General features: G+C 36.4%; 13 protein-coding genes across 24 annotated transcripts; 6 read left to right on the top strand and 7 right to left on the bottom strand.

The window, feature by feature from the left end:
* Positions 1 to 6894: 6894 nt before the first annotated feature.
* On the bottom strand, positions 6895 to 24504 carry LOC129751145 (klaroid protein). 4 transcript variants are annotated; one of them, XM_055746464.1, is made up of 7 exons: positions 24364 to 24504; positions 15039 to 15271; positions 14089 to 14978; positions 13834 to 14031; positions 8640 to 10262; positions 7990 to 8102; positions 6895 to 7759 (listed from the first exon to the last, which is right to left on the bottom strand). In XM_055746464.1, exons 2-7 carry the CDS (start codon positions 15200 to 15202, stop codon positions 7541 to 7543), a joined length of 3207 nt encoding a protein of 1068 aa, XP_055602439.1. In that variant the 5' UTR covers positions 15203 to 15271; positions 24364 to 24504; the 3' UTR covers positions 6895 to 7540. The 4 variants fall into 4 exon arrangements, with proteins under 4 accessions (XP_055602439.1, XP_055602441.1, XP_055602440.1 ...); XM_055746466.1 differs by having other exon boundaries at positions 24368 to 24489; XM_055746465.1 differs by lacking the exon at positions 24364 to 24504 and adding an exon at positions 21929 to 22200.
* A 5402-nt stretch (positions 24505 to 29906) lies between these two features.
* On the top strand, positions 29907 to 44329 carry LOC129752574 (succinate dehydrogenase [ubiquinone] iron-sulfur subunit, mitochondrial). The gene is made up of 4 exons (XM_055748348.1): positions 29907 to 30116; positions 30387 to 30497; positions 30581 to 30885; positions 43658 to 44329. Exons 1-4 carry the CDS (start codon positions 30060 to 30062, stop codon positions 44052 to 44054), a joined length of 870 nt encoding a protein of 289 aa, XP_055604323.1. The 5' UTR covers positions 29907 to 30059; the 3' UTR covers positions 44055 to 44329.
* Positions 44330 to 44431: 102 nt separating this feature from the next.
* Positions 44432 to 74677, bottom strand: LOC129754920 (uncharacterized). Its single transcript, XM_055751188.1, has 5 exons — positions 73728 to 74677; positions 55924 to 56300; positions 55751 to 55840; positions 45837 to 46247; positions 44432 to 45773 (listed from the first exon to the last, which is right to left on the bottom strand). Exons 2-5 carry the CDS (start codon positions 56039 to 56041, stop codon positions 45523 to 45525), a joined length of 870 nt encoding a protein of 289 aa, XP_055607163.1. The 5' UTR covers positions 56042 to 56300; positions 73728 to 74677; the 3' UTR covers positions 44432 to 45522.
* Positions 46476 to 48126, top strand: LOC129754919 (vitellogenic carboxypeptidase-like). Its single transcript, XM_055751187.1, is given in 1 exon segment — positions 46476 to 48126. A coding segment is annotated over 1 exon segment (1440 nt). The 5' UTR covers positions 46476 to 46545; the 3' UTR covers positions 47986 to 48126.
* Positions 74678 to 86533: 11856 nt separating the features above from the next.
* On the top strand, positions 86534 to 88666 carry LOC129754404 (protein disulfide-isomerase TMX3). The gene is made up of 4 exons (XM_055750465.1): positions 86534 to 86749; positions 86839 to 87091; positions 87155 to 87926; positions 87993 to 88666. The coding sequence occupies exons 1-4, from the start codon at positions 86713 to 86715 to the stop codon at positions 88209 to 88211; spliced, it is 1281 nt and encodes a 426-aa protein (XP_055606440.1). The 5' UTR covers positions 86534 to 86712; the 3' UTR covers positions 88212 to 88666.
* Positions 88667 to 89417: 751 nt separating this feature from the next.
* Positions 89418 to 93005, bottom strand: LOC129755259 (THO complex subunit 6). Its single transcript, XM_055751651.1, has 2 exons — positions 92757 to 93005; positions 89418 to 90526 (listed from the first exon to the last, which is right to left on the bottom strand). Exons 1-2 carry the CDS (start codon positions 92864 to 92866, stop codon positions 89638 to 89640), a joined length of 999 nt encoding a protein of 332 aa, XP_055607626.1. The 5' UTR covers positions 92867 to 93005; the 3' UTR covers positions 89418 to 89637.
* Positions 93006 to 93209: 204 nt separating this feature from the next.
* Positions 93210 to 94231, top strand: LOC129754995 (programmed cell death protein 5). Its single transcript, XM_055751281.1, has 2 exons — positions 93210 to 93522; positions 93723 to 94231. The coding sequence occupies exons 1-2, from the start codon at positions 93469 to 93471 to the stop codon at positions 94053 to 94055; spliced, it is 387 nt and encodes a 128-aa protein (XP_055607256.1). The 5' UTR covers positions 93210 to 93468; the 3' UTR covers positions 94056 to 94231.
* Positions 94232 to 94694: 463 nt separating this feature from the next.
* Positions 94695 to 95486, bottom strand: LOC129754994 (transcription elongation factor SPT4). The gene is made up of 4 exons (XM_055751280.1): positions 95271 to 95486; positions 95096 to 95202; positions 94963 to 95018; positions 94695 to 94892 (listed from the first exon to the last, which is right to left on the bottom strand). Exons 1-4 carry the CDS (start codon positions 95463 to 95465, stop codon positions 94774 to 94776), a joined length of 477 nt encoding a protein of 158 aa, XP_055607255.1. The 5' UTR covers positions 95466 to 95486; the 3' UTR covers positions 94695 to 94773.
* A 743-nt stretch (positions 95487 to 96229) lies between these two features.
* LOC129755045 (nuclear envelope phosphatase-regulatory subunit 1 homolog) lies at positions 96230 to 97923 on the top strand. 4 transcript variants are annotated; one of them, XM_055751348.1, is made up of 5 exons: positions 96230 to 96481; positions 96536 to 96607; positions 96681 to 96815; positions 96857 to 97028; positions 97361 to 97923. In XM_055751348.1, exons 1-5 carry the CDS (start codon positions 96454 to 96456, stop codon positions 97407 to 97409), a joined length of 456 nt encoding a protein of 151 aa, XP_055607323.1. In that variant the 5' UTR covers positions 96230 to 96453; the 3' UTR covers positions 97410 to 97923. The 4 variants fall into 4 exon arrangements, with proteins under 4 accessions (XP_055607323.1, XP_055607324.1, XP_055607320.1 ...); XM_055751349.1 differs by having other exon boundaries at positions 97246 to 97923; XM_055751345.1 differs by having other exon boundaries at positions 96233 to 96481; positions 96857 to 97923.
* A 4534-nt stretch (positions 97924 to 102457) lies between these two features.
* On the bottom strand, positions 102458 to 149954 carry LOC129757945 (mitoferrin). Of its 5 annotated transcripts, XR_008739860.1 has the most exons (4): positions 149512 to 149954; positions 146298 to 146417; positions 104333 to 105701; positions 102458 to 103901 (listed from the first exon to the last, which is right to left on the bottom strand). XR_008739860.1 is itself a non-coding variant. In XM_055755357.1 (3 exons), exon 3 carries the CDS (start codon positions 105560 to 105562, stop codon positions 104384 to 104386), a length of 1179 nt encoding a protein of 392 aa, XP_055611332.1. In that variant the 5' UTR covers positions 105563 to 105701; positions 146298 to 146417; positions 149512 to 149953; the 3' UTR covers positions 102458 to 104383. The 5 variants fall into 5 exon arrangements, 4 of the variants coding, with proteins under 4 accessions (XP_055611332.1, XP_055611333.1, XP_055611335.1 ...); XM_055755357.1 differs by having other exon boundaries at positions 102458 to 105701; positions 149512 to 149953; XM_055755358.1 differs by lacking the exon at positions 146298 to 146417 and having other exon boundaries at positions 102458 to 105701; positions 149512 to 149953.
* Positions 149955 to 151012: 1058 nt separating this feature from the next.
* On the top strand, positions 151013 to 189361 carry LOC129757944 (probable nucleoporin Nup54). Of its 2 annotated transcripts, none has more exons than XM_055755356.1 (4): positions 151013 to 151239; positions 178568 to 178924; positions 178985 to 180238; positions 189108 to 189361. In XM_055755356.1, exons 1-4 carry the CDS (start codon positions 151176 to 151178, stop codon positions 189239 to 189241), a joined length of 1809 nt encoding a protein of 602 aa, XP_055611331.1. In that variant the 5' UTR covers positions 151013 to 151175; the 3' UTR covers positions 189242 to 189361. The 2 variants fall into 2 exon arrangements, with proteins under 2 accessions (XP_055611331.1, XP_055611329.1); XM_055755354.1 differs by lacking the exon at positions 151013 to 151239 and adding an exon at positions 178147 to 178249.
* LOC129757947 (uncharacterized) lies at positions 151399 to 178007 on the bottom strand. Its single transcript, XM_055755362.1, has 4 exons — positions 177559 to 178007; positions 151963 to 152178; positions 151765 to 151906; positions 151399 to 151688 (listed from the first exon to the last, which is right to left on the bottom strand). The coding sequence occupies exons 2-4, from the start codon at positions 152174 to 152176 to the stop codon at positions 151544 to 151546; spliced, it is 501 nt and encodes a 166-aa protein (XP_055611337.1). The 5' UTR covers positions 152177 to 152178; positions 177559 to 178007; the 3' UTR covers positions 151399 to 151543.
* Positions 189163 to 190844, bottom strand: LOC129757946 (uncharacterized). The gene is made up of 3 exons (XM_055755361.1): positions 190620 to 190844; positions 189605 to 190035; positions 189163 to 189544 (listed from the first exon to the last, which is right to left on the bottom strand). The coding sequence occupies exons 1-3, from the start codon at positions 190718 to 190720 to the stop codon at positions 189414 to 189416; spliced, it is 663 nt and encodes a 220-aa protein (XP_055611336.1). The 5' UTR covers positions 190721 to 190844; the 3' UTR covers positions 189163 to 189413.
* Between the last annotated feature and the right edge of the window lie 16196 nt (positions 190845 to 207040).

Raw genomic sequence — 207040 nt, 5'->3', positions numbered from 1 at the left:
TACAAGCAGCTTCCGGGACAGAAGTTTTATACGGCAAAAGGAAGGGGAAAGGTAGCAGATATTTTCAAGCACATGAAACTTGTCGTAACCGATGGTCTCGCTGCCCATCCTTCCAACCATTTTATAATTTGGCAAGCCATCTGTACCTGTGGCTTGAAAAGCAGCATTTACATAGCTTCCGGGACTGTCAACCAAGAAATTTACGTGAGTGTTTGAATAAACGTCTGCTGCCTTTCCTGAAGAAACACGGTTGTTCCGTACTGTTTTGGCCGGATTTGGCATCTTGCTATTACGGTAAAAAGGCCATGGAGTGGTACGCGGCCAACAACGTGCAGGTGGTTCCCATGGACAAGAACCCTCCCAACACGCCAGTGCTCCGCCCAATTGAGAAATACTGGGCTATTGGCAAGCGGAAGCTAAAGAAGACAAAAAAAAACTGCTAAGGACGAGCAGCAGTTCAAGGCAAACTGGCTTTCTGCGGCGAAGAAGGTGGACAAGGTGGCTGTAAAAAATCTAATGGCAGGGGTTAAGCGTAAGGCCCGGCAATTCGGATTTGGAAAAGCGGAAGCCTAACTGAATATTTTTCCTGAATTTTATACTAATTAAACTTGAAAAAAGAAATTTAATTTGATTTTTTTAAATAAACGATTTCACCGATTTACACGCGTTTTCCCTTGACCAAATTTTGACCGTATCACCCTTTACAATTAGAGCTATTGCGGTTCAAATATTGAATTTTGGTTGAGAATTGTCATCTTAAACGCAATGCGTGAAATGTACTCTTTGCGTTTTAGACGACAATTTCAATTTCAGATGATCGATAGCAATTTTTTAGCACCTTCAGCTTGCAAAAAAGAAATTTCAAATGACTGTTATGCAGTTGGAGATATATGAATCTAAATACAAATATTCACGCATCAAAGTGCACAGTACGTACATAGCATTTTCTTTAAATTTTAAATCATAGGGAATAAAGTGAAATCCAATGAGCATGTTTTGTTAGAACTGTCGCAGTTCCAGATGAAGAGAAAAAAAACACTTATAAATGTAAAATTCATCCCATTCAGTAGCTGTTCGCCAAATCCCTAAAAGCTAGCTCAACCACCAACGAACATCAATGAAGTATGGTTCAATAGACCGTTACAATAATTGACTTTTTTCTCCCATATGTTTTTTCGATGTCTTTCGAGTCACCAAGCACCAGTGTAAAGTTTGAGATGATTTAGTTGATTTAGTTATAACCATTTATAAATTTATAAAAAAAACTGAATCCATTAAGAGTATTTAAAAAAATTAAAGCTTTCCTTGCTGGAGATTTTAACAATTGATGAAATGTTTAAGCAAGGTTATGTAAATCGACAAATTCATTGGCTATGCAAAGTAGTTTTTTTGGATTGTTGTTTTCATCCTACGGTTAAACAACTTTCTTTTTTATAAATTTGAAATTTCCATACCAAGCTTGCAGCGGTCTTATGGTTCAATCGAGCAGGGACAAGCGAGCACTCTTGGCCCCGTCCATCTCACTGCAGATCACTCTCCCTCGTTTGCGTACTACGAGGGACAACCGACATGCTGCTTGAATATTTCATTCGATTTTATGCATATTTTCTTAATATTTTATTCATCATTTAGCAAACAGTACGGCACAAAAGACTGGCGGCAACCCATCACATGCTTATAAATACGTTCGTCGTTCCTACACACTGTACAGGATAGCTGGAAGCTGGCACGAAAGAAAAAGCATCATCCCATCATGCATCGGTTGGATTTTCCATTTCCACTTCCTTCCTGGAGTTTTCCCCTCCCCCATTCAGAGAAGAAAAGAGTTAAGGGTCAAGGGACTAGTGCCGACGATGATGGTTGAAAAACAAACACCCCTAGACATACACTTGCTGTGTGCAGATGTCGAGCACTTCTCTCAGTCGACAGGACGACCTGTTGTTGTTGGATGGCTGTCGGCTATATGTAGCTACTTATTCCAAGCGGTTTAGCGGGAATTGACTCTTTGAACTTTTACTGAACGTTCCGGAATTAGCATGAAAAATATATTAAAATTTTGTTTAAAGAAAAAATTTCTATTTGATTATGTGTTCAATCTCAGAATTTAAATTTAGATTTCAAATCCTGAATACATCTTTGGACTCATGCTACATTTAGATTTAAAAATAAAAAATCATGTTTTAAAACTTATAGTTAATTTTCAGAATATAGAAACCTGGTAAAACGCTCTAATTTCCCTAGTAATATTCCACATATTTTCTGATGCCTTTCCTGAAACTTTCACATAGGTTGACTACACTCGAATTCAACGGAATATAACCTATTTACAGAGCACGTGTTTACTGTCCCATGCCCGAAAAGCTACAGAGATGTCCTTTCAATGGGTGAAGAATAACTGACATGTTTTTGGAAAACCGCAAAAGTGAGAGCTTGTAATAAATGGTCGAAACTTGTCTAATGAATTGCGAGCAACAGTGTGGAAGGTCAATCCTAGACCATATTCCAGCATCCGATTGCTCAACTAAATGTACCTACAAGTAGGTATGTAGGTAAACATGAAGCTTTCTCTCTTTTATTGTGAATGTCCATCCAGCCATCAGTAGGATAGAGAGTGGCTGATGTCCTTTTGCCACCAGACCATTCTCGCTCGCTCTGAAAGGGTTGACCCACTGATGCAACTGTTTGACTAGAAAACATCCGTCGGAGGACATCTGCTGCCTGCCCAACAACCATCAGCCCTTATTGAAACTTACTGACCTGGGGCCGCTAGTTTTATTTTTAGCGCGGTAGTCTGCAAGCCCATCGTCATCGGCCCATTTCCACTAGGAAGCGCTAACAATTGGAATCTCCTGCCGTTCGTTCGTTGCTGCTCCACAAAATATATTCACTATTGACACGTACAGATTTCCGGAGGAGCTATGTACTTTATAACTAGTGACACATTTACTATTCAAATATATTTTATTCATCTACTGTCCCCTGGTGAGATTCCTTTTAGCTGGTACTAACTATTCGGCCGCATTACTTGATTTCCAGCTTTAACAACTGTTTGCAATGGATTGTAACAGCTTGAAAAAACTGTTACAATCCATTGCAAAAGAAATCGTTGAAAGCACTTCAAATCCTAGTATGTGTTTGTTATATGCAGCTCTAATCGAAATGCGGTCTTTAGCTGAAATCTCAGCAATAACTTGAACTTTGAACTTTGAGTAAAACAAATTATGTACTAAAGAATGATCGCACTTTTGATAAAAAGCCTTCCATCAGGTTCTGCACAGAAACTTCTGTGCATTTCCTTGATATTGCCTTCCATTTCTTCTCGAATTCTTTCATGCTTTGAGAAACTGTCCCCTCCTTCCTAAAGATTCTCTTCATAATCGCTCAGTATCGTTCAATTGGTCGGAGATCTGGTACGAATCGATGGCATACTAGAACCTTCTGCTCAAATTTTTCCAACGCAATCGTGTGGTCGGCATTATCCACCCCCTTTTTTTTACATGCATGGATGGAAATTTGACTTCAAACCATAACAGCCGGGTGTTTGCTGCCGTGTGTGGGTTCATCCCATTAAAACCGCCATGGGCTTCGTGTGCCAGACGTGCCCCTTGGTTTACTACATAAAGGGGTAGGCTATGCTCATGCACTTGTACATCTCACCCTTTTCCTCTTCCTCAATTTTGGTCCTTCTCCTTTATCATCTTTCTCCCCGGAGACCTCGAAATGTGTGCCGGTTAGGTAACGCTTTCAAAGTAACTCGCGCCCGTCACAGCATCCACTCCCGTAGGATTTCTAACCACCAAGGCATGGCCGTTTGAGAAACTACCAAGCTAGAATCCCGTCACGACCACCCCGAATGGTATCTCCGCTTCGTAGGAAAGATCGTAGCTGAGTACGTGAGACCTTTTAAGTCCCACCACACGTATGAGTCCAGGTTAGGGTTATACCGCGCCTAAGATCGCGTTGCTTTTGAATTGTAGTGTCATACGAGGCCCAAGACCTTCCATTAGCTTGTCAAATTTGGTTGACTATCTCGCTCTATCCGTTCATCATCTTTCCTGATTCTTATCAGATCGCACATGATTTGCGAGATTTCGTCGACTATAGCACGCCACCACTGTTCGTCGCGACACATTTCACTCACAATGTTTTCAGCGTTTAAATTTTGAAGTTGTTGACGCCTTTAAATGAACCTGGGGCAGACAAAGATAGCATGTTCTGCCGTTTTCTCCGTATCTGCGCATTCCGGGCAATAAGGCGAGCTGATAAGCCGATAAACCGATGAAAGTATTGCTTAAAGCACCCATGGCCCGAAAGTAACTGCGTCAGGTAGAAGTTGACCTCTCCATACTTCCGATTTACCCAGTCTGAAAGTCGCGGGATTATCCACCTCCTTGTCCGTCGATTTCGTGTAGAATTGTGGCTCGGGAAGCGTTCCTGAATCCTGTTCGACGTACGTTTCGCCGTCCGTTAAGATGCACCTGTTGCTGTTGTCCAGAATCCAGAAGTCCAGATTCTGCACAACCTGTGAATCAACCGTTTTTTGCATGTAAACCCATGATTTCTTCAGTTCCTCGACTGTCTTCACTACCTTAGGTCGTTTAAGAAGGTGCTGCTTCATAATCGCCCAGCACTTCTCGATGGGGCGGAGCTCCGGAGTGTTGGGAGGGTTGAACATTTTAGGCACGAAATTGACCTTATTGTGCGCATACCACTTCAGCACGTCCTTGGAGTAGTGGCATGAGGCCAAATCCGGCCAGAAGTTCGTTGGGGCGTTGAGGGCCTTCAGGAGAGGAAGCAGCCGCTTCTGGAGGCACTCTTTCATGTACACCTGACCGTTCATCGTGTCCTGGGTCACGAAAGGCGCACTCCGCTTCCCTCACGTGCAGAGGGTTTGCCAAAACAGGAATTTCTTCGCAAATTTGGATATTTTATGAGTGCGGAAATGCTCCGGAACGCTGAACCTATCCTTGGTCGTGAAAACCAGGTTTCCGGGGATCTGTTTGAAGTCGGTCTTCAAATATGTTTCGTCGTCCATGATGCAGCATTCAACTTTCGTCAGCATGTTGACGTACAACTTCCTGGCACGGATTTTTGGCGGACTTGTTCTGCTTCTCGTCGCGATTAGGGGCCTTTTGTACTGCGAACGTTCGATGCCCAGTATTAGTTTTGGCCTTCTGGACAAAACTTCTGCTTAGGTACAGCTGCTTAGCCACATCCCGAACGGAGGCGTTCGGGTTTCGGTTGAAGACCCCAACTACGTGGTTTTGATTTTTGGTGTTGTTCCTCGAACTGCTTAATCACTCGCGACACCGTGGAATTCGCGATTCCCAACGTTTTAGCGATGGAAAGATGCGAGAGATCCTTGTTTTCGTGATGAATGCGCAAGATTTTATCACGCACGAGCTGTTCTTTCGATTCCATTTCCGCGAGTTTTGATCACAGGACTGCACATGCACTATGAACTAAATCCACCCCAATTTTCATTAAATTCTACCCAACGGTTTAAAAGTTAGAGCAGTTTCATAGTGTGGCAATTTCATCGTGGATACCCTTTACTTTGAACCGTTTTGGGATCTGTTCAGTGAGATTGAATTTACTTTTTGAAATGTGATTATTATATCTTCTAATTAACAAATTGGAAATTTCATTTTTGAAATTTCAGTGATTTTTGAAATAATAATAATTCCGACGAGCCACGAGACAAGTTACAGGATTCATGTTGAATATTTCAAACTTTTTTTGAAGCATCAAATCAAAAGAAAATGTGGCAGGTCATATTACGCAATTGCCTGTTCCTCGAATTTTGATGCCATTTTTATGATCATTTTTATCACATGATCTTTTTGAAACAACGCTGAAGGTACAAACAACGCTTTACAAACTGTTGGTTTTTACGTGATGTTATCAGTATGGAAAGGAATATCTACTCACTTGGTTCTGCTGTACGATGATCGCCGATTCTCGTACAGCGGTTACCAATGGTGAATATAAGCAGCCAGTGTCACACCGCCCCAATCATTACTTGGCAAGGTAATGGTCCAAGGACAGTTCTCCGAACACCTCCAGGCTTCCGGTAATGGCAATGTTAGACAGGAAGATGTCTAAAATGGAACCAAACACCGCATCTACAGAAATGAGATAATAGACAAACAAAAGAATTGTGAAAAGTTTTAGTTTCAAGTGAATATCTGGAATCTCAATTTATTTAAATATTAATTTACATGGTATTCCGTCACACGACATAACCCTATGAACAATATTCCTCCAATTCACTCGGTCCATGGCAATCGTTCTCCAATTTCTCGGACTTCTAACATTCGCCATATCACGCACTGCGCTTATTGCGTCTATTCTCGTCTCGTTCCTTCCGGATTCGTAGCGAACACCTGTTTTGTAGGACTGTTTGCTGTACGGGTGTGAAATTTGGTGCACATATGCGGTGACGACGCGAAAACTGCAAGTGTTTGTAAACCGCTGCCTGCAGAATATCATCCGCGCTTGGTGGCCTGGCAACTGGATCTCACATGAGGAACTACATCGCCGGTGACATCAAAGGGCGCTGGAAATCGAGATTCGGGAACGTAAGTGGAGATGGATTGGGCACACGCTTCGAAAGGATGAGAACGAGATTTGCAGAGGCGCTTGAATGGAATCCAGAGGGACATCGAAGAAGGGGCAGACCCAGAAACTCGTGGCGGCCAAGCTTAGCATGCCGAAACACGAACTGTCGACAAGAGTCTTGACTGGGACCAAGTGAAAACGCTGGCTCCGGATCGTCAACAATGAAGGCCTTTTACCACGGCCTCTACACCGGCTGGGAACATTAAGTAAATGAGGGAGGGTGTTGATCGGATACATCTGGAAAAAATACCTAGACTAGCTTTAATAACAATGTAGTTTTTAAGAGAATCAACAATTTATTCACAATCACACTCACGCTCATACAACAATATTCCAACCAAAGCGAACTAAAAAAAATCTAATCTAACACTTAGGCTTCAATAGTTAGTATGGGGAAAATGAAGTAGCTGGCAATGAGTGTTAAGTAAAAAAAGAAACAATGAAAGGGCATATCGCAAGCTGGCGTCCTCAAATTTCAATAGACACTGAAATTTGTGACTCCGAAAAATTAGATTAGTAAATCAGGTATTATTATACTAATACTAGGCACTTATGAGCTAACGGTAAAGTCTATCATATTAATGTTAACCTAAGAATTTGGTTCCTGACTTGTCGACATTCTTCACAAGAAGAACAAAACAAAAATTATCCTGCCAACTTACAAAGTTGTCTCCCTATTGCACCAAACTCATGTGGCTTTGAAAAACTTATTACTTTACTTCCTAACTAGATACCTTACAATTGGTCTACAACTAACGGTCAGAAACAATATGGAGGCTATAAACAATTGGTAATTTATGTTAAAATATGCAGCTGGAAAATAAAACTGTCCAAAACTGGAATAAATTAGGTAGGTTGGTTTAAAACAAATGGCTGAAACTATTTACAACAAGGTATTCGCGGGCCATGGTCAACAGGCTCACAGCCGTTCGCCATGAACCCGGAACCGGTAAAGGCACGTGTAGTGAAGATTCCCGTGATTTGATTCGATGCGCAGTTCCACTATCCGGAAGACGCGGCCTTCGAGCTCCGGACGGCGCGGATTATCGACCGGGAAGTACTGCAGCGCCGCATTATTGTCCTGGTACACGTAGTTACCGAACAGGATCGCGTCCGGATCGTTTTCGCTCATCAGGCCCTGCGACGAAAAAAGAGAATCGTTTATTTTGGGCGATCACTGATTTCTTGTACGTATATTGCTAAAACTATCTAGCAATCATGCAATGCTCAAATGACACTGGGATTTTCCTTCTATTCGGAAAGCACGCAACACTTGAAAGCTCTAAAAGGGACTACACAATACACTACACAGATCTAGGTGGGACGGAAGCATCGCAGCATGCAGGACAATTTTTATGGTCTACCTACCCAAACGGAGAAATTCTTCGGGGCCGAATCAATTTGTCCATTGGGGGCAAGCAGTTTAGAGATATGCTCCAGCGAGAAGCCGGTCACGACGATGTCGCTGTTCAGCTGGATTACTGCAAAAAGATTGGACGAGAGAGAGACGAAAGTGATTCAGGTGATTAGGCTTATTTAAAAAGAAAAGCATAGTCATGGTTGATGACAGTATGGTTTTGTTCTTGGTGGAAAATGAATTAATCAGGTTAGAATGACTTTGATGAATACACTACCTTCTACCTACTTATGATTTTTGAAGCGACAAAGATATAACCTTTTAGAAAATCAGGGAATGCCAATCGATGTGCTTCTTAAAACCTACATGATTCGTTATATTAAAAAACTAGGAATTTTTACTACGAATATTCAATAAACACCTCCAAAGCAGAACTAAAACAAACAAGATTCATTCAATTGAATCCGATTGAAAATGTAATACGAATCGTAATTTTTAACGTTATTTGAGGTTCTTGTAACTGACTAACATTTTGGCATAATCTATTGTTTTAAATTTAGATCTTTGGAGAAATGATCTCACAATAAACCTAATTGCCAGTACTAATTTACAATGATGGAGTCCTAACATCTACCTCTTAGGAGTGAAAACGAGAACTCACCCAAATATCCCGGGAAACCGGAAAAGGCCCAGCACTGGCCCGGCTGCATGGTCGGTGAAATTACCGTCCTCGGCGTATTGGTCGGATACCAAAGCGGGATGCCAAAGATCGATATCTGCGCCGACTGCGAATGATAATTCTCGGTACACCGGGTCGACAAAATTTGTCCCCCGGCCGACTCCAGAGCATAGTCAACTAGCCCGGTTTTGTCGGCATCGTAAATCCGCAACGAATCTCGAACAATCCGACGAACATCGTCCTCGGAAAGACCACTGCCACCGGAGCCAGTGGTTGCAGTGCGTCCCGTTTCAGATTCTAGGTTGATTTCACTCTTTTGAGTTTGGATAGCTGCCAAAATTTCCTTCTGAATCTTCTCGCTAACATCCTTCATGAGCGTGGCCGCTGACCGTTCCATTTCCTGCTGGATAACGGCATTAACGCCCGCCTGGTACTCCTTCAGTCGATTCTCCAGATAATCTTTGGCAACAAATAGGTTACTGATCCACGTTTTGAGATCCTCATCGCTAAAGTCCTCCTGAACGTTCAAACCCAAAATGGTTACAATATTCTTTTTGATAATTTCGTTCAACCCGGAGAAGCGCTCCTGATTTACGGCCGCCAATCTTGCATCGATATCTGCCAGCAGCTTGACATATTTCTCATCATTTTCGATGCGGAAACCTCTCACTTGGTCGGCCAATTGGTCCTGATTCAGCCGAAGTTTTTTCAGATTGTCTTCAACCATCAAACTGCCGGCAGCCAGCTTTTCCGTAAAATGATTCTTGATTTCGTTGATTTCATTTTTTAAATTTTCTATCAAAGCTTCTTGTGTCTCCTGCTTGCTTTTTAGATCTTTACTTTGTAATAAAATTCTGGAATCTATTAGCTCAACAAGCTTTTCGGAAGACAAAATTTTCAGCAAAATATCCTCCAACTGCTGATCGCTGATTATAAAATTGTTGTTGGTAATACTGATTTGCTGCTTTATCAAACGTTGAATTTCCACTAGATTTTCTTCGGAAATTGTCAACTTTTCTGACTTCTCCTGATCACCACTATCAGTTTTCAGCTGCGGATTGAACACATCTGGATGGTCTCTCAAAAGTTGCAGTCTCACTTTCTCTGCCACCAACTCAACATCGCTCTGACTAAGTTTGTAATTGTAAGTCGCCAAATTCTCCTGAACCACATTAGCAACATGTATCGTGACCTCCGGACTAATGACCTTTCTAGCTTGAGTTTCTTCCTGATCCCGCTTCAGGAACTTCTCCGTTAGTAACCGCTCGATATAGGAATCAATGTGACTCATCAGATCCTCGTACTCCTGCTTGGTAAGTGAACTTTGGAGCTGCGATTTCAGGCGTTCGTATTGTGCTGGATTAGCGCTGCCGGAGCCGAAACTTGGCCGCCAGTTCCAGCTGAAGGTGGGAACAAGAGTTGCCCAGGAAAAGCTAGGTGGTTGAAGTTCTCGCCAGTCTAGCTTAGCTAACAGGGTCCGCTGGAATGCGTCCAGGTCCTCGGCACTCAACGATGGGACCATACCTGAAATGGAAGATAGCGCTATGGTGGCGCGTTTCGACGCTGGTAGCACGATCGTTTGATCCTCTTCGGCTAGGAGAAAGGCTGTAATTAGGAAAAATTTATATTTTTAATCTTTAATTCAGAAATTAAAAAAAATTAATCACCGACTGCCTGTTCCATTTAGTTTTTGGTAAAAAAAAACCCTTGAATAGGTACTTTCAACAAAAAAGATTCTGAAGAGTGCTAAGGATGGTTCTTGAAAATGTCTAAGGCGACCCTGGAAAGTTCCTGAAACGACTCTGTTTCTGGGATGATCCAGGCAGGAGAGTGTTTTGGAGAGTCCTGAAAAGATTCTGGTGAGATTCTAAGTGGGCTCTGGAAGGTTCCTGATAAGACTCTGGGGAGTTTTCAAGGGACTTCTGAGATTATCTAAAGAGATTCTGGAGAGTTTTTAAAGGGAACATGAGGAGTCTCTGAAAGGACGCTGGACAATATTTGAGGGGATTCTGCAGGAGTAATGAGGGAAGTACAGAGAGTTCCTGATTGGACTCTGGAGAGAAGAGTTCATGAGGGTACTCTGTAAAGTTTCTGAGGGGGGCGCATAGATCTCCTGAGAGGGGACTCTGTGGAGTAGACTGAGTCGATTTGGGGTCATTTTTTAATTTAGCAAACCCTGGAGTCTTAAAAGCTTCGGTTTGCTTTAAAACTCATCCGGGTTTTTTTGCAAATTTTGAAGTAAGATTAAATGAGTAAATTTTAGCTTTTATGCTTGTATGGCAAAATTGAATATTTTGTACTGAAAATCAACGTCATTTTTATTTCATCTGTGGAACCGAGGAAATATTCTGCTGAACACCTTTGTCGAAGTATTTACTTCGTATTTTATCAGGCAAAAAAGTTATTAGCCATTGAAAAAGGTACATATGTCTTTTGGCATTAAAAAACAATCAATTCAACTGACATCACTGCTGGTGTCTAGCGAGGTTTTGCTTGCAAAGCAATCATGCGCAATACTCAGATAGGCACCAGCAGTGTTGTCAGTTGAATTGATTGTTTTTGAATGCTAAAGACGTACCTATATTCAACAACTAACAACTTTTTTGCCCAATAATATACAGGGTTACGATCTGGACCAAGGTGTTCAGCGTAAAATTTCCTTTAAAGAATTTATAAATTGGTACAAAACCTGCAGGATCCTGCAGGATCCGCAGGATCGATTCCACAGAAGCAACAAATATAATGGTTTTTTTTAGAACAAAATATTCTTTAATTCCATACAAACATTAAAGTTTTGATTTACTCATACGTTACTCAAGAATTTTGCAAAAATCATGAATGAGTTTTGACTAAAACGAAGCTTTTTAGACCCCAGGGTTGACGAAATCCAAAAATAACACCAAATCAATTCAGTTTACTGTAGAGTTCCTAAGGGAAAGGAAAAATGTGAAAATTCTAACGAGAGTCTTCCAGAGAGGCTAAGCAGAGTTCCGAAAATCAATCAAAACAAACACTCAGGATGCGTTTCCTGTTGGAAACATTCTGATTGTATAATGGGATAGCGCCTCTCGCAAGTGCTTCGCCTGGCTGGTATGCAATCTCGATCAGCTATGCAAACCAAGTCGCATCATTCAGAATCATCGGTTTAGCAAACATCGCATATCGGAGATGAGTGAGATACAAACTGATCCATTCTGAATGTCGCTCACTCAGTATCTGCCTGAATTATATGAAATTCAAAATTATTTTTTGCAGGACGAGAAAAATTAAACAGTTGTGCGGGACACAATAAATTCTCAGTAGTTTTAACGTGACGGACGACAGTTTAATAAAAGAACTTGTAAAAATTGAAAAACACGGCGAAAGTGAACATCTTTCCATCACAAACTACTACAATTTGATTTGGATCATACTGATGTTAAAAAACGTTATAACAACAAATAAATTTATTAATTTGCTATATATCAAATCAAACAAAATACGCTAATGATCGGCTTCATGTATCACTCACTCACTGCCTGATCCATTCACTCTTGATCGAAGACCAACAAGATTCGCCATATGCATTGCGCATTGGTGAGATTCCAATTTGATGATGGTGCTGCACTGTTTTGACAGCAAGCATCGTGCGAGGTGATCTGCATTTTAGCGATGAATTGAACGATCGATGATCGGGTAGGTCCAGTAGCAATCAATAACGAAACCCGACCGCTGTACGTTCAAGTGCGAAGTGCAATCAGAAACATTCATTGAAAATGAGTGATTATCGGAACACTGAGGCTAAGACAATTTTATGAGGGAAATTTGGAAAATTATATAGAGAGGGGACTCTGTGGACCCTGTAGAATTTCCTTGAAGTCTCAGGAGAGTTCATGGAGGAACCAATGTATTGTACTAATTCTGTATTGTTTGAGAAAACCTCAATTCTAAATGGAACAGGCTTTAAAGCTGTACATTTAAAAATAATCCAAGAGTTTTCTCTATCCTTCTCTTCGATCGCGCAACATAATAAATCAAAAAAATCAAGGCTTATAAAAAAAAGTCACCCAAAGGATCGTTATCACTAGAATTTTGAAATTCTTTTATCTAATCAATGAACTATTCAAGCACCAAGAGAAGGATAGAGAACGACATTTGGATCGACCTAGAACTTATCACTACAAAGCTGATAAATGCCTTACCTGTCCGCTCGGAGCCCTTACGGTTCACGGTGTGCTGAGAGATTCTCAAACTTTCAGACAGTAATACAAAACACAACAAATACGTTACACAAATGCGCTTTATTATCTTGCAAAGTTAAACTAAACACATAGTATAGCATTATGACGACCGACCCTAACAGTAACCGTTAAAAGACATGCCATCGCAATAAACTGTTGTGGCTTTTTTTTTTATTTTCACGAACTTATTTTGATTATTATTTTGATGATTTTTTCGATATGATTTAAATTTCTATAATTTTTGGATGTCGTACTCTTCTCTATCCTTCTCAGTAGTGTATGTGTGTATGTTTGTTCATTTTTTTTCTCATTGTAGTTGTGTAGCTTAATGCGAATGGTATTCGCTCCGTTGAGTGACCGTTTTACTTTCATACGAAGTTGGTGAATTACGACATTTCGGAAATTACGTCATCGCCCGACGCTGCGACGAGGTTTCAATAGCGATCGATTTCAAAGAATGCTGTCGGCGGATCATGCTCAGGTTTCTTATCATGGATAGGACATAGGTTTTGACTTCATGGAAGGATATTATGTATTGGGATTGGCTTGAGAGATCACCGAGTGCAAGTTAATGGTGACATACTGTTGTAAAATCAACAGTTTTTGTAATAACTCTTACAAAAAACTTTCACGTTTCAAATAAAAAATAGCAAACTTTAGAACAAATTGTTGACATTTTCCTGCCAAATTTTCTTAACTTCTTCGACAGTGTTTTCCGAAACTAGCTTCAAATAATCCCACTTTTCAAGGGCATACAATTTTACTCCCTCGGTGTCCGGGAGTTCCGGAAGGGTAGGGAGTTGGAAGTCGATATTGGGAAGAGGATTGGAAATAGCTTGACGGAAGGATTGTAACGAGGAAGGATCAATGAACAAATAGATTCCTGTTGCAACGATCGAGAGAGAAAAATGAGTTCAAGTTAGGGAATGAAGACTGAAAAGAATAAATTTACTTACCACCGAACAGGAGGAAGGGTAAAAGAATCAACAGGAACAGAAGGAACTTCCGTTTCCGCTGGCCCTGTTTCACATCATCGGCAGATGTCTGGAGTAACCAGGTGTCCAGGAAGAGAACGGACGAGATCAACAAATATACTTTTTTGAAAATACTCGTCAGTAAAGTGTTGAAAAATGAGAAAATACGACCGAAGAATCCTGAAAAATAAAAAAAAGTAAGAATTTTTCACAAATTTTAAACCACATGCTACCAACCTTGTTCCTCTTCAATGCGGGTGTAATACAAATTTTGATCAGATTTGCGAAACACCCTCGAAATCGTGTGAGCGCAACTATAGAAGAAGTTAATGATGGACAGGAAGAAGCGACTCACGACTGCATGATGCTCCTCAACAACAATAACATTCTTGGAGCCCCGGATGCTGCTACGCGAAAACCTGGATAAATCCAACTGCTCTTCACCCGAATCGTACGGATCGGAGTGGGCAAAGCTTCCTCCGGCGGCACCACCACTGGAGTACTTGGAGGCAGCATAACGCTGTCGAATGTATGATTCTTGCGTGGGATTTCTCTGAATCATAACGTTAATTCGCTCAGCATGTTTATTCAATCCCGGACGGGACATGTTCGGCATGGCCACCAATCCGTGCTCAAGCTCTCTCCGGTGCGGTGATAACTCCGAGTAGGTGTAATCGGTTTTGGGGAACTTGTTCCAATACTCTCCCGCTTCTTTGTACTCTCTGTAGGCGGCATGTTGCTTCAGCTCTTCCGGAGTGAGAATCATTTTCTTCACCCTTTTGGAACCTTCTTTCGGGGTGCTGGTGCGTAGTATGGCGGTGCGGGTATCTTCCAGGACCCGATTTGTTTCATTCTGGCGGACTTCTTTTTTGGAGGGAGATTTTGTTACCTTTTCCTGACTGTTTTTCTCAGACGAACTATTGATGCTGCTTGTTGTGACGGTTACAGTTTGTTCCATAATGGTCACTGTAGAATTGGTGGACTGTTTGGAGGCGGTTGGGGCCTTTTCCGGTGAAATGTCATCCGAGGAATAATCTGAGGTAACGGTGCGTAGTTTCCGCGTTGAGGATCTTGTGCCCGATCCGGTAGCCGATTTTTGCGAGGAACTCAGCTCTTCTTCAATGGTGCTGCAGAAATAAATCTCAATAAACAACACTGCAAAATTTAACACTAACAGCTAAACTTACTCAACGCTGGGAACCTTCTTGACTTGACCACCGGGATGTGATTCTCCGTCGCCATTGACGGACTCTTTCTCAACACTGACACGAAGGTTCAACAGCCCCGGCGTTCTCGATCGGGATCTGGTGCTTCGGGTGACGGCCTCCTCGGATTCCTTTCCCTTATCCATGGCTGTTTTTAATTGACTTGATGTTTTAAAATGTGCCTTTATCTAAAACTCATCGATGGCCTTTTACATCTGAAAAAATAAAGAAAAAGAAAGTTTGAAATGAAGCGTCAAGTTTAGAAAGTTGAAGCAGTAAAATAAGACTATTCTGGACCAACTGGATCACACTTCAAAAATGAGAATGCTGTGCACATGCATTGCGGAAATATCCTGAGAGAAATTGAGCTGGTTGCCCAAAATAATTTCATGATCCCTTCGCATTTGGCATTTTGACCAGTTCTTGTTTTTGTCTCATCGAAAGGTCTTGAACCCTATGGATCTGTTGAAACTTTATCTGAAGTTTATCTTTCATGACCCATGACCAATTCCATCACCCATTTAGTGGCACTTCTTCGAGGATTTGTCTAGCCGCTCTTTACAATCTTCACCATGACAGGTGTCAGCAGCACTATTAGCCAATAACGTACCCCACCATTTCATTTTTAGTATACTTTCACGATCCTTCCTGCTCTAGTTTTGATCGGACCGACTTAACATCTTTGGGAATGAGGATGAGCGATACTCGATTGGCAATAGACGTACAGATATACGGTCCTCGAGTCATACGGGGAGAGATCACAGTTGAGGTCGCTAGCATAGAAGTCGGGCCTTGAGTCTTTAAGGAGGAAGATCGTAATTGAGTGTATGCTTCAAAGAAAAGCTTCATCGCAGTTCTTACAGGGTGGCACCCAAAGATATTAACAACATGTATCCTTACGGACCTTTTACCTTGATTAACATAAGTTCTGGCCTTGAATTTTTTGCTTATACTAGTTTCGCTTCTCTTTGCAGAAAGCCCTTCTAACTTGGTGCAACTGAACAGAAGAATGTAGTATATGTCCATTGCTGTTCCGATTCTGTGAATCATTCTTCACTGGCGTTGTCCCAACAAGAATCTCTATCGGCGGTGGCCTCGCCACTCTACTGTCTACTGCTGCACATCGTTCAACCATAAACCAATCAATATTATTCTTTGTCTTGAGAGTACCGATAACACAGAGCAACTGTTCTGACCCAAGGCCGAGTAAGAGCTGTTATTTGAAATTTTAAAGAAGTCAACTCCCTTAAATGACCATGCTCAGTCTCGTTTGAACTACGGTACGTTGCACATCGTGTGTGTGAGCTGAATCGAAATCTAATTTATTTTTCTTCTCTCCTTCCACACGCTATTGTCGAGCGGTGCAATGACCCACAACGATACACCAAGGTCATCGAAAAATGAAGTTCGAGTGCGGAAATATCACGAAAATTATGCTGGGCCATATCTCGTTATGGCTGAAACAAATGTCGGAAATATATCTGCTGCGAAGATTGCTAAAAGTCTGGTGAAGAAATTTGGTGACGATTTTATACGTGCTATGCCGGTTTCTAAAACCAAAATGAAAATTTTGATGCGATCGAGGGATGCTGCTAATGAAATAGCAGGCATCGGTACCTCAAATGAAGTGCGTTTTTTTATCCCCCAACGGCTGGTGGAGTGCCTTGGGGTAGCCTATATTGAGCCGGATATTTGTGATGAAGAACTGAAGTTTGCTAATGCGTACGATAAACGCAAGTCGAATCAAGTTGATAACCCGGAGATAGTTCATGCTCGTCGTGTGCTTAGAAAATTAGCTGATGATAAAGAGGAAGCCCTGTTTACGGTGATTTTTACTTTCGCTGGGCAGAGTTTACCTACTCACATCGAGTTGAATAGAGTGCTTTATTCTGTTAAGCAGTACATTTATCCTGTCCGCCAGTGTGGTAACTGCTGGCGCTTGGGACATGATAAAAAAGGATGCAAGAGTGCTAAACGCTGTAACCAATGCTTGGAGCAAGTGGGCGGCGAAGATCATGCATGTGAAAATAGTGAGCCCCAGTGCGTTAACTGTTTGGGCTCCCATCGGGCCAATGATCACAAGCTTTGTCCGAAAATAATTCAAAAAAAGAAAACCGATAAAGAGCGGCGCGACACTTTTTCACAAGGACGTGTCGATTGGTTTTGTGGAACAACTTCAAATGAATCATCAAACTCACTAACTATCATCTCCCAACCAACAACAAAATCCACCGTGGCAGTTGCTTGCCAAACAAGTAATGTTGACAAGAATGGGTCTAATCCTTCCAGCAAACGTCGTCATAATGTCGATTCGGACGATGAGCTTCCCCAACTTGAAGTTAACATTTCTGACGGGGTTTGCGATTCGATCCGATCGACGATTGAATCTACTGAGGTCATCGATATCGTTGCAGAGGCTCTGGAAGTTCCTGAGAAAGATGTTGAAACTCGACAAAAAATTCAACAAATGGTTTTGGAGAGAATTTCGGATGTTGTAAGTGATAAAATGAAAGGATATTTTGCTAATCTCAGATTATGAAAAACACCACACCGAGCACTTTAACAGCCACCGTTCCTCTGCAATGTCTACAATGGAATTGTAGAGGGATAAATAGTAAACGCTCATCTTTAATCCAGCTCATAAATACACACAATATCAATATTTCGCTTTTGAGTGAAACACATCTCGACAATCACACAAACTTTAGTCTACCGCAGCACACCATTTTTCGTAAAGATCACAGACGAAACTCGATGGGCGTAGCCATCGCGATTCGTTCAGAACTGAATCCCGTAGCATTTCCTATTGCACTGTCAGCGGATATTCAAGCCGTTGCCTGCCAGATCAAATACATCTCCGGGTTGATCACTATTGTATCTGTGTACATACACCCGCAAGCCAACATATCGCAGACTCAGTTTGATAATTTTTTATCAACCGTTCCGAAACCGTGCATCATTGGAGGAGACTTTAACGCAAAACATCACCTATGGGGAAGCGATCATGGAAACACACGTGGAGACCGTCTTCATCAAGCCATCGAAACATCTCATCTCGTCATTCTCAACAATGGTCAGCCAACTAGGTTTGATGTAAACCGGTCGTGGGGCGCAATTGATATCACGCTGGTTTCTTCGAGCCTTAGTTTGTGCTTCGACTGGGAGGTTTTGGATTCACCAAATGGAAGCGATCATTTTCCGATAGTTTTTCATTCGAGTACTACATGCGCGATGAAATTCTACTCTGGAATCAATGTTCGGAAAATCGACTGGGAACGTTTTACCGGAAGCCTCGAGGAATCATTCGTCGAAAATGGAGAACCGGATAGCTTTGATGTCTTCTTTGAGCTGATTTGGCAAGCACTGCGCAGATCCTGTCCATCAGTAAACTCGAACCACACTCGCCGAATACCGCAACCCTATTGGGACGAAGAGCTAACAGAAGCGAAGAAAGCCACCAGAGTTGCTTTCCGCGCTTGGAAACGAGAGCTGTCAACCGAAGCTTACGAAGGGTACGCTAATACAGAACGAAGGTTCAGAAATTTGGTACGCGAGAAGAAGAGGAAAAGTTGGCAACATTTTTGTGATAGTTGTGATAGTTCTACGTCCCTCACAACCTTATGGAGGATGGCTAGAAGATTCAAAGGGCGCGGAGAGCCATCAAAAAACCTTAGAATTTCGGACAATTTGGCCAACGATGTTTTGGACAAGTTGGCTCCCTCATCTGCCAAAAATCCACCCCCGGCTTTTCTACAATGTTCGTGTTGCCCTCAAACTGGTTTACCATTCTCAGTATCGGATATTCAAGCAGTTTTAAAAATCGGTAAAGATTCGGCTCCTGGTTTGGATGGTGTTCCATATTCCGTCATAAATCATCTCCCATGGGCGGCGCTTAGTCAGTTGCGAAAAATCTATTGCCAAATTTTTGCTTCAGGAAGAATTCCGGAAAGCTGGAAAACCTTTAAAATTGTACCGATTCCTAAAAGTGGTCATGATCCGATTTCTCCTTCTGCTGTTCGCCCAATCGCGTTAGCTTCATGTTTTCGCAAAGTGTATGAACTCATAATCAAAGATCGACTAGAACATTTCATCGAAAACAACAACTTATTCCCTTCAGCTATCAACGGTTTTAGGAAAGGACGAGGAACAATGGATGCGTTGTTTCCCCTGATTAATGAAGCTTCTTTAGCTTTGAAAAGAAGAGAGCATGTGGTGATATGTAGCCTCGATATCAAAGCCGCCTACGACAACGTGGAAATTAATGTTCTGGTCCGCGAATTACGCTCATTAACAGTCCCTGAATGCCTAGTAAGAAGTATCTTCCATCTTTTTGAAGAAAGGAATTTGTGCATTTCAAATGGATTAGATTCAATATCTAGGACAACGTGGAAAGGCCTTCCTCAGGGATCTCCACTAAGTCCGTTATGCTTTAATGTTGTGATCAGTGGATTGATCAACAGTGTCCCTCCTGATGTGATAACCGTAAATTACGCCGATGACACAACAATTGCTGTAAGAGGAACCTCGCTGGAGCATAGTTGCGAATCTCTCCAAAGGGCAGTGGATATAGTTGTGGAAAATATTTTCGACCTTGGGTTAGAACTTTCGCCCACGAAATGTAAGTGCCTTCTGATCTCGACACAACAATGCGATAATCCCCCAGAAATAAATATCGGCGGTTGCACTTTGGAATACGTCAGATCCCTGAGGTTACTCGGCATGTACCTCACACGAAATCTGTCGTGGTCGTGTCATATTAGAGAGGTACAAAAACGTACGGCTCCGTATCTTAACTTTCTACGAAGCATATCGGGCCAGTCATGGGGAGCACATCCAGCAGCAATGTTAGCTATTTTCAAGTCAGGTGTGAGATCAATATTGGAATACGGTTCCATATTTATGACGGAGTTAACACAAAAAGAAGCCATCGTTTTGGATAGACTACAATGGGCAGGAATTCGAATCTGTTTGGGCTCCACAAAAACCACCCACACAGGTTCACTCGAAGTGATGGCTGGTATTATTCCGCTGCAACAAAGAAGAGAACTTGCTGTCATGCGTTTTGTAAATAAAAGAGCGTCACTTTCTTCTTGGCATGGTCAATACTCCAGACCGATCTTGGAAGGTGGCTTAGTGGCTACGGGAATACACCGCGCCATAAGAATGCTTAACGAATTTATTCCACTTGAACAGCCTCTAAATAATCTCCCATGCTACATGGTCAACCGTGAAGTTGTAAGAACAATAATATCCATTGATCTCACTGTTAAACGGTTATGTTCAGAACACCAGAACTCATCGGCAGCTGATTTGGTTTCAAACTATCTCTTGGAAGTGTATGCCAACGCGAAAATCTTGGCAACTGACGGGTCGAAAGATATACACGGCACAGGTTATGCTGTGGTAAATAGTTTTGGAGCGCCTGCAGAAGGGATCAAACTCGACAGTAAAGCATCAGTTTATATGGCAGAGCTTCTAGCAATCAGGCATGCTGCGAAAATGATCGTAAGCCTTCCTGTTGCTCAGTATATTATTCTAACCGATAGTTTGAGTTGTCTCACGAGCCTTCAAAAAATCAACATCAATCAAAAATATCCCGTTGCTTGGTACGATATAAAAGCTTCCATTCTTGAAGGACAAAGAATGGGGCACGAGATCCATCTGATATGGGTTCCGTCTCACAGAGGTATTCCAATGAACGAGTTGGCAGATCAAGAGGCGAAAAGTGCGTGCATCAATGGTGGTACAGCAGATTATATTTTAACATCATTCGACATCCAGTTTCCGATTCGGCGTACAACAGTGCACAAATGGCAAGCAAAGTGGAATGCAGGAACTAAAGGACGTTTCTGTCACAGCATCATCTCTAACGTTTCGCTCCAACCATGGTTTAGTAGCTTGGATCTCAACCGCAGACAAATTGTAATCCTTTCCAAATTAATATCAAATCATTCACGGCTCCCTGCTCATCTGACTAGAAATGGTATCCTATTGGACGCGACGTGCAGTTGTGGCGAATCCATCGCAGATCCTGATCACATTATCTTCGCATGCAGCAGATTTGAAAATCTTCGTAGACCTATTTGGCGAATTTTAATGAAAAAAGGAATTCCACCCGATATTCATTTGATACTAAAAAAGAAAGACATTGAATTATATAAAACGATAGCTAATTTTGTAATTGAATGTAAAATAGACATGTAAGTAGAAGAGTAATTAACACTTGGCCGGTTATGTTATAGAGGTAAAGCCAATAAAAAAATTAAAAAAAAAAAAAAAAAAAAAAAAAAAATGACCATGCTTAAGGCAAAAAAAATTAGAATTCCAAAGTATTTTTTCCACATAGTTCCCGTACCAAATTATGAACGGAAAACGTCTAAGAGAATAGAATCGAAACGTTCATAAACAGGAGCCCCCGATAAAAACAAATTAAATAATCCCACTCGAAAACCTACACGTTTCTTCTCATCACAACACAATATAAATTTTACCAGTGCAGCGTAAAGCCACACAAATGGAAGAGATAGCAACAGAAACGTTCTCAAGAAATTAGGTACGTTGTCGTTATCGTGTGGTACTGTAAACTCGATTCACAAATTACAAAACTTCACGCGTCCCGCGGGGACAAGTTATTTCGTCGAATCATTCTCCATCGTCCAGGCTTCCATCGCGTTAAGGCTATCGACACCGTTCGTGGTCGTTTGACAGGTGTAGTGAGTGAGGCGATATGATTTGTTTATCATTAAACAGATAATAAAGTTCATGAGTTTACGAGACGTTGCCTCGATGATTGTCGAAATTGATTCCAGCAGCCCACTTTATTGAACGAGTCGAGTCACATTACTATTCGAGCTGGTACTGATTTTTATTACCTTCCTTTTACTCAGTAAGACACTTAGTCATAAAATTCCACAAAGTCATACAATCTTGTAACTGGAATTTGCAACAGCTTCTATTCAAACTATTTCAACCGTTACAAAACCAAACCACACATATGGAACGCGCTAAACGGACTTCTGCTAGCTATATCGCATTTCACCACGCTGTTAGAAAGATAAAAACCGAAAACTGATCTCGCAACGGAAACCGCCCAAAAGCCGTTGCTGTTGCTGTTGACCGACTGATCTTTACTGCTCGTCGCTCAAATACCTGCTCTTAGCTTGGGATTTGTAAAAAAGGGAACAGCAGAAATTCGCTTTCGTCGTCGGATGTTTTTTTACGATGACGTAGTCGCGTCGGCGTCGTTCTATTTTTAAATGACATATGAACGAACAGCGTTCTACCTACCAGCAGCACACGATTATACCGTGTAGAGGCAGGCAAGGCACGTTACTCACTCGACGAATGACGAAGAGAAGAATGACGAGGCCCGGAAGGCCGTCAAGTGCGTTAGAATTTGCATTGCCAATAAACCTTAAAAGTGAATAGCGTGCGCAACTCGCAAAAATGACTCAAGATTTAAAAATTGCCTAGCTTTCCTGTAGTTTGATCTTTTACGTAACGATCAAAAATTCTGAATCTTTGGCAACCAAAACGTTAAACAAACTGGCACATAAGTCTTTTTATCGATTACAAACTATGGCTTTGAATTCAACCAACCAGCGTGTTAACTGTTGACAAATGATTCCATCGGTTTGTTGGCACATTTTTTTTTCTGCCGCCCGTGTGATCTATTCAGAATCAGGGACGAGACCCCACCTGGTCAACATTGTGGGAGACAGTGTGTTTTGCAAATAAACCAACACAAACCTGGTGTCCAGCCAGTGATATCGAGCAAACTATCGAGCGAATCGGGTACTCTGATCTTTGAGTGTGACCGTTAAACAAGACCAGGTTTGAAACCTTGAAATCTGAGATCTATCTTGAATTGATTATGTCAGCATCCAGTTCAGCTAAGCTTCCGATGGTACGTGCAAACATCACTTTTTGACGCAGCTTTGTGAGGCTTCTTTCTCATAACCGAAAATCAGTTTCGATTCGAAGATGTTTTTTTGAGTGATTTTTTATTCAGGTTCTGAAATCAGGTTTAAAGATAACAAAACTTATAAAAAAATTCAAAGGTGAATAAAAGATTACTGTTCGGAATACGCTCATTTTTCAGTTTCAAGTCTTCAAGGTCTTATAAGCTGTTAACCTAAAAAAAAATCCATTAAGTGTATAAATAAACTTCTTTTCAAATAAATTGAGTCCATCAGCACCAGTCGAATTAATATCCTGTACTTGAAAACCCACATAAACACGATGTCAATTTTGTTTTTATATATCGTAGGGGAAAAGTCTAATATCTTTCAATAGTGGAGAAGTGTCTAATACATCTATAAGAGAAAAAACAACACATTCGCGGTTTAAAATAAACCATCAGTTAATTCCATCTAGCGGCGGCAACAATTCTGAACCGACAACGATGGACAAACATATCGCTCGTTGAACTCTAGTCTAGGGCAGGCACACGAGATATTTGGGGAATCAAACGGTAATTTTTCATCTAGAATGAAAAACAAGAAAGAAAGCAAAACGCCCTTCTAGCAGAGCAGCCAAGCACAGTCCAATGTTGTTTAGGCAGCTAGGCCAGGCAAGCAGACGGACAGTCACAAGAAGTCTCCCCCGTAGCATCTTTTCTAGACAGCCGACTCCGGCCGGACGGCAAGGGAGAAAGAGGAAATGGAAAGCGGTGCTGCTAATAGAAACACAAAATCGTGAGCGGGTAAACAAGGCCAAAACAAATTTCCAAACACCAAGCGCTTGCCTGCCTGCTTGCGGGACAACATACTTGAGTGTTTCCGAGTTGAATCAATAATGGATTCGAGTCTAAATTATTAAAACTAGCTAATTGATTGGATGAATGCTTTTGAAACATAAAATTGAGAGTGATTTTTAAGAGCATACTATTGTCAATTTAGGGAAATTTACACATGACCAAAAAATAGCAGCTCAAAAGGTACCTAAATCTTTTGCTTATCACACCGAAAATCCAAATAACTTGTTAGTTAAAAAATGAAAGAATATTTTACACCTGAATTTAATTTTTAATTTGAAAATTGATGACTAAACCAGATTAAACCGCGTCACATATACTTTGGCTTTAATTACCGCCATTTAATTTTTTTTGAATTAAATCTCAAATTTTGATAATCTCCCTCGAATGCGCCCCTGCCTTCCTAGGAGTCGCGTTGTTGCATTCTTCCTCTTTTTCCTACCCGTTCATGTCGTTATCGAATAAATGCACTGACACCGGAAAGATGCCATCGGAAAATCGGTTTCCTCCGGCCGGAAACAACCCAAATCAAAGCAAATTCATTCAACTTACCCACCGGGAACACTTATCAACAGATTTAAACGCTTTTCATTCGATTATCAGCGGCTTTTGACCGCAATTTTCGCGATTTTCCGGGACGAAACAAAACACCCAAACCGCACACTCAACGAACACGGACCACTCTGCTGATGAAATGAGGAGAAATGTGAGAGAATTTCTGCTCCAATTTCAGTGAAGCGCTGAGAAAGTGACGTCATTTTCCGACAAAGTGAGAGAGCTTGTTGTCGTTGATGGGGTTTTCTCACTTCTCGCTCAATTTTTGTTGCGATGAGTTGCGAGCGAGCGACGTTATAACGGTTTTTAATTCGAGTTCTCTCTGAATCCCTACACTAGAAAACATAAATAGCTGATTTTTCATAGATTTTAAAAAATTATTAAAAAAAGAAACTTTTATCAGATCTTAAATGTTATTTGGAGCTAATCCTGGTTTTTAGGTGACCTAATTAATAAAAAAATAGGAAGTTAAAAAAACCCAACAAAAACATGCAAAATTAAAGATAATTAAAAACTGACAAAAATGACAAAAACGAAAAAAATGACAAAAATGAGAAAAAAATGTCAAAAATGACAAAAATGACAAAAATGACAAGAGTGACAAAAATGACAAAAATGACCAAAATGATAAAAATGACAAAAATGACAAAAATTATGAAAAGGACAAAAGAACAAAAAATAAAAAAATAACAAAAGTTACAAAAATTACCAAACTTACAAAAATTATAAAAATAACATGAATTACAAAAATTAACAAAAATACAAAAATTGCAAAAATTACAAAAATTCAAAAATACAAAAATGACAAAAATGACTAAATGACAAAAATGACAAAAATGACAAAAATGACAAAAATGAGAAAAATAACAAAAATGACAAAAATGACAAAAATGACAAAAATGACAAAAATGACAAAAATGACAAAAATGACAAAAATGACAAAAATGACAAAAATGACAAAAATGACAAAAATGACAAAAATGACAATAATGACAAAAATGACAAAAATGACAAAAATGACAAAAATGACAAAAATGACAAAAATGACAAAAATGACAAAAATAACCAAAATGACAAAAATGACAAAAATGACAAAAATGACAAAAATGACAAAAATGACAAAAATGACAAAAATGACAAAAATGACAAAAATGACAAAAATGACAAAAATGACAAAAATGACAAAAATGACAAAAATGACAAAAATGACAAAAATGACAAAAATGACAAAAATGACAAAAATGACAAAAATGACAAAAATGACAAAAATGACAAAAATGACAAAAATGACAAAAATGACAAAAATGACAAAAATGACAAAAATGACAAAAATGACAAAAATGACAAAAATGACAAAAATGACAAAAATGACAAAAATGACAAAAATGACAAAAATGACAAAAATGACAAAAATGACAAAAATGACAAAAATAACAAAAATGACAAAAATGACAAAAATGACAAAAATGACAAAAATGACAAAAATGACAAAAATGACAAAAATGACAAAAATGACAAAAATGACAAAAATGACAAAAATGACAAAAATGACAAAAATGACAAAAATGACAAAAATGACAAAGATGACAAAAATGACAAAAATGACAAAAATGACAAAAATGACAAAAATGACAAAAATGACAAAAATGACAAAAATGACAAAAATGACAAAAATGACAAAAATGACAAAAATGACAAAAATGACAAAAATGACAAAAATGACAAAAATGACAAAAATGACAAAAATGACAAAAATGACAAAAATGACAAAAATGACAAAAATGACAAAAATGACAAAAATGACAAAAATGACAAAAATGACAAAAATGACAAAAATGACAAAAATGACAAAAATGACAAAAATGACAAAAATGACAAAAATGACAAAAATGACAAAAATGACAAAAATGACAAAAATGACAAAAATGACAAAAATGACAAAAATGACAAAAATGACAAAAATGACAAAAATGACAAAAATGACAAAAATGACAAAAATGACAAAAATGACAAAAATGACAAAAATGACAAAAATGACAAAAATGACAAAAATGACAAAAATGACAAAAATGACAAAAATGACAAAAATGACAAAAATGACAAAAATGACAAAAATGACAAAAATGACAAAAATGACAAAAATGACAAAAATGACAAAATGACAAAAATGACAAAAATGACAAAAATGACAAAAATGACTAAAATGACTAAAATGACTAAAATGACAAAAATGACAAAAATGACAAAAATGACAAAAATGACAAAAATGACAAAAATAACAAAAATTACAAAAATTACTTAAATTACTAAAATTACTAATATTACAAAAATGACAATAATTACAAAAATGACAAAAATTACAAAAATGACAATCTTTGTCATTTTTGTAATTTTTGTCATTTTTGTCATTTTTGTAATTATTGTCATTTTTGTCATCTTGACAAAAATGACAAAAATGACAAAAATGACAAAAATGACAAAAATGACAAAAATGACAAAAATGACAAAAATGACAAAAATGACAAAAATGACAAAAGTGACAAAAATGACAAAAATGACAAAAGTGACAAAAATGACAAAAATGACAAAAATGACAAAAATGACAAAAATGACAAAAATGACAAAAATGACAAAAATGACAAAAATTACAAAAATGACAAAAATGACAAAAATGACAAAAATGACAAAAATGACAAAAATGACAAAAATGACAAAAATGACAAAAATGACAAAAATGACAAAAATGACAAACATGACAAAAATGATAAAAATGACAAAAATAACAAAAATGACAAAAACGACAAAAATGACAAAAATGACAAAAATGACAAAAATGACAAAAATGACAAAAATGATAAAAATGACAAAAATGACAAAAATGACAAAAATGACAAAAATGACAAAAATGACAAAAATGACAAAAATGACAAAAATGACAAAAATGACAAAAATGACAAAAATGACAAAAATGACAAAAATGACAAAAATGACAAAAATGACAAAAATGACAAAAATGACAAAAATGACAAAAATGACAAAAATGACAAAAATGACAAAAATGACAAAAATGACAAAAATTACAAAATTGACAAAAATGACAAAAATTATAAAAATGACAAAAATGACAAAAAGAAAGAAAAAATGACAAAAAATTTAAAAAATGATAAAAATGACAACAATAACACAAATAACAAAAATTAGAAAAATTACATAAAAATTTAAATAATTACAAAAATGACAAAAATTACCAAAAATGACAAATATTACAAAAACTACAAAAATGACAAAAATTACAAAAAATTACAAAAATTCAAACATTACAAAATTTTTAAAAATGACAAAAGTTACAAAAATGATAAAAATTACAAAAAATGCAAAACTTATAAAAATTACAAAACTCACAAAAACTACAAAATAGACAAAAATTATGAAAATTACAAAAATGTTTCAAATTACAGAAACCACAATAATTACAAAAAATACAAAATCGACAATAATATCTTAAATTAAAAAAAAAACATCACAAATATTACAAAAATTATAAAATATACAAAATTGAAAAAAACTACAAAACTTTGAAAAAAATCTATAAAAAAAAACAAGAATTAAAAAATAACAAAAATGAAATAAATGGCGAAAGTTTAAAAATTACAAAAAATACACAAAAGACAAAAATAGCAAAAATTTCCAAAATCACAATAGTTACAAACAGTACAAAAATGACAAGAAAACAAAAAATTAAATTTTTTGTTGTAGTGGCATTTTTTCATTGTTATTGTCTGTGAGTTTTAGTTGTTTATCCAATATATTGACCTATCCTATAATCCTATATTTTTCTGAACATACCCGTTAATTTGTTGTTTTTCCTGATGTGGTTTTCTCCAGTGTGGAGCACGTTCAGTCGACATGAGCTCTCCTCTCATTCTCATGGGCTCTCAGGAAATTATGTTTTCTCACCTTGAGCTCACTCTTTCTCTCTCTTTCTCACTGTTTTTAAGACGTGTTCCCAAGAACAATATTATAGAATTAATGTTAATTTTTTTATGTTACTATTAATCATTCTATCTTCAAGTTCTCCAAAAAAAAAATGTATTATTCAATATTATAAGCCTAGTAAACTAAAAATTTACCAATTGTTTGAAGGATCATCGAAATATGCATTTCGATTAAAGTCTGCTTCATTTAATATTGGAACAAATTCTTTTGCTCATTGTGGCGCTCCTAGTGGACGGATTTGGAAACTTTTTTCACCCACGTGTCGGGAAATTCATTACCTTTCACCATGTATTTATGCCATAACACCAAACAATAGCATTTTGTAAACAACCGCCATGGAAGCCGAACGGAGAGATCAAATTGTGCACAGTTTTCTTACGAGTACGAGTACGAGAATTTCTTCGAAATAGCAATGAATAATTTTTTTAATTTTTTTTTATGAAAGAGTAAAGAAAATGCTACATTTGTATGAAAAACAAATTATGAATTCGTTAATAAATGACTGAACTACACGCAATTGTTTGTGTTCCAATATTAAATGAAGCAGACTTTACATCCGTCGAACTTGGTCAGCACTTGGTCGTACAGCTTTCGAGCACGGATTCTGGCCACATTGTTCTGCTTCAGCGTCCGATTTGGCTGTTTGCTGGCTCGGAATGACCTTATTCCTTCCCGGAGACGAATTCGTCGCACCGTACTGTGAGCGGCCTGGAACTTATTGGCCAAATCGCGGTCTGAAAGATTGGGATTCCTCTTGACGGCCTTGATGACTTTCCCACGCAGTTTCCGGTCGACAGTTCCACTCCGACGCTTCGAATGCGGCTTCCGAGCCTTCTTCAATGTTTCCTTGTACTGCTTGATAACACGCCATACGGTATTTCTGGGCATTTTAAGCTGTTTAGCTAGCTTCGATGCCGACAACAATGGATTTTCAAGAAAACTGTGCATAATTTGATCTCTCCGTTCGGCTTCCATGGCGGTTGTTTACAAAATGCTATCGTTTGGTGTTATGACATAAATACATGGTGAAAGGTAATGAATTTCCCGACACGTGGGTGAAAAAAGTTTCCAAATCCGTCCACTAGAAGCGCCACAATGAGCAAAAGAATTTGTTCCAATATTAAATGAAGCAGACTTTAGTCCCTCCCATTGCGTATCGGCCGATAGACCACTGCGGAAACCTGACGAATAAATTATTCATCAATAACGATCGTTTTCTTATTCAAATAGGCTCGGACTTCACATTGCACATGTTTTCAATATACATTTACTACAGGTCATTGGCACTACTGTACTCATCATTATTTCTTCTTCACTATTAAAGCGAAACATTTTTGTTTGAATTAGTAGGTAATGGAAAGAAAATGTTTGAGAGAAATATGAGACATCAGCTCAAAAATCGCTTATTGAAAACTTCAATTCACAACGATCTTCTTGGTACAACAAATGTCCACCGAACCCTATTTCATAATGAGAGAAAGCAGGCCCGAAATGAGAGAGAACAGGGCAGAGCTGTCAAATTTTTTTGGTGCTTTTTCGTTTTATCATCCGCCTTCATCGCGACTGATCGTCGTCTCGCAAAAGACCAACATCGTCAAACTTTTGTGCGTGCTTCTTTGCCGCTGTCCAATTTGCAGTGTGTTTTGTAAAATATCTTCTAATCGGAAAACAATCCTCTGGTACCCGTTCTAGCGACGATGGCCTTGGTTTGTGACCTGAAAATGCTGCTGGCCTGCCGCGGAGCTTTCGGTCAGGTGAGTTCTGTGAGATTGAAAATTGCACACGTTGTGTAATTGGGACGAGATTTTTCCTCTGTCGTCCAGCTTCGGCTAAAATAATGGATGGTGGCAAGTCGCAGAAAATTATCATTATATAATGAGCATTGCCTTTTCGCTGATAATATTGGACGCTTTTCTGATTCGAACTTATTGGCCTGTTGCCAAAATTTTCTTCTATTTGTTAATCTCCATTGTTATTGATTGATTCGCTATCGGAAATATGCTAAACAGGACTCCTTTTTTTAGATCAGGAACATTCACCTGGCAGCAACTCAACAGGCTGCTGCAGCCAAGGTCAAGAAGTTCCAAATCTACCGCTGGAATCCGGACAAACCTGAGCAGAAGCCTTACAACCAGGTAATCGATTAATTATTGCAATAAAGATTGGGAAAAATTTTCCCGGAAAACTAACTCAAACAATAATATTTATTACTTCTTAGACCTATGAAGTGGACATGAGCACCTGCGGTCCTATGGTGCTGGACGCCTTGATCAAGATCAAGAACGAAATCGACCCGACGCTGACTTTCCGTCGGTCCTGTCGTGAAGGCATTTGCGGGTCCTGTGCCATGAACATCGGTGGCACCAATACGCTGGCCTGCATCAGCAAGATCGATGTGGAGAGCATGGACAAGCCGACCAAGATCTACCCGTTGCCGCACATGTATGTGGTGAAGGATCTGGTGCCGGATATGAACAACTTCTACAACCAGTACCGGTCGATCGAGCCCTGGTTGCAGCGCAAGTGAGTACCTGTTACAATGGGGTGGGATCGGGTTTTTTTTTCTGGGATTTTCATCCTGTAGGATGATTCATCCCTAAGTGGGATCGGGTTATCATGTTTTAAATAGTTATCTTTTGATTTACGTGTCACTATAACGTCAGAAATAACCCTTTTCGAAATATTTTCTATCCTTGGTTTTAATTTTTCGACATTTTTTTTGGAAGAATGGTATTAATAGTATGACGGAAAATAGCGTACATTTTTGGCCAAAATAATGTTATTTTCTACTTCGGTCCAAAAGCGTTCGATTAACGAGCGAGTAGTATATTTCGTTATAATCATTATTGGTTTTGATTTGGCAAAAAATATTGATAGCAAATCATGCCATTAGTTTGATCTCACTTGAAATGAACTACTCTCAATTATTTTTTTTCCGGGATTTTAAGCCCTGGATTTATTCATTCCAATAGTCTTATTATGCTATCAATTTGACAGTCCCAGATCAGTAGAGAATGTTCCATCAGGCCGATTTCGGTTAAAACTAAAGGTTGTCATTATGATTCGGTTCGGATTTAGGATACGTTTTGTAGGTTCCGAAGTTCGTTTATCAATGTCATGAACACATTTTCTTCACTAACATCAACTGTCTTTCTTGATCACTTGCCTATTGAGATTATTATCACCAATGGCGTCACTTCTTCAAACGTAATAAATACGAAATACGACCCATACAAGACACATCGACCGGAAAAAGTACTTGGACGAAATAATAACAACCATCGATTCTATGCATGTTTTACCTCCTTTTAGAGGAGTACCACTTTCTTTCACGTTTGATACATGAAAGTGCACTTTGTGCTCAAACAAAACCCATCCTAGATTCATCCGTTCCTAGAAGGCCCCTAATCCTTGGTAGGACCAGCAGTGTTCCATGCTTTACAAGGACAAATCGAAAGCATTCAGAGATTTTCGAAAACATGGAACTCTCGTCCTTTTTGAAAGAATGTTTCCCTTGAAAATCAGTTGAACAAGCGCATGAAAACGGCGTAATGGAGGAATTTCTGAGGTGGTTTATCACGGGAAACATCCTTGAGTACCTTGTAGAGAGTGGCACGAAGCATGCGTAATCGATCTTCTACAAATGGAAGCGAGGAATATTCACATAGATGGATATTCAACTTCGCACGGAAAGTCTGTCCAGATTCCACACATGTGCAAAATATAATTCGGAATGTCAACTAGTTTATTACCTTCTACTTTTACAAAGTTCAAATGTGCCGCACGAATACCATCGTAAAGGAGAAAATGATCTTGTTTCGTTTGGACAAATCAGTAGAAACAGATGGTCCTTTACAAGATACTTTAGACAGATTGTCTTCCTGGGCTTTGGGGCTTGAGATTGAGTTTTCCCCTAAGAAAACGGAGATTGTTGTTTTCTCTAAGAATCATAGACCAGCTTCAACTCCTAGGCAGAACGATCACTCAATTGAGGTGTTTTAAGTATCTTGGGGTTTGATTTGATTCCAACTGTACCTGGAGAGCCCACATTGATTATCTGAAAGGAAAATGCCAACAAAGAATAAATTTTGTCCGATCAATCACTGGCAATTGGTAGCCCATACAGCAGATCTTATAAACACCGAACAACTTTCAGTGATGGAATATGGTAGCTTCTTTTTTCAGTCAGCTGCCAAAACTCACCTCGTCAAACTCGAGCGTATCCAGTACCGTTGTCTGCGTATCGCTTTGGGATGTATGCCCTCAACGCATACCACGAGTCTTGAAGTTTTAGCAGGAATACTCCCTATGAAAGATCGATTCAATCTACTATCACTTCGGTTCTTCATCAGGTGTGAGGTCATGAACCCATTGGTGATTGTAGATTTCGAAAGGCTATTCAAGCAAAATCTTCAAACCAGATTTATGTTTATATACCATAAAGTCTGTTTCACATATAATCTGGTCGCATGTTTTAATTTACTGCAGTGCTCCTAGTTGTCACGAATCTATTTACAGTGTCTTGATCCGGATGGTTTGTTTACGTAGTGGTGAAAATTTTATCAAGATTGAAGCAGTCAGTCAAAAAGCAGGTGAGTGGACTAGAAAGTTTTAAAACAACCCAAAAATGTTTAAAATACTACAAACAAACATTCAAAGTTTACGAACGAACAAAAATGAACTAGCCCATGAGCTTTTCTTTGAAAAATACGATGCTGCACTTTTATCTGAGATCTGGGTAAAACCGGATCAGCTTTTTACTGACAGGTGGAACATTCAAGGTTTTCATCGTGTGTTGTCACCCAGATATGACGGATTTGGAGGAGTCGGAATGTATTTACGATCAGATTTGACTTTTGAGAAACTCTCTCTCAATTCATCTGCTAAATTTGAAACATTAGGAATAAAAATAAGTTCCATTGATTTGGTGCTGGTAACAATTTACATTAATCCCAGGATCTCTGTACAAGAACTAGAAACGACTTTCTCAATATTATTAAGAGAAATATCATCATTCAGGAGAGTTTTGATAGGCGGAGATTTCAACAGCCACAATGAGCTATGGGGATGTCCAGAAACAAACAATAAGGGGGAATTGATCTATGATTTGATTAGTGGGTCTAACCTTATCATTATGAATACCGGAGAGACAACATTTATACCACCAAGTACTGGTCAGAGACGCAGTGCCATTGACCTTTCACTATGCACAACAAATTTATTTAACAACATGAAATGGGAAGTATTAGAAAAATCTTTTGGTGGAAGCGGACATTTATTAATAAATATACAACTTCAACTAAACTCCAAAGCTAAAACAAAGTTCTATTTTGACCGGGCAAAAATTTCTGAAGATATTTCTCAAATCAAACACTGGGAATTTAATGGAATTGAAGATTTTGTCAAGATATCCAATGAAATTTGCAAAAAAACATAAAAAACTGAGTTCTTTTACTCCTAAATACTACTGGAGCGATGAACTCGGCGTATTATATGAAGCAAAACAAAAAGCACTAAGGGAATATAATAGAATTAGTAATACAACAAACCTAATTGAATGGAAAAAAGCAACTGCAAAGTTTAAAAAATCTAAAGCAAAACACATCAGAGAAAAGATTCTTGAATTGTGTAGTTCAATCGACCCAAGAAATACCAGAGAAAACTGGAAACTTGTTAAACGGTTGAGATTGAATCCTGTAGAAAACCCCAAAAATAATCCCATTCTTAGCGACAAAAATACTTCCCACCAATTTCTCTTGAAAAATTTCGGAACACCAGAAATCAAACAACCCCTTCAACCTGATTGTGATACCCGAACAACAATAATCGATTTTAAATCGTGGAAAGAATTTCTGAAAAATAAAACTCATAGATCATCCCCGGGAACAGACAACATTAGCTATGGCATGCTGAAAAATTTAGATCTGATAACTACTACAAAATTAATTGACTTACTCAATCAAATGTGGCGGAAGGCAACATTAGATATGAGCCTCAAAGAGATCAAGATTATTCCTGTGTTAAAACCAAACAAACCTCCAGAAGACATTGGTTCAAGCAGACCTATAGCACTTCTGCCGACTTTGGTAAAAATAATAAACGGAGCAGTACTTAAAGATATTCACACTACATGTGAACAGAACAACATCCTACCAGATCAATCATTCGGATTCCGCAAAGGAATGTCAACAGAGCACTGTGTAACCTTTGCCACGAACTACATTATGTCTTCCAGAAGAGAAGGCTTAACAACTATCGGAGTGTTTTTTGATTTTTCCAATGCTTTCAACGGTGTAAATGCAGACAAACTAAAAACGGTAATGTTCACTTACGGATTTCAACGAGATACAGTAACTTGGATTTACAATTTTCTGATCAACAGAAAAATGATAATTCGTACTGATCAAGGAAATGTGGAACACACAACAAGCTGTGGAGTACCACAGGGAGATGTATTATCCCCTGTCCTCTTCAATATTTACACTGCGGGTTTACATGACACAGATATGGACAGAGACATAGTTACTCTTCAGTTTGCAGATGACTTTATGAAGATAGTAAGGGCGAAATCTTTAGAAGCAGCTATTCGGAAAATGCAATTAGAAATCAACAACTTTTCTACAAAAGCTACCACACTGGGTCTTTCATTGAATAGCTCAAAAACCAAATCAATGATTTTCAAACAAACCGATAAAACTCTTCCTCTTACTCTTTTTGGAGAATCCTTAGAAACAGTCACCAGTTATAAATACTTAGGCATCACGCTAGATCAAACACTACGATACGGAATTCACATCAAAAATTTAAAAAAATCCTTTGTTGATAGGCAGAATATGTTGAAGATAATTGGAGGAATTAAACATGGAGGTACACCAAAAGTAATGATGATGTACCACAAAGCACTTTACGGGAATTTCCTCAATTATGGTTCTATTTTATATGGAAATACAGCAACTAAATACAGCAACATGCTAGAAACGATAAACAGACAAGGTTTGCGCATAGCAACGGGGTGTACAAAAACAACACCAGTGAACACTTTAGCAGCATTGAGTGGGGAAGGCCCTCTAATGTTCAAACGGTAATTATTCGCCAAAAAAAGAATTGCTCATCACATCTTTAAAAACGATCTTATTGCACAACAGTTATATTCACTCGATATGGAATCTCTTAAAAAAGAAACACAATACTCCTTCATTGAAAAAACCTATATAAAAAATTTCGATGAATTTCAAAAACTATACATTCAAAAAAGGGCTTGTAGCATAATTGAACTCACAGTTGAAGAACAAATCACAGGATCCTCTCTGAGGAAAAAAATAACGTCTCCAAGTGTGTTGAAAATACTTACTGAAGAAATGATTAGAACAAAATATCCTCTTCATGACCATTGGTTCACTGATGCTTCAAAATCTGGAACCAATTGCGGCATTGGCATTTTTAGCAATACTACAAATATAAGTATAAGCCTTGCCTTAGCACAGGAAGTAAGTATAACTTCGGCTGAACTCTTAGCAATAAGAGTTGCACTCGAACAAATAGCGGAAAACAGTACAAGGAGGGCAGTTATATTCACTGACTCACAAGCAGCTTGCAAAATTTTAAAAAGGGATAAAAAAGCCAAAATCTTTGACAACGTAACCTATGACATCTGCACACTAGCAACAAGCAAAAATGCGACCATCCAATGGCTACCTTCACACGTAGGAATAGATGGAAATGAGAATGCAGATCAACTAGCCAAACAAGGAACAGTTTCCCCGGCCATTCTAGAGAACAAACTGCGACTAGACGACGCAATCAGGCGGTATAAAATAGACCACATCAAAAAAATTAATGAATGGTACAAAGATATAGCCACAAACAAACTCAAGGGATTGAAATTTTATCATTTTCAAAATAACTTTGTAACAAAATCATGGTATTTTAATACAGAAATGAATAATGTCCAAATCCGAAAAACAAACAGACTGTTAAGCGGACACGATTACTCGCCATATTATCTTGGCCTTATGCGGATAAACGAATCGAAACTATGCGGAATGTGCTCGGTGAACTTTACGACCGAACACGCTCTGTTTGATTGCATACAATTCAATCATATTCGAAACCATTACGATTGGGAGAGATCTACAAATCTACTCGAACTCATAAACAACTTTGACGAAGATAAAATAAAGGAAGTTCTCAGTTTCCTAGAAAAAGCCAGATTTAATATTTGAACATAAGTTCATCATCGACACACTGTGTCTTTCGAAAAATACTATAGGACGAAAGTGGTTATATAGAGTATTGCGTATTCAGAGAAAAATTGGATTCACGCAACGGTAGTTAGACCCGAAATTTGACAACCGTAATTTGACAGCTCGATTGATGGGCTGCATTTTTGTCAGTGTAACCGAGTCACACTGAAGAAAATAATCTTATATCTGAGGTTTCTTTTCTGGTGGTGTTTTTTGTTGTCCTTCGATAAAGAGTAACAAATGCGAATAAAAAGGTAGGTAGAAGTGAAATATGATTTTGCAAATTCAAAATCAAAATCGCTTTCAGGTATGGCGCTTTTGAGAGCAGAAATGGAGAAGCATGCGTCTCCTAATACAATTCCCCATTGTTTGTTTGGGTACTATTTTTTGGGACTGGAAAAAGTAGAGCTTGCCAAAATTTACAACAACAACAACAACAATCGGAAATTGGGTTAGCACAGGGGTGAGCAACCCGCGGCCTGCGGGCCGCATGTGGCCCGCGAGCCCCTTTTGTGCAGCCCGCGAAGCTTTTTTCAAATTTTTATGCCGTAACTATTTTCTACAATGGATAGTTAGGAAAATTTCAAATTGTTAACTTTTTCTGGCATTTTAAGCGTTTATCATGTTCTGTTCAAAGCATAAATGCAATATTGGCATAACGTTTTATTTTTTATTTTTTTTACTCAGCATACTTTTTCCTTATTAATTAACTCCTTCCACTTTGAGAGCAAAATCCGTTAAAGTGAGTCGGAAGAACAGCCAAAAATCGGAACCTTTACATGATCAAAAGTGTTTCGAAGCCCTTTTAGTAAAGTCACTATTTTCATTTCAAGCAAAAATAAAGTTGAATGATAAAAAATATGCTCAGCAGATAATTTTTGTTTTAAATTATTCTATCCAATGCGACAAAAAGGCTTGTTTTGTTAGAATTCAAATAGGCAACTGGCAAAAAAAAATAAACTAAAAACTTGAGATATATTTTTTATTTCTGAATATTGACGAAAATTACGAAAATTAAATAATAGAGTCTGGGTGAACGATTTTAGATTGTTTATCAACATGAATCAGCCGGCATCAAAGTTACGCACAAAAATTATTAGTTCTTGATAAAACCAAGGTTATTAGATCACAAGGTTCTCTGACTTTGTCAGTAAGTAGGCGAGGAAAACGCGGTGAGTTTCAGTAAGTTTGTTTGTAAATATCGGAAAAATTGTTCAAGCTGAGGGCTTTGTTGGTAAACAAACTCCACGTACTCCATAGTAGCCAAATCAAAATGGCTGAATCGGAAGTTTCTCATATCGTTACACCTCTTATATATACATACCTTGGATAAAACAATAGATATCTGAAATTCTGTGATTCCATCCAAAATATCTTTGACGATTATCTGTGATGCTTTTTTTAAGAAATTTGATGGAAGATTTATCACAAACATCGATGAATTGAGTTTTTTCACTTATTATTCGCAATCCACATTACCAAATATAGCCCTAGAAATCCTATCTCAATGATATCTAAATACGATTAAAAATGATAAAAATGTGAATAAAAATTCTTGAATAGAATGTAGTTTTGAAAAAAGTTGCTTAAAACTATGTGAAATTGAACATTTTTTCTGTGATTTCGACAACCTTGATCAACATCCAATACAGAACTTCAATTAAGGGTTTTTTAACGTTTGTAGGGGAAAAAATCTAGACTTTGAGAACAACTTTAAATGCTGGAAAAAAATCACACTCTTGGTTATCACTGTGGTAAGCTCCAGAAGATTCTTAAATGGAAGTTCTCGCCAGAATTTGTAGTTATGAAAAATTATGTGAAGCTCTGATAATTATCACAAAAAAATTATTCCAAGTGCGGCCCGCCGGCAAAATTTCAAATTTAACTTGGCCCCTTGGTTCAAAAGGTTGCTCACCCCTGGGTTAGCAAGTTTGATAACTCAACGGAACGGTTAACAGATGCAACAGGAAAAAAATCTTTTTAAAATTTTCCGAAACAGAGCGGAAATGGATCGTTCAACAATTCCTACAACATCAACGATTGCTCCATCGGAAAATTCATTTTCATTAGTAGTCAATGAAATTCTCGATTGCACAGATGAAATGAAATTCCCGATTGCACAGATGTCGATCACATTTGATTCCATTTTATTATTTTTTATATTTTTTACTTACGTTGTATGTTGATCGGTAGAAATTAAGTAGCCAAATGGTTTCAAATTGTTTGTTTAATTGAATAAATGTTTCTAAAATATCAATGGTTTTCTTTAAATAAAAGATATTGAAAAAAAATCTGAAAAATGTTTAGGGTTGGTTTAGGCAACCATTTTTTTTTAAATCAGTGGTTGTTTCAGTTGTTTTATCACGAAAATAGGTAATAAAATAATACATTTCATGCTAATTGATAAAGAATAGTTTTTGAAATATATTTTGTTCTACAACTATAAGAGATAATATTTTTATAACTCAATTTGTTAAGGAATGGTAAATATGTAAGACTGAAGTCAACTTTTCTACTGCAAATTAATGGAATTAGATTTTTTCTTGAGACGTCGAAAACAATAATCCCTTCACTATATTTTTTGTAATTATGACATGGACTATAAATGATTCTGAACAAAGTGATGCTTGTTCCGTCGCGTTTCTTGACGTGTCGCTCTTATTATACCATCCGCTTTAAAGTTATAAAATAAATGCCTTTATACTATAAATTTTTATAAATAAAGAAATAGATTGGTTCCAGTTTTGTTTTTCAAATCAATGATGTGATACATTTCTTTTCTAGATAAATGCGATAAATTATTTAAGAATTGGTAAAGTGCATTGAAAACGGATTTAAATGTCACTGCATCATTCATAATTGACTTTTAAACAATGGTTTTTTTTTGCCCGCAAAAACTCATAAATATAATCTGAATTGTTTGTTTCAGTGCAACAGCTTTGACGTCTTGCGGTAGTTTTTCTTCTTCTTTTGGAAGAGTTGCAAAAATCCAACTTTTCTCTGTAGGAGCAATATAATACTCTGGGCCAAAAATAATGCCAAACCAATACATACAGTCAGTCAAAAGTTATCGAAGATGGAACGCGAAAGGCGAGAGAAAATTCTGCACACTCACGTAGAGAAACCGACGTGGTCAGGGGTAAAGATCGCGAAATTCCTGAAATATCCAAAATCGTCTGTAAATTCGGTGCTGCAACGTTACCGGGAGACCCTTACGGTGGATCGAGCAAAACAAACCAGGCGTAAAAGTGGAACATACGACCGGAAGCTGCGAGCAAAGGTAATTCGATCAGTTCACAATGATCCTGGAATCTCCTTACGTGATTTGGCGAAAAAGTTCAAAACGAACCACAGTACAGCTCGACGAATTTGTTTGCGAGAAGGCTTGCGGTCGTATCACAAACACCCCAACAGGACGCTGAAACAAAACCTGGTTGCCAAAACTAGGGCAAGGAAGTTGTGGGAGAAAGTGTTGACCAAGTACAACGGATGCATTTTGATGGACGACGAAACTTACGTTAAAATGGATTTTGGACAAATACCAGGTAACAAATTTTACCTTGCGAAGCGTAAAGAGAATGTTTCGGGTAGATTCAAGTTTGTTTTCGCAGATAAATTTGCTCGTAAGTTGATGATTTGGCAAGGGATCTGTAGTTGTGGGAAGAAAACTAAGATTTTCATCACTGAGGACACAATGAATGGAAATGTTTACAAAGAAGAATGTCTCCAGAAGAGGGTTTTGCCATTCATTCGGTCTCACAAAGATACGGTGAAGTTCTGGCCGGACTTGGCAAGCTGCCACTACAGCCGGGATGTCGTTGAGTGGTATAAGGAGAACAAGATCGATTTTGTTGAAAAAAATATCAATCCACCAAACTGTCCGGATTTTCGTCCCATCGAGAAATATTGGGCAATAGTTAAGGGCAAACTGAAGAGATGTGGCAAAACCATGAAAAAACCGCTCAAATGCAAAAGTGGTGGAACAAGATGGCGAATAAGGTTTCCAGCAGTACTGTGCAGAAAATAATAAGTGGTATCACAAAAAGGTTCGAAAATGCATTCGAAAAGCTGACGAATGATTTTTATGTATTTATTTATTTGATGATGATCCTAGGCTTAAGCCTTTTATCTGAATTTAAACTTAAAAATTAACATCGATCGTAATTTTATATAAAACACCTCTTAATATTATCTTTTTTTTCTTTTTTTTCCGGGATTTTAAGCCCAATGGGTTTATTCATCCCAATAATATTATCTTTGATTTGGTTTCTGGACATATTAAGATTAATTTCTTCTACATGTGCATTGTAAAGTGCCATCATCCTGTACATTGGTTCGTTTCTCGCGTAATTCTGTATCCTGTTTAAAAGCTAGAATGGCCTTACGCTGCGTAGACTACTGCGTCCTTCATTGGGGGATATTTGCGAAAGCATGTACGGCGAATAAAATCTTCCACTTGTCAAATCCTTGAAAAATAATGCATCGTTTGATTTCCTGCGAATCCAATCCGACCAGCATGCACAGGGCTCGGTAATCCGGCATTTCATCTTGCCATCCAAGATTCCTCAGAGCGTATTTGAGAAATTTCTTTTGAACTCTTTCCAATCTGTTTACGTGAACACTGTAGTAGGGTTGCCAAACAACACTGGCGTACTCGATTGTAGTCCGAACTAAACCTTCATAAATTGAGACGATTGTGTAGGGGTCGTTCAACTCATGGCAGACTCTACTGATCATTCCAAACATAGAGTTAGCTTTGGCCACTACCTGCTCTATATGTTTCGTGAAATTCAGTTCTTTGTCTATCTCGACTCCAAGATCCTTTACAGAGGCCTTTCTAGTGATAATCAAGCTGTTTTCAAGGCGATAATCATACATGATGTTTGTTAGCTTCCGAGAAAACGATATAACACTGCATTTTGAGGCGTTCAACTTCAATCCATAGGTTCTGCAACAGTCCGAAAAACGGTGCAGTGCGTTTTGCAGAGTCGAGCAATCCTTCAGGTTGCGAACAGGGAGAAACATTTTGAAATCATCAGCGTATATCAGCACAAAAACGTCCTGCAGTACCTCGGGGAACTCGTTCATAACAGTGATGAAGAGAAGAGGTCCCAAGTGACTCCCTTGTGGCACACCACTGTTAACCGAGAATGCACCGGATCTGACATTCCCCAGCTTTACATATTGAATTCTTTCAATTAAGTATGAATGTATCCATTTAAGGCAAGTATTGGCAATTCCAATACTTGTATTATTTTTAGTGCATTTATTGCACTTTTATGAAAATAATCCATCCTAATAAAACCCAACAAAATGACATTTTTACTTTTGTTGTACGTTATTTCTTTTCGGAGAAATGATCTATTTTATTCGACCAGATTCTATGTGAAACAAACTTCATAAGCATGTCAATCAACCCTTCTTCGTACTCTCCAACTCGTGTTTGCAGCCCTGACTACGATAATTCTTCTGTCCAGTTTGTTTTGTCTATGCCGCAGGAAATCCGTGGAATCCCGGACACACACCGTCCACAATTTTCGAAGCTAAATACAGACACGTCGATGCTGAAAAAATGTTCTTTACCGATGGGTTCTTTATAAAGGGTGTCCACGATGAAATTGCCACACTATGGAATTGCTCTAACTTTTTAACCGTTGAGTAGAACTTAATAAAAATTTGAGTGGAATTAGTTCAAAGTGCATTGTTTACATCCTGCAAGTTTTAAAGTCCTGTGATCAATACTCGCGGAAATCGAAAGAACGGCTTGTGCGTGATAAAAATCTTGCGCATTCATCACGAGAACAAGGTCTCTCGCATCGTTCCATCGCTAAAACGTTGGGAATCGTGAAATCCAAGGTGTCGCGAGTTATTAAGCGGTTCGAGAAACGATTGACCACCGATCGGATGCCCAGGAGTGAAGGAAAAAGTATTCCGCACAACACCAAAAATCACAACCGCGTAGTTGGGGCCTTCAACCGAAACCCGAACGCCTCCGTTCGGGATGTGGCTAAGAAGCTGCACCTAAGCCGAAGTTTTATCCAGAAGCTCAAAACTAAGGCTGGGCTTCGAACTTTCTAGGTACAAAAGGCTCCTAATCGCGACGAGAAGCAGAAAAAGTTCGCCAAAACCCGTGCCAAGAAGTTGTACCTCAACATGCTGACGAAAGTTGAATGCTGCATAATGGACGACGAAACATATGTGAAGGCCGACTTCAAACAGATCCCCGGCAACCTGTTTTTCACGGCCAAGGATAAGTTCAGCGTTCCGGAGCATGTCCGCACTCAGAAGATGTCCAAATTTGCGAATAAATTCCTGGTTTGGCAAGCCATCTGCACGTGCGGGAAGCGGAGTGCACCTTTTGTGACCCAAGACACGATGAAGGGACAGATGGGACAACGTCCCAACAATCCTCTGGTCAGATTTGGCCTCATGCCACTACTCCAAGGATGTGCTGGAGTGGTATGCGGACAATAAGGTCAATTTCGATCCGAAAATGTTCAACCCTCCCAACTCCCAATCAATCCCAACTCCGAAGTTCCGCCCCATCGAGAAGTACTGGGCGATTATGAAGCAACACCTTCTTAAACGACCTAAGGTAGTGAAGACAGTCGAGGAACTGAAGAAAGTATGGGTGGCAATTTCATCGTGGACACTTTTAGAAACGAGATTTAGAGTGTTCAACGAAATATCTAGCGCCTCTTACAGCCTCGAGTCGTCATGCTCTGTGTTTATAGCAGAGTTAGCTGCTATTCATTGGGCCTTGGATAGTATCGCCACACGACCTGTTGAACACTACTTCATTATAACAGATAGTCTCAGCTCTGTTGAAGCGATCCGCTCTATAAGACCAGGAAATCTTACGCCGCATTTCCTCAAAAAGATACGAAATGTATTAACCACTTTATCAAGACGTTGCTTCTCCATCACCTTTGTCTGGGTCCCCTCACATTGCTTTAATTCAAAACAGCTTTTTATTTGTTAGGTACTAAGACATTGAATTCTCAAGATGATATCAGTTTATATTAATATAAATTCGTATTCCCTCCCGCCAGAAACGAATCTACGGAGAAGAAGGGCGATGCCCAATACCTCCAGTCGGTGGACGATCGCGCCAAGCTCGACGGTCTATACGAGTGCATCCTGTGCGCTTGCTGCTCAACCTCATGCCCATCGTACTGGTGGAACGGCGACAAGTACCTCGGTCCGGCCGTGCTGATGCAGGCCTACCGGTGGATCATCGATTCCCGCGATGAGTCCACCACGGCCCGACTGGACCGGCTGAAGGATCCCTTCAGCGTGTACCGATGCCACACGATCATGAACTGTACCCGCACCTGTCCGAAGGGCCTGAATCCGGGCAAGGCCATCGCCGAAATCAAGAAGCTGCTTTCTGGCATAGCCAAGAAGGACAACCCCGGACTGGAGACGGCCGCCCTGCACCACAAGTAAGAGTATTTAATGCTTCAGACCTATTTTTTTATTTCTATTTGAAATATTTTGAAACCTATCACAAAACACCTAGCAAGTGAAAAAAATTAACTAAAGGTGCAGGAAATGAAAAGCAACACCGAAATTTGCAAGTTATAGTTGTGGTACTTCTTTAAATAGTAGTTTGCATCATCTTTGGATCTAGTGGATGCACAAAACAACAGCTTAAATTATTTATGTTTCAGTCGAATTACGAGAAAAAATAATAAAACCACTCCTGGAGCTTGGTTGCAAAACGTGGTGTACTTTTTTTTCGGAAATAGCTAAAAGAACAAAAACCCATCAAATCATACTGTTGTGGAATAAGTTCGGATTTTTATTGAAAAGCGTGATTTTTGTTAGTGATGAAATTTTATTTTTTTACATTGTCACAATTCATTTTGAATGAATCACAGAACTGTTTTGTATTAATGCGAATCGACAACTACAATACTTCTTCTTTCCCTTTCTTCTGCTCCTATTGCAATAGTACAACGTTTCATCAGGACGGATCGTTTTTCATTTTCGAGATTCTACACTTTGAAAGTAAAGTGCACTAGTAAAATAAACTCTAGGTATATAGTAAATGTATAAAAACTAAACTGTCACAAACAAATGATTGAATCAGATCCTCATGCATCTGGAAGACTAAAGTATTCAACTTAAAATTATAATACCTATCCAAATCTAAGGGGTAAGAATGCTGATTGTAAAGTTTAGTACGTTTGTACAAAAAAATACGTTGAAGCGAAAACGATTATCAAACTTTCAATAAAAAAGGCCTCACCGGAAATCCTTGATGCTTTTTGATACATAAATTTCTTTCTATGATATTGTTAAAATATGAGATAATTCATATTTTCTCCTAGCTTTCTTCCTACGGTTTCATTATTGCGCAGTGTGCGTTCACTAAGGCCACACCTTAAAGTGCACTTGGTTTCCATTCGAATTTCTCGGCTTCATAAATTAATTGGCATGTTTTTCGCTTTTTAACTCTACTGTTTCAAATTATTACTTCCCTAGATACAAACACTATCCTCTACAGATTTATAGTACGTCTTTGAATTTCAATTCATTTCGGTAATCGTTTTGCGTGGTGCTATTTACAATCAGTACTTTTGAAGTGCACAACACAGCTCTTTTTGTTTTACTCATTCAACAGAACCCAGATACTTCTAAACGACTATGACTAAATAACACTTAGCTCAGATCTGCCATATAAACTTTATCCGATTTCTGCGCCGATAAACTTAAGTATGATTTTGTCCTCCTTCGCCTCACCGCCACTTGTAACATGTTCGACACGCCAACAAATAACAACGTAAAATAAGATCGTCTACTCAGATAAAAGATCTTCTACACTTGCTAGCTCGCGCAACACAGAAATATTGTGTGATTCTGCTAAGTTGTTCCCATAGAAAGAAAAAAAACACCGACACATGTGTCCGCTTCAAACTTCGGTACTGTGCGTCTGGATTCGCACCTTCTTGATGGTGCCACCATTTTCGGAGTAACCCGGATTTCGAATGCCCAGGCCATCCCCGTTCTGGGGTCGAGGTTTCTTTAGGCTCGATCGGAGTGGCGTCCGCGTGACCGATCCGATCGTAGAGGCCGACATGGTGGTAACGGTTGTGTTCATCGATTGCACACTGCCATTGATGCTGGAATATGGGCGGCCACTGGACGAGGTAACAGCGATACCTGAAATGCGAAAAAGTAATAAATCAATAGAAAAGGGTAAACGAATTTACATTTCCCACATACCATTGGTTTCTCGGAAGCCGGGATTGTTGTAGGTGGTCGATCCATTTGACGTCACGATCATCGTCGGATCGCCATCGGTTCGTTTGGTCAAAATTTTGTCGTACATGGCCAACGCCAGAAGTGCCAACGCTAGGCCTACGACCACTATCTGCAGATAGAACGAAATGCCCCGGGTTATGCGGAATCCTGCCCGGGTATCATCGGTTTGTAGCGCAAATAGTACTGCCGAAGCTAGCGATAGGAGCGCTGCGAGTACCACCAGAACTAGCTTGAGCGTTATCAAGCTTGTGTACTTCATGCAGATACGATCCCGTGACGAGATCATCGCTATTTGCAGAATGCTGAGGACGCAGAAAATCCCGAACAAGCCGCAAGCTGCCACCGCAAAAAGGCCGCTGGTGAAAACGACACCTGGAAAAGGGAAGAAAAACGATTAAGTTTATTGAACTAAGGCGATAAGAAATAATGGTTGAGACAATCAATATGCAAATTGCTAGATCAGCTCGTAGATGAGCCTCTGTTTGGGTCTGGGCCAATCATTATCGAGCTCATCCTTATCGCTTCGTCGGCAAACAAACTCAATCAACATAATATGCCTCAATCAGACAGAGGAACTTTATGCCATTTCAGTTTCGAATCATTCGCCGAGCAGTGCAGTTCAATTTGTTTCTAGAAACTCTCTAATCGAATTAGTATCTCCCGCTTTTGCATGACAGCAAAAATGCTCCGGTTATTGTTGATGACCTTGGCGGTGGTTGCTGTCACAGACGGGTCCTTCATTAATCCGTACTCTAAATTTATGAAAAGCAAAACCCTGCGTAGCGTCCCGAACAATAGAGGTGAAAATGGTGAGCCGTTAATTTTGACGCCCTACCTCGAAGCTGGGAAAATAAAGGACGCCCAAACGGCAGCCCGTGTCAAGCATAGCCGCATTGTGGGATTCGAGAGTTACAGTGGATTTTTCACCGTGGACAAACGTTACAATTCCAATATGTTCTTCTGGTATTTCCCGGCTAAGAATGCTGCCCCCAACACCCCGGTCTTACTTTGGCTGCAAGGCGGTCCCGGAGCCTCATCTTTGTTCGGTTTGTTCGAAGAAAACGGACCGTTCTTCATTTCGAAAAACCTCAAAGCCGTCCCCAGAGAGTTTGCCTGGAATGTGAATCATCATTTGATCTACATCGATAACCCAGTTGGCACCGGATTCAGTTTCACCGATAGTGAGGATGGATATGTGCGAAATGAAACACAGGTTGGAGAGAACCTGTACCAAGCGTTGGTTCAATTTTTCCAAATGTTTCCGTATCTTCAGAAAAATCCATTCTACGCCAGCGGTGAGTCATATGCTGGCAAATATGTTCCGGCTATCGGATACACCATTCATCAGAAGAATCCAACCGCTAAGCTGAAAATTAACCTCCAGGGGCTAGCCATTGGGAATGGGTACAGCGATCCGATGAACCAAATTAATTACGGCGATTACCTCTACCAGCTGGGTCTGATAGATTCGAACGCCAAAGATCGTTTCGACCAGCAAGAGGCGGCTGCTGTTGATTGTGTCCAGAACAACGACTATTAGTGTGCCTTCAAGATTATGGATGATCTCATGGACGGCGATGCGACGGGATCGTCCTATTTCAAGAACGTTTCCGGTTTCGACACCTACTATAACTACCTGCGAACCTCGGAAGACCCGAAAGACGAACTCTTCCTGTTAGGATTCCTTAAACTCCCGGAAACTCGCAAGGCCATCCACGTCGGTGACCAACCTTTCCACGATTTGGACAGCGAGAACAAGGTCGAGAAATATCTCGAACATGACATCCTAGATTCGGTTGCCCCATGGATAGTGGAACTACTAGCCCATTATAGGATGTTGATCTACAACGGGCAGCTGGACATCATTTGCGCCTATCCGATGATGATCAACTATCTACAGAAGCTACCGTTCGACGGTGCCGATGTGTACAAAACGGCCAAGCGGTACATTTTCCGCGTTGACAACGAGGTAGCTGGGTACTACAAGGTAGCCAACAATCTACGCGAAGTACTGATCCGCGATGCGGGGCACATGGTGCCACGGGATCAGCCCAAGTGGGCCTTCAACATGATCAATTCGTTCACAGCTAACAACTTTGATTGGGATTAGGAATCGTTTTTTTCTAATGTTACATACAGTGCTAAATTATTCAGTTTTAAGTGATATTATTTTGATCCATCATTGTGTATCTACCAATATGGGAAAAATGGATAAAAAATTATTGACAAATAAAATTTTCAATATAAAAAGGCTTATTTTTTCCGGGATTTTTATGTAAAAAGGCTTATGATTTTGAAATCTCAACTAAGACATTTCTAAAGGAGAGTTTGTGAAACAGAGCAGACTTTGATGCCCAAATCGATAGCAAATGTGACCTCAATTAGGTGTGTTTCGGTTTTTCCGCGAAACCAAAATTAGGTATCATTCGGGTAGCCAAAATTATAAATCCACAGCTGAGACCAAAATAAGGTATCAACAGCAAGCAGTTACCCTAATTGGGTCACTCTTTGGCCTAATTTTGTCAGCCCTATGGCAGCTAAGTGTCATGAGACAAGCTTTGTACCGGATCGTCATCCAAACCCCATTTTCCTTCCCTTTCCCAGTGTCTTTTTCACGGTAGGTAACGTACTCAACGTAGACCACATCCTCTGGTAATCGCTTCGGAGGACATTCTTTCGAAAACCATCCTGAACGCCAAGGTTCTGGTGGCTCTTCCTCAAGATAGGATAGATCCTCCATATTGTGTACATTCTGGACCATCATGTTCGGCCATTTAGTCGTCTTCAGCAATGCTCCATTGTGTCGTTAAATTTGGGTTAAGCCCATTCGTTGACAGGGTCTGGTCTTTTCAGATTTTAATGTTGGAGACAAATGTATCGACCCCTGTATCGATACTTTATACCTGCTTCCAGATCAAATAACCTTGCCATCTCAGCCAACGAACGGTTCTTTCGCTTTAGGAATTTGCCTAACGCATGCCGTTGATACTCGCTACTTTGATGGGTCCGACGGATGGTGAGGTCCTTACCATCGCCCGGGGCCATGTCGAAATACGTCTTCATCTCACAGATGGAATCCTGGACAGCTTCCAATGTCTCGGATCTGTTTTTTAGAAAGTCCAGGTTTGTGTTAGAGCTGAACAAGTCGATAAGTGTAAAGAAATACCTTCTTCCTCCTGGGTCTTCCGTGTCCTGTAGTTGGCAAAAGTTATCCGGGACTAGCTTCGTTGACCTCTACCTCTTTAAAGCAAATGGTTGTCTTCATGTTTACTCCAAAACCAATTTCACAAGTGAATCGGAGACCATAATGCATACTTGCATTGCAACGGGTAAAAACGAGAATGTTTTAGTCGCCTAAATATTCTTGCTTTTTATCCCCAAACTTAAACTATCGTTTGTTTTTTTTTTAATTAAAAAAAATACTAAGATAAAAAGGCCCAACAACAGGAATACTATAAAACCGTTGTGAAACAACAGAGGTATGTCCTTAACTCGATTTTTTTTGTCAGATTCTGTCTCTCACTTCTAGTTTTGTGACGTTTAGTAATTTGAAAGCTATTCAGTTTAGAGTTGAATCGCTCAATGTTAACTGATGAAGTAACTAACCTACATGAACAACAAAAAATTATTTCTAAACTATTCATTACCATTTATTCATTCGACGATACAGATTATAGGGGAGAATGCCATAAAGCGACAAATTGCTCGGAAAAAAACTATAAAGATTTTGTCTAGATAATCTTGTTCCGAGGGTAGATTTCTTTTTTTTTTGTTTTTTTTTAGATTTAGGTAGATTTCAAGAAAGAATTAAATTAAATCGGATCTAAAAATTAAATTTGTATTTTAGAATTTCATAAAATAGTTTCATAATTCATATTTGAATGATGGTAAATATTCGTGCAAGGGAATCTTTACTGTGATTAAGAACCTCAATTCTTATTTTGCAATGTTATCATGAATTCCTTGTTAACGCAAGTGAAAATAGCACTGCATTAGATTTTGGAATGAGTTTAGCTTTACTCTCTAAACATCTGATATGACTTTGTAAAGCTTAGTAATTCTCAATAAACCGACTGTAAACAAAAGAAAAATACGGAATTCGAAATTCTTATTTGTATTTGAATTTCAGATACGTATATGCTTTTCATTCTTAAAGTAAAGTTCTATTAAAATGTTTTTTCTTGATTGTGAATTGATGATTTTTCTTCGATTTTAATAATTTAAAATAAAAAAAATCCTAATTAGGAACCCTCCATTACCCGAAACTTCATTAAAAATCGATTTCATGCAGCATCAACACTTGTTGTATATTAGGGGAGATAAGGGCATAACGAGCACCCAGGGCATAATGAGCACTCCTTTTTTCTACATAAGTACGTATTTTCTTAAACAAATTTTCATAAGGACTTGTTTCGTACTACCTATAGTGTTAATTTTTCACCAAAATAGAAATATTCTTTTCATATTTACAGAAATATTAAATAATAACCAGCTAGGTTCTCAAGTGACAAAAATATTATAATTTTTGAGCACCACCAAATAAGCTTTTATGACCTTTAAATCATCTTGATCTGAAATGTACGCACTGCAACATGATCTACACATAGTTCTCAATTTTCAACATCATAAAATTTTTGATTTTTTTACTTTAATCAATTTTAAAACGCGTTTTTATTTTAATTTGTTCATTAGAGGCGAACAGAGCACTATCAATGAAGGCATAATGAGCATTTTCTGCTGTATAATCTAGCAGCGAATTCAACTCGATGAAGTCAACTGAATAATAGAGCTACTCCTTGACTTGTTTCGTCTGTCGATTTGGCCTATTGGTAAGGTGTCGGAGAGGTAATCAGTAGACTCGAGTTCGATTCCTGTTCGAGGGGATTTTGTTTTGCACATACCATTCATGATTGATTTTTTTATTGTTATATTATACGGCTAATAGCATCCAAGCATCATCTGTCAAACAAAACACCAGAAACATAATGTATGAGCATGTGTTCATTCTTTAAATTCTACAAACATACCTAGATTATTCTGTTATTGCTTTGTTTGATGAATCTACGCCTCACCGTTTAGTGCAATCATGATCATGAATGATAAATGAAAAAAAAATCACCTCGACCAGGAATCGCACTCGAGCCCACTGATTACCTCTCAGACACCTTACCAATAGGCCAAATCGTCAGACGATGCAAATCAAGCTGTAGCTCTATTAGTCAGTTGACTTCATCGAGTCGAATTCGCTGCTAGATTCGGCAGAAAACGCTCATTATGCCTTCATTAATGGTGCTCATACTGCCTCGGGGGGTTTCTCATTATGCCTCTACAGTGCCTGGTTTTCATCTTTCGGCAAAATTCTTCAAAATGCATTTTTAAACGTTTTTATCTACTTTTTCAAGTTTCATCCAATTAGGCCATAGACTATTTGAGTGTCTGAACACGAAACAATGATGTTATTCACATATTACAGCTGTTCTCTATGGTTAAATAAGCGTTTTGCTAAAGGTGGCCATTATGCCCCCATCTCCCCTATATCACGATTGAATTTGTTTTGTAAAATATTGGTGACTATTTTAAACAGAATGATTAGAAAGTAAGACTGCCAATTGAAGTCATACGTTTCTTAAGTGCCTACTGGAAAATTTCTTTACTATAAAACAATTTAACATTTGAAGGCCATGTCTTAAAATTAAAGAAAACTGTAAATCAAATGATTCCGTACATTGAGGGCTAACGCGCCGTTGTACTGAAGCAGAGATTGCGGGTCCTACCGGTGAGCCGTTGTATCTTTTTCGAAAAATTCATAATATTTACGGCTTACGTTCTTTCTTTCTTTGATACCTCATGTTTCTCTAACACTTTCCATCACTTCGAAAATTGAGGATTATTTTGTTTTTTTTTCTATCTCAGCGAATAAAAAAGAAACTGCATGGTGAAGGCAATAAATGTATGACGTCAACAGAAAAATATTTCATCTATTTCAGTGTTGTATCCATATTCACCTTTCCCCCATTTGACTTTTTCAAATTTGTTATTCCAAACAAAATGAAGAATTCAGAATCTCAGAATTTGAAAAAAAATACTAAATCTTTTACCATTTGCTCATGTAAATTAAGGCATGTAAAGGAAATTAGTAACAATAAAAAAAAAGTAATCCCTACATAGAAAATTCAAAGTCACACTCTAAATAATTTGACTAAAGATGTTTCGGTCCAGGGAATTGCAAGTTACAGCTGCTTGAGTCTGGTGGTCCGATTTTTTTTCAATCTAGAGCCTTTAAGTGATAAATAAACACTCCCATGGAGTGGAGATGTTTTGAAAATTTAAAAGCTCATCTACTAGAAAAAGTTAAGTTTTTATAGAATTTCGATCATTTTGTAACGGTTCTGTGCCGATTGAGGGGGGGAGGGTGGTTGATCACCCCGATAATCACCCCCCCTCCCCCCATAGGCCCGCGCATCGTTTAAACGGACAGTCGGAATTAAGTGAAATTTGGTATCCAAGGGTTTTTTGGGTCAGAGATGGTTTGTTTAATAGTTTCGAGAACCTCACTTTTTCTGGAAGGGGGCTTCCATACAAAAACAACTTAAAATGCGACACAACCCGAACAATGTTATGACGATTTTCATGAAAATGAAAAAGTTAAAGGTGGTGTAAATGAAGTTCAACATTTTCCAACGATTTTTTAAGTTATAGGTAAAACGAAGTTTACCGGGTCAGCTAGTTTGGTAGGTCAGCAAACCCGGATAAAACCGGGCAATCTTAATAAACAATCAAAATGAGTCGTTTCACTTTCAAAATTTTGAAAGCTTTGTATTCATCTTTTATAACAAATTTGGCCATGTGAGCTTTGTAAGTTTTGTTAGTCTTTTCAAAGTTTGGATTGGGATTATTTACTGTGTTTATCATTTTCATTTAATTGAAAAAAATAATAGTTATGAGGTTTGTATTAATGGAATTTTTAAATAATTTCTCTTGAATGCTTATTCACCCTATCGCGAAAAAACATTTTAAACCCTCAATTTTTTAGAAAGCTTAAATAAATTTGGCCTTATTTTTTTTAATCTTTAAACGACAACAATGTTTTTTTAATCATTCCCATGTGTTATTTCACGAAAATCCAGTATCTTAAGCTTGTAAACATATGCGAACGACTCCTTTTGAAGATTATCCCACTTTTCAAGATGTTGCAATGGAAACCATTGAATGTTAAAGCATCCTAGAAGTAATTTTTCAATAGAGTGGCCAATTTAGTTTGATTTGGGAGAGTGATCTTAAAAACAGGGTGGCCGGGAAAAAACAAGGGGTCATTCGGCAAATGCGGGAAGAAGTCGGGATTTTAAAATTTTTGAATTTCACACTCAACCTTTGTTTTAAAAAATTAAACTCGAAATTTCAAGCTTATCAAAAATGATAAAATTTTAAAACTTAGTCCAGTTGTTTGTCCGTTTGAATTTTTTGCGGTCTAAAAGATGGAGACTCCTGTTTAGCTTGCATGTCCTTTTTGTTTGAACGAAAGAATGTCTTAGAAATAAATGCGATCATCAACCATCAACACATAAATAATATTATAAGTTATATACAGTTAAAATAATAACCAAAATTCACAAAATTGTAACTCTGATTACGGGTCGATGTTTACATATGGAGTCAAGTAAGAGGTTCGTCATATACTTAAGAGAAAATTGTAAAAGGTTAGCTTATCATAATTCATCATAGTATAGTATGGAGTATAAAAATTTCACGATAAAATAGGTTTAGTTTCACAGTTTTTCTATCTTTTTTACACATATTTGTCTCCGATATAAAATATAAAGTAAGGAAAGATTCCAAATTTTGGTATCATTGTGCTTGTATGGATCAAATCAACGAGAACACCGTACTTGATTCCTTGCGTAAATTCACCGTTGTTTGTCACTTATTTGCGATTGTTTTGAATCGTAAAACATTCTTTATTCGATATGTGCCATTTCAATTGAACCAATTTTACCACAATCCACCTTTTCTACTTCCGCTTTGTTTTATTGTAAAAAAGCGGGGAATCCAAAATCAAAATTGGGTGGCCACCCTGTTAAAATAAAAAACGCAGGAAACTAAAGAAAAACATAGAAAACATCAAACATGTATCAAACAAAAATATAAAAAAATGCTTTTATTATTTACAATAATTAAAAAGATGACAAAAAAGATAAAAAATAACAAAAAGACAAAAATGATAAAAATTACAAAAGCGATAGTGAGTTGACACCTATTTTTATTTCATTTTTTTACATTGTTATTTTTAATTTTTTTTTTCTATTTTTACGGTTTGTAATTATTTTTAGGACCACCCAAGTACAATTTCTAAACATCTTAGATATCTTAATAAAAATGGAGGCATTTTTTTTTTGCAATACCATCACGTATATACGGACGATCGAAATAAAATGAAATTTGATATCCGAGGGTTTTTCGGGTCGGAGATGGTTTGTATTGTTTCAAGAATCTCACTTTTTCTGGAAGGGAGATCCCCATACAAAACTATTTCTTCTTTTTATCTTGTGTATAAAAACCACTATATCTCTCTTGTCCCAAAACCGATTTTCAGCGTTTTTTATCGTAATATCGCAGCGTATGAAATTGGCTTTCTGATGAAAATTAATTTATTGCGGAAATCTTGCGTTAATATACTCGAAATCCAGTGCAGAGATGAATTTAAGTCTTAGAAAATCTGAGAAATTGCAAATTGACAAAAAGTTCGAAAAACAGCTACCTTTGAAAATTCGTCAAAAATTCTGTGTTTCGAATTTTGACAATCTAAAAATGCAAAAAGGTGCCAAATATCGTCAATTTTTTTTTAAACCACGTTTTTTAAACCACTTTTTTACATTTTTTGTAGTCATGATCTTAAAAAAAATCAAAAACATATATCCTTGTGTGCAACGTATAGCTTCTAACTTCAGCTTTCTTGTACAATAAGTGAAATTTTTTTAACATTCCGTAACTGATCTACAGTCTTTTTCCCGAAACATGTTTTTTCGAATTCTTCTACTTAGACTTTGAATAACGAAAAACTAAAGTGTTGTAGGTGAATAATGTCTGAGAAACATATTTGAGTTACATTACAAGGCTTCCAAAACTATACAATTTGTAAAAAAATGTTGAGAAATAAGAGAGATATAGCGGTTTTAGTCAGTAGTGTCAAATTGATACTCCAGGAACTCTAAAAAAATCAGGAACGGATGAGGTTTAAAAGGAAATCGAATACTTCTTCAACCTTTTGTAAAACACCGTCATTGGCTTTCAAACCCAAAAAACAAGATAAAGTTGTCCAAAATTATAAATGTCATAATAAGCCTAATCGACTGAGTAGTCCAATATTGAGAAAATTTGTAAAATAGCAACTATTGATGAAATTTTCAAAATGAACAATAGAGACAAAAATGCCAAATTGCTAAAAATTACTAGGTTGAAAATAGGACACTTTTGAAAATATTAAAAAATTGTCAAATAATTAAAAAAAATTAAAATAAATAACTAAGAAAAATTGTAATGTGTATAATCCAAATGGACTAAACTTTTCAAATTCTCAAAACCTTTCGAATTTTAAAAAAACTGTTAAAAACAAAGTCAGAAATTATTGCTTGGGGTATTTAATCTCTTTAAACGATAGTAGCATCTGTCAACACCCATATCTAAAGCATTGAAAGTCAATCATAAAGTTTTCCTTAACCTAAAATTCACCATGAGAAAAAACTTCTGAAAAACAAGGCCGCCATCTGTTAGCCCCTTATAATAAATCTACTGATTTCAAAGCGACTCTCAGTTTTGAAACCGAATATTACCAAACAATAATCATATTCTGAAGCAAGCCTTCTAATATTCAAACTCACCCGAAGGTTGGAATCTCCCCACGTCTCCGCATCGTTCCCTATAGTTAAGCGTCTGACACTTTCTCCACGGTCCAAAGTATCCTCGTTCCTCTGGAAATTAAAGAAAAGAGCAATCAGTTAATCCGATTAGAATGCGAGAGAGGGTTTTTGGTTCCCAAAAAAAAACAACTTACCCACGCCATCGTAATATGCCCAGATCGGTACCCCAACGGCAGTCGCACTGATGACCAAACACAGGAATCCCAAACACGTCACTAGCACTGCGTAGATGCTCGGCTTAAGTCCGGCCATTGCTGCTGGCGCATATCGCTTAGCGGTGGATTTGTTGTGCTTTTGTTATCAGGTACGCCTCAACTGTTGTTACTATTTTCGGGTGCGTGTGTGCTTCGAATGGCTTTGGAAGTACCATGCACTTCCGGAACCGGTGTGGTCAATGGTCAAAAATGGGCTGCAATAATGCACACACGGTTGACAAAAAATGTTGGAATGTGATGACCCTCGATTGCAACAAACTAATGCAGGTGTTTCGTCAATTCTGATCAGTTGTTCGCTGGAAATGGATGAATAGAAAAAAAATTAGTGGACACAATACATTAATCGGTACGCACGATTAGATATGGGTGGGTTGACGATCGATCGTGCACCACATACGAAATGAAGCAGCAGTTATATGACAAATGCTTCAGGTTGAAGCGATTCAAACAAGAAAAAGGCCGGAATGATTCATTTTCACCGGAGTTCCACTCCTAACAAGAGTCTTTCGCGTTCCTGTTTCGTCTAGGGGAAAAACAAACACCATTCCAGGAACTACCTTTTAGGTTTCTTCATCAACTTCCCAACTGTCGTATCCCGATAATTTCAATATTCGGTGTTAACCGATAAGATTGTAAATTTATCTATTCATAAAAGATGAGTTCTCGGTAATTCCATCCAACAAAAGAGTCAATATATTGATCATTCGATCTTGAGCCGTGTTCTTGAACGGAGTCTCGTAGAGCGTGTTTTATTTTAACAAGTTAGAAAACTTTGAAACTATAAACCTTTTTTATTAGTATAGCTTTCTCTTTAAAGGTAATGGAAAGTACGTACAAATCACCAACGATCAACAAAATTTTGACAGTTTTAATAATGTTTCAAATTTTAAGAATACCTAACAATTTAATTAATAGTTTGAACTATCTATCATTTTTGAAGATTGTTCAAATTTCTACACGTATGGCTGTCATAGTTATATTTTATCAATGGTCAACGTAGAAAATGCTCAAAAAAATGTGTCCGTTATCAATATACATATGTAGTTTGTAATTACCGAAATTGTGGAAATTATTCATGCATTGTAAAAACAACCAAAATCGACCAAATTCTCGAAACTGTCCTAATAGACAAACGTATATATTAAAATTGTTGATGTTTTCAAAATTTTACAAGTTTACAAAGCTGTCAACATTTTCAAAATTGGTAAAATATTCAAAACAGTTAAAATTCTTCATATTGCCATTGGCAATTGGCAATTCCACAATTCAGAGTCTGATTTATTCTTCGGGAAAAACTAAGCAATTTTTTTTGCTGAAACCTGAAAAAACTGTCTTTTGTATTGATTGATTATTGCAAAGCTTGAACGAGCTGGCGAACCGGGAAAACCGAGAATACCGAGAAAAACTTTGGAATGTCATCGTGTCACCCTGAATTTCTGCCCCTTATCGGGAAAATTGTCATATTTGAAAAATTTTCACGAAATTTCAAATAAATTTTAAAATTAATCTTTAAATGTAAGAGTAGTTTTGACAGTTTCAATATAGATTATATATACACTCAGGCAAATTCTTATTATAATTTTCATAAGATGCGTCTTATGAACCGCTTTTTAGAGTGTAAAATTGTATTTCATAAGAGTCTTATGAAATTCCTTCAGTTTTCATATGAACATCTTATGAAAAATAGGAGAAATGGCATTGTGAAAATATAATAAACACATTCATTCATTCCATCAATTTTTTTTGTCTAACGGTACGAAGCACTCGCTATTGTTGGTAATTCGGTTTCTTTAACATTTTGATCTTTCTGATTGGTAAGTTTGAAATGTTTTTGATGTGAACGCTTAATATATTAGTAAACTAAAATATTTTTTTTGTTTACTTTTCAGTATGCTGACAGGAAAAAACGCAAGTTCGAAGAATCGGATGCGGCCAAAAAAACTTCGTTGGAACCGGGGTGTTGCTGTGCTGCTGATGACTACTTCATTATTTTATTAAAAGAAATTGGGAAAACAATAAAGTGAAGGTTTTCAATTTCAAATATCGTAAATTATTCTAATTAGAATTGACTTTCTGTTTCCATAAGAGCCTCTTATGATAAGCTACAAACTCTCATTGGATTAGGTGTTCATCTTCAGAATTCATTCGCGTCATAAGAGAATCTTATGAATTTCAATGATTTCTCTTATGGCGCCACTTCATAAGAAAATCTTATGGCATACATAATAGTATTTTTCTGAGTGTAGACCTCATAAACGCTTATTTTCGTTCATTAGTACACAAACGTAGTTTGAATCGCTTTTCAACTAATTGCGGATCCAATACAAGATATTCAATTCTTTCGCTCTCCGCAAGTGCACTATACTTACCAGCAAAGCTCAAATATTATGAATTAAATAATGAAAATATAATCGACAAAACTAAACATGAAACATTTGGTGACTCAATGATACCAAGTTTGTACAATTTGGTCCAGTGGTTCTGATAGATGAATTGCTTTAAGCAAAAAGCAAATATTTTGGCAGCGTGAGACATTTTTAAGCAGAGTTACAGTTTTCTGACGAAACTAATCTCTTTTTTAACCAGGGAAAGATATTTTTTATACAATGTCGTCGTTATTCTTGTGTATTTCGTTTGTGTTACCCTGAAGAAAGGAGTTTTTATCGCAAGTTTTTTTTTCAGTCTTCCTATGATAAATTTTTGCTTAAAGTTTCCTACGTTGAAATATATGTCTTTTTTAAAAATTGCGACGAAATCTCCTGTCGAAATCTAAGGTCTTTACCCTGATACAAAATAACATCTTACATTCAAACGATTACAGCTAAGCCCTGTTTTATTCACGATATTCTATATTTTCATGAATCATTAGTTCAAATGACTAGGGTACTACTAAAGTTATTCATTGTTTTGTATAAAAAAAACAATTTTTCTAAAACATAGCTTTGGATTAAAAAAATTATGTTATCTGATGATTAAAAGTTTTGTGAGACAAATCCCTATTCAAGTTGATTTAAGATTATGTTCCGATGAATTTTTCAACATAATTCTATACAAATAATACAATTTTTTTCTAGAACTTTATATACATTCTAGAAAAACTCATATTTTCACATTGGATCAAAACAATCATATAATAATTTAAAGATCAAGCTCACCGGACTTGTTTCTGCAGAATTGTTGAAATTGTGGAGCAAAACAATGAATACATGCCAATTTCGTTGGATTCGCTCAAAAAATTTATGAAAACCTGTCAATTTGATACAAAAAGACTATTTTCATGGTTTCTTACTGTTTTTACAATTTCAGGAAACAATTGTTAGAAATTTGAGGACTTCAATTTGAAGATTTTTATTTATCATCATTTTATATTATAAACGAGTATAATTTATACCTGAAAAAGCGGAAAAAACTTTTGAATTCCAAAACGAAAAATCGCTAACTACCCTGTGAATAGAAATCATTTTTGATGCTAATATTTTCACGATTTGATTTTTGTTTCTTATCTAGAACCCGTTTATCTTGTTCAAAATTTTCTAAAAAACAAATCCCTAAACTAAAATAACTTGTTCACACGATTATTTGAAAATTCGCAGAAAAAAATTGAAACAATTTTGGATTTCAACAGAACATCTAATTCTAAACCTTGAAGTTTTAACAAAATAGTCCAGATTTGAATTCCAAGATGAAGAAATAACGAATTTCAATTCCAAAACCAGAAGTACACTACGCTACACAGAATCGAGCTGATGCATGACCACTACATTCAAGCGAAACAAGAAACATATTTTATAGGATTTTCACCTTATTGAATAATTCATCCCCAAAAAAATATAGTGAGAATCGAACTCACTGCATCATTCTCATCTCGACTTCCAGTCCGATATCTTACCCAGTGCACCGTCTGAGTCGGTTAGCAAACGAAAGTTTATTTTCATAATCTTTCTGCCACCGCCGATTACAAAAAACGTTTTTCCGGTGTTTATTTTTCATCCTTCTTTGTCTTTGATGGGAAAGGGATGAGAATAGGATGGAAATGGGGTGGGAATAGGAAACTAGAAACTGTGTTCTATTGCCGGCCGGTTTACATACATCCGCACAGGTCATCTTGGCTGGTGGTTTTTTGCCGTCCACACAGTGGAAAGCGATGTTAAAATGTGATCAAAATTGTTTACGCCAAAACAGAGCGTTTTAGACCCATAGTGTCTTCGAGACATTTTACCTACATTTAAAGCACTTTAAAATAAGCTTTTGATAGAAATGATTCTATCGCATAGCAGTGAGATAGAAAAAATATTTTTTGTAATTTTCATTTTAGAGCAATTATGTCTTTGGCAAGTTTTTAGATTGTAAAAACGTAGCAATTTTGTTGAAGACTTCAATATCGTAGAAGCTAATCCAAAAAAGTTAGAATGGTTCAAAATAATATAAATATTTTAATCCAAAATTTTCAGTTTGTTAACGAAATTTTTTCAGGGCGAGGCTATTCAAGCAAAATATGTTTGAAAAAGTTTTGAGTTTCTCAAAATGAAATAGTTTTGTGGAATAAACTAATTATAAATATTCAGACTGAATCGAGATAGATTGGAATAACTAACTGTTTTTTTTTAATTTTATGAAATTTTCATAAACTACTTTATATTTTTTTGAATTTTTGTTTCTGTAGTTGTCTTCTATCAATTCTATCATTTAAGAACGTAAAAACGTATCTGTACGTACGTGTATTTGTTTCTTTTTACATTCAGGAAGAACGGCTGTTATGATTAAAACAACAATTCTTTTGAACATCGAGCATCAGTCAGTATTTTTGTTTGAGAATAATTATAAAAATATGTCACATTTTTGAACGTGGATTAAACACTTTATTTAAATTTCTAAAAATTCCTTATTTTGCACAGCGTCCAATTTTTCCGTTTTTCTTCAAATTGTGTACAATGCTTCTTCTTTCAAATAGATGCACACTTGGTCTAAAAATGGTGTTGATCCAAGATGCTCACTTCGGAAGCGAGCTGTGCAAAGTAGTTGTGGATGACCTGTGGTTTTTTTGTCAAGTAGTTTTCTACTAGTTTTGAAAAAATAAACCTTTTTTTAACCTTTTTCTGGCTAATTCAGAATTCCTGAATTGAAATTTTCCCAGTTTAAGTTTTCAATATAAATGCAAGTTTTCTTACACTGAAAATAATAAACAGGTAAAATTTACCGAGATAAAAAGGTGAATGCTTGTGAAATCCAAAAAGGTAACTTTTACCTCGCCGAGGTGAAACTCACCTCACAACGAGGTAAAGTTTACCTGAATCGAGCAGACAAAAAAGGTAGAATTAACCTATAAAAAACAGTATATCCAAAGATGGTACTTTCTACCTCATCAAGGTAAATCTTACCTCGTAGCGAGGTGAAGTTGAGCTGGATTGCGCTAAATAAAACGGTACAGTTCACCTCGAAACAAAGGTAACTATTTTCAGAACCCGTTTATTGAGGTTAAGTTGTTTTTCCATTCAGGAATAAGTTTAGTTTCGTGCGCAATACGTGAAAATAGGAACAGAAAGGTAAATTTAGCATTAGATTAAATTTTGTTGTGCTAGTTCTCATCATAAAACTATATTACAGGTTGGCCTACTGAGCTACGAAGTGTTTTCCTCATCATTCCAGAACAGCCAATATTATCTTACAGCTGGCCGGAGAAGGGACGGACTGTGCTAGTTTGATTCAGTGGCCAATGGCGTGGAAGGACACGGAAAAGATAGCTTTGATGGCCGAGAGGATGCAAAAGTGTTTTAATCCGATAAAACGGAATTCAAGAAAAAAAAAACGGAGTTCCCCGAGCCGGATCGTCGGAAGGAAGAAATTTATTGTAACATGGATTCCCAAAACAATGATCACAAAGGTAATGTAAAATAAACATAAAATTTCGAATGAATTTGTGTCTTTGTTTCATTTAATTTGGTGAATAATCAGAACAGCGAAAAAACCCTCTTTTAGACAGCGAATGGAAACCGGTAGAATGTATCTTTTTGCTCAGTGAATCCCAAAAAGGTAAAATTTACCTATTTTTCTAGGTGAAAAGAAAAACGGTACAATTCACCTTTTTGCTAGGTGAATGAAAAAAAAATAAAATTTACCTCGGAAAAGGGGTGGAAAAAAACTACCTCGTAACTCGGTTAATTTTACCTTTTTATTATTTTCCGTGTAGTCATGCTGCTTGTTAAAAAGTGTTGTCAATATTCACTAGGAAAAAAATCATATTCAATCTCGTTGTTTTTTTGTTCAAAAAGGAAGCCAGTCGTTATTTCCTAAATATGTTCGTTCAGTGCAGGCATGTCAAACAGGGGGTTCGCGGGCCGCATGCGGCCCGCGGCCTAGGTTAATGCGGCCCGCGTAGCCCCGTCTTAAATTGTCACAAAAAAACCACCACTGATTTTTATGTAAAATATTACTGCAAAAAACTAAAGCTGAATGTACCGATTTAACTGATTTTGGCTGCGGCCCTCTACGTCATAGAAAATTTTTAATGCGGCCCGCACACCTAAACGAGTTTAACATGCCTGGTCCAGTGTGTGTGGGGTTTCCAAAAATAGCTATCCCAACCCGATACCAAAAAAAATATCTTACCCACCTCGCTCCGGCGCTTCAAAATTATAATAAAATCATTCAACTGACTTGACATTCCAACACCTCAAATTTTGCTAACCGTAGCCAAACCGCAAAGCTGTGGCTGTAATAGAGATTCTTTGGGAACAACAGTTGTAACAAAAAAAAAAGAAAAACAGCAACTCAATCCCTCCCACCCGCATCAGCCAGCGACTCAATCAACCAGCTGTAGGTATGCAGCTACAAGAGATCCGATTTCCGACAGTTGCCCAAATTGATCCGTTACAATCGTGTCGATGCCGATTGATGCGGAAACCCCAAAAAAGCAAAAGGCCCCGGTCCAGTCGATCGGTCGATGGGAAGCAGTCTGAGAATCAACAAGTCTGTTAGCTTCTCATGGTCAATTTATTGGGGTTCGCCGTAATACTGGCCGGTAATTTTGAAAGAGAAGATTGACTTTCCCTACCTGGCCAGGCCAACCCAAGCCAGCAGTTAAGCCAGCTATTATGGTGTCGAACTTGGATTGCTCATGCTCTTTCTGGCCAATGTACGTAGTGGAGAGTTCGCAGACGGCGCAAACGAAATCGAAACCTCACCGTGGCATGTATGGAGAGAGGCACATACAAAGTTCACCAACTAGCATCAACATTGGTGTGGAATTTTGTATGGAACTTGCGGAAAAGGTCGGGAGAAGTATATGGGGTGAGGTAGATTGAACATATTTATGCGTCCGGTCGATCAGGTTAATACATATGCAGGCATGCACATTAAGCATACTTTCAACTAGTAGGCATTTCGGAACTTAGCGTCACAACACAATATCGGCGCAACTCCACTCACCGATTGGTAAAAGTATGTCGTCTCCTTTCCTTCCTTCCCGCATACATAGGTACATAAAAATATAGCAGTAGCTCATAAGTCGTAACTGACAGATAGCATCAGCGCCATCATTAGAGAAAGGAAAAACAGCACACCAATCACCGCACCGGTCTAGAGGAATAGGTTCTGTGACTTCTTTGATAAGGAGTGTATTCGAAAAAAAGCAACACTTAGTTTTGTGAATAACTTTTGAATGCATGAATGGAAATTAATGAACTTTTTAGCAAGGCCTAGTAATGTAATATTAACATGTGTAAAATTTTGTGATGTTCTGTACAGTGATTTTTGAGATAGTCTACAATAAAGAAGGTTATCGACTTTAATTTTTGGGCACCTCGTTCGCCATCTATAATGTATCTATGAACAACTCTTTTTTCCAAATCAAAGCTAGTTTTGACAAGTTCTCTGTTTCCTGAAGCTTGCTTGACTTACAAATTTACTCAAAATTTTAAATTTGGTCGAAATTATGACAAATTTAGCCGATTGTCCTCCTTCGGCACAAAAACAATATATTTGATTTTATCACTCCACCACAGTTTTCGCGTAAAATCACGATTCCAGGTCTTACCTATTGACCTATTGAAGTACCTATTGTCTACTTTGTATATTAAGCCATTCATCGCATTAATCCTTATGGAACACTGTCTGATTTGCAGCTTCCACAGATCGTCAGCCTCTTCAAGTAGTTGACATCAAATTTTGCAATTTTTTCTTCTTGTTCATCTTCGAAACATCCAGAGTTTCTTTTGCTGTCCATTACGAAATTTATTAGCGAGCACCTTAATCATCATTCCAATATACTGAAAAACTGATTTTTTTTTAAAATCAAGTATGTATAAAAATGATAATCTAAATTTAAAAAAATTCAAATTTGAGTTTAGAAAATCGGTTTATTAAGATATAAAAAACAACAAAGCAAAAAAAAGTTTGATGTCGTTTTGTTATTAAAATTTTTTTCTACCGGAAAATCAGGGATAGAGGTCAATGTTTTCATCGGACTCCCACATATTTATACACAGAGAAGCCAATGTGCCTGATATTTAAGAATTTGCCTGATTTTTCGAGGCTCAGCCTGACAACCTGATATGCCATTGGATTTCCCTGATTTTTGAAAATAAGCCTGATTTTGACCGATTTTTGCGAATGTGATGAATAATAAGTTGTAAGGAACTGCATTAGATACTATTGCCAAAATAAAAATTTGGATTGACGACCAAAAAAAAAGTCATTAATTTGAGCGGAACTTCCGTTACTTTGACATATCATGATTTAATTTTCACCAGTCCCTGATTTTTGGAAAAAAAAGTTGGTAACCTGGTTTATAAATTGTCAGAAAGATGTTATTCTTGACAATCCCAAACATCGGAGAACACTTAAATATTTCAAAGCTGTGAAATTATATACACAATGAATCTAATATTATCTAGAAATCAATAGGAAGAAGTAACTCAGAGATGTCCGTGTTGGATTCCTGGTCGAGGCGAATTTTTTTTTTTATCATTTACTATTCATGATTGCTTATTTTGATTGTTGCATTATACTAGGGCAGGGATGAGCAACGCGCGGCCCGCGGGCCGCATGCGGCCCTCGAGACATGTTTGTGCGGCCCGCAAACTTATCTCAAATTAAATTTATTTCGCGTTTTTTTTAAAGATAGATTATTGATTATCAATAGATATCAGTCTCTACTAAACCAAAAAAAAATGATAAATCAACAACTTAATCATAAATGCACGTCACTTGTGTTTGCAGTTGCATTTGTCCCATAATCATTAAGATTGTTGACTTTTTTAATGAAGGATTTTAGCTTTTTATTGAATTTTTTTAAGGCAGGGATGCAATATTATTCATTGGAAAAACGTTATATAGAAGAAAGTTAAGTCATTTTTTTGTTTCAAGTAAAGTTAAAATTGTAGGATGAAGTGAAATATTTTTTTTCTTGATTTAATGAAGGAAATAAGAAAAGTTTTTAAATAAAGACTGGGTGAATGATATTAGATTTCTTATAGACGTGACTCAGCAAAATTCTGATTTCTCGACAAAAACAAAAACTGTAATTTTGTAATCCAACCCAAAAAGTTTGTAATGATTTCTCAGGGGAACAGCATTTTTGGTGCCTATGTTTCAATAAGTGATTTCGAAAGATTTTGGCGTCCTGAATTCAAAACATTTCTCAGATTTTATCTATCGCTTCTAGTTTCGGTGATATGGCTTGTGAAAATTTTCAAGCTGATCAGTTTTGGGTAAAATCGACATACCACGTTTTCAAAAAAAAAAAAATGAGTTCTACAATTTATAGAAATAACAAAAAAATAATATTGAAACTTCTTCAGGCAGCATTGCAGAAATTAATTGAATATTAGAAATTAAAGATTTTGATTCATTCAACAGCTTTGTTGAAGACTGCGTTGACTGGGTTGATTTACGATCTTAAAAATATCAAACATTTAATTTAGTTTAATTTTTCTTTAAAATTTCGTCAAAGTTCCATATTTTTGCAGGTTGGGAAAAAATAACAAAAAGAAAACTTTCATAGCTCTTTCGAAAAATTAAAAACTACTCGCGGCCTTTGAGAAACTTCATCATTGAGTCAATGAGTTTTTGTAATTTTCAGTTTTGTCAAAAAGTACACAAATTGAATACCTTAATTTTTACATTTTTTGAAAGTTATCTCGAAACCCAGAGTTGACGAAAAAAATAACTGAATAAGTCAAAATCTGTTCTGAGATGCTTTGCCCCTTAAAAAAATGTGAATTTTGTTTGATTAAATTGAGTCATTTTTCTTCAAAACTAGCAAACCACATTACCAATTTTCACATTACATTTTCATGATGAAGCCTTAGAAATTAACCCCCAGAAATCTTAATTAAATTAAGAAATTAATAAAATCGGTGAAAAAAATTTAGGATCAAAAATTCAACTGTATTTGTTTATAATCTGGTTAAAAATCTGTAAAACAATGAATTTATCATGATTTTGAAACCTTGCTCAACATCTCAATACAATGATTTCATACGGAACTTCAAGTAAAAAAGTAACCGTTTGAATAAGTTTTGAACAAAATTTTTGAAAATGGGCACAGAAAAATTCGCTATGGTTAAACACTATGGAAATTTCGGTTCAAACAAAAAAGGATTTTTCTTAAAAAAGATTCAAATCTTTAATGTTGTTCAGATTTTGACTGGTTTTTGTTGATGTGGTATTGATTTTATTTTTTGAAATCGGCACTGCAGTCTATTTTCGAATTGATGATTATTTTATTTCATCCAACGTTTGGAGACTAGGTTGGTCTCATCCTCAGGGAAAAAATATAGTCATCTTTATGTGGCTTTTATGGGACGGTTCAAATCTTTTTACAAACTATAGAAAGACTCTCAAAAATTTTCGTTTTTAAAAAATAGAAGCCAATTTTTCGTGAAAAGGAATATTCGCTGAATATTTCAATTCAATTCAATTCGTTATAAATCGTTATAAAAAAACTTAAAGCCCTTCAAACCATTATTACTTTAATTTTATTTTCAATGCGGCCCGCCAAAAGAATTTCAAATTAAAAGTGGCCCGTTGCTTAAAAAGGTTGCTCACCCCTGTACTAGGGATACCACACGTACTCTATTAAGAATACATGTACTGTTTTTCGATCAAGAAATGAGCGTACTCTTCTATTTGCGAAATTTTGCGGAATGTACTCTTTTTTATTGAAAAGCATTTTGTCAGAGAAACGGACTTTAGTATTTCAAATTATGGATTTTGTGTTCTTATATGCCAAAGAATTTCTAAACAAATCCAACTCGTTGTGCATAAGAGCACAAAACATTAGTTTTGCCTCCTTTGTTGAGTTCTCCAAACGATGAATATGGAAGAGATAACGATTTTCGAACTAAACTGGAAGGCAAAATATGCAATTAGCGCCCAAACAGTAGACAATAGGCATCAATTTGCTAGAAAGATTCGTACAAAAATTTAAAGAAAGAATCAGAAACAATGTACAAAACAAAAGAAAACATACTCTATGTAAAAAGAATTATATTTAAATTCAATATTTGATCATTTTGGTGTTTATTTCTCAGAATAAAATAAAAAACTTGTTTTCCATCATATTTAGTAAAATACCTGTTTTCAACAAAATTTCAAGAGAATGGGCAAAATCTGAAATTTAAAGTTTTTAATAGGATAAAAGTATTTTAAGTAAAATTTGTGATTGTATGTAGATTACAAAACTTGCATCTAATTGGTGGTATTTGAATGGCTAAAACATCCTGATTTCTCCCGTTTCTCTACAATCTTTTGAAATGTGATTTCAATGTACTCTTTTTGGCGTTGCTGGATATGGTAACCCTACATTATACGGCTAGTAGCATCATCCTGCAAACAAAGCACCAAAGAAATAATGTATGAGTGTGTGTGTGAATCCTATGTATTCTACAAACACACATAAATCATTCTGTTGTTGCTTTGTTTGATGGATGATGCGACTAGTCTTATAATACAACAATCAAAAAATAATCAATCACGAAAAGTAAATGAAAAAAAATAGCCTCGAACAGGAATCGAATCCTGAGTCCTCGAGTTCTTACCACTAGGCCGACTAGTCAGATGAAACTAGTCAAGCCGTAGCTCTACAATTGAATTCGCTGTTAGATTCTACGGCAGAAAATGCTCATCGTGCCCCGATTAATGGTGCTTATATTACCCCCGGGGAGGTTCTCAATATGCCACTATAGTGATCGATTTTGAGCTTTAAACAAAATGCATTTTTAAACATTTCTATCTACTTTTTTAAGTTTCATCCAGATACCATAGACTCCTTAAGTGTATGAACACAAAACAGTGATGTAAGTCACATAATATAGCCGTTTTCTATCGCATCCAGGGTGTTACAGCGTTCCCCCTCTAGCAAACGCACCGGCTGTGGAAGTTTGCGACTAATCCTCCAGCATCCATTTTTCCACACACGGTTTCATCCTGATATGGAACATTCCTCTTAGCTTGGCACTGACAAAATACTGAAGTTGGTAAAAGTCGGGTTGCACTATTTTTACGACCCGATGTGGTCCTTCGTAAACGCAGAGAAACTTTTTGGCGATCGCACCCGTCTCGTAGAATACAGGATCAGCTCTTTTTAAAACCATATTATTATGATCAAAGACCATCTTTCTTTCCGGGGAATTGTTGTTGTATTTATCTGCCTTCCTTTCCAACAAAACTATCACAAGTTTCTCTTTTGAAATTGATCGTCAGTCCGGATGGACGAAGTTGTTTAAAGAGAGTGTGAAGGTGTTTTATATCGTCGTTAAAGTTGTCTGATCGAATCAAGAGTTCATCCAGATAAAACTTTTTGGTAACTACTAATACTTCTGGAACCAGAACCGTTGCGTGAAAGAACTCCCGACTGTTGCCGTGATACTGAACGGGAGCACATTGAAGACGCAAATTCTGTTGTCAAAAGAGGTCCCAGTGTTCTTTTTTAATGGGGATTTGCCAATATGAGCTAGTGATGTTAATTAGTGAATACACTCGTGAGCACTGCAGATTTCGGGGCACCTTCTGGATCTCAGGAAAATCATCTTTTGGGAACTCTGCTACCAAAGATCTATGGAGTACCATTTCGCCTAGTAGCGGTGACATGCCATCAATTCCATCTTGGAAACCAGGCTGCAGATCGTGATCAACACCATTTTCTGAGAAAACAGCTCTTATTGATATCGATTTTGAGTTTTTTGGTCCCAGGACAAACGATAATTTGACTTCTTCATCATTGATAGTCAAATCAACTTCTCTGGTTCTAAAATTCAATCTTGCATTAAGGAAGTGTAAAGTATCAATGCCGAGTATTATTGGATTACACAGCTCGTCTACCACGATTAGGGGAACATTAAAAGTATAACCACGAATTTCTAACGGAATTAATATTTGTGTGTAAACTGTTTTCTTTTTCTTACCACGAAGGCACGATCTCAAACCGCGCCGTTCGGGTGGCCACTACAATCGCAGATGACGATCAGGATTCGGAGTTGGACTCAGTGGCCAACATACGCCCCTTGAATTGTATTGTTTCGCACTGGCAATACTTCAAATCGTGCCCCCTGCGCTTTCAATTCCTCGTATAGCTAGCATCGATGCAACTCAACTCGCTACCACTATCAATCAATGACATTTTTTTCATATTGTCAATGGTAACCTCGATGACGGGGGATTTTCGGAATCTAACATTCGGTTTTTGATGGTCGTCGTCTTGTAGATGTTTTCTGATTCCCACGAATATATTGGCCACTGAGTCCAACTCCGAATCCTGATCGTCATCTGCGATAGTAGTGGCCACCCGAACGGCGCGGTTTGAGATTGTGCCTTCGACATTCTGGTTTGTTGGGTTTCTCCAGCCCCGCGGATTAGTCTGCGCATGCCCTACTTCGTTTCGAGATCTCCAAGCAGCATTATTTCGTTGAAAATTGTTGTTGTGGTAATCTTCGACCTGTAGCTGTGAGTAGGCTGATTTTATATCGGTGCAAGTAGCAAGTCTAGCAGCGACGTTTTTGGGAAAATGATTGCTAAGGTGCACAACCAATTCTATTTCAGAAAGGGAGGCACTCAAGTAACGCGCTTTAGTAACAAGTCCCAAAAAATAATCCGCTATTCCTGATGGAGTTTTGGATACGTATGTTCCAAACATAATTTCGTCTCGTACTGTTCTTTGAACTCTGAACCCCCAATACTGCTGGATAAATTGAGTGCAAAATTGTTCGTAATCGTGAAGAAGGTATCCAAATCCCCGAGCCCATGTTCTGGCTTCACCGTCGAGGCATGAAAGAGCAAGTTGTAGGGCACTACGGCGATCGATGTTATACGCTGTTGCGTACTGGCGAATTTCCTCAAGGAACTCATCAGGATGTTTTTCCTCTGAATTTCCGTTGAAAGAAGGTGTTGGAATATCAATACTTCTCGCTGAAATAATTGGAAAAGTTCAGAACTGTTCTTTGTTAATTGTTAATTGTTAAGGGTTCCGATGATGTTGGCGAGCATATCCATGACAGTTTGATCAGGCTGCTGAGTTGTTTTATTAAAGTCTCTAGCGGGCCCCGATGAAAGATTCGGTGGGACAGTATTCGTACTGCTTCGTGATGGTCCGGGTGCTACAAACGATGATATGCCGGACGTGAGATCGTGTATTGTCGCATTTTCTATATTGACTGGCGATGATTGCCTTCCTATTTGGTCCAACCCAGGAAATGAAGGTCGTGGAACCACCTTTGGTGCCGGCAGGCGCACACCTGTTCCTCCCCGGGAACCTGATACGAAGTTCCACATATTTCTGGAATTTTTCAAGACCAGTAGCTCCAACAGGTAGTGTTAGTTCGAAAGGAACGCTACTCACCTTCTCAAGGCTTTCACTATCCTTGTAATTATAATCAAGTATTAATAATATTTCAGCGTTTAAAATATTTAATAACAAGGTCGTAACCACGTGGAAATTTTTATTGTTCGCAACTTTATTGTTCACTGATCAGTTCTGTTTAATTGTTCAAAAACCACACTGAGCTGTGTTACACTCGATTTTTTAAGTAATAAATGGCTTTTATTGGGTTTTATCCCGGTTGAGCCCCCAGATGTAACGATTTTCACTTCAACTACCTATGTATTTAGATTTACTTTTTAATTTCCATAATTCTGAGTTAGTCTGTCGTAATTCACATTAAATTTTCAACATTAACTGCCCGTCCGTTTCACCTTATCTTTCGTCCTCGTCATCGAAAGAGCCGCATCCAGGGTGTTACAGGTTTTAGAAGGACAAAAGATGCCCATTGAACGAAACCACAATTATTTATCACAGCAAGCTTCAAAAAATTGGTCTTGTCTCGTCTGTCGCGTATATTTCTCGAGCTGCATTTCTCTGCTTCAAATTGTTTCCTTTGTGAGTTCGCAGCCATTCAATACGCGATACCAAATTATGCATGTTATTACTTGTACCAGCTTATACTTTCGGTGGTTGTATAAATTAACATAAAATCTAAATTTTTCAACAATTTTTTTTTTATATCTCAAAGTGAAAGAAGATGTCGGTTGCACGTACACAGTGAACTAAACTGCCAATTAAATTATGGCAATTTTAAATAAAAATTGTTCACGTTACGTGACTTTCTTGAATAATGGCCTCATACAAGGAATGGCCTCATTCCGATAACTACGAACTAAAGGGTAGAATCCTGACTTCAACAGACATGTTAAAAATCCAAGAACTATTCAAATTGAAATTTTTATAAGATCTTTCTCTATATGTTAAGTCCGGCTTATTGCAACTGCGTACTTACTCATCGGCCGGCCAAATGACGACGACGATGGCAACAACGCATTGTGATAATTGAAAAAACACGCGACGCTAACCGTAGCTACTACGTGCTTTCGCGTCTGGTAAACTTCTAGGGGGACGTATACCTTCCTACCTACAAACCATAATAATAATAATGATAAAAAAAATATATCCAGTTGCGTGCACTTGGCCGCCCATACAGGCTACCCAGTGAGCTAAGGTACTACGGATAGCCCCTTACTCTTGGTCTGGTATAGCCCGATAATTAAGCAAAAGACGCAGTCTGGCAGGTCTGGCTCGGTCGCTCTAATGATAATCGTGGTTCTCTGTTAAGTCTGACCTGGAACGGAACGTCTACTTAGAACAATTTCCTTCCCCCTTGTTTTTTTTATTGAACCGTTTAACCCACAATGTTGTTGGTTGCCTGCCGGTACCGGTTCATAAATCAAAGCAAAGATCAGACAGACAGGCAGGTGTGTAATGCAGATTCCGCGGTTCGATGCACCTGAAGGCCACACCACCACAACTGGCGACCGGGGGAGGATGATACCTAATCTGCATAAATGACGATTCTTTTTGTGTTACGACAAGACTTAGAAAGGCACACAGTGTCGAGTTTCTTTTTCTTTCATTATTTTATAATTGAAACGAGCGAAAAAAAAGTCGTAGGCGAGCTCACCCTTCCGATTGCACATTTAAGGTAACAGTATCCTCCTATTTTAATTATGGGCGAAGGTGTGTACCTAGTTGGTGCGACACTTATACAATTGATGCCAGGTCAAGGTTTATCGTTTGATCTAATTCCAGGCAAGCTCACGTACAATTATGTTGTTGATTTTTTTTTCTTTTTTTCGTTGGCCCCAGTTTGATCAAATCCCCGTCACTAGATGAAACTAGCTCTATTACACAACTCCAGGCATTGTTTGCAGATTGAAAACGTCCAACTAGGTGAACCAGAGGTACAAAATCACGAGCAGAAATGCATCTATCGGTCTTCTTGAAGCGCGCCGTCGGGCAAATCGTATATATAAACAAAGCCAGAGGGCTGAGGGCTAACGACGGACGGGTGAATCACTGGTTCCAGCTAACTACCTACTAGAGGCAACGAAATTCCCATAACCACACACCAGCGTGTGATTTGAGGTTTGACCATTCAGCAGTTAACGTTTTCGCGAGTTCATCACTGTATAGCTCATTTTGCATGATCATCACCAGGCACTTCACCAACGCCCTTGTCGTCGCATCGCAAATGAGACGACAACAACGCCATAATGCGAGCTTTAAACACGTCTGTGTAGATTTCGTAACTACATATTTTCTTCTTCCCTTCTCATTAAAAAATAAACACAAAACTACCTCTAGGTACTGAGGTATTACTTGGCAGAAAGATAGCATTGCACCTGTTTCTTCGTTACGTTCGGGCGAACGACAGTTGAGGTTCCCACGCGGGTGGGCTCTTTCTATTGTTGATCGAAATCAAAAGTGTTTTCCCCACCGGTTCGGTTTGGGTTCAATTCATCATCATTACTACACAGGGCCCCTGAATAGGTCACGAGCGCTGTAGGTTTAGCAAAATTCCCCGCATCTGTTGTTGCTACTTTTCTTCATAAATGATTGGGAGAACCCTATTTGAGACGCCGAGTGTTTGTCACCTTCTCAGCAACTGCGGCAAGTTTTGTATTTCCACCTAGAAATACTAACGTTCATTTCAATAATCCCACAGGCGGTTGTCCCCAGACCAGACCATAAAAAAATCCCCCAACCTCGACGTTCAAACCCCTTCGCTGTTGCTGATCAAGCCCGATAAGCGGTTGAACGACACACGTCCAGTTTATCCAGAAAGATTTGCATATTTTCTTCCTCGAGCTTCATTTCGTATAGTGGTAATGGGATACAACAAATTTATTGAGCAACATTTCTTTCTCTTCCAGTTTTATGCTTTGGTTTTGAGGCTTACATTCTCGGGACCCGCGAGGGGGGCTTTCGATGAGCCCAGCTAGCAGTGGTTGTGCGACTTCTTGTGGCTTGGGGCAGCTCAGCTCTCACCAATTCTTCGTTATACAGATGTATTTTTGGAGTTTTCAATAATATGCATTACTACGGCGCTCTGTCGTTTGTTTGCTCCTCTTCATCGAAGGTTTTTTGGCCAAGATCTGCTCATCACACACTCACTGACACCTTTCGCTCCGTGTGGCATATTGAAAATCACGGCCCCCTCCTTTCACGTCACAGCACTACCCCCAGGGCACCTTAATGTGGATACCTAATGGATTGCAAGATACCTAGCCTTAATCCACGTCCACCACGCCCCAACCCGAGTACTCGAACTCACACTCCCCACGCTGCCACCAATCCCTTCTTCACTTTGCGGAATACCGCAATCTCACAGGTATGTATCTCTTCCTGCTGCCTCCAGGTGCGCTTCACAGCGATTCGAAAAACTTCGCCATTTTCGACAATTTGAATCTACCTATGTATCCCGTTCCAAACACAGTTGGGCGTACGTAATCACATCATGGGGTGGCCAAACTAGTTCACACCAAACCCGAAAGTGGCCCACTCGTCGAATTCTTCACCAGGAGGAGGCAATAGCACAATTTGTTGACCTTAGCACAAATAATAAAGGCCTACCAGCCAACTATGCCATACGCATATCGGGGTTGAACAAAAAACACTCAACAAAACGAAGGCGGCGGGGAAGACGGCACAAAATAATACACAACAGGACCGATTGATATGGGAGCATCGAGCACAGGAAAGCGCAGTAACTATAGGGATTGATTGCGTGCGTGCAATGCGGAGAACTGTTCTGTTGGGGCGACACTTCGATGCGAAGGAATTCGAAAACGCGACGTCGTGAACGTGCTACGGTTGCATCAACACTGATACCGACGACGACGACGGACGGACGAACCCATTCATTGATGACCCAACAGCACCACACCACACACATTGTTGTAACGGTGTTTTTTGGATCGGCAGCTTTGCCAGTTTCTTCAGTGTCTGGAATGATTAGAGAAAATAAGATTGATTGAATTAGGGATTTCAACAGTAGAAACGAGTTCTTTCAGGAAAATTCACCTGAAAAAATGATATTTTTTATTACAATACAAGTTGACAAAGGCAGTGAACTCTGTATAAACACCAGAAAAACCACAAGCTTAAAACATTTTTTTCCTTTACATCTTAAAAATCCGCACATTTGGCCACCCTGTAGACAGGTAGCCGATCCACCCAACCACCCCACCCAACCATCAACCAACCACCCATCGAGCCTGTAGTAAAGAAACCATCCAGCCAGGTATTTCTCGAACACAATCATACCGAACACCGATGGCAATGAACACGCACACGCCCACACCGCGGACGCCGATGATCAGTTTTCGGGAGGGATAGATAGACCGCAGAAAAATCTACAATGGGTCGATCGCAGTAGGGTTAAAAATTAATCCAAGTGCACTTACGAACAAAAACGAATAGAGTAAAAAATCATCAAAATGATAAAAAGGCAAAAATAACAAAAATTTAACTATATTCAAACTACAAAACATCGAGAAATTGCGAGAATGACGAAAATATTACAAAAATGAATAATATAACCAAAATGACAAAAATTACAAAAATGACAAACATCATAAAAATGAAAAAAAGATATAACTTACAAAGACAAAGAAATATAAAGAAATTGCAAAAATAAACCAAAAAAGGCGAGAATACTCAAAATCACAAAAATAATAAGAAATGCCAATCCAAAACCATCCAAACAGAAAATATTTAGAAAAATAACAATAAGCACAAAAATTTTGAAAATAAGCGAAACAATAAAAATCAAAAATAATAATGATTCAAAAAGTTGATGTCAAATTTTTAATCACTTTCTTTTCCAATACATCTCAAAACTGTTCTACTTTCAATGGACATTTTTTTTAATGGAATGCGAAAAATGATGTACGCTTTTCAAAATAACCAACTCAACTTGCGGATGTTTGATGTCAGGGCTGAAAAACAAAAAAAAATTAAAAAAAAATCGTTCAAATGTCAAATTGATTTGAGAAAACACTGACCAGTGAGTGAGTAACAATTTTTGTTTCTTAAAAATATCATTGTAAGAACTGTTTTAAAACTTTGAAAAGTTTTTCACTGAACAGGTTTGCAAATTTCATCAAAATGACAAAAATGTCAAAAATGACTAAAATGACCCAAATGACTAAAATACTAAAATGACCAAAATGACAAAAATGACCAAAAGATCAAAATGACCAAAATGACTTCAATTACCAAGAGGACTAAAACGACCAAAATGATTAAAATGACCAAATGACTAAAATGATCAAAATGACAAAAATGACCAAAATGACGAAAAAGACCAAAATGACAAAAATGACCAAAATGACTAAAGTGACTAAAATGACCAAAATAACTAAAATGACCAAAATGACTCAAATTACCAAAAAAACTAAAACGACCAAAATGATTAAAATGACCTAAATGACTAAAATGACCAAAATGACTTAAATTACCAAGAGGACTAAAACGACAAAAATTATTAAAATGACCAAAATGACTAAAATTATCAAAATTACCAAAACGACTAAAATAACGAAAATGACTAGTATGACAAAAATGACCGAAATAACGAGAATTACCAAAATGACCAAAATGATCAAAATGACCAAAATGACCAAAATGATGAAAAAGACCAAAAGAGGAAGAATGACCAAATTGACCAATACAACTTAAATGACCAAAATGGTCAAAATGACTAAAATAACCAAAATGTCCAAATTGACTGAAATGACTTAAATTACTAAAATGATCAAAATGATCAAAATGACCAAAATGATCAAAATGACCAAAATAGCCAAAATGATCAAAATGACCAAAATGACTGAAAGATCAAAATGATCATAATGACCAAAATGACAAAAATGATCAGAATGACCAAAATGACTGAAATGACCAAAATTACTAAAATGACCAAAATGACTTAAATGGTCAAAATGACTATAATGACCAAAATGACTGAAATGGCTAAAATTACTAAAATGACCAAAATAACCAAAATGGCCAAAATGACCAAAATGGCCAAAATGATCAAAATGACCCAAATGATCAAAATGGCCAAAATAGCCAAAATGACCAAAATGACAAAAATTATCCAAATGACTAAAATAACCAATATGACCAAAAAGACAAAAATGACCAAAATTATCAAAATGACAAAAATGGCTTAAATAGTCCAAATGACTATAATAACCAAAATGACCAAAATCACCAAAATGACTAAAATTACTAAAAAGACCAAAATAACCAAAATGGCCAAAATGAGCAATACGACCAAAATGACTAAAATGACTAAAATTATCAAAATGACCAAAATGACAAAAATGATCAGAATGATCAAAATGACCAAAATGATCAAAATGACCAAAATGACCAAAATGATCAAAATGACCAAAATGACTGAAATGAATAAAATTACTAAAATGTCCAAAATGACCAAAATGGCCAAAATGACCAAAATGACAAAAAAAGACCAAATCACAAAAATTACTAAAATGACCAGAATGACCACCATTTTTTTTGTTTATTTGTGACACTTTACCAACGCTTTGGCATTCGTGTCAAGAATAACCCCAATGATTTAAATGACCAATATGACAAAAATGATCAAAATGACAAAAATGTCTAAAATGACTAAAATGACCAAAATGATCCAAATGACAAAAATGACCATAATGACTTAAATGATCAAAATGATCAAAATGGTCAAAATGATCATAATGACCTAAATGACAAAAATGATCAGAATGATTAAAATGACCAAAATGATCAAAATGACCAGAATGACTGAAATGACTAAAATGACCAAAATGATCGAAATGTCAAAATGAATTGAATCATCAAAATGACCAAAATGATATTTAGATCAAATGACTCAAATGACGAAAACGACCAAAATTACTAAAATTACCAAAATCACCAAAACAACCAAAATGATCGCAATACCAAAATGACCAAAATGACTGAAATTACCTTAATGACTGAAATGACCAAAATGATCAAAATGACCAAAATAACCAATTTGATCAAAATGACCAAAATGATCAAAATGACCAAAATGACTAAAATGATCAGAATGATCATAATAATGCCCAAAAATGGCAGAAATGACCAGAATGATCAAAATTACCAAAATGATCAAAATGACAAAAATGACCAAAATGATCAAAATGACCAAAATGTCTGAAATGACTAAAATTACTAAAATGACCAAAATGACCAAAATGGCCAAAATGACCAAAATGACCAAAATGATCAAAATGACCAAAATGACCATAATGACTTAAATGATCAAAATGGTCAAAATGATCACAATGACCAAAACGACAAAAATGACCAAAATCACCAAAACAACCAAAATTATCGAAATACCAAAATGACCAAAATGACTAAAATGGCATTAATGACTAAAATGACGAAAACGAACAAAAATGACCAAAATGACCAAAATCACCAAAATGACCGAAATGACCAAAATTACCGAAATGACTGAAATGATCAAAATTACCAAAATGACCAAAATAATAAAAGTAACGAAAATGATCAAAATGACAAAAAAGACCAAATCACCTAAATGACCAAAATGACCAGAAAGACCAAAATGATTTAAATGACCAATATGACAAAAATGATCAAAATCACCAAAATGACGAAAATGACTAAAATGACCTAAATTACCAAAATGATCAAAATCACCAAAATGATAAAAAATGACTAAAATCACCAAAATGACCAAATGACCAAAATGATCAAAATTACCAAAATGGCCAAAATGATCAAAATCACCTAAAAGACCAAAATTACCAAAATGATCAAAATAACTAAAATGATCAAAATGACTAAAATGACCAAAATGATCGAAATGCCAAAATGAATTAAATGACCAAAATGATTTAAATGACTCAAATGACGACAACGACCAAAATGACTAAAACGACCAAAATCACCAAAACGACCAAAATGATCGCAATACCAAAATGATCAAAATGACCTTAATGACAAAAATGACTAAAGTGACCAAATGACGAAAATGACCCAAATGATGAAAACGACCAAAATGACTAAAATGACCAAAATCACCAAAACGACCAAAATGTCCAAAGTGACCAAAATTAGCAAAATGACCCTCATGGCTGAAATGATCAAATTGACCAAAACGATAAAAATGACCGTAATGATCCAAATAACCAAATCGACAAAAATTAACAAAATGACCCAAAGACCAAAATTAACAAAATTAAGTTCATGACTTTAAATATATTTGTCCTGTCTGTGAAGTTTCCTGAGCAAAATAAAAAAATCTATCATATTTATTGAATGTGATAGTGAAATTTCAGTTTTTACAACTTCTTTATTTCAAACAATTCATACCTTTAAGTTTGAGGGAGCCGAACTCTTGTTTTGGTATGTTGAAACTGTTTACTTTAGCCTATTGAGCACTTATAAAAGATTTAAAAAGATAGAAAGAAAAACATAGAAAATAATCGCCCAAATGTTTGCGAGCCAGATTTTCAAAACTAGTTCATCGTACTTGCTAACACTAAATCTTTTTCCCTGTGGTCGGAACGATTTTGTCCTGTATTTTCAACAGTGCATGGAAAATTACAAAACGATCTCAGGACAGCTCAGGAAAACAATTGTAAACTTACCTGTATGATCGAAAACGGGTTTCTCCTGTGGTTGCAGGGAGTTTCGAGTTTTTTTTTTCCTGTAGGCTGCTTCGATATATTATTGGAAATAAAAGATTTATTTTGCATAAAACCAGTACAAATCTTCACTTTTCGAAAGTGCATTTATTAACTGAATGAGATAGTTTATAATTATAACTGTCTGCTGGTCCTGGTGTTTGTGATAATTTTCCCAATATTTCACATGAAAAAAAAAACAATTATATGTTAATTAGTATGCAAATTAAAGGAAAAACAAGAATGACAAAAAGGTTAAAAAAGGTCAAAACAGATACAAAACACATAAAGAAAGATTGAAAAGACAGTAGGTACGAAAAAAAGACAAAAATCACAATAATTTCGATTTATTTATATTTTGATGATTCTTGCACGACGTTTACTTTAAGGTTTATTCAATAATACTTGAACCTTTTCATTAATCATCGATTGTTGTATTGTTTTTTTTTTTTTTAAATAATAGAAGTATATTTTAGGCCAATAATTAATGTATTGTTTTTAATTTCTACAATTTTCGCTTTTTTCAATTCATTGGAATAATTACATAAACGACGTCGACACGCGCTAATGTTTTGTGAGTTCCACAACGATGGCGCCTCGATGCGTCGCGATGCATGACAGATTATTTTCCAACCCTTCAGATGAGTGACTATCATCAAAACATGAAAAAGGAGGCCCATGAACTACGCCTTCTAATACCGTATTTGTTTTCACCACCCGAAAGTGTTGCACCTTCCAAGCTGAAAACGAGCATGAATCGAGTTTTGCACCCACACTGACCGAAATCTGGCTATAAGCTTTATCAGATTTTTTAGTGATTTTGCACTAAAAGAAAATCCAATACTTTTTACAACTGTATACACAAAATGAAATGCATAGATTTTCGTACCGATTATCATTATTGGAAATTCCAATAAATGTTATAGTTTGTCAATTTGATTTCAATTACAGTTCAATGCAATGAAATAAATGTTTTCGTTTTTTTTTTTCGGATTTCGTACAAATGATTTATCGTGATTTGAGTTTTGATTTTTTTATTGACAAATTATTTAGGTATGGCGGTCGTCTGCATGGTTTAAACGACCATGTTCAGCTGAATGTGGTCGACGTTCCTTTTTCAAATGCTGGAACCTGCTATTAATCCACCGTACACAGAAAAAAAATCTGAATCCTTAACGACACTGAAATTGAAAACCTTTATTATTACATGACATGGAACGCGATTTATTGATGTAAATTTACAAAATAAAAACTGTTGAATCCTTAACAGCACTGAATTCTAATGACACAAATATTACTTGACACGGAACGCGATTATTTGATGCAAATTTACATCACATATGATGTAAATAAAAAGAAGCATCACATACGACGGAATTTTCAGTGCGAATTAAATATTACACGTCTTAATATTTTACATGTCTTTCAAATTTTACACGTCTGTTGAGATTGCAGACGTGTAATATTCAAATCGCACTGAAAATTCCATCATATGTGATGCTTCTTTTTCGTTACATCATATGTGATGTAATTTTACAATTGTTTTTTGGTTACACGAAATTCTCAACAACACTGAATTGGAAATTTCTCAAAATTACACGACATGAAATATTACAATACACTGAACGTGATAATGTCATGTAAAATTATAAACTGTGAAGAACAAGACCAGACAAATGTGACAAAAACTGTTAAGTCGTGCGCCAAAGTATTTTCCCCGCGCGCGAGTAAGTTAATCGGTGTTGATGGAGATATCCGAAAAGCAGGGATGCGGTTCTGGAAGCGGATCCACGGTGTTCAACATTGGATCCGGTACTTCGCGGAAAAAATTAAAGAAAAAAAATATAATGCATGTGTGTTAAAAAAAATTTAGCCGCTTAATAAAATGAATCATATTAATTATAGATGAGTTTTATTTTCATTAAGAGACGTGAAAATTCCAGTATTGAATCATATTAACAATAAATAAAACAAAACAAATTCCAATTGGAAAGTTTTTCTTCCAACATTCAGTGATTTTATAATTTACATCATTTTTATTTTACACGTTGTTAAATTTTACATCATTTTTTATTTTACACGTTCCAAATATACTGGCGTGTAATTTCCAACTAGCACTGAATATTCCGTCATATATGATGCTTCTTTTTATTTACATCATATGTGATGTAATTTTACAGATTTTTTTGGTAGTGTGTAAGTGATAAAAATTTCCGCTGGATGCACACGAGCATCGTTTCGGAAGTCGATCGCGCGTGCCGAGGTATTGCATGGGTTGGCGTTCCGGGGGCGAAAATTGATTACCTTAAATAAAAATGAAAGAAATATTTCTGCTGAACAAAAATGTTGGATATGATTTATTCTTACCTGAGGCTCGACGAAAATCTTGTTCAAATAATTTGAATATCCAGTTCTGATGAAGTTCTTTCTCCGGAAGAATCTCCTCGATTTATGTGGTTGGTGCGCTTCTATTACACAACCGAAATACAGTTTTGCTGTGGAGAAAGCGATACGAAGGATTTAAATAGTTGGAAAAAAAAGAAACATTTTACTTACGTACACTGAACAAAATCCGGCTATAGGGTTTATAAGGAATTTTAGTGTTTTCGCACTAAAAGAAAATCCAATACTTTTTACCAGTAGAAGATAGATTCATTTTATAAGAATTTCCAATGAATTTTAATTCGAGCCATAATGACAAAATTTATTGTTTTGGATAGTGAAATGAATGGTTTTATCAGCGCAATCAAATACGCTCGTAATTTGTTTTCCTTAATTTTATTTTTATTTTTTAAGAAAGTAGGTATTATTTACAACAGTTTGTTGGCGTATGTGATACAATCAGTGAGTTAGGTAATTTACAGTGTTAGCTTTAGAATCAAATTAAATTTTTCTGTATTGTAAGTTGCAAATACAACTCCTCCAAAATCGTTCGGAACATTGACACATAGGACGTAGATTGTATTCGGTCCCGGGACTTCCTGGCCCTGCTTCATCACTGCTATATGTTCATTCCCGGGTGCACAAATCTTCAGCCAGCTGAATGGTAGCTCAGTTATAAAGGAATCTTTTCAATCTGAAAAAAGCGAAGCGATTTATGAGAACTGTTTACCTTAACTCAATAGCCATAAATTTCTTATTTACCTCCAGTTTTGTTTCAGCTTGAATTCTTCAAACTGGAATCGGAAGAGCTCCGATTTCCGTCTCATCTTTGTTTGAAATCGGTCGTTTCCAGTTCTGCGTGCGGTTTCTATTAGCTGGATGATGGCCTGTACCTTTTTCCGGTAATAGAAAGCATCAAACCGGTGGACCCAAGGGAATTGGATCCAGTATGATGAAGCGATGTTCCTTGGAAATCGAAAACACATCCGACAATTCAGCATACGTATTTTTCAGCTTGTTTGCCACAAGCTAGACTATAATTGGGTGATCTATTGGATGCCTAAAATTATAATTTTGTTTTTTTATACAAAAATACACAAGTTTATGTATTTAAAAACTTACCTTCACTAAATTGCAGCAGATAAAAAAGTATGATGACTTCCGGAAAGGATAATCCAACTGTCCAACAATCACTGATAAAGGTGATTTTCCATTGTTGCGTCTCGTCCCCCAGCGGGGGAACAATTTGCTTAGCAATTGTTGTTCCATCTGCCCAATAGAAGACGTTTAATTTCCTACATGAAATGAAATTGAAAAAATCATAAGCATTTTAAAGGTACTTTTACCAACTTACCAATTGAATAACAAACAAACTGAAAAATAACGACCGTTAAGAACACTGAATGGATGAATAACCATCCTCTGAGATGTACATTATACATAACTTCAAAATGCTAAAATTCGTTGGATTTTTTTGTATTTGATACTGATTATAACCAGCTGCTGAAATTCATTGGAATTTCCTTTATTTTGTACTGGATTTATCAGTATCTCCTATTACACATTGAATTTTGATTTTTATTGCATTGACTCTTTAAATTTCATAGCCAGATTTGGTTCAGTATTTATAGGAAATTCTTTTATTTGATACTGATTATAACAAGCTGCTTAGATTCATTGGAATTTCCTATATTTTTTACTGGATTATACAATAGCTCCTATTACACACTGTAATTTAAGATTTATTGGATTGACTCTTTAAATTTTATTGCCAGATTTGGTTCAGTGTACCTGCTTCACAATCCAATAATCATTATTTTCCCGTGCTTTTTCCATCCTTCACTAAATGATAGTCGGGTTTCAGTACAAATATGGAACAATTGGAACGGGCAGCCGTCCTTCTTCGAAAATTTACAGCCTGATCCGAACATTATTGTTTTTGAATGTAAACCACATCTACTAAAAACTATACCTAATCAAATTTATGAAATTTATAAGATTTTCAGATATATTTTATTTGGTGTAGTATTGCAGAGCGAACGTATAAAATGTATTGGATTTTTGAATAGTTTTCTCTAGATACATCAGCGCCAAAAAATAATTATACAATCTATTGGCTTTTATAATAAAGTTTATTGGATTTTCCAGTACTTTATATCCATCCTTCCTAAAATAAAAGCTATTAAAACCATCCAATAAATTTTATTGCCCGATTTGGTTTAGTGCACCTTTGTTGGTGTACGTGAAATCGGCAGTGTCAACAGAAAACATCAAGCTGTCAAAAATCCATTACACTCAGAATCAAAACAACCCAAAAATAAGAACGCCAGCGCATCAAAACAAAGTTCGATTGGCTTTCTTAATTTTGGGCTGCTGTCAATACACCAAAAGCAAAGTTTGAAGCTCGAACTGACCACCCCAAAAAAAATTCCCTTTGATTTCAGTTAGTTTCGTTTTGTAACCAAAAAAAATGTCTAACGCGCCGAAAGCAATGTCTGGTAAAATGGTAATAATTTGATAAAATTTTATTATTCCTCATTAATTCTACTTTAAAATTTTCCAGAAAACGTCTATTCATCGATTGGTGATGGTACCATCTTCTTAAGTCCTATCTACCAGATCATCATTTCTATCATGCCTCCAGCGAATTTCCGGAAGGGTGAATAACCATTGGGAAACCGGAACAACAAGATGAGGATCTGGAGTAATCGCAGCATTTTTCAAACGGGAGCTCCGGATATCACTATGCTCGGTGGTCTACAGAATATGAGGGCACGTGAAGTTCCTAAAAAGTGAAAATCGCCGGATGTTTTTGACACGACCAGAATTTGGCTGTTCTGCGAATCAATCTTTGCCGTGGATACTATCCACTGAATAGTCAATTCCAGTGACGATCGCAGCCTGTTTTCCTTCCGGTGCATCGTGCAGGTTGATTTTGAAAGAAGTTCTTTTTTAAGTTCCGTTTAAGTTTTTCTATAAGTTTCGTTCTTTATGATGCTAACAGCATTATGTTATACCTGACTGTATTTAATGAAAATTTCTCCGGGAAAAATGATTGCATTTAAATTACATTTTTCGAAAACTTCCGAGGTCAGCCAATTGTGATAAAAAATTTGGAAAATAAAATATATTTAGGAAATATGAACAAAAATATTGTCTTCATCAAATTTTTATAATCCCTTTTCATAATTGGTTCCTCAAATGAAAAAATCCCAAAAAAAATCCCTGCCGCATGACATGCCCCAAAATTAAGTTGCGAAAATGACGTTTGTTCTCAAGTTTGGGAAAACCCCCTCAAACTCATTTTCGTCGGGAGCCAGTTTCATCCGATTTTGCGGCATTTCAACTTGGTTTTGGGTTAGACCGGCTTAGAGTGTACAGCTGGTATTTGTTTTCGTTTGATTTCGAAAATTGAAACAAATTTACTTTAGTTGACCATTGTCTAGTAAATAATATGAAAATTTTAACATGAATTTATGTATTATGTTGAATTGTGAAGATTTCAGATTTATTTTGCTTGGTAGATTCGCCTCTGGCTCTGATGATAACTGCAATACCGGCTGATTCTGGGCGGTTTATGTTTGCTGCTGCTAGACTGCAGTTACCCCAGCTTGAAGGTTCCGGTATTTTGAACGTTTATTCCTCGCAAATCTCATCTTCGTTCGAGTACCTATTTCCGTTTCCAGATTACAAAAGAAAAATTCTTGGAAGTCAAATTGGCGAACTCAGATCGCGGAAGTCGGGGGAGAAAATTTTGCTAACAGACCGAAACGAACGAAATTCAAGCTCCCATACGAGTGTAGTCTCGAACTAACGTTTTTGAAGGGCAACGGGTGGGAATCCGGGACTTGGCGCAACCGAGCATCGTCACCCTAAGGCACAGCTCGAAGCAGAGTAGCTTCGATGCAGCTGAACGATTCTTGCTGTGGAGACCAACTTATAGGACCCTCCCGAACAAGAAAACTTTTCGGTTTGGGCGATTCCACCAGATCTTTGGGTTGGCCTTTTTGCACTCGGATTTGCTGCTCTTTTTCGTCATCGCCTGGAACCGATTGCAGCAAGCCTTCTGGGCACATTTCTTCTTGGGAGCGTTGTTTGCTTTGGAACGTGCCATCCAGGTGAAATTCTCCGCCTCTGTTGGAAACGGCACTGGTATTGAATCCGGAACAAGTTTCCGTTCTTCGGGATAATAAAGAGAAAAAAACAGCTCGAACGCAATTTTTGCGGTATAGAAATAAACCAACCAGCTGATATTTGTTTACATCGGGAAGCACGTGCTGTCAAAATTCATGATAGTATTGGTGAGAGCGCAAGCAACACCGAATATTTTCAGAGTGTTTCACCGTCCACTTAATGGTGCACTACCAGTAGACTACTCATCCTGAAAACGAGCATGAAAACAGCAAAAAGTGCACTACCGGTAGTGCCCCGGTGCACCACCACACGAAAACGAATTCTCTATAAGAGACGATGGAAGTTGATTTTTTCAGAATCTTTAAAAAAACGATTAGTTTTTTTTGCGCACATTTTTTACATGTAAGATGAGTCATATTCCCATTTTATTTGAAAATTTTAAAACTATAGAAGCTTGAGAATTTTTGGAAACGGCAATGGGCAACCTTCACGGACGCCCCTTAGCGTACATAAAATTAAGGCCGTGGCTCAGAAGCTTCGCGTAATCGTGTTTGTTGAAAAAAAAAAGTTTACTCGACATTGACTGAATAAAACAGCTTATTTGGCAAAAACACTTATTCTCAGTTGAGCTATGTATAGTTATTAGTTAGACAGTGTTCGGAAAAATTAGTTACAATTATGATGCTCCAAAATTTCTGGCTAGTTTTCATTTTGGGTAAGTTAGGCTCAGAAAATCGTAAAAAAAATAATTGAATTAACTTTACTACGATTGATAAAATTGTACTATCGATTTTACCCGTGTAGCTCTGATCGGTGCTGTTCAGAGTTCCCGTGTCCTGGAACTGAGCGACCGGTTTCTGGATGTCCGGAACGAGGGCCAATGGTTCGTGATGTTCTACGCACCGTGGTGTGCCCACTGTAAAAAGCTGGAACCGGTGTGGGCCCACGTTGCCCAAGCCTTGTACAACACCAACATTCGGGTGGGGCGCCTCGATTGTACCCGGTTCACGGCAGTGGCCCAGGCGTTCCACGTCAACGCGTATCCTACGATTATTTTGTAAGTTGTTTCCGAGGTTTTTTTCTCTGAAGTTAACAAGTTATTTTAACTTTCTTTTTAAAGTGTTAAAGGTCCTTACGACTACGTCTACAGCGGGGAACGTTCTAAGGAAGAATTGATCCACTTTGTAAATCGTATGTCTGGACCACCGGTTCAGCAAGTCACTCGTCTCGAGAGCATCGATATTTTAAAATCCAACAATCCGATATTTTTTACGTACGTCGGCAAGCAGGATGGAACTTTGTGGGACGTATTCTACGGAGCAGCTGAGGCATATCAAGCCCACGGATATTTTTATGCCACATCTGTTGAGATAGCAAAACGACACTTTGACATCGATACAGTTCCTGCGGCTCTGGTTTATAAGGAGCGTAGCCACTTTTACTTCCCGTATTCCGATAACTACGAACTTCTAGAACCGACCCACCTCAACGAGACTCTCTTCCGCTGGGTGAATGAAGAGAGATTCCCAACCTTCCCGAAGATAACACGAGGCAACCTTCATCATATTGTTCAAACCAAAAAATATCTCGTACTGGCAGTGGTCGAAGAAAACAAACTTAGCGAAATAGCGGCCCACGAGCAGGAGTTTCGGGACATGGTGGAAATTTTTGTCCACAAAAATAAACACAAATATCACTCGTACTTCCAGTTTGGTTGGGTCGGCACTCCGGATTTGGCTCGGTCCATTGCAATGGACTCGCTGGCCACACCGCATTTGATAGTGCTGAATGCTAGCACCAATGAGCATCACATCCCCGAGGATGACCCGCTGCAGTTGACGCCGGAGGCTATCGAACTGTTCCTGGACAGTATCCACAATCAAACTGCCCCTGTAAGTTGATTTTATTTCTTCTTTTGACTTTAAAAAATACTCATACAAATTCCTATCCCATGTCAGACCTTCGGAGGTAATTCACTCCCGGTGAGGATCTATCGGGCCTGGTTCGAGGCGAAAACATCGCTACAGGATATGTGGCTCGGAAATCCGGTTCTCACATCGGTTCTGTTCGGTCTTCCGTTGGGTTTCCTCTCGCTGATCATGTACTCGATCTGCTGTGCCGACATTCTGGATGCCGACGAGGAAGATGACGAGCTACGGCACGAGAAGAAGGAATAAGCTCTAAAACGCGTACCACGCTCTCTCCCTTTCCGGCCCATGCAGGTCGGTTTTAAGCCAAAGGTAAGGTGTTATGTAGTTAAATTTTTCGTAACAATCCAGCTAATAAGTTTTTCGAGTATTAGTCGGTACATTCCCGTACGTATCATTAACAAAAAAAAGTAAAAGCTTAAACAAAAGTAACACTCTGGATTTCAAAAATAAGTCGAATCCATTTTCTAGTCACTTGTGTATCGGAAGGCGATGTGCGTATGTTTTACGTTTGATTGTCATGCGCTTTTCCAATTTGGCATGATGAGCAGAAGAACAAAAGAACAGCGATCAATCGCTTACGATTCTAACAGATAAAATTAGTAGGAATAATCGAATCAATGCGTGTTGGTGTTTTTGATAGAAGCGTCACCACTTTTAAAAATAATGAATCTGACGATAATCTGTAAAAGTAGTAAGGGTTTCACTACTGTAGTGGTTATCACATCAATTTTGAACATCAGCTATCGATGGAAGTTTCTGAGATCAAATCCGCCAAAAAAGCTGAATATCTTTCAATCTTCAACTCATAAATGTCTGGTGACACGGGACATTGTCTTCATGGACATTTTATTGACAGTTCGCATGGATGACATTCTTTACGGCAGTTCATTGAGTTTTCTGGTGAGCCTGAGGGAAATCATCTAGGACCGATTATATACTTAATCTATTTCAACGATGTGTTTTCAGCCAAAACCTTTGCTGTGTTGATGACTTAAAACTTTTAAATCATAAAATGGCAGCCCTTTACCTTGGGGAGCCCATCAATAATCTGAGCGTTATTCTCGATCAAAAGCTGAAATGCATGACCCACACTAACTACGTAGTCGATAAATCCTTTAGAAAACTGGGTGTCATATATCGAGTGACAAAGGATTTTTACGAAAGGAATTGCCTTGAAAGCTTATCCTGCAGCATTGTTCGTTTCATGCTCGAAAATGTGTTAGCTTTTTGGTGCCTCTACGATCATAATGGAATCAAAAGGCTCGACTCGATTCTTTATGCGGTACAGTCTTAGACATTCACTTTAATTAAGCTGCAAAAGTCGATGCCGCCTCATAGACATAGACACTTTTTAAGAAAGCAGAAATGTAACACGTGCCTTATTCGTCGCTAAAATGCCTAGCTTTTTTTCTATTTCCCGACAATTTTAAATAACTTCAAACACCACGATAATATAGTTAGGAATAGTTTATTTCATCATTTAGGAAGGATTACGAGATTGAATTCCTTTTACCATTACTAAAGATTTTCAACTGGGATGATTGAAACAATGCTCTAACATCTAATTCCACTTTGGGCAGTTTCGACCAGAAAGAAGGAATACCTGTGATATCAAAACAGATTGCTCGTCACACAATGATTATGCTCAGTCTTCGTTTAATACAGCAGTGCCTCAGCATTTCTTGTAAGCGTTCAGCACAATGTCCCTATAGCTAAAGTTGGTGCATACGTCGACCTGACTGGAAGCGCCGGCAATGGCCATACATCGGATCGGTTCCGTCTGGTGCACCACACTGTACACGGCCGGTGCCGACAGGGGAATCTCGGCCGTGATGTCGCCACTGAAGTTGTACTGGTACAGGTTTTTGTAATCGCCCGCCGCATAGATCACGTCTTCAATGAAGCCGGACACGTGCAACCGGTCCGGGAAGTTGAAGTCTGTTGTGCATTCGAGAGAGCGCAAATGCCACAGCGAGAATCGAGGTCCTCCACCACAAACGAGCCAGTCATCGGTAATGGAAACTGTGCCCTGCCATTTGCCGAACTCGGACCGGTTCAGCTGCTGACGTGTGTGAGGTTCGATTTTACCTGTGAATTTGTTCTGTCGCGGATCCCACAGCAGCACCGAACCATCTTCCGATGCCGTGGCAATCTTACCACCGCATCCGGAAACGCAATGGATGTAGTCTTGGTGGCCCTGGTACTGCCGAACGACCCGTCCATCTTCGAGAGAAACTGCATAGAGAATATTATCGCCACAGCCGGCGTACAGGATTTCCGCCTCCTTGTCCAACCAGAAATAGTTGACCTCGTTGACGTCGGTGTATTCGGCAGCCGAGGGCAGCTTCACGGTCCAAGCTTTCTTGCCGATGGTGGCCGTTTTGCCGTTCCACTGGTAGCCGCTGATTTCCCCATTCAGCCCGACGATGATGAAGTCCTTATGAAATGCCAAGCTGTACACCTGACAACGTTCTGGAATTTGAAACACCAGCTGCGGTTCCGTCGGCAGCTTGTCCGTATCGGTGATGGAGTTTTCCGAGCAGGATGATATGTTTTCGATGCTGTAAAATGTGGTTCGATGTTAAAAAAAATCATTTGAGACGCTCAGAGCAAGGGGCTTTTATTTTTTATAAGCCCATTTTTAAGATTCACAGATAAACTTTTGAAAATCAAAAGTTTATTGAAATTTGTGCAAGTTTTTACTAAAAAATGAAAATAATCAATAATCAATTTTTTACCAGACCGCGGCTAACTTTGACTTCTGTGAAAAAAGTTACGGAAGTCTTCTTTATCTTTGTTTATCCCCGTTCAGTGAAATACGAAATTTTTGACGAAATTCCAGAGAAATTAAATTCAAATAAGTAGCAATCTTAGATATTTTTGAAAGCATGTCAATAAGTTTTGTAGTGCTCAACTGCCGTTCTAAGCAAGATTGTCCCATGTGGAAAAACGTGCAACGAGAAAAACGCGATTGAAATATCAGCTATATTTCCAATTTTTCTCTCAAACTAAAAATTCACCGACAGTTTTTTCGTAGTAAACAGTTCAAGTTAATCATTTTACAATGTTTTCTGCCAAAAAAAAATACATTTTCTACAAAAAAAAATAGCAGCCAAAAATGCTCCGTGTGACACTTTTGCGTAGAATCAGAACGCATGCCGATGCTAGTTCTACGAAAAACTGTCACACGGCTACAATTTTTCTATCATTTTAAAAGCTTGCGTAGTTTATTTTTTTCCCAAACACTCATGCTGAACCGTAATTTGAAAAATACGTTCTTTTTTGTTTATAAAAATGTATAGTTAAGTATGGATCCTGTAAGTAGTGCCTACCGACAAGTGTTTAGTGAAAATTTATCTGAATAAAACACTCAAGGCTTCTCGCTCCTCCTCTGTCCTCTTCTTTTCAATAAATAACATTAAATTTAACAGTTTGAACTCATCTTAAGACAATTTTTGATAAAATTAGCAATTTTTCATAGAATTTTCTCTAGTCTGACATTCTTGCGTAGAACTATCAACATATAGACAACCACCTTGATGAAAATTTCGTATAAGTTCAGAACAAAGTATACTTGTTTGTGTTTTTATTCGAAAATTAACACTAAAAGAGACCGTTTCCAGCAAAAAAGTGAAAATGACCCAAAAGTCACATGGGACATTCTAGCTTAGAACGGCAGTCAATACGTTGCAAAATACATTAAAATCTTTAATACCAAAAACGGTCTTAGTGATGTCAGAAAGTTATTTTTTATATTGAAATTTCCAGAAACAGTTAAACTTCATTTTAGAACGTTGTTTCTAGGAGAATTCTGAAAACTTCTTTTTATGTATGATATTAAATCGATTCAAAATAAGTTTTTGAATCATTTTTTTTAATCTTTTATTTTTAGAGGTACGTTTCAAACAAACTCAACACTTTTAAACTGATCTTGAAACAAGGATTCATTATTTGTGGCGTTATTGAGTTTTTGATGATGTAAAAGATTGTAATAAATTTAGTACCTTTGGGCTGTAAAACGCTTTGAATTTATGATTAATAAAATAACTAAGGTTTTTGTGATTTTGAATCATTCAACTTTCTATCTTTTACGAAACCTCAATTATTTTTCCTCGGAAGTCAAAATTTCTCGCGGTCTTCTGAAAGGTTGGTTACTGATTTAAACCATTCGCTTTAAATATCCTAGCAATATTCTAAAGCTTGACAAAAAAAACATAGGATATCATACGGATTAAACTGACCAAGCCATCAAAAGCCAAAGAACAAAGATATTAGGTGGTATGAATAAGAAAAAAAACCATTTGCTTCGATAGCTTTTACTCAGTTCGAACTTTAGTATGGCAAAATTTGGAAGCATTTGCTCAACTAGATAAATATGAAAAAGCAGAGTAGAACATTTACTTTCAACCAGCTCCGGATTAAAAATATGCATGCCATTCGAAGTATTTGACTCACAACACTGTTCGAAAATAGCAAAAGCAAATACTAGAGCTTTATTCATATCAGCTATAAAGGAAAGAGATGTTACATCAAATAACTTGTTCGTTATTTAAAAATTGGGTTGTCTAGCAGAGTATAATTTTCATCCATAATAATTATTGTTATCGCTTCCTCTTAATTGACTCCAAGATCCATTGTTTTTATTTGAAAAAAAAAAACATCAGCAATAGAAAACAAAGAGTTATTGCTGACAGGTTGAGAGGAAGAAAATTATTTCAGGAAAAAATGTACCATTTTGATTGCGAAAAAGGTAATCCCAATATATTAACCCATCCCATCCTCCATCCTTACCTGAAGACCAAAATTTCCCCAAAGTTGCTGCCACAGAACAGGTACTTTCCGTCGGTGGAAATGGCCTGGGAAAGGATGCTGGTGTAGAAACGTTTCTTGATGTCTGCCATATTTTTCTTCTCTTTTTCCGTGGTTGTCAGGTAGTGTTTTTTATCAAAGCGATTTGCTCTTTTGTGCGGCCGAAATCGCCAAAATAGTTTTTAAGACCACGAAATCAATTTCTCTCGAAACGTCTTGAGCCGGCACTCGCTAATCGCTGACTGATCGAAAAGTTCGCGGAGCTGAACTGAAAAAAAAGTTTTGCGCTGAGCAACCGTTTGTTTGAAGCGTTTGCGTGTCGCTCATGAAGTGGCGTCGCAAACGCTTCCCAGTTTGGAAAAATGGTTTTCAGTCAAACATTGAACGGATTATTTGACCCGAATGACAATTGTTAAAGGGTCTTTAATAAATATTAATAATAATAATTGAACGGATTGTGTTGCGCTGATTAGTTTTTAATCATTTTTTCGTGTTAAGATCAAAACTTTAAAGGATAACTTATGTGTACACGAAAATAAAAAATAATAATCGTGTTTGACAGATGATCCATCCTTGAAAAAAAAAAAGAAAAAAGTAAAACAAAAATTTCGGAAGCACGCAAATTAACTGGTGATTCAGGATCAATTTTTTCAAATTTCATTATTAAACCTAGCTAACCTTTGTGAACAAAATCATGGACGATCCAGAGCTACAAGCTATTCGCCAACAGCGACTCCAGCAAATGCAGGTAAGCAAAATGACCTTTTCTTGGATGTTTAAAATAAATCGAACCGGTTAACCTAGAAGCCCAGGCAAAGAACAGCCGACAACGGGATTTAACTGCACTTAAAATAATATATTCCATATGTATTTATAACCGATAAATACAGGTGGAATCTCACGGTTCAATGTGTCCGATCCCGTTTAAACATGGAATTTTTCTTGCAGGGTGGAAATGCCGACCAGCAGAAAGCGAAGGAAGAACAGATGGCCGCCCAGGAGGATATGAAAAACTCGATGCTGTCGCAGCTCCTAGATCAGAATGCTCGGGCCCGTTTGAACACCTTAAAACTGAGCAAACCCGACAAAGCTCAGATGGTCGAGGGCATGATCATCCGGATGGCCCAGATGGGTCAGATCGGCGACAAACTGGACGATGCCTCGCTGGTCAAGCTGCTGGAAAGTCTCAATCAACAGATGCCTCGCAGCAATTCGACGGTCAAGTTTGACCGGCGAAGGGCTGCCCTCGATTCGGACGACGACGATGACTATGGCATATGAATCTAGGACCGCTTGGCTGGGATTGTTGCTGTGTGGGCTATTCGAATTGATATTTTGCACACTCGCCGAGTGTCAGAAAAAAAAATTGAACAGATGTCTTGAATGCTTGAGCTTCGCCGATTGCTGAATGCTATTTTAAGGCCGGAATAAAATACATTTATAACAACACTTCCCTATTTCGATTGCGCTTCTATTTATTGAGGGATCATTTCAGACGCTATTTCGAGAGAAATGTTAGTTTCATACCAGCATCGTCATGAAACATTAGATTTGAATTTCATCAAATTGCATACCCTAAGGCGATTTTCAAATACTTCAAAAGCAAGAAGCCAAAATTTCGAATAAAATAGTTCATATCGCCTTAGTGTATGCAATTTAATCAAGTTAAAATTAAGGGTTCAACATGCCTTTCGAACTGCATTACGATTATGATTGTCATTTGAAACTATAATAGATCGCAAAAAAGATTCGTTTGCCTTAGAAATAAAAAGAAGCCAAATTAAGTTACTGGATTTATATAAAACAGAAGATTTTTAAGTTCAATTCGATCAAGAAAAGAGCAATATACCATACTATTTTGAGACTGCAATCTGACTGAAATTTGAATTTCGGATCAAATAATTTTCTAGGCAGCAAATATAAATTTAGTCAAGAATGGTACTGATTATGAAATTCAAAATAAGGTTATTACAATCTTGTGCTTAAATAAATGAAAGAACTATCTTGTACTAGTGTCCCTGGACCGATAGGGAATGTTGTGGTTCTTCATCTCTCGGATAACGCTATTTGGCAGTCGACCAGATACCGATATAGCGTAGACCCCTTTGTTAAATCGATCTGAAAATAAGGATAAAAACGATAAATAATTCCGTGAATTATACTTTTGAAAGCTAAATCTTTATCTTACTTATCCTTTGCCATTTGCAGACCCAGCTATCGTCCGGCTGCATTACTGCTATCAACCTTTATAGAATTGAAAATAAAAACATAACAATGGATTTTAAGATCTAATAGATTATTGTGGTACACGGAAAACTCACCCGTCGAAATTGTTACTGGTACAATCGTACACCTGGTCCTTGTTGCCCTTCAATCGAAGAAAGTCTTCGCAGTTTTCGCAACCCTCGATTTCGAATTGATCAAACGTCTGGGAAGGGAAACATTAGAAGTTAAACGCTGCTTAAAGCCAAACCGGAATTGGAACTGATTACTCACCTTTACCAGGGAACACACCAAGCATGCCCGCAACCCACGCAAATCCTTTGGGACAGAGTCGAACGACATGTTTGCTACGGGGTTGTCGATAAACTGAGCAGAATTTTCGGTGAATAAAGTTAAATTTTTGGAAAAACTGCGAAAACTGTCGGTAGTTCCTGAAGAAATTTCTTTGTTGACGTTTGAAAGAATCATTCAGAAGTGTTGCCAAAATTGCGGAGAAATAGTTTGAACTACACGGAAAATTTATGTTATTGACAATTGCTTGAAATTTTAAGACTTTTGCGAGAAATATCAATTTTTACAGTCATGTAATTTTTTTTGCTGTAATATTTATAAGTACCTATATGTATTTTTATTTAACGCAGGTATAATAAAGGATAAAATAAAAATTCTCTTCATTGATTTATTCTCTGGACGGACCGTTTATTTTAATATTAAAGCGTGTCACGTTTGTCATCATACTAATTTTTATATGCACCCGTAAATGGAGATGGATTGGGCACACGCTGCGAAGAGATGAAAACGAGATTTGTAGGCCTGGACCGGAATCCAGAAGGGCATCGAAGAAGAGGGCGGCCCAGAAGCTCGTGGCGGCGTAGTCTATAGCCGGTAAAATCCGCACAGTTGACGAGAATCTTGGCTGGCAGCAATTGAAGATTCTGGCTCCGGATCGCTAGCAGTGGAGATCTTTCATCTTAGCCCCATGCGTCGGTCAATCGACGCCGGACCCTTAGGTAGGTAGTCTTCCTTACGGTTAAAAAATCACCATGTTTCAACTTCTCCTCGAAAAGTTATTTTAAAGGTTTTCAAACAAGTAATAAAAAAAACGCGGAAAAGGTTGAATGTTTATTTTTGAACCAAAAATGGTTAAATAAATTAGAGCGTGCTCGCATAGTTTACCAGTTTTAATTTACTCTACCTGACCTACACTTATTCAAACGTGTAACGCGTTTCTGAAGGGCGTTGTGTTGATGTTCAAAATTTATGGAAAAAAAAATCGCTTGTGTTTTCATTCGTCTCGTTCGTCGTCGGGCTGCTGCAGTTAAAAGTTCTTTAACTTTTAATCACGATATTCCCAAAAATAATCTCTATTCTTGATGATGTAATATAGTTTTAGTGCGCCAGTATTCGAACAACAGCTATCGGAGGTTCTGCACCAAGCAAAATTCACTTTCACAACATGTCGCTGGAACCATCGGCTTGTGAAGGTAGGTGGCCGAAAAAAGAGTTTTAATTACGAAAATAAAATTTTTATGTTCCAGATTTGAAAGCATTCGAACGGCGATTGACCGAAGTTATCGCAGCAATTCAACCCTCTACTCTTCGATGGAGAAGTAAACATTAAAGTCATCATTCCTTCTCAAAAGGAAAGGGTTATTGACTCGTTTTTTTTTTCTTTTCATCCAGTCCTTTTAGGTACAATGTCCTTGGTGACATTCGTAGGAGCATTCTACTGGCTGACTGATCCCCGTACCTCGATAGTTCCTTTGGTTGATTCACTGTGGAACCATCCGGTGTTTACCGTATCGACAGCAATATTACGTATGTTGGCACTTTTCGTCAGACTACATTCTCTGTTTTAGCAATCCTTTTCTTAACACTTACAGTACTCCTGTTTGTACTCGGTATTCATAAGCTGGTGATTGCACCCCAGATCATCACGTCTCGCACCAGAAGCGTCCTAGCCGAGTTCAACATGTCCTGCGACGAAACCGGCAAGCTGATTCTGCGGCCTCGGCCGACTAACAATTCGCGGTACATGGATATGAGCCTGAATGCGGCTCGATCTCTCTCTTTGCCTTTCTGTTCCAGCTCCGAGAACCCTCAATAGCCCGCTCGCTAGCTGATAAGATATAATAACTAACTAACTTATATGCTGCGCGCATTTTTGTGTTCAACCCATTTTGCTAACCGCATTTTCTAATTTCGTTTCATTGCTTCTCCCTATTTCCAACTCTATCTTCTACTACAGCTTTCATTGAGTCGCTTCTTCCTCTAAAAATCCTATTCCTCCAAAAAGCCCTAATTTTTAGTTCGAACCCTTAAGCTTCATTTGACCCGACCTTTTCGTATATACACATCCGTAGATTAAGCAACGCCGGCACTCCCCGTAGTCCCAAGAAATCGAAGCGCTAACCATGTTGTTGTAGTGTGTAAGAGAGTGTCTGTGTAGACTTTGAGGCTCAGCTGATTCCGGCGATCGGTACAGGAAAAGTGGAGACAAAAAAAAATCAAGACTATAACCAGCAGACGGTGAACTCAACAGCACCCCAGCTTGGACGAAAATCATCTTCATCTTCGTGTGGTGGACCGGGGTCCGAAATTTATCGACGACGACCAAAGCGTTTATTGGTGGTGGACCATTCAGTAGTTACGAGGATCAAGACAAACGGAATCGCATGCTAACACATACACACACAGACAACTGTTGTAAATGTAAATAGACAAACCAGCCTAATAATAGTAGACGAAAAAATGTTGTCCTCTTATCTTTATTAGTTGAACTTAACAATCGAGTCGAGACTAGTGTATCAACCTTTGCAACTAACAGTTTTTTTTATGTTGAAAAAAAAAGTCTTTTCCATTGTCCGAATACATTATACAATTTTGGGTTTATTATTAGATTAAATAAAACACTTTTTTTAATGAAGCTTGAATTGTTCAACGAAATAGAAGATGAGAAATGAACCTGTTACTTATCTCAAGGTTTTATAATGCTTAAAAAACATGTTAAAATAATTAGTGGGTACTTCTTCGACTCTGTCATAAACTTGCACAAAATCCTTTAATTAAGTACAGAAGAATTTGTCAAATCAAAAGTCCAAAGAAGTTCATTTTTGGCCAAAAATTTGTTTTTGAGATATTTTATGGCATTTGTCATCCCACTAATCACTAATCGTACTTATGTCTGAGTCCCAAAGAATAATAAAAAAGTGGGTTATTATTCTTCTGGTCTTTGTTCACGCTTTTGATCATTTTAACATAAAATATTAAAATGATCAGAAACATATAAAGTGGTTGTGCCTACCAATGCAGAGACATCTTGAACACTGGAACAGAAGAAACGTGGAACACAGATATTTTAAGCCATTTGGCATCCAAACCAAAATTTCGATTTTCCTGATTTCCTTTGGTCCCTCCTTACAGTGACTCGCAATATTGGCCGAACACTTTTGGTAGTTCAGAGGCGTATAACTGGGCAGCGGGCAGTACCAGCGAGCTCTCCAACAAATTTAAGAGCCGTAAAATCGACATCTTTGCAATGGTGGACTTGCGCAGCTCCACGGTACGCACGTTTCTAGATGGTCATACCATTTACCAGAGTTCTGGCAAGGCTACAACACACATGAGCTGAAAACAGCTTTCATTGTGATGGGGAAGATGCAGAACGCGTGATCTGGTGGTGGCCAATCGACCCATGCTAATTATTTATTTATTATTTATTTCTGATCAACGGATCACGTGTTGATCCTTTAAAGTTAAAAATAAAACATTTAAGTCTAACTATGGGGTTCTCAAGGCCCTAACCAGTTTTCTTCGGAAAACATCCCTCGAAACGTCGAAGTTAAAATGCTCCGAAAAACGTTTGAACGATCTCATTGCACCGATGAGGGCGCTGTTAGCTCCGTAATCGTTCTTTCGAATGGGAATGTACAATTGAAGATCCTGATTTCTAAATCCACGGGATCGTACACTAAGCGGAATAGCCTCCAGTAGCGTGGGACAGTCGATACGCGATGTCAGAAGGTCGTTGACGAATGAAGCACGTGTTGCTTGTCTGCGGGCTTGAAGGGTATCGATATCTATGAGGCGGCATCGATTTTCGTAGCTAGGTAAACGAAAAGGGTCTTGCCAGTTCAGGTGTCTAAGCGCATATCACAAGAATCGTCGCTGAATGGCCTCGAGCCGATCGACACCGTTCTGGTAGTAGGGACACCAGACAGCTCAAGCGTATTCAAGGATGGAACGAACAATGCTGCAGTATGAGCTTTTCAGGCAATACACGTACTTCAAGTCCTTCGCCACTCTAGAAATGAACTTGTCTCTTCCGAGACTTCGGGATGCTTTGTCAATCACGTAGTTGGTGTGTACCTTGAATTCCAGGCGCTGATCTAAGATTACGCCAAGATCGTTAACGTGATTCACACGTTAAATGGGTTCGTCTCCAAAAAAGTACTCCGCAATTAAAAGCTGTCGCCACCACCAACCACCAATTCAAATAGTTTGGCAATCGAACATAAGGCAGAGATTCCACGATAATTGTTAACATCTCTCCTATCTCCTTTTTATGTACCGGGAACATGTAAGCTTCCTTCCAAAGTAGAGGGAATGTGGCTTTATCAAGCGAAGCTTGAAAAATGAACCGAATAGGGGTCAGCAAAACAGGCATGAAATTAAAAAAAAAAGCAGCTGGTATCCCATCCGGGCCCGTAGAAAAGGAATTCCTGAGCTTTGCTGCTGCTTTAGAGATGACTGCCTCCTCGATTTCAATACCATTTATTGAAAAGCCTATTATGGCGAAACGATCCTGACAGCGCTAGCTAAATGTTCTGGGGATGTTGAAGCTGAAGTGAAGATACTGGAAAATTTTTGGGCAAAAAGATCGCAGATTCCACAATCAGAGTTCGCCGTTATGCCATCCAGAAACATGTTTGAAGGTAAAACCAGGTTCTTTCCGTTGACTATTTGTGTTTCCAAAACATTTTTGGGAAAGACTTGAGGTTACGTTGTACGCGACGTAGGTAGTTATGGTAACAACATTTAATAGCTTTTTTATAAACGGAGTTAAGTTTACGACCTTAGTGTATAGGATGATTTTTGCTTCTTGTAGTTTCGAAGAGCACATCTTTTTACCGTCTTCAGTTGTCTCAGTTCAGTCGTGGTCCAGGGGATTCGCATATTTCCGCCCTAGAGCGTTTTGGAACGTGGCGATCGATGACATAATTCAGAATGCGTGAGAAGGTATCAGCGGCAGCGTTGGGATTTGATAGATCAAGTTCAGATACCCAGTCGATAGAGGCCAGAATGTGAGAGATGTCGTCGAAGTTAGCTTTCTTGAAGCCGAAGCCAATAGAGCAAGGTGATGTACTTTAACAAGCGGTGCAGGAGCAAATTCGATGATCGGTAAACGAGATACATCATTGGCAAAGCAGAGGTCCAACGTACGACCGTATTCGTTCACCACGCCGTTAATCTGGCGCAAGGTCGCTGCACTCAAGGAGTCCAATATGATGTTAGAAGTCGCTTAAAAAGTAGAGCGTGCTGGATCCGGGTACAGAAAGCTGCCAAGGTTGGAGCACCACTTCAAACCGGACATATTGAAGTCGCCAATGATAAGTAAGTCATCTTCTGTAGCGCAGAAGGAACGAAATTCGAAGATGCAGCGAGAAAACGATTCATCGAGGGCAACATCTCTTGAGCGATCGGGTGGCAGGTACAGTACACATACGTACAATTTTCGGTCTACAAGATCAATGCGAATCCATACAAGTTCCAGATCGCACCAGGAATTATTGTCGATTCCCATGAATGTGTCGGTTGACATTCAAGGGTTGGTTCTTCAACAACAGCATCATCGACGTGCACAGCCCTCACCTCGGAAGCATCGGTGATGGCAAAGACGAATTTTACTCGCAGTTGAAACGTGGTTACGACGGCTGTTCAAAACATGATATCTCTCTTGTCCTGATAAATGCATAACGCACTGTAAATTAATTTATTATAATCACTAATTTAAGATGAGATCTTCTACAGATCCGATCTATGTGTCATCGTGGGCAAACGATTAATAAAAGATCATTCTGATCCAAGCCATGACTATACACGGAGCCGATTTATACGCGTGTTTTATTCTCAGCCGGAAACTAATTCCATTTGTTTTAAGAACCCTTCTTAAATGCCTATAATCGTAAATGATAAAGAGGACATAACAATATCAAGATCGTCATCGGGGATTTAAACGCTCAGGTCGGGCAGGAGGAGAAATTGAAACCGACAATTGGAAGGTTTAGCACGCACCAGCTGACCAACGAAAACGGGATCCGAACCTTCCAAGACAACAAGAACTGCCTGGAAGAGGAGGAGCTGCATCGTTCCCAGGAAACACAAAAGTTCAACCAGAAGCTCAACGCATCCTGAAAGGCTTCGTGCCGCGAGCCGAAATGTGCCGGGATGAGAATGGAGGCAAGGACCAAGACGGTAGAGGAAGGTACATCGCTGGCGTAGCAAACGACGTAGAGGAGCCACTCTGAATAACCTTTTGAGTGAAGTAAAGGAAGCCATTCGCCAGCTGAATAGCAACGAGTCGGTTGAGAAGGATGGCGTTGCTGCTGAACTCATCAAATTGGTCCGGAAAAGTTGGTCGGTTTTCCTACACCGGTTGATGAGACACAGAACAGCTACAGCCCCATCTAAAAGAAGAGCAATAAACTGAACTGTTAGAACTATCGAGCGATCACTTTCCTCAATGCCGCCTACGGAGTCTCAAATACTATTACGTCGCTTAACGCTGGCTTCAAAGAGTTACGGTTTGCAACGGACCAGATCTTCACACTGCAGCAAATCCTCCAAAATAACCACGTCTATTCATCGACTTCAAGGCTGCATACTATGACAAGCTATGGAAAATCTAGACTAGAACGACTTTTCCGGGAATCTGTCCAGACTGACCAAGGCTACGATGCATGGAACAAAGTGCTGTGTGCGGATTCCAGTGAATTATCGAGTTCATTCGAACCATGTAGGCGGCTTCAACTTCAAGATAATGACACCAGCCGTGAGATCCGGTGGCGGATTATCAGCGGAAGTCGTGCCTACTACGAACTCTACAAGCAACTGTGGTCGAAAAGACTTAGCTCTCGCATGAAGTGTATGTAGCCTGTACACGACGCTTATTAGTCCGGTTGTTCTCTATGGGCACGAGACGTGGATATTTCTGGACTAGGATCTGCGAACACTCGGAGTGTTCAAGCTGGGCAGGACATGTTGCGAGAATACCGGACGACTGTCCTGCGAAAAAAGGTGTTCGCAAGAAATCCGCTAGGCACCAGACAAGCGGGAACGCAAGAGCGAGGTCGTCATATTATGGTCATCAAGTTGTGTCGTGAGACGGAATACTATTAACAAATAAAATAAAACTATCGTGAGTTCGGTATGCTTCAGAGAGTGATCGAAAATACCAGGACTATTTGAAATTTTCAACTTTATTCATATACAGGTAATTATTGTTTGCATGTTTTGTTTTAATTTGAGTCATTTGTCTCTGATCTAAATTGTACAACTGTACAAGTGGCTTTCTTCGCTGTTTTATTTGTTTTTCAATTCAACGTACACGATATACCTATTCCTTTTTCAAATTTCCGAAATCCTTTTTGAACCTTTTTCGTTTACACAACGTGACATCGCGCAGCCGGTTCGAGTAATATCATTTGCTTCAATTTATAGCTCAAGCGCAGTTTTTCTCAAAACTTTACGGTTTACAAATCAAAACGTCGATTTTATCGCAGCAGTAACTATTTCCACACAAAATAAATTATAATGTTTTTAAAAACTACACTTGAACTATTTTTTTCGCTGCGTTGCGCTTTCACTAACTTGTTTAGCCAAAACAAAAAGCGCGATCACCGTCCGTCTATTTTAGTTTAATTTGTAATCGTCGAATTTCGCTATTTTTATTGAATTTGTGTTATTTGTTATTGTTTTACTGTTTGTTTCCTTCCGCCGCAACAATCATGCACAGCGATCTTGATCCTTTGGTATCAAGCATTCTATGGCATCTCACCATCAGACGATACTTAGTACCGCGATCAACAAAAAATAATAAGGTGTCTCTATCTCTCTGTATGTGTGTGTGTAGCACTATATTAGATATAGGTTTCACTTTGATTAACTCTATAAGTTTTAGCAGTAAGTTTTAGGTAATAACAAATCTCGCTTTCCACATCGAATCCACCTGGGTTTCCCACGGTTTTTTTTTTGCTTTACAGGTGTTGATATCCTTTGCTTTAGTTCCTTGTGTTTTGTTGGTTTTGCGCGAGACGAAACAGCACATCTTGTTCCGAAAATTTGAACTTTTTACATTTTTTAGAACTTCTGAATTGGAAATGGATCATGTGCTGCCTTTTAAAAGAAACTGCTGCATGTGAGCGAACGATCAATACTTTCGCTAGAGTTGGTGAAATCATGTCTAGGCTGCGCAAACATCTTAACGTGTTTTCAATCGATCCGTAAGCGAAAATTGTTTCGTACTAATTGACTCTGATGAAAAAGTGTTTCTTTTGATATTTCGAAAATTTCCCCTATTCCACACATAAAAAATTTGAGATGATTTTGTAAAAACATGAACCATTTTCAACATTTCCAAATATGTTTACACAGACAAGAATACACTTTGATTGGTTGTTGGACTTTCATCGGTTGAGATGCAAGCAATTTTTGCAAAACCTTTATGAAAAACTCATTTGAGACAGTAATGATATATTCTGTGCAATCGTCTTTTATAACAAAATCAACTCCGGGCAGCTCCACTAATGTGTCTTTACGTTTTACGATACAAAAGTTGGGTTCCTACATATGCACAGTTGTGTATCATAACAGGCATTCTCTAAGACGACAATCCAATGTCCACAACTGCTGGTAAGATCGTATGGGATACCGTGAAAAGAATAACAAAAAATATATAGAATTTGGACAAAGTGTTATTCAAAAAAAAAATGATAATGGAAATCAAAACGTTTGATTAAAAAGCACGTTTCCGGTGACATGAGACAGAGCTGCGCAAAACCAATGAAATGTTTCTATCGCCAAATAGGTGGTGGCGAGGTGATTCCGAAATACACGCGTATTTGTGGGTTGACATTTAACTGGGATTTAAGGGAAACTTTGTCGTTGTTGAAGAAGTTTTACAAAACAAGGTTTTCTAGGATCAGGAGATGAGTGGAACCGAAACGAGAAGGGATATACATATAGACTAACAACAAACCAACGGTTTGGGAACAACTGCGAGTTCTTCCCGTGAGTTGATCCCCGAATCGGGTGGGTTCTGCAAGGGCAGGACTAACCTTTTAATACGCCGTTACGCCGGCAAGTGCGGTGGAGTTGTACGCTGCACCTCATTGGGATCTTCGTAGTTGATGTTCCGGGATGTGATGGTTTGCATCATTCGAGTGCATCGTGTTGTAGCTCATCGAACCATAGATTCCTGCACCGGACATTGCTGGGAGCTCCCGACGGCCACAATCTCGATCACTGCTGCCAGAAGTGGGACCAGATCGCACAATTAGACTACTGGCAGAAGCCTCCGCCGAGGCAGAACTAACCGGGAGCACATACCTCAGGTCTGGAAGCTTCTTGTCGTCCTTGACGACGTCTGAACTGGACATTATTTCGGTTGGGGAGCTGGCTCGAGGGCTATTGTTCCGTGCTGTCCCTGTGAGAACATACTTGAAGAACTCGTACGTAGACCAGCAGATGGCTGTGGCGGGCATCTGGTATAGGACTCGGGCTTGAAGACCTTTGAAGAAGCCTAACGGGCCCGCTGTATGGTAAATCTTTTTGGCTGCCTCTATGAGGCCTCTAGTTTTACCAGCACCGTCTTCTTGTGTGTTCAGTAAGGTCTTGCAGACATCCAGTGGCGTCGTGAGCGCTGAGGCAGCCGCACCCGCAGCACCTCCTGCCACCATGTGCACCGGAGGATTGTATTTATTGTCTTTGTTCAGCATCTTCTGGAAGAATTCGTACGTTGGGAACTGGATCGCCGAGTAGGGTATATTCATCACAAGCTGTGTCGAATAGGATCGATAGAATGCCCGCAGGCCTTCGGTCTGACAGACGTGGCGGGCACAGTGCATGATCGATCTATATGGTGAATTATACATTTGAAGCCTCTGCTTGACCACGTCGGCCGGATTGGAGATGGCATCGTGTACCAAGGTTGCCAAAGTGGCCGAAACCATATAATTGATCTGATCACTTCCCCTTCCGATGATGCTTCCGACCATCTCCTTGGAGTACTCGTACGCTCCGAAGTATAAGGCATGTGCGGGGCCCGCCCCAGCAACAACGGCCGTAACACCGCGGAACGGTCGCAGCAAACCCTCCGATCGAATCATATCCCGCATCGTCGAAACGATTGTGTCATGGGCATGCATGTGCGTCAGCGATTGCATCCGCGTTTTGACCGAGTCCAGCGGATACATCACGCAGTGTTCCATAACGCCGGCAATGGCACCGGCCGTCATGTTCGTCGCTACACTCGTCGTCGGTAGCTGCTCATATTCGTCTGGATTCATGACATACACTGCCGGCTAGGGCACCGGACGAGGAAGTCAGTCGCTAAGTCGGTGGCTTGAACAAATGTTTGGCTGCTTGCTTTCACGTTTTTTTTTCACTTGCGCTGCACTAGATATTTAACATCTCACTGGTGACGATCTGTTGAGGAAAGGAAACGAAAAAAGCTGGTTAGTGGAATTGACTTATGTTTTGAAGAGAACCTGGATATTTACTATGAGCATTAGAAAAATGAGATTCAACGATGCACTGTATCGTCAAACGCTATCAACTGTATTATTGTGTATGTATTAAAAAAAAACTTCTTTAAACTAGATTTTCAGGTATGACATTTGTAAATTCGTAACAGGTTAATCTAAATCTTAAAACCTAGTCAATCTACCTGTAGAACAAAACTAATATTCCAAGCGTGGACAACGCGTGTGCGATATGACACCAATTGGTTTGACTTTTGATCTACCAGAAGTACCTCCTTATTTGCACACTACATATTCGAGATGACTAATTCCATAAGAGAGAAGCGCAAAAAAGGAAACAGATAACATGACCTGTTAGATGTCTGCCTGCCGGTCATACGAAAAACCGTGTTGAAAAGGACACCAAAATGATGCTTAATTCTTTCAATATCAGCATCATCTATTGTCGATCAACGTGGACAATTACTCCAGAGCAGATTTGTTTATCTTTTACTTTTAGGTTTCATCCCGAGAAAATAAATGTAGCAGGTACAGTTAGGTATTTAGCTAAATGCTCTTTTTTCTGAAAAAGATAAAGGAACTTATTCGGCAAGGAATTGATTTTGTTTGATATTAAATCGATGTTGGTTAAATTTGAATTAACTTTCTTTTCATTTTTTATCAGCAGAAGTCTCAATTTTTCGTGGGTACAGGCACAGGTCTCAATCCATTGTGATCTTTTCCTATACGAAACGAAACTTCAGTCCGCCTTAACATTTACATATCTTGAGACAATTTATTAATCCATTCTATTAACAAATGTTGGGAAAACCCTTTCTGTTTACTTTGTAGTAGTCTCACTTCGACTTGAAGTTGTCTTTTAACAGAAGTTCCAATTAACTAAGAGGTAATATTGGATTCTTCACTTCAACATTTTTTACAAGAACACGAAATTTAAATCCAGCATGTTTTCAAAAATCTACTTGGAACTTTTTTATTGGCAGAAGGGTAATCCGGTCACTGTTAATTTTCTCTTATCGGAAGTCTCAATCAGCTGTAAAACAACTTTTTTTATTCATAAGAGGCTTAATCAGCTTTGACTATACAGAGCAGGAAATCTTAAAACATCTCTAATGATTGGTCTTCGTATAATCATCCTAAACATAATATCCAAAAAGCGATTTCAAATTTGAACGATGAACGATGATTTTTTATGTTTTCACACACACACAAAAACAGACTAACAGGCAAATATCAAAGATACAGAATATGAGTTGCAGGAAAGATAAATTCCCCTGAATTTTGCGGAAAAGTTCCCGCACAAGAGGTGTTAATCTGAGTGGATCATCACCGGTCACCAACAATTAGTAATTTTCTTATCAATTTGTCTGCAAACAACGAGGATGACGTCTAACTGATGTCGCTTATCAGAACATAGTGTATCCAAATGTGAGTTGCTAAAGCAACTAAATGTTTTTAGAAACAAAAAAAAGGTCTTTAAATAGCAATTTTTTTTTTTTCCGGGAGCTTTAAATAGCAACAAAAATGCAAGCTATTTTATTCTGGTTAGGTCGAAGAATCTTGAAGATTCATTTACGAAAATTCGATCCTCTGTGTGGGTTTCAGTGTTGGAAATAGGTACTGATTGAAGATGACTCCCAGCTCTTTTTGAAGAATGTTATTTCAAGGATCAACACCAATTATGTCACACTGATAAGGCTCCAACAACAGCAGAAACCATATTATGGTTTGTTATCAGCAGTTCCAACGACCTTTGCGCGTTCAAGTGGTTGAACAGACATCACAAAACCAGCTGAAAGTGGTTTTCTTTCCGTCTGCCACTTGTTTGAGGAGGTTGATTTCACTCACTATAAGGTGGGGTACTATACAATTTTAATCCCGGTAATGCACTCTTAAGCCTGGTAGTAGGTGTAGCTTACTACTTTTTCTTCACCGCTGTTGTTTTGGAAACTTCAACCATTAATGGTTTTTGATTTAAAATTACTCTCTTCTCAATGGAAAGACTGCTTCTCGAGTAGCACCACAAACCGGTAGATTAATTTGAAGGACTAGGTATAGGTAAGTAGGTGACACTTAAATATTGTACAATTGATAAGCGCCGTGTGGCTGCAAGTCACGCCGACTATCGAAAGTGTGTGAATCTTGACAAATAAGGCGACTGAATCGCCCAAGTGTGGAACACTCACTGTGGTCGTCATTATCTTCTACTCTAGGAATTGATATCTGGAAATATTTCTGTTTGTGGCTACCGATAAGATAACAACAATCGATCGAAAATATATAGCAACATTTCCTGTTTTCGTAGGTACTCACGTGTAAGCGTGGTTACATTTCATAATTCACCACTAGGTGTAGGTCACGTTCGAGAAAAACAAATCACAGGCCTCACTCACTGTTGATTTTTGTAAAAGCTATCCTACATTTCAACCTACAACAGAAACTATACAGTTAATTTAAGTTTCGTTGGAAGGTCACGAAGGCTATCCCAAAACTTTACCTTTTAAACGAAATCCTCACAAGAAATGGATTGTGATTCCCACAAACTAATAATGTATAAAAAAAGTTCTAAGACACTATCAAACTTGAAATTGCTCCAAGTTCCAACGACATCGGTTCTTCGATGTCGCTAAAATGGTTCACAGAGTCATACTCTCGGCAGCACGACAAGGTTGATGGAAGAACGAAAAACCGGTTCCCGGTCCGGCGCTCCTCCTAACCTAACACGTTTATTTTGCTTTGGTTTTTCTGCTGGCGTAGCGATATTCTTCAATGTTTGAATGATTTTTGCGAACAGATATAAACACAAGACGGGATGATGTTGGAGAAAAGATCTACATAAGAACATTCCAAAATTTTATGGGTATCGTTAAGAAAATTGTCTTAAAATAAATCTTGCTTTGAGTACGTATGTATATTTTTATGTATTCAGTATGCATACCTACGTGAACTACTTCAATACTGTAAGAGCTCTATGTAATTAACATAAAGTTTATGTCACCCTCCCAAATTTTTATATTTTTTTTTGTGCTGAAAATCAAGTTAATTTTATGAGAATTTCTCCACGATTTAAGAATTCACATTTCATTAACACACTGCCATTCAATAAATGGAGTGTATTCATTTTTTGAGACTTTATGTAAGCATTATGAAGAAATGGGAAAAATATTACATATAAAAGCTAAACGGGGTGGATATCTACTATGATTTAGGTGTGTTTTATATAGTTCATGGTTGCTAGCGATTTTTGGTTTTGAAATTCCAAAGTTTTTCGCCGGCTTTTTTCCCGGTTATAAATGATGATTTTCCCATTACTTTGGCGTCTTTTAACACGTAGTCTTTTCGTATCAAATTGACAGGTGTTCATGATTTTTTAAAACTAATCTAACTTGGCATCTATTCGTTGTTTTGCTCCACAATTTCAATAGTTTTGCAAAAAAAAATCAAGGTCAATTTATCTTGATATTAATGTAGCACTTTCCAGCCACTGTGAAATTTTCTAGAGTTCTAGAACAAATTGTACAGTTTGTATAGAAATATGTAAAAAAAATACATCGAAACATAATATCAAATCATCTTGCCAACTTGAATGGAGATTTGTCTTACAAAACTTAAAATCATTAGGTTGCAGGAAAATATTTAGTTATTTAGTTTTTTTTTTCAATACAAAACAATGAATAACTTTAGTAGTGCCCCAGTTATTTGAACGAAAGATTCGTGAAAATGTAGTAAATCGTGTATAAACAGGGCTGAACTTTAATCGTATCGTTCGAATGTAAGATATTATTTTGCATCAGGGTAAAGACCTTAGATTTCGACAGGAGCTTGTTTTCGATACAATTTTCACATAATACATATCAACGAGAAAAAATGTTCAGTCCTTTGAACTCTCACTTATCCAGATTCGACTGTAGTTAGTTTTTTCGATAATAGTTTCATTATAAAATTTATAACATTGGATTTATGCTTGTAAGTATAGCACACTTGCGGAAAGCGAAAAAAATAGATATCTCATATTGCCCGGCATTAAAAAAGCGATTCAAACTTTGTTTACTAACGAACGAAAATAAGCGATTATGAGATAAATCTATATCAAGACTGTCAAAAACTATTTTAAAATTTGAAATAATTTGAAAATATTTTTGAAATTCTGTGAAAAAATCTCCAACATGTCAATTTTCCCGGTGAGGTGCCAAAATTCCCGGTTTTTCCCGGTGATAAGATGAAATTCCAAAGTTTTTTGCCATTTAGGAACAAGTTTTGCTTTTTGCCCAATATGTGAAAATCTGAACAGAACGGTAAATATTTTCTTAGATTTTATTTGCTGTGCTGGTTCTCTTAATAAAACTTTGCTTATGTTACAGATTGGCCAACAGAGCTTACAAGTGTTTTCCACGTCATCCCGGAACATCCCCCAGAGAGCATTCCGGAAAAGACGGACCTGACTGACCGGATTAGTCGAACGGAGAAGGGCATGAATGTGTTAACCAATGCAGGAGGATTCAGCGAAGATCACCCATATTGCCAAGAGCCTGGGGGAAACAGTTAATCTGGTCTTGTCTCAACATTTTTATTTTTTTTAAACACGATAATACATTCCAACAATAATTTTAAAGTAAAAGTCCCTATTCATATTAGATAAGTGTCAATTTTTGAATGAATTTTGTTTTATTTTAATTGAAGAAACTAGGTAGCATTTACCTTTTAAACCAGTAAATGTGAAAACGGTTTTATTTACTATTTTGCTAGGCTGGGTGAATGCGAAAAAGGTAAAATTTACCTTTTTGCTAGGTGAATCAAAAATTGTAAATTAATCTTTCTCAGTAGATGGGTGGAAAAAGTACCTCTGCCTATAGGTAAACTTTCCGTGTAAGATAAAAATAAGTTTCAGTGACAATAGCAAAAAACATCTCGTGTTTCTAGGGTGGTATTTCAGTTTCTACTCTTGGTATTCCGCTAGCCCGTAATGGATGAAATTCCTGGTTCTTAAAACTTCAATACTAAACGAAATTTAGAATTTTTTTACGTTACATTTTAAGATAATCTCTTTTACTCGCTTACACAGCCCTCAAGCATATATGAAGTAGAAAAAAGTATTTCACATTTTTATTTATCACTAGCTGACCCGGTAAACTTCGTTTTACCTTTAAATAAATAAATCGTAATAAATGTTTTGTTTCATCCACACGTCCTTAACTTAATCGTGCTCGCGAATCGAATTTTTTGAAAATCGTACTAAATTCCCATTTAAAGTTGATTTAGTATGGGGACCCCCCTTCCATAAAAAGTAAGATTCTTGAAACTATTATACAAACCATCTCTGACCCAAAAAAGCCGCGGATACCAAATTTTACTTCATTCCGACCAACCGTTTATACGTGATGTTATTACAAAGAAAACGCTTCCATTTTTATATATAAGATTTTTTGTACTCAAAAATGTATGGTAGCCCCCCTTTCCCCTTTATATCTGTCCGCTGAAAAAAGGTGGGGCTTCAATTTATAATAGAAACATTTCTCGTATCCAAATACCCTCACATGCCAAACATGGTTCAAATTTACTCGATCAGATCTCCAGTTATACTGAAAATTGTAAGGGAGACCTCTCCTCCCCCTTTTCATCCACCTTTTTGAAGGATTAAGGGATACCAAATATTCAAAGGAGCATTTCTCGTACCCAAATATCGTTCCATGCCAAATTTGGTTCCATTTGCCGTTGTAGTTCTTGAGTTATTTAATAAAAATTGTATGGAACTTCCCTCCCTCTTTCCTTTCTCCCCGCTGGAAGAAGGAAGGGGTCTTAAACAATCATTAGAACATGTCACGTTCAAAAATATCCGCCCATGCCCAATTTGATTCCGTTTGCTTGATTAGTATTTGAGTTATTTAAAAATTAAAAAGAGGGCCCCTCCCCCTTTTATATCTCCCTACTGAAAAGAGGGAGGGGTTTCAAATAATCATAGAAATATTTTTCGTATCCAAATACTTCCCATGACAAATTTGGTTCCATTTGCTTTATAAGTTTTTGAGTTATGTAAAAAAATATTAAAGAGGCCCCTCCCTCTTTCAACTGCAAAAAGTGAGGGGTCTTAAATAATCATTGAAATATTCTTCGTATCAAAATACCTTCCCATGCCAAATTTGGATCCAATATCTTGAATAGTTTTCGAGTTACATGACAAATTGTAAGGTAGCCCCCCTCCCCCCTTTCTATCATCCCACTGAGAGGAAGGAGGGGTACCTTATATTCATTGAAATATTTTCCATTCCCAAATACCACCCCATGCCAAATTTGATACCATTTGCTTGATTGGTTCTCAAGTTATGCAAAAAATTGTCTTTTGTTTGGGAGGCCCCTCCTCCCCTTCATGTTAGGGGGAGGGGTCCCAAACTATAATAGAAACCTTCCTCGGCCTCCACTACCCCCACCTGCCAAGTTTCACGTAAATCGTGACAGACAGACAGACAGACAGACAGACAGACAGACAGACAGACAGACAGACAGACAGAAATTCATTTATATATATATAGATATTTTTGTTAAGTACTGAAGCGCTAATTTAATTACATCACCAGAATCGGTATGAAATTTCCTTTCAGGTGAATATTGCGAAAACCTTACGTTAATATACTCAAAATTCAGCGCAAAATTAAAAAAAGGTGTTAGGAAATCTAAGAAATTACCAATTGATAAAAAGTTTAAAAAACAGTTCCCTTCAAAAATTCGTCAAAAATTCTGTGTTTCGTATTTTTTAAATCTAAAGATGCCAAAATCTGCCAAATTACGTCAACTTCCCCATCAGAAGAGAAAAACTAAATTGTATCAAGATGAGATTAGTTTTAGTTTTATTGATTAGATCCTAGGCTTCAGCCCATTATCTTATTCTATAATATAAATGACACTTAATAACTACAGTAATTGTTAATTTGTAAAAGAGCACTGCACAACTCTACTTTTGATTTGTTCTCTGGTCATGCTTACTAGAATAATATCGACGTTTGCGTTGTAAAAAGCCATCATTCAGTACATTGGTTCGTTTCTGGCATATTTCTGGATGCGATTAGCTAGTTGAAACGGCCTCAAGCTTCGTAAACTGTTGCGGCCTTCGCACGGAGATATACAAGATAATAAATACGGCGAATAATATCTTCCACAGATTAAATCCTTTAGAGCACCTGTATCCGTGGTCCAAACAGCCGGTTTAGACCTAAATTCCGACCCGAGCAACCGCACTGGTGATCCATTATACCAGTTTCAAATCAACTTTTTTTAGAGCTGGTATAAGGATTGATCCAAAACTGATGAGATTTGGATCCAATTTGACGCAGTTCTAAACCTTTTGACAGTTAATGGAACACGAGTGTAGTTGCCAGTTTTTCATGGGATCGGATCTAATTTCTTTGGTTCAATTATTGTATAAATTAGACCCAAGAATAGACCACGAATACAGATGCTCTTAGAAACAGTGCGTCGATCGATTTTCTTCGGGTTTCCAGCGTGTCCAAACCTACCAGCATGCACAAGACTCGATACTCCGGCATTTCTGCTTGCCACCCAAGGTTTCTCAAAGCGTATTTCAAGAACCTTCTGAACTCTCTCTCTAGCCTGTTGTTGTATATGTTGTAGTACGGTCGCCACACAATGCCGGCATATTCAATGACGGTCCTAAATGATCCAGTGTAGATAGAGACAATCGTGTAGGGATTATCCAGCTCGTGACAGATTCTACTAATAATTCCGAACATAGAATTTGCCTTTGCTACAACTTTTTCGATGTGTTTTGAAAAAGTTAACTTCGCGTCCAACTCCACTCGTAAGTATTTTACTGAGCTTTGCCGAGCAATGATGAAATCGTTTTCTAAGCGGTATTCATAAGTGATATTGCTTAATTTCCGAGAAAATGTTATCAAGTTGCATTTCAAGAAATTGATCTTCAGGCCGAATCTACTGCAACACTCTGTGAACCTGTGCAAGGCGTTTTGCAGAGTCACGCAATCCTTCGGGTGACGAATAGGCAAAAACATTTTTAAATCATCGACATAAACCAGCGCGAACACATCAGTGAGCAATTCAGGAAATTCGTTCATAAGGGGTCCCAAGTGACTCCTTTGTGGAACACCACTGTTGACCGAGAAAGTACTAGATCTCACGTTCTCCAGTTTGAAGTATTGCGTTCTTTCGATCAGGTACGAACGAATCCATTGGAAACAGGAATATGAGATATTTTGATATTCGATTGTTTCCTACCTGGATGAGTTATAATTTAGTACTCGTATCGTAGGATGTTAAAATATCTCAAATTATATCAAAAAGTCTATGCAACCATAACTAAATCATATCAACCGTTGTTATAATTTAAACAAAATTATAACTCATCCAGATAGGATATATAAACTAAAAATCTTATTGGATTTGTATGTATGTATGTATGTATGGTTCCCCCATCGGTTGCAAAATCCAGTCTATGTTGTGTGGCTTGGCCATCGAATTGCTTCTCAGGCTTCCACGGCCTATGGTTCGTCGAGGAGAGGCATCCAACCTTCAGACACCTACAATGGTTGGCAATCCACTCCGCCTTCCGATTTCCGACTTACTTCAGACAAAAAAAAAACGTTTTTTTAAATTTTTTTTCACTCCGGCGGAATGGACTTTCACGCAAATTAAATGTAAGTGTGGACGGTTTTTCGTATAGTTCAACTAGAAAAAATCATTCAAAACAAAGAACATGTTTTTTTTACAAACACTGAAGAGATGAGCTTGAAAAGAAGCAAAGCGAGCGGTCGGTCGAGTGTCGAAGTCTATCACTCGACCAGTATAACTTTCATACGCCAGGTTGTCTCCTGTAGTAGAATGTTAATACATGGGCCCCGGAGAGGCGCAAGATGTGGGTTCAAGTCCTACAGGGAGACAAGGCGAAGTTTTTCGCATGTTTTTCAACATTAATTTTCATCTGGTCTAGTCCCTGAAATTTCAACTAACACAGTTGGATTCATTTCTCTACAAAAAAAAAGTTTCGCTGACTGATTGTTTGAGTCAAGCCCATCTCTGGGTCGCAGTTTAAAAATTGTGTATAATTTATGTTGCAACATACGAGATCCGATTTTATCGAAAATATATACATACTCCAGCTTTCATGCTCCGAATGCTGAATATACATAGCTGAATTGTATAGGATGAAGAAGGGAAAATTGAAAAAATATGTAAATATCAAGCCTGTATAAAGCCGTCCACACTTAACCCAGGCAGGCTTTGGAGACAAATTTTTAGTTTTTTGTGAATAAACTCTTTTTTCTTCATTTTAATCGCCGTTTCTTTTTCTTACTGGTTGTTTCCAATGTAAGGACTGTTTCAATGTAGAGTTTTGCGTCAAGAGCTTGCTAGTTTACGAGAAACTTGCAATTGAAAAAGATGCACATCACCTCGACATCATAGGTGAAAATAGAAAATTCGCAAAAAGTCGTTGTAAAAAAAATAGAGCACAGCATTGTATTAATAACCATCGTCCACACTAACCCCGCGTCCAAACTTACCCCGGTGTACCTTATTTGAATTCCACGTTCGGATAAAGTGATTTTTGATGAGTTTCTAAGTGCTTCACGTAAATCTATCAAGTTCGTAACCGGCCTCTTTGTGACCCAAGGAAGTTCTCTGTCACACGAATATACAATGAAACCATCCCAGTAGAAACAAGTTTTATTGCGGGCCCAGGTCAGCTCAGCATCCTTGTCAATCACAACTTGCGGAATATCCACCAAGTCGAAGAAAAAAAAATCCATGCCAAATTAACTGACTTTAAGATATTTTATTTATTGAATTTGAGTAGGAACTTTAATTTAAATCAAGCCTAGATTTTAATCAGTTTGTAGTTATTTTAATCAATTTGATTTAAATCAAATCCACTGTGGTTTGTTCTATAAGCATTGATCTTATCATTCCGTAAGTAAAATCATCTTTATCAAAAAGAACCGCAACGGATAATATCCCATTCAAATGCGGCCTAATCGTTGTATCACTCACATCAATCATCCGCAACACATTCAGTTTACCGGTGTTTTGTCCATCATAGATGGAGACAAAAAACTTCCCAAAACAAAAACGCACCGTCATCGTGATTCTCTTTTCACATCGTGTTTCGTCTCATAATGGTAAAAAATCAAGCAGATTTAGACACACCGGTTAAATTTATCATCAGTGCAAACAACCGGAGAATTTAAAGTTCAATTACATATGAATAAGAAAATAACTTTTCCACAGTGCAACTTCTTAGAATGACAAACAAGCAAATGTGGCACGCTTTCGTTCATACAAAACACTGTTATCATTACCAAGGGCTCATTAACTATGTCTTCCCATAAGTAGCACTTGGCTTAACTGGTCTGAACTTTGGCAAACAGTTGGTCAGTAGAAGGTAATTCATACGACACTTTACGGCTCAGAAAAAAAAATTACACAATCAACCCCCGGGTCAGTCATTCAGCGCCGATCGGGGTGACTGAAGCCTGAGTTGTTCGGTAGTTTGGTGTGGGATTGAACCATATCGACAGAAACCCGATAATCACAAAAAGCAACTTATAGGAGTATAGTACGAACATAGTACGTACACCCATCCATCTTACGCCGGTATAGTCTACAAAAGACATTAACGACGACTGTTTGCGGTGTGACGATCGCAGCTCACGAGGCACACGCTGGCGAGATCGATGTAGGCAGCAAGAAAACCGGCGCGTGACTCGGTGTCACCTCTCGTCGTATACCTAGTAGTACTTACACTTTCAACTCTTTATCAATCGGTATGGTTCTGCCGGCAAAACATTTACGAAAAAAACAAACCAAACGATCGGAACTGGTTTACTCGACAAAAAAAAAAGATATTTGCATCCGTTCTTTTGACGAATGGACGACGACTGCCGTGCTTCTCGCTCGACGGGACAATTAGCAAGTGGGTTCTTGAGTAACAGCTGATTTGGCTCCGCATACACAGTAGCTTACTAACCGATTGGGATAACACATTCTAAATTAAACACATACGCGCGACAAGTAGCTACATATATGTACTTCTGAACTGTTGTTGGATACAGATACTTGGCGCGAATTTCTCGAGTATATGCACATATGATAAACTACCTCTAGTAGGTAGTTCCTTCTGTTGCAGCGACTAAATATTTGAACGACGACCGACAGCCGATCCTCTGTGCCAAGTGCGTACTTTTGTAACGTTGAGCAGCACCATCGGTCTACTGAACTATCTTACTTACTCAACTCAATGGTTGTTGATCGTCGTTCAAGACAAGTCATTCGGAGAGAAGAGCGTACAACAAACACTCAAAGACTACACTGTACTTAGACAGAGTCGGAGCGGAGCCGACCTTTTTTTATGTTATCTTGTTTCAGACCGACGCCATTGAGATATTTATTTGTTCTAGGAAAGTTTTCTAGGAATTATCGATGAGAGGATGAGTATTTTTTCCGAGAAATGAGTTGGAAAACTAGTTTACATATGGAGCACGTCTTGGTTATAAAAAAAAACACCGCACATATTCAGGGCTAGCTGGTAATTGAGTCTAGACAATTTTATAGTAAGCTCTTGAATTATTCAAATAAATGACAGATATTCCAGGAAATGAAGATGCATTCGAATAATTCATGGTGGGGACAGATTATCATTCCACCTTGTTGTGGATCAAGATACAAATGTTCAATACGTCATTAAATGTGCAAAGTTGTCCTTCATCTGGATGAGTATTTTAGACGAAGGGATACCCATCGTAATAAAAAAACCCAAAAATAAACTTTAGCCTTTTCGAGGACGTTTAATATCCACAGATCAAATCTTATGCCAAATAAGAAATTTTGAGCTTAGTGGGCATCTCCAGCCCATATCTATGCCATGATAGTAAACGCCGGACCACGCTCCACTTGGTCAGCATCCACCTCGCTCGTTGCACCCCTGCTGGTCTCGTTCCTACAGGATTGGCAGCGAACACCCGTTTTGCAGGACAGTCGTCCGGCATTCTCGCAACATGTCCTGCCCAGCGTATCCAATCAGCCTTCACCACCTCCTGTATACTGGATTCGCCGTAGAGTTGCGCGAGCTCGTGCATCCTTCGCCTTCACACTCCATTCTCCTGCACACCGCCAAAGATGGTTCTTAACACTCGTCGCTCGAATACTCCGAGTGTGCGCAGGTCCTCCTCGAGCAATATCCATGTCTCGTGCCCGCAGATGACAACCGGTCTAATCAGCGTTGTGTACAGGTAACACTTTGTGCGAGGGCTAAGTCTTTTCCACCACAGTTGCTTGTGGAGTCCATAGTAGGCACGACTTCCGCTGATCATTCGCCGCCGGATCTAACGGCTGATGTCATTGTCATTGTCACCAGTGAGCCGAGATAGACAAAGTCTTCGATTATCTCCAGCTCGTCGCCGTCGATCGTGACCTTGTCATTACTGGACAAGCGGGTTTGATCGGTCTCGGATCTGCAGGCCAGCATATATGCTTCTTCATGGCCGTATTAATCATCAAGCCAATCCTTCTTGCTTCGCGTTTCAGTTTGCGGTAGATCTCCTCCACCGCCGCAGATGATCTTTCGACTATTTCAATATCGTCGGCAAAGCAGATAAATTGACTGGATCTGTTGAAAATCCTGCCCCGCATTTCGCCCACCGCTGGTCGAATAACAGCGCCACGTCACGCTTCTAGCACCACGTTGAACATCATGCTGGATAGACCATCGATACTTCACCTCGATAATTCACCCGAAATCCGCACATAGCACTGCTTTATTCAGTCTGATCAGCTTCTCGGAGTAGTCTTTCTCGGCCTTGATTTTTCATAGCTCGTCAAGGTCGACCATGTCGTATGCGGCTTTGAAGTCGATGAATAAATGGTGCGTAGGGACTTGCTATTCACGGCATTTTTGGAGGATTTGTCATAGTGTGAAGATCTGGTCCATCGTAGACCGTCCCTCCATGAAGCCAGCCTGATGACTTCCCGCGAATATGTTTGCTTGTGGCGTTAGGGGCGGAGTAGGGTTCGGGGCAGCACTTTCTAAACGGCATTGAGGACTGTGATCGCTCGATAGTTCTCACTTATCCGGTAGCTGTTCTGTGTTTCAAAATCGGACCATCCGGTGGTCCAAGTTTCTAATCGCTAGTTCCTTTTCGCCGTGTGGGTCTTTGCCGATTTCCATACGAAATTTCTGGTTGCTGGTTTATTTTTCTCACTCACGGGCTCGGAAGACCCGCAGCTAACCCACTATCTCGCAGGAGTACCGTCATGATGTTGCTGTTTTGGGTCTCGAACACCACCAGGCCATTACCCAAGCAACCAAAAGTCTCGTTAAAAAGGTCGAACACAGCTTAATCAGCATAACCAATGTGCTGAAGTTCCTTGTATTCAGCCCAAAATTTAAGTTCTTATTGAAACTTTGAAGTTCCATTACAGATTTGAACGGCCTTCTATTCAGCCCACAAGTAAACGTTTAATCAGCAAAAACGAAAAATAATTCTCCTCTCCTCTCTTATTTTGGTCATCACCAGCCCATGTGGTGCTGGTTTCTCGGCATCCATCTTTATTCCTTCCATCCCCTCCCTCAATTGATCATACTTAATTGCTTTGTTTTTAATTTTGTTCGATACATGCCGGCACGCACGCCAGTTCTGCTACACAATTATTTGATTTGCTTACTCAAGCAATCAAACAACCTAATGGAAAAAATTAGTCCTGGTACCAGATTTGAACCCCATCCTCCTAGATGATAGCCGAACACGCTGCCACGACGCCACGCCTAGATGTTGCCTTACCGGCAGCTAAAATTCGAAGTGGTTATAAGCTTCTTAGAATACCTGCAAGGGCAACCAGCAGCCAACAGCAAAGACGCATGTTGATTATTACTAAGAAACATTACGAAACGGCGTATAAATCAATCATCCGTTAAAATAATATCGGTTAAAAAAATGAATTTCCTTGTTTTTAACTGTTAAGCATAAAATTATACACATTCTTGATTTTATCTTGATATTTAATCAATGAATTGCTTCAACTGACTTTCAATGTGTGATAAATTCGTGGTAAGTAAATACAGATGGACGAAATTTTATAAAGTCAAAGTATTTACTCTTTTTAAAAACAATCATTTACGAGTTAGCTTTAAGTTGTTCTGAGTTGAAGTTTCAAAACAAATTATACATTTTAACAATTTCCAAGCTCCAAAAAATAATTGATTTATTATATGCCCTTCTGTGATGTTCGTTCACATTTCATATTCATGAAATGGCGGACATATCTCATAAAAGGCTATTTGAGGAACTTTCTGGAACTTCGAGTCCATAGAAGGCTATTTGAGATCCAATTTGTAACTTTTATTCTGAATGATGCGATTGACATGTCACAGAAAAGGCTATTTGAGGAACTTTTCAGAACTTGAAGTTCACAGATGGCTATTTGAGACCTAATTTGTAACTTGTATACTGTGTGGATGCGATTGACATGTCACAAAATAGGGTAATTGAGAAACTCCTTGGAACTTGAAGTTCACAGAAGGCTATTTGAGACCTAATTTGAAACTTTTATGCTGTGTGGGTGCGATTGACATGTCACAAAAAAGGCTATTTGAGGAACTTTCTGGAACTTCAAGTCCATAGAAGGCTATTTGAAGAACCTTTTGTAACTTTTATGCTCACATTTGAGAAAATTTGGTACCAATTCCCTTTGAAACCTTTATTCAGCGAAATTCGAACTTTGGAGGAACGAGTTTAAGTAGATATGAGACTTTTGGTTGCTTGGGTATTGCACTCCACACGCCGTCCCCTGACATGGAGAAAAGACGCGTACATGACAAACATCTGAAAGCCAAAACACACAACAGTAATATCACAGCTCGGTTTCCTCAGGTATCACGGTAAAATCAAAGGAATGTTTGGCATTCTGGCAACCCTGCCTGTCTGCGCTGCTCCACGGGTGCATGACAATGACTCGGAGCATCTCCAACGTCTGCTTCCGTCTGGATCTATTTCGGCTTGGCCATGTGATAGCTGGTCAGCTAACAAAAAGCGATTTCAGATTGCAAACAATGACCCGCGAGGGGTCGTTGTCTTCTTCCAATCATAAGTTTCACCGGATGATTTTCGAGCTAGTGGTTATGTTCCAGCACCTTGCGTGCGATTTTTCTTTCGTCTTGTTTTCCGCTGGTGATGATTCTGTTTGTTGCTGGGTCATAATAACATCGTCCGCTATCTTCCGTTGCCTCTTCCCCAAATAAACGTTGAAATTTTGCTTCCAGTTTGTTGGCTTCGACTCCGGGATGTAAGCGCCGGACGACAACTCCACGACGTTCAGCAAATCACAATCGCAATGACGAATTCTGGCGCTTATTTATACTGTATTTGTTTTTATTTGGTGGCGTACTAGTTGTGCACTAATTGCTGTCATCTTCATATAAAAACAAAGCTTTGACAGCACTTAGTGCACAACTAGTGCGCCACCAGTATAAAAACAAATACGGCATTAGTTTCGTTCCACAGATTTTGTTTTGCTTTGCCGTTTCTTGTTTGTGTTTTTTACAACATGTGTGCGTTTGACGTTTACACTCTTAATCCAGACTCTGAATTTTGGCTCCAAATTATACAATAACTACACTCTCAAAATTAAATAAACACAAATACTCAACTACAACGCTACAAGGGGTTCTTGATAGCATTTAGACGATTTCGGTTCTCACTCTACCGTCAGTATTTTTTCTGCGTTTATTTGAATGTCTGTATGTATTATTGGTAACGAATATTGTTACTTCAGGAGCTTATGCTATTTTTAAATTTAAAAGAGTAGGGGAGAGTGGGGTATCATGGGCCACTTTTTTTCATTGTTTCATAACTCCTTCATTTTAAAAGATGAAAAGAAAAAAAATAAATGGAAAAGTTTTCTACATTTTTTAGATATCATTAGCTTAGCTTAGTTGACTACTCATTCAACTCGCGCACTTCAAATTCCATGATCGCTGGCGTGGCCAAGCAGAACAAGTTCTACCTCGCCAATGGTTGCTACTCCGTGATTGATCGAGGCAATCAGCTTTGTGCAAGGGCCAAAAGAATGGTGCTTGGGACTAGCAGTTCATTCACAATGCACAAAACTCATGCTCTCCTTTTGAAAATGATCAATAACGGCGCCGGCCACGTCCTATTAGTCAATGAGGAATGAAGGAAGGATTGTTAGTAGGATACTTACTAGGATCAATCAACAGTCTTTTGTCCCTGTATATTCAAAGACGCATTTTGAAAAATTCAGATACAAAGGTCAGTTAATATCACCAATTATAGAAACCGTCTATACGTCTGCGAATCTATATTTATATATCCATCAGGATCCACTTTGGTGAATGGTGCGATCTAGTTTTCCTACACCTCTTATGCTCCTAGATTTTTCTTAAGGAAACTCTTATTTCTATGTTTCAGGCAGCGATAAAAAGTTCAAAAATAAAGTAAAAAGGTGTAGATTTTTTCTTTAAACTAACTTGTTCAACTAATTCTTGTTCCTGATACACTAATGTGTTTTCAAAAATGATCCTTTAAACTGAAGTTACTTCTATCAAACTTAGAGGAGGAGATATTTAAAATATTTTAGTTTTGTTAATGAATGAAGTGAATCTCCCTTTTGTTCCTTGGAATTTTTTTTTATTTTTTAAGTACATTAATTTCCAGAGTTCTGACTGTTTTTAAAGAAAGTGTTTTTTTTAAACTGTGGGGAAACGTGAGCCACCAAATCCAAATTAACTTGATAGCGTTCAAAGTTTATAAGTTGACCCAAAATCGAAATTTCATAATTCATTTAGTTATTCTAAAGCCATTTCAGATAAGGAAATAAAAAAGAGAATTTTGTATGATCGAATAGTTCTTAAAACCTGGCTCGCGAACGTTTCGGCAAAATTCTTTATATTAGATTTATGTTCGTCTCTATCGCATTAGAAAAGATGGACAACTTTTCATTCGGCATAAGAAAACTTTACAGATAGTAATAACGTATTTTAAGTTCTGAATTTGTATAAAAACACCAAAATATATGTGGCCCAAGTTACCCCACAAAATATGGCCCACGATTTCCCACAAGCAATGATTTGCAAATTGGTTGCGTTTGTGTGACTTATTGACGTTTCATCAAAAATTTCTTTTTCCACGCGAAAGAACATGAAAAAATTAAGATCATTATGAGCAAAATTTTTCATGTAATTTAGATCTCCCACGGATGCAATTTTGCGAGTGCTTGTTGAATTATATAAGTACATTTTTCTAGGCTAGTTAAATAAAAGAAGCATATGATGCGTACATAAGTCAACAACATATAGAAAAACATGCTTACGCAAAGCGACGACGATGATAGTTAGATTGAGATTTTTATCTCAACAAACAGCTGAGATATTTAGAGTGGCCCACGTTATCCTACTCTCCCCTACTTTTTTGTAGTAGCATTTCTACACATTGTTCTGAAAAATTTGACAAGTACAAATGAATGAGTAGCAACAAGTTTCACGCCTACATAGAAGCTCCACATGGGATAAAAAAGTCTAAAATTTACGTATCTGAATTTTTTTCTAATTTTTAAAGTTTTTTTTAAAGGTTCTTATTAGGTGTACTTTCAATTCCTTTGGGTTCAATTTAAATACGCAGAAAAATATGTAGTAGGAATGTTCCTGTTTAACACATTGCGGACCAAGTAGGAGATATCTCGTTTTTTCGCTTGACGCCAGTCAGTTTTACAGAGAAGCATAACTCAAATGTGATACATTTTATAAAGAAACTTTATTCTTCATAATTCTGTACAACACTGTCGATATCTCAACAATACTAAATTTGTGAAATTTGACCCAGTCGTTTTTTGAGATAGAGAATGCCAAATTTTCGGGCTTAGATTTATTTGCGGTCCTTAATGTGTTAAGTCGTAATTTATCATTAGATTATCAAAGGAGCAACTTTCGTTAGTGGTTGAGTTTTTAGGAAAAATTAAAGGAGCTTCCGATCTCGAAAGGAGCTTCAACAGTTCGTAAGAAAAGAATATGTACTGTTGACGCGCTTTTCAATTAACCGTCAATAAACTTTCTGGTTTCATGTGACAGTAATTTGAACCTTCAATGCACAAGTAGATATTTACGTACGAAAATTCTTCTTTGAAGTTGGCAATATAAGAGTGAATGATTTCGTTTTATGGAAGTTTGCTTACTTCTTTGTGCTTGGAGTTCAATTGAACATTCAACTATAGACATCTATCATATAGTTGAACTCAATAAAACTACGTTGTCTTTTAAATTAAAAATTCTTCGCATTAGATTTCTTCAGATCAGTTTTCGAATAAATCTTTACATGGTAACCTTCGAAAATTCATTTAACGAGTTTATACTGGTTCAAACGTTGGTTTTTTGTTACCCACTTCCTGGTTTCCAAACAAAAATCTATTTTTGATAATTTACTGCGTTTCTGAGAAGCATTGAAAAAGAAAAAGATTTCTTAAACGAAAAGTTTGTCATCATCCTGGCGATACAGTTTTAAAAATAAAAATCACAAATAAATCCAGCCCTGGAGAAGCATTTGATCGTGTTTGTTTGCCACGCAATGTTTAACACACATGGGGAACGCAAACATAAGAGAAAATGAACGAAAGATGGAAAAAAGTAGGTATCGTTTTTGATTTTACGATGAATAGGCACGTTTAGGTACCACCTCGACACAGAGTTTATCTTATCATCATCCGACGTCGCCGCTTCGCTGTGCTTGTCAACGTTTGCTGGGAGCACAACCAAGACGCGTTCTTCGGCTGGTTTGCGAACCTTTAAAATTTTATGATTTAGAATATTTTGTTATAATTTTTGTAAACGTTAGAAATTGTGTAATGCTTTTGTACGTCTCTTGAATTTTTGTCAATTTACAAACATCATATTAAGCTTCGAATACCTCGATTAAAAACTTTCAAAAATCGATTTTTTTTAACGATTTTATTAACTATTTCAATTTATTTATGAAATCCAGAAGCTTTGGAAACGGTTTTAAAATACTTCATAAGTAACTAATTTACTAAGAAAATTAATTGAATTTAGGAAGTTCCTGATAGAAAATTTAATTACAATGATGAGTTTTTTTTTCAATAAAATATTGTTTTCCTTTTTCGTGTTTTGAATCTGTAAAGAATATAACCCTTTTCGTCAGGTTGGTTAAAAAAAATTGTCAATATTATTTTGTCTCCGTTTTTATTCAAATATTTGTTAAAAGGTATAATTCAAAAACTGAAATTTTTTTAGTGTTTTTGATTAATTAGGGTTCAAATTTTATTTTCTAATAGGAACTGAAAAATTTTTCCTACAAAATTTTCTACAAAATAAATCTAACCGTCTTGCAAAATGAACTCACTCTAATACCCGAAAAGTAATGAGATGGAGAGGAAAAACTGGATTCTGCGCACATCTAAGAAAGTCACATGTTCCGACCAGTTAGTTTATCTTTGGGAATGTGTACGTTCAATCGGCCCACATTGAGCAGCACCACATTTCTCGGATGCATCAAGTTGCAAAATGCATCCCGGAGGATAACGAAAAAAAAACGATGAAAACAAAGCTCAGAAACGTCAGAACAAGCGTAATTTTGGACAGCAGGTGTTCCCGAATTATGCAATACGCTCCCATAAGGGTGGTTCCATGTGATTTTGGCTTTTAAAAACAAATTACGGGAACCTGTTTTTTTATTGCAAATATCGTTCAAATGAAAATATGAACATAGGCCTCCGAGTTGGACAGTTTGGTTAGACTTATGATGTATGACTAAAACTGTCACTCGACTATTATAAAATGTAAAATCTACATGTCACATTGAAATATTAAAACTCAGGCTCCGGAGGTTAAACAAAATGATGTCATCTTGTAAACAAATCATAAACTTTCCATGTTCCATTATTGATGAAGCGACAAAAAATGAAGGTTAGTTATTCAACATTGCCAAGTTCCGCTTGTGTGACAATTTTCAGAACTCATCGAAAACCAGTTTGAGCGTCGTCATAAACCTTCAATCAAAATAATCTTATCTAATACTTTTTCCTGCTCAAAGAGTGATCATTTAGGTTTATTTCCTTTCAGAACATAAAATCAATTTTGATCGACTGCATCCGATGACTGTACTCGAGGTACATATTTTCTCTTGATTTGTAAACGTTTTTCATTATCGGTTTCGCCATTCACGAAGCAATGCATTGGTGCCAGGAAATTAACGTTTCTGAAATACGATGACTCTCCGTCAGAAGAAACTTGAAAGATATCTACAAATTTAGTGCTTACAGTGCACGAAACTATCTTCCTGTTTATCGTTTTTGTTCAATAAAACTAGTCTTAACCGGTCTAAAAAATTAACGTGAGTATAATTATTTCTTAAAATCTTTTATAATAGCTATAACGACGTCAGTATGGTTTATGCATTATATATATGTGTACCTTCATACCGTTTGTTTCTCATAGGAAAACCCCGGGAAGAGAATAATAGCTTGACTGAGAGATTGTTTAGTCGTTGAAAAAGGAAAACAAGCACAGCAATACGTGATCCTAGGTCAATACTTCACTCATGATAACAAAAAATGAAAATAAAAAATTAACAATATCTTAATTACATTGTAAGCAAGCTGAATCATACAGCTCTCTGAACCAGGCCATCGTATTCGGTCAACTAAAGTTCGAAACAAGGTCAAGTCTTTAGGGATTCGAGTTGATTGAATGATTCGCCCAAACACTCACAAAATAGACGGCGGGGGTGGCAGGGGCGGTGACAATGAATTACTCGTATCGATTTTTCCCAAAAGTTTTCTGAAGCCGTGGGCTCATAGTCGATAAAACTTTTTTTCTTCTTGTTTATAAGGGAGAAATGGCGTTTTAATCGACCTTGTCTGCGTGTGTTACCCTTTTCTTTGTCTGGGCACGGAGGTGAAATGTTTTTCGCTTCAAGTGTTATGAATGAAAAATGCGTAAATTGAATTATCAATATTTTTAGATAAATTAATAAGAAGAATTCCTAATAAATAGGATCGTATCTCCATTTTATAGAATTTGCAACAAATAATTAAAACTTTTGTAAATTTCACACAAAGCAAAATGTGTAGACAACTTGTTTTATGGCAATAATATTTCTTACTTCAAGATCACGCTCAACTAAAAAAAATGACTTTCAGTGTATAAAAGTACAAACAAGACCAACTTGAATAAAAAAAACATTGAATGTTGAAAAACTCTTATTTTTCAGATTTTCAGCCTAGTTTAATTCACATTGAATTTTTTTTATCACTCGACAAAAATGTTATCGTTATTGTTTTTTGTTATTGAAAAATCTTTTCATGAGTACTGAGAATTTGCAACTTTCCGGTAGATTTCTATTTGAATATGAAATTAAACGTATATCACTTATCTGAACGAAATAATAACTTACTTAATCGCACACCTAGACGATGTAGCGAATTACTTGAACCTAATTAATTAAATCGAAAAACCTGAATGACAAACAACATTGTATGAAACCTTATACAATGTAGTTTGTTATTCAGGTTTTTCGATTTAATTAATTAGGTTCAAGAGGGGTTATTATGAACAAAATTACTCGATGTTTTATACTTACCGCTCTTATTAAAAAATAATTAAAAATGAATGACGTGTTCCCTTCTTCATTTCAAGTTTTTTTTTCTTTATTTTTAAATTGCAGCTTGTAGGCGTTAAACGCTTGTTCTTAATTACCCCGTTTATTCATAATTACCTCCTTGTCTATTGGGTGATTATGGACACTGTTTCGAATCTTGTTATGTGATGACTTTTGGTATTGTCTATATTTCCAGATTGGAACCACATCTAAACACAGCATTTGAATGGGATTTGCTGATTTTTATTATTTTCTTTTGAGAGGTTATGCGTTATTTACAGTTTTACATAGGTGGGAGGCATCTTTTCAATTATATGAGTTCTGGGAGTGAAACTGTCACTCCTTGAGTGGGGTAAGCTCGGCATAGTTTGTGGGTAGTTAGGTGTTACTAAAACATATCTTCTCACATGAAGGGAAACAAATCAAGTCAGAAAACTGACCATGCCATGTGTTCATATCTTAAGATAATAGAAATTCCATGTATTCAAGATATGGGCAATTTAGAACCTTGCCTGTTTAATGGACGATCATCCATAAAAATTCTAAAAAATGTTGTTTAAACCCTGGACATGTAACACCCCTCTACCTGAACCAACTCCTTTCCACTTAACAGTCTACGAGGAATGTGAACGGCCTCCTAAAACCTTTAACACCGCTTGAGCTAATCATCTCCGGTAAACTGATAAATGCCATACTTATCTGCATCGAACAGAATAATAATATCTTTCATTGAGCGGTTTTTGGATGTAAATCGGTTTAGTTTATGTTGAGAAAATAAATTACCAATTTCAGGTGCCGGTTTACCCCCACTAGTTTATGAATACTATTTTTGTCACTGTTTTTATATATTAATACTATCTATATTCTATAGGTAAAGTCGGTTTCACATAGAATCTGGTCGCATCTTTTCATTTAAGGCAGCGCCCCTATAGTTGTCACGTCGCGAATTTATTGACAGTGTTTTGATCCGGAAGGTTTGATTACTTAGTGGTGAAAATTTCATCAAGATTTAAACAGTCAGTCAAAAGTTATCGACGATGGAACGCGAAAGGCGAGAGAAAATTCTGCACACTCACGTAGAGAAACCGACGTGGTCAGGAGTAAAGAAATTCCTGAAATATCCAAAATCGACTGTAGATTCGGTGCTGCAACGTTACCGGGAGACCCTTACGGTGGATCGAGCAAAACAAACCAGGCGTAAAAGTGGAACATATGACCGGAAGCTGCGAGCAAAGGTAATTCGATCAGTTCACAATAATCCTGGAATCTCCTTGCGTGATTTGGCGGAAAGTTCAAGACGAACCACAGTACAGCTCGACGAATTTGCCAAAACCAGGGCAAGGAAGTTGTACGAGAAAGTGTTGACCAGGTACAACGGATGCATTTTGATGGACGACGAAACTTACGTCAAAATGGATTTTGGACAAATACACGGTAACAAATTTTACCTTGCGAAGCGTAAAGGGAATATTGCGGGTATATTCAAGTTTGTTTTTGCAGATAAATTTGCTCGTAAGTTGATAATTTGGCAAGGGATCTGTAGTTGTGGGAAGAAGACTAAGATTTTCATCACTGGGGACACAATGAATGGAAATGTTTACAAAGAAGAATGTCTCCAGAAACCGGTCCCACAAAGGTCCGGTGAAGTTCTGGCCGGACTTGGCAAGCTGCCACTACAACCGGGATGTCGCTAAGTGGTAGGTATAAGGAGAACAAGATCGATTTTGTTGAAAAAAGTATCAATCCACCAAACTGTCCGGATTTTCGAGAAATATCGAGAAATATTGGGCAATAGTTAAGGGCAAACTGAAGGAATGTGGTAGAACCATGAAAAATTACGCTCAAATCAAGTGGTGGAACAAGATGGCGAATGAGGTTACCAGCAGTACTGTGCAGAAAATGATGGGTGGTATCACAAAAAAAGTTCGAAAATTCATCCGAAAAGCTGACGAATGATTTTTATGTATTTTTTTTTCCTTAAAGTGCAATAAAAACCCTACAAAATGACATTTTTACTTTTGTTGTACGTTATTTCTTTGCGGAGAAATGATATATTTTATCCGACCAGATTCTATGTGAAATAGACTTTATAAAATTAAAAAACAATTTCTGTATGTTTGACCTCTATACGCTCAGCCGTCTTAAGACCTAGAGAGCTGAAGTTTGACATGGGTACTCATTAGGACCAGGAATGATGAAAACGGTTTTCAGATTTTCGGATGGCCCCTTCTGAAGGGGGTCGTCCATACAAGACAAATATTAGTTTAGCACTATTTGCGTTATTATACATCCGATTGTGATGAAAATAAGCACATGAGTGTTTTGAGGGTCAAGCAATCGATTCTAGGTATCAAAGTTAGCATCAGGGGTCGGCCAAAGGAGTCGTCCATATCAGCTGTTTGATGTTTTTGCAATATTGGCGTTATTTTGCATTGGATTGAGATGAAAATTTTCACATAGAAGTTTTGACTAAAGAGGTATTGATTCCACGTATTGAATTTGAGGTCAGAGGTCGGCCAAAGGGGTCGTCCATATCAACTGGTTGATGTTATTATCGCGCTAGGGAGTTTAGATGGACGAAAAATTGGTTTCAATTATGGAATTTCGGGCCATGGGACGGTAAAAAAGGTTTTGTGCAATAATTTTGTGGGAGGCAGTCAATTGATACTTGGTATCTGATTTTTAATGTGAAGGTCAAGTAGAGGATTCGTGCATATAAACAAATATTACATGTTTCTGTTATTATGTCGTGATTGTGTAACCGATCGATAAGAAAACACTTTCACATGAATTTTATTAAAATGCCAATCAACCTCTTGATTTCAATTTAAAGTTGAAGGACAAGAAAAAGTGGCGACTTTAAACACTGTTGAATGTTTTACTCAATATTGTCGAAAAAATGCATCGGATTCCACATTTTAAACTCATTTTGACGTATTAATGATTGAAAGCGGAACGAGGTTCGTTCGAGATCAGCTATTATTTATATAAATCGGTTTGAAATTACTGACAGCGTAGATATCTTATTGAAGACAATCCCAAGTAACCAAAAGTCGCATAGATACTTAATCTTGTGTATTAAAAGTTCACATTTGGCTGAGTAAAAGGTCCTCGAGAGAATTGAATATAAGTGCTTGAATCGGACTTCTGAACAAACATAAAAAGTCTAAAAAAGTAGCATAGAACATTTTTGTGCGTTCCAAGTACCTTTAAAAATCCAGGATTCAATTTGGACCATCGCGCTTCGTTACGAACTTCTTACGAATTTTTTGGTTCCATGAAGAGCTTCTTACGAACTTTTCGGTTCCATGCAGAACTTGTTACGAACGTTTTGGTTCCATGAGGAACTTCTAAAGAACTTCAATACAAACGTATAAATTATTTACAAAAAAATAAAAGAATGGTGGCGATTGAACAAAAATGATGCTAGGAAAAGAATCCAAAATAAGTTTCTTCACCAGCTTTCCACAAATCCTATGGTTTTTGAACAATTATAATCCAAAGTTTAGTTTTTGAGCCAAACAAACAAAAAAAATCAAATTTTGTTTTCAAATTTAGCTTTCAAATTGTTTTCAATGATAGTATATATTCACACCGAATCATATTTTCTCATTTACATTGCTATGCTTTCTCATTTTACTTAATTTTCTTCATGGAGGTTTGTCAAAGTTTTCCATTTGATTTTTTCACATGGCTTGGATTGTTTTTCAAAATCGTTCTTAACTAGTAACAGTTCAATCAATCATGTTTATCTAGATATTTCATTAAAACAAGGCTTTTTTTCTCTGTCAATGGTGAATATGACAAAAATACTTATGTGAAGGTAGGAACATAAAACAGTAAAAATGATTTAGGATATGTATAACCATCAGCAATATTCATAACTTATAAATTTAAATTATATTCACAATTTAACTACATTTCAAAGATTTCACGTTTTCCACAACGATTCCGACTCTTCTTATTTTCCTTCTCGATGAAAGCAACTCTCACATCAACCGCAACGACACATACAGCAACTAAAATATTAAATACAACAAACAGCTGTTATCAAAGGGGAACTCATCGATGGACACGGTGGAAATGTGGGCTGATTAAATTAATATTTTTCCCAATATTTGATGCGAAAATTTTCTGCCGTGAAAAGCGTACAATTCTGTTTTTTATTTTCACCTTGGACAAAAAGCTGACACAGTAGAAACAGAGAGGCTCCCCCAGAACCTAGAGTAAGGTCGTCACTAGTTGGCACCGAAGGTAGTTTCTTGCTACCGGAAGCACTTAAATCATCAATCTCTTCGTGAATTTGTGTTTCCGCTAAGAGCAACCGAAAATAATGCGTTCTTAAATTTTTGGTCCTTATACATTTTGAAGAATTGCGATTGTTTTCTCCCATCAAGAATCTAAAATTTACAAAATTATCGTTAGTGAAGCAATACAAAATAAAACTCCATAAAAAAATCGTACTTTTTCACTAGTTCAATTTGGCCTTCATTTTCTCTTGTTGAAGATTCCGCAGCACTTCATTGTCGGATGTTTCTCAAAAGAACTCGTTGATTCACCACTTGGAGTTTTTTTTTCTCAATTAGAATTTAAAAGAAAAAGTAAGGCACACATATCACAAAAAACAAAACTAAACTTTGAAAAACTTACGTTTGTTTTCGAATCGTGCGAGTCTGGTTTGGAAGAAATTGATTGATCATTAATGAATACAAATGTTTACATTTTTTATATTCAGCCTACTTTGAAAAGGTGATAACATGAATCAACTTTAAATTGATGTTTGAAATCACTTCAATATAAGCATTGCCCATGGTACAGAGGTAGCGTGTTCAGTTCTCACCACGAAGGTTCAGGTTCAAATCTACAAGCATACACATTGTTAAAGTTAGTATGAAAATCATTTAAAAAGGAGGTATGTAATAGTCCTACACAGATTTGAGAACATGGTAGATTCCAAAAGAAGTAAAAATACATGAATGCGTTATTTTTTTTCCTTTCTGTTTTATTGATGGTTTCCTCCAAAGGCTGAATAGCCTTCTACTCAGCTTTGATTATAGAACTTAAAAGTGTGGATAAGAACTTAAATTTTCAGCTGAATAGAATGCTATACAGGGCTCGAGCAGGGCTGAGTAAGCTTTTACGAGACTGTTTTATGGAACTTTTGGTTACTTGGGAATTTTAAGCAACGATTTTGTGAAAGAAATAGAACAAAATTTGCTTTCAGTTCTTGCAAAACGATAATTTTCCTTAGGAGGCCGGGCTTACCTCCAGTTCCCCTAATAAGGTTGACAAGTTAAAACTGTAACTTATCAATAGAGTTATGATCACATTTCACCAGTTTTTGGACCCTGCTTTGACTGCTACGGCGTTTGTTCGGAATTCCTCCGTGTTCATGATTACCTCACCTAATCATACTAAGCAGAGTTACGATTTTGAAGATTATTTTATAAAAAGTACAGGAGCTTTATTGTCACTCTGTGTGTAGTGTGTTCTGCGTTACCTTCAATGTTCTATACGGTATAGGGTATAACGTCAATTGCCCATATTTGTTGTTCAAGACTCGTTTAAAATAGGATATTTCGTTATTTTGTGTAAAGAGTATGTTGAATCATCTGAGATTGCCTGAATAAGATAAAAAAGCTCAACTGGACAACATAGGCCTCAGACAATGTAGGATGATTCCGACACATTTTCGAGGAGCTCTTGAACAAACACCATTGATCTTCTGAGGCTTCAAGGAGAAAACTAGAGAATGTTCCAGAAATTATAAGCACACCTAAAGTTAAAAGTCATTTTGAATCGATATTTTTTTTCGAATTCTACTGACTGTCCTTTTGTTTACACATTTTTGTACGTGATAACATCAAACAAACATTTAGTTTGTGATTTCATTTTAAAATGAGTGGTCTTACTCCGGAGAAGAGAAAAAGTATCGTGCACAAGTGGTGTACTGTGAGTGAAAGTGGAATCTCATTGAAAAAATTGACCAAAGAAGAGGATGTGAGGGTCGGAGCGGTACGGACAGCTATTAAAAAATATGGTGAACATTGTACATTTGAAGATTAACCGAGGAGTGGTCGAAAATCTGGTCCTGTAAATGGATGCCTACAAACAGAAACCATCGGCTTCCGTTCGGGATGTGGCGAGAAAAGTCGAGACCTCGACGTCTAACGTGACGCGTGCTAAAGAGCGACTTGGACTCAAGACATACCGGAAGCAAAAAAACCTAAAAAAATCCCAAATCAAGAGCCCGAAAACTGTTTAATTCAATACTTTGCAAAAGTTTTGGGTTCATTATCATAGTTAGACGATGAAACTTATGTGAAATTGCACTACAAAACCCTTTCTGAGCCACAATACTTCACTGTACGCAAGGACAGGGATATCCTCGAAACGGAGAAGGCCATTTTCACCGAAAAATTTTCCAACAAAATGATGGTATGGCAGGCAACTTGTGAGTGCGGCAAAATATCTAGCCCGTACGTCACATCGGAAACCATGAACACCTAGAACTATATCAACGAATGCCTCCAGAAGCGTTTTTCGCCGATGATTAAGCAGCATGATGGACCCGTCATATTTTTCCCGATTTGATTTTATATCATTACACCAAAGACACACTAGGGTGATACAAAAGCCAAAACGTCTGTTTTGTGCCAAATAACATGAAATCGCCAAATTGCCCCGAGGCACGGCCAATCGAGACTTTTTAGGCTTTCGAAAATACATAAAACCAGCTGATGACATCGGAAAATTTAAAAAAGGATTGACCAAAAGTGGTGAAAATGGTGGGTAATGCAACTGTGCAGAAGCTTATGAGTCATGTTCGAAGTAAAGTGTGAAGTCTAGCTTATGATTAAAGATTTTAGTCAAATACATGGTAAAAGAAAAAAAAAAAATCACCTCGACCACAAATCGAACTACAGTCTTCTGATTGCTTCTCCGACAACTATCCAATAGGCAAAATCGTCAGATGTAAACTAGTCAATCTGTGGCTTTATAATTCAGTTCACTTCATCGAGTTGAATTCGCTGCTAGAGGCAGAAAATTTTCATCATGCCCCGATCAATGGTGGTTACACTGCCCCAGTAGGGGTTCTCATTATGCCCCTACAGGGTCTGAAATGCATTTTAAAGCGTTTTTATCTTCTTGAATGAAGCAACGCACAATTATAGCGTCCTTTTTAAGGTGGATGCCCTTATCTCTCCAAAATGCGAACTAACGCATGAACGCTCTTCGATCTAGCTGTTTCTAAGTGGATGTAGGACGACTTTTTCAACACGTTTTCTAAAAGATTTTAAACAAAGGTCATTTTTCGATCTAAGGGTTTAGAAAACGAAAAAAACCATAATGTGTTTACCTTTTTATTTGGATAAGGTTTAATTCTACCTAACGATCGTCGGCTGAACTTTTAATCCATTGTAATGCACTTTTAAATCGATGTACTTTTAATCTATTGACTTTCAATAAATTGATTATCGACTTTTTTTTGCTTATGTTGTTCGATTTCTTGATTTTACTAACTATGTATTGAATTGACTGAAAGAGTGGATACTGTTTGTTGATTTGTTAATTTTTTTTGTAGCATTACCCCGCGTTATTTCTGTTTTACTATATGCTTCCAGATACACTGTGACTGTTGATAAGTACCAGGTGAACACTGGTTGAGCATTCGATGGACACACCCATAAGAATTTAGATCCTAAGTGCAATCTTACGTTACCTTAGTTCACACATAAGACATCCTAAGTGTAACGATATATTCCCTTGAAAGATCCATTCATATCTATGTACTCAACCATGCAAACTTCCAGAAGTAGCATGCTTTAAATGCTCAAACCGCCAACCTGCAGAAGAAGTACTAGGGTAACGGACCAATTTTAGAACGCTTTGGAAAGTGGCTATGCTATTTTCTGAATTAAAAAAGTACATTTTGACATTTTTGACTGCTTTATCCGTTCATTAAAAAGATCAATTTGCAATATAACATGATTTAAGCCTAAAAACTCGTTTCTTCGATCATTACTCTGGTCGGTATTATGGAGGTTTCTACTTTGGACCATCCTCTGGACCTATTTTCGACCACCTCAACTGATTTTTTTTCTTGATTTTGATATAATTCCGACAGCACACTGCAATCTTGGCGAAATTTTCTCTGCAGTTTTAAATACTAGTCAGTTGGCTTATTTTTAGGATCAATTTTCAGAACGCTATCTCCTTCAGGCGACCCAATAATCCGTGACATCAATTGTCTCATTCTGACTTCCAAAACCTTAGTGAATTTGGTTTGGCTTCAATGCTGTAGAAAGCATAGTGTCAAAAAAGATCCATCTGAAAGCCATTTTTTTCGCTGAAAAATTCACAAAATTTCAGTTTTATTTTTGAAACACCTTTTGTTTCACGTAAAAATTCATCGTTGGAGTATAATTTTCAACAGTTTTTGTTCTTCAAAAATTGCATAACCACAGGGGCTGAAAAACTAGATTTTTAGTACTTTTTTGCTTGTAATTTTTGCGCATTTCAACAATATTTTCCTAAGTTTTGAAACATATTAGGACTATCTCATAGCTATAGTTCAATATATTTTTAGTACAAATTGTTCTACTATTAATAATTAACAACAGTTATTGAGATATTTCAACTGTTACAGAAAATAAACTCGTAACATATTTGCAGATTTGTTGTTGTTTTTTTTTTCAAAACCCCTCCTTTAGACGGTGTTTATGTTTCGTCTCTTCTACCAAACTAAGTTTTTTTTTCTCGAAAATCAACCCTGAATGGTAATAACTTGAAGACAAAATTAATGACTTAATAAATAATTGGTGCACGTCCACTTTTTCATGTTTTTAAGCTTCTTTCTTATCATTTATTATTTAAGCTTCTTTTGTTATCAAACAGTTGCCATTAATGTAAGTTAAAATAATGATTGGCTTGGTTTTATGTCGATTGAAGTGAACCCTGTCTTAAGGCGGGTTTAGGCTTTAGCAAATTGATTTAATAAAATAATGCCTGAGTTCCAAATTTTATTTATAATAAGCGATTGAAATAGTGAGCATCATTCTTTTCATATCGTTGTGCAACGTCTTATAATGTTCATGAATATTTAACAGAAAGTTTAATACCCAGGTTATGTTGAGAGGTTCACAATAATTCCCTAAGGAATTAAGTAGGATCTATTTTAAACATGGGTGAAATTGCTATCAAAACTAGTTTTTTCTGGTTCTTCGAGCTTGCAAACTAGTTTTCAGGTGTTTTTTCATAGCTGTGAACATGTTTTTAGTTGTTATATTCATCACAACTATGCAGAAAACTTCTTGAAAGTTGACCAAAATAATGGCACGTCCTCCTGAATTAGGCTTAATTCGGTACAACTGTGAAAATTGAAAACTATATTTTTAATTTACTCTCCCTTATCATCTTATTGAAAAAGAATGTTATATATGATTAGAATTATAATAAGAAGTTTGAACTATATTTGTTCGAAATGTTTATGATTAAAATGAGGGAAATATTGGAAACAAGCTGAAAAATGGTCCAAAATATGTACCCGGTCCAAAAAAAGTCCGTTACGCTATATGTATGCAATAACCGAGATTCGAACGCATGACGTATGGCTTAGAAGACATACGCTCAAACCTCTAACCAAGGTCGTTAAATTTTTGACCTGTTAGAAGAGCTTCCGCCACTTTTCACGTCATATAGGTTCGCTTAGTTTCGATCAAATTTACAAGGATAGCCTTTGTTTTAATCACACTCTTTAATCCTATTGGCCGTAGTTTTGTCTAAGGAATAAAAATTACTGAGCCATATTATCAGAAAATTTACAGCGGCTTTAGCAGGACATTTATTGGAAAATAATGGCATGTGAATTACATGATCTGATTGATTCTTCTTTGAGCTTTGGAGGGCAGTTCAATGTCATCCTAATCTCTAATTTTATCCGTAATTCGCTTATCGGATTAAAAAAAATTGTATACCAAACATTTATCGAACACTATGTAACATGAATTAACAGGAAATTAATTGCATGTATTCCATTTCGAATAAAAAAAACGCTGATATAGATTTTCTAATTTGTTGATTAGTTATTTAACTCTCTATAAACTATTTTTTAAGGAATTACCCAGATCAACTTCAACCAAACAAAATTCCTTCCTCAGTCAAACGATGTTCTTGGATTGGGTTGTTCGAGGAACGTGTATTAAACAAATTTAACATGACATGACACAGTACGTACTTCGACAGAATGTTCGAAAGGATTTAAGTTCCTGTTGCAGAATGAAAATGTATGGGGGAGCCGGCACGCACGCATGCATAGTTACCATCCAGACCGAGCCAGACAAACTAAACTTCGCAATAAAATGGTTTGATTTTGTTTTGTTTTTATAGTTTTTCTTTGACAGGGGAAGAACCGCCGGCAGCCGACGCCGGTGAATGATTTCTGTACCTATTAATAATAGCAAGTGCAGTAAAAGCAAACCTCATAAAACACGACTAGCTAGCTACCACCGACAAAATTGCAATATAAAACTATTTCGCATTCAAGGGACACACAATGGTAAACTGTCACTAAATTGGCTGTTTTCACGCTCTATTAGCCATTGTCAGGCAATGTTTGGGCTGAATGGATGTTCTGGGTCTTTTTTTTCTATTCCGTTAAATTTACTGATGGGTACTACCTTACATTCTTTCTTATGTCTAGGCTGGCTCAATATAACTTCTCAATATGGTTACACATGTCAATGTCAACGTTTTATCTTTAAATGATCCTTATCAGGAGACTGATATAAAATATTAACTAATATAAACCGGGGAACCAGCTACCAATGCGTGATCCGATTTTGACGCTCTCTGCTAGGTCAGCATTGACTCGGTTTTGCATTCATCGTTTTTGCATCTTACGCCTTGGTGGAAGATGCGCAATTTCGCAATGCTGATTGTGACGTAGTCACAGACCGTTCCATCATTAGTCAGAGCAGAGGCCATTTTTCCCTTTTCATATTTAATCGAAAATAGCTTTCCTTCGATAGCGGTTTACAATATAATGTCTGAAGGTACCTCACCCGAGTGCAAAAGATACTCCATGTGTGGGAGGGAGCGAGCAGTGGAGGAGTGAAAGCAAGAAAGCCTATCGCGCGTCTACTTGCTGAAGGTGGGTAGTTGGTATAGGCCACGCTGCAGTAAAAATAAAAATCGATAGCAGCGATGTCCAACGGCCCCGGACGGAAAGCGAACAGCACTGCCAGATGTGTTGCTGCATATGACAAGGGGATTGTTTACATGTGTTCGGGCGAACCTTGAGTGTGTTGGCTGGACGTTGTCGTATTGACGATTGGCGGATGTTGAATCGGGGCAGCCATCTTGTTGAAACGCGTCGTCACATGCTACTAATTTATGATGTCAGCAACTAGCACCATGATTGTTATTATAGTTATAATTATTTATTCAAGAGGACACACTTTGCGGTTTTCATTCATTTTCATTTTCATTTGATGGATACTTTGTTGTTTAAACTAGCTGATAAATGTGTTGAATCATATCCGGTTGCTCCACAAATATGTATGTATTATCTTTTTTGGGAGAAGATATCAACTCGTATAACATACCTAAAATTGTGTTACGGTATTACGGATCTTGAAAACTACATATTTTCAGCTACAGAATCTCTGCGGGATATCAAAAATAACAGGTTTCGATAGCAGAAACAGATATTTTCCCCTGACCATAAAATAAATTGTGGTTTGAGTATGCTAACAGTGAGTGGTTTAGGACGAGTGAGCTGTCACGATGTGGCTCTCGTGTTTAAGCATAGTATGCACTAAATTGTGTTATGTTGGTTTCGACAACGAGTCGCACGTCTCGACAGTCGGAGTACATCGTATTTCCGCTTTATTCGTGAAAGCTCAACGCATCCCGCAAAGGCGTCGTGTCGCGAATTGGGATAAGGACGGAGGTATCCTGACGGACAATCTTGAGATGATCAAAAGGTGGAAACAGTACTTCGATGAACAACCAAATGGTGCACATTCAGGACACCAAGACGTTGGGGAAATTACATCGCCGGGGTAGCAAACGACGTAGAGGAGCCACTCCCTAGGATGAGTCCCGATAATCACCGGAAGTCGTGCCTTTTACGGACCACACAAGCAACTGCTGTCGAGAGACATAGCCATTTCTCAAGTGTAACATGAACCTACATGATGCTCATTAGACCGGTTATGCTCTACGGGCATGAGACTTGGATATTACTCGAGGAGAACCTGCGTACACTCGAATACTAGTTTTAACAACCATCCTTGGCGGCATGCAGAAGAACGGAGTGTAAAAGCGGAGGATGAACCACCGGTAACCCCACTTTTCAGAAGGTGGCGGAGACTGGACGCATAAGCTGGGCAGGACATGTTGCAGAACTTGACAAAAATTTACACGAGCTAAGCAAAAACTCGAAATCGATGTCATTGGGTAAAAATCAACCAAATTTTGCACACTTTCTCATCGATGTGTATTGTTTACATGCTGTCAAACTCGAAGTCGTGTTTTTCGATTCAACGAAAATGGAGGTGAAACATCGCGAGTCGAGAGAACAAATTCTTTCCAAACACCTGGAATTTCATGACCTGGCACATCGGCAGTTAGGAAAAATGTTGAACATTCACCATTCAACCATCTCCAGAGTGTTGAAGCGTTTCCAGGAGCGGTTGACGTTGGCCCACGGCAAAGAAGCTGGAAGAAAACCGGGACCGGAGAACAAAAAGACGGAGGGAAAGGTGAAGCGGATGATTAAAGCAAATCACAACGTCTCGAGTCGTGATTTGGCTAAAAGATCCGCATGTCGCAGAGCTACGTCCAGAATGCAAAGAAGATAGCTACATACAAGGTACAAAACTTCCCAAACCGCGATGAGCGGCAACAATCGACGGTCAAAACTCGGGCACGGAAGCTCTACGAGAAGATGCTGACAAAATATGGGTGCTGTGTGATGGACGACAAAACGTATATAAAAGCCGATTTTAAGAAAATTCCGGGGGTGGAGTTTTTGACCGTAAAGAGCAAGTTCGATGTGGACGACAAATTTAAGAAGAAGAAAATATCGAAGGTCGCCTCCAAAAATTTCCTTTGGCAGGCCATCTGCTCTTGCGGACTGAAGAATAGGGCACAGTAAATGGCGAGATCTACAAATCTGAGTGCCTCGAGGAGCGGCTTTTGCCGTTCTTGCAGCAGCACGACGAAGTTCCGCTATTTTGGCCAGATTTTCCAATATTCTAAAAGTGTCCTGGAGTGGTATGAGGCCAATTTTGTTCCAAAGGACATGGACATTCAACTACTCATATAATAGATTTAACTACAAACTTCTAATTATCCTTACGCAATCAAAAATCAATATAATGCATTCAACTGTATGTTTTATTTTATGCATTCAACTATGAATACAATAGATTCAACTACAAACTGCTGATTGACCTTATGCAATCAACTATGAATATAATAGATTCAATTGTAATGATATAATTGATTCAATTGTAATGGTATAATTGATTCAACTGTATATATGATTGATTCAACTACAATTGTATGATTGATTTTAGGCATTCAACTATAAAAATAATAGATTCAACTGTAGTGGTATGATTGATTCATCTGTAAATATGATAGATTCAACTGTAGTGGTATAACTGATTCAATTGTAAATATGATAGATTCAACTACAAATGTATGATTGATTCTAGGTATTGAACCATAAATATAGTAAATAAAACTATATTTTAATGATAGATTGTGTGTTACTTGAATACTATAGTGTTGATCAGCAAAAACAAAAAAAAATAGTAAGTGTGGGACCAAATACGTGTTCCCTGTAACGATCGTACCGCTGTATTATGGCTCAGTCGATGTTTCCTGACATCGGTGGCAAAACGCAAGCGCTCTCCTATGATGGGGAAACTTTTTCCTCTACCAGTTCCTGGAATTGGGAAAAGTACATACACCTACTCTGGCTGCCCGGGAAATCAACGTGGGTCTCGACGTTCTTTTACATGATCTTGGCAGGATCCCACAGGAAACTAGCATTATGGTAAGTCAGCGAATGATAGATTTATGTCAAGATATTGAGTAAATTCCCCCCCCCCCCCCCACACACACAAGGTCAATCTTCAACGGGGGCAGAAGCACGGACGTCTTCCGGCACCGATTAGTTAAGACGCACCATTTCCTGGGCAACTATGCATCAATATGCAAAAAGAACAACAGCGGAGGAACCAGGACGTGGATATCGAGAATTCTGGTCAGGTTTTCTAGCATCATGGCGGCTGAAACGAACTAGATGCAAAATGCTGAAATAATAAATTAATAGAAAATAAAACGTTGCCATCAAATTATTCCGAAAAAGTGCTTCAGATATGATAACTTCTAATATAAACAGAAATTAAATGTACAATATTTATAGTTGACCTCAGTGAACCAATCAAAGAAATAAAATTTAATCTATCATATTTTTAATTAAATCAATCATCTTATTATGATTGAATCTATCATATTTATAATTAAATCAAATATATTATTATAATTGAATCTATCATATTTATAATTAAATCAATCATATAATTATAGTTGATTCTACTATAATTATTGTTGAATGTATAACATCAATCGTGCATTATAGTTGAATCTATTATATTTATAGTTGAATGCACAAAATTAATCATACAACTATAGTAAAATCGAAATCAATCAGATTGTCTATTATATGTATTGTTGAAATTTTGATAATTATAGTTAGGCGAGAAGCAATCAGATATATGATTGAATATAAGTGGATTATTGTTGGAAATACTATACTTTTTCTCCGTGTGGCAATAATGAAGCCACGGTGTGTTTCTAAAAAATGTTTAAAAGAAAAAAAAAACAGTAACTCTATTTTTTTCAGAAATTGAAAATTTAGGCTTTTCTGAGTCATTTCCAGGCAAAATTAAAATATTTGGTCGGTGAGTCCCCATACGATTTGTTTTTTTTGAAGATTTATAGTCTATATTTATAAATTTTCAATCTGAAAAATTATTCCAGTGCAATGGAGTTGCAATCTTTATCCTTAAAACTTTTTTTTTTTATTCAAGTTTTTGTCATTCTGAAACATAAAATTATTTTAACGCCTATTAATATTAGTGATTTAGACTAAAAAGCTTATTTTATATGAACATTTTATTTGAAATTTATTATTTGGAATATCCTTGTTATAATGGGTGATATCCAAATGAAACCTACATTTACATTCATATGTGTATATCTTGTAAAACTATTTCTGATTCAATGAAATTTTAAGATAAATAAATAAAGAAAGTCCAACATCCTTTGATAGGTTTCCAAAGAAATATTAAAAAAAATTTTTTTTTTCAACCTTGATTTTTGAATAAATTCCAAAATATTTGTATTCATAGAAATACGCATTTTAGAAAAAATATATGTTTGATACCACTCGTTTTAGTATTTTTCAATTTCTTTTACCTAAGATTAAAATTTAAACAAATCTCAGCAGACCAGTTTTCAATAGAATTTAAAATACAAAATTTAGTTAAAAGTAAAAGTAATTGCACTGAAATCCGTACATCTTTGGCTTCAAAAAAATCAATTTCAAATTACTTTTCCTCATATTGAAGGTGAATAAATTTTCTATCAATCATCTGAACTTCATTTTTGCGTAAGACTTTATACACTGTTGATAATTTTGAACAAATGGATTAAAGATGAAAAAAAAAATTTTCAGGAGAAGTTTCAATTTCATCGACAGTTTTAGACCAGATTTTTGCACTTTATTTTTTTTTTTAGTTTTTATGGATTTCTATGGTCAATTCAAAATTATGATTTCTAGAGGTTTTTACCACAACTGGTATAAAATTGAAGAAATTAGGATTTTTTTCCTGTTACATTAATGCTTCATTACTGTTTTTTTTTTAATAATAGAAAAGGACTGCAGTGTTCAGTAGAAAAACTGAAATAAGTATGGGAAGAACAAAACATGATGAATCTAACGCGTTTCAGGCTAGTTCGCTGTCGATCATTTTCAATTCACTTTTGCCAACAATATTGTTGATTTTTGTAAATTTAAGATCGACAAATAGATAGAAATGCATTTTTTGGGTAATTTCAAATTTATCACAGTTTTAGATTAGATTCATCCATTTAAAAAAAAATCCTAAAAACTTCAAAAGTCAATTTAAAATAAAGAATACAAGAGATTATTGTAATAGTAAAGTGGGTTGAGACCTGTAAGAGCTAGGATTATTTAACCTTAAAATTAATGCTTGCTCTTAAGCGCCGATGTGGTCTAGCGGATAGGCTGGCGCGAGTCTGGTTTTGGTATGCCAGGCGTACTGGGTTCGATTCCCGGTATCGGCAAGAAAAACTTTTGGGTTCGATTCCCATAAGTGGCCGACAGGTAAGATGCGTTTCCTCATATAACTGACTATATAATAAGAATGTTCAATCAGTTGCCAGCTGGCCAGGTATATACACGGATGCCGGAATACCTGTAAGTAAACTAGCCCACCTGATTGACTCGTTCTTCCAAAATATACATACATCAACACAATACATTCATCCATAACAGTTCATACGAAGCCATGGGGTCCGGGTATGGTGCGCGCGTTGCATTGGAGATTTGCCGAACATAATAATCTAAAATATGCATGTGAGCACATACTTTGGCAGAAACTGCGGTGAATCCGTGCACCCATGGTGGATAACCAACATACATATATACATACATTAAAATTAATGCTTGCTCTTTGAATAAAATGTGAGAATCACAGAGTACAGGAGAGTTACTAAAATCGGCACTCAAAATAGAAATAAAATGACTTATAAAACACTCCAGCTTGATAATAATCATTTTATGAAAAGAAAATAACATGCAAAATTTGAGCAAGATTAATCAGTGAATAAACTGCTGAACTGTTTTGCCTTGAGTCTGAAGTGCGAATGAGATTTTGGACATTTGACTCAGGAAAAGTATAAAAACTGAATTCTTATCACAAATTGTTTTTAAAAAATCATTTACTTTTGAATATTGATTTTTTTTTTCTATTTTTTAAGAGCTTAAATTAAGACAAACGTTTCTACTCCAGAGCGCAACACGATAAGCGTTATCACAAAAAAGTTATTGCAGTTTCTTGTATTAACTGATTTTCTTAATTCTTTTTAAATGAAATACTCTCCAGTGTTTCCACAATCAGAATATATAAAGATAATGGATTCAAATAAATTCAAATTATTCCAGATAATTTTTTAAATTTCAGATAATTTCACCCTCTCAGACTGCTGACAGGATTTGCTTGCTGTTTATAAATTTCAGGATTAAAAGATATTTTTATGCAATTTTCTTCGTTTTAATAGCTCTGTAACTAGTTTGAAATAATTTTTAAAATTTTTCAAAGTTTTCGATATGATTGTTGAGTTTAATTTAAAATAATTGAAAGTTAGAACTAAGGGAATAAGCACCTCTGAAATTAAAAAACACTAGAAATATATGTATATTTGATAAAAATTTCAAATAGAAAATTTTGAAAAAAAAAATTTGTATGGGGGGTCACCGACCAAATATTTTAATTTCTGGTGGAAATGAACCGGGAAAAGCTCTACTTTCTGCCCATGCAAAAATTAGCGTTACTGTATTATTTTTCTTTAAGTCCTTCTACGAAACACACCGTGAAGCGGAAACTCCGGAAGAGCAAGAAGACAGTCAAAGATTAGAAGGACATGTTCAGAAAATGGAAAAAAAACTGAGGAACTGACACCGGATGACACTGTAAGGACTTTTATGGAGGGCATCAAGCGAAAATGCGTTCAATTTTACACTCAAGGCCCCATCGATTAACTTTCCTTTTGATTTTTGAAGTAAATATAGAAACTTACCCTAAAATTTTCATTTGATTCTAAAAATTATAAGAAAATTGGCGTGACATTTTCGGTGTCATTTAAAGTTTAAAAACCGTCATTAGACCGCCTCCGGTACGTTTAGTGTTAAATAAAATTCACATTAAAACGATTGATACGTTCTTAAAATCTTTGGGCAAGCAATAATTTCGGAGTTCCATTATGTTTTCTTATATTTTCATTCTACTTTCGATCATATTCTGTCAAATCGAAACCATTTAATTAAAGGTACAAACGAATATCTTCAGTAAAAACATTTTAAAAATAACCTTTTGATTTCCAAATTTTTGGAGGTAAGATCTTGAACCGATGCAATATGCAATACTGATCGAATTTCGGTTTCCCTAATGAAGAAGTTAGTTGTTTTCCCATATGTGATCATCATCATTCATTGATTCATACTTGAAAGATTTATGGTAAGTCAAAATAAAAAAAATCAATATCAGAATGAATGAATCAGAGTCAGAAGAATGAAAATAAAAAAATTGTAAGTATACATTTTGTAAAAATTTGGAATTCGTAAATTGATTTTTTGGGTGATGCATCGATTTTTTTTTGGTTGATGTCAAATCACCTTCCAGTGCTTTTGCATAGAGTTTGTTTAATTTACGAACGCCAGCATCGATAGAACAATCACTTCGAAAGAAAACATCAATTTACGAACACGCCGTTAATAGTTGGTTCAGAACATAATAATAAAAAAATTAACATTGAAACAAGTCCTATTTAAAAGATATTTCTAATCGAACCAAAAAAATCTTTTTTTTTTTCAATGGAGTTGAACTGCCTGGGTCATTCTTCCCTACACCAAAAAAATCATATATTTTCACTGTATATGTTTAGTGCGTGACTTCTATTGAGCTAGTTTTCGTTATATCAACTTTGAGAGCTCCAGCTGATGAAAGTAAACATCGATGCCATCATTTATGTCCCCATGAATCAACGAAGCTAGTGTATTCGATTATTAAACTTACCTAATGTACAGTACTGGCAGCCGGCGGGAGCCGAGGGTGAAAATTGAAAACACAAAGCTGCCGGTGAATTCCCGGCGTTATCGGCGCGGCCTGTTCACCCAAACAGTCTCTGGCGTAAGTCTGCAATAGATCGAAGGGAAAAATACATCCACATTGCTATTGGATTCTATATTCTAACATCCTAACTGCCTTTAGGACTAGGTGTGGTGGTTTATCGATGCGGGAATTTATTTTTGACGGTGGATGTTCCTAGCACGTGCTACGCGTAATGAATTATTAATGTGATTTTTCAGCGCGGCGACACGGTTTGAAAATTATTTTTCAGTATTTAAATAGCAATCAAAGGCAGGTAAAACGACGATTTAATCGTTGGTTATGGGTTGAGGTTTGATTCAAAATAATATAAACAAAATTATCGAAAAAATTGCTATTTTCGAAGATTGTCAACATGACCCCAACCTACGTTCGAAATGCCTTTGGATCGAAACAAAAATGTAAATAATGTTACGACCAGGAGACATCTTACCGAGAATGAAAAACATTTCAATCTTGAAGTCCGCATTGTGCACCAATTACATACGAGAGAGTTGCCATCAACGGACGGATGGACGAACGAACTGATAAGAAAATAAATCAAGGGATTGTTTGAGAAACAAGTGGGTACTCAGTTGTAGATTCATTTTGTAGAACAGTTCGTAGTCTCAAGGCTATTTCATTTTTGAAATATACAAGCAGAATTGTTAAGATCTTCTATTTTGGTTTAAATGAGAAATAACTCAACGTAACAAAATTTATGTCATATAGAATTGAGATTACATAAAAATGCTTACGGAAATGGAATGAATCATTTAAACTAAAAAAGAGCATTGCTGATTTTTACAGAAACACATTATTTTTGGGAAAAGTACAACACTCTAAGTAATAAATCGATAGTACGCACCTAAAAGATGCACCGAGAACTATTACAGGGTGCAAAAATTTCCCTGATATCTTACTTCGCCATCTAGGTATCTAACGTCTACATCCTCAAATGTTTGCCCAGATGTCGATATTTTTCCAGATATTCTACAGGCTGGGTCTCTGCCTTTGTAAATAATACGTGATAGTACTGCTGTCTTTTCCTGCTATTGACTTTTGATGAAGGTTTTGTTGCGAACAATTGAGTGTATCGAAGCTTGATAATCCGTAAGTACTTCAAAATAAAACGGTTTTATTGCCTCGTTGATAAAAGTTATGTTTTATAGTAGGAAAATTTCGAGATCTTGGAACTTCTAGATACAGTATCATTATTAATTGTATAGAAATTGTAAGCACACCCACTGCCACTTCGAATTTGACTTTCCATAACTTTTTACTCTGATGATATTTTCTGATAAAGGTACTTATATTTCACAAAATTTTAACTTTCTAAAAAATGTGTGGCCTGAGATAGGCAACGCCTATTATTGAAATTATACAAAGAAGATTGTATACAATTCACATGTTTGAAGTTCTAGAAAAGTTTCTATATGAAAATCATCCAGTAGGTACAATCTATTTAAATCAAATTCAAAACAATGTCATGAGATTCAGATATCAAAACACAAATTAAACATTCATTCAATTTTTCCTTTCCGTTAGGGGGTAGTTGTTTTTGGTCGGACATAGCATATGGCGCTCTAAATTACGAACATTTGTCCTATGCGGTTTTACAGTTTTACCGTTTGAAGGTACCTACTAGTCATTTGCGAAACAAATCCAACACTTTTGCCTTGATTGCCAGTAGAGAAAATTTTCAAGATTTGATTGCTTTCTTTAATTAATTTACCAAGTACTTGTAAGTCCTTTTTTCTCATGAAACTACGAATATTTTGACCATAAGTTTTTGTTGTTGTATTTTTTTATCTACATTTACTATATTGGTGTGTACAATAATGTCTTCCCTAAAGTTTTTCCATCGCACGTTTTCTACAATCAATCGTTTTAATGCATGAAGGATCGTTCCAATCCAACCCAAGTTATCGCGTGTGGTGGTGGGGTCAGTGGATTACTTCTTCGATTTGAATTCCATTCCAACTTCCAACTCTTGCCTGACCTTGGCTATCGTATCGCGCCTTCAGTGTGTGCGCGGGGCGAAAAAGTTCTTGTTCTAACTTCTAGTATCAGCTTTTGCATAACACGTACCGACCCTTCCCCCCATCTATCAACCTCCCACCCCACAATGCGACCGATTCATTCAACTTTGTTGTCTTTTTGATTTCAATTCATGGTTTGTTGTTGTGGGGGTTTTCATTTGATAATTCGGTATCGAATTTTGAAAAGGGCATACACGCCAAGACCTTTGTTTTGAGAAAAACGCATTCTAAGTTTCAGAAAATAAAATCAATTTCCTATTTAGCTGCGTACAATCATTTTCCTAAATAAGTCGCTAAAACGCTCTCACATTGATTTAATTTTATCACCCGATCGATCAATATAGCTTTTCCGTACTAATTACTTAAAAAAATTAAAAAATACAACTGTGGGCCCTTTTACCACAGACTGTGCTTTCTCATTTTGTTCATTCGCCAAATTGGAGCGCCCTTTTGAATTGCAGAATGACTGTTCGCCTTTTGGATCACTCATTAAAGAAGCAATATTTAAGCAAATTTCGGCTTGAAAGCGGATCCAAATCATCACATTAACACATTAGCACATTCAAAGATCTTATAAATGCTGATTTGTGCTTCTCCTCGTCCTGGGAAAACAAATTTAAAAAACTTCAATGCCCTTTTTCCATCTCGAAATAACTATTGGCCCTTTTGTTCGCGACGAAATTTTGAGGGGAAATGGGCGAATGAACTGTGGGATTACACACTCATAAAAAAAGCTTTTCGCCTTATTTAAAAAATTAAATTTAACTTCACTAAAATAAGAAAAATTAAAAGGAGATCATATTTTCGGATGTGAAATAAAGAGTTTAACGCATTTATGTGATTATCTGGATTTGTTTACAGTTGGCGCATTCGCCGTATTCAAAATTCGATACCGAATTACTTTTTGGGGAAATTAGCGTCTTCATTTGTGCCAGGAAAGGACCACAAATTAATCCTTAAAAATCCTCCAACGAAAATATGAGGGAATCCCCCACGGCCATCATTATGCTAGAAATTGGCCCTGCGGCAATCTATTTTCAAGGATTCCATGAAACAGGTCTGCGCCCCTCTGCGATCTAAGTAGGCTAATCGGAAATTACCTGAATTTTCAGCTGTGCCGTTCCTAGGTCCACTGTCTGGAGCACGCCTTCCGAAATCCAACTCGGACTCGATTCCACCTGCTGCTGCGAGAAACCAAGAAAAGTTGGATTTTTTTCTCAGCCCACTTATCACGTAATGGCTGTCACTTTTCTGGTTCGTTCAATTGCTCGGTGCGATTTTTATTCCTACACACACATATCATACACACGCGAATTGCAATCGCTGATAATTTTTACTTCGCGACGAGTTTCTCCTGAGCTTTGTGGCTGCGGATTACCTTCTTGATTTCGCGATTATTTTCCCTCTTGGTTGATGACTACGGAAAGGAAAATAGCCAGCGTAGTAGCTGAATTTTAACACTTAACTGTTACGAGTTCTGCCACTAGTCGTCGCGGGTTGCCTTTCTCGAATTTGAATGGCTCAAAAAATGTGAAAACACTACGCACGAGGGGCGGACGGATGACAGAGAGAGAGAGACTGATGGCGACTTATTTTTGACGTTTTTGTTTAGTCGGGCGCGGGAATGACGAAAACGATGTTCATTAAGTTTTTACACTCTAAATTTTATACACTTTTAAAATATAACTCATAGAACGGTTTTAGCCGAATATCTTTACACATTCTTTTTAAATTTTTCATAAAAAAAAATCTTTGATTATTAACGGCGTGTTCGTAAACTGATTTGTTTGGGTGATGCATCAATTTGTTTGGTAGATGTCAAATCACCTTCCAATGCTTTTGCACACAGTTTGTTTAATTTACGAACGCCAACATCGATAGAAAAAATCACTTCGTTCGAAAAAATCAATTTACGAACACGCCGTAATAATCACGGCTCTCTCCCCTACTAACCTTTATAGTTTAATGTTATGTTTACAAAAACACAAGGCGCTTTTTAATTTTTGTAATGTAAAAGGCAATAAAACTTTGTTGTAATTTTTAAAATTGGACATAAATCGACATTTTAAAATTGGCTTTGTTTATAATTATTGTCCTTTTTTAATTCTTTCAATTTTTGTAATTCATTATTAACAAAAATTGAAAGAATTACAAATAGGGCAATCATCAATTCATTTTAATGATTACAAAAAAGTTTTATTATAGATATAATTTTTGTTATTTCTGTCATTTTTGCCATCTCTGACATTTTTCCGTTTCTTTTATTTTTGTGATTTTTGTCATGTATAATAGCTGTCATTTTTTGTCCATTTTTTTAACGTTATTTTCCTTTTGTCAATTTTTTATATTTTTGTCATGTTTGACATTTTTTATTCTTTGGTAACTTGTTATTTTTCATTTCATTTTCAAATTGTAGATTCCTAACAATTTTGTAATTGAATAAACGATTCTTTTTACCAAAATTCGAAATACTACTTTTTTGGTTGAAAATTAAAAATGAGTACAGGTAAACAAGATCACCGTGTAAAGCCCAGGTGGCAAACTTCAGGCGTTTCGTTAAGTTTGTGGAACTGTCATTTGTTTGTTTACAATTTTTTCATAAGCGATCGCGAGGCCGAAATTGGCATCCCGTTTTGTTATTCGAAATTGTGCTCCTCGAAAAGTGTTAATTTTTGGTTTATTTGCCACCTTCTTTCTCGCAAAACGTAACCGTTCAATAGTAAAGAAATTTCCTATCCATAGAAGTGTTTAAAAGTGCACAGCGATGTCGTTCAACTTTGGAAATACGAGCACTACTGGACTGGGATCGACGAGCACTCCGGCAAAGCGTGAGTATTGTTTTTGTTTCCCGCTACTGGTAGTCAGGGGATCTCAATCTTCAAACGGATACGCTTGAGATTCAAATTTCATAAATTTTGAAGATAAGGAAAGTTTTACTATTAAAAAGGACCAAATTGGGTCAATCTTCAAATCAAGGTAAAACATCGTTTTCCAATTACTGTTTCCATATATTCATAGTAATATAAAAAACACCTGTTATAAAAGGTTCAATCTTGGAAGAATATTTTTAATCGAAAAAAAATCAGCTTAAGATACAAACTAGAAAAATACCATCAAAACATCAACAATACTCTAATGAAGCAAGGTCCGTTCAGGATTATTCTCGGCTTCTCTTTCTTTGGAATAGTTACGGGAGTAGCTCCGAGATCTTCTCCGGCTACTTTGGCGCCGCGTTATTTCGATGTCGCTTTGGTTTTCGATGTTTTGAAATCCTTTCCTGCAATGAACAAAATCGGCTGATTAACCAACTTCTGTTTGAATGTTTTGTTTTGAGAGGTATTGTTGGAACTTACCGTTTGTAACACATGTAGCCAAGAATACCCAGAAGAATCAGCACGAAAACGGAAGTAATAGTAACGGTGATGTAGATGTAGAACATTTGAATCTTGTCCGACAGCATGTCTGAGCTCTGGGCTGACTTACTACGCCACATGTCTGGAACGAAACGCTATGAAAGTTTTAAATTACTCTCACCAAAGCTATAAACTTACCAATGTAGTTGCTGTCATCGTCTGCGTCCGGCATACCTACAGCAGCAAAATCCGGGAGGATCGAGATGGGCTCAGCTGTTGTCGTGCTGCTACTGCTTCCGATGGTAGTTGGTGGGTTCGTGTAGGAGAACGAATAAGATGAACGAGTGGGCGGTCCCGGGAACACAATCTGGCCTTTGTCACCGAGAAAGCGGTGGCCGGATTTGATATACATGGCTGTGAAAGAATGAATAAAAGAGAGTTAGAAAAATTCTTACAAGCAAGGATCTAAATTAATTGGAATAGTTGACAGAATTGGAAAATTGACAAAATTAAAAATTTATAAAAATAACAAAAATTACACAAATGACAAACATTTTGACAAAGTTGATGAAACTGACAAAATGTTCCAAATCGACCATTTTGGCCAAACTGACACAATTTACAAAATTGAAAAAACGTGACAAACTCGACTAAATTAACTAAATTGACAAAATTAAAAAAAAACCAAACTGTCAAATTTGCAGCATTGACAAATTTACACACACGACAAAATTGACAAAATTAACATTACTTATTGACTAAATTGATGAAACATATCGACAAAATTGAATACACAATATTGAAAAAATTAAAATATTGACAAAAATGACAAAAATGATAAAAATGGCAAAAATTACGAAAATGACAAAAATTACAAAAATGACGAAAATTATAAAAATTGACAAAAATGACAAAAATAACAAAAATTACAAAAATGACCAAAATAACAAAAATGATAAAATTGACAAAAATGACAAAAATGGCAAAAATTACGAAAATTACAAAAATGATAAATTGACAACATTGAAAAAAAATTCAAAATTGACTATTGTCATATGACAAAAAACAAAAATGAAAAAAATTAAAAAAATTACGAAAATGACAAAAATGACAAAAAAAGACAAAATAGACAAAAATGACAAAAACACCAAAATGACAAATATGACAAATATGCAAAAAATGACAAAAATAAAAAAGGGCAAAAATGACAAAAACTACAAAAATGACTAAAATAACAAAAAATGACAAAAATGACAAAAATGACACAAATGACACACAAATGACAAAAATGACAAAAATAGACAAAATCGACCAAAATGACAAAAACACCAAAATGACAAATATGACAAATATGCCAAAAATGACAAAAATAAAACAGGGCAGAAATGACAAAAACTACAAAAATGACAAAAATCACAAAAATGACAAAAATGACAAAAATGACAAAAATGACAAAAAGGCAAAAATGACAAAAATGACAAAAATGACAAATATGACACAAAAATGACACAAAAATGACAAAAAAGACAAAAATGACAAAAATGACACAACAATGACACAAAAATGACAAAAAAATGACACAACAATGACACAAAAATGACACAAAAATGACAAAAATTACAAAAATGATCAAAAAGACAAAAATGACAAAAATGACAAAAATGACAAAAAATGACAAAAATGACAAAAATGACAAAAATGACAAAAATGACAAAAATGACAAAAATGACAAAAATGACAAAAATGACAAAAATGACAAAAATGACAAAAATGACAAAAATGACAAAAACGACAAAAATGACAAAAATGACAAAAATGACAAAAATGACAAAAATGACAAAAATGACAAAAATGACAAAAATGACAAAAATGACAAAAATGACAAAAATGACAAAAATGACAAAAATGACAAAAATGACAAAAATGACAAAAATGACAAAAATGACAAAAATGACAAAAATGACAAAAATGACAAAAAAGACAAAAATGACAAAAAAAACAAAAATGACAAAAATGACGAAAATGACGAAAATGACAAAATTGACAAAATTGACAAAAATGACAAAAATGACAAAAATGACAAAAATGACAAAAATGACAAAAATGACAAAAATGACAAAAATGACAAAAATGACAAAAATGACAAAAATGACAAAAATGACAAAAATGACAAAAATGACAAAAATGACAAAAATGACAAAAATGACAAAAATGACAAAAATGACAAAAATGACAAAAATGACAAAAATGACAAAAATGACAAAAATGACAAAAATGACAAAAATGACAAAAATGACAAAAATGACAAAAATGACAAAAATGACAAAAATGACAAAAATGACAAAAATGACAAAAATGACAAAAATGACAAAAATGACAAAAATGACAAAAATGACAAAAATGACAAAAATGACAAAAATGACAAAAATGACAAAAATGACAAAAATGACAAAAATGACAAAAATGACAAAAATGACAAAAATGACAAAAATGACAAAAATGACAAAAATGACAAAAATGACAAAAATGACAAAAATGACAAAAATGACAAAAATGACAAAAATGACAAAAATGACAAAAATGACAAAAATGACAAAAATGACAAAAATGACAAAAATGACAAAAATGACAAAAACGACAAAATCGACCAAAATCGACCAAAATGACAAAAATGACAAAAATGATAAAAATGACAAAAATGACAAAAATGACAAAAATGACAAAAATGAAAAAAAATGACAAAAATGACACAAATGACAAAAATGACAAAAATGACAAAAATGACAAAAATGACAAAAATGACAAAAATGACAAAAATGACAAAAATGACAAAAATGACAAAAATGACAAAAATGACAAAAATGACAAAAATGACAAAAATGACAAAAAAGACAAAAAAGACAAAAATGACAAAAATGACGAAAATGACGAAAATGACAAAATTGACAAAATTGACAAAAATGACAAAAATGACAAAAATGACAAAAATGACAAAAATGACAAAAATGACAAAAATGACAAAAATGACAAAAATGACAAAAATGACAAAAATGACAAAAATGACAAAAATGACAAAAATGACAAAAATGACAAAAATGACAAAAATGACAAAAATGACAAAAATGACAAAAATGACAAAAAAAAAGTGATAAAAATGACAAAAATGACAAAAAATCAAAAAAATTACAAAAAAAAACAAAAATGACAAAAATGGCAAAAATGACAAAAATGACAAAAATGACAAAAATGACAAAAATGACAAAAATGACAAAAACGACAAAATCGACCAAAATGAATTTTCTTCTCTCCTTCCACACGCTATTGTCGAGCGGTGCAGTGACCCACAACGATACACCAAGGTCATCGAAAAATGAAGTTCGAGTGCGGAAATATCACGAAAATTATGCTGGGCCATATCTCGTTATGGCTGAAACAAATGTCGGAAATATATCTGCTGCGAAGATTGCTAAAAGTCTGGTGAAGAAATTTGGTGACGATTTTATACGTGCTATGCCGGTTTCTAAAACCAAAATGAAAATTTTGATGCGATCGAGGGATGCTGCTAATGAAATAGCAGGCATCGGTACCTCAAATGAAGTGCGTTTTTTTATCCCCCAACGGCTGGTGGAGTGCCTTGGGGTAGCCTATATTGAGCCGGATATTTGTGATGAAGAATTGAAGTTTGCTAATGCGTACGATAAACGCAAGTCGAATCAAGTTGATAACCCGGAGATAGTTCATGCTCGTCGTGTGCTTAGAAAATTAGCTGATGATAAAGAGGAAGCCCTGTTTACGGTGATTTTTACTTTCGCTGGGCAGAGTTTACCTACTCACATCGAGTTGAATAGAGTGCTTTATTCTGTTAAGCAGTACATTTATCCTGTCCGCCAGTGTGGTAACTGCTGGCGCTTGGGACATGATAAAAAAGGATGCAAGAGTGCTAAACGCTGTAACCAATGCTTGGAGCAAGTGGGCGGCGAAGATCATGCATGTGAAAATAGTGAGCCCCAGTGCGTTAACTGTTTGGGCTCCCATCGGGCCAATGATCACAAGCTTTGTCCGAAAATAATTCAAAAAAAGAAAACCGATAAAGAGCGGCGCGACACTTTTTCACAAGGACGTGTCGATTGGTTTTGTGGAACAACTTCAAATGAATCATCAAACTCACTAACTATCATCTCCCAACCAACAACAAAATCCACCGTGGCAGTTGCTTGCCAAACAAGTAATGTTGACAAGAATGGGTCTAATCCTTCCAGCAAACGTCGTCATAATGTCGATTCGGACGATGAGCTTCCCCAACTTGAAGTTAACATTTCTGACGGGGTTTGCGATTCGATCCGATCGACGATTGAATCTACTGAGGTCATCGATATCGTTGCAGAGGCTCTGGAAGTTCCTGAGGAAGATGTTGAAACTCGACAAAAAATTCAACAAATGGTTTTGGAGAGAATTTCGGATGTTGTAAGTGATAAAATGAAAGGATATTTTGCTAATCTCAGATTATGAAAAACACCACACCGAGCACTTTAACAGCCACCGTTCCTCTGCAATGTCTACAATGGAATTGTAGAGGGATAAATAGTAAACGCTCATCTTTAATCCAGCTCATAAATACACACAATATCAATATTTCGCTTTTGAGTGAAACACATCTCGACAATCACACAAACTTTAGTCTACCGCAGCACACCATTTTTCGTAAAGATCACAGACGAAACTCGATGGGCGTAGCCATCGCGATTCGTTCAGAACTGAATCCCGTAGCATTTCCTATTGCACTGTCAGCGGATATTCAAGCCGTTGCCTGCCAGATCAAATACATCTCCGGGTTGATCACTATTGTATCTGTGTACATACACCCGCAAGCCAACATATCGCAGACTCAGTTTGATAATTTTTTATCAACCGTTCCGAAACCGTGCATCATTGGAGGAGACTTTAACGCAAAACATCACCTATGGGGAAGCGATCATGGAAACACACGTGGAGACCGTCTTCATCAAGCCATCGAAACATCTCATCTCGTCATTCTCAACAATGGTCAGCCAACTAGGTTTGATGTAAACCGGTCGTGGGGCGCAATTGATATCACGCTGGTTTCTTCGAGCCTTAGTTTGTGCTTCGACTGGGAGGTTTTGGATTCACCAAATGGAAGCGATCATTTTCCGATAGTTTTTCATTCGAGTACTACATGCGCGATGAAATTCTACTCTGGAATCAATGTTCGGAAAATCGACTGGGAACGTTTTACCGGAAGCCTCGAGGAATCATTCGTCGAAAATGGAGAACCGGATAGCTTTGATGTCTTCTTTGAGCTGATTTGGCAAGCACTGCGCAGATCCTGTCCATCAGTAAACTCGAACCACACTCGCCGAATACCGCAACCCTATTGGGACGAAGAGCTAACAGAAGCGAAGAAAGCCACCAGAGTTGCTTTCCGCGCTTGGAAACGAGAGCTGTCAACCGAAGCTTACGAAGGGTACGCTAATACAGAACGAAGGTTCAGAAATTTGGTACGCGAGAAGAAGAGGAAAAGTTGGCAACATTTTTGTGATAGTTGTGATAGTTCTACGTCCCTCACAACCTTATGGAGGATGGCTAGAAGATTCAAAGGGCGCGGAGAGCCATCAAAAAACCTTAGAATTTCGGACAATTTGGCCAACGATGTTTTGGACAAGTTGGCTCCCTCATCTGCCAAAAATCCACCCCCGGCTTTTCTACAATGTTCGTGTTGCCCTCAAACTGGTTTACCATTCTCAGTATCGGATATTCAAGCAGTTTTAAAAATCGGTAAAGATTCGGCTCCTGGTTTGGATGGTGTTCCATATTCCGTCATAAATCATCTCCCATGGGCGGCGCTTAGTCAGTTGCGAAAAATCTATTGCCAAATTTTTGCTTCAGGAAGAATTCCGGAAAGCTGGAAAACCTTTAAAATTGTACCGATTCCTAAAAGTGGTCATGATCCGATTTCTCCTTCTGCTGTTCGCCCAATCGCGTTAGCTTCATGTTTTCGCAAAGTGTATGAACTCATAATCAAAGATCGACTAGAACATTTCATCGAAAACAACAACTTATTCCCTTCAGCTATCAACGGTTTTAGGAAAGGACGAGGAACAATGGATGCGTTGTTTCCCCTGATTAATGAAGCTTCTTTAGCTTTGAAAAGAAGAGAGCATGTGGTGATATGTAGCCTCGATATCAAAGCCGCCTACGACAACGTGGAAATTAATGTTCTGGTCCGCGAATTACGCTCATTAACAGTCCCTGAATGCCTAGTAAGAAGTATCTTCCATCTTTTTGAAGTAAGGAATTTGTGCATTTCAAATGGATTAGATTCAATATCTAGGACAACGTGGAAAGGCCTTCCTCAGGGATCTCCACTAAGTCCGTTATGCTTTAATGTTGTGATCAGTGGATTGATCAACAGTGTCCCTCCTGATGTGATAACCGTAAATTACGCCGATGACACAACAATTGCTGTAAGAGGAACCTCACTGGAGCATAGTTGCGAATCTCTCCAAAGGGCAGTGGATATAGTTGTGGAAAATATTTTCGACCTTGGGTTAGAACTTTCGCCCACGAAATGTAAGTGCCTTCTGATCTCGACACAACAATGCGATAATCCCCCAGAAATAAATATCGGCGGTTGCACTTTGGAATACGTCAGATCCCTGAGGTTACTCGGCATGTACCTCACACGAAATCTGTCGTGGTCGTGTCATATTAGAGAGGTACAAAAACGTACGGCTCCGTATCTTAACTTTCTACGAAGCATATCGGGCCAGTCATGGGGAGCACATCCAGCAGCAATGTTAGCTATTTTCAAGTCATGTGTGAGATCAATATTGGAATACGGTTCCATATTTATGACGGAGTTAACACAAAAAGAAGCCATCGTTTTGGATAGACTACAATGGGCAGGAATTCGAATCTGTTTGGGCTCCACAAAAACCACCCACACAGGCAGAGGTGCAAATGAACGTTCAGCGCAAACGTCGTCGAGAAAAAGTCGCAAGCTGATTATTTCTTGAAAAGGTTAAGATCAGCTACGACGCCTAACTTGTGGTTGGAAAAAATGAACGCATCGCAACGACGCTGTGGCACGATTGGTTCAAATGACTGCATCTCTTAAGTTCATTCCGATGCTTTGCGAACAGTTCGCCTACTGATTTTAAGGCGACGTCAACCGAAGGATCCGTTCGTTTGAATTCATCGGGGATAAGTTCAAACAACCTTATCGAGATAGGGTCGTTTGAACGTTCAATTGAATGTTCACTTTTGAACGTTCAATTGAATGTTCGTCTGATGCGTTCGGCAGCCTAAGGCAAGACGCCGAGCCGTGTTTGGATGGGATGGATTATTGATATGGTGCATTGCTTGCGTGTGATGTTCGGTCGTCGCTCGACGATAGAGGGTGTCGGGTGTCTTGTAGCGCGCGGACGACTTGGTAAAGAGAATGAGGCGCAGCTACAGTTTCATTTAACGGTGCAATTTTACTGAATAAAATGCAAACCGCCCAACTACGGTTGGGCTTGTAAGGCTTGTAAGAGATTTTTTATTCTTTTTCATTCCATGTTAGGTTCAGAACTGAAGCAAACCGTCAAGACCCGCGAAATTTAATTCAAATTTTCAGATATCAGATTCAGATTTCAGATTTTAGATTTAGATTCCAGATTCAGATTTCAGATTCAGATTTCAGATTCAGATTTCAGATTCAGATTTCAGATTCAGATTTCAGATTCAGATTTCAGATTCAGATTTCAGATTCAGATTTCAGATTCAGATTTCAGATTCAGATTTCAGATTCAGATTTAAGATTCAGATTTCAGATTCAGATTTCAGATTTTAGATTTAGATTCCAGATTCAGATTTCAGATTCAGATTTCAGATTCAGATTTCAGATTCAGATTTCAGATTTCAGATTCAGATTTCAGATTCAGATTTCAGATTCAGATTTCAGATTCAGATTTTAGATTCAGATTTCAGATTCAGATTTCAGATTTTAGATTTAGATTCCAGATTCAGATTTCAGATTCAGATTTCAGATTCAGATTTCAGATTCAGATTTCAGATTCAGATTTCAGATTCAGATTTCAGATTCAGATTTCAGATTCAGATTTCAGATTCAGATTTCAGATTCAGATTTCAGATTCAGATTTCAGATTCAGATTTCAGATTCAGATTTCAGATTCAGATTTCAGATTCAGATTTCAGATTCAGATTTCAGATTCAGATTTCAGATTCAGATTTCAGATTCAGATTTCAGATTCAGATTTCAGATTCAGATTTCAGATTCAGATTTCAGATTCAGATTTCAGATTCAGATTTCAGATTCAGATTTCAGATTCAGATTTCAGATTCAGATTTCAGATTCAGATTTCAGATTCAGATTTCAGATTCAGATTTCAGATTCAGATTTCAGATTCAGATTTCAGATTCAAATTTCAGATTCAGATTTCAGATTCAGATTTCAGATTCAGATTTCAGATTCAGATTTCAGATTCAGATTTCAGATTCAGATTTCAGATTCAGATTTCAGATTCAGATTTCAGATTCAGATTTCAGATTCAGATTTCAGATTCAGATTTCAGATTCAGATTTCAGATTCAGATTTCAGATTCAGATTTCAGATTCAGATTTCAGATTGGAAATGGACTTCCGCTCATTATGAGTTGATGTTTTACATATATGAGTTTATGTTTAACATATATGAGTTAATGAGTTGATGATTAAATATATTGAGTCCCAAATTCATGGCGTACACCATTTGATTAAGACCCGAAATCAGAAATTTGGAATTCATTTATTGGGGTTAGAATAGAAAAAATGAAAAATTTGGTAATATTTTGTTCACCAGAACTATCACTAAATGTAATGAAATGATTAACTGTTGGTGGTAGATTTTCTAACATGATTTACTTTTCAAATGCCCATTAATTTCCATATTTTTTTCATCCCGATGGAATGAACACTTTAAATGGAAATGACGTTAGGGTTGGTGGCAAAGGGGTATAACTTATACCGTATAAGTAAATTACTTGGTAGCAAATGGGTCTGCACTTATACCCCTTTGGCTCCAAACAAAAAGTAATTTTCAGTAAGCAGGATTTTTTCAACAATATCAAAACATGAGAAAATAGCGAAATAAAATTGTGATTAAAACAGCATATGATGTTTGACAGTCGAAGATTTGTTCTAGATGGTTAACTCAATTTTTTCCATTTTGCACTTATACCCCTTTTGGCTCCAAGGGCCTCAAATATGAATCTAAAATCTTAACCCAAAATCTTAACCTTAATCCTAAAACTGAATGCTTAATATGAAACCTGAATCTGATATCTGAATCAGGATCTGAAATCTGAAATCTGAATCAAAATATGAATCTGAAATCTGAATCTGAAATCTGAATCTGAAATCTGAATCTGAAATCTGAATCTGAAATCTGAATCTGAAATCTGAATCTGAAATCTGAATCTGAAATCTGAATCTGAAATCTGAATCTGAAATCTGAATCTGAAATCTGAATCTGAAATCTGAATCTGAAATCTGAATCTGAAATCTGAATCTGAAATCTGAATCTGAAATCTGAATCTGAAATCTGAATCTGAAATCTGAATCTAAAATCTGAATCTGAAATCTGAATCTGAAATCTGAATCTGAATCTGAAATCTGAATCTGAAATCTGAATCTGAAATCTGAATCTGAAATCTGAATCTGAAATCTGAATCTGAAATCTGAATCTGAAATCTGAATCTGAAATCTGAATCTGAAATCTGAATCTGAAATCTGAATCTGAAATCTGAATCTGAAATCTGAATCTGAAATCTGAATCTGAAATCTGAATCTGAAATCTGAATCTGAAATCTGAATCTGAAATCTGAATCTGAAATCTGAATCTGAAATCTGAATCTGAAATCTGAATCTGAAATCTGAATCTGAAATCTGAATCTGAAATCTGAATCTGAAATCTGAATCTGAAATCTGAATCTGAAATCTGAATCTGAAATCTGAATCTGAAATCTGAATCTGAAATCTGAATCTGAAATCTGAATCTGAAATCTGAATCTGAAATCTGAATCTGAAATCTGAATCTGAAATCTGAATCTGAAATCTGAATCTGAAATCTGAATCTGAAATCTGAATCTGAAATCTGAATCTGAAATCTGAATCTGAAATCTGAATCTGAAATCTGAATCTGAAATCTGAATCTGAAATCTGAATCTGAAATCTGAATCTGGAATCTAAATCTAAAATCTGAAATCTGAATCTGATATCTGAAAATTTGAATTAAATTTCGCGGGTCTTGACGGTTTGCTTCAGTTCTGAACCTAACATGGAATGAAAAAGAATAAACAATCTCTTACAAGCCTTACAAGCCCAACCGTAGTTGGGCGGTTTGCACCCGAATAGAAAAACATTGTGAAAAGACCATGAATTTCATTTTCACGCAACCATGAATTTTATAGTTGAAACTATGCGAATCATGGTACATAAAACCTTGAATAAACTGGTGGTCTGAATCTGAAATCTGAATCTGAAATCTGAATCTGAAATCTGAATCTGAAATCTGAATCTGAAATCTGAATCTGAAATCTGAATCTGAAATCTGAATCTAAAATCTGAATCTGAAATCTGAATCTGAAATCTGAATCTGAATCTGAAATCTGAATCTGAAATCTGAATCTGAAATCTGAATCTGAAATCTGAATCTGAAATCTGAATCTGAAATCTGAATCTGAAATCTGAATCTGAAATCTGAATCTGAAATCTGAATCTGAAATCTGAATCTGAAATCTGAATCTGAAATCTGAATCTGAAATCTGAATCTGAAATCTGAATCTGAAATCTGAATCTGAAATCTGAATCTGAAATCTGAATCTGAAATCTGAATCTGAAATCTGAATCTGAAATCTGAATCTGAAATCTGAATCTGAAATCTGAATCTGAAATCTGAATCTGAAATCTGAATCTGAAATCTGAATCTGAAATCTGAATCTGAAATCTGAATCTGAAATCTGAATCTGAAATCTGAATCTGAAATCTGAATCTGAAATCTGAATCTGAAATCTGAATCTGAAATCTGAATCTGAAATCTGAATCTGAAATCTGAATCTGAAATCTGAATCTGAAATCTGAATCTGAAATCTGAATCTGAAATCTGAATCTGAAATCTGAATCTGAAATCTGAATCTGAAATCTGAATCTGAAATCTGAATCTGGAATCTAAATCTAAAATCTGAAATCTGAATCTGATATCTGAAAATTTGAATTAAATTTCGCGGGTCTTGACGGTTTGCTTCAGTTCTGAACCTAACATGGAATGAAAAAGAATAAACAATCTCTTACAAGCCTTACAAGCCCAACCGTAGTTGGGCGGTTTGCACCCGAATAGAAAAACATTGTGAAAAGACCATGAATTTCATTTTCACGCAACCATGAATTTTATAGTTGAAACTATGCGAATCATGGTACATAAAACCTTGAATAAACTGTCAAATTCATAGTTTTGGACAGTGAAATTTATGGTTTTAGCAAAATTTACCATGAAAAAAGGGGGTTGTTAAGCAACTTAACAATGAAAAAATCGACTTTTTCCCATACATTTGGAAACTCAAAACGATAAAGTTAACGGTTATTACAGCTTCCACTTTTTTCAAAGAAACTGTGGAGTTCATTGTTTTCCCTTGAATTTCAATCGTTCAATAATCTTGAACATCAATTTTAATTCACAATTTATCATAATTCCAGGACCGTGAAATTCCATGGTAAAAATTATTGTTTTCAGTTATTTTTTCTTCTAAATTCATATTTACTATTGAATGAAATAAACAGGTTTCATTTGTTTGCTTCAATTTTTATTCAAATTTTTCGTCTTGTTTAAAAAAAAATCATCACTTTCCAGAAGCTATAAAAAACCATCTGCACTACGGAGCTTCTAAACTGTAACATTGGCGGCTCTTGTACCGCATCTTCTGCCCGATCCTGGGACAAGGCTGGATTCCTGCACATCATGAAGTACCAGACCACAAATCCGTTTGATATCGGTTTGCCTCGGACGTCTATCTTGTCCACGTCGCAGCCATTGTATACGGCCCACATCTAAAGTTGGCCATGGGGAACTTTGAATTTCCGTCAGCTTCTAGAATAAAAAAAAATTTCGGTTTAGTTAGCCTACATATAAATGAATAAATAATAAAATTATTTACCAAGATCACCGAATTTAAAGCCATCATTTTCTGTTCAGATTCCGATCAGCTTGATTTCGACTTGGTCCGGATTCACTGATTCCGACCGCGAAAATTTAAATTTAAGTTAACTTCCTCCGAGAGAAAATGACGTTTTTAGAGCGCCAAAATTTTCATTACACGAAAAAATGTAAATGTGTAAAAAAGCAAAAAATTACCAATTTTCGCGTGGTTCGGATTATCATTCAACCATGAAGAACACTGGTACAATAAAAATCACAAGAATTTCAATGTGATACCGTACGATGTTCGTGTTTTTGAAATATTTGCAACTTTGAAATATTTTGAATTAATGATATACTTCACGGTAACTTTAAAACTCATGGTATTTTCAAAATTTAAACCGGTTGATAAATATTTTGAAATCACTATGAAGTTTACTGTTAAATTCAAAATCATTGTTACGATATATTATTACCATGGTCTTTGCTATTCGGGCATTTTATTCAGTAAAATTGCACCGTTAAATGAAACTGTAGCTGCGCCTCATTCTCTTTACCAAGTCGTCCGCGCGCTACAAGACACCCGACACCCTCTATCGTCGAGCGACGACCGAACATCACACGCAAGCAATGCACCATATCAATAATCCATCCCATCCAAACACGGCTCGGCGTCTTGCCTTAGGCTGCCGAACGCATCAGACGAACATTCAATTGAACGTTCAAAAGTGAACATTCAATTGAACGTTCAAACGACCCTATCTCGATAAGGTTGTTTGAACTTATCCCCGATGAATTCAAACGAACGGATCCTTCGGTTGACGTCGCCTTAAAATCAGTAGGCGAACTGTTCGCAAAGCATCGGAATGAACTTAAGAGATGCAGTCATTTGAACCAATCGTGCCACAGCGTCGTTGCGATGCGTTCATTTGCAATCAAAAGTCGGCGTGCTATGTTCGCAAGCCGACGCTTCCGAAGATAAAGTTAGTTTGATCTGGTCGGGAAAAAGTCGAACGCTGCATGCAAAATGATGCGATGCTTTGCACCTCTGCACACAGGTTCACTCGAAGTGATGGCTGGTATTATTCCGCTGCAACAAAGAAGAGAACTTGCTGTCATGCGTTTTGTAAATAAAAGAGCGTCACTTTCTTCTTGGCATGGTCAATACTCCAGACCGATCTTGGAAGGTGGCTTAGTGGCTACGGGAATACACCGCGCCATAAGAATGCTTAACGAATTTATTCCACTTGAACAGCCTCTAAATAATCTCCCATGCTACATGGTCAACCGTGAAGTTGTAAGAACAATAATATCCATTGATCTCACTGTTAAACGGTTATGTTCAGAACACCAGAACTCATCGGCAGCTGATTTGGTTTCAAACTATCTCTTGGAAGTGTATGCCAACGCGAAAATCTTGGCAACTGACGGGTCGAAAGATATACACGGCACAGGTTATGCTGTGGTAAATAGTTTTAGAGCGCCTGCAGAAGGGATCAAACTCGACAGTAAAGCATCAGTTTATATGGCAGAGCTTCTAGCAATCAGGCATGCTGCGAAAATGATCGTAAGCCTTCCTGTTGCTCAGTATATTATTCTAACCGATAGTTTGAGTTGTCTCACGAGCCTTCAAAAAATCAACATCAATCAAAAATATCCCGTTGCTTGGTACGATATAAAAGCTTCCATTCTTGAAGGACAAAGAATGGGGCACGAGATCCATCTGATATGGGTTCCGTCTCACAGAGGTATTCCAATGAACGAGTTGGCAGATCAAGAGGCGAAAAGTGCGTGCATCAATGGTGGTACAGCAGATTATATTTTAACATCATTCGACATCCAGTTTCCGATTCGGCGTACAACAGTGCACAAATGGCAAGCAAAGTGGAATGCAGGAACTAAAGGACGTTTCTGTCACAGCATCATCTCTAACGTTTCGCTCCAACCATGGTTTAGTAGCTTGGATCTCAACCGCAGACAAATTGTAATCCTTTCCAAATTAATATCAAATCATTCACGGCTCCCTGCTCATCTGACTAGAAATGGTATCCTATTGGACGCGACGTGCAGTTGTGGCGAATCCATCGCAGATCCTGATCACATTATCTTCGCATGCAGCAGATTTGAAAATCTTCGTAGACCTATTTGGCGAATTTTAATGAAAAAAGGAATTCCACCCGATATTCATTTGATACTAAAAAAGAAAGACATTGAATTATATAAAACGATAGCTAATTTTGTAATTGAATGTAAAATAGACATGTAAGTAGAAGAGTAATTAACACTTGGCCGGTTATGTTATAGAGGTAAAGCCAATAAAAAAATTAAAAAAAAAAAAAAAAAAAAACAAAAAAAAAAAAAAAAAATGACAAAAAAGACAAAAATGACAAAAATGACACAACAATGACACAAAAATGACAAAAAAATGACACAACAATGACACAAAAATGACACAAAAATGACAAAAATTACAAAAATGATCAAAAAGACAAAAATGACAAAAATGACAAAAATGATCAAAAAGACAAAAATGACAAAAATGACAAAAATGACAAAAAATGACAAAAATGACAAAAATGACAAAAATGACAAAAATGACAAAAACGACAAAAATGACAAAAATGACAAAAATGACAAAAATGACAAAAATGACAAAAATGACAAAAATGACAAAAATGACAAAAATGACAAAAATGACAAAAATGACAAAAATGACAAAAATGACAAAAATGACAAAAATGACAAAAATGACAAAAATGACAAAAATGACAAAAATGACAAAAATGACAAAAATGACAAAAATGACAAAAATGACAAAAATGACAAAAATGACAAAAAAGACAAAAATGACAAAAATGACAAAAATGACAAAAATGACAAAAATGACAAAAATGACAAAAATGACAAAAATGACAAAAATGACAAAAATGACAAAAATGACAAAAATGACAAAAATGACAAAAATGACAAAAATGACAAAAATGACAAAAATGACAAAAATGACAAAAATGACAAAAATGACAAAAATGACAAAAATGACAAAAATGACAAAAATGACAAAAATGACAAAAATGACAAAAATGACAAAAATGACAAAAATGACAAAAATGACAAAAATGACAAAAATTACAAAAATGACAAAAATGACAAAAATGACAAAAATGACAAAAATGACAAAAATGACAAAAATGACAAAAATGACAAAAATGACAAAAATGACAAAAATGACAAAAATGACAAAAATGACAAAAAAAAGTGATAAAAATGACAAAAATGACAAAAAATCAAAAAAATTACAAAAAAAAACAAAAATGACAAAAATGGCAAAAATGACAAAAATGACAAAAATGACAAAAATGACAAAAATGACAAAAATGACAAAAACGACAAAATCGACCAAAATGACAAAAATGACAAAAATGATAAAAATGACAAAAATGACAAAAATGAAAAAAAATGACAAAAATGACAAAAATGACAAAAATGACAAAAATGACAAAAATGACAAAAATGACAAAAATGACAAAAATGACAAAAATGACAAAAATGACAAAAATGACAAAAAAGACAAAAAAGACAAAAAAGACAAAAATGACAAAAATGACGAAAATGACAAAATTGACAAAATTGACAAAAATGACAAAAATGACAAAAATGACAAAAATGACAAAAATGACAAAAATGACAAAAATGACAAAAATGACAAAAACGACAAAATCGACCAAAATGACAAAAATGACAAAAATGATAAAAATGACAAAAATGACAAAAATGACAAAAATGACAAAAATGACAAAAATGACAAAAATGACAAAAATGACAAAAATGACAAAAATGACAAAAATGACAAAAATGACAAAAATGAAAAAAAATGACAAAAATGACAAAAACGACAAAATCGACCAAAATGACAAAAATGACAAAAATAATAAAAATGACAAAAATGACAAAAATGACAAAAATGACAAAAATGACAAAAATGAAAAAAATGACAAAAATGACAAAAATGACAAAAATGACAAAAATGACAAAAATGACAAAAATGACAAAAATGACAAAAATGACAAAAATGACAAAAATGACAAAAATGACAAAAATGACAAAAATGACAAAAATGACAAAAATGACAAAAATGACAAAAATGACAAAAATGACAAAAATGACAAAAATGACAAAAATGACACAAACGACAAAAATGACAAAAATGACAAAAATGACACAAATGACAAAAATGACAAAAATGACAAAAATGACAAAAATGACAAAAATGACAAAAACGACAAAATCGACCAAAACGACAAAAATGACAAAAATGACAAAAATGACACAAATGACAAAAATGACAAAAATGACAAAAACGACAAAATCGACCAAAACGACAAAAATGACAAAATTGACAAAAATGACGAAAATGACAAAATTGACGAAAATGACAAAAATGACAAAAAAAAAGTGATAAAAATGACAAAAATGACAAAAATCAAAAAAATTACAAAAAAAAAAGGAAAATGACAAAAATGGCAAAAATGACAAAAATGACAAAAATGACAAAAATGACAAAAATGACGAAAATGACAAAAAAAACAAAAAAGACGAAAATGACAAAAATGACAAAATTGACAAAAATGACAAAAATGACAAAAATGACAAAAATGCCAAAAATGACAAAAATGACAAAAATGCCAAAAATGACAAAATTGACAAAAATGACAAAAATGACAAAAATGACAAAAATGACAAAAATGACAAAAATGACAAAAATGACAAAAATGACAAAAATGACAAAAATGACAAAAATGACAAAAATGACAAAAATGACAAAAACGACAAAAATAACAAAAATGACAAAAATGACAAAAATGACAAAAATGACAAAAATGACAAAAATGACAAAAATGACAAAAATGACAAAAATGACAAAAATGACAAAAATGACAAAAATGACAAAAATGACAAAAATGACAAAAATGACAAAAATGACAAAAATGACAAAAATGACAAAAATGACAAAAATGACAAAAATGACAAAAATGACAAAAATGACAAAAATGACAAAAATGACAAAAATGACAAAAATGACAAAAATGACAAAAATGACAAAAATGACAAAAATGCCAAAAATGACAAAAATGAAAAAAATGACAAAAATGACAAAAAAGACAAAAATGACGAAAATGACAAAAATGACAAAAATGACAAAAATGACAAAAATGACAAAAATGACAAAAATGACAAAAATGACAAAAAATGACAAAAATGACAAAAATGACAAAAAATACAAAAAATACAAAAATGACAAAAAATACAAAAACGACAAAAATGACAAAAATGACAAAAATGATAAAAATGACAAAAATTACAAAAATGACAAACATGACAAAAATGACAAAAATGACAAAAATGACAAAAATGACAAAAATGACAAAAATGACAAAAATGACAAAAATGACAAAAATGACAAAAATGACAAAAATGACAAAAATGACAAAAATGACAAAAATGACAAAAATGACAAAAATGACAAAAATGACAAAAAATGACAAAAACGACAAAAATGACAAAAAATGACCTAAAAAGAGAAAAAAATGACAAAAATGACAAAAACGACAAAAATGACAAAAATGACAAAAATGACAAAAATGACACAAAATGACAAAAATGACAAAAATGACAAAAATGACAAAAATGACAAAAATGACAAAAATGACAAAAATGACAAAAATGACAAAAATGACAAAAATGACAAAAATGATAAAATGACAAAAATTACAAAAATTACCAAAAATGACACAAAGTGACAAAAATGACAAAAATTACAAAAATGACAAAAATGACAAAAATGACACAAAATGACAAAAATGACAAAAATGACAAAAATGACAAAAATGACAAAAATGACAAAAATGACAAAAATGACAAAAATGACAAAAATGACAAAAATGACACAAAATGACACAAAATGACAAAAATGACAAAAATGACAAATATGAAAAAAAAGAAAAAAAATACAAAAATGACAAAAAATGACAAAATGACAAAAATGACAACAATTACAAAAAATACAAAAATGACAAAAAATGACAAAATTGGGCAAAATGACAAAAACGACAAAAATGACAAAAAATGACATGAAAAGAGAAAAAAATGACAAAAATGACAAAAATGACAAAAATGACAAAAATGACAAAAATGACAAAAATGACAAAAATGACAAAAATGACAAAAATGACAAAAAATGACAAAAAATGACAAAAATGACAAAATTGAGAATAATGACAAAAATGACAAAAATTACAAAAATGACAGAAATGACAGAAATGACAAAAATGACTAAAATGACAAAAATGACAAAAATGACAAAAATGACAAAAATGACAAAAATGACAAAAATGACAAAAATGACAAAAAATGACAAAAAATGACAAAATTGAGAATAATGACAAAAATGACAAAAATTACAAAAATTACAAAAATGACAGAAATGACAGAAATGACAAAAATAACTAAAATGACAAAAATGACAAAAATGACAAAAATGACAAAAATGACAAAAATGACAAAAATGACAAAAATGACAAAAATGACAAAAATGACAAAAATGACAAAAATGACAAAAATGACAAAAATGACAAAAATGACAAAAATGACAAAAATGACAAAAATGACAAAAATGACAAAAATGACAAAAATGACAAAAATGACAAAAATGACAAAAATGACAAAAATGACAAAAATGACAAAAATGACAAAAATGACAAAAATGACAAAAATGACAAAAATGACAAAAATGACAAAAATGACAAAAATGACAAAAATGACAAAAATGACAAAAATGACAAAAATGACAAAAATGACAAAAATGACAAAAATGACAAAAATGACAAAAATGACAAAAATGACAAAAATGACAAAAATGACAAAAATGACAAAAATGACAAAAATGACAAAAATGACAAAAATGACAAAAATGACAAAAATGACAAAAATGACAAAAATGACAAAAATGACAAAAATGACAAAAATGACAAAAATGACAAAAATGACAAAAATGACAAAAATGACAAAAATGACAAAAATGACAAAAAATTACAAAAATTACAAAAATTACAAAAATTACAAAAATTACAAAAATTACAAAAATTACAAAAATTACAAAAATTACAAAAATTACAAAAATTACAAAAATTACAAAAAAATACAAAAATTACAAAAATTACAAAAATTACAAAAATTACAAAAATTACAAAAATTACAAAAATTACAAAAATTACAAAAATTACAAAAATTACAAAAATTACAAAAATTACAAAAAATACAAAAATTACAAAAATTACAAAAATTATAAAAATTACAAAAATTACAAAAATTACAAAAATTACAAAAATTACAAAAATTACAAAAATTACAAAAATCACAAAAATTACAAAAATTACAAAAATTACAAAAATTACAAAAATTACAAAAATTACAAAAATTACAAAAATTACAAAAATTACAAAAATTACAAAAATTACAAAAATTACAAAAATTACAAAAATTACAAAAATGACCAAAATTACAAAAATTACAAAAATTACAAAAATTACAAAAATTACAAAAATTACAAAAATTACAAAAATTACAAAAATTACAAAAATTACAAAAATTACAAAAATGACAAAAATTACAAAAATGACAAAAATGACAAAAATGACAAAAAATACAAAAATGACAAAAAATACAAAAATGACAAAAATGATAAAAATGACAAAAATGACAAAAATGACAAAAATGACAAAAATGACAAAAATGACATAAAATACAAAAATGTTTAATGACAAAATTTTTTGAATCGACAAGAAATGACAAAAATGAAAAAGTGACAAAATTGACAAAAATGACAATTTTCACCTATTTAGGAGTATCAAGAGATCGTTTTATGTGAATTCAGCCACTATTATAAGAATAGTCAGGGCCGTAGGAAGAACCGACTTATGGGGGGGGTTTTGGTGACTGATTTTTACCTATGATTTTTTTCCCAACAATTCATAAATACAAAACAAAATTGAAAGAAATTATGTTTGTATCCACACATATGATTATTAATTTTCAAGTACTCATTAAAAGTTTTCGTATTAAATCGTTACTTTAGCAAAGTGGTCCTTAGCCTAAAAGGCGAGCAATATTTATATAATGAAACCCTTAGAAACAAAATATGGAATTTGCTTCCAACGATGGATAGAATTTTTAAATTTGTTTAAGAGTTTGGTAGATTAGAGTAAATAAGATTTTTCAAGAGACAGTAAGAGATAAAAAAATCGGATCACATTTGCTTGATGTAAACTTAAACTAAAATTATAATTTTATTTTGAAATTTGCTTTAAAAACCGTGCAATGTTAATAATTTTTAAGATAAGTTAACCACCGTTAATTAATTTTGTAAAAATTTATTTTTTGGCATATCGGTGAAAAGTAGTTATGAAATTGATAAAGATGGATAGATAAGTGAGAAGAAAATTTACAGATGTTGAAAAGAGCGAAAGAGCATTTTTGCGAGGAAACTTATTAACGTACACCATACTTCAAAAATTATATTTGTGATTTTATGATGATTGAAAAACTCATTCCCAAGCTTAATCATTCCTAGATTCTGAACCTGATTTCGATAATTGAACTTTGAATCTGTTTCCGAATTTCTATACCATTTCTGAAATGTAAAAAACACGTTTTCCGAATCTTAATTCCAGAATTTTATGAGCCAAGATTTAGAGCCCTCATTCATGGATCTTTTATTTAGATTCTGTAGTGCTGGTTTAATCTTAATTCATTATTTCAATTATTTATTTTTAATCTGTTTTGGGAATCTGAATTAGAGTGTGAATTTCAAATGATGAATCTGAATCTAAGTTTTCAATTTTTAATCGCTACTTAAGAGCTTTAAAATTAGTGTTGGAATAAAGTTTTAAAATTTCGAATATGAATATAAAATATAATTCTTATTTTTTTCATATTCTGAAAACTATTATCTAAATATTGTAAATGCATACGATTTTCGAAAAACATGATTCAATTTTGATACCATGCCAAACCAAATTTGAACCAGAATTTCAAAACAGCTTTTCATTTCTAATTTCTTATGATTATTCGAACTGCAAATCAAGAATCCTAAACTTGATACAGAATCCGAAATACGAAAATATGTAGAAATACAATTTTTCTTATGCAAGAATGGTACCAGAACCTCCAAAATGGGTTTAATTTAAAATTTAACACGCAGAGCTGAATTTCTATGATAAAGTTGCCCGATTTTAACCGGGTTGGCCTAGATAATTAATATTAAATTTGGGAAAAGTCCGGTTCGACTTGGTTGCCTGGATTTCATTGTAAAATTCCGGATTTTGCCTGGATTTATTCTCATTCTCATTCTTAAATCAAATAAAAACCAAATTGTGTTTCAATTTTTTTTATGCGTCCAAAATTTTTAAAGCAAGTTTTAAAATAGAATCATGAAAGGTTTTTTCGAGTTTTGTTCCATGATTTTGGATGAGTAATTTCTAGATTTTTACCAAAATTTCTCGGATATTGCTCGGATTTTGGTCGACAATTTTGAATTCCAATACTCGGGTTTTTCAAGATTTTTATATAAAACAGCCCGGATTTGTCTGGTCCGGATACGTGTTGAAAAAATTCTGTCAATCTTATCCTATGAACAAGTGAAATTTGTCTGAGAAACTGTAGCTAAATTGTGAACTTGAGATGGGTTTTTGGGGTTTTGGCATTAGGTTTTTTAGTCTAGATTGTTACTCTTGAATAACTTAGCGCTATTATTATAATTTTATTATGAAATTAAAATTTAAAGTGTAGAGTATAATAGCTTGCTTGCTTTTTTGGACCTTCATGGGGGGGGTTTAACCCCCAAAACCCTCCCCGTTCCTACGGCCATGAGAATAGTACAGATAATACGAAACTTTCAATATTTTTTCCGCACTTCTCCGGGACTGGCTTATCCGAGTTAATTTAACTAAAAACCTGGCAATATCCGGCCATTTGCTTTTAAAACTTTAAACTCCAAATCCGGCAAAATTTTGGTCAAAATCAACAAAAAGAAAACATTTAAAACTTTTTTTTAATCATTTGTAGATTTTAAATAATGTTTTTTAGACCAGAAAACCGTTTTTGATTATTTTGCAGGGCCGGATTAAGCCATCGGGGGGCCCGGGGCAATTTTTCTCGGGGGGCCCCTATGATTCGATTTTTTTTTCAAATGCTATCCCAGAGAATACAAAACATTTTAAACGTGTAAAAGTACTGGATATGAACTCAGTTTACTGCTTTCAAATAGCCATGTTGTCTGCGTCCTACGTAGAAGATAGTTTCTGTTACCTTCAAATAAAAATTATTAATTAATCAGGTGCAAACATTGCGGAAGAGTTTAGACATTTTTAAACAATGAAAGCTCTGATTTGAGCTGCAAAATGCTAAATTCAATTCTCAATTTTTTTAATACCCTTATCACCATCTAAAATTCTCTGATTTAAAAAAATGACCGGATAGATATTTTAAATGATTTTCATTTATCATTGATAGTCTGGTTTGTAATTCGTCGAAAGATATTTACCTCATGACAATTGGGAAGTATCATGAAGATTTGAAACAGTGAATAAAAAAAATTCCATAGCGATACAGATATAGGAGTGTAAGAACTCAAGACTAAAAATCAGGTTGGATTCAGAACCACAATTCAGTCTCTCAAACCTTTAATCATAATTTCAAATATAGTTTTGAGAAACAAAATAAGGCTATGATCATTTAGTATCCGGACAGTAACAAACGATTGTATTTAAAAACTATTCATTTGATCGAAAATTTATCTATGTAGGAAATGGAGGTGTTAATATGACATTTAATATAAAAATATAAAACAAATATATTTATCAACGATTTCAAAAAATAATCTTACTTTTTCATAAAATCTCTTTGTTATCTTTGCACACTTGTGTCAGTCATGTATTGATCTTTTATTTTTACCACAGAAGTAAAACCTTTGCTAAATCATGATATTTTACACAAACTCACCTGGAAAAAGCAATTGGAATCTTGTTGGAAACTTTTCATCAGTAGGCATCTCGAAAAATTTGATCTCTTAAATCCGGTTTTAACATAAATTTCTTCTTCCATCAGGACACATCTGTCACATTGCGTAAAAACCGTTGCACACATTGCAATCTAAGGAACTGTTCACTATTAGTTATTGACTAGGTGTCTTTTAGTGGGAAACACTTTTTGACTGACGGAAATGGATTAATTGCATTATTTAAGGGGTCTGCGTTCAGTTATCCCCAATAACCATAGACGCAAAAGGCGCAAATTTGTGCAAAGTTATTTTGACCATGTCTCTTTGCATCGTAAATATCTCAAACACACATGAACTTAAAAATCTGGCAAAAATAGGCAAGATAGTCCTTTTCATAACCAACACAACGCTGCATATCCGAGCTCTAATAATGTAGCCATCACCGAAATAAAGTGTCCGGATACTAATTGATCATAGCCTTATGAATTAAATAAAAAAACAGATTCAAAGTTACAATCGGAGCCAAAGCAGGAATTGCACCAAATGTGAATTTCAATTTTATATCTTTGAAACACAAAAGAAACGTTTTCATGAAATGTTTATGAATATGATTCTCATCAGATAAAAAAAAAAATTATTATCAAATTGTTATTCTAAAAGTGACAACGGTGATAAAAGTGCAAAAAAAAGCAATTGAAAAAATAATCAGACTTACATGTTTAACACCCAATCAGTTATCATGGAAAAAGCCAGATAAGGAAACCAAATGAGTTTAAAACCATTGAGTTCTCAAAATTCATAAAAACCATTAGACTGAACTTCAGTAACTGAAAAAACAACACAAGACTTGCAAATGTCAATGAATTGAATCTGAAAAAAAAGATTAAAAACATTGAAAAATTCATGTTAAGAGAATCACTCAATGATATTTGCAACTTGACTATGAGATCATTTTTAAAATAATTTGAGAATGATCATATGGAAATTGATATACTGATTTCAGGATATTAACTTCAGTAGATGATAAAATTTTGGTTAAATCAGTTGAAAATATTTCAATTCGAATTTCAAGTCTAAGACAGAAATAAGGATGGAAATTCAATAAAGAAACTCTGTACTGTTGATTGGTCCAATTTAGGGAACTACAGATTTTTTTAAAGATTTTATTTTCGGAATTTGGAGGCAAAAGGGTTGAGAAATTATAAAAAAACGGAAATTTTTAATAATGATGATCGGAAAGTGAAAAGTAATAACATTACCCAGTATAACCCGGATACTGCCCGGGTAAGATTCTGAAATGCTGATCATAACGTTTCTCTGTTCTCTCTAAGCAATGTGAGCCAGTTTTGGCGAAATTAGATGCTATTTTAGTGCAGTAAGCATTACTTGGAAAGTTAACATAATAATAAACATTATTATTGTGCAAGACGTTTGTATGCAACGAAAATGAGGAGATGTTTTTCTTAATTGTCTCTGTTAGGTACAGTATACTGACTTGTTTCGATTAAAAAAAATTAAAATTTAAGGTGTTTTGCCTAATATTCTTCATAATTTTTGTTTCGAATTCGCTTCACATAATTTTTGTCCAGATTTTGGGTTGAAATTTTTGAAATTCAACACCAAGATTTTGATATTCTTAACTCGAAAAATGCAGGAGAACTTCTTCACTGCTAACTCTCCCTAACTTATGCAAGAGAAAGACTATTCTAGATATTATTTCACGGGGGCCCCTTTAGTTGTTATATTTCAAGTTTTCATTCCGATTTTCTAGTTTTGATTTCTTTTCATAGATTTGTAAAAATTAAAGTAGTATGGTTAAAACAATATTAAATCTATTTTTTTTCCTCGGGGGGCCCCCCTGAGCCGGGGGGCCCGGGGCAATTGCCCCTTTTGCCCCCCCCTTAATCCGGCCTTGTTATTTTGATAAAACTTGCTCTTAAAATTTACACAAAATTAAAAAATAAGAGAATTAATTTTAAGTTTTTTGTTATATTTTAACAATTAAAGTGATTTAAAATGGGCAACAACAAAATCCGGGCAACCGATCGCTTATTCTAGCATATTGTCACACTCTCTGGAGCCACCATTATGTTCAAGTGTGGTATCACACAAGCCTTTTTGTCACCCAACTACGGTTTAAATGGGCTTTGTTTAAAAAAAATCAGCACCGTTTAATGTTCAAGGCTTGAACTACAAGCTGTATTTTGTTTTCTGCCATCGGAAAAGATCCTTGTAGACAATCTCGGTTATTTAAACTCAGGCTAATATTTTAGCGCAAAGGATCGGTTAAAGGTTCATGTCAAAAATAGGTTGCTCGAGATTCCCTGAATGCATCGTGCCAGTGACTATGGATGTCACATGTCAAAAAATATGCCAAATATTTCATCCAAAAACTGTTGTAAATAATGACTGCTATGGACAGCATAGTTTTGAAGGCATTTCCCATTCCCAAAAGATAGTACTGCAGTAGAAGCCTGCAAGTGCATTTGAATATGGCTGATCTGAATTCCTTGTTGAAGTTATGTATATTATTCCGCAATTTGAATGTTACCAATTACGCTCGATCCAGTCGTAAGCAAATATTTTCCTCAACCATCACAGTTCGGTCCAATGTAGGTATTGTATGTTGTTTGTTTCAGTTGTAAATAGCTTTCCTGGAACTATCCATGTAGAACAATCATCCACAGGATGTATGTTCGTTAATCGGATCGCCTTCTGCTAATCGCTTATTCCGTAACACGTTACACTAGCTTCAAGCGACGACATCCGTAGAGTGTGTTCAAATCAAAGTTTGGCACGCGCGCAGACAGCAACGCGGAATCCGGTGACACTTATCAGAACAAGTCCCGAACGCGGAAAACCCGGCCACCGGAATACGAACGATCCGTTCACTTGCCAACACTGTCACCGACTGGCAGGCCCGTCTTGACTTCGGAAAGCGTGAAACGCCTGATTTGCCGACGACCATGCCCTGGGATTTAGCTGATGCGGACAAAGAAAGGTGGACCACCAATCAGAGCGCCATGAGCTTAGCGAATATAGGGAAGAGATTGTTTTGCTAACTATTTGTTGTGATACACTAGTTTCAATCCAATTAGCACCAGGAATCGATATGGTGCCACAGCTTTCTGGCGTGGTCTGTAGCAACTAGGGCATGTTCGTTAAGGCGTTTACACTATTTTCAATGTTAATTGAATACAAACATATTCGGAAATTTAACTTACGTTTGATAAGTTTTCAAGGTGAATTTCAAAATATTTTTTTTAAGATTTTACAGAAGAAAAAGTACAGGAATTTTACTACAGTTTCGTTCTTCTACCAGTTCTAAGTACCAGATTTAATCAAATTACGAGTGCCCCAACAATGTAGATACAAGTATGTTCCTCGGTTGCCCAAGCAGTTGTTCTGTGCACGATTGTCAGTTTTATTGTACCATGTGACGGACACATGTTTTCTCTAGTCTTTCTGATTCGAACTTTAACCCTATTGCAGTTTACACGTGTCTGACAATACCTCGTTTAACTAATTGCAATTTTCTTTTTTGCTCTTCTATCCCACAGCTGGCTTCGGAAACTTTAGCTTCGGAGCACCACAGGCTTCGACGCCGGCTTTCGGTGCTACCCAGACGGTAACAAGTACCGCGCCTTCGCTGTTCGGTGGCCAAGCTGCCAATACCACAACCAACACGGCTTTCGGAGGATTTGGGGGAGCCACGGCTCCCACGGCCGCCAGTACTTCGGCGTTCTCTTTCGGAACTAATACTGCACCGGTAGCTGCGGCAGCGCCAGCTTTCGGAGGATTTGGAACGGCAGCCACCTCAACGGCAGGTGCGACTGGCTTCGGAGGATTTGGGGCGACTGCTACAACTTCAGCTGCAACCGGATTTGGAGGTTTTGGAACAACGGCGACTACTAGTGGTAAGGAAGAAAAAAAACTTAGAATTTCACCTCAAGCCTCTAACCATGACTCATTTTTAGCTCCCGCCTTTGGCGGATTCGGAGGATTCGGAACAACCACAACCAGTTCGGCTCCGTCCCTATTTGGACAGACAAACACTAATACCAACACCGGTTTCGGAGGTTTTGGCACCTCGTTTGGAGCAGGAGCTTTTGGCCAACAACCGGCCAACCCGGGGCTAGCTTTTGGGCAAACGTTCCAGCAACAGCAGCAGCAACAACAGCAGCAACCTGCCCTCACCCCGGAGGAAGCCTTCGCCCAGTCAATTTTCAATGTTTCGATCTTTGGAGATGAACGCGATACGGTTATCGCCAAATGGAACTACCTTCAGGCCATGTTGGGCACCGGTAAAGCCTTCTACTCGCCTACAAATCCTCCGGTGGATATCACATCTAGTAACTACCTTTGTCGGTTTAAAACCATGGGCTACACAAAGTTACCCGGGAAGGAAAATAAAGCTGGACTCGTTGGTCTCACCACGAACAAATCTGCCGGTCAAGTAAAGGATCAGCAGCAGCAATTCGTTACCAGCCTTGGTCAAATTTTCGGCAGTAAACCCAATTTGGCAATAACCGTCGATAGTATCAAATCCTTGGGAGAAAATAAGTGTCAAATCATAATTTATGTTGAGGAAAAGTCCACCACTTCCAACGAAACGAAACGTGTCCTAGCTACGGAAGTTTCCAACTATCTCAATCAACCGACCCCGAAACAACAGCTTTCCACCCTTGGTGTGGAATCAGTCGTCGCACTCGTTCTTCCCGAAGAAGATCAACTGAAAGAATATCTCGACAATCCACCAAAAGGAATCGACCCGCGGATGTGGCAACAAGCCAAAATCGATAACCCCGACCCTAAGCGATTCATACCGGTACCCATGGTAGGCTTCCAGGATCTCAAGTGGCGCATCAAGTGCCAGGAAGGTGAAACAGACATCCACATATCCTACCTGGACAAGGTCGAAAAGGAAATAGCTCAACTGAAACAGAGACACACAAATACCACTGCCAAAATTATGGAACATCGTCGCAAATTCGCCGAGCTAAGCCATCGAATCCTCAAAATCATTGTCAAACAGGAAAGCACCCGCAAAATGGGTCTGTCACTTTCGCCCGAGGAGGAAATCATTCGTAGCAAGTTGGAAAATATGCATGCCCTAGTGTCCACCCCAACGCAGTTCAAGGGCAAGCTGAGCGAGCTACTTTCGCAGATGCGCATGCAACGGAACCAGTGGGCCCATACCGGTGGGGTTAACGAGTACACGCTTGATAAAGGTTAGTTATGATAGGAAATGCAAAAAAAACAACAAAAATGCCGAGGAAAGAATAAAAATAATATGGTCATAAGAATTACTAAAATTTAAGAAGTTTAAGAACTATAAAAAAGCTGCCCATATTTGATAAACAGTCTAATGAGCCATGAACACCTATGCTAGAAAAACGCACAATAATCCAAATCCTAATACTCAAAATAAAGTAGATTAATATGCAAAACAATCATTTTAAGTGTAGGACATAGGCGGTTGAGTTAAATTGCAAATTTAGATAAAGAATTTTTGAAAAAAAATAATTTCAATCTCATTAGTCACTTTATCAAATATAACGTGAACAAAAGTGGACAATTAGCTCTGAATTTGCCTGATGTGCATACGTTTTCAAATATTGCTGCGATTGCTCACGCCCATAACCACCAAGCCACAAGATCACAACAAGAAGGGATTATAAAAACTTTCTAAATAAAGACACCAGATTCAACACATCATGCACATCAGACAATTTATCAAATATATTGCATATTAGACATATTTTCTTTAGGGTTGTATGCCTCCACCGATGCATTTTTTGAAAAATGAATGAAGTAGGGATATTATATAGAGTATAAGTTATCAAATGGCACAATTTTCTCCATTTTGAAAAAATGGCATATTAGACCGTTTATCAAATATGGGAAGAAAGACAAAAGTTAAAAAACGAAAGACAAGACCAAAATAACAAAAAAAGACTTTAAATATTAAAAAGACAAAAAATACAAAAATTACAAATTTCAAACATCTATTAGAGGCGAGGTACCAAAAATGGCAAAAATGACAAAAATAAAAAAAAAAAACAAAAATTATAAAAAAATTAAAAAAATACAAAAATGTCATGACAAAAATGATAAAATGACTGAATTTACAAAAATTACAAATATGACAAAATCACAAAATTCACAAAAATGATAAAAATAAAAAATTATAAAAATGAAAAAGACGAAAACGACAAAAACTACAGACAAGCATGACAAAAAAGGCCAAAATGACATAAACGACAAAAATTATAAATGTGTCAAAATTGATTGATTGAAGTGCGTTTATTTGGGAGGGTGCCGTGCGCCAAGCGATTAAGCACCCTTGTTAAAGTTCTCCTAACCATAGACATTAGATTTCTTTCAAAAGGTTTGTTAATCTTAAAAATTTCAGCACTTTAGTTTCTCTAGCAGCATCGTAGGATAGTATAAAGCCGATATCATCTTCAAGTTCAGCCTCGTCACGTGCATCTTGGTATAAACGACATTCGACCAAGATATGTTCCACCGTCATTCGTACTCCACAGGATTCACAGTCACCACTCTTTCTTTCGATGTAGCAGGAATGGGTTAGTCGGGTGTGACCGATTCGAAGTCTTGCCAAAGAACGTTGCTCGTGCCTGTTGTCTCGGTCTTTCCAAGCACAAGGAGTCGGTTTAGTTTTAAGAATAAACAAGTCTCTCTCAGACAGGAAGTGAGAATTCCTTTTACACTACAGGACCTCATTGAACCAACGAGCAGCATCCGGTGCTGAAACTTCTTGGGTAAGTAGGTCCCTGCTGCGCCCAATGTTTGCCAGAAGGTCCGCTTTATCGTTGCCAGGAATACCGCAGTGGCCGGGTACCAAGCAGAGCTTGGTTTTGGTGTTTTTAAGAGCCGACCTGGCCTTCAATATCCAAGGGTGTGAAGATTTTTCGGAACAGATTGCATCAATGCATCTGGCGGAGTCGGAAAAAATGATTTTTGGTTTGTTGGAGAGGAGTTCGATGGCAATAAGTAGAGCGAGCGCTTCGGCCGAGAAAACAGAACATTGCTTGGGTACAATTCTCCTCAACCATTTCTTCAGCCCTTTTGAGCAGCGAAGGGGCAATATTCAGACCGTTGGCAAGAAGATTAGATGTTTTGCGCAGAAGAACTCTCTTAGCTTCGTAGGGAAAAGGAAGTACACCAGCCTCGGCCATAATAGCAAGTATTGGGCTTGTGCGAAAAGCACCAGAACAAAGTCGTATCCCGGTATTGTAAACGGGTTGAAGAAGTTTGATTATGGGTACACCTCCACTGCTAACGATGCCCCACCCATGGAATATCAAAAGTGTTTTTCGGCTTCCTCCAGTCTTTTTTTGGCCAATAGCTTTCAATGTTCTTCTTGAGTTGTTTGGTGTGTCCAGTGAAGTCCAGACGTCTATCGAAACTGATCCCTAAGATATCGATCGTGGGATCCATGTATATTCGGTTTCCGTTGATTAGGAGGGTGGTAGACTCTTCAGGATGTTTTCGACACTTGCAGAAATGAGACCATTTACTTTTTGAACAGGATATCGTCATTCCTAAAACTTGGGACCATTTCACCGTTTCATCAATGGCAGTTTGGAGATTCTTTGTTGCTTCTTTAGTGTTACGGTGTGTTGCAAAGAGCAAAATATTATCCGCGTAGGTCATGATGTACACATTTGGAGGAATAGATTTAAAGACAGAGTTCATACCTATCAGAAAAAGTGTGACCGCAAGAACGGACCCTTGGGGTACTCCTTGCTTCTGGTTATATTCCTGGGAGTAAGTTCCTCTGATAGCCACTCTGAAAATTCGACCTTCCATAAAGTCCTCACACGCACTCAGAATTCTTTGGCTGAAACCCCACTGGCGAAGTTGGCCCCAGATGAGATTTTTTGGTATGGAGTCATATGCTTTGCATAGGTCGAGCGCTGCTACTTCACAGTGGAGGCGAGAGGTCAGTGCAGGGTTCAGTATTCCTTCTAGATGGGCAAAATAAGCATCGATGCCTTTACCTTTTCTGAAAGCAAATTGGCGGTCGTCCAGAAGTTGCTTTCCCTCCGGGGCGCCCATCAACCTCCGGTTGGTCATTCTCTCATGAACCTTGGATATAAAGTTGGTTAACGAGATTGGACGTTGGTTGCCCAAAACCTTCGAATCTTTATTTGCCTTGGGTATGGGGATGATCGTTGCCGTCTTCCACTCGTCAGGCCATTTTCCGCTCTGCCGCTTTGCTCAAAAGCAGAACTTTGGCTCTAAAAGGTAGACGTCGCAGCATCGGATATCCAATCTCATCTGGACCGGTTGATTGACCTTGCCCACGATTGAGAGACCACATAAGTTCTTCAATTGAGAAATCAGAGTTAACATAATCCAGAGAGGAATCGGCTTGAACCGGCGGTAATTCGTCAGAGAATTTAATGTTAGTTGAAAAACCTTCTTCAAAGTGGCAAGCGATGGCGTTGGCTATTTCAGCGGGATCGTGGGTGATCTTTTCTCCAATAGTCCTACTAGGACGTGGTATACAGCGATTTCCATTGAAGGCGTGAACCTTTCTCCATATTTCTCGGGGGGATGTAGTAGGGTTGAAGCTAGAGATGAATTCTTCCCAAGATGCAACTTTAGCCTTTTCAACAGCTTTTTTTGCTGATGCCGTTCGGTATTCTTTGAGCCGTTCTTCTTTGCGTGGATCGTTATGGGGGATCTTTTTGAGTCGGTAGAGTTTGTTGCGTCGAATTTTGATAGCTTTGGCTACTTCTGGGTTCCATCAGTTCACCGTTTTTTTCCCAACGATTTGACGAGTTCGGGGAATCGCAACCAGAGCGGCATCGTGGACGGTTGAAGTGAAGTTTCCGATGGTCACTTGCTTATTTCTTCTTCAAAAAGTTCCCAATTTGCTTCGTCATATATCCAGCGTCTGCGTCGAGTTTCGGGGTGTTGAGGAAAAGTTGTTAATAGGAAAATAGGATAGTGGTCACTGCCTCTGGTATTGGTGTCAACAGTCCAGATAAGCTTTGATGCAATACCAGGTGAAGCAAGGGAAACATCTATAGCAGAAGCCGACTGGTGGTGGAAAGGTTGTCGTGTCTTTTCACCAGTATTCAGGATAGCCAGGTCGTTTTTCAGTATCAGTTTCAATAGAGCGGATCCTCGGGAATCGAATTCATCACATCCCCAAGCTAGATGGTGAGAGTTGACGTCGCCCAGCAAAACGATGGGAGGAGGAAGCGTTTTTATCACTTTTTGTAGTTCGCTGATTTGGTTTTCATATTTTGTGTGATTGTCGAGGTACAGAGAGACAAATGTGGCGGAGAAAGGAAAATTGATCCTTACAGCAACTAGTTGAAGGGTGGTATCACCTGGTGGATACCTGATACCTGAAGGGTGGTATTTAGGGATATAGTTGAAGGTCCAGCATCATGACGGATTGCGATTCCCACTCCATTACCAGGGGCACCAGTATGTCCAGGTTCTTTGCTTTTGATTTCCCACAAATACGACTCTCTCAATTGTTTGGCGAGGAAATTAGTTTGTCCTGTTCGAGTTTCTTGCAGTGCAATTATAGTTGGAGGATTTTCTTGGGTAAGGAGTTCTAGTTCGTGTCTGTGGGCCCAGAGACCATTTATATTCCAGTGTATGGCTAGAGGGTAAATGTACTTTCCGGGGGAGATTGAGTTGAGCAAATAGCTGGAATTGGGTTGAGTTGAGTCATCATGGTTTTTTTTAATGTGTGAAAAACTTATTAAGTCTTTTGCTAAAAATTGTCCCGGGTGTGTGGCGTTAGCTTGATTCATCTTTCTTGTCTCTTTTTGGGAAGCTTCGTTGTTGTACTTCCTTTAGTGTTTGTTTTTGTTCAACCACGGGTGAAGTCAATGCTTTTCTTTTAAATGATAGATGTGGTGTTTCTGTTAGTATTCGATTATTAGTTGGTTCGAACCTGGGGGAGGAAGACTGAATAAAAAAAGAAAAAAATCTTTCAAACGTCAAATTTCTCTCATCAATCTACCGATCAGTGCAAAGGTTCAAAATCTTACTTTCATATTTAGTGAATTTCAATAAAACTTTTTTGATGTTGAAAAGCATTTGTTTTGCACGAAACAATGATTTAATTAGGTTTTGTTTTGCTCTGGCGAATTCTGCAGATCAGGCGTATTGAGTTGCTCAAATTTCGTTGAAGTTTTTGAAGTTGATAAATAAAAATTGTTTGATTAATGGTTGTTCTAAAAATAGCTTAAATAATAGATTTAGATTTAGGGTAGTTCCCATTGATCGAACAAAGTATTTATATAGTTTAAAGTTTACGATTACAAATCTTTTCAACAATTGTTGGCTTTTTGCCGAACAGTAAAAAAACGATACAGAAAACGATACAGCGAATTTCAGTCTTCCTCCCCCAGGTTCGAACAAGTCTGTCTCATTCTTCTCAACTTCGTCGATTTTATCAGCAATCATCATTTCATCCTGATTGTCTTGGTCGTCTGAGGTGGACTCAGAATATTTATCAAACTCTATTTTATCGGTTTCGTGTTCCTCTTCTTGTTCGTATTGGTCCTCATTCTTAGCTTTTTTTTAGCAAGTAGTAGAACTGCTTGGATTAATTTTTCAATCTTTTGGTTGCTAGCATCTATTTTCATTTTCAGACCCTCAATAACTGCGTGTAACGAAGAAATAGTGGCATCCTTTCCTTTGATTTTCAACTCAAAGTTCTGCGTAAGAGATGAAATTTGCTCTATCTACTCGAAGTTTGAAAATAGAAAACTCTCTTTGATAAATATGGCATTCGGAGCTTCTGGGTGAATGCGTTCCAGAGCAATTCGAGAAGAAGGGTGGGGAAGAACACTTATCTGATGTATGGTTTTGGGAGCAGTTCGGGCAGATTTCGGGTTTTTCGCACTTGGCTTTGGTGTAACCATATTCAAAACATTGGAAGCATTGCATAGGTCTATCGTAGTAAACTTTAGTACGACATGGTATGGGACCGAAATAGATATGAGGCGGAATCGAACCTCCCTTGATTGTCAAGACAAAGAGCGGTGTGGGTTTCGAAGCATATCCTAGGTTTTTTTTTTTTAAATTTGTCTGACATCAATAACATCCTGCGACGCAAGGTGCTCTTTCAATACTTCTAGGGGACAATCTATTGCTTCTGGACAGTAGACGGTGCATTTGACTTTGTTGAGGGTGGGGTGTGATTCGACTTTAACCAGTGTACCCTCATCAAGTTCGGTTAGTGTCAACAGCCTGCCTGACACGTTAGAATCACGAACACGAAAAACATACCTTGATCCTTTGTTTTTCAGTGGTGGCTTCAATTAGACGTTCAGGGATTCGTCTAGCAGTCTTGTTGACCTCAAAAAGATTGAGTTTGATGTTGGGTTCGGCGGCTTCCATCGAAAGGATCTGTAATTTCCCAAACATGCCATCAGGATCCATATAGGATGGCATTGTCCCGTCGCCAGATCCAGGCGGTTCTCTATTTTTTCTTCTCGCCATTCTCCCCCATTCTCTCGATTCCAACCAAACAGTTATCACTGATAATTCTTTTTTGGAATTGAAACTGGCGGAAATGACAATAGTAACTAAAACGACAAAAATGGTAATGTTTACTTAAATGACAAGCATGTAAACAATGAGAAACATGTAAACAATGGCAAAAAAAAAAACAAATGTGACATTCATGACTCAAATCCCGGAAATGACTTAAATTATAAAATTTATAAATTTGAAAAAAAAAACTACAAAAAAAGCTTGCCATTTGAGATGGATTCGTCATTTAACACTAGAAGGACCGGCAAACTGAATATACCTATTCGGACCGTGACCAGTCAAAATGACTGGTAAAGGGGAAATGTTTTCTATCAAAATATTTTTAAATTTTTTCTTTTGAAATTATTTTGTTATTAATTCGATAACATTTTTGTTATAAAATTGAAATATTTTTTCACCATGGGTGCCCGGAATGACCTCAGTTTAGCATAGTTGACGAATGCGTGTATGTCATAAAATGAATATGTCAAAGAATTATCAAAAAATTAAAACACATTATCAATCTAACAATAAAAACATGTTAGATGGCTATGGTTATTGACCATGGGTGCACGGTTTCACTTCAGTTTTGTTTTAGTAGATGTTTTCTAGCATCCATCGCTCTGAAGTTTTTCAACCCGATGCCTATAAATTATACCTGATATTGTAGGTTTTGAAGCATATTTTTTATATAAGTAGAGCAATTTACCATGGGTGCACGGATTCACCGCCATTCATCCAAAATCAATTTTTTTGCATGTTGAAGGTAAAGAATAAAGACTTTTAAAGATTCAAATGATAATTTGTGTTATACGCATGGTTTTTCACTATGGGTGCACGGATTCACCGCGTTTTAATCAAATATTGGACTTTTTGCAATTTTTCAATTTTTTAAAAAGCATTATTACAAATCTTAACTAAACCAAAGTCGAAATCATGTCTTTCATATTGAGACATAATTATTTAAATAACGATTTTTATTTTAAGCTAAGTTTTTTCATTCCTGGAAAAGAAATATTTCAATTATATCTTGAAATAATAAATTTATTTATATATAATTAAAAAACAGGTTTTTGCCATCGTATATTTATCGGATAAGATCTGATCAACATCCAAGAAATTGGAAAACGGTTATCATGGATCGAGTGAATTTTAGTAATTATATGCATCAAGTTATGTCGTGCGACGGAAAACAGTGGAAATAAAAATAATGAATCAACATGGTCAAATGTACACATTGATTTGTTTTTGCTAAAAAGTTTTTCGATTGACTAATGTTGCATTTCAAATGCCTATTATATCTAACTCAAAAATATTTTGTGTTCTGAAGCAAGTTGTAAACTATTTATTTCTATATAATTAACAACGGCGAATTTACAGCCATTCCGTGCACTCATGTTGAAAAATCTTAGCGCCAATGTGGTCTATCAGATAGACTGGCGTGAGTCTAGTCTAGGTATGCCAGGTGTACTGGGTTCGATTCCCGGTATCGGCAAGAAAACTCTAGGGTTCAAACCCCGTAAGTTGCCGATAGGTAAGATGTGTTTCCTCTTATAATAAGAATGTTCAATCAGTTGCAAGCTTTATACACGGGTGCCGGAATACCTGTAAGAGAACTTGAATTGGAAATTTGTCAAACCTAATAATCTAAGAATGCATGTGAATACATACTTGGGCAGAAACTGCGGTGAATCCGTGCACCCATGGTGGATATCCAACGTATGAAGAATAATCAAATATAAAAAAAATCATTTAAATTGTTCAGTTTCATAGACATAAGGTCTTCAAATTTGAATAAATAAGTACACAATTCATAATTATTTTACTCATACTAGTTCAGTTTAAAACATATTTATCACCTAAAATTACTCGATTATTCAAATGGACATGTATTAAAACTAACATAACTTTTACAAATCTTGATGAAATTTCGCCAAATTTTGACAGAAAGTTCGATTATAGTTGAGCAACAAAACAGACCAAAAAAATTGGGGGTCAAGTGCTTGAAGCGCCACACAGCGGTCGATCCGAGAACTTTTTCTACAAATTTTCATGACTTCGCATCGAAAATCAATAATTTCATAGCTAATGACACACTCCTGCCCACCATAAATCAACTAAGGCTCTTTGTCTTGAATGTAGATTGCAAATAAAACCAAAAGCAAGCGAAAAAAAATTATCTTGTTTGAGTTATAGGTTTGTGAATTTTACCAGTCATTTTGACTGGTCACGGTCCGAGTGTCCATGGCGAAATTTTTCTCGCTTATTAAAAGAGCTAGAAAAATAAAAAATACACAGTTTTGTAGAGATTCAAAATTCATGAAAAGTCGTATTTTTTGCGAATTTTTAGAGCGTAGTGTTTAAAAGATATCCAACAAACAAAGCGTCCCACCAGTCATTTTGACTGGTGCGGTCTTTCTAGTTTTAAGATGCCTTTCCATTTCTTCGGCTTCGTCATTTGTTCTCAAACAGTTCCTACATTTTTAATTTATCTTATTTCCGTTACAAAATTCAATACTCGACACAAGAATGCACTTTTTAAAATTACATTTATTCTTACAGAATCTTCTGAGGAAATGAAAAACTTTTTGACCATGCAACAAAAAGCGATGTCCTTTCTGGTGGAGACGGTCAACAAAGATCTCAAGGATCTGAAGATCATTTCCGACGGTATGTCTCGATTGATACAAAGCTAAACGGCTGTCTCTGCTAAGCTGATGGTGAGTACGTCTTTTTTTTTTTATTTCCAATTCAAGCTATTCTCACGATATGAAATTATGATGCACATTAAATTGTTATTGTCAGTACATAAAATACGGAAAAAAGCTGATTCTCGGTGTAAATTTTCTCAAAGCATATCGAAAGCCTTCAACCCAGTATTATGTTGTGGTATGGTTGCGAATCGACGATCGGATGACCGGGCATTGTGTAGCGAGGCGATATGTAGTAGGTACTTTTCTCCATTTCCACAAATCGATTCTGGGGCCAACCGTACATCCCTGCAATAGAAAATTTCTATCAATTCAGTTCCAAAACCAAACCTACAAACACATTATTACCAGAACTTTTAACCGGCACCTGTGGAATGTAGTTAGCGCTTTTATCACTGACCGTCGAACCCGCCACACTGCTCCTTCCGTCATCCACGTCCTTATCGTCTTCCTGTTCCTCGTCCTCATCATCCGTCTTCTCGTACGTGCTCTTAGACTTCTGCAGACACTTCAATGCATGCATATTAGTCACCTTTTTCCTCCCGCAGCGGCACGTATCAATGAGCGTTTTGAACATCTGCTTCGACACAAAGTGGGACTCGCCGTGGCCATCGTACTCGTGGACGTTTACCTTCTGGGCATGTCGCTGGTGCATGTCTTTTAGTTTTTTGTTGTTTTTCTTCAGGTCGAAATATTCCGTTGTTTCCGGTTGGGTCATGAAGCCCCACCGTTTCTGGTAATCGTGGCGAACTTTGCTCTCCAGCTCGATTTGCTCGCGGCTTGAAAAGAAAAGCAAAAAATGAAGTAGGTACTTATTTGAAAAAAGTATATTTAGAAATTTTATATTTTTTTTTTGTATTAGGACAGTCCAAGAAATTGTGAGAAATTATCAAAAATTTCAACAATGACAAAAATAAAAAAAAGGACCAAACTGTCAGCCTGGACAACATTTTCTACATGTGAAATACAAATGTAAAAGTTGTTTTGATAACTTTTGCAGCAGTTTTTTGTGAATTCTCAAGATGTTCCATACGTCGCAATGAAAGCTCACGCGAGATTTATTCTCATAAATCATTCCGATTAAAATTATTGTCGAAATGATTGGAATTTAATTTAATTCCGGAAATTTGTTCCAATTTTAAAAATAATCTAAATTTTTTTGTGAAAATTTTCTGGAGGTTTCGGAATAGTGAAAATAGTCATGAAAATCTACAACATAGTTCTGAATAACCAAAATTTTTAAAATCATGATTGTCAAATTTCCTAGTCAGTGATGTCGAATCCAAATCACCGGTAGAATTGTCAAAAAGGTTTAACGTTTTAAGAACTATCCAAAGCTTGTAGAAATTATTTAAATACTTACATTTTACCATCTCGAACGACCGGTTCCATCGACGAATGCATGGCCCGATCCGAGGTGTGCGTGGGTGGGGCCGCCCTCTCGGCGGACTTCTTTGGACTCATTATTTTTGATTCCTGGGAATGGGGGCTCCAGAGAGCTTTTAATTAAATAATCAATTCACCTTTCCCTTGCTTTAGAACGAACGAACGAACGAACGAACAAATAAATTCCTTGATGTCTTTGTGTTTGTCGAAAACCCCTTTTTTTCAAGTACCAGCACAGCAATGACTAGTTCATTGATGAAAATCTCAACGATTTGATCCTTCGGGATTCCCGGAAAACGGAATTGAGCTCTTTTGATTTCCACCGAACAATAGAAAGATAATTGCGAACTTAGTAATCATTCAGTCTCTCCTTCAAACAAAAAGATTTTAAGACTCACAAGTGAATTATTCCGTTGCGAAACGCTTCACTTTACTTCGTCTTGAAAAGGGAAAATGAGATTGCTAAAGGAACGTCCTCTTTCTAAATACTGAACTTCCTGAAAGATGCATACCGATTTTTATATAGTCTTGTGCGGGCATGCCTAGAAAGACATCGAAAATACTGGAAAATTTATTGACCCATCAGGCGTTACCGGTGTTTCCCGCGCCAAACGCGGTATCCAGGAAGAAACTTTTACTGTAGCACGTTGCTTGGGACAAATCACTCCGCCGAGGTATAATGTTTCCCTCGATTTGGAGTTATTCTCCCCCCTCGTTTGTTAAATGTACTGCTTCGATTATCTTAGAAATCTGGACGTTTCTGGAACACTCTAAGCCTAAACTCTTTCAATCATACGACGAACTTAAATTTGATTATACAAATTGTGGGGGGTAGCCAAATGGATCATTCCGAATTTCGAAAACCGACCATTTAAATTTTGAAGATTGGCCCAAATAACTGTCCTGTGCAAAATTTCAGCTCAATCGGACTTTATTTAAGCGTTCAAGATTCGAATTCAAAAATCACCAAAGGCGGGACCAAAGAAAATCGGAAAAATTTTAATTAAGATTTCAAAATGACTTAAGAATGCAAAAAATGTCGAAGTCAGGTGTTAACTGGAAATAAAATTTTGGCCAAAAATTGACTACAGGATTTCAAAAATCACTTAAAGCAGGACCAGATGAAATCCGGAAAATCTTAATTTTATAAAACGTGGAGATCTGGTGTTGTCTCGAATTATAATTTTGGCCAAAGATCGACTTTCGGAACTTCGTCGGTTTTCCGAAAAACAGCCGGTTCAAATCCAGGAAGTTTTGAACAGTATCTGGGTATCCCGGACAGATTTGACTTAACTCGAATTCCTTATTGGATTTATATGCAAGCCTGGATATATCCAGAAAATCTGGAATAAACGTTAATCAATTTGTTCGAAGCGCACGCTACCTGCATATGTGAGTGTAGTTGGTAGATTATTGTTTATTTTAGATGCAAACAAAAAAGAGTTTTATTGTTATTATTTCTTTTATAACTCTTAAAAGAGTTATTGGTCCACTTTGGTGTCTCGGATGAAAGTTGCATCATAAATTGAGCCTTGAGCTATACAATGGTATTTTGCAGAATATTCGGTGATGATGAAGACGGTACTTTTAGATACTATTTAAAGCTTATTTACAATTTCTCATGTTAAAGGTCATTACTTAAATTTTTTTTAAATATTTTATTTGGAAAGCTCATAAAATTTCAATGCGTTTTGATGTATTAATTTATGATTTCCGTTGAAAAATAACAGAGTTATGTAGCTTTGAAATATGTTTTTTTTAAATTCCGTAGAAAAAATTTTAAGTTCTACCTAAGATGATTCACTGAAAATTTATGTTTTTTTTATAATGATGTAGCTTTTTCAACATGTCTTTTGGTTATTTTATAAACCGTCTTCGTCGGGCATTCGTTTGGATCGGTTGTGTTTGGTGGTTAGTCTCTGTCTACTGCGCGGCGTGAGTTTTGGGTTTACGGATTTATGTTTCCTGATGTTTAAAAGTGATATTATTCAGTAAAGTTACCCATATGGCTCGCGGAACGATGAACATGATTCAGGACGCTATGGAAATCAGTCAAACGTTGCCGTTTAGTGACAATTTTAGTTGTTCGGGAAGGAATCAGAATGATTTATCTGGTTGTGTTTCGCGTGCGTGGGTTTTTTTTTTTTGTTTCGTTGGGTTGGTACTACGGCGTGTGGTAGGCGTGTTTTAAAGAATTTGAAAATTTATCAAAGTGAATGGTTTTGGTTAAGCTACTGAGAGAAATATTTCCTTACGCGTAGCCGATGTTATTGAGGGAAATTAATTGAATAAATGGAAATTGGTGTAAAACGTAAGATACCTTTCTTGTTGGGCTTTGCATGAGTACACACTCGAAGGGTGATTGGGACCTGGCTTTGAAGAAAAATGTGAATTAAAGTGAAGTGGAGTGATTTCAAATGAGTATTGGAAAAGTTTGTGCTTGAGTGTATTAAAACAAAGTTCCATTAAAGTGTCACAATTTAAATCTCATACACGGCAAATAATCAAGTGGTTTGAAAAATGTTAGGCAGCTGATCTGGAAGCAGCCGATGTGGAAGCAGGAAAATATGGTGAGGACGTTCCATTTTCATCCTTTTCTCCTTGTTATAATTTTTGCTCTGCCTTCTCATGAGAAACAAGCATCTTTCTATCTTTTTTTTTATTTGCTTGTCCCGCTTACACTTTTAGCCATTGTTTCTTCTTGAATGTATTTTGTTTCTAAATTACGAAAGACAAAATCCCGGTGTTCCATTAGCGTTAAAAATTCCAATCAGCGTTTCTCTGATTTTAGTAAATTTCTAATGTGTAGATTAATATCGAAAAGACAAGTGATGATGATCGAATAATTAATTTGCTCAGATTTCTTTTTCCCTATCATCAATTCACATTTTAGTAATTTCAATCGCAGCAACCACAGGCCGGCATCATTGCAATTCTGTTTTGCGTCGTTTTCCGTAATCACTCGATGAATGGCCTTTACTGTAGATTGCCTGAGTCTGGTAAAGCAGGGAGTGATAGAATGAGCACTCCAACTTAGCACTATTCGATATAGTTTTGATAAAATATTGTAATTTTAGCTCTTTTCAGTTATTTAAAGTTGAATGTGCAATTTTTAGTTCAAGCGAAACAAATAAAAATTGTTAACAGCAACTCAAATGTTAACCGGTACAATTTTATGTAACCATGCAGAAATAATCAGTTTCAGGCTATTTAACCTTTAATTTTTTCCCGTTAGTTAGTTAGTTTTTCAATCGAAGACACATCTGATAATGAATGAAAAAAGATTATACAGATAAATTTTAGGATTTTTAATAAACCCATAAGGTCATAATCCAAAAACATATGTGCGGGTGCGTTTTATTTTATCCTTTGCGTTTTCAGTTTAAGAAATAAAATAAATGTCATAGAATAGTCGGTTTGAAAAGTACAATATTTATTAATTTTTTTTCCAGCGTTATTTTTGTCCATTATTTCCTATAGGAAGTTTGAAGTTTGTATTATTCTGATGATTGATGTAAAAAAGCATATTCTTATTTACAAACTGCTCAGCTTCTTCGTTCCGGCATCCATCACTTTGCTGATGATCATCAAAAAGATACTTTACCTTTAATTCAAATTTCTTTTTATAATAATTGTTAGAAGATTTGAATTAATGATTTTTCAAATAACCACAACTCATTTTTATTTGATTTCAACATCATTTTGCGGAATAATTTGCTATTATAATTGTATCTGTAGTGTTGAATTAAATCTATTTTGTTGAGCAAAACATTTTTTTATTTGGATTAAAAATTAAATTCTATTGAAAATAATGAATTCTAGGTTTCGATATACATCTGTTTTTATTCCAGCACTTTTTACAAAATTTTAATATTTCTTGAACATGTGTTGTAAAAACTCACATTTCAACACCCATTAGTTAAAATTAGAGTTCATTACACATCTTTTCAGATAAATGGTCATATATCTTTATTCTTTATTCTTGTTGATTTCAAATTGATTATTTAGATTATATTTTTTTTATTTTATTTTATTTTTTGTTTTTATTAGAGAGACTTTCAGCCTTTGGCTGGTTCGTCTCTACTTTTTATTTTTTAATATTATATCATCGTATTTATAATATTTTATTATTTTTACTTTATCATTATTTTTAATTTATATTATATAATCATATGTTAATTTTTTTATTTATTATTTATTTATTATAGGAAATGGATCTGAGGATAACCTCAGGAAACGGAGTGTTTTCAAAATGTTTATTTTTTTTTAATTTTCAGTATATCGTTTGAAGAATGGTTTATTTTTCAAATTGGTAATTTTAAAGCACTTAAATTTTTCATTACATCCACATAAAAAAATTGAACAGCATCATTTCACCATAACTATCTCTAGTGTATTGTATTGTCGCAGAGTTGCCGCGGTTCACCTTCATTCCCTGAAAAGCATTATTGGCACATGGCGTTTGTTATTTTAATATAAATATTTCATTGCAGCTTTGAACCAGTAGAATGATCGTTTACAAGTCAGATGCTATACTGTACCATGAAAAAAAAACTGTTTTTTAAGTTACACTAAAAAACAAACGAACTGTGTATTTGATATTTTTTTTACTATGTATTTTCAAAAATGGGTTATTGGTATTTTAACGACATTTGTAATTAGGCTCTTCCATTAACCATTTAAATATTTTTTTATCGTTAATTTTTTTTTCTTTTTAATGAATTTAATTAACCTGATGCTGTAGATTAGAATTATAAAAAATAAGTTGCCTCAACGTCCGCATTTTAGTTATAATTTTTTTTTTCTTTCAGGATATCCGGTGTTTCAAGTTTATCAATTTATCCATTTATTCAATTACGTCTAATCAACACAAAAATCTATCGAAGTATTTGCAGATGAGGACATGTTTTCCATGGATTCTTCTTACTTTATTTGATGATCATACATTATCCTATATTTCGTTATTATACTGTTATATAATTGTACATTATATTATTTTATATCATTATATTTTTCTTTTATATTTCATTATTATGTTATATTTTTTCTACATTATTATTTTATCATACGAACGGGTTAGGGGCATCAGGGTAACCTTCTTTTGCAAAAGGAGCGGGTAGCGGTATGTCCTCGTTACCCGTTTCGAATACTGGACATTTCTCAATTCATGTCTAGGGAATTTGGCATGGCTAAGAAAAAGATAGTATTCGATTACTTTTTGTAAAATAAGGACGCACTCTTTTTTCGGAAGCCTTGGGGGCGGGATTATGATTTGCATGCTATTTTGGTTAGTCAACAATACGGTTATAACCTCTCGAGACTTTTCCCTCTAATAACCCTGGATACCGTAGGTGCCTCTGCTTACGATTCTATTCCCTTCTAAGTCTCATTGAGTGGCTATGATTGTTTTGCGTGGCAACCAAGAGGGACGTGCGGATTATTTTTTTGGCCATAACCGCGGCGCTGCCGCAAACCCAAGGTGGATACATACATACATACATACATGTCTTTTGGTTATTTTATAAACTTTCCAAAATCATTTGAAAAATTTGACAATTATCTATATATAGAGGAGAATGGGGTAACGTGGGCCACTCTGAATATTCCTGATGTGTGTTGAGATAAAAATCTCAATCCAACTGTCATCGTCGTCGTTTTGCATAAGCATATTATAGCATCTATATGTAGTTGTCTTAAATACGTATCATATGCTCCTTTTATTTATCAAGTTAAAAAAAGTTTTAAAAAAATTACTTACATAATTCAATAAGCACCCGCTAATTGCATCGATGGGGAACCTAAAGTACATAACAAAACTATGCTCATACGCTTATTTATGATCTTAGTTTTGTCAAGTTCTTCCACTTGGAAAAGCAATTTTTGATTTTTTTTTGTTTCGATTATAGTCGTTTTACCATCTTTATGGCATTCGCGACTTTATCAACGTTACAGTTGGCGGATCGTTATTGAAAAACTTATCCGGTACAACTGTGTTCGATATTTACTCTTGGGCTCGAACTCGCGGACATCGGCTCAGGAGACAATAGACTTGCCAACTGAGCTATATCACAAGCCAAAAAAAAAAAAATTCTTATGGTACCTTAAAAATGTAGAAAACCATATTATTTTTTATTTTCATTTTATCTTTTATAATAAAGAAGTTATGGAAAAACAAAAAAAAAATGCCCATGGCTCCCCACTCACCCATACAAAAATAAATATTTGTCTGTCTGTCTGTTCCCTAAAGACTCGGAAACTACTGAACCGATCATCGTGAAAATTGACATCTGAGGGTTTTTGGGGCCGAAGATGGTTTCTATAATACTTACAAACCTCTCCGACCTAATGGAGGGCGGGCTCCCATACAAAATAAATAAAAATTTGACACAATTCGAACAATTCTCGGGAACTATTGATCTGCTCAACTTGAAATTTGGTGTGTAGCCGTTTCCAAGACCGTGTATAGTTTCTTGAATACTTTCAAACCTCTTCGAATCCAAAAAGAGGGGGCTACCATACAAAATTAACAAAAATTTGAAAGAATTCGAACAATTTTCGGAAACTACAACGAGAAATTCGATGTGTAGCCTTTTCTCAGACCGGGAATGGTCTTTATAATACTTTCAAACCCTTCAAATCCAAAGGGGGGAGGCTTCCATAAAAAAATTAACAAAAATTGAACAAAGTTTAAACAATCCTTGGAGGAGTTCTGTTGAAAATCGATAAACGTAAGTGTTTTGTCATGACGAGATGATTTATTGAATTAATAAAAGAGTTTTAGCAAAATTTGAGACAATATTGTATTGATAGACGCTTACCATTTTAGTGAATGAAGAAAAAAAAACGAACACAAACACATACAGGATCTCAATAAAATTTGATGTTTTCTTGAAGAGATTCCTTTTTCTTAACTCTAAGCGTAAATTTTTCGAGGTTGATGGCTAGCATCTTACAAACGCTAAAACCACCAACCCACAGAAAGTGTATTATGTATGCCGTGGCCGGGATTCGATCTCATACCTGCTGGCTTAGAAGACTTGAAGGCTATCCTCTACGCCACGGGCTGCGGCTAAAAGAATGAATCTGTATATAGAAAAAATGAATGTTTGTCTGTCTATCTGTTCCCTATAGAATTGGAAACTACTGAACCGATCAATGTGAAATTAGGTATGTAAGAGTTTTTGGAGTCGGAGATGGTTTCTAAAATACTTTCAAACCGCTCCAACTTTGAAAAGAGGGGCTTCCATAAAAAATTAATAAAAAAAATTAAACAACCCAAACAATTTCCGGAAACTACTAACCAGATCAACTTAAAATTTAGTGTGTAGCCATTTTCAAGTCCAGAAATGTTTTCTAAAATAATTTTCAACCCCTCAGAATCCAAAAATGGGCGGCTCCCATACAAAAATATCAAAAATTTTACAAAATTCGAATAATTTTCAAAAGTTATTATAAATTTGACAAAATCGCAATAAATTTTTTAAGGATTTATGATAAACGTAAGCGTTTTGACATTATGAGATAATTTATTGAATTGAAAAAAAAAATTTCAAAATAAGATGAGATAGTGTATGATCGAAGCTTCCCATTTGAATGAATGAATTTTCAATAAATGTAACATACATGTTATTAAAAATCCAATCTCTTAGTGTTTTCATAAAGTTTGGCAAACTTTTTGATTATATAAAAACTTGGCTGTATTTGAATACTCCTTCCCGTTCAAAAAGGGGCGATTTTTTTATATAAAGGTTTTATCTATTGTATTGAAGATTGGGCCTATTTTTTTTTCTAAAGGATGGCTCCCTTCAACCTTCAAAAGTTAACCCTTCGTTTCATAAAGTAACAAATTTGCAACAATTAATGTATGGAAAAAGTGAAAAATCGTATTTTATTTTAATTTTTTTTTTTCTAGATGTACTCATCATTTCCAACTGTTAAAAATGATTTTTAAGGAAAAATAAAAAATCATGAAATGAAGGGTTAAGTTATGTTGAGACTCAAAATAATCTAGAAGTTCAGATGCCTCGAAAATAGTTCGCTGTAATGTTGAAATTGAATTAAAAGTAAGTATATTTTAGTTATAATAATTTTAACGAACTTATTATAACTTGTAAATATTGTCGAGGGCTCAGGGTTGCAGTCCCAGACATTAACTACACTTTATTTTATACTTTAAAAGACTTTAACGACTTATATTTTATTATAAACACTTAACAATTAGTAGAACATTAATTGGACACTTTTCGGCCTGGCCGTCTAGTCGTCGCGCTGGAACAAATCGAAGTGATGCTTTTTTTCTGAGAAAACTTTTGTGGTTGATTCAACCCTCTTCGGTTCTACCGCTTCAAAATAGTTGGCGCTTAATGAAAACACTTCTTTTAAAATTTCTCCTCGCTCATATTAAACCTCTGTCATTTTTTTCTAATTTCTTTTATCCATTTACGATTGAGGAGAAGTAAGCCATGACTTTTTGGCAACGCACGCGTTTTTATTTTCTTCCAGCAAAATTTTCAATAAAATTAAAATTAACTGGGGGTAAAAGAGCAGCATAGTGGAAAATATTTTGAAAAGTGACTGACGGAAGTTGCCGAAGTGGTTTATGGTGTACTTCAGAATGCTATTGCCCGGTTGGGGGAAGTGATGGGCGATCAAACATTCTGAAAATATTGTTGATGGTTTGGGAAGGGAATTTGTTTTCTCTCTTGGCTGGTTTAATATACGGATAATTAGGTGAAAGATATATCGCATTCTATCAAGCAGATAAGTGAAACATAGTTTGCAGTACATTCGGGATTTTCGAAAATAAGAAAATTTTGGGTGGATGCAGTCCTCAAAATGAAGAAAAACAGTGGATATATTGGGAATAAATTATTGAATGGATGGAATTTCCAGATTTTTTTTCAGTTTTGGTTCAGTCAGTGGTTTTTAATGGGAGAAAATTTGCACACATGCTTTGAAACAAGTGATGTTCTGGCAGATTATTGGGTTGTTAAAACGTGTTTAGTATTGGAAAGATAACCGAGTAATTATTCTAAGGACATCTCATGGATTTGTTTTTATCTTGATTGCGTAAAAATATCAAAAAATGTGAACATGGTTTCCTGCATAGTTCCTTTTTATACTGTTTTTTTTTTTCCGGCTGATTTAGCCTGGATTTTGGGTGTAAAAACTGATATCATTTCTAAGTGCACGAGGTATAGAAAGAACTGGTAAGGGTCCCTAAAATCAGTGACAGAAAAATTGATTGCAGAGTGCGTAACCCACGTTCCTATATTTTCACACCTGATGTGATTCCTGTCCCTGTCGACATAATTGGTGAGCCCGTTCTATTTATACCTACTTTATGTATAAGACGATTGCATTACAATGTTTATATTTCCGATATTTATAAGGCTTGGTGAGTACATTTCCAGGATTTTTTCTATTTTTTGTGCATTTTTCTTACCGAATGAATGTGAGGGGGGAGTAATTTTTATGAAAAAATCTTTCCGAGTTCTAAACAGACTTGGAAAGGTTTCATGGTCTACTGATATTTTCCGTTTCTCTTTTTTTTTATTTTCAAGAGCGAGTAAAGGCGCTTTATCCTTGGTCGATGACCAGAAATGATTGAACACTGAAATCCTCAACAGTTTAACGATGAAAATAAAACTTTATATTTAGGAATCCTTTCATTAAAACATCAAATTCTTAAAAATTCTTTTATTCTGAGGTTTAGGATTTCTGTGTACAAAATAAATCATTTCCAGCCCTTCTAGAATGGTCCTAGTGATTGGCAGAATTTCTTTACCTCGCGCATGGTTACTTCATCAAGGAGCATTTTTCTTAGCATGCTTCCAACGATAACCCCCCATTTGAAACGTATGGTACTGGTGGTCCACGTTTCTTCCTGTTCCTGTGTTCCAGATGTCTCTGCGTTCTCTGCTCCATGGTAGGCCCAACCACTTTGTGTTTTTGATCATTTTAATGTTTTTATGTTAAAATAATTAAAGACATGAACAAAGAAAAGAAGAATAATTAAACACTTTTATTATTCTTTGGGACTCAGACATAAGTTCTGGCTATGGAAGTACGATTAGTGATTAGTGATTAGTGAATTTCTTTTATCCATTTACGATTTTGAAAACTAGAAATATTTATACTTAAAGATCATGACATTCACCTTTAAGGCTGTAATAATTGAATAGAAACACTTTTATGAAGTTTCACTGACTTATACTGGAAAACCTTAGCCTCAATTTAAATTAATTGGTTCAACACGACAAATCATTCAAACATGATTTTTTTTTGTGTTTTGTTTTCTCAAAATAAGCAACATTTTTTATATAAGATAAGATTAAATAACTCGTTTAGTTTTGAGCATTTAAGGTTGTCAGAATATTTACCGGATCTGCAGGTTTTAAATCGTATTTTAGGTTTTCCTAAAAACTGTCTTGATTATTTATATTAAACTTGCTCAAAAAATCGTTTTTAGACTCAAAAATATTTTTTTAAACACAATTTAAGTTTTTTTTAAGTTTTGAAAAAAAAAAAAGTGAATAAATCAGTGCAAAATCCAGACTATTTTCAACGAAATCTAGGCAACCAGGCCGGACCGAACTTTTCCTAAATTTTATGTCAAATATCCGGGTAATCTGTCACGCTTACCTTAGCATCACCACAAGCTGGTTCAGTTAAGCGTTCTTTGAGCACGTTCTAGCGATGTTAGTATTTTTCGATTGAGGGAAATATTCTTTAAGTTGCTTTCAAATGATGATGGCTCCAAATGTTTCTCCAAAATCTTAGCAGAATCACTTGATGAATGTAAAGCTTAAAAAACCAAATTCCGGATAAAATAGAACAGGACCACCGAGCGAAAAAAAACTATTTCATTGGACGAGTTAAATTAAATAAAGTTGGTAGATGATCAAAAACGGCTGTTTAAAAATATAAATACTTACTTCATATTTCGAATTTGAAATCCTTCTGAACTACATATAACATTTTCGACTTAAGTGTTCACAGTATACAAAGATGAAAGTTTTCTTAAAAATTAAATTTTTTAAACAAATTTCATTTATCAATATTTTATTACTTTCTAAGAACTATTTTAGCTTAAGGTCATAAAAATTTTGTGTTTAAGAGTTTCTAAAATGTCCCGTTTTTTTAACGATGTCCCGCTTTTTTCGTGAAATGTCCCGCTTTTTTCTGATAGCATCTGGTAAGCCTATCTTTATCTCTAAATATCTATTGAACGGGGGAACACCGTTTTTTTTTGGCAATAAGCACGATTTTTCATACGATTTTGCTAGTTGTTTTTCAATGGAAATTAATGAAGTTGGGAGAGTCTATTTGGGATTATTTTTCAATTTCTCAAAACCTGGGATCTCAAAGCTTATCCATGATTTTTTGCAGAATTTTCAATTAACTTCAACGTTCACATGAGTAAATTTGAACTTTAATGTTTGTATGGGAAAATTGAATATTTTAATATGAAAAATCAACATCAATTCTGTTTTTTTCTACAGAACCGAGCCTGCTAATGATTGTTGTGCCATTTTATAAATTCTTTTTTTTTTTTTTTTTTTTTTTTTTGTAGCGGCCCACCACACTCCCCCACACCAAGAGGCTCAATTGAGCCCCCTGGTAATGGACGCTACTGTTCTCAGCACGTCTGGCAGCAAAACAAAGAAATTTCAACGCGAACAAAATTTTAATCATGCTGAGAACACAAAAGTTTATTATTTACTGCGAGGAAATGTATGCTATAATTAAACAATATTACGATAAGGATCTCAATGGAAGAAAATTTCCTTTAAAGAGATCCATTTCTTTTTTTTTAATAATGTTAACTAATCAAATATTATGCTACATTTACTTAAGTTTACTTATTAATAGTTAAAAGTACGACAAAAGAAAACTACGATGCTACAAAAACAAACAAAATTTGATTTAAAAAAAACTGGTTGTTGATCGACTTTTTTAACGATTCAATTTTTCTTTTAATAACTGTACTACTTTGACTTTAAACATGGAACGGTTGTTGATGGTCTTTATTTCAGTAGGTAAAGCGTTGTATATTGTAGGTCCTATAAAAGAAATTCTTTTTTGCCCTAAAGATGTCATGGATCGGCATCGTTGCAAGTAATTATTTTGACGGGTATTGTGGGTTCTTAATCCCGTAGTAAAATTAAGGTTTTGGTTATTGCTACTCGAGTGTATATTATCATGAACATATATAACGGTTTGCAAATTACAGAGTTCGGATATTGGTAGAATGTTGTGCGTTCCCAGAGAGTATAGCTGTTGGGTAGGAAAAAGCAGGGGTAGTCTGAAGATGTTTTTCAAACATCTATTCTGTAGGGTCTGAAGTTTTTGAAGATGTGACAAGGAGGCTCTTCCCCATATCAAAATAAGATAGTTTAGATGAGACTGAATAAATGCATAGTAAAACTTTAAAAGAACATGTTGGGGTACTAAGTTTCTTAATTTCCACAAAACACCGCAAAGAGGAGAAATTTTTTTTACTAGGTTCTCTGTGTGACAACTCCAAGAAAGTGTTTCATCCAAGAAAATTCCTAGGTACTTGAAGTAATGAACTCTCTCAATAACAATTCCATCCATAATTGGGTCATTATTTGACAGTATTTTTTTATGTGAAGAACGAAACAACATATATTTGGTTTTTGTATAGTTTAGAGAAAGCAAGTTGCATTTAAAATATTTTGATAGTAACTTCAAATCATTTTCAATTTGTTGAGTTATAACATTCGTTGATGCAGCTGAATAAAAAATAGCTGTATCATCAGCAAATAATCGAGCTGTGCCTTTCAGTGGTAAATTACAAAGATCGTTTACATACAAAAGAAAAAGTAACGGACCAATGTTGCTTCCTTGGGGTACACCAATATCAATGTTTCTCAAATCGCTTCTAGTATTTTCGATCGCTACGAATTGTTTCCTTTCCGATAAATAACTGCGAAGGATGTTGTTAGCAGCACCTCTTATTCCGTATTCATTCAATTTGGACAATAATATGTCGTGGTTTAGTGTGTCAAAGGCTTTTTTAAGATCCAAGAACAAAGCACCAACGATATTCTTTGAATCAATTTTTGAAATAATAGAATCAACTAACTCTGTGATAGCAATTAGCGTACTCGATCCAGGTCTGAAACCGTACTGCAATTTGTACAGTATATTTTCCTGATTTAAAAAATTTTCAATTCTATTCATTAGAAGTTTTTCAAAAACTTTACTAAAAACACTTAAGGTTGAAATTGGACGGTAATTATTTACGTCATGTGGATCACCTGCCTTAAAAATGGGAATAACTTTTGCAACTTTAAGACAATCCGGATAAACTCCTGTCTCTAACATGTGATTAAAATATTGCATGAGTATACCAGAGAAAATTTCGTTGTTATTTTTTAACGCATCTACAGGAAATCCATCAGGTCCACGACTCTTTTTATTTTTAAGAGATAGAATTACTAGTCGAACCTCGTTGACACTAGCTGGACGTAAAAATATTGTATTTTGTACACTATTAATATGCGACAAAGGATCACTGCCGGGATCAGATGGGATTTCATTAGCTAGTTTTTTCCCAATCGTAGAAAAATGTTTGTTAAATTTTTCACAAATCTCAGAATTGTTTGTTGTTACGCCTTCTTCATCAGAAAGATTTATTGGAGCGGTGATTTTATTTTTACCAAGGAGTGTATTTATGTTTCTCCAAAGCTTGGAATGTGGAGTGTTGTTTAACAATCGCTCGTAATATTGTTTTTTGCATTCTTGTTTTTTAAAGTTTAACTTTTTGTTTATATGATTCAACATTTCTTTGAGTTGGACATTATTGGGATGTCGTTTACAACGTTTCAAATGGTTATTTTTGATTCTAATCAGTGTCCAAAGGTCTAGAGACATCCATGGACAATAATTGCCTTTTAGTTTTACCTTTTTATTGAGTGTTTTAGTAGACATTGAGAGAAAACGGTTGTAAGTTGTTGTAATGTGCTGTAGGCCATCATTAACATTTTCTGGTAGTTGAATATTATTTAAATAATTTCGAAACAAATCGTTAAGTTTGGAATGATCAATAATTTCTTTCTTCAGAATTGTTTCCCTCTTATCACATAACAATTTTAGGGATGTAACAATATGTAAATGGTCACTTACATCTGTAAAAATAGTATCGTTTTTAAGTCGGTCGATGTCAATCTGCTTCGAAATAACGTGGTCAAGGATATTTTTTGTTTTTGGTCTTGTTGGAAAAGTATTTGTGCAAGCATAACCGAAAGATTCTAAAATTGACTTATATTTCATCACAGTGTTTAAATTAACTAAATTCACGGGGATATTAAAGTCACCAACAATAAGACTCGAATGGTTAACAGGAACAGATGCTAATAAGGATTCAATTTCATCACAAAACAGGTTAAACGAGAACGCTGGTGGTCTATAAATACCATGAACACTGAAAATTTGACCACTCAGACATATTTCAACACTTATTCTGTGAAAACCCTCAACAACTTTGTTTTCAATTTCTTTAAATTTCAAATTCGTTTTAATATACATCACTAAGCCTCCATATGGTTGATCACGACATGAAAATATTGAGGTGTATCCTGGAATGTTATAAATATTACAATTATCTTTGACGAGCCAAGTTTCACAAATGACAATAACATCAATACAATTATTTAATTGATGAATAGTTTGTAGCACAGAATCAAATTTACATAAACTATTCATACTGCAAATATTCCACTGCAAAATTCTTAAATTACCCAAATCATTAGCACAAGTACTTAAATTAAATTCATCTATATTTTCATAGTATTTATTAATAAAACTATCCATTAAATTATCTTTATACTAAGGTTAAACACTTACAATTTTATTTTTGAATTTTATTTACTTGATCCTGAATCAGCATTGTTCCTTTTACGTTTTGGTGACGGAGTTTCTTTTGGAAGTGTGGAACTGCTCTTTCCCTGTTGAATAACGTGTTTGCTCATGAAACGACTCAAATCTAGTTTTGTTTTTATAATCTCAGGTTTAGAAATGTCTGTTTGTTTAATAAGAATGGCACCACCCCTACCAGGCCAAATATATTTAACTCCCAGTAAATCTTGGTACTCGCGTAGTTCATTTAAGATTTCCATAGATAAAGGCGTAAGCTCATCTCTAACTGTGACGTTTAAAGGTTTTCCGTTTACTAAAAATGATGGATCCACTAAGGTAGAAGCAAGTTTTCCAAAACTTCGTTTCTTGCTAAAAATTTCTTCCTTAATAAGTGTATCTTTTAGAAATACTTTGATTGGTGGGAAATAATCGTTTGATTTATTAGAAGAAAACAATCTGACAGCTTTTTCAATGTGCTCAATTTTTAATTCATAGCCGAAAGACCCACAAATTTTACGGACCAAATCTAGGGTGTTCTCACCACTTTTAAAAGGCACCCCAAAAATCATCATGTTTTTCGAAATAGCTTCTTTGTTAAAACGGTCCAGGTTAATTTCTAACTTTTGAACTTGATCCGTAAGTTTAGAATGTTTAGATTTGAGACCAGATACTTCTGTTTCTAGAGCATCATTACGGGATTTTAAATCTTCGAAGCCTGTCTGAATTTCGTCAAATTTCGAAGATAAAAACTCCTGTGACGCCTCTATTGCAGACGCCTCTTCCGTTGAACAACTTTGTCCAGGACTGCAACTTCGTATCATTTAGACAAAAATTTTATTAGCTGTTGAATAGGGGTACCTAAAGTCAAAATTGGCTAATGTTTGTTACTTCTAAATTCTGTAAAAATCATAGATGAGTTTTAAACCATAAAACGAAGCTTCTAAGACCCCAGAATGTAAAGATGACCCCAAATCGACCCAGTCTAATAAGCCATGTGACATGAAGCTTGAAAAAAGGGATATTAATATATCACGTCTCATGTCTGACGCCTCATTTCTTACGACTAACTTCTTACATCTCATGTAAAACGTCTTGCGTCTCGCACCTCATAGTTTTATTTTCCACTATTCATGTCTGACGTCTCACTTCTCTCGTCTCATGGGTCATGTCTCATGTATTAGGCCTCGTTCAGGTCCCAAATATCAAGACTCATGTCGCAGGTTTCATGTTTCATGTGTCATGTCCCATGTCCAAATCTCAGATCCCAGGTCCCAGGTTACCTGTTTGATTGTCCCAAGTTTCAGAGCTTCGGAATCGGCCAGATTTTCAGGAATAATCTCGGTTTTGTATGATATGTAATTGTAAAAGAGCTGAATATTTTTAATTCAAATATTAATAATGTATGTGCGGCTTCTCTCAACAACACTTTGCAGGGTGACCAGAGAGAAGGAAATACAGGGAAACTTAAGAACCTTATTGCTTCACCGGGAAATCATCTAATCATGAAATAAT

The sequence above is a fragment of the Uranotaenia lowii genome, chromosome 3 (assembly GCF_029784155.1).
Source record: "Uranotaenia lowii strain MFRU-FL chromosome 3, ASM2978415v1, whole genome shotgun sequence".
Classification (NCBI taxonomy): domain Eukaryota; kingdom Metazoa; phylum Arthropoda; class Insecta; order Diptera; family Culicidae; genus Uranotaenia; species Uranotaenia lowii.
The sequence above is the reverse complement of the archived record's forward strand: the minus strand, read 5'-3'. Positions and strand labels throughout refer to the sequence as shown.

Excerpts from the sequence above, each read along its gene's own strand:
- LOC129757947 (XM_055755362.1), bottom strand. The coding sequence starts at position 152,176 with ATGTATATCAAATCCGGCCACCGCTTTCTCGGTGACAAAGGCCAGATT. Across the intron at positions 151,907-151,962 it reads CGATGACAGCAACTACATTG|ACATGTGGCGTAGTAAGTCA; the intron begins GTAAGTTTATAG and ends GTTTCGTTCCAG. Across the intron at positions 151,689-151,764 it reads GGCTACATGTGTTACAAACG|GAAAGGATTTCAAAACATCG; the intron begins GTAAGTTCCAAC and ends TGTTCATTGCAG.
- LOC129757944 (XM_055755354.1), top strand. The coding sequence starts at position 178,162 with ATGTTCGTTAAGGCGTTTACACTATTTTCAATGTTAATTGAATACAAA. Across the intron at positions 178,250-178,567 it reads ACGTTTGATAAGTTTTCAAG|CTGGCTTCGGAAACTTTAGC; the intron begins GTGAATTTCAAA and ends TCTATCCCACAG. Across the intron at positions 178,925-178,984 it reads AACAACGGCGACTACTAGTG|CTCCCGCCTTTGGCGGATTC; the intron begins GTAAGGAAGAAA and ends ACTCATTTTTAG.
- LOC129752574 (XM_055748348.1), top strand. The coding sequence starts at position 30,060 with ATGGCCTTGGTTTGTGACCTGAAAATGCTGCTGGCCTGCCGCGGAGCT. Across the intron at positions 30,117-30,386 it reads GCCGCGGAGCTTTCGGTCAG|ATCAGGAACATTCACCTGGC; the intron begins GTGAGTTCTGTG and ends TCCTTTTTTTAG. Across the intron at positions 30,886-43,657 it reads GAGCCCTGGTTGCAGCGCAA|AAACGAATCTACGGAGAAGA; the intron begins GTGAGTACCTGT and ends CCCTCCCGCCAG.
- LOC129754995 (XM_055751281.1), top strand. The coding sequence starts at position 93,469 with ATGGACGATCCAGAGCTACAAGCTATTCGCCAACAGCGACTCCAGCAA. Across the intron at positions 93,523-93,722 it reads AGCGACTCCAGCAAATGCAG|GGTGGAAATGCCGACCAGCA; the intron begins GTAAGCAAAATG and ends TTTTTCTTGCAG.
- LOC129751145 (XM_055746464.1), bottom strand. The coding sequence starts at position 15,202 with ATGGATAAGGGAAAGGAATCCGAGGAGGCCGTCACCCGAAGCACCAGA. Across the intron at positions 14,032-14,088 it reads CCGCATTGAAGAGGAACAAG|GATTCTTCGGTCGTATTTTC; the intron begins GTTGGTAGCATG and ends TTTATTTTTCAG. Across the intron at positions 10,263-13,833 it reads ACCCTTCCTCCTGTTCGGTG|CCTTTCTCCTAGCCGAAGAG; the intron begins GTAAGTAAATTT and ends TCCTAATTACAG.
- LOC129755259 (XM_055751651.1), bottom strand. The coding sequence starts at position 92,866 with ATGGCAGACATCAAGAAACGTTTCTACACCAGCATCCTTTCCCAGGCC. Across the intron at positions 90,527-92,756 it reads GGGGAAATTTTGGTCTTCAG|CATCGAAAACATATCATCCT; the intron begins GTAAGGATGGAG and ends CACATTTTACAG.
- LOC129757945 (XM_055755357.1), bottom strand. The coding sequence starts at position 105,562 with ATGAATCCAGACGAATATGAGCAGCTACCGACGACGAGTGTAGCGACG.
- LOC129757946 (XM_055755361.1), bottom strand. The coding sequence starts at position 190,720 with ATGAGTCCAAAGAAGTCCGCCGAGAGGGCGGCCCCACCCACGCACACC. Across the intron at positions 190,036-190,619 it reads GTCGTTCGAGATGGTAAAAT|CCGCGAGCAAATCGAGCTGG; the intron begins GTAAGTATTTAA and ends TTTCTTTTCAAG. Across the intron at positions 189,545-189,604 it reads GGTGCCGGTTAAAAGTTCTG|GGATGTACGGTTGGCCCCAG; the intron begins GTAATAATGTGT and ends TTTCTATTGCAG.
- LOC129755045 (XM_055751345.1), top strand. The coding sequence starts at position 96,454 with ATGTCGCTGGAACCATCGGCTTGTGAAG. Across the intron at positions 96,482-96,535 it reads GGAACCATCGGCTTGTGAAG|ATTTGAAAGCATTCGAACGG; the intron begins GTAGGTGGCCGA and ends TTTATGTTCCAG. Across the intron at positions 96,816-96,856 it reads CGTATCGACAGCAATATTAC|CAATCCTTTTCTTAACACTT; the intron begins GTATGTTGGCAC and ends TCTCTGTTTTAG.
- LOC129754920 (XM_055751188.1), bottom strand. The coding sequence starts at position 56,041 with ATGGCCGGACTTAAGCCGAGCATCTACGCAGTGCTAGTGACGTGTTTG. Across the intron at positions 55,841-55,923 it reads GGCATATTACGATGGCGTGG|AGGAACGAGGATACTTTGGA; the intron begins GTAAGTTGTTTT and ends TTTAATTTCCAG. Across the intron at positions 45,774-45,836 it reads CGGCTTCCGAGAAACCAATG|GTATCGCTGTTACCTCGTCC; the intron begins GTATGTGGGAAA and ends TTCGCATTTCAG.
- LOC129754404 (XM_055750465.1), top strand. The coding sequence starts at position 86,713 with ATGATGCTCCAAAATTTCTGGCTAGTTTTCATTTTGG. Across the intron at positions 86,750-86,838 it reads CTGGCTAGTTTTCATTTTGG|CTCTGATCGGTGCTGTTCAG; the intron begins GTAAGTTAGGCT and ends TTACCCGTGTAG. Across the intron at positions 87,092-87,154 it reads GCGTATCCTACGATTATTTT|TGTTAAAGGTCCTTACGACT; the intron begins GTAAGTTGTTTC and ends TTCTTTTTAAAG.
- LOC129754994 (XM_055751280.1), bottom strand. The coding sequence starts at position 95,465 with ATGATTCTTTCAAACGTCAACAAAGAAATTTCTTCAGGAACTACCGAC. Across the intron at positions 95,203-95,270 it reads TGGTGTGTTCCCTGGTAAAG|ACGTTTGATCAATTCGAAAT; the intron begins GTGAGTAATCAG and ends TTCCCTTCCCAG. Across the intron at positions 94,893-94,962 it reads CTGCAAATGGCAAAGGATAA|ATCGATTTAACAAAGGGGTC; the intron begins GTAAGATAAAGA and ends CCTTATTTTCAG.